The sequence below is a fragment of the Chanodichthys erythropterus genome, chromosome 7, assembly GCF_024489055.1.
Source record: "Chanodichthys erythropterus isolate Z2021 chromosome 7, ASM2448905v1, whole genome shotgun sequence".
NCBI lineage: Eukaryota > Metazoa > Chordata > Actinopteri > Cypriniformes > Xenocyprididae > Chanodichthys > Chanodichthys erythropterus.
Genome location: NC_090227.1, coordinates 36,101,763 through 36,328,825, shown reverse-complemented (window position 1 = coordinate 36,328,825; position 227,063 = coordinate 36,101,763). Strand labels below are relative to the sequence as shown.

Sequence of the window (227,063 nt, the reverse complement as noted above, 5' to 3'; positions counted from 1 at the left end):
AAGTCTTGTGAAGTGGAATTCAAAGTTAATGATAATGGCAGACAATTGCACAAGGAAAATCAGACTTGTGTCATCAACATGTCTAAGTGTAATGCAAGATGAAAGCGGTGGGAAAAAAATGGTAAAAGTGAAAGAAAGAAAGGGATGAAGGCATTATTTAGGAGCTAACATCAGTGTTCAGACCCAAGAGAAAGTAAAATGAGAAAATCAGGAGAGGACAGGTGCATTTGAATAAAGATGAGGACGACAGGCTACTCTCCACTCCTGAATACCATACACTTACCATTGACTTTGAGTGGAAGGGGGAGGACATGAATAAACATGAGTGTGGTTACCTCTCTAAACTCCCACTATGCCTAGAGTGTGTCTATATTCACGTGGACAGAGTGATATGTTTTATGTGCATGTTTAAAGGATTAGTTCATCCAAAAATGAAAATCATGCTCGCCCTCGGGTTGCTTTCAAGCTTCAAAAAGGACACAAAAGCATCATAAAAATATGAAATCTATTGCATGCTTACATTACAAGTCTTTTGAAGACTATACAAAAGCATTGTGCGAGGAACAGACTGAAATTTATGTCATTATTCATTGATAGTGTTCCCCTCTATTGAGCAGTTAATCACAGTCAGTGACTTGAACTTGGAACAGAATGAGAATCTGTCCAATTTGTAAACATCTTTCAGGATTTGTTAACTGGATTTATTGAAAAGGAATTTTCTCATGGAGCACAAAGGAGAACTAGGGCGAATATCATGATTTTCATTAAATAATATGTTGCTTTTTTGTCATGTTTGAGATTTTGCAGCCCTTGTCAAAAATGACATTGTTTTTCTCACATTCTCTATTTAAAAAACCTTTAAAAAACAATGATTTGTTGGAATCTGACAAAAAATGCCTGAGCTAGACCTGTTTGAAGTCGATAGAGTCAGCAAAGTCAATTTTGAGAAAAATTGAGTTAAAGTTTTCTGAGTGTTCCAAAACAAAATCACCTAGCAATCATACCTTAAGATACCACCGAATTTGGCACAAACCAAATCAAAACCCATATCTATAGGCAAAAAATTATTTTTTCCCAATTTTCTACAATTATTTGATTAACATTATTGAAACAGACAATCTATTTATTAAGACCTACTGTACCACACATATCTAATATAATGTTACACATGTTTTCCCCAACAGTTAACCAAGCGCTTATTTAAGACATAACAGATAATGTAACCCAATGAACAAAAATCATTTAAGTTCATTTTTTTCCTCATTAATGTACACACAGCACCCCCATATTGACAGAAAAACACAGAATTGTTGACATTTTTGCAGATTTATTAAAAAAGAAAAACTGAAATATCACATGGTCCTAAGTATTCAGACCCTTTGCTGTGACACTCATACATTTAACTCAGGTGCTGTCCATTTCTTCTGACTATCCTTGAGATGGTTCTACACCTTCATTTGAGTCCAGCTGTGTTTGATTATACTGATTGGATTTGATTAGGAAAGCCACACATCTGTCTATATAAGACCTTACAGCTCACAGTGCATGTCAGAGCAAATGAGAATCATGAGGTCAAAGGAACTGCCTGAAGTGCTCAGAGACAGTCTGAATACTTTCCGTACCTACTGTGTATATCGGAATTGTGCGCTCGGATCTGTCAGTCAGCACAAGTAAGATCGCTTTGTTTACATCAGCATGAGTTTGAAAATCACATTTCATTGGTTCAGACTCATGCCATCGAGAATTTGCTATGAATATTCACAAAGTTGGAATGCTGCACTTTAAAACAATACCAAACTAAACCAAAGCGCCCGGCAGAGAAAATCCATTTTTCATGGACAAAGCAAAGGTACTCCTCACAGAAAACGTACAAATAAAGATACTTTGAGATGATTACTTGCTATTTGGAGCATTGGGATCGCTAGACGAGGGCCTAATAAACCCATTTTTGAGAAAACATCAATTTCAACCACATTTTTTTGACATTTTTCACTTGTTTTCCCTGTTTCTGACTCATTTTGCCAACACGGATCACATATTTAAAAGAGTAGACAGGACATTTCACCTTTCGTTTTTCACAGAAGAAAGAAAGTGATACAAGTTTGAAAAGACATGAGGGTAAGTAAATAATGGCAGAACCGTTCCTTTAAGAGTATAACGATGCATGGAGTGTCTGCAGATTTCATATGCACTGTGATCTGATTGTTTCTATGCTCATGTATGTACAGTTATTTATTTCTAGAAGTCTACAATGAGCCAGTTTATTGGTGTGAAACACAAAGCTCACAGTGCTCAGCTTTGAGAACATTGATTAAGTGACGAAATATGCCAGTATCATTCAAATTCCCACCTGCAGAGTCTGATCTCTGCACAGGACAACATCAGAGCACAGCACAGCGACTCATCTCCATTTGGAAAATAAGCAATACAGCAGTGTGGCAGGGGACTGCTGTGGGGGTCAGCCATTATAGAAATCTGGATAGATGTGTGGAACATACTCAACATCTTTCAAAATGTTTGTCGAGCAGCAGGAAATGGCAGTAAACAAAGTTTGTGCCCACACAGGCCTAGGCACAGGGAGAGGGAAGATTAAATTATGTAAACAAGACCATTATCTTCAAGTGAAAGGATGAACAAGTTACCACCCATGCTATCAAAAGACCCAACATGGTTTTGAAAGTTATTGTTTTTAAAGAATTGACATAAAATACACACAGTACAGCAAAGAAGTCTGAAATATACATAATACATACTTATAAAGCTGTAATTGTTGATGTCATTAGAATGACACTACTAATATTCCTCAATTTACACTATTGTTCAAAAATGTGGGTATGTAATTAAAAAAAAAAAAAAAAAAAAACGCTCACTGAGGTTGCATTTATTTGATTAAACAGTAAAAACAGTAATTTTGTGAAATTTTATTACAATTTAAAATATCTATTTTCTATTTTAATATATTTTAAAATGTTATTTTTATTTCAGGAATGGTAAAGCTGTTTTTTCAGTCTTCAGCTTCACATGATTCTTCAGAAATCAGTTTAAAATGCTGTTTTTTTAGAATTAGTGCTCAATTGACATTTCTAATTATTATCAAGGTTAAAAACAGTTGTGCTGCTTATTTTTGTGGCACCCATGATACCGTTTATCAGGATACTGTTCGAAAGAACAGCATTTAGTTGAAATAAAAAATCTTTTCTAACTTTATAAATGTCTTTGAAGGGTTAGTTCACCCAAAAATGAAAATAATGTCATTAATTACTCACTCTCATGTGGTTCCACACCCATAAGGCCTTCATTCATCTTCAGAGCACAAAATAAGATATTTTTGATTAAATCTGATGGCTCAGTGAGGCCTTCGAAAAGCTCAGAGGAAGTGTTTTGAAATCGCCCATCACTATATTGTTGAAAAGTCGTTTTGTGTTTTTGGCACACAAAAAGTATTCTCGTCGCTTTATAATATTAATGTAGAACTACTGAACTCGTATGAACTGATTTAAATACGTTTTTAGTACCTTTATGGACGTTGAGAGAGAAAAGAGGCCTCGCTGAACCATTGGATTTAATCAAAAATATCTTAATTTGTGTTCCGAAGATAAATAAGGGCCTTACAGGCGTGGAACGACATGAGGGTGAGTAATGACATTATTTTCATTTTTGGGTGAACTAACCCTTTAATGTCACTTTTGATCAATTTAATGTATCTTTGCTAAATAAAAGTGTTTTTTAAAAAGTAAAATCTTACTCAAATTTTTGTTGTCCCATTTAGGGCAAAACGGTATTAAAAGTTCTAGCATATTATTACAGATTTGTAAAGGGGAAGGATTCATGCTTGACTCACTCTTGATTCAGAGATGCGTGACTTAAACCCTGCTGATCCCTTTCCTAGATGTTATAAAAAAAATAAAAATAAAAAAAAATAGTCCAAACAGTGGTGGGGGTGGAGCGCAGAGCACCAAGGGGGGCATAAGCTAGCAAAGAAGGATGGGGAAAAGGAAAGCCAACCCTTAGGGAGGAGGTGGAGCCATTAATTAGTAGGTCAAAGTAATTAACAGCAAGACACGGTTCATTTAAAAAGAAAGTGTCCGAACAAAATGACATGATTTATTTCTGTCAAACAGTGAAACACGATTAAAATGACGGCAGGGTAATTACCAAACAACCACTCTTAGCAAAATAAATTCAAAACCGTAATAAGTATACATGGAAAAAAACAGAAACAACTGCACCCTTCCATTTAACCATCAAATACGAGAACAATGTTCCAGAATGCAGTAGACAGTATCACTATAGGATGCAATATTGGCCATTTATATTGCGAAAAGCCTCAATGTCAGAACAAAGATATGAATTATGCAAAATAATTCGAAAACTCTTATCTTGATGAGGTTTTCTTCCTCATTAATGTCACTCTCAATGAATGGTTAGGTGTGTCTGATGTACTTCAGCGGATTGTAAAATGGGGTTTCTGAGGAAAAGTCCTTGAGAAGACAAACATCTTGAGCGGTTTCTCTTTCATGTTGAAGAAGACATGCAATTCTGGACAAAGGAACTGTGGAAGAAGAAAAAGATGGTGTGGATGCTGTCTATGAACAAACATGTTGATTGTGAAGGCAGACCAGTTTTTGAGGGGCTGTTACAGGTCAGAGATCTGAAAAAAAAAAAAAAATCCAGTGAATGCATCTCTCCTCTTGTCACCGTTTCATGTTGTTCAGACGCACGCTTTTCTCCAGCTGAAACTGCCGCTGGTCCACTCTCTCTAGGAAGTTCTTTCGCTCCACGTACCTACAGACACACAGAGACAGTTGCTGAGATAATGGTGAAGGAAATAAAGCACATGCAAACAAGCACTTGGCAAGAACGACGATGACACAAACACTGGTTCTTGCTCTGTTTCTTGTGTCTGTGTGAGTTTAATGACTGCATACAGTACATTAAATATCATCTTTCCCACTGTGTCTTGGAACGAAGCACAACGGCGGTGAGTGGGGACAGTGGGGTGTTGGTAAATGTCAGCATTTTTTAAAGTGATTTCTCACACACATTAGTTTCTTTTGAAGGCGTGCAATCTTCACAATGCCATTTTCTGTCACAAGTGGTTCGCAACTGTGAAGTACCACAGATATCCACATTTTTGGATGTCTTCCTTATCTGACATGCCCAGTTCAGGTTTTGTAGCATTTACTCACTCTGTTTGACTTTAGTACTTTTTTGGAACACAAAAGAAGATATTTTGAAGAATTTTTCTGTTTTTGTCCATGCAATAAATGTCAATGGGTTCCAATTTCATTGTACAGATTTAAAAAAGCAACAAGACTGAGATGTGTTTAAAGGTGTGGTTGATTATGATTTCACTTTTTAACTTGTGTTAGTGTGTAATTTTGCTGTTTGAGCATAAACAACATCGGTGAAGTTACGATGCTCAAAGTTTAATTCAAAGGGAGATATTTCCTTTTAAAGAATTTGCTGTTTAAGATCTACAACAAACAGCTGGTAGGGACTACAATGTGCTGCTTCCGGGGTTAGTGACATCACTAACCCTAAAATGTGCATAAACCCTGCCCCAGGGAACACGAAACAAAGTGGGTGAGTCCATGTTGGGCTGCTTTAGAGAAGAGGAAGAGTTGTTGTAGTAGAGTTTTGTTGCCATGCCGTCATTTTACGCCGGACTGCTTCACAAACGAGGGTCAATTCAATGCTGGATTTGCACAAAAGATTAACATGATTGCACATGCTAGTGGATGAGTAATCCACAGCAACTACATACATTTATGTACTAACCATTCAGAAACATCCAGTTTTATTCCAATTTTATTCCTGAGTCTCTCCATCAGTGTCAGAATCCGGTTTGAACGATGTAAGGCTGAACACCGTTACTGAAAATCCTAATTTTGGCTGCGTGAGATTCTCCAGCTTTGTTGTTGTTGAGCAACTGAAACTCGAGCTGTTAAAGCTCTGCCCTCTTCTGTAAAACAGGCTGGGAGCAGTGGCTCTTTTGCATTTAAAGGGACAAACACAAAAATGGCTTGTTTTTGCTCACACCCAAATATGTGACCCTGGTCCACAAAACCAGTCATAAGTCCCAAGGGTATATTTGTAACAATATTAATGCCAAAAATAATTAGGATATTAGGTAAAGATCATGTTCCATGAAGATATTTAGTAAATTTCCTACCTGTAAATATAAATATATATTATATATATATATATATATTTATATTATATATATATATATATATATATATATATATATATATATATATATATATATAAATATATATTATATATATATATATATATTTATATTATATTATTATTTTTTTTTTTTTTTTGTGAGTGGATATGCATTGCTAAAGACTTCATTTGGACAACTTTAAAGGCGTTTTTCTCAATATTTGGATTTTTGCACCCTCAGATTCCGGATTTTCAAATAGTTGTATCTTGACCAAATATCATCTATCCTAACAAACCATACATTAATGGAAAGCTTTCAGATGACGTATAAATCTCAATTTCAAAAAATTGACCCTTATGACTGGTTTTGTGGTCCTGGGTCACATATGGGCAAATCATAATAAATTATTATTATGACTGACAAGCCATAATAAATGATCTGTGGGGTATTTTGAGCTGAAACTTCACAGACACATTCTGGGGACACCAGAGACTTATATTACATTTTGTAAAAGGGGCATAATAGGTCCCCTTTAAAATATCTTCTATGTGTTCCACAGAAGAATGAAAGTCATTCAGGCAAAGCCATAGAGGCAAGTTCAAAACGATCAAACGCCAAAATTTGTCTCAGACAGCAAAAAAGTGAACCTGTATCCATTAGATGTCAGAGGTTACAGGTGCATGTACTCAGCCTCCCTGTTTATTGTCAATACAAAACTCGCTGGTACTCAAGGTAAAAGCAGATGCTGAGGACAAAGATAATAAAACTGCCCTTTCAGGCTGACATCATTTGCTTTTGTGGTTTTCCTCAATAGTCTGGGTTCAGGTTCTCAGCAGAGAAGGGCATCTCCTACACAAAGCTTTATGTGAGGTCTAAATGAATTGTTCTGGAGAGCAGTGTTGCACACTAGGAAAACCCTTGGAGCAGCCATGTGATGCTATGGAGCAGAGACTGAACATTTTATTAGATATCATATCACGCCCCTGACAATGATGAAAAGAAGACAGAGCAAAAACTGATTGCCTGCGTCTTGTTTGAAGTCCTAATGGGATCTCTGTGAAACACACACAAACACCCACATACTCAAAACACAATCTGGCTTGAGGTATATGGTGGGTTTAAATGGGTCATCGTACATTTTTTTCAAGTAGGCATTTCACCTATTTCTAAATGCTATTGATCTTATTGTGAGCAATTCATCCATGTGTTATATTTATTTATTTTTACTTTTTTGCCCTCGTAATCTTTAGTCAAAATATCATAACCAAACCTTTCCGGTGAAATGACAGGACTTTTCCAGTAATTTAATCCGCTTAAACCCTGCCCCTGCAAGCTTATGTACATATGATGAACCTAATCCTCATGGTCAGTTTTGTGGCATCAAAAGTCATTAGTTTATGACCATTTTTTCCTTGTCTCATTCTGACAATTATTCAATGCCAGCCTTTTTGAAAAGAATTCCATTATGCAATTACACTGTGGCAGGTTTAAAATACAATCAAATATTGATGCTCAAAGTTAAATGATCAGTTACATAATTAATGTCCCTTCCGCTGTTCTTTCCTAAAGATGGGATTTATCGCATAGATCTGCAGAGCAGTAGGTGCTACACAAAGCCAGGAAAAGCACAGGCTTTTCCAAATTTCACTCTTATCGCTTGTCCTTCTGGTGTTTAGGAATAATAATATTTCTGTTCTGAAAACTCTGAGTGTTTGGCATGGTAATGGGTTGACAATGTTGATATATTTGGTCTTGGCGGAATAGATCTGCTACGCTGTTGCTGTAGCTTATTGCTGACTGCCAATACATACACAACATGCTGCTGTGAGCAAGTAAGACATACAATATAGCGTACATGAATTACCCATAGCAGATCTATACAGGTGGAGCTGGGGAAGGTGGAGGGTTTCTGAAAGCGTGGTGCACTGCTAAGGCAAATGCTACCAAAGTATTTGAAGGTTGAGCATGCAAGCTCATTGGCTACTAATAAAGCAGGAACCAATCAGCTGTAGATAACCCTATAGATAACGGTGTGATTATAAGCAGGTTGAGTTAAAGGTCCTATTAGCCTGCGCCATCTAGAGTTTCATTTTATGTATCGTACTATGTTTATGAACACAATATAGCCAACTCTGAATGGGTAAATTTGTCTCTTTTCACTGAGGAAGAAGTTTTGCAATCTAAAAAGTACACCTTGTTTCAATAGTACGCTGAATATTTTTAAAATCAAGAAAGAGTTTATTTTTCATGGTGTGACCCATTTAAAAGCTATTTTAGTGTTAGATTTACCTAATTCAATTCCGTAAACATTGCGCTTCATGCCAGCAGTGTTTGAAAAGCACAATCTGTCACATGGCTGCTCCGTTTCCCCTAAATCCCAGCAGAGGGTCACTCTCCCCAGTGTCTCAATCCCAGAATGCTCTGATGCCCAACCAACCGTTTGCCTCCAGAGACTTGACCCTGGGTTTACCAACTGTGTGAGCTTTGACAGATCTGGGTGCATTTGTTGTCCTACATTTTGTGGAAAAAAAAAAAAAAAAAAAGAAGATCTGCGACCAGTCTTACACTGAAAACAGCCCTTACAGTCCTCTGGGCATACAGTTTGGCCTAGCGGCCTGTGCACTATGCTATTCTCCAGTCTGCGCGCCCTCCACACCCTTCAGCGGCCATATTCCTAAACCACATCCCTCTCAGAGAAAAAGAAATATGGAAACAGTGGCAGACCATAATTTCTTCTGCTTTATTTTTAAACCCCCAGGCCAGGTTTTTAATTTTATAACTGTTCCACTCCCTACAACTGTCTGATGGAGAACACAGTTCTTTTCATCTATATATTAGAGAAAAGGAGCATCAGAGCCTTTTAAGAAAGCCAGAGCATCAGTGCTGTGTGTGCAGTGGGATTTAAAGGAATAGTTTACACAAAAAAATTAAAATGCTGTCATTTCATTGTCGTTTCAAACAAAATTCTTTCAGTTTTCTGTTTTGGCTCATACAATGAAAGTCAATGGGGTCCAAAACATTGATCCAATTCACTTTCATTGTTTGGACCCCCCCCCCCCCCCCCTTTTTTTTTTTCTAAAAATATCCCTTTATTTCTAGTAAAGCAAAATGGCCATTGAATGCCTAAATGATGTCACTTTATATCATCATCCCCTTCAGGACAGGATGCAATGACTCCCCTCCCTCAACTCCCTACTTGTTTTTACACCAAATGCATCTGGGAGCATTACCCCAGAGGAATGTAGGATGGGTAACTAAGGCGACAGGGTTAGTTTAGAGGGGTATTCACAACTCAAAGGAAAGCAAGACAACAACAAAGTTGATGCACTACTGATATAATCTACAGCCACAGCTGTGGCATGAAATCCAAGACAGATCTTGCAATTACTCATCTCCAGAAACAAATGTCGGTGTGCATTTATGAAAAGCTGTTGTTCTGCAAAAAGGTTTCACTTCCTTCTAAAACTCACTATGAATGAAATCTAATGACCGTGGAGCAAAGAAACATACTATGTGTGTGTAGATCTCAATTATGGTCTTGTTTAATTTTCAAAGCCTTCTGAAGTCTAAAAACTGATCTCTAGATTACTGGTACTATAGTCGGTCCTGACAAAGTAAGTATACTTAATCTATGAACTTTATTTTCAATCCCTTAAACATAATAATTTGTATCATAATGTTGTAATTTGCCAGAAAAGACCATGCATTTAGGCTTGTGGTAGTAACCCTGGGGACGAGCAAAAATTAGCTCGCTATGTAAAGAAACTGTTCATACAGTGTACTGTTCACTCTCAATCATCCTATATGTACTGTACCTACTCTCCATTACAACTGGCATAAACCTTCTCACTGCTGAGTTTTATGTATTAATTATACATTTGAGATGAATGTGGTGTGTTGAGGGGATCAATGAAAGGGTATGCCTCTTGGAACAGATTATCAAACATCGGAAACCACATCCTTAACATTAGGGAAGGGAGGGTGAGAACTGCATTTATAAAATGATTTTCCTCTTGTATCTTTTATTTATTACTATGATGGAAAGAAAAATGGAAGGAAAAAATGTGTTCAGAATTGTCTCTCTTGTTAGTTTTCTGCATACGCGCTTGTGTAGGAGAGATGTGGGCGAGAATGTGGCCTCGCAGTGCAAGTGTCTGCCCGCACACTTCTGATTGGTCGATTAGGGATCAGGCAAAACTCTACGAAGATACAATGAGTCCACTTGTGGCAAAGCTTCTAATTTGCATTTTCATATTTAAATGGGATTTTTTTCATTACAAATTGCAAAAGTTAACATGAATTTCAAAATGTTCTAGCATGTAGTTTGTCATTCTTTTGGTAAAATGAGAGCAGCACTTGAGCTGCATGAACTCTACAAGTTTGTGTCAAACCTGATGATCATGTTCTCCAGCATGATCTGACAATTATCGTGAGCTTCAGTGAAAGAACATCTGACTGTCTGTACAAAGAGTGACATGATCAATGTCACAAATGTACTTATTTGATAAGTGACCTAGAAATAGAGCAGAATCGTATCGATTAAACATTTTATCGTTTCTCTGGTTTTAAGCCCCACTACTGTAGCTACTCCCTGTTTCAATTCCAGCTCAAACTGGAACTATGATGAAACTGCCCTAAGAAAAGTGAGAAGTCAATATTCCAAAATTGTATTCGCTTCCTGTTAACACTAGTTTAAACGTTTTGACCCTGGTTTGTATGAGCTTTTTTGGTACAGCTTTGCATCATCAGCTTTTAAGTAAAGCTGAAATCCTACTCCTCACCACCTCCTTCTCAAGATAACCATCACAGGCAAGATAAGAAGGCTTAAATGAAGTGCTATTGGCTTAGCTCCCACTCCATTCATTCTGCTGATCTACCGAATACTGATCCTAGACAAGTCAGGAGGGCATTGTTAATCTCAAAATTACAGAAACACATTTGTTCTTCGCTTTTTGTTTTCATCAACAATATAGAAGATGAGAAAGAAAATGCGCATCATGACGTGTATATTTTTAATTAAGGGCACAATATGTAGGATTTTTGGATTAAAATATCAAAAACCACTAGAATAATGGGTAACACTTTATTTTACAGTGTCATTGTTACATATTACTATAGTAACTGCATATAACATAACTATAAATGATGCATAGTTACATGCAACTAACCCTAAACCAAACCAAATCCTAATCCTAAACCTATGGTAAGTACATGTAGTTACTTAATATTACTCAGTACTTAAATGTATAATTACAGTGTAACAAAGACCCGAATAATGTTATATATAGTTGACTTGTGTACTTACATTGTTCCAAGAATGTTTAAATCCAGAGAAATAAGCAATTTTAAAGAGGACACGGACCATGTCCGTACATCACCTATCAATGACATCATACTCACGTTACCCTCGGTTTCTTGTTTTATTTTGTAGAAACCATGGAAACACCAAAGATGCTTTAATGTATTATGTGTTTTGTTAGAATTCATGCAATTTTTTGTTCAATTTTTACCAAAATTTCTGAGATATTCATTTGTAATGGAAAAAGCAGTTTTAGATTAGAAAAATGTGAATTAAAAACTTTCTATATCTCTTCATGGAGTTCATTCTCAATCGACCAATGAGAGGTATGCGAGCAGACACCTCCACATATTCATCACCCACATCTCTTCTAAACACATGCATGTATGCAGAAAACCAACAAGAGACAACACAGATCTTTTGAAATAGTAATGAACTATCTTATAACCTGAACAGAACAGAATATACTTTTTTGTACTTGGCCAAATTTCTCTTTATGCTCATCCCTAGTCCTAAAAGCAACCGCAAAAGGTCAGCATGTTAATCAAATGCATATGCAGCATATGGTTTTTCCCCAAATACATTCATTTCACTGTCCAGTTATCTTCTGTGAATAATTAATGAATTGTAATGTATGATAAAAATTGCAGTGAAATACTATACGCCAGCACGTTGTGGCTTTAAGCACTTAAGACACTTAATGATATTTATTCAGCTCTGATGAAAATCTCAGAAGCCAGTGTGAGACACTAATGGGAGATAATATGAGATGATGTGTTTGTCTGGGTCACTAATGAGGCTTAAACATACCCTTCTTTGCCTCGATTATGGATTGCCAGCTCGTCTGCAATGCCCTCCTCTGTTTTAAAGGCATCCCAGTCCATCTTAGACTTCTCCAAAGTGCTCATCTTCTGCTTTTTGGTCCCGATGCGATTCAGGATGCTCCCCATGCCTGCTGGCCTCTTCACACTAGAAGGGGGAAGATAATAAAACATATTTTGGATCAGGATTTTCAAATATTATAAATGGCTGTTCTAACCGGGAGAGGCTAAAGCGTGTTTTTAAAGAGACTAAAGCTCCAGTGACATTTTGGTTGGATTTTAAGTGAAGTGGAAACAGATCATGCTGCATCAAAATAATTTGTTCTAATAAATGCAGGAAAATATAAGGACAGAAATTAGAGAGATATTAAAGGGGACCTATTACGTAAAATTCACTTTTAAAAAGTGTTTGAACACAGATGTGTGTAAACAACCAGCATATTCACCCACTCCTTTTTTTTTAATCCTATAAATCATAAACAGTCTCTCCAAACAAGCGGTTCCAGATTTCATCTAAGGTACACACATTCCAGGATGCAGTGATGGTTGACTTTCTACAACTTTCTCCCATCTCCCGACTGCATCTCTGGAGCTCAGCCACAGTGATCTTTGGGTACTTCTTTACCCCTCTCACCAAGGCTCTTCTCCCCCGATAGCTCAGTTTGGCTGGACGGCCAGCTCTAGGAAGGGTTCTGGTCGTCCCAAACGTCTTCCATTTAAGGATTATGGAGGCCACTGTGCTCTTAGGAACCTTAAGTGCAGCAGAATTTTTTTTGTAACCTTGGCCAGATCTGTGCCTTGCCTCAATTCTGTCTCTGAGCTCTTCAGGCAGTTCCTTTGACCTCATGATTCTCATTTGCTCTGACATGCACTGTGAGCTGTAAGGTCTTATATAGACAGGTGTGTGGCTTTCCTAATCAAGTCCAATCAGTATAATCAAACACAGCTGGACTCAAATGAAGTTGTAGAACCATCTCAAGGATGATCAGAAGAAATGGACAGCACCGGAGTTAAATATATGAGTGTCACAGCAAAAGGGATGAATACTTAGGACCATGTGATATTTCAGTTTTTCTTTTTTAATAAATCTGCAAAAATGTCAACAATTCTGTGTTTTTCTGTCAATATGGGGTGCTGTGTGTACATTAATGAGGAAAAAAATGAACTTAAATGATTTTAGCAAATGGCTGCAATATAAACAAAGAGTGAAAGATTTAAGGGGGTCTGAATACTTTCCGTACCCACTGTACATATGCGATTTCTTACCCTGCTGTTTAGGTTCACAGACATAATGACTGTTTGTGAAATTTGTGTGTTTTTGACAATCTTTTGGTATTTGACAGTTTAAATGTAATAAGACGTGTAAGAAAAATCAGTCTGACAGCCAGTTTTCTGTGCTTCGGATGTGTGCGCTCAGAAAACCATATAGTATATCAGAAATTTAAACTGATATGGCTTTAAAACGCATGCAAATATTTAACTTCCATGGTGACGAACTGCAATGTCATGTGAGCGTGTCCATGATAGAGATGATAATCAAAACCAAACAGATGTTTTGTTAGTTTTTGTGGCAGATTATCCGAGGCACCAGCTGTACAGGCTCCACCCTCTTCTGGAAAGTGGGGCGGGGAGCAGCAGCTCATTTGCATTTAAAGAGACATGCACGAAAACGGCACGTTCTTCCTTCCACTCAAAAAAGGGCATTTACAACATGGTATAATGAATGATCTGTGGGGTATTTTGAGCTGAATATTCACAGACACATTCTGAGGACACCTGAGACTGAGAAAAAAAAGGGGGTATAATAAGTCCCCTTTAATAATAAGATGTAACTAAATAAAAAGATAGCAATAATCAAATTGTTATAAATGTCCTTTAGTGCTGCTTCCTGCATTTCTTAGCAAAGTTATTTAGATTTTAATTATTTGTAAAAAATAAATAAATAAATGAATATTTTTAAAAAATTATCCAAAGTGGAGGTAGAGGCAATCTTATGTTGGCGATAACATATCTGGTATGTTTCTCGCAACATGCTGCTGGAACAAAGATGTGTTTTTTTTTAACGTTACCAAAGTCATCTTGACACACAGGTTGCGCTTGGCTGCAGTAATGAAATGTTAAACGATCTGTGGAATGAAAGAGCTGAAGAGTCCAGACCAGCAGCCCTCCCTCTCATATGTGGGTGCCAGGGGGAGTGAGTGTGCTGGGGGTCTGCAGCGGGAATAAGGGCTGGCAATAGGACCTTGGGGTGCATTAAAGGGTACCGGGGGGTCCAAGGACAGACGGTTTCACGCTCAGGCGAGTCATAGGAGAAAGTCTGCCATGAGGAACGAGAAGGAAAATTGTGTGTACATGTATGTGTGTAGAGGAAGATGGTACAATAGTTTTCAGAATACGAAATGAATTAAAATCTAAAAATAAAAATATGCGGGTAAGGAGGTGTTGCAATACCAGTTTAAAAATACAGTGAATAATCACATTGTCATGTCATTAAAATTAAAATTAAAATCGCTTATATAAGTTAGTTATTAACGCTGTCTTGCTTCAAGCTGAAGCAAAATGAATGCTGTGAACTTGTATTACCTCACTGCAGGGTAAAAAGACTTCATTACTTTCTTAATGAACTGCAAATCACAGTTTCCTCATTGTGATCGAGTCGATTTGTGAGTTCAACACACACCGTACATGTGCACGCAGAGGAATGAGGCGACCCACAAACAGACACACATGACTAATGTCTAAAGGTCTGACAAAATGCATCTGCCATCTGTGCGAACACTGTCAACATTATTCACGGAGCAAAACAGGAAGGGGAAAAATGCAAGAAGGGAAAAAAGGAAACAAAGAGGAATGTTTTAACACATCTCCAGGTTTAATTTAATGCCAGTTCAATTCCTAGAAGTAAATAGGTGGTCAGGAAATTATTCTTCATTATTACTATTTTCCATGTTACAATAATAGTAAATTCAAACATAAAATAGTAAGACCAAAAATGCTAAAACAAATCAAACCTGTATTTTACCTTAGCCAACCTTTGCCAGCTCTTGAACCCTTTGCATTTTTTTGGCTATTTTTCATCCATACAAGTAAATAATTTCAATGTTTTATAAATTATACACGAATATCATAATGTTTTAGTGCAATATGTTATAACAGCCGTTTCAGTACAGCGCTGTTCCTATGGTAGTCGATGTCTGTCCAGACAACACACAAAAATAATGTTGGGGTGCAAAAAAGGCAGCAAAAAGTAAAAATCAATAATGGCAAAATCAATACTGTAATTATATTCCCTCCATTATAGCTGCATCCACAAAACTTCCAAATTTCATATGGTCAGAGCTCACCTGACTGCTGCACGACTGAAGGCTTATTAAAGTCACAAATATTGGCATGGAAAACAAAAAGATTTTAATATAATCAAATCAGCAATATAAACTACTTCACACTGACTCTGAAATGCTGTATTGTTTATTTATGTGGAGGCTAGGGTCATTTCTTAAACTTGGATGGTATCCAACTGACTTTTTAGAGACTGATAAAAATTCAGTGTGTGTAAATACTTTGCAAAATACAAATAATATAATATATATATATATATATAATACAAATTTTTTTTATTATTATATATATATATATATATATATATAAAAAATAAAAATCTTAGTGGTTCCAAACTTTTGGACTAATATATATATATATATATATATATATATATATATATATATATATATATATATATATATATATATATTAGTCCAAAAGTTTGGAACCACTAAGATTTTTAATGTTTTTAAAAGAAGTTTTGTCTGCTCACCAAGGCTACATTTATTTAATTAAAAATACAGTAAAAAAAAAAAGTAATATTGTGAAATATTATTACAATTTAAAATAACTGTGGACTATTTAAATATATTTGACTAAGTAATTTATTCCTGTGATGCAAAGCTGAATTTTCAGCATCGTTACTCCAGTCTTCAGTGTCACATGATCCTTCAGAAATCATTCTAATATGCTGATTTGCTGCTCAATAAACATTTATGATTATTTTCAGTGTTGAAAACAGTTGTGTACTTTTCTTTTTTTTTCAGGATTCCTTGATGAATAGAAAGTTCAAAAGAACAGCATTTATCTGAAATACAAAGCTTCTGTAGCATTATACACTACCGTTCAAAAGTTTGGGGTCAGTAAGAATGTTTATTTTTATTTTTTTGAAAAGAAATTAAAGAAATGAATACTTTTATTCAGCAAGGATGCATGAAATCAATCAAAAGTGGCAGTAAAGACATTTATAATGTTACAAAAGATTAGATTTCAGATCAACACTGTTCTTTCAAACTTTCTATTCATCAAATAATCCTGAAAAATAACTATTGTACACAAATATTTTGTTCAATTGTACACATTAAATGTTTCTTGAGCAGCAAATCAGCATATGATTTCTGAAGGATCATGTGACACTGAAGACTGGAATAATGCTGCTGAAAATTCAGCTTTGCATCACAGGAATAAATTACTTTGTGAAATATATTCAAATAGAAAACAGTCATTTTAAATTGTAATAATATTTCACAATATTACTGTTTTTACTGTATTTTTAATTAAATAAATGTAGCCTTGGCGAGCAGACGAAACTTCTTTTAAAAACATTAAAAATCTAATATATATAATAATATATAATAATGTAATATATATATATATACACACACATACACATATATAGTCAAACCAAAAATTATTTAGAAATTTTTTATATTTTTTACTAGTGGGTGCAGGACACTATAGTTCATTTATGTAAGTGAGGATAGCAAAATAAAGTAAACTTTGACATATTATACCCAAAAATTCTTCATACAGTGGACTACCAGTAAAATTGATAACATTTTGGAACCAAAAATTATTCAGACACTTTGACTTGACCATGTTTTGCTTAAGTGTTGTCTGACATAATTAAGATTAATTTTTTTTGACACAGTTTAACTCTGAGATCTTGTCATATTTTATTACCATTTGTTTAAACTATAATGAATAAACTGTAATAATGAATTAAATGTTCAAGGTGTCTTAATAAATTTTGGTTTGACTGTTATTTTGACTGTCAGTGTTACCTGCAGCTTAACAGCTTAGTCAACAGAACCAGTATGTACACACACAGAGGAACAGGAACACTGCTTAAACCTATCCTGACAGGGAATCAATATACAATCAGGGCTCAACTGATAGTCAATCCTGTGTGCCATGCAGCAGCATTGATGTAAGTGGGGAACGTCGGGCCGGGAGCCAGACCACAGTACATAACGCTTGTGCAGAATGCTAAACGCAGAGCCAAGGTGACTGTATCCAGCCTCATCACCCATAGTGCACTGCTCAAACAGAGAAAGATAAGCGAAGATGTAACAGATATACATACAACACAGTCACAGGCTAATAAAATACAATATACTGCATTATATGCCAATATGAGCACCTAAAAGACAAAAACACAGACAAACTGACACTGAAGCTTAAAGGGAAACAGGATGTACAGGGCAAAACAGTAAGTCTGTGAATTCAGTTGTTTATTTGAAGTCAGAGTTCTCCCATGACCGAAGTCTTACCATCATCTCATTTAAAGGCACACACACAGAGTCAATGTGTCCAAGCACTTTGTGTAGGCTGGAACATCCTATTGTGTAGATTCCCCATCCTCATTATATTGGTTTATGTCATCGTAAGTTCACAGAGTGGCTCATAAACTCACCACTGAACAGCAGTTGGTTGACAAGTCTCTCCATCTCCACTCTGAGTAATTACGGCCTTTGTGACATCATAAGAGAAGACACAACAGAGCATCATGGGAGACGGATGCCAGATAACCCCGAACGCTTCATCTCTATTATCTAAGTAGCCTGCTTGCGCGGACTTATCTAATGGCCTTTTTCCGCCTGAGGCACGGACACTGGCCTAGTTGCAGACCAGCTATTTACGATCGAGTGCAGGAGTGGGCCTGCGAACCGCAGCTATGAACCCCACGCACACGTCCTCCATGAGACCCCAGCAAAGCCTCACTGACCCACATTCTGTCTGACAAGCGGAAACTGGAAGAACAGCCAGAGGACAGACTGCAGGGTTACACAATACACATCAAATCACACAGAGTTCACACGCACAGACTCTGGACTCATATTTAAACAGACAATGCTAATGCTAATGTTTTTACTCGCTTTTATACTATGCGCATATAAATAAAGAAGATACAATTTTAGTTGCTATTAAAGGGTTAGTTCACCCAAAAATGAAAATTCTATAATTTATTACTCACCCTCATGCCGTTCCACACCCGTAAGACATTTGTTAATCTTCGGAACAAATTAAGATATTTTTGTTGAAATCCAGTGGCTCCGTGAGGCCTCCATAGGGAGCAATGACATTTCCTCTCTCGAGATCCATTAATGTACTAAAAACTTTTAAATCGGTTCATGTGAGTACAGTGGTTCAATATTAATATAATAAAGCGACGAGAATATTTTTGGTGCGCCAAAAGAACAAAATAACGACTTATATAGTGATGCCTGATTTCAAAACACTGCTTCAGGAAGCTTCCAGTGCATAATGAATCAGCGTGTCGAATCCATGGTTCAGAGCGCCAAAGTCAGGTGATTTCAGCGGTTTGGCGGTTTGACACGCGATGCCAATCATGATTCGATATGCTGATTCATAACGCTCCGAAGCTTCCTGAAGCAGTGATTTGAATTTTGTTTTTTTGGCGCACCAAAAATATTCTTGTCGCTTTATAATATTAATATTGAACCACTGTACTCACATGAACCGATTTAAATATGATTTTAGTACCTTTATAGATCTTGAGAGAGGAAATGTCATTGCTGGCTATGGAGGCCTCACTAAGCCATCGGATTTCAACAAAAATATCTTAAATTGCGTTCCGAAGATTAACGAAGGGTGTGGAACGACATGAGGGTGAGTAATTAATGACATTATTTTCATTTTTGGGTGAACTAACCCTTTAAAAACTTCCACAAGCAACACTACTCAGCTCATTATCAAGGAGGCATATAATAACTGCAGATCTGTCAGCATTCGCAGTTACATCAATGGTAACTTGTGCAAGGATTACATGGTTTAAAACCAGCCATCTTTGCTCATTGGTACTCGGAAATAGGCTAGTCTCTAATGCTGCATTTATTTACTCAAAAATACAGTAAGAATAGTAATACTGTGAAATATTATCACAATTTAAAATAAATGTATTTTAACATGATATTTCTGTGATGGCAAAGCTGTATTTTCAGCATCATTACTACGGTCTTCAGTGTCACATGATCCTTCAGAAATCATTCTAATATTTGGTGCTCAAAAAACAATTCTTATTATCAATGTTGAAAACAGTGTGCTGCTTAATATTTTTTTTTTGGAAACTGACTTTTTTTCAGGATTATTTGATCAATAGAAAGAACATCGTTTATTTGAAAAAAATGTCTTTACCATCACTTTTGATTAATTTAATGTCCTTGCTTAAAAGTAAAGTGAGATATCTAGATTTATTTCTTAATTGTTTTAGCTTTAATATTTTTAGTGACATTGCTTTAATGACGAATTTAGAGACAGAGATTCAGGGTCTTCTAATAGTTGCTAACGGAAAGCTAAACCCATTTCAGAGAAGTTGTACCTCTAATTCCCTTTAAAGCACAGATGGTACATCATCAAACAACCAATTGAAACAAATTCACCACATTCAACTATAAATTTCAAGACAATTCCTGTCAACACTTCAATTCGCCTGCAAGCTATGTTCCCATTACCCACGATCAACAGCTCTCCATTTGTTTTTGAGGACTATAGCTTTGTGTATTGAGGTATTTATTTGTTGAAAAATGCATCAATTAACCTAAAGACACTATGCTTAGTGAAATCACTGTGCTTAACTAGTGAAATCACAAACTTGTTGAGATTTTTCTTTAACACAATGAGGAAATATAACCCATTTAATAATCATACATCTGAAAATTAGACTTAAGTGTGATAATCTTAGATTAAAATGTACTACTGTGACAAAGACAGAGATATTTAAATTTATCCTACAGCATCAATCTGTGTACTGCAGCATAACATTTGGATGTTCCTTGTGAAGGGCACAATCTAGAGCCAAAAAAAGTCAAATTTGTAAAACGAACCAGCGTGGAGTGGACCATGCAAATTCTACACTGTCATTTGCAAAAGCCTCATTTCCTGTGAAGGACGGTCACATACAAATGAAGTATTGCCAGAGAGATCAAGCATCAGGCTCTTGGTTTGTGTGTTTATTTTAAATATGATATCCTGACCTATGAAATCCCTCTGGTTTTTAGGGTCCCATTTTTCTTTCTCTTTTTGATCTTCAAAGGGCAGTTTAGGTTGGAATATAAGGCTCTGAGCATCTCTGCTCCACCCCTAATACGATGAACGACAGATTTACATCCTGTGAACAATGAGCAGCACACCTGCTCATAGACGACTAATGAACATACACTCGTACGCATAAACACACCTGCAGCGCTAAGACCTAGAGTTCAAAGACCTTTAATGCTGCAGGCCCCTGGCCCCTGCGATCAGCCACCTGGACTTAGTGACACTTACAGCCCCACCTAGCCCCTAAGCTGTGTCTTTCATATACACAAACAAACTTGCCATGTCTTAATGTTTGCTGAAAAACACAAATTTCTAAAAATACTCTAAAGGCTGTTTCCTGTGTTCAATAGTCTTCCATGACTTCTATGAAGATTTTCACACTATGCTTAACTCTGGGTTAAGGACACTTTTAACCAAAACTACACAATGTTTATTTGTAATGAAAGGGTGTTTGCAAAACTTTTATCCCTGCATTACAGACAACCAATAACAAACTGCCTTAGTACTTGTCTCATTAATTATTCATACAAGTACTGAGGCAGTTCAACAGAGACAGGAACACAGAGTTTAGTTTCAGCATCTAGAGGAAACGGTGTTAGAAAACGTTCCTCTGCTTTTATCTGTTATTTTTTTTGTATTCAGTTTGCCTTTAGAAGAAGACTTAGTCACCATGAAATCAAAATGGACAATGCTTTTTCTTAATGGAATTTTGCAGTAATTATTATAAATGATTTATACATGCACATCATTATTTTTTTATATTCATGAATAATTCCCTCATAATCAAAATAACTTCCTCTCCCTCATAGCTCACTCATATGACATTACAGCAATAGCAAACCACAACCATCCAAACAACAATCCTATCAATTCCTGATTGACAAAATCAAGTCCCGCCCTACATTTGTTCTTGTTCGAGAAGCCGTTTCACTCAGATATACATCACAATGGGGAAGAAAAGACTTTCGCAACTTCAGTTTCATGATGACTTTAAGACAAGCATAGCAGATCAATGTGAAAATTATTAAAGCATGTCACATGCTGAATAAATCTAAATATGAAGATTAACCTAGTTTACAGGGAAAAGTTGAGTTCATGCCAATTTAGATATTGTAAATAATTTTCTGGTGCTTACATTTAAATTGAGTAAATCAAAAAAAAAAAAAAAAATTCACGCAAGACATAACTGACTTTATGTAAATACTCACTAAGACGGACATTTTGACATATTTTTGTTATGTTTGACCATTTAGGCACGCCTGAAACCCCAAGTATACTTTGCTCGTCCGTGTTCCAAAAAGTCTGCACTTGTTTCGCAGCATGCACACAGAAAGTGCAAAGGGATCAGTCTCTTTCTCAGTTCAATGTGCTTTTAACCTGTTAAGGTTGCACTGTGCACATACGTTTAAAAAGAGACCAAAATCATGCATATACTCTAAATGATTCAAGAACAGTCGTAGTCGTTGTAGGCTAATTTTGCAGCAATGCTAGGGGGTTAATAAAGAAGGGCATGTGACACAATGATCATTTTATCTTAATTTGAACACGTTTTCAAAATCATTGGAAGGCAAAATCAAAAACGAAACTAAGATTTGATTCATCACACAACCCTATTGTGGTTAAATTGTTTTTCAAATGCATTACCATGCATGAAAGACCCATGATAGAGACACATGATATAATTTGGCCAGTCAGCACAGTCATCTAGAAGGCAGTCGTTGCTGCATTTTAACATTATAACAAGCACATCAAAGATCACAACCTCTACGATTCGCTTGAAAAGTAGATTGTGGACGTCTTCAAGATCAATCACGATATAAAAATCATAGATTTCCCCTTTTTTGGCCTCATTTCATTTAACTTAAAGGTGCTAAAGAGGATGTTTTGTTTTATCCATTTTTGCAATATTACTTGAAACTGTCTTTACTAACTGATAAAAGACTATTTATTAGGTGCACTGAAAGAAATAATATTAATACACATCATCTGTGCACGAGGCAGGGCCTTAAAAACATCAGCCAATCATTTACGCAATCATCGCATAAACGATTGGCCCTCTGGCTTGTCAATCACTGCCGTGACGTTCCTTGTGAGAGACGAGCGTGGCTGCGCGCTCCAGTAACTTTCCACACTCTACAGGCACTGCATGCAATGTTTTTGTCCGGAGACAGGAGTAACAACTATAGATTATGAGTTACCTGCGGTGAGTCCGACATAATGAATCCACCAGCTACCAACCTGCTAACCAATCTGAGCACATTGCGTATTTCGGAGGGAGTGGTATCATAGAAGCAGGAAGTCAAACGAGGCGTTCATATGACAGTGGAAACAGAGGTGTAGAATGAAGGTAAAATATATGAAAAATACAGCGTTTTCAAAAAAACAAAGCATTAAGACATGTTAAACTGTGCCCCAAAAACACAATCAAGCCTAGAAAAAAAACACTGAACCACCCTTTAATCTTGGAACCCAGGTTTGCAAATATACAGTGTGAAATTATGTTAATCCAGGGTGAACTGTAAATTTACTGAACCATTTATTTCAATTGTGAACTCGTGAGGAACAAGTTCCTCTCTCTCTTCCAATTCCTCCCTAAAGCAACAGAGCAGATATTTTCAGCACAGACGAACAAAGTGTTGAGCCCAACTGTGAATTCAACTGAGCTCTGCAGGAGAAAGATGTAAGGAGACATGTGAAGAGATAAAGCCTTACATCTCAAACACACGGATGGGTTTGTTTTCGCATGTTCAGTAGTTGCTGGGGAAACTGTCTAAGAAACATATGTGTGGTTCGTCTTTCGAAGCTTCTCCAAGAGTCTGTAACGTTTATGTGTGTGCACAAGACTGGCCTTTATATTCTGTGGGTCTGAGCATAGCAATGTATGTATGTGTGTCTTAGAAAAGATGCGGAACAGACTCAGAAAGACTGGAATGCAGGAAATGCATCCTCAAGATACAAACAAACCGGGCGACAAGAGATTATGGTGATTTAGCCAAACTCAAGTCTCGCACACTCCTAATGCAGAATTATCAGTATTTGCAGTGCTTCAGGATATAATCATGTTGTTATCTCATACAACCCAGCAGGTAACAGGAGGACTATTATATTTTCACAAACACAGACAATAGACAAGAACTGTGAACGCAAGAACCATGCTAATCCTGCTTCCATGATGCTAGCAGGTGTTATGGGAGGTTGCCAGGACATTGCTATGTCATTGCTAAAATATAGTTGCTAGCATGTTGCTAGGTGGTTTACTTCCTTGTGTTTTTATACTAAAACTAATAAAATAAAGGCTGGCATGAAAATAAGTAAATGATAGTGCGGCAGCCTCCTAAAAATGTGTAGAAAACTGGAAAACATGGTGGAAAATGTACAGACAGCAGCAAATTCAGTGATTATTTCAACCTCAAAGGCTTGACCCAGTACCTTGAAACATAACTTTGTTTCTAGAGTCAGAAAAAAGCCCCAACTCCCAGAAGCTGCATAGTCAGCCAATCAGATTGGAGCTTGCCAGACCAAAAAAATACTTTCTAATTTTGTCAGCAAATGGGCTGTAGGCGATCTAATTTTAATTAAGCAATGTTAAAAGAATAATTTCAGATTAAGTCAGCACTGAGTGTGCGGTATGTACATGTAGCCGTCACTCGTCTGTCTCTGCCCTGTGAACACAAGGCTGTCACACTTTGTTCACCTTACAAGCGTCCCAGTTCCAAGCTGTCAGTATATCTCCCATCTTCAGAGCCAACGCCTGCTCTATGCTCTTCATTTCTTCTCACTCATGTACAGCTCCAATCCTCATTTCGCTCGCATATTAACATGAGGTTTGGTAGTCGCACAAATCCGTAAAGCTTTCCTTAGCTAATTATGCTCTCATTATATCTGCATAACCGATAAGAGTGAGTTACTATAATCACTTCCAGCCATTTTGCGTCTAACAAGCCTAATTTCCTTCCTGAAAGGGTTTTCTCTTTGTATTTCAAGGGAAACCGGCAGGGACAGTGGAAGGGGGTCTGGAGTGGCCCCCAAACTGACTTTCCCCATCTGTTTCCACAATATTGGAGTGGAGAGCATCACCCAACTTTCCCCGCGACATTCAGACAATTGAGGCTCTGCAGCTGCACATCGCCGATGACGGAAATACACTTCCTGGCACAAGCAGAAGAGTCATCTCAAACCATGGTTTGAAGATGAGGCCTGACGAGGGCTGAAGTGGTCTAGTTGTGCCTCATTGACTGGCTGAATGGATGCTGATGGAGCTCTCAAGAACCGCGGAAAAACAGGAGGGAGGTAAAGTGTCTAAACAGCGAGGGCTGATTTGACATTTTAAAAGTGTCTTGGGTGAATTCCACCCAAAAAGTTGAGAGCGCTGCTTTGGATATTGAAGTAAACACTCTTAATATTTCATGTGTGATTCTGCAGGCAGAGCTGAAGCTTAATTGTAGGTCATAGCAACAGTTTGAACACATGAAAGAAATATTAAAAAGCTATAACTAAACATCAGCTGAACGTCTCAAGGTGTCGATACAATACCATCAGATGCAACCGCAGTTTGTTGCCACATATTTACCGCCTCCTGAGATGATGCCTTTCTGTGATCGCTTGAGAGCCACTTGGGAGGATATGCATCTGTTTTGGCAGGAGCACACATACACGGACATACAGCAAACTGTGTGGCTGACTCTCTTTCGGGCCACGGCACATTTTTAGATGCCAGGGGAGTGAAGAGTGGCCTGGTTTTGTCAGAAGCATTAGCTGGGAGACGGAGCACACAGTAGCGCTCTGATGTGTCCGGCGGTGAGGAGGGCATGATATCGAACCCTCACTTCAGTTAACATGCATTCATTATAGCGTGAGGACCGGCTGACATAGTGTCCAGCTGTGAGGAGACAGGGAACAGGTCATTTCAGGTCTGCTAATGAAATCCTGAAGTGGCCTACCTCAGTTAGATCAGAACAAGCTTGCCTCTACTCACTGTGACCTCATTATGGGTGGGTGGAGTGGTGAAAGATCTGAGCTGGTAACAGAAAGATTGTTAGTTTGAACTCCACACTAAGAGTCAGTAGCTCAGTTGGCCACTTTTTGATACCAAAGATGTCCAAATATAATGATCATAATGTGAACCCCTTTGTAAAATACAAAGGCGCATATATAAAGTTTATAAAGATCCATGTATATCGTGTGAGGAAAAATATATCTCGCCACATTATTCAGACAACATGTTGTTTCCATTAATTTTCCACACCGCTTGTCTTATTTAGGGTTGTGGAGTAAAAATAATTATGTACGGTGTGCTTTCGTTCTACAACAAATGGCTGGTAGGGACTACAACGAGCTTCTTCCCAGGTTGGTGACATCACTAACCCTAAAATTGACAAACTCTGCCCCCGAGAACACACAACAAAGGGGGTGAGGCCATGTTATTGCAATACAGTACGCAAGGCTGTAATAGCATGTCATAAAAGCAAGATAACAACATGATAAGTTATAACCATATTTAAAGGTGCCCTAGAACTTTTTTTTTAAAGATGTAATATAAGTCTAAGGTGTCCCCTGAATGTGTCTATGAAGTTTCAGCTCAAAATACCCCATAGATTTTTTTTATTCATTTTTTTAACTGCCTATTTTGGGGCATCATTAGAAATGAGCTGATTCAAGGTGTGTGGCCCTTTAATTCTCATGCTCCACGCCCCAAGAGTTCGCGCTTGCCTTAAACATAAAAAAAGTTCAAACAGCTAATATAACCCTCAAAATGGATCTTTACAAAGTGTTCGTCATGCAGCATGTCTAATCAAGTAAGTACAGTGTTTATTTGGATGTTTACATTTGTTTCTGAATGAGTTTGAGGCTATGCTCCGTTAACCATCGTAAGGACTTAGAAAACTTCTAAGTGGTAAACTTCCTTATGAAGGTAAAAAAGTTACTTGGTTCTGCTTTAAGTGAGTCTGCGTGAAAGCAGTAGCTCATTTGCATTTAAAGGAACACACACAAAAACAAAGCATTTTTGATCACCCTCAAAAAGTGACAAATTTAACATGCTATAAAAATGATCTGTGGGGTATTTTGTGCTAAAACTTCACATACACATTCTGGGGACATCAGAGACTTATTTCACGTCTTGTAAAAGTGGCATTATATGACCCCTTTAATTATATGTACATAAAAATACATAATCTCACATTTTCCAAGGCCCCGCTAGCACCCACTGTGGAGGTCCTCAGACTCCAGTTTGAAAACTTCTGCATTAGAGCATGGTGCTAATGATGTCGGGATGTGGATTTCATCAGGCAGTATAATTTTGGTTATGTGGGATAGCTGAGGGCTGGTAACGTTTCTATATAAAGAGCATCATGAGCCATCACCACTGTGCCCTTGAGCAAGGCACTTAACCCAGGTTTCTAAACACAGCCCAAGACATGAGGCATTGACGGCTTACAGTATGTGACATATGATGCCATTAACTCACTGCTGAATGGATTATTATAAAACTGTTATTGAAGAGTTTTACTTATTGGCATCTAAACAGAGTCTGATGAAGCAATTACTCACTCACTAATACTCACTATACTGCCCTGTGCGTGAGAAAGTCTGAGAACTAGAAAGCGTGAAACAAAGAGGTTAAACTCTGCACTGCATTTTGATGTATGTGCAGATATCAACAGCATGCACAAGGGAGGAACTATTAATATTACTGCTCAGACCAAAAGACTTCTCACTTAGTCTGTGTGAACTTTTACAGTATATAATCGAGAATAACACATTTTCTATTCAAGTAAACCACACAAGAGAAAAAAGCGTAAGGGCCGTTTACACAGAACGTGCTGTTAAAAATGCGAGACAGGTCAGTGGAACGACTCAAGTACTGAATTGAGTACCCCATTTTTACAACACTGTGTCATGCACGAGACACTGAAAAAGATGCAACACGTATTTACTTTGAAAAGCAATGTTAAAGAAGCTAAACATTACTCTAAAAACAAACAATAAACAATAATAATAAAATATGTTTAGGGTTAAGTTTTGAAAGCCCACATGGAGTTTGCTAAAAAAAACACCTGAAGGACTCCAAGATGGTGTCTTGTCCTTCAAGTGTCTTGCACTGAGGAGAGGCTTCCGTCGGGTCACTCTGCCATAAAGCCCCGACTGGTGGAGGGCTGCAGTGATGGTTGACTTTCTACAACTTTCTCCCATCTCCCGACTGCATCTTTGGAGCTCAGCCACAATTATCTTTGGGTTCTTCTTTACCTCTCTCACCAAGGCTCTTCTCCCCGATATCTCAGTTTGGCCGGACGGCCAGCTCTAGGAAGGGTTCTGGTCGTCCCAAACATCTTCCATTTAAGGATTATGGAGGCCACTATGCTCTTAGGAACCTTAAGTGCAGCAGACATTTTTTTGTAACCTTGGCCAGATCTGTGCCTTGCCACAATTCTGTCTCTGAGCTCTTCAGGCAGTTCCTTTGACCTCATGATTCTCATTTGCTCTGACATGCACTGTGAGCTGTAAGGTCTTATATAGACACGTGTGTGGCTTTCCTAATCAAGTCCAATCAGTATAATCAAACACAGCTGGACTCAAATGAAGGTGTAGAACCATCTCAAGGATGATCAGAAGAAATGGACAGCACCTGAGTTAAATATATGAGTGTCACAGCAAAAGGGATGAATACTTAGGACCATATGATATTTCAGTTTTTCTTTTTTAATAAATCTGCAAAAATGTCAACAATTCAGTGTTTTTCTGTCAATATGGGGTGCTGTGTGTACATTAATGAGGAAAAAATGAACTTAAATGATTTTAGCAAATGACTGCAATATAACAAAGAGTGAAAAATTTAAGGGGGTCTGAATACTTTCAGTACCCACTGTATATATACCCACACACACACAATTTACATTTTAAGAAATATTAATATTATAGTTATTTAAATGTTGTAAAAAAATATATATGACTTAAAGAGAGGTTTTAAGTTTAAGTTCAGATTAAGTTCATCCACACACATACACACATGGCTCAACCCAACGAACAGCAAAGTGTGTGACTGTTCTGTAATAATGGGGAGCGAATTCCTATTTTTAGGGTCCTAGAGATGAGGATCTATAATTAGAAAAGCAGAGCTGTGACTGGCGCATGTGGAAATCATTAGTTTAAGTGGACATACACACAGGTTTCCCAGAACCACTTTATTGTGTTACTCACTCACGTACAGCAAGCTGACGGTAAGCCAAGTGGAACAGAAACAGGAAGACAGAGGGCAGATTTCTCTCTGAATCAGTTTAAATGTGTTGTGAAATCGGTACTTAAAAACGACTGTGAATATGCAAGCTTTCATTCCATTTCCGTAAAGTACAGATTCGTTTGTGTGTTTCTAGGCACTCACATGGAGCTCAGCCTCAACGTCAGTCAAGTTCTGTGATAAGACCACAGAGACACTAGACAATCAATCAAGCTATCACTGGAGCTCAGAACAAGCATCAGTAAATCTGGCTGGTACTGTGATCGATAGCACTTAGACAACACAGAAGTACACAACACTGCTCCACACTTGAACCACTAGCAGTGAGGTTTCATGGTGTCCACACAAATGGTGCTCACAAAGGTTATCATTCACACATTCATGCAAACTTTTTGCCTGCCAATGACGGGTGAATTCCGAAAAGTAACAGGTCTTAAATAGATTTCTTACCAACTATGAAACCGTATTCAGCATCTTATTGTTGCTACATTGAGCTTTGGAAAGAATAAAAAAAAATCTATGCATACCAGCCAACTGGTGAGGAAATTCATTTCATTTATGTATCAAATCCAATTTTTACTTGCATTTGGCACTTGGCGAGTGTTCATTTTGAACTTTGCTCACACACACACACACACACACCAATCTGCTGCTGGGAAGAATCAACAGATGGAGGGTCCAAACGAGTCTGTGTGTGTGGTGGGAGAAAGAAACTAAAGGGCTGTTCAACAGCATTTCACTGGGTCGGTGTTCTTATATTCTAACATTTTCAGCTTTTTTTAGCAAACTTTTGAATAAGGCCTTATTCATGAAACACAAGCAGAACGAATCATTCATAAACCATTCAATCCAATCTCAATTTAAGCAAGAATGGTTTTGCAAACAATTTATGCTAAAATTAGTTCTGCATGTTTCATAAATCAAATAGAATAGGAGAGAAATTATGTTCGATAAAAAACTGAGCATAAAATTTGTCTTCTTTATCCACCCTAACCCTTCTGAACGATAGTATATGGGTCAATGACGTGACGGGTCTTTTTTTTTTTGTCCAAAGGCCTTAATAATAATAAAAAACAAAGATATGACATCCAAAGTATGTAAGGTAGTACAACTAGATCTCCTTTATTGAATCCAAGTGGTTTTAATCATATTTTGCTACATATAAAAGGTATTTTAAAGATTTTGAAGTGTCAAAAGGTCATTCGGTTTAACCGTCCAAAGGCCAATACAGCCATTTCATTTGTGATTAAAATATCTTAAATAATAATAAGTGTATATATTTTATTCTGGCATGATTTTATAACATCACACATCACCATAGCGCAAAATGGTATTAAAATTATGTGTAGAAGTCGTTGCTTTGTTATGAGAAAGAATGTCTGAAAAAATAAATTTCATTGATGTAATTCGGAGTAACCAATATAAAGGGACCATTTTGGATTAAGCCATACGGTCAATAATGTGACAAGATGTGACATCATTCAGGCCAGGATCACATGGTCATGAAGCAAAGTAACTAATACTCTTTTAACCATTTGAAAAATTCATGTTTTCACTTGCTCATCATACGCATGTCCCGAAACATCAGGTCATTTGATACAACCGCTACAAAACATGGAAAATGTTGTAATATTTTAAAAACTAGTACTAAATATAAAATGTTTGATTGTCCTTTTGCCTGTTAGCATTGTTTGAAAATATCATTCGGTATAAACCAAAGTGTCATTTGGTAAAACCGAAATTTCGGTTAAACCGAAATACTTTTTGGTGACCAATTTTGTCCAAAAACGACAAAAGCTGTGTTAACGGATTATAAAAAAAAACGCATAATCTCATTGTTAACACTTAATAATGCCGGTCGTTGTTCATCTCCGCTTCCGGTCGTTGTTCATGTTGTGTGTTTGATGCTTGGCTTGTTTAAACTTTTTTTTGGATTAATTGACCATGGATTTGGGATTACGGACCCTGAAGTGAACATTGTAAAGGTACGACTTTTACCTGCTTTGTTTGGTGCTTCTTGAACATTGGATTGGACAGTTAAGTTTGCTTGCTGTCTCGGCGCTCTGCTGCCAGCAAGTTTGCGTGGCGGTGTTAACAGCTGGCCGCGCTACCTGGATGTGAATAACTGACACCTAAATGCGTTAATGTCGATATGCCACCAAAAAGAATTCCACAGATAGAGGACATAAAAAAGTCACTCGATTTCATGTCCGAGGAAGTGATTGCTGTAAGAGTGCAGCAGAAGCAGCTTCTCGAACTTCTAGAGGAGGTGAAAATACTGCGCCTCCAGAACGCGGAAAAGGATCGGCGTATCGCGGGTTTAGAGCGGCGAGTGGACGAGCTGGAGCAATACACTCGTATGAACGATGTGGTCATCACCGGACTACAAATTAAGCCGCGCTCTTATGCCCGGGCAGTGGCCGTGGATAGTGGGGAGTCTAGTGAGCAGGAGCTGCGCTCAGTGGAGCAACAGGTGACATCATACCTCCAAAACAGGGGGATAGAGATGGATTTGGAGCACATTGAGGCGTGTTACCCGCTGCCCATGAAAAATAGTGAAAGACCCGTTGTCATAATGAGGTTTGTTAACATGAAAAACAAGATGGCAATTTTAAAGCAAGGACGCAAATTGAAAGGAACTGATGTTTTCATTAATGATCACTTAACAAAAAAGAATGCTGACATAGCTAAAAAAGCAAGATATCTAAAAAAACAGAAAAAGATTCAGCATACTTGGGTAACAAACTGCAAGATTTTCATTAAACTAAACGGAACGCCAGAGGAAGCCAAAGTTCTGGTGGTGAGAAGTATAGAGGAACTTGATAGATACAACTGACTGACTCAACTGAACGGACTGATAATGCTGCGGAAAACAATAAGAGATGACTCTACACATTTCCACTATGAACAATACATCAGTTACTTCAGCACCAAGAACTAATAATGATCTGCTGCAGAGAATCATCAACCTGGAAGTAAATGAACTGGTAACGATAGAATATATGGAGGGGAATACACAAGAACTGGATACTGAAATAGACCCTGACAACAACTTTTTCTCCTCCATTAACAATAATTGTAATTATTATTCACAAGATCAGTATAACAAAAATATTAATTCAGAGGGCAATCTGTCAATAATACACTTTAATAGTAGAAGTATGTATACAAATTTCAATTCCATAAAAGAATATTTGCAATGTTTTACATACCCTTTTAGTATTATTGCTATTTCAGAAACCTGGTTTAACTGCGACAAAGGTATACATTTTGACTTGGATGACTATGAATTAAAATATATGAACAGAAAAAACAAAACGGGAGGTGGAGTTGCCCTTTATATTCACAAATCAATACAATTTATGGTTGTAATGAATATGTCGCTAGCCATAGATGAAGTAATGGAATGTCTAACAGTTGAAATATGTAACAGTAAGAAGACAAATGTTATCATAAGTTGTGTTTATCGGTCACCTGGTTCTAGCATGGAAATTTTTAATGAATGGATGGAAAAATTGTTTTCTGAAACGAACAAAAAAAAAAACATTTATCTGTGGGGATTATAATATTGATCTATTAAATCCAACTAAACAAAAAAATATAGATGCCTTCACTGATACAATGTATAGTATGTCTCTTTATCCAACCATCACAAAACCAAGCAGAATAACATCTCATAGTGCCACAATAATTGATAATATCTTTACTAATAATATGGCAGATCAAATAATTAGTGGCCTGCTTATATGTGACATCACTGACCATCTGCCTGTTTTTACTGTTTATGTTAGCGAGTTTGATAAAATCAACAAGGACAGAATAATATATAATAAACGAATAAGAACGGAAGAAACAATCAAAGCCTATAATAATGGCCTAATGCTACAGGATTGGAGCCCAGTCTACAGAGAAATAGATGTGGATAGAGCATATAATAACTTTTTAGACATATTTGTTTCACTATATGATCATCACTGCCCAGTTAAAGAATATCGTAAAAATAACAAAAACATAAAAAGTCCTTGGCTAACTAGAGGTATATTAAATGCTTGTAAAAAGAAAAATAATCTTTATAAAATGTTTATCAAGCTACAAACAAAAGAAGCTGAACATGGATATAAGGTATATAAAAATAAATTAACAGATGTAATTAGAAATAGCAAGAAATTATATTATAAAAAAGTATTATATGAAAATAAAAATAATATAAAAGGAACTTGGTATATACTAAATAGTTTAATTAAACAAGAATCTACAAAGATAATATACCCAGATTATTTCATTGATAAAAATGGTGACAATCACAATTTGAATGATATTGTAAACAGCTTCACTCATTTTTTTGTAAATGTTGGCCCAAATTTGGCAGCCAAAATTCCAGATCAGGAAATTGATGTATTATATGGAGTTATAAAAAGAAATCAACATTCAATATTTCTCTCAGCAACTAATGAACAAGAAGTAAAAATTATTTTACATAAATGTAAAAATAAACTATCCACACACTGTCACGATGTAGACATGGCATTAGTTAAAAAAGTCATAAATAATATATCTAAACCTCTAACTTATATCTGTAACTTGTCATTTCAAACTGGCTGTGTCCCAAATAAAATGAAAATCGCAAAAGTTATACCATTATATAAAAACGACAACAAACATAATCTCACAAATTACAGACCAATCTCCTTGCTGCCTCAGTTTTCAAAAATTCTAGAAAAGCTTTTTAATTCTCGTTTAGAAAAATATCAAATAATTAATGAAGGTCAATATGGTTTTAGAACAAAACGAACTACCTCGATGGCAATAATTGAGGCAACGGAGGAAATTACAAATGCATTGGATAGAAAAGAACATACAGTGGGTATATTTATGGACCTCAAAAAAGCTTTTGATACAATAAATCATCCAATCCTAATTAATAAACTAGAACATAATGGTATTAGAGGGGTAGCTGGAAATTGGTTAAAAAGTTATTTATCAGAAAGAGTCCAATATGTACAAATGGGACAGATTATATCTAGGAATCTTGACGTTACTTGTGGTGTTCCTCAGGGGTCAGTGTTGGGACCCAGACTGTTCAACTTGTATATTAACGATATATTTAATGTATCTACAATATTAAAACTTATATTGTTTGCAGATGATACAAATATTTTTTTATAGTAGTAATAATTACAGTGAACTTATAAATACTGTAAATGGTGAATTAAGTAAAATAAAAAAATGGTTGGATAGTAATAAGTTATCGTTAAATTTAAATAAGACTAAAGTAATGACATTTGGAAATTGCAAAAATGTTTCAGAATTACAAATAAAGATAGACGGTGTCCAAATTGAAAATGTAAATGAGAATACATTTTTAGGAGTAATAATGGATAATAAATTATCATGGAAAGCCTACATCAGACATATAAGAACAAAAATTTCCAAAACCCTCTCAATTATTAATAAAGTTAAACAATTCCTTGATCATAATGCTCTCCGCACATTATACTGCTCCTTGGTACTCCCCTACTTCACCTATTGTGTTGAAGTGTGGGGAAACAATTATCAAGGCTCAATATATTCACTAGTTATACTACAAAAGCGAGCAGTAAGGATCATACATAAGGCTGGTTTTTTAGAACATAGTAATATTTTATTTTTTCAATCTAAACTGTTAAAAATCCATGACCTTATAAAATATTATACAACACAAATTTTATTCAAAGCATTCAATATGTTACCACCAAGTAACTTACAAAAGTATTTTACTGTCAGAGAGAGAGCTTATAGTCTGAGAGGTTACGGAAATTTTATATTACCGAAGGTTAGAACCACCCGAAAGAGTTTTTGTGTGTCTGTATGTGGGGTGAAAATGCGGAATGGTCTGGATCTCCAACACAAGCAATGTCCAAATATTCACAGATTTAAGTCGCTTTATAAACAGTTGGTCTGGTCACAATACAGGGATGGTGAGGCCTAAATGGCCTCATGTGATAGTCTAGTCATGGATCTTATCTTACCATTGTTGGTATGTGATGGTGTTGTAATATGTATGTATGTACTACAATTTCTAAGAAAAATAATTATTTATTGTCTTAGTATAGTCATGGATCTTACCATTGTTGGTATGTGATGGTGTTGCAATATGTATGGGTAGATTACAATCTTTAAGATAATTAATTATTTTTGTTTTGTGGTTATATTTGTTGTGTGTGTGCATGTGTAGGTATGCATACATATAGTGAAAATTACTCTCCATTTATAATTCTTTATTTTTATTTTCTTTGGAGTTTGGTGACTACTTGGTTTGATGAAAGTTGTCTTTAAGGAAGCAGTTATGCTTGCGTGACATGTTTTTGTATGTGAGATGGGGGTGGGATTAAATAAGTTTTCTTCTTCCCACTCCTTTTCGAGCTGATGTGATATAAATTATTTGTTGACATGATCGAAGAGACATGTACCATGTCTTTGGACGTATGTAAATTTTGTTTTTTTGTTTGATTGCTCGAAATGAATAAATAAATAAAGAAAGAAAGAATAATACTTCAAAATTAAATATATCTCCATTATGTTTTTTTACACTTTTAAAAACCTTTTTTGTTGATGACCCATATAGGAATAAATTTACCATTTTATAAGATACAGTATTTGTATACTTACATAAATTAACAAGTGAACAATATTAACCTAGAATAATAAAAGCTGTAAAAAGGCGTTACTTTGTGGTACCTAACGTATTAAATAATGTTAACACCTACATTAAAGTGTTGCCATTTTCACAATTATGCCAACCTTTCTTACAGAGAATTAACAAAGTAAGATCTGTCTGCATGGAAAAGGGAAAAAAATGCAGGAGAAGGAAGAAGCGTGTGTATTACTATCGTCAGCAGTTCTGTGTTGAGGCGCAGTATGACACTGTTAAGTAGAGAAACAGAGAGCCACTGTGCCTGTGTGTGTGAGAGACTCACAGTGCTGACTCAAGCCCTCTAACCTCAAATCACACAAAAGGGGCTTAAAGGAAGAGTGAATATTGGAGACAGGTACCCTTTGTGTTTAGGTTCTTCTGTGCCTAGTTTAAGCAGGAACCCTGCTGTGCTGGAGCGAAACAGCCATTGGAATATGAAGAGGATTGATTGAAAGTCACACTGACTGAGCAATGATATCCCAGCACTTAAAAGCCATCAAAATCAAAACCAGACACAGAGTGAATATGAAGTATTTTTAGCATGGACATTAAAGGGATAGTTAGCCCAAAAATGACAATTTTGTCATTATTTACTCACCCTCAAGTGGTTCCAAAGCTGTATGAGTTTCTTTCTTCTGTTGAACACAAAAGAAGGTATTTTAAAGAACAGGCACCTATTGACTTCCATAGTAGGAATAAAATACTATGGAATTCAATGGGTGCCATCAACTGTCTAGTAAGTAATGACAAAATGTTCATTTTTGGGTGATCTATCCCTTTGAGTGACAGTCGTTAGGATGATAAAGGGATGAGAGAGGTGGGGTTCAAGCTGCTTTCCTGCTGCGCATGCCAACGCCCCATACTGTATATCCTGTGCAGGGAAAAATATGACTTCCTGTTCAGCAAATATTCACAGTCTCAGAGGACAGACAAGAGCGTGTGTCCAAAATAAACTTATGTAAGGAGCGGTGAAGACCCTAAGGAAGATCACAACAACGATTAACTCTCCCTTAAACGCACACAAACTCCATAGACGTCCTGTCTAGACTATAACGGCATTTTTGGTTTAGTAGAACATTAGGAGAAAAACAACTTATAATATACACACATCTGTGCACACTGCAGCTGAAACATACTTGTGTGTTGCTGGTTTTCCCTACAGGCAGATATGGAATTAGAGGATCAAAGACTCGCTATCATAGCTGTCAGAGATCAATGACACGTCTGACATTCCCTCTAGTCCTGCATGGCAAACACACACAGATGTCTCCATCCATTCACCAGCACCAAACAAATGAAGGAGATCACATCTAATTACTGTAATATAACATCATCAATAACAAAGAATTAATTATAGTCAAGCGCTAATGAGTTATTCACTTCTGCGTCAGTGAAACACAAAACAGAACCATTAAAAACCACTTTGTTTCATTAATTAACTGACACAATGGTTGTAAACTGTAATTTCACATGTACTGAGGAAGATCAGAACAAAACACAGGACTAAAGGGTTGAACTGAGATGGTACCTGGAGCCAGAAGAGAGCGGTACGGACGGCCGTGGCTCAGAGGACACTGACTGCTCTTCTTTCTCCTCCAATGCTTTCTCCTCCTTCAGAAAACTCTTGGCCTCCCGTGAGTCTGCGTCCACCTCTTTGATGACCCTGCGGACCACAACAAGAGATATAATGCTTAAATATAATGCTTTGATATAATGCAAAAACAAATGACAAGATAAACACTACTGTTCAAATGTGTGGGGTCAGTATGATTTTTTCAATAAAGAAAATAATACTTTTATTCAGCAAGGATGCATTAAATTGATCAAACGTGACAGTAAAGGCATTTACAATGTTAAAAAAAGATTTCTATTTCAAATAAGTATTGTTCTTTTAAAGTGTTTGGTAAATATCTGAAGTAAATAAAAGTATTTTCTGGTTGTCAAACATAAGTGGATCATATCCATAGTTAAAGTGATTGTCTACACCTGGATTAATTTGTTTCAGATGCTACTTTTGGTTAAATATGTTGTGATTTATGCAGTAAAATTCATACATTTCAAAAGTGTATCAAAAGTGTCCAAATATTTTTGGGGCTACTGAACCCTTTTTATAGAACAAGTCTTAATATAAATCACATCTTGCGTTCGTCAAATGAGTTCAAAGCTTGTCAGTGCTTTGTGCTTGGCAGGATGTGAATATTTTACTGGCTCAGCTTTGAGTGCGTGACTGGCTCATAAATACAATGTACTGGAATTAAGTATTAAAGAGCAGCAAGCTAGACAAGCTAAGATGTGATGACAGCATTGTGATTAACTATGACAGCATTCACTGAAAAAATATTTCTGTACGTTTTGACTTCATTAATAACATCCACATACTATTAAAAGAAACTACCTATTTGCACAAATCACCGTATTGAAAAGAACATATTTCTGAAGCACTGTTTCATAAAAGCAATCACAGCTAGATGTTTAGGAGAACATGTTCAGCTCTATATCTAATTAGTGAATGTATGCTGCCATCTGGTGGCCATATAAAAGACTCACAGTCACACTTACCGAACTTCTTCTCCTGCAAAATCAAACACCTTAGTAATTGTGATTTTGGAGGATTCTTTAGGTTTCTCCTTCTGCTGCGGAGACGCTGTAGAGGGTTTACTGGGCTTATCTGTGCCAGCTGTAGATGTGGACTATAAGAGATACAAAACAATTATGCACAATAATCTAAGAGACATTTAAATAAAATGAAAGCACGAAATAAATACAATAAAAATGACGCATTGAAACTGTAGAATCAAAACTACCAAGACACCGACCTGTATATAAAACACTATAAGCAAAATGTTTCACATCAGCCCATGTTAATAAAATTTAAATAAATAAATAAAAGGCAAGAAAAGACAGGGCGGGTTCGATTCTCAATACGACAAGTCACCTAATCCCAATCGCTCCCCGGGCGCCACGGCAAAAACTGCTCTGGGTGTGTGTGTCCACGGTTTGCAGTGTGTGTGCGTGCGTGTGTGTGTTCACTACTCCTAAAGTGTGTGCACTAACTTGGATAGGTTAAATGCAGAGGACAAATTCCAAGTATGGGTTACCATTCTTGACCTTCACATGTCACTAATTGTAATAATATTGAAACTAGGACTGGGTATTGACACAATTTTCACGATTCGATTACTATTTACATGCTTTTGATTCGATTCGATTACGATTTTGATTCGATCTGATAGATTATTTTGGATGTAATATTTCAGTTACAGTATATGGCAAATTTTCTAGAGGAAAAAAATCTCTCAACTAATGCTGTAAACTACACATGGGAGTCATTTGGTACTACTACAATAATATTGAAGGTTAAATTAACTTATTTATATACAAACACTTAAATTACACTCAATGATGATTTTATTATAAATAAAGTTTAGAATTACATAGGCTAATCATATTTCTACTCCAATTCGTTTTTTTGAAATATAAACATTTAAATCACGGCTGTCATAACTGATTTATTCAAACATGCATTAAATATTGAATATGTAATGGTGCATAGCTATATTTATCCGAATGCTGCTTTCTAGAATTCATTTTTCTAGCTGACAAACGAGTTTATGGTCAACAAATATGTTTTTCTGAGGTAAATGTGACGTTACGTGATATTGTTTACAAGCTGTTTTATTGACGTCTTTTGATACAGATTTCGGTAAGTTGTACTGTATCTTTTAACATACCTTCAGATGTTTATTTCACACTGTAACTGGTATGAAAGTGGAGGAGAGGATGTTCACATGCGCTCGTGCTGCCCCTTCTCTTTAACTGAGAGACGCTAAAGCGATCTGTCACATCACATTAACCTGCGCCAAAACGATATTTATGTTTTGAATATCATAATAAGATGGACGTCATTTGAAATCGGAGACTTTGCTTCATATTAAAAGTAACAAAGCACAAAGATTATTGCGATTTCTTGGATGGGAGGCGCACTATTCTGTTCATTCATCAACTGAAAACAGACTAGACTAATAGGATTTCTTCGGATTTAAGAATCGATATCGGTTTGTAAAAATGAGAATCGATTAAAATCAAGAAATCAATATTTTTTACCTAGCTCTACTACTTTGTAAAACAAAGTTTTCAACAAAGCTGAAAGATTCTGACAGGCTGAACTATATCTTAAATCCTAAAGTTGGCATGAATCGGAAGTTGCAATAGTCTTTTCTTCACTATTCTGATATGTATCCAAGTGAAATGGCTCCTCAAAAAAAAACAAAAAAAATGTCGGGTGGGATCTGATTTTGTTCATCGGGAATTGATTGGAAAGCATCAAAGAACAGAACAGATGTTGTAGCAAGAGGAAGGGGGAAGTTATTTTGATTAAAGATTACAAGGGCACTTAAATTAAAAAATAAAAATGATGTGCCGAGATAAATAATTTACAACTAGATTAAAAAGCTTGGAGACAAACTTTGATGTTGGCTTGAGAAAGCCTAGCTTTCTCCATGTGACTCCAATGGTTTAACCTCAATATTATTAAGCGAAAAGTGCTTTGTTTGCAACGGACCACAGTGTCAGCAAAAAATCTTCTTCACTGTTCTACCGAAGAAAAAATGAGAGGGAGTAAATTAACAGCAAATTTTCATTTTTGGGTGAAATTTCTCTTTAAATGAGTCTATATACCTTAGAAATATTAGACAGAATGGCAGCTTAACTTAGTCTAAAGGGTTTCTGGGAGTTTAAATTTGAATTTTGACAGCTGGAGTTTGAACGGTCTTGGCTCATTTCAACATTCCGTCGATGGAATTTTCTGAGTTTTCATCCTCATGTTCGGGAAAACTGTAAATCCGATCAGTTAGAAAAGATATAGCATACCGAGTCAGAACAGTCTGAAGGTCTGACCCGAGATTGATGGTAATAGCTTGAAAGCTCTAGGAGGAGATACAATTGCAAATTTTAGTCTCAGAAGAAGAATAAATTTAGGCTTAAATAAGCATTTCAGAGTGTTGGCTTTCTCAAGCCAACATAATAAATACTACAATATTCCATTAAAAAAAAACAACAACAACAACAAAAAACAAGAAATGTCCATTTTGATATCATGGTGACTCATGGGTTTTTCCAGCACATCCACACTTAATTAAACAGAAGTCTGAAGTCTTTAATACGTGTAAACCTTCTTTATTTTAAGTTACCTGCTGAGAGTCGGCACTTGGAGCTGATGCTTTGGGTCGAGGGCCGACATCACTCAAAAAACTAGCCCAAAGATCATCTGCTTTCTTCTTCTGCTGATCATCATGGTCACCTCCTGACTTGGTTGCAAAATTATCTTCTTTTGGTTCATCTTCATCTTTCTGTTGGTCTGCCGAACCTCCCTCACCATCTTCTACCAGTCTGAGCCCTCCTTTTTTCCTTTTTCTTTGGAAATAAGGGCAAAGTGAGAACATTTTACTTAAAAATTTAGTTGGGTTTAGAATATACATCAGTAATATCATACCTCATAGGAATGTCTGCTTTAGTTTTCTTCTTTTTCTTCTTCATTTGTTCTGACTGCTGCTCACCGTGATCCTCCCCTTCCAGTGCGTCCTCCTTCACACATTCATTCATGTCATCCTCACTCAGATTATCATCTGATCAAAAAAAAGGAAAAAAATAATGTGAATGAATCTTATTTATGACCCTTGGACAAAATGAACATATACCAGTTGGCAAACCAACTTACGATGCATTTCTGCCTTTAAATTGATTTAAAATTCTTTGGACAGGAAAATCTGAAGTGGCAGGTTTTCTAATTCCATTGACTTAAATTCCTCAACAAATGGGAATATTTCTCACTCGATATTTCTCGCTTAAGGGTGCAATATGTAAGATTTTTGTCGTAGAATATCCAAAAACCACTAGGCCAGTGTAATATATTTTGTTCACTTGAGTACTTACAATATGCCAAATGTTTCCAACTATTTGTAAATCATGAGAAAACTAATTGTTATATAGCTCAACACATTTAGTCTTATAGTTTAAATTTAATTTTCTTTGATTTTTTTTTTTTTTGTGATTACCATGCTTTTTACCATGCCTCAGAGAAAAACACTATTTTGTGAAGTAGCTAACATAGCATAATCAGATGCAGCTTTATTTTTAGTAACAGTAATACAGAATTTTCTCCATCATACAATACGTTTTAAAATTAATTGCATTCCATTTATCAACACAAGCCATCCAGAATTTATTAATATGATATTCTAAAATAAATCTAGCTTACTGCAGTGCGTAAGTGTCTCACAGCAGCCACCGAGCGAACGCACAGAGTAACATTATAGGGCAATTCCAGCGTTATGGACGTGACATTTGGAGTCAAAACTTGAAATATAAATGCTCAAAGAATGCATTTAATAGCAACATATTGAACCGTCTATTTATATATTCATAATCCCTTACCAAAGGAGTCCAGACATTAGAAAAATGTCAGTCTACTCAACTGTTTTATTTTTTAGATGAGGGAAATATACAGCGTTACGGACGTGACAAAAAAAGTCACTAAGTTTTGGGTGACAACATATTTTTTAAGAATTCTGTGAATTACATTGCGCAAACCAAAAGTAATACTGCCCACCGAATAAAGAAGGGTTGGCTCTCCACAGAGCATAAAATAATAATTTTATTTCATTTTTCGTGTTCGCATTAATGAGGAAAAAACAACGTTACGGATGTGACAGTTTTCCGTTACGGATGTGACCGGTCTGAAAGCGGCACAGAAGACTGCTTTAAAACTGCTTTAAAACTTTCACAGAGACCTCAAGCAAGCATGTACACCACCAAATATTGAAATCTGGGATACCAGTATGGTAAGACTCCACAATTGATCAACTTTTTACTAAACTTTATACAAATGTAACGTTATACTCTGTATTGCAAAAGGTTATAGATTAGACCTATTTCTCATGTTGACAAGCATGTGCGTTGTTCAAGAATCAATTTAGAGACCATGATTTTCCTTCTTACAGAACTGCATGCTAAAATACATTGACAAATATTAATGTTTATCATAAAGCAGTTTAAAATCGCATGTTTTCCCCACAGTCAGGTGAACCGATTGACACTATTGCCAATCGCAATCATGTCAGTTTTATGTTTTGTGTATGAATGACCACACGGTTTTTTTCGTCTAGTTTTCAGAGTTTAAAGCGGAGTCTTGAGTCAAAATGATCAAACTTTATTTCAAGTCAAAATTATTGCAATCGTATTATTTTCATTTTGTTTGATCGCGCGGATTGTGATCATTATAGGCTAGGCTATTCATTTTTAACCAACAGGTAACGCGACATCCCAATTCCCGAGGGAAGTGTCCTATGAGACACAATGCTCTTCTATAAGTTGTACTGTATCATATAGGCCTACCTTTTGATGTTCATATTTCGTTCTCTGGCAAGAGGAAGAGAAGATCGGTTCATGTGCGCCTGATCCGCCGCTTACAGGCGCTGCAGAAGCTAATCTGTCACACGCCGTAGGCTATTAAAGAGCGACATCTATTGTTTAATTTTTGAAAAAAAAAAATAATAAAATCGACTGAATTTGAAAGTTAAACCTTTTTCATATTAAAACTAACAAAGCACAAAGAGTATTGCGATTATTGGGTATGTTCTGATATGGTAAGCCTGAAACAGATGATAGCAATATAAAGAAGCAAACTCATAGGATTTAATATGAAGCGTCCGTAACGGTCACGTCCGTAACGCTTATTATGGTTGTTCACAGCAACGTAGTGAAATGAATTGTTGATCCTAATAAGCATAAACATAATTTAGCTTTGCATATAAAGTTTCAAGTTATTTGCATTTATAATTGTTATATGACATAAACTTAATCATTAAAACGTTACGGACGTGACAGAGCACTGAAGCGTCCTGACCTCTTTATTCTAGCCCTTATAAATTCATCAGGCAGTGCTGTTATGACTAAATGAGTGTATTTATTTCTCAGGCATGTATCCATCTTTCTACACAATGCTTACTGCTAAAATTAAAGTTTAAAAAATGGGGTCTTTGATCCCTTTTTTGAAAGCATGAAATATGGTTGGTTGAAAATTTAATTTAAGCATTGTTACTTACCACATATATTGTGGATAAACAAGGCAATTTTCTTAAAATTTCTGTTAGAGCACATTAATACAGTATATTACAGACCTAAATGGACAATTTAAAAAGGGTTTTGTTCTTTTGGTTAAAACTTTTTTTTTTCATAGTAAAGATGACCTTTGCGTGGAATTGCCCTATAACATTATTTTCAACACACTTAAATGTATCTAATATGATAAACAGAGCTGCGTTACCTCATACTCATGACCGGAAAAGCACGCTGCTGTTCGCGGCGTGTGTTGCGCAATCGCTCCAGCGGCCTCGTTCAGCTCCCACAACACTCGGTCCTGCTCTGCTTCATACTACAATAATCGCATCCATAAACATGATTTCTTCCCGAGTCCTATCCCTATTCTTTTGCACCGTCCGTTGAGGTGAAGACCACATGTCCCAAGATTCCGCGCTCAAACTTGCCATCATCAAGCTACTCCTTTGTTTTGAATAGGCCTCTAGCGACCTCTAGCGGACAGAAATCTTACATATTGCACCTTTAAGGGCAGAACATCCTCTCTTCTGGTCCAATATTTTTTTTCCTCTCAGCACCAGCTTGTTTTTAAATATATAGATGCCTAGTTCTCATCTCTCATCATTTATTAATAACAACCATTTTATTTAGTCCTTTAGTTTCTGCTGTACTCAAATGAAGTGTCCAGACAACCTCTACATCAGATGCAACACAAATAATGAATATTCCTAAATAGCATATTATGAACAGGCTCTCCATATTTTTTTTTACATCAAACCATGCCTGGATGTAGATTGACCATGTATACGTGTTAAAGCTGAAATTTAATATGAACAAATCACTATGTTCAATGATTGGATCTCCAGTGCTTCATGATGGCACTTCTGCTAGACAGGACCATGAAAGACCAGCAGGGGTTTTGGTAGTTTATATTATATCAGTGATTGTGTTCATCCTTGTCATCACTGTCACAGCCAAAATAAACATCTTTCATAAAGGAGTAACATATTAATCATTGCTTGGATCTGATCACATAAAACACCTCAAAGAGGGATCTGAATAAATATACACTATACATTCTAGATAATACTGAGATAAGTCATTGTCTAGATAATTATATATGAGTCCAAAGTATGGGAAACTTTTAGTGTAATTGTGTTTGCATATGATATCACTATCATAAAGGGAAAAAATATATAAAGTAAAACAGTATATGTGGACATATATAGAGCACAAACGACTTGGCTACATCTGTGCTCTAGCTCAAATACAACCATGCTAACTTCATCATGCTAAATTCTCTTACCAGAAGGGACATAGTCTTCGTCCTCATTCGAGGAATAACCATCCGAGTCGTAATCCGAATAATTCATTCTTATTTTTCTGTGTGGTGTGCAGTATTAGCTGCTGAATCAGATAAAGACTCCGAGAACAATCACAACAAACACTGTGGCTAACCAGCTAGCTTTACTAGAAGCCGAGCATGTGTTAGCTTGCTAGCATCATCTGATCTATAAAAGACTCAATGTCTCATCAGCATCCAAACATGTCGTTTCTTTCCAACTTCAAGTTCTTTGTTAGGTTGAACCAACCTTGTTGTGCAAAAAACATTTAAATATGTACGAACAACAACAATGACAATAGGCTAAAAAACTAAACGATTTTTATTATTAAAGGTAATTAAAATATTAAAATATTTTTATTAAGATAATTATTACAAGTAATACGGTAAGGAAATTACTAAAATTCTGCCCTCCTGACTCTTTTCATGTAACAACCATAAAAAAAACAGTGACAGAATATAAGAAATATATATTTATTAACAACAACAATAATAATAAACGGGGTAATTATTAAAGGTACTCAAAGGGAACATTTTATCATTAAAGTAATTAATAGAAGTATATTAATAATAATTATAATTAATATATAAATTACAATCCATTTTTACTATTCTGCCTGCCTGGCTATTTCAACACTCCACAACTTTAGATGAAAATAAAATAAAATAAAATAAAATAAAATAAAATAAAATAAAATAAAATAAAATAAAATAAAATAAAATAAAATAAAACTTGCAAAAGATATTCACATTCTATCCCATAGACGTTCTATCCATATGATATATGAATCGTGTTTTACGGATACCGCGAAGGGACAGACGCTACAACCATACAGGCCCCGCCCACAAGCCTGTCGCAAATCGCAGGTGACAGCTAGATAATCTCAAACCCGACACAGTTGTGGTCGTTAAAACTACAGTTTTCCCGGTTTATCAGCAGTGTTAGAGAGCATCGGTAGTGCTTTTAGTTTAATGAAAGTAAATCCGCGCGCTCATCGGGTTTCCGCAGCTGAAGTGGAGCGCAGATGGATGAGCATCTGTGCTAAAAACAAACGCTCTGCTCAAGCCCACATTCCGTTTCTAATGCTGTTATTCGGATTTGACACTTTCCTCACGCATGATCGCAGTGTTGATCTTAAGAGAAATGCAGGACGACTATAACGTGGAGATAGGATTCGTCAAGCAGATCCTCAGTTTGAATTTGGTACCGAGGAAAAATGCCACCAACTGCGGGAGGAACGACACATCTCTGTGCGATTTCTCCGGTGAGTCTTCACGCCACAGCAGACATGAGTTCGATTAGCTCATGTTTGTGCTGATACTCGATAATATTATTGTGTTGTATGATTTGCATTACACTGAAAAAGTGGCTAAGCTTTTAGACTGGTGATGGGTTAGCAACTAATGCTAGTGTGTTAGCTTCCGGCTAATGTTATGTTTGAAATGATGGAGTAACTGAGAGAGATGGACATCGATATATTTCTGTCTGTCCGTCTGTATGACTATCTGTCGTTATATGTGTAGTTCTAGAAACTATCTATCTGTCTGTCTATTTATCTAACTCTGTCGTTCTTTATGTCTGTCTATCTATCTGTCATTCTTTCTGTTATATCTATCTCGTTCTTTCTGTCATTGTCTGTCTGTCTGTCTATCTAATTGTCTATCTGTCGTTCTTTCTGTTATTCTATCTATCTATCTATCTATCTATCTATCTATCTATCTATCTATCTATCTATCTATCTATCTATCTATCTATCTATCTCTATCTGTCTGTCTATCTGTCATTCTATCTATCGTCTGTCTATCTGTCATTCTTTCTGTTAGACAGATAGATAGATAGAATAACAAAGAATGACAGATAGACAATTAGATAGATAGATAGATAGATAGATAGAAAGAATGACAGATAGACAGACAGATAGATAGATAGAGATAGATAGATAGAATGACAAATATTCTATCTATCTATCTATCTATCTATCTAATTGTCTATCTGTCATTCTTTCTGTTATTCTATCTATCTATCTCTGTATCTATATCTCGTTCTTTCTGTCATTATCTGTCTGTTGTTCTTTCTGTCTGTCTGTATGTATGTCATTCTATCCCTCTATCCCTCTATCTATCTATCCCTCTATCTCTATCTATCTATCCCTCTATCCCTCTATCTATCTATCCCTCTATCTCTCTATCTATCCCTCTATCTATCTATCTATCTATCTATCTATCTATCTATCCCTCTATCTATCTATCCCTCTATCTATCTATCTATCTATCTATCTATCTATCTATCTATCTATTGTTGTCTTTCTATCCATCTGTCTGTCATTCTGTCTGTCTGTTGGTATCTATTTATCCAACTCTGCCGTTCTTTATATCTATCTATCTATCTATTTATCTATCTATCTGATTGTCTATCTGTCATTCTTTCTGTTATTCTATCTCTCTATCTCGTTCTTTCTGTCATTATCTCTGTTTTTTTGTTCTTTCTATCTGTCTGTATGTCATTATATCTATCTATCTATCTATCTATCTATCTATCTATCTATCTGTCTATCTATCTATCTATCTATCTATCTATCTATCTATCTATCTATCTATCTGTCTGATTGTGTCTGTCTGTTTGTTGGTATCTATTTATCTAACTCTGCCATTCTTTGTCTATCTGTCTATCTATCTTTCTATCTATCTATCTATCTATCTTGATCTTTCTGTCATTATCTATCTGTCTCATTCATTCTGTCTGTCTGTCATTCTATATCTATCCTATCCTATCTATCTATCTATCTATCTATCTATCTATCTATCTATCTATTGTTGTCTTTCTATTTGTCTGATTATGTTCGTTCTATCTATCATCTCGTTCTTTCTCTATCTATCCATCTGTCTGTCTTTCTATCATCTTTTTTTCTGTCTGTCATTATCTATCTAACTGTCTATCTATTTATCTATATATATATATATATATATATATATTGTTGTCTTTCTATCTATCTGTCTGATTGTGTCTGTCGTCTATATATCTGTCTGTCATTCTTTCTGTCTGTCTGTTGGTCTCTATCTATTTATCTATCTCTGTCATTCTTTGTCTATCTGTTGTTATATCTGTCTATCATCTATCTGAGATGGACATCGATATATCTGTCTGTCTCTGTTTGTATGGCTGTCTGTCTGTTGTTCTATGTGTAGTTCTTTAAATATCTATCTGTCTGTCTCTCATTTTGTCTATTTATATGTCTGTCTATCTGATGTGTGACAGAAATATATGGGGTTAAATATTTAATTTACAGCACTACAGACTTGCAATATAACACATTACACTTTACCACTAACTAACAGTCTTAATTTCCATGTTGCCAGTCATTTAGATCTTTTCTTAGATTACGTGGGAGATGTTTTACATCACAGGCGTGGGAAGATTTGATAGACTCCGTTGGCTGATCTTCAGACTTTGAATGTGTTTCTTCATGCTGCTGTGTGATGTCTTTCTTCACCAGAGATGTGGTATGGGGTGTTCCTGTGGGCTGTTGTCTCCTCATTGGTGTTCCACCTGCCTGCCGCCCTCCTGGCTCTAGCAACACTCCGCAGACATAAGATGGCACGATTTTTCCCAGTTGGCATCCTGCTCATGGGCATCATCGGCCCGCTCTTTGGAGGGGTTCTTACTAGTATGTAGCTTGTTTTTTTGGGGGTTTTTTTGTCTAGTTACATCTGAAATATGTCATAATGAATATTAAATGCATGTATAGATATACAAAATGTTGGCGTTTAATTTTGTATCTTGAGATTTAAATAGTCACGGAATATTTTATATACAGACTATATATATAAATATAAATGTTTTCTTACAGGTGCAGCTATAGCAGGAGTCTATAAGGCGGCTGGGAAGAGTATGTTCTCCTTGGAGGCATTGGTGTTTGGAGTGGGACAGTCGTTATGTGTTTTTATCATTTCCTTCTTCAGAGTGCTGGCTACCCTGTAGCACTGAGACATTGGCACACCAGGCTGCCGTCAAAAGGAGAGGAAGCTGTTCAGTCACCTGGGCGTCATATGCAAAACATGGAGGCCTTACTTCCCAAACAATCCCAACAGTTTCCTTTGATACAGAACAATGGTATTTTTTTCCAAACGGGTTTCTGATGAGTGCATTGAGTAACATGGGGCTTTTCATTTGAAAATGCTACCTTTAAAGCAGCGCCAGCCTTGCGTTACAGGTGGAGTCATCTTGCACATGTGTATTTTTTAAAATGATCATTATAGATGACATTTAGTTTGTTAGTTTCTTTTCATTTTCCTTTCTTAACACTGAATTAGTCTTTTATAAAGTTTTGAATGAGGTAAAAACTCATATAATGTACATACTAAAGCCCATTCCAGCTTGCCCTTAAATTATGCTTGAGAGGAGCAACTTGCATTCACTTTGCACTGAATATATGAATCCTTTAGGCCAAAGGCTACACATTTCAATTTGTTTCTTTTCTTCACACTGTTTTCTATATATTTTGCCCCTGATTCTGGGCATATTTGGAGAGATTACAGTTGAACACACTTGTCTGTGGACTTTGACATTGTAATCGTTTCACAGCATAAGATTTCCTGCTGGAGTTAAGTGGCTTTTGTTGGTTAAATTTCATATTTGTGACCTGTTTATACATTTAAAGTCTTTAAGAATTTGTTTTCCAAGTGGGCTCCAGGATTTGGCCTTCACATTGAATATTTCTGTATATATTAGTGATATAATGTTGCTTTGACACTGGTTTGCCCATAAGATTATGTATGTGGCAGACTCACCTCTTATGCCTAATATGCGAATGTAAACCTGATTTCAGCTGAATCCATCATAGAATAACTTAAATCTTCACCAAAGAATAACACTAATCTACAGCTGTTACACGTTTCAGATACTGTTATTTTTGAGAAAGCTCATGTGGAAAGATGCTAAATGACTAAATCAAACAAAATTACTATAGAATGTACAAAATTCTAAATAATATCAGAATATCACCCAAGTTTATGTGCATAAGTATATAAATATGCTTAAATTGCATAAAAGAAAAGAAAAGTTTACTCACTCTTATAGATGTTTTCCCTTATTCTTGTTCAGCAACTACATTAACAGCAAGAGATGTAAGGCTGAACGGGATATTAATATGATCTTAATACAGCCGCAGAGTCTTTAGACTATTCTGAGGAATTAAACCAATCTAAACCAAATTTAATTCTCAAATATTAGTTTTACATTTCTTCAGTATAAGCATTTGTAGACTTGTGTTCACCCATATTACAAGCCCTCAGGAAGTTCTTGTGTTCTGGAAGTTTAATTTAAAGCTTGTATGATGTGAGTTCATCTTTTATGATTGGAGCACTAACGTTCGTGGGACACACTGAAAGCTATGCTTTATTTGTCTGAGCCTATGGTCTCTCAATTGCACAAATGGATTTATTTTTCTAAAGTCTAATCATTCATGGTGGAGTGACTGCTCATTGTTTTTGTGGTTTGTCTTTGATTGTATGGTCTTCTTGACAAATGGATTCGCTCTTTACAACGTAATACTTTCCATTTATTTTTTTCTGGGCAAGTTTAATTTTCTTACTGTATAATAAGTGCCAATTGCTAGTATTTTCATGAAATAAAATGGTTTAGATTCTAATAACACCACCTTGTTTTGATATCGTAATTCGCTATCCTTCAGTTTGGGGTGTAATAAGTTGGACAAGAAGCTAAATGTGTGCCTCAGACATGAAAATAACAGCTGAGAGTGTAGTAAAAACAATTTGGTTTCATTCCAAATGGAGGGCGGTTTACTCACGCCACTCTCATCTGTGGTTTAGTGCTGCTTCTGTGTTCTCCAGCACTTCCACACTCACAGATGGCTCTCCTGTGTTCCATTAAAATTCACTGGCCAAATCTGCACAACCGCCACTTGCTGTGTACTGAAGAGAGTAATGTGCTGCCGAAACACACACAGAGTGATGACTCAAATCATGTGGGCTTTTCTGCTAACAGAGGCCTGGTTGTGTATTGGAATAAAAGGACATTGTAATATGAAGTGAAAACACTAATTGTAACGTTATCACTTCGCATAATTACCTTAAAGATGTGGAAAAAATATATAATATAGGCTACACCGATGAGCCAAAACATTATGACCGCCTTCCTAATATGCTGTTGGTCCTCCTCATGCTGCCACTACAGCGCTGACCTGTCGAGGCATGGACTCTAAAGACCCCTGAAGGTTTCCTGTGGTATTGGGCACCAAGATGTTAGCAGCAGATCCTCCAAGTCTTGTAGGTTGCAAGGTGGAGCCGCCATGGATCGAACTTGTTGGTCCAACACATCCCACCAATGTGCAATTGGATTGAGATCTTGAATTTGGAGGCCAAGGCAAGACCTTGAACTTAACATGTTCCTCAAACCATTCCTGATCAATGTGTGCAGTGTGGGAGTATGTATTATCCTGCTGAAAGATGCCACTTTCACCAGGGAAAACTATTGGCACAAAGGGGTGTACCTGGGCTACATTTTTAGGTAGGTGGCACATCAAACTTACATCCTTGTGAATAGCCAGACCCAGGGTTTCCCAGCAGAACACTGCCCAGAGCGGAGGTCTCCAAACTCAGTCCTGGAGAGTTTAGCTACAACACCAATTAAACACACCTGAACCAGCTAATCAAGGTCTCAATAGGAATACTAGAAACTTTCAAGCAGGTGTGTTGGAGTAGGTTTGAGCTAAACTCTGCAGGACAGCAGCCCTCCAGGGCCAAGTTTGGAGACCTCTGGCCCAGAACATCACATTCTCCCTTAGTGCATCCTGATGCCATCACTCCCCCAGGTCAATGGCACACACATACACGGTCGTCCACGTAAAAGAAAACGGGTCTTAGGTGACCTTCCTCCACTGCTCCAAGGTCCAGTTCTGATGCTCCCCCCATTTACCCCACATTCCCCCCATAACCATCATTAAAATTACCTTCCAGTAGACCTTCTGTTGGCTCGGACCAGACGGGATAGCCTTTGTTGCCCCCGTGCATTGATGAGCCTTGGGCTCCCAAAACCCTGTCGCCGGTTTGTGGTTTCTCCCTACTCAGACCACTGTTGCTCAATTCTTGCCACTGCTGACTGGGAGCAACCCACAAGCTTTGTTGTTTCTGACCCAGTCACCTTGTCAAAAGTCCCCCAGATCTTTATTTCCTCCCCATTCTCCTGTATCCAACACACTGATTACGAGAACTGACTGTCACTGACTGACTGTTTGCTTACCATCTACCCTGACCTTAATATGTGGGCTTGTTAGGAGATTATCAACGATATTTGCTTCACCTGTGACAGGTCTTAATGCTTTGTATATTTGGTTGTAATATAAGGAGTCATCTATAGCCGTGTTTTCACCGCAGGAACTTTCCCCAGGAACTAGGGACTTTGGGGTGGTACTCGGTGTGTTTCAACCGCAGGGACTATGGTCTAAATAAAGTTCTATGTAAAACAATTCCCTCTCAGAAAGTTCCTGCTCATGAGGTAGTAAAGTTCAGGAACTTTCAGGGGTTGGACTTGGGTGCTGAACATGCTGAATGGTTGAGTTCACGCAGCATTTTGATTAGTTGACTCCACGTAGCATTTTATTTCAACCACCATTTTTTAAAGTCTGTTGCGGTGCGTGCAGTGAGAGTTGTTTGCTATTCCAATCAACAGCCACTTTTCAACTGAAATTACCCGGAACAATTTGTCCCAAGAACTTTTTTCCCAGGAACATTTTATCCCCCAGACCTGTTGCTGTCTGAGTTTCCATCGCGGTCTAAAGTACCACGAAGATTAAGTCTGGTGACGTAGGACAGCACGTGAGTTCCAGTTCCAGTTTCTCTTAATGCACACACTGCAACAGACTTTTAAAAATGGTCATTGAAATAAAATGCTGTGTGGAGTCAGCCAATCAACATGTTCAGAACACAAGTCCCAGCCCGGAAAGTTCCGGAACTTTGAAAAAGTACTACTCCGCGAGCAGGTACTGAGGGGGAAATTTTTACCCAGAACTTAATTTAGACCCTGGTTCCTGTGGTCAAAACACATCAAGTACCTCCCCAAAGTCCCAAAGTTCCTTCGGTGAAAACGCAGCTAACATTGGAGTTTAAAAATTACGACCGATGGACCGACGACAAGGTTCAGGCTTTATTAAGCTTATATGCGGAGGGCGAAATCCAGCGGGAACTGGAAAGTCACAAACAGTCCTACATTACCAGACTAATCTTCATGGTACTTTAGACCGCGATGGAAATGCAGACAGCGCCCCTGTCCAAAATAGCACACTTTATGAGCACTTTCGGTCTTGTGGACTTACAATGGCCGCTGCGTGCATGTGTCCATTAAGTCCATGAGAGCATAGCGTGTCCAATTCGTCATTTTAGGTTTCAGAAGGGTGCTCACGAGCTCCCCCTTTGCGGCGAGCTAAGCAGAGGACTTCTACCCGGCAGTCAAAGCGGCATTACGCCACGAAAGTGCAGACTCGGAGTAAAGACCGTGAGGGCTTAGGGTGCCATTTGGGACAGGGCCAGCAACAGGTCTGGGTGGGTAAAAGTTCCTGGGACAAATTATTGTTCTTGGCAATTTCAGTGGAATTGAGGCTTATGATCTCAAAAATTACATGATTTAAAATCCCTTTCATTTCTTTGCCAATGTAGACCTTTTAAATGTTTCAATGTTGTTTATGTTGCAATATCAGGTTTAGAGCCATTTCTACAATAAAATCTTGAATATACTTGCAGTATGTGATGTAATGTGCACGTTATATAAGAAATGTTCTCCTCAAACATATGCAGGGAGCTAAAAAACTCTGTGCCAATAACAGTTCGTACAGATAGAGGTGCTGCTGGGGTGACTGCACAATATTTCATAACCTCAGATATACTCTCATTTTACATGTTGTAATGAAGGTATGATTAATCAAATCACTGCCAAACGTTTCATTGCCAAACTTTCTTTGATTTGAGCTGAATGGAGGCTATGTTAAGAAAGGGAAGAGAGATTCAAATCCATGAAAAAGTCAGGACTCGTAATGACACAACAGAATTCACTTTTTAATCATTATTAACAAGTATAGGTATTGATTTACTCTTCTTCTTTTTTTCTTTTTTTAAACGCATTTGTTCATAATTCATTCTTTTGTACATAATCTGGCGTGCAAGGCAAAGGTACACATGATAGAAAATAGATTTGCGCAGGGTCAGTCCATGTGTGTCTCCGGTGAGGGGGATTCAGTTCTTTGGTCTGATGTTTCTCCCTGCGTTGTGTGCTCCTCTGAGACTGTCTCCCTCCTCTCCTGGTTGGTCACTTGCTCGCTGGGCCCGGATGGGCTCTGCTCTGATTTGCTGTTTGTGACTGTTGTGCTGTCCGTCTGATCAGTGCTGCCCTCCTTCTCCCTAGATTTCGCTGTGAATGCACGTAAAGTACACGTAAGTAAGATGTCTAACTGAAGTATTGCTTAAACTGTATATATAATGGTGTCGGAGTGGAGTTAATCTCTTCCTCCACTCACCTTCCTCACCCTCTGGTAAATCCTCTGAGCAGGGCGTCAGTTCCCCCAGGTTCACTCGCTTTCCCCCCGGTGACCTCTGCCGTCTTGGCAGTGCAGCCTTTAGCTCTGAAAGAGGCCATATAATAACTGCAATTATTGAAAAATGACAGTCGATTTTTGTCTTCAGAATTTAAAAAAAAACAAACACATTTACAAACAGAAAAGAATGTATTTTGTGTTTTAAAGACCCTATGAAATTAAAGGTGCCGTAGAACGTCTTTTCAAAAGATGTAATATAAGTCTAAGGTGTCCCCTGAATGTGTCTGTGAAGTTTCAGCTCAAAATACCCCATAGATTTTTTTTTTAATACATTTTTTTAACTGCCTATTTTGGTGCATCATTAACTATGGGCGAATTCAGGCTGCGGCCCCTTTAAATCTCTCGCTCCCTGACCCCACCCCACCCCAGTTCTCGACTATAAGTGCAGTTATACAGTGCGTAAACAAAGTTCACACTGCTAATATAACCCTCAAATGGATCTTTACAAGATGTTCGTCATTCATTCTGCATGCATGGATCGGATCATGTGAGTATAGTATTTATTTGGATGTTTACATTTGATTCTGAATGAGTTTGAGGCTATATGCTTGGTGGCTAAAGCTAACATTACACACTGTTGGAGAGATTTATAAAGAATGAAGTTGTTTATGAATTATACAGACTGCAAGTGTTTAATAATGGAAATAGCGACGGCTCTTGTCTCCGTGAATAGAGTAAGAAACGATGGTAACTTTAACCACATTTAACAGTACATTAGCAAAACATGCTAACGAAATATTTAGAAAGACAATTTACAAATATCACAAAAATATCATGTAATCATGGATCATGTCAGTTATTATTGCTCCATCTGCCATTTTTCACTGTTGTTCTTGCTTGCTTACCTAGTCTGATGATTCAGCTGTGCACAGATCCAGACGTTAATACTGGCTGCCCTTGTGTAATGCCTTGAACATGGGCTGGTATGCAAATTTTGGGGTCGTACATATTAATGATCCCGACTGTTACGTAACAGTCGGTGTTATGTTGAGATTCGCCTGTTTTCTGGAGGTCTTTTAAACAAATGAGATTTACATAAGAAGGAGGAAGCAATGGAGTTTGAAACTCAATGTATGTCATTTACATGTACTGAACTCTTGTTATTCAACTATGCCAAGATAAATTCAATTATTGATTGTAGGGCACCTTTAACATTTTTGTGGCTTTTAGTCTATATCCTTTAGCTTTGAAATCATCTACACTACCATCCAAATGTTTGAGGTCAGTACAATTTTAATTTAATTTTTTTAAAGAAATTATTACTTACTCAGCAAGAATGCATTAAATTGATTTACAGTGTTACAAATAATTATTTATTAACTATGACTTTTCCCTCAATAAACTCAAAATTTACTGCTTATTAATAGTTAGTAAGTTTAGGTATTGGGAAGGATTAAGAATGTAGAATAAGGTCATGAAGAATAAGGCATTAATATGTGCTTAATAAGTACAAATAAACAGCCATATTCTAGTAATATGCATGCTAATAAGCAACAAGTTATGAGACTCTAAAATAAAGCGTTACAAAAAATACTTGTAATATTTTTTCACAATATTCCTGTTTTTACTGTAGTTTTAATCAAATAAATGTAACCTTGGTGAGATTAAGAGACAAATCTTACAGACAGTAAGTAGTGTTAGCCTATATGCTAGTTGACTCCATAAAGTTGTTTGACACATTATTAGTCCTAATAATACCTGCAACTGACTAGCAATAACATCAGCAGATCTTCTTCAATGTGTAGTCATTGTCACACTGACAGCATTAAATGATCGTATCACATATGTGGAATCATTCCAAGCACTGCTCAGAAACACAGTGTGAATGCAAGTGACATATTGTGAGTGACAGTTGTGACACATCAGAGGCTCACCCTCAGGGTCAAGCATGGCTGCGTGTTGGAGGAGAGAATCCTCGTGGACAGACACGGCACGGCGCTGGGGAGAGGGCTTCATGCGGGGCCGTGGAATAGGGAGGGTTTCTACGAGAGGAAAATACGGTCAGACTGTGTCTGTTCTTATAAAAGACATGAACACAAAACAGCACAGGGTCTTTTAGGGCTGTTTTATGCCTTTTATTACACAGGACAGGGAGGATCGACAGTGGGAATGGGAGAAATCGGGGAACATTTCGGTTAGGATTCAAACCTGTGACCCTCTATGTCATAAGCATACGAGCGGTCACTGCGCCATAGCTATGAACATCACAACAGATCCACAAATGAGAAAAATATCTGCATCAGGATGTATGAATGTAGGGTGGAACTTGAATGAAAATAAAGAAATAAATGACGGGCCGCTGACTGTCCACAGAAAATGCTGACACATACGCAACACTTGACACCACCAGGGGATGTTCAGCTTATCACATTATCACAATATTCATATTCTCACTTATGCGGTTATTGCACTAAGATAACATTTGAAGCTACAAAGAGTATTTTGGACAAACACTCAAAAGAATTAACGCATTTTCATCAGGGCCCATTTGCTGCATCAGTCTCACAAGCATTGAATTACACGACTGATGGGATAAGGCTAACTGAATTGTGTTCGGCCGAGCCAGCAGATTCTGAGAGCTTTAAGATCAGCCATCGAGGGAGGTGTTGAATGAAAACAGACACTAGATGAGTCATTATATGGCCCTACTTCATTATTATACATTTATTTAGACAGTGATGGATATCGTGAGTGTGAGTGCACACATGAGACAAAGTGAAAAGAAAGAACCACTCAAAGGAATTTGTTTTGAGAACTGGACTAAACTGGTTGTGCTGTGTGTTTTTGATTCTCAAAAAACAACTGGTTCATAAGAGTAATTTGTTTGTGAACTGGACTACACATTGCATTATACTTTCTTTCTTTCTTGCATTATACTGTACTTTCTTTTTACTGCATCACATTCGATAAAGGCAGTGAATTCACATTCACAACAAAATATAATTTCATTAGCCATAGCCCTAAACTATGGAAGCTTGTTTCCACCACAGAATAAATAAATTAAAAAGATAATTGCAACTTTTTATCTCAGAATTCTGACCATTTTTGTGTGATATAAAGTCACAATTCTGACTTTTTTCTGACAATTGCAACTTTATATCTTGCAATTCTGACTTTTTCTCGTAATTCTGGCTTTTTCTCAAAACTGCAAGGTTATATCTCACAATTCTGACTTCTTTTCGCAGGATTGTGAGATATAAACTTCCATTTGCAAGTTATAAAGTCCAATTCTGAGGAAAAAAAGATGTTTTTTCTCAGAATTGCGAGTTTAAATCTCAAAATGCTGACTTTATATCGCAATTCTGAGAAAAAAGTATGAATTGCGAGATGTAAACTCGCAATAGTGAGAAAAAAAAGTCTGAATTTTAAGATAAAAAGTCACAAATGACCTTTTTTATTTTTAATTCCATGGCAGAAACAAGCTTCCATACTAAACACTGAAAAGTGGTGCAGGAAAAGTAGTCAACATTACTTTTGGGATACATTTCAAAATCTTCTAACCCTCACTAAAATAAGTTTGAGTTTGACAGACACCTTGAGGATGAGAAAATATTAAGAGGGTGAGAAAGTATTAACTATCCCTTTAAAGTTTTCAACAGCACATTACATAAAAACTGGCCATCCAAAGCCTTCCTGCTCCATCATCCCCACTAGACTGACAGGGAGGCAAACCTTCAGTGACGGATTGTGCTCTCTCTGCACGCTCTCTGATATCCGTGCTTAGAATCCTCCGTGGCGAGGGGGCTGGAGGTGCCTCTTTGCGGGGAGATGGGGTTGGAGGCTCCTCCTGGGGCTGGGAGAGAGAGATGGTCTCGGACACCTCTGCCTGACCATCCTGAGAGGGGCTGGGGAGCTTGGGAGCGACCGTGGCTGTCCGTGCTGCCTCGTTAGTGGGAAGTAGAATGGGTTTCATTGCCGGTTTCGGGGGCAACGGGCCTATAGGGCGCTCTGGAAGTAGTGGCCTTTCTGTACGTTGGAAGTCTGTAACACTCTGGGTCACTCGGGTTGGTCGCCTGGTGTCTGGAAAAAATGGGAGGTTTAAAGTCAGTATGAAATCTTTACTAAATGCATGTTACCTTATTGTGAACAAATACATTCAGGGTTTTTTTTTTTTGGACCGTGTAATTCTTCATCAAAATTTCATATGCTGATCTTCCAGGTGAAAACTACAGACTTCTTGCTGGTTTTGTATGGCGAACTTCTCCAATCATTTAGTCTGCTTAAACTCCACCCTTTCTTACAAGTGACTGCAAATTCGCATTCAGATTTGCCTCCATCCAATCAACAACTGATGGATAGAACAATGTCCCTGCCCTACATTTTTTCATCACAATACGGAAGGAAAGATCTGTCGGTACTTCAGTTTCATTGCAACTTTAACAGTTATCACTATGATTAAAATTACTGAAGCTGGGGGATTCATTTCTTACCTGATGAGGTGGACATTGTGCGAGGTTTCATAAATGTAGGCGGTGGCTCGGGTTTGTCGAGTATGGCCCCTAAAAAGCAAGCAAAGTGAACTAAATAATAGAGGAAAGGGCCTGATAGACCCATGCAAAAATGCTTTACATCAACATGAAATACATGCTGAGCTGTGCTAATGCATAAGTATAAATATGCTGAAAGTAGCTTAAGAAAAAAGGATTTCATGGCAGAACAATGCCGCAAATATATTCTTGCTGTTTGCTAGACTTACAAAATATATTTACTAGGCTATATATACAAACACACACACACATGTAGGGATGGTATATAAATATATAAACACATATAAATGTCTGATTAATCAAAATTATTTCAAAGAAAACAAAGATATACAACATGAATTAAGGTAAGAAGAGAGCCTTCACTATATTTTGCATCTCCCAATCAGTGAATGACCTAACCACACATATGCCACACCATCATGTGACCCTGTAGCAGTCACACATGAATCCCCAGAACAGAAACTCTGAGACCACTGTCAAAACTCTGATGTGCTGATGCAGCACTACCAATGCGGCAAATGCTCACATCCCAGCACAAGGTCTACATACTGTAGCTGAGAAATATGTCTTACCCTCAGAGTTGGCTTTCCTCAGCTCCTCATCCTTGCTCTGTAAGAGGATAACACCGGTTTAAATCAGATGCCTAGTGAAGTAAGTGTATAATCTCTAATTCACCCACACCCTTTTTCATGTAAGCGATTATTTTGATACTGCGGTTTTAACAGAGTAAGAGAATGTTACTGGGAGAAAGGTGTTTTTGCATTTATGCAGCATCAAATTCAATAACAGTAAATTATTTATGACCATTAATAAAGTTTAAAAGGTCTTCAGAGGACCTTCGATTAATTCAGTTCAAAGGAGTATCTGTACATTTTTCAATAGAATTCAATGGATTGCTTGACAACAACATTCTTTTAAAAAAACATGCAAGTAGCAAAGACAAATTTCTAACATCCCAAATGGACAATTGAAAGCATCCATGAATTTGGCACACTGACCTGACTCTGTTTGGTGTCTGTAGGAGATGTTTTGGTGACTCCCATGCGGTGAAGCATAACATGGAGACGCTGTTCAAAGCTGGATGAGCTCTCCGATGCATGTTTCTACATAGTGACCCGAAAAATTACCTCTTAGAACATTACAAATAGAACAAGAAACATTTCTATAATTATTTATTTAGGAGCTTTCAGAGCACTTTTTAGGAAGTGAGATCAGCCAAATATAGGAACAACAGTCAAAAGGAGCCTCTAAAAATGACAGAGTCCTCTCACCCACAGGGCTTTTGGGATAGGAACCAACAGTGATCAATCTATTTAAATACCGACTCAAATCATATTATGGAACAGCATATGCTGCAAGAAAAACAATTTAATGATTGCACTTCTGACATATAGAGACACTTTTGCTTCTCAAGTTGATTTATTTTGTTTTAAAGATTAGATTTTAGTTTTCGTTTGATTATTTTATATTCATTTTAATGGAAAACAAAACTAAAATAAAGATAAGACAATGACTTTTTAATGCGTTCCATCTGAAACTATTAAGGTACCATGGTACTGCCACAGTACTTTTTTGTAAGGTCTTAAATGAACCCTTTTTACACAATATTTTACACAAAATGTACTTAAAAAATATATGAAAACAGAACATTTGTGTTTGCTGTTTGACAATGCTATTAGTAGATTTTGGATTTCTGTTAATCATCCAATCGGACACAGTTTTTGGCCGACTATATAACCTATAAATAACTAAATATTGTCAAAAAAAAAAAGAAAAAGAAAAAAAGTAATCAGCCTAGCCAATATATTGGCCCTGCCCTTATGAAAAAGAAGTTTACTTCGAGTTCATTTTATCAAGTATACTCAAGTAATGTTAAAGTATATTTTTGAGTGTACTTTATGTAGTAAGTATACTAGTATCAATGTACTAGTAGTGAACTTGTAAGTGTACTATTTTAATACTGCTTGGGACTAAATTGGCCCAACTGAAGTATACATTTAAAGTGTACTATAAGTGTAAAGGTAGTAAACTTTAGTACACAAGTAGTACACAACTAGTTCACAGCTTTGTTTCTCATTTGAACTGCATATGTACTACAAGTGAACTTATAAGTATACTAGTAGTTTACCATTTTAATACTAGTAGTACATTTTTAGTAAATGTATACTTTGAAATATACTATCCGTAAACTACTAGTTAAGTGCAAGTATACTTGTAAGTTTTCTTTAAGTGAACATAACATCATACATATAGTTTACTTTTTATATATTATTTTTGCACTTTAAGTATACTACTATGTTCCTATTAGGTATTATATTTTATACTTGAAATAGCTTTAACTGTACTTGAACTCTTTCCATTTTAAAAACATTTTATTCTAGTTTCATGAATCCTTTTTTATTAACACTTAAAATTAAAAGCTGAGAAAATTGCATTTTTGTTACACTACGTCCGGATGGGATTCAGAAAGATGATCAAACACAGGTGGAGTAGACTGAGTCCATAAACACTCCCAAAGCTTCATAGTCCACATAACGTTTGGCAGTTTTTTTTTATATGCTGTTTAATGTTTGATGATCACTTTATTTTATATTTGCATGAGTAATCTTCTATCGCTTGTTTCAGCTTCTTCTTTTCCTGCATTTTGATCCGGAGATTCTGTACTCTTTCAGAAGATGTGTAACAGCGCCCCCTACCGTTATATAGCCTGAAAATTCAATCAATGGCGAGGAAAGAGATTTGAAGTAAATTTCTATGTACACTACCAGTGGACTAGCCTACACAAAAATTCAGATACTCAGAATTAGGAATATATCTGTTTTCGTTATAAATCAATATTTTCAAACAATATCCTTTTATACTATACTTTTACAAATTTACTTTTAAGTATATCTCGATTAAAGACTGAGTCCAAGTATAGGCCAAATATACTTAGACTTTTCTGTCAGTATAAGTCAAGTATACTTAAAGGTGCTAAAGAGGATGTTTTGTTTTATACATTTTTGCAATATTACTTGAAACTGTCTTTACTAACTGATAAAAGACTATTTATTAGGTGCACTGAAAGTAATAATATTAATATGCATCATCTGTGCACGAGGTAGGGCCTTAAAAACATCAGCCAATCGTTTACGCGATCATCGCGTAAACGATTGGCCCTCTGGCTTGTCAATCACTGCCATGACGTTCCTTGTGAGAGACACGCGGCTGCGCGCTCCAGTAACTTTCCACACTCCACAGGCGCCACATTCAATGTTTTTGTCAGGAGACAGGAGTAACAACTGCAGATTATGAGTTACCTGCGGTGAGTCCAACATAATGAATCCACTAACACGACACAGCGAATGCTGGTGGTAAACACTCGTGTTCCAATACTCGTGCATGAGTTTTGGGAGGTGTTCCTTTAAAATGAGCTGTAAAGGAGTGGGTTGTTCTTACGAATGCTTATTTCAAAAACTCAGTAACAGTCTTTGGATTCTCAGTCGACGAAAAAATCCTCTCTATCACCTTTAAGTGCAATTTTAAGTATATTTCTGAGAAGTATATAAAAAGTAGACTGAAAGTATACTTTCTTATTTTTAGTTTACAAGAAGTACCAACATCTAGTAACATCTAGTCTAACCTAATCAGAACCACTGCTCAATTACCTTAGCGTGCATGGCTGCGCCGTCCTGCTCTGGCAAGACATCTGAGAGCAAGATGAGGGACTGCGATTTGCCCTCTCTGAGAGAGCGACGGATGGGTTTGGGCCTCCGCTCTCCATCTGGGGTGCGGCTCTTCTCCAGGGTCCGGCTCTTCTCCCGCTCTGAGGGTGACACAACTGGGACCGGGCTGGGAGTTTTGGTGGGAATAGGAGGTGCAGCAGGGGACAGTACTGGGGCCTCTTCAGTTTTGCATGGGGATGAGGCAGGAGGTGTGGGAGTGGATGCAGGAGGGATCAGTGCAGGTGTGGGGGCAGGTGAAGGAGCTCTGGGTGACATTTTGTCCTCATTAATTGGTGCAGTTGTTGTGGAATCTGTGATGGTAAGGATGGTGGTGGTGGCCGTGGTGGTGGTTGCCTTGACTAGGTTTTCCTCATCCAGTTTCTCTTTGTCCCTCTCCTTCTCCTTCTCTCGTTCCCTCTCTTTTTCTCTTTCCCTTTCCTTTTCTCGCTCCTTCTCTGCACGTGCCGCTTCCCGGAGTGGTCGGATGAGATCTGCTATTGAAGTCTTTTTGACCTTGCCCTCGGGACCACCGTCACCCTTGGCCCCTCGACCTGCGCGGACTTTCTTAAAAGCAAAAAAGTCACCAAACTTCTTCTTAATGTTTTTGGAGGGGGCTGTGGTGGGGATGGGGGTTGTAGTGGAGGTGGTAGGAGGGGCAGTTGTGACACACGTGGGCTCTGCAGGTTGTGCTTTAATGAGGGGCTCCTCCCTCTGGTGCTTTCTGAACACGAGGAGAGGAGAGGCATGATGGGAAATGTCTTTTGACAACCGATAAGGATATTTTTTTGTTAGAGATCATGATTTAATCATTTGCTGTCATTAATTCTAGTTCTATGAAAAATATCTGTTCATTAACATTGTGTTGCATACAGAATACTTGAGTGTTTTTGTATGTGTTGTGTACTCACAGGGGGTCATCAGGGATGATTTTTTTGGTGAAGAATTCTTCTACACCTTCATCAACCCTCCCCATGTTCTCATTGGCCTCATTCTCACTCTCAGCGGCCTGCTCCTGCACACATACATACAAACAAACACAAACAAAAGGTCATTTACCCAATTAAAATTTACTAAATGTTTTATCTGAACATGAAAAACTGTATTTTAACCTAATGCAATGAAAAGATTAACATGTTTACACAAGACATGACCCTTAGATGACACACCCACAGACCGCCCACAACATATGATGCACTTTGCACACAAAACTTCAAAGCGTGTCTGAAAATACCAATCAGACTACCTGAGTGCTAGCCAACTTCCAGGAGTACGGGGTGCACAATTTACATGTCAGTTTGCAAAGAAACAAAATGGTGTCTACAAAATACTGAGCTGACATCAGGAATGCTTCTGAAAAAAAAAAAAAAAAAAAAAAATCAATGCTAGTTGTGTTTGAAAAGTTCATAGCATCAACATTTTTTTGGAGTGCGAGGTGTATCCCAGTGGAGGTTGTGGAGGTGTATCCCAGTGGAGGTGTATCCCAATGGAGGTAATTTGCAGCATATCCCTTAAGGCCAGAACATACCAAGCCAACGCCGACGAACTAGTGGCAACGAAAGCAGACTGCAGGGTTGGCTCACGTCGGCAGCATCTGGGTCCAAAGTTGCCCTGACACACCAAACCAATGCTAAACAGCCGACGGCCAAGTAGCACATCAGTTCTGTGCCTGCGTGAGATGAAATGCCTTTCCGAACCAGCAGGTGGCAGTATCTGAACAGACAATCAGAATGATCAGACGGCCCGACGGACCGACAAGCTCAGCCGCCCATTCAACATTTCGAATCGGCCAAAAAAAAGCCAATGAGGACCAACTTCAGCCGATGGTGCGGGACACACTGAGAAAACTTAGTCGGCCGACTAACAAAAACTGCCTAACGGCCGAGCGTCAGCTTGGTGTGTTCCTGCCTTCAGCCAGAGCCTACAGAGAGCTGGGAATTGAGGGAGTGAGCAAGAGGGCAGCTATCTACAGTACCACAGAATCAGCAGAGAGGGCTTCAAGGTGGCTATTGCTCAAAAGAGGAGAGCCATGGAGTGCTAAGTAGCTAGCCAGCTGGACACAAGCTGGTGTCTGATCAGCCCCAGCTGGGTAACCTGGAGGAGGGTGTATGATGTTGAAAGACCCAAAACACCCGATGATTCCAGGAACATCACTGAGGATGTGTCCAGCGGCATCAGAAGATATATGTGTACAACAAATTTTTTTTTTTTACTTTGGATAAACTGAAACTCAGACTATAAAGTCTACACATTTTACTGTAATTTCTTTGCTCTTTTCTAAATAACCATAACTTGAGATTTCATTGATTGTATTCCACTATTATTGTGGTATCATTTCAGATTTATCCACCCTAAAAATCTCACAAAAACAAAAACTGTAGTTAGTCACTTTACATGTCTCACAAGACATTTCCTTCCTGTCTTATTGGGAGATTGCAAAGGTCTGTTCATACCAAGACAAATATTCGGTGTGAAAATTCAATGCGATAAATATTTTAATTTGAATAAACGCCTATTATTACTTCTGTTCAGACTGACACATACATTTACACGCTGTCAATGCGGAGGTGCTCTTATCTCTTTTCCATCGTACTGCAAAGGAAACTGGCCAACCAATAGGATTTCCGCTTTTGGTCACGTGCCCAGTGCCACTGCTGTTGCATAAAACCTTTGCTGCCTCTCATTTCGGAGGCTGCGTTCTCCGGAGGTCACTTTTGAAGGCTGCATATGTCATCAAGGATGTCTTATTTCAGAAAAGCAACTGTAATAAAGTTGACTGTTATTCCTCGTGAGGTGTAAAATACTGTAATTTCTTTCTTACTTTACAATCTAATGGTTACTTTTCTTAAATGAGACTGCCTCGATGACGTATGCAGCTTTAAAATGTGACCTCCGGAGGACACAGCGTTTGAAATGAGACACAGCCCATGACTCAATGGTGGTGCTCACGAACAAAGTATTTTGCCAAGAGCAGAGGAAGAATCCGGAACCGGCTCTCTTTCTCTGTACTCTTGTATTTGGTGTTATTTGATAAACACCATAGCGAATATAAAAATCTGAATGGCTGTTTGAAAAATTTAAATACCTGTTTGACTACCTTTCTTCTCTTGAGACAAAAGTGTCAGAAACATTTTATGTTTCGCTTAGTGTCCAGACTTACAAGTTTTTTTCAGCTTTTATTAACCCTTTAAGACCTGAAGGCTTTTTTAGTTTTTTTTTTTTTTTTTTTTCTGAGCGACACACACAAAAGTAAAGACTCATAACTCCAAAACTCTAGCAAGGAGAGTCAAAAGGTAGGTATCATTTGATAGAAAACATTTTGATTTTAAGAAAATATAAATTACATTGCATTTAGACATTTTTTTTGCTGAAAAACAGCTGATAAAAGACAAAAAATATCTATAATTTTTTTAAAATAATTTGTCTTTTTTTTTTTTATTTGACATGGAATAACTCAGGAACACAATAAGATCGCTAAAATATATGTGAGCTGCATCTGGTTCAAATTTTGTGGTGATAGCATAAAGAATAGTTTGAAAAATTCTTGTTCATTTTTTCCGCATCCAGGTGGCCGGGAACATTGGATACACACAGCATCCCGGAGAGATGAGAGACATGTTTTAGCCAAGTAAGTTAAATCAATCACGTAAGTAATATTTTGTGATCAACGCAATATATTATGTTGATTTTAGATTCATTTTAATCTTGGGAATCTGCTTTAAATATTGATGTGCCATTTTTATGATCTGTGCATTTTTCATGAAGTTATGAGCATGTGAAATATACATACTTGTATTCAGTTAGCGGCTGTGCTATTTTTGTGTTAAACGCATATTACTCAGACTCATTAGAGGGTGAAAACAACACAACAGAAGCATGTTGGGGGCTTCATATGAAAGTTTAAAATCTCTGGTTTTGTATGCAAAAAGAATGTTTGTGCTACCTATATGGATTAAATTTTTATTGCCTTTTAAAGAGAGACGCTCCATCCGGTCTTGAGGGGTTAAAAAGCGCCATCTACTGTCAGATTGAATCTTTATTTTCATTCAGACCATCTGACATTTTTTAGACTTTGGTCTGAACAGACAAATCACATGTGAAAATCAAACTGAATTTCATGCTGAACATTCATGTTGGTGTAAACATGCCTTTAGCCAGAATAAGTTGCAGAATGGACCAGACTTTATAGTAACTGTTCATTTTATCTTGCAGAAAAAGTAGTCTGCAAGACTACTACAACAACATGACTATCAACCAATCAGTGCCCTTTGAATTCAGTGTTAGGTCTGATGTTGTTAGAAATATGTTGTGTAGAAAAAGTTCATAGAGTGAGCTGTAAATCACTTTTGAGCTTAAACACTAGCGGTTTTTGCTCTTTCACATTTTAACATTAAACATGGCATGATTCAGACTGTGATTCAGGTTTTCTGTCTGCAATGGATTTGTCTTTAGGCAAATCTGCCTATAGTGTCCCAAGAGAGGGCCAAACCCTACCCCTGCCCAATCTCTGTCTGCCCCCCCCCCCACCCTCCCACACCACCACCACCTAATATAATTATGCCCCTCAGATACAGCCTCATCACACACACACACACACACACACACACACACACACACACACACACACACACACACACACACACACACACACACAGACACACACACACTTAAATGAGAGTACGAGTGCTCATCAGTGGTGACTGGTGTATCTGTCATGTAGCCACAGTAATAACACAATAGCTGCACATATGGAGGTTGATTGTTGTAAGATCTGCCCATCCTGATCATTCTTAAGCATGAGTTTTAATGACATTACACCATGTTGTGATTATGATAAATGAGCAAAATGACTTTCATGATGGCAGTCATTAATCTTTTATTCTAACAATATGTTGCCTGTAAGCTGAAATCGTACTGCTGAACGTTTCTACAAAGGCTTCAGAAATATGGGTTTGTATATGTATTGTGAGGATCAATAGATCTTAATGTATATATCAGAACAGAATCTAGAGCAGGATTCATTTTAAGTGTGAAAAGGGATTAGGCTCAAAAAACAAATTAATACACAAAACAAACCCTTTGAGCTGTATAACACAGCACATTATGTACAGTTTAAATAGCACAAATATATCATTAGTATTCAGACAGAAAACACTGACAGAAAAGGGATGATTCTTAAGGCAGGAACACACCAAGCCGACGCCGAAAAACTAGTGGTGACGAAAGCAGACTGCGGGGTTGGCTCACGTCGGCAGCGTCTGGGTCCAAAGTTGGCCTGACACACCAAAACGACGCTCGACAGCCGACGACCAAGTAGCACGTCCGTTTTGCGCCTGCGTAAGATGAAATGCCTTTCCGAACCAGCAGGTGGCAGTAGCTGAACAGCTAATCAGAATGATCATATGACAGACCGACGAGCTCCGACGCCGATTCAACATTTCGAATCGGCCAAAAAAAAGCCAACGAGGACCAACTACAGCCGAGGGTGTGGAACACACTGAGAAAACTAAGTCGGCCAACGAACAAAAATTGCCCAACGGCCGACCGTCGGCTTGGTGTGTTCCTGCCTTTAAGCAATGAACTAAACTAGAGAGCAGCCGTTCTTGGCCTCAGCAAACTTACAAAGGGGCCTCAAGATGAACAAAAAGTATTTAAATTAATACATCATTAATATGTTGAAAAAACCAAGATCTAAACTTTAAAAATGGTTTAAAAAAAGAAATGAAAAAAATATGACTTGATTTGTCTTCAAGTCAAAAAGGTTGAGAACCACTGAACTATGAATATGAATTATGGTTCATTCATATAGCAGCACCATGAAAAATGTATTTACAACTAATTTTATTTTTCCGTAATGTGACGTATTTAAGTGGATTGTGAAAAGTCTACAAATAGCAGGTGCTTGGAGAGGAAGGGCTGAAAAATAAGAGGAATTAATGACATCAGTCAAAAAGTAAAGTTGTTTCAGAGGTGGAGCATTTTTTTATGAAAGACAAAATGTATTTTAGTACTGTTATTTTTTTAAAATAATATGCACAGATTAATCTTTCACATTAATACCACAAATGTGTATTAAGAATTGGGTCAACATTGATTTTATGTTGACTTTTTAACTGTGCCAGATCAGTAGCTTACAAACACTATACACACACAAAAGCACAGGGTGCGTGATCTGTGTGTTTTGCCTGTTTCCTGCTGCTGCACAGACTGCGAGGCCTTCGGGCAGTTTGGGTACTGCAGGATGAGAAAGAAAGAAATATGGAGAGAGAGAGAGAGAGAGAGAAGGAGGGAGAGACCACTGCAGAGCTATAGCAACCATATGCAAATGAGGCACCGTGCACCACATGAGAAATGGATTATAAATCATTTAGCACCTCTCGGCCAATGAAAAGGCAAAGCACTCATCACTCCATCTTCAAAAAGAGGAGGAGAGCAGGCGCCACGTTGTGTGAGGCGGCACAAGGAGAGGTGTTTCCCACACATCTTAACACACGATCATATTCTCCTACAAAACACACTGCATGAACAGTGCAACCATACAGCTCAGGTTTAATTATATACAAATAACAGAAAATAAATCTTTTGTGTGGTTCACATAGCCTGCTGGGTTTGTTAATGCCTAAACTAGATTCAAGGTTCATATTTTATCACATACAGCCAAACAAATCACTCATTTCATAAACAGGCTGTTACACATAAATCAGCAGCAGTAATTAATTCCACTACTAGCAATAATTTTAAAATCAAAACTGTTATCTACATGAATCCAGATAATGTTAATACATGACAGGTTAAGCTGGTCTGAGTCTGCTCTTGTAAAAGTGACACATTCGGGGCTGAAGAAGCTGTTTCCGGATCAGTGTAGCAGTAGGAAGCTGACACACTGATCAAAGAACAGTCCGACTCACATGTCATGACTCATGACTTTGTGTACACCGCATCAGATTTTCGTTGATGGTTCCCCTTTAAATTTCAGTGGAAAGAAGGAGAGATACAGAGAGATTGAGTGAACGCAGTGTTCTTTATCTCTCAGTTAAACTCTGTGAACTAAGTTCAGCGTTATGGTGTAAGCTGGAACAGGCCTGTCCAAAGGTGTCAGGTTGAGACAGTGATCCCAGAATTCCACAGGCTTCTGTCTAGGTTTCCCTGGTGGCAAAGCTACAAGCTCTATGGAAGTGATTAAATCCAACATGATAGGCACTTTCCACAAATAGGGTACAAAAAAGGGCCTTAACAAATGGTCAGTGAAATGTGGTGCTTAACTTTCAAAATATGCTGATTATCAAATTGAAGTTGCAAACCTCATATGAAATGAATATAAGCAGCTCAAATAGGGTCGCAAATTTAAACTCAATTGAACTGTTACTCAGCAGAGGCTAGTTAGTTTGTGACCAAATATTAGTTTTTACATTTTAGTTTTTATATATTCGTTTTTTTATATCCTTTTTACTTTGTATTACAAGGTTGAATGGTTAAGCTTGATTACTGCAGTTAACAGACATATTTGTCAGCTTTATTTTTAGGTATGTCATCATTGCAAAATGTCCGGTGACATTATAGCAGTGTCTTTCTCCAGTTCTGAACATGGTGACTGGGCACTGTACTTGCTCTGAAGTTTTGTTCAGTATAGATAAAAGCACATGTAAATGAAAATGTGAATCGGATTCCATGGTTTATGGTTCATATAAACAGACCTTTCAGAATCTGAAATCGGCTTGGGTTCCTTCAGATTGACGAAAATTAGTGCATGTAAATTTACCTAATGAATTGAATTTCAATTCAATTCAATAGATAATAAATTATTTTAAAATGATCATGAAATTATTATGGTTGTAATTTTTTAAGTAGATAAATACAGTAGAGGTTGTCAAGACTATGGAAGAGGATTAGGGCCAAGCAATAATAAAAATCTCGAGATTAAAGTTGTTAAATTTCGAGACAAAAGTCGAGATAAAATGTTGAGAATAAACTCGTTAAATTACGAGAAAAAAATAGTTAAATTTCAAGAAAAAAGTCTAGATAAAATGTTGAGAATAAAGTCATTAAATTACGAGAAAAAAGTTGTTAGATTATGAGAACAAATTCGGTAAATTATGAGAAAAAAAGTCATTAAATTTCAAGAAAAAAGTCGAGATAAAATGTTGAGAATAAAGTCATTAAATTACAAGAAAAAAGTTGTTAGATTATGAGAACAAATTCATTAAATTTCGAGAAAAAAAGTTGAGATAAAATGTTGAGAATAAAGTCATTAAATTACGTGAAAAAAGTCATTAAATTATTAGAACAAAAGACTTTTTTTTCATAATTTAATTACTTTATTCTCAACATTTTATCTCGATTTTTTTTCTCGAAATGTAATGAGTTTTTTCTCGAAATTTAACAACTTTAATCTCGAGATGTTTTTATTTTTTTTATTATTGCTTGGCCCTAATCCTCTTCCGTACAAGACAGTTTAAGACAGAAAAACATCTTATTTGAATATGTTCCTTGAGGTTCATTTATAATTTTAATAAAGTTTTTTACACACACACACACACAAAAAAATAAAAAAATAATATATATATATTTATATATATATATATATATATATTATGGTTACTTTTATATATATATATCTCCTTTTATCTCGCCTATCAGTAAACGGCCACTGTTATGATTGGCTAACATCATTGAATAGAAAACAGTATCAATGCCCACTCGCTGTCACACACAAGTTTGTGTTTTGAAAACATCCATTTAAAACCGTCTTTTTACAGACAAAGATTTACAGACAAAGCATTATGAAATAATTCACTTACAAAACAAAATTCTCTGTACAATATCGCGTTCATTATCGAAGGCGATTCATCTGCGATATGAACGCGATATTGCGTGGCTTGTCAGTGATCTACGGCTCTGTCTATTAAATGGCGCTCCATTTGAAAGCAGGTGATGGCGATTTAGCGACAATCAGGGAACCGGCTTTACTGATGAAATGCGCATGACAATCGCATGCGATTCTCACACCCAGTGTAGGCAAATGTCAGCCGTTAAGCAACTGAACGCCAGTGGGCGTGGCCTATGGTGAAATGATGTAAAACTATTTGTCAATGTCATGCTCTGGAGGCAGTCATATGCAAATGTACTTGTATGTGTCACTGATCCTGTGATAACAAACAAGGCGTTTTTGGAGCTTGATTAAATAAATGCTTTGTATATAATGAGAAGAACATTTTAAGCTATGAAACTTGCAGGATATTTTAATGGTACAAAGACCTCTTATATGTCAAAAGATCAAGGCAAATTTGATTTCTCATGTCATGACCCCTTTAAGAGTTTAAGGCGTATGGAAGCTACCGCCACAGAATAAAAAATAAAAGGTAATTGTGACTTTTTATCTCACAACTCTGACTTTATTTCTCACAATTGCAACTTTAAATCTAGCAATTCTGACTTTTTTTCTCAGAATTGCATTATATAAACTAGCAATTGTGAGTTATAAAGTCAGAAGTGCATGATATAAAGTCGCAACTGCAAGAAATAAAGTAAGAATTGCAATATATAAACTCGCAATTATGACTTTTTTCTTGCAATTACGAGTTTATATCTTGTAATTCTGACTTTATAACTTGCAATTGCGAGTTTATATTGCAATTGTGAGAAAAAAAGACACAATTACCTATTTTATTTTTATTCAGTGGTGGAAACAAGCTTCCAAAAAGACAATCTAATTTTGTCATGGAGTTTCCTTCTCCTGAAACACCTTATTAAAGGGTTAGTTCAACCAAAAATTAAATTTCTCTCATTAATTACTCACTCTCATGTCGTTTCAAACCCGTAAGACCTTCATTCATCTTTGGAACACAAATTAAGATATTTTAATGAAATCCGAGAGGTTTTTTTAATCCTCCACTGAAAGCCATGAAATTACCACATTCAAGGTCCAGAAAAGTGGGGTAATTAATTACAGAAATTTCATTTTTGGGTGAACTAACTCTTTAAGAATTCCATTCTGTGACTTGACATCAAATTGTTGAAGACACTGGTCACTCTAGGTTGGAAGTGGTGAGCATCCTTGTGTAATAAATCCTCTGTTCATGTGTGTATGGGTGTGTAAAACTGTGAAGAGGTAATAAAAGAAATGCTTATGCAGCCATCATAAAAGCAGGGGCCGAGATCATTTAAAAGGGATACAGGGACATCGCAAAATCTCACAGAGCCCCGGACACATTTTTTTATGGGTGGGTCGTCTTTCCTTGAGACCAATGAGTAGGCAGTACCATAGAGGCACCCCTCATCGCAGGGCCTGATTGTCCCCCACTGCTGAAAGCCCAGCAGGGACATACAGGAAAAAAAATCACACACACATATACTGGACCATCAGAGCATTATCTCTTCTCCAGTCACATGAGCTTCTCCCTGAGGCACCACCTGTCATTGGGTTTCCACCAGCCAAGGAGTATGACCGGCCGTCACACAATATGGACACACACCCTCGCCAACAGATCACGCTGACAGGAATAAACATATAACACACATACTCATTCAGGTGATCAGAAGCAATGACAGGAGTGTTTTCATCCCTCCGTGCTTATGTCTGTGATAACAGTGGCGCCAAACTCTCCAGAGAGTGTCTGTTCTGAAAAAGATGCCTGCAAAATGACCTCACACACACAATCACACAGCGTTAATAAGGATAAAGGTCCGTTCACACCAAGCATGATAGCTATAACGATATAGGTTTAAAAAGTGTGTGAATGGGCCTTAGCTGTGTGAAAATACACACTTTAATAACTGACTTGTACACACCAACAGGTAGTCATGACAACATTCAGCATTACACTCACGCATACCAGTCATCATGACAACACAGAAACAGCTGCGGGTCTCTTACACGGACGATGACATCATGTAACAGTATTGTATATAAAAATGGCTACCAAATGACTATAGATCATCCTATAATTTACCAACCACACATACTAAATACACTAAAATAATTTGTATATATCTAATTACAGCAGATGCTAAATACTATGATATTACCATGTTTTTTGTGGACACTAATGTGATGGTACTACTGTGGTATTCATAGACAAAACCAGGAGCAGAATGGTAAAATAATATGGTGATCCACATTTCACAGTACATTACCATTGCATTACCATTATTTATATGCATGGACACTACTATGATGGTAATACCATGTTTTTATTGGCATACCATGGGGTACTATGATAAATAAAGGTGTAACCATATGTACATTGCATCACAGTGCTCTGGTATTACCATGATTTTTGTGGACACTACCGCAACAGTAATACCATGGCATTTTTTGACACACCTTGGGATACTATGGTAAATAAAGGTGGTAATCATATGTACATGGTAACATAGTGCTATTGTATTACCATGATTTTTGAGCACACAATGGTATTGTTAGACACACCTTGGAGCACCATGGTAAATTAATACAGTGATATACATCATACCACAGTACAGTACTCTGGTATTACCATTATTTGTGGGGACACTACCATGGTATTTTTGAAATAGCTTAGGGAAAACTATGGTTAATAAAGGTGGTAATCATTTGTACATGGTATCACAGTGGCATTATCATGATTTTTGTGGACACTACTGTGACAGTAATACAATGTATTCTTCGGCATGCTCCGAAGTACCATGGTAAATTAATATGGTAATCATACATGGTATCACAGAACAACACTATGATGATAATACCATAGTATTTTTGGCATAGTGAGGGAAAGCTATCACTTCTTGCAAAAAAGTACTGTGTTAATACTATGATACTTTTATATCATTCAAATGTCTATAATTGTTTTTTTTTTTTTTATTAATACTTTTATTCAGCAAAAACACATTAAACAGATAAAAAGTGGCAGAATAAGTGCCATTATAAGTTATAAACATTATAAGTGACATTTATATTATAAAGATTTCAATTTTCAATGAATGCTTTTCTTTTGAGCTTTGTTTCACAAAAATATTAAGCAGCACACAACTGTTAATAAATGAAAAAAAAGAGAGAAATGTTTCTTGAGCACCAAATCAGCATATTAGAATGATTTCTGAAGGATCATGTGACACTGAAGACTGGAGTAATGATGCTCAATAATGAAATTCAGCTTTGCCATAACATAAATGCATAATATTTATTATTTTATATAGTTATTTGACTGTTTTTACTGTATTTTTGATCAAATAAATCCAGCCTTAATGGGCATAAGAGACTTCTTTCAAAAACATTTAAAAAAAATCTTACTGACCCCAAACCTTTGAGCGATAGTTTATATTTCATGGTACCATGGTACTCTACAGTATTTTTTGAAAGGCACTGTATACTCTGATACCATAACGGTAACGGTACCATAATAGCACTTTTTTTTTTTGCAATGAAACAATTTAATTAATGCCAAAATTAGATCAAATTACCAAAGTTCTGCGGCAAAGAAAGAAAATGTGGTTCAAATGACTCAACAGAGTAGTTTTCAACATACCTGTGATTATATAATACCTGACAACCACACAGATTTGCCACAATCACAATGTAAGGGCACAATAGCACCTTTATCACACAGCATCAAAGACACACACATCACACCTCACAATAGAGGCATCAATAAACAAGCCACATGTCATAGGAGCACATTACACACAACAGTGTAAAGGCATGTGTGTGTGAGCAGCTACAATTGAGAACACTGTAAAGCCCATCACTATGGCAACCATTTATCAAATGGCCATTCACAGGATGTACAAGTGGATACACACAGATATGAGGAAAAATACATCCTCTGCCTTTCTTTTCTGTCCATCTCACACTCACATAATGAAGACACCGCAGTGAGGATATAATATCTCACATTAGTCTCGACTCAACAGGAAAGACAGGACGGACTCAACAGAATCGCAGTGTGCCAGTGCAACCACACACGGTTGTTGCAGCATCGACTGTCACACGCCAACCCAAATTAAACATTGTTCTCCTATATACTATGCACAACCGAATAAACAGATTTTGATCGCACACCGTGGGTCGGCCACGAATAGAGGGATCCTCCATTCCTGATGACAGAAGAGGGTGCGAAAAGAAAGGGAGAAACCCTCCTTGATCTGAGAACATTAATAATTGAGTTGCTACAGCAGTCACACCAAACACAAACGGCAATAATCAGTGGACAGATACTGTGCCCCTTTCTGACAGCATACACACACCGCCCAGCTGAGCTTCACAAACACGACGACACATGCACACACACACACACACTGAAAATGGCAGTGGAGGAAACACCCAAAAAATCTCAACCCACCACAGCGGCACCCTCTCCCTGAGCATCTCTCGCCGCATATCGCAAGCGAGAGAAAGGACAAAATGAGAAGATGGAGTGGAGGAGACGGTGGGAGAGAGAGCCTGGAGGGTTGCTGCAGACGAACCAACCTGAGCAGTGCCGTCAGAAAGCAGCCTCCCTCCCCCTCTCTCTCCACCAGCAGCGTCCCCATCTCAGCCTCTCAAAACCCTTCCCATGCTCCTTTCTTCTCGGTTCCCGACCCTCCCGAGCGGCCGCTCTGCCGTCTTACCTGCGGCTTGCTGGGAGGCTGTCTGTTCCGGCGGTTGGGTCTGGGCCTGGAGCGGGTGTAGTGCCTCAGTGTGTGGCCTTCGATGGGCAGGTCCATAGGGGGCTGAGGAGGTGCAGGCTCCGAGCGCCGGGGCTCTCTGTTGCTAAGAGCGGCAGCAGCAGCAGCGGGAGCGGCAGCAGCATCCGCCTCTCTCCCTAAGTAGGAGGGGCTTCCTGGCTTCAGCTGGCCTGCCGTGGTGACTGACAGCCCCGTCGCCAATGACAACGACAAGGCCCGCCTCCTCTCCTCCGCTCCTACCCTGGAGACCTGAGGCCCTCCCCCTCCTCTATCCTCTACCTCCTGCTGGGGATGTGTGGCCGCACGCGCCTGCTGTTCCCCTTCCACATCTAACAAACCTGCAGAGAGAGAGAGGGAGGAAGGAAATAAGGGACAACAGAGGGAGATAGTGAGGGAGGGGTGAGACTGAAGCCTGTATGATGTGTGTATCTACATAAAGATGATGAAATAGATCGAGATAGATTGAGAGTTAAGGAGGGAGCGATGGATATGCAGCAGAGGGTACGAGAGGAAGCATAAATGATCAGTGAAAAAGGCAGGAAAAGGCAAGGAGGAAGATAAAGCCGGACATCACGAAAGGTTCAGAATATCCACATGAAAGATGCAGGCTGTGAGGGGAACCTCACAAAAACATGTTTTCCCAAAAAAATCAATAATCAATAAAAATACAGTATCGTTTATTTATAATTATAGTTTGCGTCTAATTTAAGAGGATTACAGATTTTTGCACTGTGACATTATTTTTATGAAGATAAAGCATTTCTCCCACAAAATTTTACTGTAGTACGATTCTATATTATTTTCAGTGACAATTCTCATTACTGTAATATTTTACTGTATTACAATAACAAACACTGAAATACATTTTGTACAATTAACCAGTAAAAAAGACCATCCAAAAACGTTAAATAAATCCTCTTGGCAAGGCGGCATTTATTTGATCAAAAATACAGTAAAAACAGAAAAATTGTGAAATATTATTACAATTTAAAAAAAAAATTATGTTATTAATGCAATTATTTATACCTATGCAGCATTCATTAGTCTCCAGTGTCACATGATTCTCCAGAAATCATTCTAATAGGCTTATTATCAATGTGAAAACAGTTGTGCTGCTTAATATTTTTGTGACTACTTTCTTTCAGGATACTTTGATGAATAGAAAGTTTAAAAGAACAGCATTTATTTGAAAAATAATTATTTTGTAACATTATAAATGTCTTTGCTGTCATTTTGATCAATTTCTTTAGAATTAATTTCTTTTTAAAAACAAATACGTAAATTAGTTTAGTCACACTTTCGATTAGGGTTCAATTCTCACTATTAACTCCTAATTACTGCTTATTAATAGTTAGTAAGGTAGTTGTTGAGTTTAGGTATTGGGTAGGGTTAAGGGATGTAAAATATAGTCATGCAGAATAAGGCATTAATATGTGCTTTATAAGTACTAATAAACAGCCAATATTCTAGTAATATGCATGCTGATAAGCGACTAGTTAATAGTCAGAATTGGAGCCTAAACTAAAGTGTTACCATTAGTTTTTTTGCATTACAGTAATGATAATAAAAATGTCCCAATACAAAAAAATGGTCCTAATACCAGGCTTCATATTCTTTGAGCAAATTATAATTTCTTCATCCGATTTATCTCGGGGTGAAATGTGACTGGAATGAGAAAAAGACTCCTGATAAGAGGACAGGTATACACAAAAGAACAGAAGAAGAGAAGGGTGTGGGACTGGGGGAGGGGTTGTGTCATGGTTGTAAGCGGGTGGCCCTCCTCCCTCGTCTGAGGGGCTCAGTGGTGTGAGAGTAACAGGGCTATGCTCCAGTTAGCTGCTGCCAGCAGTGTGTTACACAGCTGATTATATATAGTAGAGACAGGGTGGGACCTCCCAAAATCAAACCCCCGCTGTCTCAGGCTCACACACACACCACAGATATAGACCAATTAGACAGGGTGGGGAAATCCCATGAGAGGGGGATCCCGTTCTCACAACCAGGACTTCAATCTACAAAGCACGCTTTTGATGTCACATGTGCACTACTACAGTAAATACTGCATTACATAAACACTCAATTTCACAAATTTGCGCAAGTTGATCACACATTGGGCTGTCATTAAATCGGTTTATGTGTGCTATGGTAAAGGCTGTCATTGAATGAGAGCTGCCTGACCATATCCTTGTAACTGCCACCCCCCTTTTTGAGCATAGATCATTCTGAACCTAAATGGTTGTAATTCATGAATGTTTTGTAATACAGACCTAAGGTTGGTCTCTTTTTAAAGAAAACACTCAGCAAATTATTGCAGAAGTGAAAGCACTTTTTAAAAAAAAGTGTAAAACATTTATAGAAGTCTAAGGTTACTGTAAAGCAAATGCTGAATTAAACATTATACTAAACATTTTTTATTTTATACAAAATATATATTTTACAAAATAATTTGGACTCTAAAATTGCTAGAAAATCAATGCCGTATGTCTAACCAAGTTGTGTTCCAAATTTAAAGTTTATATCACAAAAATTGAGCCCGCTAAAAGGTTTCCAAGATAACGCCATTTCCAATTTCGATATAATTTCACAGGATGAATTTTAAGCTTTCATATGATACCTAATTTATGATGATTACTAAAATATATGATAAGGGGAAAAAAATCAATAAACAAATTTGCGGCAAGGGTCCTGCTCCCAGAAAACTGACAGTACATTTGATCGGTTGCGTAAATAATAACATTGTTTTGTTCATGTAAGAGCACTGGCAAGCCTTTAACCCCTCCTGTTCTGACATCTTTGATGATTGCATAATTAAACAGACCTCTGACCTCAACAGCTGTGGAGCCAGGTCTTTTTTACAGCCAATAAGCTTTCAAGTAACATGCAACTATGGTGTCCCCAATGTACGCTACACCCAATCATATTTGATTTAGGAGTGCAAAAGCAGAGACAAATGGCAAGAAAGAAAGAAGTACTTGTCGGCATCAAGACACAAGAGACTTACTTTTGATGGAAGGGGCGGGGCGGATGCTACGGGAGTGGAAGCTGTTCCTCCAGATGACGGGGACGTACTATGGACACAGAGAGAAAAACTGCAATCAAACTCCTTACTGCAACAACTTGAATTTATAATAGAGTTCAGATTATGAAAACATATAAACTCTAAATTCTGGTACAAAATTTAAATAATGAGTAAACACATCATCGATCCTTCTTCTAAAAACGTGTTCTTGTCTGATTCACCCTGATGCACTATGGTAAGCCTATTGTATTAAGTGTTTATATATTAGACCTGATGGGATTGTTTTAGTGGGAAATTGCATGCATATGTCACTTGCCGTGCGTGTCTCATCATATTTGTAAATAGAGAAAAGTTCCTCCAGTTACTTTGAAGTGTGTATGGTGTGTGAGTGTTTGTCACAACAAGGGAGAAAGGTTAATACGGAGCACAATAAATCCCAAACCTACAGGGAATCACCTGTTTTTAAGAAATGCAGAATAGAGAAGAGACTGCTGGCAAAAAGAGAATGTGACAGTCAGAACTCGTAATAAAACAAGAATCAACATTGGCTTGGCTTTTCAGAGGTGGTGAGAACTGAGGGATTTGAAATGTTGTAACAGTTTGTCAAGTCAAGTCACCTTTATTTATATAGCGCTTTTTACAATGTAGATTGTGTCAAAGCAGCTTTACATTGATAACTGGTACATAATTTTGCTGCACAGCAGCTCTTCAGCGTCTAACAGTGGACCGATCCGCGATAGACACCTGCTTTCAAACACTCCCGTGTGTATCTGTGTAAGCGCTTAGTAAAGAGATTTATTGATGACTATTTACAACGTTTTTACAGCGTTGATCATTAATGCCTATCACAGACATATCGATGAGCCATGAAAACAACGGCCAATCACAGATGTTTACGAATCCACTCAACAGCGCTCAAAGCGTCACATTTTTTAAATTTCAGTACCAACTAGGTACCGAAGTCGGTACTTTTGACAACACTAGTGTCAATGCAGACAGATCAGAAGCACTGTTGAATAAATGTCAAGTGTCCCCAACTAAGCAAGCCAAAGGTGACAGCGGCAAGGAACCCAAACTCCAAAAGGTGACATCAGGTGGCAAACAAGTGGCAAATAGGTGTTAAAATGGAGAAGAAAAAAAAACCTTGGGAGAAACCAGGCTTAGTCGGGGGGCCAGTTCTCCTCTGGCAAACAGTGCTTTGTTACGAATCAGGTTGCTATCATAAGTCTGATAGTATTGCAACAATCAAAGTATTTATTTCAGTTCCATCCAGTTGAGGATCGTATTCATCACGCTGGTATGGACGATTTGTTGAGGAACTGTGGCACTGGCTGTCGTGTCGATGAGGCCTTCACAATGGATGATCTAGTCGACTCAATCTCTGCTGATACTTCAGGGCTGCGTTGTGGTCGTGTCCAATTGAGGATCGTATTCATCACGCCGGTATGGTTTGTTTTACTCAACAGGAGAGTAAGGTATTTTACTGAACAGATAAACTGCCATATGTAGCTCTCTAACATAATTCATTCTAAAGCATTATATATTGTGAAGGGTCATTTTATTATAGTTGTTTTAGCGCTGCACTGAAATTTATTTTTAAGGAAGTATCGAGTCTATTAATGGGTATAGCTACAGTAACATCTTCAGCTACTCGGCTTGAGATCCTGATTATATCTCTTAAGCCTAGTAGTGAATGCTTTGTGAGCAGTTGGATAACCATATTCATCCTCATAGTCACGCAGAGGCGAATCACAACCAAAACAATGTTCTTCTACAAAATCCATGCAGTTTTGTTTTTTAACCGCAAGAGGGCCAAAATTTAAATTTAAAAAAAGAAACAAAAATTCTGTCCCCAATTTTTTGAGAGTTAGTATATGTTGAAAATCAAAATCAAAGGAAGAGTCATGAGTAAGTGGCGGATCAGAATGCTAGAATGAATCTTACATCATCTGTAGGGAATTCATGCTCCATCACTCTGAGCTGAGGAACATTGGCCTTGATATTGGTGGACTGGGAAAACTCCCTCATATGCTTGTCCTGTAAGCAAGAGAGATATATGTTGCATGTCATATAGGCACACACACAATTCTCATATGCACAATATACACATTCATAAATGCAAACACTCACCAGCTTCTCCTGAGCTACTGACAAATCCTGAAGAACTTCCTCAATTATACTTTCCACCAGAGAGACACTGACAGACAGTTTCAGTTCACTGAGAAAGAGTGAGAGAGGAGAGCAAAGAGTAAAAATATATATATGTTTGGGGGTTAGGTTAAGTGTTAAATATTGTTTATAGTGATGAACGTCCCACCAGAGCTTGTTTTTGATGCTGTTCTCTGCCTCTTGCATTGTGTTTTGAATAAAGTGTGCAGCCTGACGTGTCTTCTTGGCCACACGATCTGCCAGGTGCTCGCTGACACTTGACCTCTGGACGACTCTGGGGCAGGTCAGCTGGGCAGACTGCAGCATTGCCGTTGCCAGTTCCTGCACAACAAGAAGAAACATTTTTGATTCTACTGCCATCAAATTACAGCGACCTCCACTAAAGCAATCCATACTACATAGCAGACACTACAGAGAATTCTGTATGCAAACACACACCCAAAAAACATGACTAAACTTCACCTGGATTTCCTCAGTGATCTCGCTCCTCAGGGCTGTAGATGCATCATTGAGAATGCATTTAAGCATGTGACCACTAGAGGGCGCTCTGCCCAACTCATAGAGTCCTGTGAAAGACTGAGAGGCAAGGCCAAATGTCAAACATCACGAGTTAGGGCATCATTACATTGTTATGGAAATTTAAAACAGAAAAGTATATCCGTCATTACTACTATGCAGTGCATTTTTAATGTCCTCATTATTTGTGTCTTGATACTTATTATACATTTCTGAAATCTGGTGTACCCTGTTACAAGTATATTTTTTTTTAAAAAAAGTTCAAATAGCACTGCATAAGAGGAATGACTCGTACACTAGCTACTGTTCAAAGTTTGGAGAAATTAGTACTTTTATTCAACAAGAAAGCATTAAACTGATCAAAACTTAAAGTAAAGACATTTACAATGTTACAAAAGACTTCTATTTCATATAAAACGTTTTACTCATTAAAGAATACTGAAAAAACTGTATCACATTAATTATAGTCAGAAATGTTCCTTGACGACCAAATCAACATATTAGAATGATTTCTGAAGGATCACTGAAGACACACTGAAGACTGGAGTAATGGTGCTGGAAAATTCACAGGAATGAATTACATTTTAAATATATTCAAATAAACTGCAGTTATTTTAAATGGTAATAATATTTCTGTTTTTACTGGATTTTTGATCAAATAAATGCAGACTTGATGAGCACTAAATATTCAAAAACATTCATAAAAACATTCAAAAATCTTAGCGATTCCATACTTTTGAACAGTAGAATATAAAATTATCAAATTTTTAATCTGTAATATTGCAAACCATGTAGATGTGTAATCTCATACACTAATGGCTGTCTTTGCATGTTGAAGCGCTTCCTCTGCGAGCAAAATGTCCGACTGCACCTCTTGTATATTATAGCAGGTTAAAGGATGCACACTTTCCTGTAGTTTTTTACAGAGATCCTGCACTAACTGAGCACAAAGAGAAAGAGACAGACACATTCTCATTATGATCTGAACCCTTAGTATTACAGTCCACTATATCATAGGCAGTAATAATTAAAATGGCAAATATAGGAAGAATATATCCAATCAAACCTGTTCAGAGCGAGTGGTCTTCAATCCATGCTGCAGATGGCACATTTCCTCACCCGTCGCACACTGTCTCTGATTGTTCCTGCGTAAAAAAGCCTGGATCTACATGTAGGCATGCAAAAAGAGTCAGTTATATCTTATCATCATCTGTTTTCCCGGCTTTCTATAGCACTGCAAATGAGAACTAACTTTCTGTAAAGCCTCCTCCATCTTCTCTGGGGTGTTTCGATAGGCTTGAAGAATATCACTCACTGGAATGGACATGTTCTGTAGTGTCAAGTTCCTGTTTGAACACACAAAGAAACGAGAAATACACACTTTTTAACAAATACAAGTCACTGAAAAAATCTCTGTAGGTCTGTGGGTTACTCTCACTTTTCCATGGCATTGGCCACATCCATAAATCCTCCAGAAGTCACATTGTTCCGGTCCCAAACCAGCGTTCTGTCAGAAAACAAGGCACAACGGTGACATTTTATAATAAGGGTTCATTTGTTGACATTAGAATTCATTAGTCTTGGCTAATGTTAATCTTGACATTTATTTATACATTTTTTAGGATCAAAAGTTGTTAACATTAATGCACAACTAACATGAATATGAACATTTTTATTAAGTAACATTAACAAAGTTTAATAAATGCTGTAATATTACATTTACTCATTGTTAGTTCATGTTAGTTAATGCATTAACTAATGTTAACAAATGAGACCTTATTGTAACGAACTATAATTAACTATAAATTCTGTCCAGGAACAATTCTGAAAAAAGTCATCATGTGTGCATGAAAAATTACTTTAGCTTGGTGTTGATCATGAGGGCCTTTGCTAGCATCTTTGCTCCTGTGTCACCTATACAATTTCCACTGATATCAATCTTGGACAGGCTGGCGTTGCTTCCCAGGCTGTTGATGAGGATGGTGGTACCTGTTTTCAACTTTGAGTCACATACAGAGAGAGACTCCAGTGGCTAAAAAGTGTGAAAAAAAGTAAAAGGTCACTATCCATCCCATATGCACATATCATGTTCTTTATCAAGCTCCATTGATCTTACATTCAGAGTCATTTTATGTAGTCATTAACCTTTGGCTGTAAGTCTCATTAAGATTTCTATCAAGTCTCATTAGCTACAGAAACAGTATCGACTGAGCAGGTTGGGTTGTGAGAGGCCAGCGCTGATTCTTTGGAGAGCATAAATGCTCCCATTAATGTGGATAAAGTTATATAAAGTTGAGAGTTTGTTTTAATGAGTCCTATCTTTGAGTCAGAGCTGCTTGTGTAATTACTGAGCCCAGGCGTGCCTTAATTGAGAGGGATTCTGGGTAATTAAAATTCAGGGCTTGCTGGAGGAATGAAGGGGGGGGCGTCTCTGTGGACCTTCTCTCTTTATTGGTGGTTCTAGTATAAAAAACACACAAAAACACACATCTCCACTGCTAACTGAGCCAAAGAGAGCAGCTCTTCCTACTCTCTATGTTATGTGAGAGCTGTGGTCCCTAGGTGGACGCTCTGGTGTACGTATTCATAGTGGATGGGAGACGTGATCCAATTTTGCAGTAATACTCATATAATTTGGGAGAGGCTGACTGTAGATATGACTGAGGCCGGATTCTAACAATATAATGGAAAGTGTGTGTATGTGTGTAGTTTTTCTGATATTACAAATGATGTACTCACACACTCCTCCTCCTGAATTAGCTGTACAAGGCGGTGTAACACATCTGTAAGAGCTCTGAGAGAAAAGGGAAATATGCCTCATATAAAAGAAAGGAAAAGAAGAATAGGTGGAGAAAGCGAGGAGGATAGACTGTCTGAAAGGTGGATCAAAAACATTTTAAAGGAAATTAGTGATTTCAGCACCACTAGCACAACCATGTTGAAATTTAACTGGTTTCCTAAACAACCACCCATCTAACAATCAAAATTACACACATCATTTAAAAAAGAAGAAGAAGAATCCATACCTAGATGACATGGCACTTACCTAGACTTCATGGCAAAATTGCGTCCGATTGAAAGGTGTCGAATAGAGTGACTGCGGCCAATGGAGAGAATTAAAGTAACCATATTGCTCTCAAAACCTGAGAAAGAGAAAAATCTAAATTATTAATTGTGATTTGTTTTATTATTAAGTCATGTTAGCCATTCTGCAACTTCCTTTTTGTTTCTTTATCCATTTCTTTTAGGAAGATTTGGTTGAGTAAGTTATTGTTAACAGTTTGTGAACATTTCTCATTCTGCAAAGGGTCGACACTGAACGTATTCTATTATATACTTACTAGTACCTACTGAAAAAGTGCTTGTATCTAATAAATAAGTACTAGTATGTATTTAACACTTACAAGTACCTAATGAATAAGTACTTGCATCTAATAATAAATACTAGTATCTAATGAACAAGAAATTGTAACTAATAAGTACTTATATCTAATAAATAAGTACTAGTATCTATTAAATTACTAGTACCTAATGAATAAGTACTAGTATCTAATGAATAAGAACTAGTATCTAATGAATAAGTACTAGTATCTAATGAATAAGTACTAGTATCTAATGAATAACAACTAATATCTATTAAATTACTAGTATCTAATGAATAAGTACTTGTATCTAATAACAAGTACTTGTATCTATTAAATACTTACTAGTATCTAATGAATAAGTACTTTTATCTAATCAATATCTAATAAATAAGTATTATTATCTAATGGATAAGTACTAGTATCTATTACTTAGTAGCACCTAATAAATAAGTTCTAGAATCTAATGAATAAAAGCATCTATTACTTACTAGTATCTAATAAATAAGTACATGAATCTAATGAATAAGTACTACTATCTATTAAATACTAGTACCTAATTAATAAGTATCTAATAAGTTGTATCTAATAAATACTTGTATCTATTAAATACTTACTAGTACCTAATGAATTAGTACTTGTATCTAATAAGTACTAGTATCTAATAAGTACTTGTATCTAATGATAAGTACTAGTATCTATCTAATGATAAGTACTAGTAAGAAATACGTACTATTATCTAATAAATAAGTAATAGTATTAATTAGTAGTTCCCAATGAATAAGTACTAGTATCTAAGAAATTAGTACTAGAAGAATGAAAATAAATATTAGTATGTTTTAAAGATGTAAAACGGAAAAACGGCTTCAGACACAGCGCAGTGGAATGAAAATTACACATGGTCTTGTGACATGTTTTGAAAAGTTGTGCTTATTTTAATATGACATGGCATTTTGAAAAAGTGGCGCTCATGCAAAAGATGACATCTGTCTAATGAATGTTTACACAGAAAAACAATTGAAAGGGTTATTTCACCCAAAAATGAAAATGTTGTCATTAATGACTCACCCTCATGTCGTTCCAAACCTGTAAGACCTCCGTTCATCTTCGGAACACAAATTAAGATATTCAGTTTAAGATATAAGATATTAAGATATAGCTTTCACTCCACAGTGACGCTGCTTCTTCTTCTTCTTTCCTGTTTTACAGCGGTTGGCATCTAGCTTATTGCTGAATTACCACCCCCTTCTGCTCCGGACAGTGACGCTGCTTATGTGTTATCCAGAGCGCCCGAGTTTCGTTTACAGTCTGAGGGAGACGCACGCTGTATTCAAGCTATTCTTGTATTTTGGTATTGCTATGTTTTTTAAAATGGTGCGTAGGTGTGCATGTCGCGGATGTCCTTATCGCGTCACTGTCCGGAGCAGAAGGGGGCGGTAATGCACCAATAAGCTGGATGCCAACCGCCGTAACACAGGAAAGAAGAAGAAGAAGCAGCGTCACTGTGGAGTGAAAGCGGATATACAACAGATCCGGAAGAGAAGACAATGCTGAATAAAGTCGTAGTTTTTGTTATTTTTGGACCAAAATGTATTTTAGATGCTTCAAAAACTTCTAACTAACCCACTGATGTCACATGGACTACTTTGATGATGTTTTTATTACCTTTCTGGACATGGACAGGATACGATACATACATTTTCAATGGAGGGACAGAAAGCTCTTGGACTAAATCTAAAATATCTTAAACTGTGTTCCGAAGATGAACGGAGGTCTTACGGGTTTGGAACGACATGAGGGTGATTCATTAATGACAGAATTTTCATTTTTGGGTGAACTAACCCTTTAAAAAGCAGCACAGTGGAACTCAAAAACACATTCTGTGTGAACCTGCCCAAACAAAAAACGCTCCAAGTTCACCTATCACGCTCCTGATATCCCATATATGGACTGCTCACTGTAAACACTCAAAATGACTGACAGGCAGAAATGCATTTAAGAACAGTCATTTCAGTGATATATTGAAGGAATTAGGATAACTTTATGCATACCATTCCTTAAAAACTCCATAAATTGTTTAAAGCACCTTTAATACAATCACTGCAAGTGTCAAATGATTTCTAGTGCCCCAGTCATGTATGTTTTCACCTCTTACAATTCAAATATCTCTCTCACTTATTTCACACTGACACTAGCCTCTCTATCCCTTTCTTGTGTGTGTGTTTGTATATGTGTTCAGACAGGTGTGATGATAGCCCTGCAGCGGCACAGTGTGGGTCCAGTGGGTCATGTGCTATTCTGACTGATGTGTTGAGCCTTTCTCCTCATGTAGCCAATACAACAACGCCTATATTTGCTTCGTCTCCTCCTGGGTTATAAAAATAGCATGGCCTGATTCCATCTTCTCCCAGGGTTCAAAATTTTCATGAGCTTCTGTCTTAAAAAACACTAGTTGCTTCGAGAACCATCAAAAACATCCAAAATAATTACATTTTCTATTAATCAGATATCTAGTTCATATTACAAACATGCATTTAATGAACTAAGGTATATTCCAGGTTAAATACAAGATAAGCTCTATCCACAGATTTTCCCTAAAGAATCTACGCCAAAAAAAATGCAGTAAATGTCTGCAAATATTATCAGGTCATTGTACAGATGTACACAACAGCCCCATTTACTTCTTTCTTATCTTATGAAAAGAAGAGGTTTTCTGAGAGGCGAGAGGACAAATGCACCCACACTGCGAGTCAGATTAATTTATGCCTCCATCTCTCCATGTATCAGATATGATTTATAACCAAATGTAAGTAGAGACCCTGTAATCCCTCTAGTGCTGTTGAGAAAAAGACAGTCAGCGAGAGCAATATAATAAATCTGACAGAAATAAAGAGGAAGGTATAAAGGGGGGTTAATAAAGTGCTGGCCCTGTGAATGAGAATAAAATAAGAGACTGTACCGTTTTCAGACAGATCCAGACTGTGGATGGCCTTGGCCTCGAAGATGTGTTCCTGAATCACCTGAGCTCCAGCCGACCTCAGCTACATGTACCACAATGTCACGCACACAATTTTAAGAAAAGATTTATACAATATTTCAATGTGTATGTGTGTGTGTGTGTGTTTACCTCACAGCAGCTGATGTCTAACTCCAGCTCAGATAGATGAGTGTTGGTGGCCAGGCCTTGTAGTAACAATCTAAACAACATTAACATTGGACATTAATAATGATTTTTTTTTTTTTTTTTTTTTTTTAAATACACTACTGTTCAAAAGTTTAAGGTAAGATTTTTTGCAGCACAACTGTTTTCAAAATTGATAACAATAAGAAAGGTTTCTTGAGCACCAAATCAGCATATAAGAATGGTTTATGAAGGATCATGTGACACTGAAGACTGGAGTAATGATGCTGAAAATTCAGCTTTGCCATCACAGAAATAAATTACTATTTGTTGAGCATAAAAAAAATCTCCAAACCTTTGAACAGTTGTGTATACAAAACTCATTACAGATATTTAGATCATAAGCAAACAGATGCCAAATTTAAGGCCTGTCACAGGAGATGGATTTAAGCTTGTAAAACAAACATTTATGATAATATTGGAACAAATCCCATACCTGAGAGCCTCTGGAGGTAGTTTAGTTCCAGCAAATCCCACGTATTTTAACACAGTGCTCTTGCTAAAGAAATCCCTCACACTGCGTGTGACCTCTCGTACTTTCCTAGCACAGCCACACAGATCAGTATGTACATGCAGCCTGCGTAGAGATGCTTACAATTCATAAAGTCACTTTTGATGGCTCACCTATGAGAAAAAGTGTTTCTGGAGAGGTTGAGGTAGCTCAAAGTAGTGCAGCAGCCGGCAGACAGAGACACAAACAGCTAGAGAGAAACCGGAATAGAAAGAGAAAAGTCAGAGGTACTTCAGATACTTTACTGAAGTAAAACAATTTAAGCATTTAACTCATGGGCTATTATCGGATAATATTGGACTCCCTAATTCATTTTACACCACAAAATGAGCACTTAAATAAAATGGAGAATATAACTGATGGGACTCACTGTGTCTAGAGGGCAGTCTGTGTAGCTGAGGTCCAGGTGAGAAACTGCATTTGGAACAGACAGGAACTTAAAGAGGTTCTATAACAGAGACAAGACAAGCATGTGATTTCAAAGCCATCCTGTCCCAAGTGTTTTCCTATTCACTCCTTTTTCTAAATTTAGTTCCTCAAAACAGGTAATGTACCGGATCATTAAGTCCATTCACTTCTACAACAGAAGAACATTGAAACTGAAAATTATCTATATAACATAACAACCCCGTACAATGATCAACAGTAAGTCCGGAAGCAAGACCACCTGCATGTTTGACCATGGAGATGGTGTTCTTCTGCTCATAAGCTTTGCCTTTTTTGCACCAGATGTACCGCTGATCCATGGGTCCAAAAAGTTCCAGTTTTGTCACATTCCTCCATAAAACATTCTTCCACAACTCCACAGGTATGTCCAAATGAATTTAAGCATATTTGAATCAGCCTTTTATGTTCTTCTTGGTGAAGAGTGGCATTCGGAAAAGCTGCAAAGCTTATGAGCAGAAGAACAACACCTCCATGGTCAAACATGGAGGTGGTCCAGTCTTGTTATGGGGTTCTTTGCTGTTGCAGGAAGTAGAAATCTTGACTGTATGAATGACATCATGAATTCTTTGAAGTATCAAGCCATTTTGGCAAAGATGGTGATGCCCTCGGTGCAGAGACTGAAGCTTGATGAACAATGGACTTTCCTGCAGGACAACCGTCCCAAAGTATACATCCAAATCTACTTAAGCTTGGTTCAGGGATCATCGTAGAATGTTTTTGAGTGGCCTGTACAGTCGTCAGATTGAAATCTCATTGAAAATAATTGGTGGAATTTGTAGACTATTTGTAGACTAAACCAAAGACTATCAGTGATCTGGAAGCTTTTTTCAAGCGAGGAATGGGCCAAGATTGCAGTAGAGAGGTGACAGAAGCTTCTAAGCACTTACAGCGTTTGCTGAAGGTTATAAAGAATAAAAGATTCTGCCCAAAATTTGGCTTTTGGGGGTTGAATAATAATGTCTTGCAGGTTAAGGGGTTTGAATAATTTTCATTGCAACTGTGCATATATATATATATATATATATATATATATATATATATATATATATAATTCTTAAACAGTTTGAAACAGAAACATTTTAAAACCTACTGTACTTTTTGTATTCTAATAAATTAATTTTATTTAATTTAATAATTGCTTTTATATCTCCTTGTATCCCTTTATTATTATTCATTGCATTTTAATGTGCTCCTACATTTTTCAACTTAGGTTTCAACTTAACTTTGCAATAACAGGAATAAATGATATTTTAAAATATATTAAAACAGTTGTAAAGTCTAATAATGTTTCACAATATTTCTGTTTATACGGTTATTTTTGATTAAATAAATGTAGCCTTGGCAAGTTCTTTCAAAAAACTGAAAAAACTTCTTACTGGAACTTCCCCCCCACATCCCCCCAGCTCTCTAAAACTCACCGTAGCCTCTTCTGTGGCCAGGCAGCCAGTGTTTCCGCTCAGGTCTAGGTGGGTCAGGGTTTTGCACAGAGACGTACTTTGATGAAGAACTTGAACCAGACAGCCAAGACCTAGGATTGCAATGCCATGGCAACTAACACTTTATTATCTTGAATACAGTTACTTTTGTAGTCATGAAACAGTATCTTGACATGTATAAAAGGAGTAAGAGATAAAAACTGCACCTTTCGGGGACATGGAGACCTTGGAGAGGTATAGCTGACTGAGACCACGGGACAATTTGTTCAAACTCTGACTGAGAGCAATCACACCTGAGTGCAGGTAAACAGAGAAATCAGCATATAACACACAAACAGACCGAAACTGAATCTCAGATTACAGAGAATATTTGCATCAGAACCTTTATCCTCTATAGCATTGACAGACAGGTTGATGATATGGACAACAGAGGCAGAACTGTCCCGAAGAGCGGAGGCCATCTTGACAGCAAAATCCCTGCATCGTGGATTCAAAGACATTTAACTTACTTCAAAGTAATGCTCAGAAACTGGTTAAATGTTTAACTTTTCATAAGTACAAGGGCCTTGATTAAGCTCACATTTTGAGTCCACTGGCCTCCAGACTGACCTCCTCCAGAGCACAGGACCGGGCAATCATATAGAGGATCTGCTCTTGCACATCAGGGGTCTGAGAACAAAGAACAGAGGCTGATCAACAACAAACAATGTTTTTGGAGACAAACAGACACACCAAGATTGACATGAACTGAGTATGTATGATATACTATGATAAAACATGTTGAGGGGGAAGAATTGTGATCTGTGCAGCCACAAAGTATTGAAAAAATGAAAGAGTATGCTTGTTTGACTGGTTCAAGAAAGTGGCTTCAGCTACAATTCCTTGTCCTACCTATCTCTCTGTTTCTCTCCATCTAAATGAGTATACTGTATCACGCAGAGATCAAAGTCTCCCTTCAGCATGTCTTCTTGTGTTGTTGTCATGGTCAGCCCAGCAATTTATTATTTGGCAAGTGGCCTATATCTGACCTCTCCACAGCCAGGAGCGAGAGGAGATTGAAGTCTGACATGACTGAATAAGCCAAGTCTAAACAAGAACAACAATTCTGCTCCAATTTAAAGGTAGGGTAGGCAAAGTTTTTCATAAACATTTTTTTATACTGGTTGAAACTCTCTTCACATCCTGATAGCAATCAATAATAGAAGTAGTCTAAATATTTAAAGATTAACATATACAGTGGGTACGGAAAGTATTCAGACCCCCTTAAATTTTTCACTCTTTGTTATATTGCAGCCATTTGCTAAAATCATTTAAGTTCATTTTTTTCCCTCATTAATGTATACACAGCACCCCATATTGACAGAAAAACACAGAATTGTTGACATTTTTGCAGATTTATTAAAAAATAAAAAACTGAAATATCACATGGTCCTAAGTATTCAGCCCCTTTGCTCAGTATTTAGTAGAAGCACCCTTTTGATCTAATACAGCCATGAGTCTTTTTGGGAAAGATGCAACAAGTTTTAAACACCTGGATTTGGGGATCCTCTGCCATTCCTCCTTGCAGATCCTCTCCAGTTCTGTCAGGTTGGATGGTAAACGTTGGTGGACAGCCATTTTTAGGTCTCTCCAGAGATGCTCAATTGGGTTTAAGTCAGGGCTCTGGCTGGGCCATTCAAGAACAGTCACAGAGTTGTTGTGAAGCCACTCCTCCGTTGTTTTAGCTGTGTGCTTAGGGTCATTGTCTTGTTGGAAGGTAAACCTTCGGCCCAGTCTGAGGTCCTGAGCGCTCTGGAGAAGGTTTTCATCCAGGATATCCCTGTACTCGGCCGCATTCATCTTTCCCTCGATTGCAACCAGTCGTCCTGTCCCTGCAGCTGAAAAACACCCCCACAGCATGATGCTGCCACCACCATGCTTCACTGTTGGGACTGTATTGGACAGGTGATGAGCAGTGCCTGGTTTTCTCCACACATACCACTTAGAATTAAGGCCAAAAAGTTCTATCTTGGTCTCATCAGACCAGAATCTTATTTCTCACCATCTTGGCAAACTCCATGCGGGCTTTCATGTGTCTTGCACTGAGGAGAGGCTTCCGTCGGGCCACTCTGCCATAAAGCCCTGACTGGTGGAGTACTGCAGTGATGGTTGACTTTCTACAACTTTCTCCCATCTCCCGACTGCATCCCTGGAGCTCAGCCACAGTGATCTTTGGGTTCTTCTTTACCTCTCCAACCAAGGCTCTTCTCCCCCCATAGCTCAGTTTGGCCGGACGGCCAGCTCTAGGAAGGGTTCTGGTCGTCCCAAACATCTTCCATTTAAGGATTATGGAGGCCACTGTGCTCTTAGGAACATTAAGTGCAGCAGAAATTTTTTTGTAACCTTGGCCAGATCTGTGCCTTGCCACAATTCTGTCTCTGAGCTCTTCAGGCAGTTCCTTTGACCTCATGATTCTTATTTGCTCTGACATGCACTGTGACCTGTAAGGTCTTATATAGACAGGTGTGTGGCTTTCCTATATAATCAAACACAGCTCAAATGAAGGTGTAGAACCATCTCAAGGATGATCAGAAGAAATGGACAGCACCTGAGTTAAATATATGAGTGTCACAGCAAAGGGTCTGAATACTTAGGACCATGTGATATTTCAGTTTTTCTTTTTTAATAAATCTACAAAAATGTCAACAATTCTGTGTTTTTCTGTCAATATGGGGTGCTGTGTGTACATTAATGAGGAATAAAAATGAACTTAAATGATTTTAGCAAATGGCTGCAATATAACAAAGAGTGAAAAATTGAAGGGGGTCTGAATACTTTCCGTACCAACTGTATCTTCTGTGGACCAAAATATTTTCGTCCAATAATTGCACTCAGACCGATACAATGATAGATGTCCTACTGCCTGTCAACGTATATACTTCCATACCTCCACGATGCTTTCAAGCTCGCGCAGACATCACGTCATCAGCGTGTTACATGAGGTCATGCAGCAGAGTTGTAGACAGACAGTCACCGAGCGCCACAAACAAACAGCAGCCACCTTTTACAGTTCCTCCTGAACCAAAACAACGAGCTTATGCTGCCGTAAATAAGAGATGGCAACCCTTGAGGTTCTACTCGGTGCCGTTCACGTCCTCAGAATTATGCAAAATGAATCTGCCGCAGTCAGTTGCTACAAGCCAGATCTCTAAGTTGTTTATGTTCATTATTGTAATGTTATGTGCTTTGAAACATGTGATAATTTCCATCTCTTATGACGCTTTGCAGACTCTGCTCTGGCTGTGTGCGTTCATGTGTTTTGGAGGAGGCGTGGCTTTGGAGAGCGCTCTGAAGGGAGGGTGGGATCTTATGCTTTCAAAGCTAGCCTGCTATTGTTAGCCTCTGCTTGCCTACCCTACTTTTAACAGATTTCTTTATCAGTATTCGTGATTATTGGCCCAGTAGTATCCATACATACCAGTTTGAAGTCCTTGCTGCATATCTTGGTAAACCACTGGTTGAAAGACAGAGCGCCCACTGCTAAAGCCAAGTCCCTGTTAACATTTTAAGAGATTATTATTATTATTATTATAAAAATATAAAAACATCAAAAAGAAATAGACAATTTTACATTAAAATGTATGAATTAATTAATCAATTTATATATTTAAAATAATCCATTTTAAAAGTTTGGGGTCAGTACATTTCTTCTTTTTTTTAAGAAATTATAGTTTATTCGGCAAGCATACATTAAATAGATCAAAAGTGGCAGTATAGATTTTCATATTGTTACAAAAAAATGTCTATTTCAAATAAATGCTGTCCTTGTTGAACGTGCTATTCAAAGAATCAAATTATCACAGTTTCCACGAAAACATTAAGCAGCACAGCTGTTTGCAACATTGAAAATAATAAGAAATGTTTCTTGAGCAACAAATCAGCAGATTAGACTGATTTCTGAAGGATCACGTGACATTGAAGCCTGGAGTAATGATGCTGAAAATTCAGCTTTGCATCACAGGAATAAGTTACATTTTAAAACATATAAAATAGAAAACAGTTATTGTAAATAGTATTGTAAAATTTCATTGTATACCTGCTGTCTAAATGACTGAAGTCTATGAGGTTGAACACCCGACAGTTCTGAACATGGTAAATATTATCAACATCCTAGAAACAGAAGCAACAGTTCTTAAAACTATCATTGCTAAACCTTTGACATTTTGATTCTTGTTAAGTGGTGACTACTACATACCCACTGAACTTCCACACAGCATGGGAACTCGTTGAAGTCACACAATGCTGCATAGGTGTCCGAAAAGCCTCCTGTAAGGGACCAAAGAGGATGAAGAAATCAAATGAAAGTACTTTGATATCTAAATAACATCTAGATGTGATTATTCTTAACAGTCATCTGACCACAAGGTCCAACTGCTCCATTCACATGTTCTTCAACTCTGGAGGCAAGACTACATAGCCGCTCTTGAAGATCAGGGGGAATTTTCTTCAGCAACTTCCTGAAAGCAAGAAAAAGATGGAGGGGGATAAAGATAAGATCAGCGTAAGCACATCGGCCAACACAAATTCTTTCTTTAGCTTTCCAGTCATGCTATACACCAAGTGATCATATTGGCACTTGATGATATTAGATAATGAGTACTTTTAAAGGTCACGTTTGTTCCGTTTGTGGGAAGATAAATCTGTTAAGACTTTCCAGAAAGAGTGAGTCAAATTGGTGAAGACCTTGTTTAAGTCATCAGTGATTAATGAAAATTGTGGTTCTGCTTCATGACCCAGATTTTACATCAGATATTCAATATACAAACTGCATCTGCATCTGCATCTACATCTGTGTGTTTAAAGTTGTTATAGTGCTACTCTGTGTGTTCGCTCGGCGGCTACTATGAGACTCTTGTTGCACACTGCAGTAACTACGCTGTAAATCAAGAAAACAAGATTTAAACAATAGTTTAAACACACAACATTGCTGTGTTGAGCTATATAACATGATTAGTTTTCTGTCAATTAATGTATCTTCACCTGTCTAATATAACATATAATATATTAAAGCCTCTTTGATGTTTCCATGGTTTCTACAAAATAAAATTGGAAATTTCTATGGATTTAAACATTCTTGGAAACGTCGGGGATAATGTAAGTACACAAATCACAAAATTTATAACACTGTTCTAGTGTTTTTTGGATATTTTAATCCAAAAATCTTACATATTGTGCCTTTAAATCCATAATGGGAACCCCTAAAAGATCCCATATGAAGCGCCTTTAGAAAGACTGAATTTTCGAATGAGCTGTTTTCAGACTCTTTGAGAAATGAGGTGATGTGCAATGTATTATTATGAAATAATTGAAGTGTTTCTGATCTTCAATGTATGCAAACCTGTTGTAGAAGACCTCCAAAACAAAGGGAACTTTAAAAGGCATAATAGGGGCTATATAGAACCTTTTCTTCTAAGAGTGAAGTCTGGGTCATTTAATTTTAATTTATTGGTCTGAGGTCACAGTAAAAATAAAAAAAATAAAATCCTTTTTTTCTAATTAAGTTTTTACATTACACTATAAGTCTGTAAGCAAAAAGACAATATATGCAACTGTATTGTAAATTGTCAAAATGCTTTTATAAGTAAAAAGTATTAATTGTTTTAAAATTTTTAACTTTTAAATTATATTTACCAATATTATGTATGCAATATGCTTATTTTTAGGGTAAATGATTGTTAAAAATGCTTTTATTAGAAAAAATATGAATTGTATTTAAAGGGTTAGTTCACCTAAAAATGAAAATTCAGTCATTAATTACTCACACTCATGTCATTTCACACCCGTAAAACCTTCATTCATCTTCGGAACACAAATTAAGATATTTTTCATAAAATCCAATGGCTCAATGAGGCCTGCATTGACAGCGAGATAACACTTTAGCCCAGAAAGCTACTAAAGATGTATTTAAAACAGTTCATGTGACTACAGTGGTTCAACCTTAATGTTATGAAGTGACGAGAACACTTTTTGTGCACCAAAAAAACAAAATAACTACTTTATGACAATATCTAGTGATTTCAAAACACTGCTTGATGAAGCTTTACGAATCTTTTGTTTCGAATCAGGGATTCGGAAAGTCACGTGATTTCAGTAAACAAGGCTTCGGTACATGTTAAGTGTTTTGAAATTTCAATGATTCACTACTGGGGGGCATGACTTTGGCAGTTTGATACACGCTTTGAACCACTGAATCGAATCAAAAGATTTGTAAAGTTTCGAAGCTTCATGAAGCAGTGTTTTGAAATTGCCCACCACTAGATACTGTCATAAAGTTGTTATTTTGTGTTTTGGCACACAAAAAGTATTCTCGTCGCTTCATTACATTAAGGTTGAACCACTGTAGTCACATGAACTGTTTTAAATATGTCTTTAGTAGCTTTCATGCTTGCATCTGTGCCAAAATACTGAGCTGGATTGAACACATTGGCTTTGACGTCAATAACACACTTTTGAAAACCCTACTTGTTTTGCTGTCCTAACTATACATGTTTATTTGGTCAGCTGCACTGCACTATTTGCATATTAGCATTTTTTAAATCACAATGCATGACTGGATTAGACAACATTTTTACATTGAAAGAATGGTCGAATTAAATACATCATGTTTGATCAGCTGTGATGTTTCCCAGATCACTCACCCTGGTGATGAATCAGGAAAGATCTTCTTGAGTGAGGCGGTGACATGGCTGACCACAGCTTCCAGGTCTCTCACTGACATCATGCTAAGAGAGTAGATCTGCTTGTCTGTCTCAATAACCACCTCACAAACACATAATCAAAGTGTAAGGGATGATAAGTGAAGCGGAAGAGGATTTGAAGAGGATCTTTCTTTTGAGATGAAATGCTCAACTCCCATTACATGCCATGACACGTTTAACATTTGTAACAGTTTACAAACCACAGGCTTTACTCAAAAAAAAAACCATCATGGTTGAATGATGACCTCAACTTCCCCACGTTTCTAATTACATGTTTGCATTATACTATAAATATGTTAGCAAATTAAACAGAAAAAAGAACCTAAAAATTCTACAGTAAAAAAAGTGTGGTAACACTTTATTTTAGGGTCTTTTAACTAGTTTTGTATTAGCATGCATATTACTAGAATATTGGCTATTTATTAGTACTTATTAAGCACATATTAATGCCTTATTTTGCATGAACTTATTCTACATTCTTAATCCTACCCAATACCTAAACTTAACTACCTTACTATTAATAAGCAGTAAATAAGCAGTTTACTGAGGGAAAATCATAGTTAGTGAATACATGTTCCCTATACTAAAGTGTTACCAAAAGGGTTAATGGATACTTTTCATATTTCCGGGGTTCTCCGAAGCAGAGGTCATAGTTAGGTAAACTTCTATGGTGAACGGAAACTGCAAGAAATCTCTGTTTTGTACTCCCATTTGCTCCAATGGCAAAAGAAAAAATCCATGACAGAGTTTCCACGACTTTCCAAAAGAGGGGAAAAATATTGAGAGATTGATTGCAGCAGTCAGAAGAGAGAATGATGTGAAATTTTCCATCAATCCCTCGGCCGTTGTATTTGAAACACCCTCGCAGCAGCGTTTAAAAATGAAAATATGAAAACTTTACTAGATTTATGATGTTGATAACTGTAGAAACATATCATTGTCTGTGAAAAGTTTATTTTTACATGTAATGCATATATTTGTATTGTAATTTTTGAAAATGTTTTTTTATAATTAAAAAGTATTATCTCATAATTTACAGAGAAAAATCATATTTAACAAAATTACACTACCATTTAATTTTTTTTTTTTTTTTTTTGAGAAATTAATACTCTTATTGTGCAAGGATGCATTACTCTGACCAAAATTGACAGTGAAAACTTTGACATTGTTGCAAAAGATCTATAATTAACTTTCTATTCATCAAAGAATACTGAAAAGATGAATCGCTGTCTCCCCAAAAACATTAAGCAGGACAACTGTTTTCAACATTAAAAATAATAAGAAGAAATGTTTCTTGAGCACCAAATCAGCATATTAGAATGATTGAAAATTCATGAAATTCAGCTTTGGCATCATAGGAATAAATTATTTTAAAACATATTAAAACAGAAAAAAAATTAAATTGTAAAAATATTTCCTTGATGAGGATAAGAGACTTTAAAAAACATTTTATTATAAATTCACGTACACATTTATTCATTTAACAGATGCTTTTACCCAAAGCAACATACTTTATTTTAGGGTCTTTTAACTAGTTGCTTATTAGCATGCATATTACTAGAATATTGGCTATTTATTAGTACTTATTACGCACATATTAATGCCTTATTCTGCATGACCTTATTCTACATTCTTAATCCTACCCAATACCTAAACTTACTAACTATTAATAAGCAGTAAATTAGGAGTTTATTGAGGGAAAAGTCGTAGTTAATAGTTTATATATGTTCCCTATACTAAAGTGTTACCAACTTGTACAAATGTTACAGTGTAGATTAACAAGCAAATGTAAATGTTCATTATTCTTAAAGGAAGTGTTGTAGCCGTAGATCTCTTACCTGCTCAATACTGTCGATGGTGATGGCATAGATCTCTAGATAACTAAAGGAACTCTCCACCTGCAGCAAGAGACAGGACCGCTGTAAACGGCACACATACTCTGACATGTATATGCAGCAAATAACACTGGAAATACAGTGACTCACCAGTTAACACAGAAGAGAATGTGGGGATCAGGGAGGCTGGGTCATTTATTGAAACTCAAACACAGAAGTTGAGCTTTGGAACAAGTTTTTTTTTTTTTTTTTTCCACAGGAACTAGTATTGAGTCATGCACTTTCAGTATCTAACTGCATATCAATATCAATACACTCCATTAAGAGCTAATAGAAAAAATAATGAAATACAATCAACTCTTAAAGTAGTACATGTCATTCCATCTTCTCCAAAATCCTTAGTTATGAACTCACATCAAGCTGTTTGTACTACCAGCGGCAGTCATACGCATTAAATAAATATCACTCAGAGGAAATATAAAGTGTAATGGAGCTCTGCTAAGAAATATTTGCCCCTACAGCACTTTGAGTTAATACTGGACGTGACCTACTGACCCTCCTGCCTCTAACCTACTGCTTGTTTTATCAGCTGCATATTTTCAGGACACAGTGTCGATTCACTGTTCAAGGTTATCTGGTATTTTGTTTTTTTTTTGGCTCTCGGACAATTTCCTTATTCTCTAGAATGATAGAAGCATGCATTTCGCATACCTGATGGTCTGAATGGGAAGTTTAACATTATGATTTCTAAATGCTGAATGGTATGTTGGTACTGAAACAAGTGCTATGTGGTCATGTAATATTTACGTTACATTACTTTTTAATTTTAAGTATTTAATTGATAGTTCACCCAAAAATGAAAATTCTGTCATCATTTACTCACCCTCAAGTTGTTCCAAACCTGTATGACTTTCTGTCATCTGCTTAACACAAAAGAAGATATGAAGAGTTTGGTTCCAAAACGCGATAAACGCCATTTAAAAAAAAATTGAAAAGCCATTTATTAATTTTGCACAAAATGTGATATCCGTCATGTTATTCTGTCATGTTTTCTCCCTTTCTTCCCAAAACGCGACAAACGCCAGTCTCCTTTTTCTGCAGAACGCGATATATCCGCTCAACCAATCACAGCGCACCATTCCACGCGCTGTAAACATTGAAGGCTTTTTTAAAAGCCGTTTTTAATACCAATGTACTCTGCAAATGTGTTTATTTAACCGTGCGGTGGCGCCAGATACTCTTTAATCGGTAATGGCAATTAATTCATAACATTAACAAGATGACCGTTTTACGGAAGAGGATTAGGGCCATGTCACGATCACAGTCTGTTCCTGTTCACTCCGGACTCCATTTCCCATAATCCTCCCTGTCAATCACATGCACTCACTCCACCAATCACCTGTTGCCACATACAGCCATGCACACTCCACACTAATCACCACACCCAGCTGATACTCATTACCAGGACTATAAAAGACTCACACACACACCACCTCACCGCGAAGTCTTGATTCCTTGTGACAATTCTGAGCGTTTCCTTGTATCCTGTCTGCCTGTGATTGATCTTGTCTGTTACCCGTTCTTGACCCGTTGCTGCCTGTCCTGACTCTTGCCTGTTATACTGTTCTGTGAATGATATCCGCCTGCCTCGATCTACTGCCTGTGCCCTGACTACGACTCTGCCTGTTCCTTGCTGTTCCTGTTTACCCCTGATCGACCCAGCCTGTACGACTATGCTCACATTGAATAAAAGCTTGCAAATGGATCTCCGCCTGAGTCCCGCTTCGTTACAGGCCAAGCAATAATAAAAAATAAAACCATCTCAAGATTAAAGTTGTTAAATTTCGAGAAAAAAATTGTTACATTTCGAGAAAAAAGTCGAGATAAAATTTTGAGAGTAAAGTCATTAAATTATGAGAATAAAGTCATTAAATTACGAGAAAAAAGTTGTTAAATTACGAGAACAAATTCGTTAAATTATGAGAAAAATGACGTTAAATTTCGAAAAAATGTAATTTAACAAATTTGTTCTCGTAATTTAACGACTTTTTTCTCATAATTTAATGACTTTATTCTCAACATTTTATCTCGATTTTTTTCTTGAAATTTAACATGTTTTTTCTCATAATTTAAAGAGTTTATTCTCAACACTTTATCTCAACTATTTTTCTCGAAATTTAACGAGTTTTTTCTTGTAATTTAACGAGTTTATTCTCAACATTTTATCTCGACTTTTTTCTCGAAATTTAACATGTTTTTTCTCGTAATTTAACGAGTTTATTCTCAACACTTTATCTCGACTATTTTTCTCGAAATTTAACGAGTTTTTTCTTGTAATTTAACGAGTTTATTCTCAACATTTTATCTCGACTCGAGTTTTTTCTTGAAATTTAACAACTTTAATCTCGAGATGGTTTTATTTTTTATTATTGTTTGGCCCTAATCCTCTTCCGTACCATTTTGGGAGCGACAGCTGAATGTATTTTTAGTAAAATACCTGAATATAAGATAAATATTGGCAAAGTTTAGACACTGTCATATATGTGAATCAACTTACTTTTGTGTATTTTAAATTTGAAAAATAACTTTTATATTGATGGATTAATTGCATTTTGAAAAAAAAAAAGTGTCATGGATTTATTGCATTTTGGGAAAAAAATAATATGTTTTTATAATAAACTTTTTAAAATCAAAATGTAGATTTGAATTTTTAATGTTTTTATATCCAAAAGATGATATGTGAAAGTTTGAAACAGAAAATAGTGGTTTTCATCTTGCCACTTTCTTGGAAAAGAAAACACCTTTTTACTCAAATTAATCAAAATGGAGTTATTGCGTTTTGGAACCAACCTCTTCATATTTTGTTCCATCCTATGGAAGTCAATGGCTACTGGTTACCAGCATTCTTCAAAATATCTTCTTTTATGTTCAACAGAAGAAAGAAACTCACACAGGTTTGGAACAACTGATGAGAGAATTTTCACTTTAAGCCACACTTGAGCATTAAATTAATTTTCATTTTAAAACACAATATCAATAAAAATCTGCAAACAAATTATCAAATTTTTTATTTAAATTAAATTTAAAATGTATTTATTTCATTTATTTTTTTATTGTAATTTAACTTTTTGTTTGTCTGTTTAGGGTAAATAAAATTGTAAAATTTTTTGCAAAGACTTCTTTATTAACAACTTTATTAAACTTTATATTGCTGTTTTCAGGCTATATTTTGTCATTATTTTGAACAATATATGTTGTACATAACCATATATTGTCTATCTTTGAAATGTTTTGCTTGAAAGATGTGCTTGTATACTGTCTTTAAATTGAGTGATCTGAATTTATATACAGTCAAACCAAAAATTATTCAGACATTTTTTATATTTTTTACTAGTGGGTGCAGGACACTATAGTTCATTTATGTAAGTGAGGATAGCAAAATAAAGTAAACCACCAGTAAAAGTGATAAAAATTTGGAACCAAAAATTATTCAGACACTTTTACCTGACCATGTTTTGCTTAAGTGCTATCTGACATAATTAACATATGACAATCTTGTAATATTTTATTACCATTTTTTAAAACTATAGTGATTAAACTGTATTAATGAATGAAATGTTCAAGGTGTCTGAATAAACTTTGGTTTGACTGTATATATATATAAATACAAACAGACAGCGGTGTAGAAACAATTCGGTAAGTCTGTATGCATGTGTGTACTGGTCTTTGGTCTTTGATAACTGCTTATCTCCCCACAAAGTGTGCCAACAAACATAGAAATATCTAAAAGTAGAGGAAAGAACGTCTCCTCAGTTAAAATGATTGCTACGGTCCTGGTGTGAGATCTATGCGCTCTCTGATACAGGAGCAAATGTGACCCTGGACCACAAAAACAGTCATAATTTATTTTAAGATTTATACATCACATAAGCTGAATAAATAAGCTTTCCATTGATGTATGGTTTGTTAGGATAGGACAAGGATATGGATTAGGATTTGGCCGAGATACAACTATTCGAAAATCTGGAATCTGAGGGTGCAAAAAAAAATCTAAATATTGAGAAAACTGCCTTTAAAGTTATCCAAATGAAGTACTTAGCAATGCATATCCACTCACAAAAATATATTCCTCCCTTGATATATTTACGGTAGGTAATTTACAAAATATCTTCATGGAACATGATCTTTACTTAATATCCTAATGAATTTTGGCATAAAAGAAAAATCGATAATTTTGACCCATACAATGTATTGTTGCCTATTGCAACAAATCAAATATACCCATGCAACTTATGACTGGTTTTGTGGTCCAGGGTCACAAATTATATTGCTTCCCACCTTCACTGGCTGCTTGCTGTGGAACACATGAGCTCTCCATTGAGACATCACCTGTCAAAGAACAAAAACACAACAGAACAGTGTAAATGAGTCTAGCGCCATCTGCTGGTACATAAAAAAGAGCTCATAACAACATCTAGCTACTTCCTATCAGTTGTACTCTCAAATTTGTTTTCAGTCTTTGTGGCTTTCAGTTTTATGGCTCAGCAACCTACCTAAAAATATTGTTTTTTGGTCTGATTTTTATAACAATATTGTTTGGCAAAACCACACACACACACACACACACACACACACACACACACACACACACACACACACACACACACACACACAAAAAATACTGTGGCCTTTTCAGTGCTTACTCTTTCACATTAAACAGAGAAAAGCATGCAGCCCTTCAAATGATAAATGAACAGTTTCAGAAATGAACAATGCAGTGCTGACTGTGCAAGCAGATCTTTGCTCTGATGCTCTGCACATTTCTGCACCAGCAGTGAGCGCTGCTTTATAGTGTGTGGAGAAAGATGAACATCACAGTCGACGGTGAAGTAATTCAGTATTACTGACAAGACTAGGAGAATCTAGAGTTTTCAAATGAATTTATGACACTAATCATGTGACTCTTTGTACAGACAAGAAGCTCTTTTTATATCATTCTCAGATCATGCTGGAGAACATGATCATCAGGTTTTGAACAAACTTACGAAGTTCATGCAGCGCAAGTGCTGCTCTCATTAAAGCAAAAGGGCGACAAACCAAAACATTCTGAAATTCATTATTTTTTCCTCATATTTGTTTTAAATTTTTATTAAATGCAATTATATATATATATATATATATATATATATATATATATATATATATATATATATATATATATATATATATATATATATATAATTACCAATAAAGTGAAATTGCTGAAACTAAACATAAAATCTTCATAAAAATGCTCATTTTAGAAGAACATTTCAGATGACACCTAGAGGCTTTTGCATCTGAAGTCTTCACACATACACACACACACACACACACATGTGTGTGTATATATATATATATATATATATATATATATATATATATATAAATACACATTTAATATTACAAAATTGTGCGGGTGAGTGGCGGACGTACCAAAACTCTGCTCTCAGCTCGTCCCTTGTATTGGTTGAGATGCACCAAACTCATGAACTGAACCCTTTGTGGCTTCAGATACTGAGTTATGTCTTCTGTAAATCAAGCACAGATCCATTTATGCAGAACTGTACATCACTAATCTAAGCACTGTACTATAATGCCATAGTATGATAAAATATAAACAAACCTAGAAGTTATTCACTCATTTCTGTAGCATGTTCTGAAAGTGTTGTATAAGAATCTTACCTTTGAGGCAAAATGGGACCTCTGTCAGCGCCGCCATAATGTCTGATCACTATGTCGGTGGCAACAGGGTGAAGACAGGCCAGTGCTGGCAGCTCTTTTGTAAGTGTGTGATACACTCATACACACACACATCCTGCTGCTTTATGATTCATGCTTATGGGGGAAAACCACAGTTTGAGAGTACAGGTCTAAGACAGGATGTGACACCTGAACTGCATGAAGAGCATCCTATCACAGTCACTTCAAGATGTGCAGTTTCACACATAGCGCAATCATTTCAACCCCAGTGCTGATTAAATATATCTGTTATACCAGTAAGTGATACATGTGATAACGGTGACACCTATTGTTCTGCTGTCAGCTTCACACAGATGTATAGATAATCAAATGGCACATCTGTAACCCTTTTAAAATCTACTAATGGCTAGATAGATGCTAAAGAAAATAAAACTGAAAATGGGACTTTTTCTACTCAGTATCTCCCTCTAGTGGAAAAATATTCAATAGAAAACTGTGGCAACGCTTCTGACTAAAACTATATCTGATCTACTGTCACTAGTTGATGCGACACACAAAACGGTTCGGTTCTACCTCGGTTTTGAAGTCACGGTTCGGTACAGAAAGCTAAGCAAAATTGCTTCTTTTTTTTTTCTTTTTTTTTTTTTTATTAAAACAGTAGTTTCCTGAACAAATTATGTCTCTGTCTTTAAATGAATTCAATTATAATTGAAGGATTCTTAAAGATAAACAATATATATATATATATATATATATATATATATATATATATATATATATATATATATATATATATATATATTATCTCTGCTAATGCTGTAAACTATACGTTTTTACTCCAATTCGTTGTTGCCATATAATCATTTACACAGTGGCCATGACAGATTTTCTTAAACACACATTAAATAATCAAGACATCACTAACAAGTTGAGTAAAATATAATAAATATATAGGCCAATATAGTATATTTAGCTTCTCTGACAAACTAAAAAGCTGTGGACTCGCCTGAGGTAAATGCTAACGTTACGTGATGTCTTATGTTTTATCGACGTCTTTCCGCCGTTGAAACACTGATTGGGCGATTACACGTTTCAGTAAGTTGTATATTTCAACATACCTTCAGATGCTCATTATGTAAGAATTATACCTTGGCTGCCTGGTCAAGTCAATGCAATTTATATAATTGCATCCATTGTATGCAGGATTAACGGAGTTATATTACTTATGTGTAACATATAATTTGTATTTTTTTTTTTTTTTTTGTATTTTAAATAAAAAGAAAAGTAAGTAAATTAAAGCGATCTGGTTGTTATATTCGTATCTTGTGCGTTCTTTTTCTTTGATGGTGCTGCCAATGTGTCTCACACGGTCTCACAACGTGATTTTGCAGCGTTGAGTATTGTAGCCAATCACAGGGATTTCTGTTGATAATAATGACCAATCAGATGTGTTTAAGTTACTGGTTGTCTTAACCAGCCGTGACGAGACGGTTTCTTTTTTTTTCTTTTTTTTTGCGAAGGCACACAAAGTATGGCCATGTTAATCTCAGCCTCAGGTAATGTTTAGGTGCTTTATTTAATGTTAAAAGCGTGTAACGTGATTTTCATGATCATTTAAGTTGGTTCCTAGCTTTGTAGCCATAGTAAATAATAGTTCACCTCAGATCTTGAAATTAAACAAATGGAAGCAAGAAACTGAACAAACAAGTGTATTCTATGACAAATATTGAATTAGTAGCTCAGTGTGACTTTTTAATAATGTTTAAATTGTGATATTTGTGAATTTGATTATGAACTTATGAATTTCCTCTGGTGCCATGCAAATGCTGCGAGAACCCGCCTACACTGATTGGCTGTGGTTTTTGATTGATTGACTTTTAGTTTTACAAATAAGGACAATCTTTGTAGGTTGAACAAAAATGTTAATATTAACATATTAAGAATAACACTTAAATTGGATAATATTCAGACTTTTGAGCTTTGAAGTGCTGGAAAAAGTTGTGTGAAGAAAGTGGGCCATCACCATAAACTTAAAAAAAAAAAAATAAATTAGTTTGAATATTGTTACACCCCTACTAGTCGACATACTGGCAAGTAGCTTACATTTTTAAAATTAGCTGAAAACATTTTTTTCCTCCCAAAAAATACTCTCCTTCTGAAGTATTTACTTTGTACTAAGTGTAGATTGACCATTTTACTGGTACCAGTCAAATCATAATTTAAATGCAAATGCAAGATTCCTTATTGTAACCATGTAACTAGGCACTGAATAAAACCATGCAGCAGTTTAGAACAAAAAAAAAAGGTGGCAAAAAAGACAAACACTGAATTAGGACAATATTTTTTTTATTAGCTGTACAGCAATACATTCTCCACACCATCTTACCTTATAGGCCCTCTATACCCCACCCAGCCATAATAAATGTCTTTATAAGGTTGGTTTTTTCTGACCATTGTAAAATTCAAACAGTACAGCTAGGTTAAAAAAAACAAAAACAAAACAAAAAAAAGCATTAACCTAGAATTTTAAGAGCTTAAAAAAAGAAAGCAATTTAAATGCAATTACATGTTGGAGGAAAACTTCATTCTGAATCAGAAAAACAAATAATCAGAAATAAGGACATTGCTCTTTTGAACAAGTGACAACTTTTTACAAATATCCCATCCAAGCTTCCTCTTCTAGAAACAGTTCGTATCAAAATAGCTTCCTCGAACACTCGTATTAAACTTCTTAAATTAAATGTGGTCTGAAAAACCTATTGTAAACTTTTAAGTCTCCTTCCAAAATCCCATGAAACTAACGACTCGGGTCACATAGTTTATTTAATATTAGGGGTGGTTGTTGGGAACACGACCACATCAAAACAGATCAAAAAGATTGGAGACATGCATGTTGCTGTACCTGCCCAGTTCTGTCCCTTTTCCTCCTTTTACAAAAGCTAGAACAAAATCCAACAAGGAAGCCTATTCGTCAGGTGGAACAATATTAAAGCCACTCTCTCGGAAAAAGACTAAGCAACCCCTCCCCATCAAGCGAGTTGAGCAGACTCAAATGCAACGATTCAAGCGACAGAGGGACAGAAAGAAAAGGGGTTATGCAGCCTACATGATTGTTCAGGCTTTTATTTTGCCCCACAAGTAATTTGAAAGCCTTCAATGGCATGTTTCCAAACAACTACTGTTAAAAGCCATTGCCCTAGCATTCAAGGTCATCAATTCACTAGAAAAAGATTAAAATGTTCATAATAAAACAGAAAATAAAAATTATTTACAAGCAAGACTAGCCAAGATGACCTTTTTTGTACAAATTTATCAACCGCAGGTTTTTTTTTTAAACATATGGATGGATGTCATCGTCCCTGGCTTGATAATTAGGCGGCTACATTTCTACGCTCTCTAACATTATCATCTGTGACCAGTGAAAGAGCACATGAGGAACAAACAGCGAATAAAAGTCATCATTGATGTCAAACATTGAGAGGATTTTCTACAGCAGTGACAGCGATTCTAGATATCAAGGCTTGACCAGGCACAAAATGATATTGTTTCTCAATATTGCCATGGTAATGTGAGATTTGAAATGACAAATGAAGACAGAAGGTTAGCTGGGTAAAGAAAAGTCTAGATGCATGTATTATACCATGTAATGTCAGAGACATTCCTCAGACATTCTCAAAAAAAAAAAAAAAAAAAAAAAAAAAAAAAAAATCATCTGGCCTCTCCACGTACAAAGTACACAGCAAAAAAAAAAAAAAAAAACCCTCAGCAGTTGAACTACTGGTGTGATAGAAACAGTAGAAAAGCGCAGCTTTGTGATCCGTCATGAGAAGACAAAATGTAAGAAGGGTTTTATAGGAAAAGGTAGTGAAACAATGGAGTCTTTAAGAAATTTGATGCAGGACATGAGGACTTAGCGTGGAATTAAAGGAGTTGAGGGGGAAAAAAGAAAAAAGTATATGAGCATGTGTATATATATATATATATATATTCAGGGGACACATATGGGGATGTGCATTTATGCAAGCATGTGTGATCAGCCTGTGTGCGCACATATCCCCAGATCACCGGTCCATCATGCTAAGGATCATTTCAGGAGTAAGATCACCGTTCGGTGCAGCTTCAGGGACAGCTAGCTGCACTGTTTCTACACCAGCTTCGACTGCCTCCACTTCCTCTACCACTGGCTGGGCAGCTACAACTGCATCAGAGCCCTCAGGCTCCTTCTTCACAATGATGTTCTCAATGGCCCCTGTGCTTTCATCCTCCACCTGGATAATGGCAGCAGCTGCTAGGAGAAGCAGAGGGTCATTTAGTTTAACCTCGTTAAAAGATTTTGAATGGTTTGTCTTCTTATGCAGAAGAGCATACATTACCTGTGGTTGTTTTGGCGATAGACTTTGTTGGAGAAGCCTTGGCTGCATTCTTGGGGGGTCTGCCCCGTTTCCTCTTGACAGGAGGTTCAGCTGGTGCGGGGATGGGAACGCTGGGTGGAGCCTGTTCCACATCCATCTGCTCATCATCAAGAGGCTCATCCTCTTCTTCTTCATCAATGTCATCAAGGTCAGGATCTCCATGCTCATCTGAGATTTTCAGGCAACAGTTAAAGCTTTCATAAAACCTTTTAGAGTCATGATTTACATTTAGTAAAATAAATCACACACATTCCATTCTGATAACCCAAGTTCAGATAATTAAGTATTTTTTCAACTACTAAAGTAACCCCAGCATAGTAGCAGAACAAGAGCCAAGATTCTCACCGCTATCATCGTCATCATCATCCTTTCTAGAGCGCATCTTCCTCTTTCTGCCACCACGAGCCCTTTTAGGTGGAGCTCCATTCTCTCCATCAGTAGAATCCATACCAGTGCAGTTCTCTGCATGTCTGGCCATAGTATTCTGTTAAAAGACATTCAATTTGTTTAACACCGTTTTCTGTATGCAGTGGTACCACCAAATTCATCTGACCCCTTTCAAAAGTACCATACCCTGCGAGTGAAGGTCTTGCCACACTTGGTGCAAACAAAGGATGTGGGTACAAAGTTGGGGTCATGGTAGCGCCGAAAGTGCATATCCAGGAGCTGTTTCTGCCTGAAAGTCTTCTCACATTGGCTGCAGGCGTATGGCTTCTCCCCAGTATGGGTGCGCTTGTGCATGACCATGTGACGCTCCTGTTCGCAAGGAAAACAGAGTAAATTAAATACAGTTTCAAACACTGTAACGAATGCTTATGCTGAACTATTAAATCCATTCTATTTATTGGAATGAAGTTTGCATGAGCTGTCTGACCTGACGGCACGCATAGTCACACTGATCACACTTGAAGCGCTTCTCATTTTTGTGAGACTTCTGATGCTGGATGAGAGCATAGCGCTCATGGAACACCGCATCACAGTAACGACACTTCCTGCCCTGCTCAATGTAGGAATGCTGTTTACGGAGGTGCACACCTGCAATGGGCACAAATTAAAACATGTGAACTTCAATACACCACAAGTATGTTTCAAGCTGTCATTGGAAAAAAATAAAAAAAAATAAAAAAAAGCTATAATTAGCCATCACAAATAACAAAATGGTAATTACTAAACAAAATCTTACCGAGATCGCTCTTGCGAGCAATAACTGTGTCGCAGTGGGGGCAGTGAAATTTTGCCACATTTTCTGTATGCTTCTGCAGAATGTGCATCTTCATGGTACCACTCTGAGTAAAACGAGCATGACAGATATAGCACTCATAGGGCTTCTCTCCTGTAAGATAGAAAGAAAAAAATAAATAAAATAAAAATATTGTTACAAAATTCAAGCCAATTCTATTTAAATAACAGACTAAAAAAAAAATAAAAAATTGTCTGCAATAATCTATGAGAGATAGTAAGTGCTGCTGACCTGAGTGGGTCCTCATATGTCTCTTAAGCTTATAGGTATCTCTGCTGGCATAGCTGCACAGACTACACTGGAACGGACGTTCTCCAGTGTGGGAGCGAATGTGCCGCTTCAGCTTGCTAACCTGAAACGTGTCAAGGTTCAGGTCAATTCAGGCACAGGATAGGTAATCAAAAAGGGCATGCATTTTTCCATAAAATTTAATTGTGATGCCATCAGACCAACCTCGACACTGGCATAGTCACACATGGAGCACTTGAATGGTTTCTCATGAGTGTGCTTGTAGCGTCTGTGTCGCACCAGCTCTCCACTGGTGACAAAGGCCATGTCACAGTCAGTACACTTATGTGGTCTGGTGCCTGTCAGAAAGAATAAAAAAAAGTTTGCTCAATTTCAAATTCACACTAGACAGCCTACATGGTCCTTTTCACTGATTGACTGGAGACCATGTACCTGTGTGGGTGTTGAGATGGTTCCTCAGCAACGTCACAGTCCTGAAGGCTCGTCCACAAAGATGGCACTTGTGAGGCCTCTCATCCGTGTGGCTCTTCATGTGGCGATCCAGATTGGAACGGCGCGGACAGGTGTAACTGCACAGCTCACACTGGAATGTCTTCTTAACACCTGTATGCAGTGGAGAAAATCCACTGATTTAAACCCAGCACAGATCTGATAAGAGTTTAAACTTTAATATCATGCAAGAGCCTGTGCATTCTGTATGCATCACACATTCTCACCTTTCTTCTTGATTTTGGTTGGTTTGGGCGGTTTCATATTACCCACAACTTTCTCAGCATTGACTTCAGAGAGCAGTCCCTCCTGCTGCTCCTCCTCAAAGTCATACACAGACACATCCATGTCTTTATCGCCCTCCGTGTTGTAGCGCAGCTTGCTTTTCTTAGTCTTCTTAACCTTTTTAACAGGGGGTGTGTAATCTGGATCTTTGGACCACGTGGGGTCTTCATTTTGGGCTTCAGCCATCTCCTCCTCCTCCTGCTGTGGAGGCTGATCCTCTTGGGCCTGGAGCTCATCTTGCTCCACAGTTTCCACTTCTCCATTTGCACCCACCTTGACCACCTGTAAGAGAAGATGTAACATTTAGATTCACCAGATAGGCAGAGAACATATCATTTAAAACCATAATGTGTTCAAAACGGAAATTATGGCCAACCTGGAAGCCCTCCGGCAAAGGCAGGGTGTGACAGATGACAGGCTCCCCATCTTTAGGCATGGCAGTGGCGTCAACCAGTGTCCCTTGCAGCTCTTCCACAGTGGCAGCAGTGACGGGCACAGCAGAAACAGGCACCTGCACTAGCTGCAGCTCTCCCAAGCCCAACTGCTGCTCCTCCATGTTCACCACCTGCAGGGTGATGATCTGAGTGTCATCGACAGTTGTAACCGTGGCTTCATGGGCTGCACCAACAGGTGCTCCGACAGCAGCCTCCATGACTTCTGTCTTCATCTGGAGCAGGGCAGGGTCCAGGGAGTCCATCACCATCATCTCAACACTGCTGTTGACATTAACTACACTCTCGACCAACTGTTGCTGGGCCTCCACCACAGGCTCTCCTTCAACTTGGGCTTGCTCTAACCCGGCAGCCTGCAGCAATTCTGCTCCCACTTCCTCATCTTCTCGACGCCTTTGGTATGTCTTACATTCCTTGGCCTTGAAAGCATCCCCTGAATCTTCCACCACTGCCTCAGTCGGTCCCCCTTCCATGGGTAATACCTATTGCAATTAAAAGCGAAAAGTTAGAACGCAACACCAGATGTAAGATGCCAAAGTTTTCCTACCTGACTGCAATCTGTAGTGTTTACTTACATACACACACTCAGACAGGCTGCTATCAACCTTGCAAATGGTGAACAAAAGAGTAGAGTTGGCACTTCCATAGGTATCCATGACTTTGGTGTTTGTATAGAGTACTGTGAGTTTACCTGCATCAAAAAGGAATACTTCATCTCTCTACCCCTGCCTCCACTACTGTCTGCCTCCGATGAACGTGCTAACTGTCTCAACTCTGCTTCTTACTACCTAGCTCAACCTGTTGGGATGCAAACAAATCAATCCATCAATGTGCAAAACAAAACACTTTCAGTTTACAGCATTATTTTCTTGATCACACCACTCTAAATGTGTGATTTTTTTATTATATATATATATATATATATATATATATATATATATATATATATATATATATATATATATATATAAATATATAAATTCACACATTTAGACATACAAACACATATACATACACTATACATAACCTTGGAAAACTTACAACTTGAACATGAGTTTTATTAAACCAAAACCACGTTTAGAACTCTTGATTCGGAGCCAGAAAGCATCATCTGATTCTGAACCGATTCGCTTCTACTTCCTCATGATTGCGCGCATTTGGCCACCAACCCACTAAACCGACAAAACGGTGTAAATGTGTGCCACTATCCTTACCTTCACACGTTGAAGCACCCTTATGTGCTAAAACACCCTTATGATTTTCCACAGCAAGAGGGCATTCTGCGATGGTTAATCGTGTTTTTGTACCACTACCAGTCGGGTTGTAGAGGGAGCTCTCTACAGTTTTTATCCCTTCAGTCGTTTGTTGCTTGAGGTTAGTCTTTCAATAAGAGTGAGCGGTCGCATCGAGACCGACGACTGCGGCGATTCGGCTGTTTTCAGGCGATAATCTCTGGGATTCGGGGAGTGTACGGCGAGGCTCGGTCTTACTTATCGAAAATGGCTATCGGTATAGTTTAGCAACGGCATCTTCCTCGTTTGATTTTAATCTGCGCAATACGCTAGCATCGGCGGCAGAACGGATGCTAAATCATAAAAGACGAATTTATTTGTTATTTAATTTAGACGTAACCCCGTTATTTGGGCTTCCAGGAGTGATAAGGACCAAAGAGCGAACTGAGGCCGTCGTAATGGGACTTTATTATCGCCAAACCGGGTCAATGTTTCATCGTCTCGGGTTTGAATTTAACTGCTCGAGGAGGGGCGCGAACAGGGCGATAGGCGCGAGCTAAAATATGTTTTGTGGCTTAAAATAGCACATATCAAGAGTAAAACCTCGCGAATTTGACGTTTGTGAATTTAGGAGCTTTTTCTAAAGTGTTTGGCCGTTGTATAGTTGGAAACTAGTCAACTTTAAGAGGTATATTAGCTGGTTGGCTAAGTGCGCGTGCAGAAACGGCGGGTTTCTAAAGACAGGAAACAAAGAGAAGAAACAGAAAATGGACGCCTGGCCTAAAGATTGAAGCAAACATCCTGGCGTTAAATAATGGCATCTTGGTAAAATGCGGTCTGATATAGTTTCAATAGTGCTTAATAATCGGGCTGAAGCCCGAACTTCTGGGTTATAAATGTTTTTTGCTAAATTTTCGATAACGATAGAGGGAGACAAACACCCCCCGCCAGCCGCCTGGACTGGGAGCCCCATCGTGACACCTAGAGGCCGATTAAAGCTCCTGCAAAACTCCCCCCTTTCGGAAAAGTAGCGCTGTTTTACCTGCTTTTGGTGATTTACTCTCGCGTTGAATTCGACAGAAAGCCCAGGGTTTTTTCTTACTTTAGTACGAGACGGAGTAAAATTGCGTCCTTCACCTCCGGCGGTTTTAATCCTCTCCCGCTTTTGCAGAGTAGGCTCCGCACAAAATGGCGGCCCTTAGCGGCTGTTGCGCATGCGCGTCACGCAGGGGGGCGGTGGCGAGGGGGAGGGCTGTAAACAAAAGCAGTGTGCGGATTGGCCGTGTGGGGCGCTACTTTTGAATTACGGGATGTGGGCTTTTTTTAGACGTTAACTCAGATTTGTATCAAAGTATGTTTAACATTGCAGTATTTGATCATCTTATTATAATATAAGGAGGTATTAGAAGATAATAGAATAGTTTAACTGTGTTCCCGCAGTCTCAAATTGGAATTATCAGTGAAAGCCTGTAAAATTTCAATAAAATCTGTAGGTTTTTTTATAGTATACATATAGAACACATACATATGTGTGTGATCTCTTGAAACTTGATTTTTTTTTTAAATCTATAAATATGTATTCCATCTTCACAAACAACTAGAAAAATCATAAAATAATTGATTTGTCAGCATGTGTGGGAACCCTAGTTTAATCAATACATTATTGCAGTCAACTCCTGTTATGTAATACTTAATGTTTTCATTGATGTTGATTTCTTTATTGATTTTATTTTTTCATTTGAGCATGTGAAAACGCTCAAAATATGTAATCCCTTCATTTTCAAATGTTCTTTGAGACAAATAACAAATTTGTTAATAAGTCAGACAAGTTTTAGTGTTCATAATTTTAATAATTTCCTTTACAGTTGATGTCGACAATATACATATTTAGAGTAAATAAAAAAAAAAAATCAAAAGTAAATCAGTTCTTTAATGCTGCACAATCTGTAGATAATAATGAAAAATATATTTAAATCTGTTCTGCAGTTTGCAATCCTAAACCGCAGTCTTGAGTTTTAAATAAAGTCTATCTATCTCATTCTCTTGCTCCCCATACTAATTTGAGGCACTTATACACTGAAGAGGCGTTCTTTGTCATATTGAAGTCTGGAACAGATTGAACTAGAAAATAATGTTATGTAAAAATGAATGAACCTTCCCTGGTTCCAACTCAGAACCTTTCAGTCTAGCAGCACTGGAGAAATGCTCTGAGTCAAACATGATCTATGGCCATTCTTAAGATCACAAGCACGGAGAGGTTGTCGGGAACCTATTGCAAAAGGCAATATTCACCACTGTTTACAGCTTTCACTCATAATAATGATGACATCTTCAAAAATTAATAAAACAGCTTCACCACTTTTACAGCAGATATTACATTGCCAGTGGCTTAAATGCGAAGTGCATGGTGAATCAAATCAGATCTGCATTTGCTATTGAGCATTTAAACATTGAAACTAAATTACAACACAAAACATTTACACTTCCAATGGGATATAGATATATATTCTGTATCAGTAAAGAATATGACAGTATGGAATGGCACTGTTACACTTTTATGGCAACAAGGTCCCTATGAAAGTTTGGGATTTTAAGGAAATGCTTCCCTAGATCCCCATCCTACTTTCTGAGGTGTGACCCCCCCCCCCCCCCCCTCAGCTATCAACATTCATTCTCCAATCAATATGTACACACACATAAGCACTCTTCACAAAGTGGACAATCAGATTCTCTATGTACTCTGCATGTAGTCACTGCCTACTTGCATTGATAAAGTGAAAATAACACTTTATCTCCATCGCTATCAATCATCACTTGTATTGTTGACTAGGGTCCAGCTTCATTCCATGAATCACGAAGGCAACACCATTGGGCCGAAACTTAAGGCAGCAAAACATTGTTTATAAACCCAAATGCACCTATGTATCTTACCTCATCACTTTACAGTAGTTCATCTTAGGCCATGTCCAAAACATTAATAACATACAGACTGACATACAAGTCCTCTTGTCTAATGATTGTATAGCATCCGTCCATGTCTTTGAGGACAATGCAAACACTCTTATCTGTAAGAGTGTGATTACGCTGATTTGTGTCATTTTAAACTGTTTGATAGTTTTTAATAGTGTGCATTTAATAGTTTGTAATTGGCATGATCATGACGGTGAGGATACTAAGACGCAAGTACATTGTTTTTGACAAGTATCGGCCAGTTGATTGTGTTAGAAAGCCGTACTGGCCATACTGCCGGGTGCAAAAAGGCGGGACATTCCATCTTGTGAGGACTCAAGGTGTCGATGGGCCATCTTCCCCTCCTCACCTGCAATTAAAACAAATGAAATGGAAATAAGAGACATTTTCCTCCTCTTTAAAATGTTAACAACTTTGACTACATTTGTTTTGCATTTAAAATCGCAAAATCATGATTCATAAAATGATTTTATTTTATTTTATTTGTGTTTATCATTTTATGGTTTTTAAATATAATTTTATGCAGTCTGCAAAACTATAATAATATATTTTTCTGGACCTGGAATGATATTCTGACCTTTTCCATGACTCACCATGGGACCATATTTGGAACAATAATTCACATTTGCAGCAGATCCATGCTTTCACTTTCATTACTGATCTTTCCTTTACCAGTCCATTTCCTGTTGTTTAGTTCATTCACTGCTTACCTAGCACAAGCAGAGCTTGTTTGGCAGCATCCCTCACATCCTCCTTATCTGTTCGGCACAGATACACCAACTGCTCAATGCTCTCTTTGGCCTGATGCACAAACACAGACAGACACTTTACTTAAAGTCCTCCACCAACACTGAGGTGTGATGCTGCATATAATCTGATTTCCACACAAATCACTACAGAACATCTAACCAGCAGGTTCTTAAAGTTATGCAAGCATATATATAAACAGTGTGGGGGAAAAATAAGCGTTGATTTAGTGGCGCTGGGTTATTGAGGAGAGATGTTTAGCGATGCATGAACTGACCTTCAGACATGCGAGTGCTTTACATCCACACACTCGCGTCTCAACGCCTTCATCCTCCAGCAACTCAAGACAGCTCACCAGAGCCTGAGACAGAACAATAATGATGAGTGGATTCAATCAAATTCCTTTCTGAATGACAAAGCATTACAACTTTTACTTTGCATTTAATGGTGATGATTAGGGATGCACCACTATTAACATTCTGGCCAATACCAGTGTTAAAATTATATATTTGATGTACTGTTTTGACTAAAACATTAAATAATATATTAAAATACATTAAAAATATAACACTAAAATCTACTAGTCAATTTAGGTTACACAACAATGTACAGTATGAAAAATGTATATTCTTTCAGAGATTTGTTAAAGATTACATTTAACAGTGTTAAATTATTATTTTTAGATGAACTTTGAGTGTTACACAATGTTATTGTAGTATCGCTGATGTACTACAATAGTGTTTGTTCATATTTTAAATTAAACTTTACTTTTATATTTTATATAGTATATGTTTTTATTTTAGTTAAAGTTTTATATTTATGTTTTTTTTTAAGTTTTACTTTTAGTTTATTTAGGTCTTCAACTTTAAACAAAAATGAGAAAAGTTGATTTTCAACTAGCTGAATTAGCTAAAATTAAATTATTTAACTAAAATTATTATATATAGTTGTATTATGTTTCAAGACAAGACATTTCAAGACAAGTAATGAAAATGTTTTTATGGTTTTAGTTTTAGTTAATGATAACCCTGGAGTTAGATGATAGAAAAGGTCATGTAAAAATGGGGGTAATTTAGCATTTAGTGTGGGAAAGTTTGGAAATATTTTGTAGAATGAGGGTATATTTACAAGACAACAATGTACTAAAACCTGAAACGTTTTTTCCTTTGCGTTTTTTGCAAACGGCAAAATTGTGGATCCGTAAAATTGACTAAAATGCTGTATTATGCATGCCAGGCCAGTAGTTGGCGATGTCACTTTGTAAAGATAATACGCATGAGCGGATAACAGTATAATTTTCAAAAGTTTGCATTTTCATGCCCCCAAAATGCATAAAAGTTTTTCATGTAAACGGCCCCTTAAGGTTTCGCGTGATCTTAAAAACCACGTGATCTCATAGCTTATACTTAAACGTGTGATATTGCTTTTGTAGAAAAGTATTTTGCTTATATTTGAGACTATACTTTATTATGATGCTTTAAAATGTGGAAAACAGTGATTATAAATAAGCAGGCATGCAACTTTTGACTAGTGGTGGATAAATAACCATGGATGTGTAAGTTCCCGGAGTTCATTTGTCCTGCAAATCTGTTGAAATATTCACCTCCTAAAGTGCAAACAGAGTTTTTGCAGGAAGATGGTTAAGTGCACTTCTTACCCTCTCTCTGTGGCGGGTTTGGTCAGCTAGACTTCGCAGCAGGGAGCTGGCTGCACTGCACACTTTCCCCCTCGGATCCCTCAGCAGCAAACTGACTGCCCGCAAGCCCTCCCTCTTCAGACTACACTCTGGAGGCTTCTTCAAAGATTTTACCAGAACATCCTGATCACCAGACTGCAGGCATCGAACTAGCCACACTGCAGGAGAAGGAGAATGAAAGAGAGAGATGGATGAAACAGATACACTGCAGAGAAAACATGAGGCGGGGGAGGAGTGGAAAGATGCACCAAGAAACCACAACGACTGAGAGGCTGAATGGGGGCGTTGGGAGGGGTTGATACCACTCCAGATGCGCTGCACAATTACTCTTGCTAATGTTTAAGAATAGACGGGTAGTCCATTAAGACTTAAGGGCGTTCACACTTCACAACAATCTGCAGCAACAAACCAGACATTGTTCATATTCAAAGCTCTCAATTTCTGGTGATGTTATAAACTTTGGATTGTAAATTGGATTTTGCATTTAGTCGCATTTCTGATCACTTTTTCTCTCTCAAGCATTCAGCACTCACTCTGACCGTCTTGTTACACTGACAGTTATTTTTATGCTGGAGGTCTCAAATGGCTGTACTGCTGGTCAAAATAGGTGCTGAATGCAGTAACATTAATGGTGAGCTATAAACTTGTTTTAAAAAAACTACGTAAAATAAGATGTAATTCTATTTTGAAAACAAATTAGTTTTGCCACTTAAAATGTACAGTCTGGAAGGGAAATAGTTTTCATTTGTGATCTTTTTATAACTCATTTGGCAAATAGTCTTTTGTTTTTCAAGGACCATCTTTATATTTATATTTATGGTTAATAATAAAACAGTCCATGCCATAAAAAAATAATCTTGAATTACTCTAATGTTAAAAAAAAGTCACTATTATGCTTTTTTTTAATATTACCTTTCATGCCATGTGTAATATAGCTGTTTGTGAATGTAAAAGGTCTGCAAAGATCAAAGTGTACGACAAATAATGTTACTGTCTCCTAAAAGAACTGATTCCGAACTGCTGAAACGAGTTATCAGCAATTCCATTCTCACTTCCTGTTACATACCACCAGTGTAACAATGTAACAAACAGGGCTGGGTAGGTCACTTTTAAAATAGATTTCACTCCAGATTACAAAATACGTGCTTTAAAAAGTAATTTGTAACATATTTCGATAGATTACCCAATTTTGTAACTTTTGTAATCTAAATACTTTAAAGGTGCCCTAGAATTAAAAACTGAATTTACCTTGGCATAGTTGAATAACAAGAGTTCAGTACATGGAAATGACATACAGTGAGTCTCAAACTCCATTGTTTCCTCCTTATTATATAAATCTCATTTGTTTAAAAGACCTCCGAAGAACAGAAGAATCTCAACATAACACCAACTGTTACTTAACAGTCGGGATCATTAATATGTACGCCCCCAATATTTGCATATGCCAGCCCATGTTCAAGGCATTAGACAAGGGCAGAACGTCTGGATCTGTGCACAGCTGAATCATCAGACTGGGTAAGCAAGCAAGAACAACAGCGAAAAATGGCAGATGGAGCAATAATAACTGACATGATCCATGATTACATGATATTTTTAGTGATATTTGTAAATTGTCTTTCTAAATGTTTCGTTAGCATGTTGCCAATGTACTGTTAAATGAGGTTAAAGTTACCATAGTTTCTTACTGTATTCACGGAGACAAGAGCCGTCGCTATTTTCATTTTTAAACACTTGCAGTCTGTATAATTCATAAACAACTTCATTCTGTATAAATCTCTCCAACAGTGTGTAATGTTAGCTTTAGCCACGGAGCACTATCAAACTCATTCAGAATCAAATGTAAACATCCAAATAAATACCATACTTACGCGATTAGACATGCTGCATGACGAACACTTTGTAAAGATCCATTTTAAGGGTTATATGTGAACTTTGTTTATGCTGTTTAAGGCAAGCACGAGCTCCAGTGGCGGGGAGCACGAGAATTTAAAGGGGCCGCAGCCTGAATTGGTGCATATTTAATGATGCCCCAAAATAGGCAGTTAAAAAAATTAATAAAAAAAAAAAATCTATGGGGTATTTTGAGCTGAAACTTCACAGACACATTCAGGGGACACCTTAGACTTATATTACATCTTTTAAAAAGACGTTCTACGGCACCTTTAAAATACTTTGGAATACTAATTAGTATGTAACAAAAAAAATAGACTTAATTTAGACTTTTTATCTCACAATTCTGACCAATTCTCAGAACTGTGTAATATAAAGTTGCAATTGCAATATTGAGAAAAGTCAGAATTCTGAGATATAAACTCAATTTTGCAAGAAAAAAAGTCAGAATTGCAAGGAAAAAAGTCGTGATAAGTCACAATTACCTTTTTTACAATTACAAGGGACTCACAAATACCTATCACAAAACATGAAAAAAGTCGTGGATCAACCAGGTAATGATAGGACAGTTAAGATTCAAGAGGTAGACCTATGTCATTTTTTTAATGGGGCAATTTTTATAAATGAGCAGAAATGTAGCTTAGGATGCTTTTGCGGACTGTCAGAGGTCTTCATATGGCCTTCAAATATACCTTCTTCAGCCAGCTCAGGAATGTGTGTGTCCAAGTCATTCACCCCCTCTGCTTCCAGGTAGCTCCAAAACTGGAAAAGGGTGAGAGTCTCTTTGGACGCACCTCCTGCACGCCTGGGCAGCTTTCTCTCCAGGATCCGCTCCAGCAGACGCAGAAACACTAACACACACACAAGTTCAGTGTAACAGAGCTTCAAAAGACAATCCGATTGAGTCTACTGAAATTTAGACACTTTTAATTACATCAGAAACAATGATTAGCAGGAGATGAAATGCTTCCAGGAGATGAAATACAGGAAGTTATAGTTAAGGTTGTAATTTAATAACTGTAATTTTAATAACTCATTTCCAGTGCTTGTTCATGCATTAATACACTACACACACACACACACACACACACACACCTGTGTCTGTGAAGCCGACTCCTCTTTCTGGGAGCTTGCTGGCATAAGCGGCGCTGAGCGCCTGTAAGAAGGCCTCTGTGGAGCTGCTGTACACACTGCAGCCATCCGTGCACTGCCGCCATAGCAACACAGCCCCTTGGCACTGATCTAACTGAGGAACAACTGCTCCGACATACAAAGAGAATGTCAGAAATTAAGGTGGTTGTGAGGAAAATTAGTGACAAATATGTGAAATAACATTCTGTTGTATAATGTAAAATCTGTGATGCATGAAATATAATGTATGAACATTTGCACAGAAATAAGAGTACACAGTTGAGATACAAACGAAGCACCACAGAGAGAAAACTCTAAGTAATATAACAGTTTGATATAAAAACCTCCGAGACTCACCCTCCTCTGGTTGGATGACTCCGCCCCTTGAGTCCTTCACAACCCATCGTATGAGCTCGAGGACTCTCGCCTCCCTGAGAAGTCGGTCCAGGGCGTACATCTCCCCACAGCGTAGAGGCCCGAATGTACCTAACCTCTGTTTACAAAAACAAAACACAGAGTATGAATACAGATGCTCAGACGGTGAAAACACTTCAAACATAAAAAAGTAGTGTATATCTATCTATCTATCTATCTATCTATCTATCTATCTATCTATATATATATATATATATATACATACATATACACACACACACACACACAACTTGGGATTTTTATGTTTAAAGTATATATAAACTGTCTTCTATTTAATATACAGTCAAGCCAAAATTTATTTCATTTATTAAGCTATTCACTAGTTTAAAAAAAATGGTAATAAAATATGACAAGATTTCAGAGTTAAACTGAGTTAAAAATATTTTTAATTATGTCAGATAACACTTAAGCAAAACATGGTCATGTCATTATTGGTCCAAAAGATTTTAATAAATTCTACTGGTAGTCCACTGTATGAAGAATTTTTGGGTATAATATGTCAGAGTTTACTTTATTTTGCTATCCTCACTTACATAAATGAACTATAGTGTCCTGCACCCACTAGTAAAAAATATATCAAAAATCTGAATCATTTTTGGTTTGACTGTATGTGCTTTTTAACTTTAGACATACTTTATAATTTTAGACAATTTTTATTATTATTATTGAAGGTAATTTAATCAAGAAGTGAATTCAAGAACTTATGTTTGTATAAAACTTCTGTCAGTTATAATATATTTACATGTATACTCAGCACAATAGAAAAAAAAAGAGCAGAATTTTGCACACATTCAGATTATTTCATGTTGTTCCACATATATGTGGAAGCAAATGTCTATATGACCACAGTGACTGACCAGAAGCTGTGAGCTGCAGTTCTTCAGATGGACCAGCAGGGTGTGATCTAGAGCCGGGCAGCCTGTGCTGAGAGGTCCGGAGGGAGTGTCCCAACATCGCGCCTCACAGCCCTCATCCTCTCCTGCGCTCTCCACAGCCGCTGGCCGCTCCTCTGCGCTGTATCAGTCAAAACACACAAAAGAACAAATACATGTCAGATAACAAGAGAATAAAAATGGCAACACAACAACATTTTCAGAAAAAGTAAAGAGACTGCATTGAACAGAGATAAAGTTGTGAAGTCATTCGCTCAAACTAACGGTTGTCCTATAAGGCACTAGGTGGCAGTAGTGTTACATAACATTATAGAAGCAAAGTATTTTGATGAAAAAGAAAAAAAAAAACAGATTTTTTTTTTCTTACTATAAAATACCCCTTGACAGCAGAAAGGTGATACATTTCTCAAGTTCTGACCTGTCTGTCACATTCTGCCTTTCGTCATCCTCCTCCTCCTCTTCATCTTCCAAGTCTGATGTATTGAGGAAGTCAAAGCTTCCAAGAGCTGTCTCAACTGTCAAACTGACACTAGATGAGCGACTGCGACTTCGTACCTGCAGATACACACATTTGTGCACACACAAAAATGTAAACTATAAATCTTTTTCATCTTATAAATAATTACAAATGAAAACTCTTCATTTTAAAGTGTAAAATGTTTCAAATGGCCATTAAAAACTACAATCAAATTATTATTATTAGCTAAAAGAAGCCTCAGAATTTAACTTAATGTTCTAGGCTCAATTTTATTATATGATATTATTGTCAATTACCAAAGTGAACATTTTTGACTTGTAAAAAAGTACAGCAATGCATTTCCAATGGAAGTCTATTAGGGAAAGGCATAAATGTTAAACATACACTGTTTTTAAAATATAAGTTTACATGAGACTTGTATGATAGAATCACTAACTTTGTCTGTGCAAGTAAAATCCTATCTGCACATTTCTGATGTAAAACTCTCCCGAATACCTTCTACTTCTATGGAAAGCGCAATACTACAAAGGTAGTGTTTGTTTTTGTTACAAATCGAGTAGCAATCATATCTGTTAATCGACAAAATGACACTGTCAATACAGCTTAGCTTGTAAAACCTGGAACATTCTTAAGGCCAATTCTGGAAAGAGACACATTGTGTTTATTCTATGACTAAGGTAAGTTGTGCCAGGAAAACTCTGTAGACACAGGATGAAGCGGTTAATAGTGAAAGCAACTCTATTGTTCTACAGATGAAGACCAAAGCATCTAAATCCAAACCCAGATCTGAGACTTTGATGGTTATCGTGGGTCATGGATACAAGGAACACCCAAAGGCTTCTGCACCCAAAACATCGAGAATCTAACATCTCAGTCAGCCAGGAAGAGCTACACCCATTCACATTCAAGAGGCCATTCACACAGAATGCGTTTTTTCCATAACATTGTGCTACTTTGCCATTGTTTTTCAATGAAAACTTGCTAGACGGGCGTTTTTAAAGGATTAGTTCACAGAATTACAATTTCCTGATAATTTACTCATTCCTATGTCATCCTAGATGTTTGTCTTTCTTTCTTTAGTCGAAAAGAAACTATGATTTCTGAGAAAAACATTCCAGGATTTTTCTCCATATAATGAGGGTTCAACGGGTTGAAGGTCCAAATTGCAGTTTTAATGCAGCTTCAAAGGGCTCTACATGATCCCAGCCACGGAATAAGGGTCTTATCTAGTGAAACGATTGGTCATTTTCTAAAAAAGAAAAAAAAGATACACTTTTAACCACAAATGTTCATCTTGCACTGCTCTGCAATGTGCCACACATTACGCAATCATGTTGCAAAGGTCACGTGTGACATAGGCGGAAGTACCACGGTATCTCATTTCTTCAACTTCAAAATCATCCGGCATCATTGTTTTACCTTTTATTGTAAAGTCAATTTAACTTAGTCTTTGCACAGTCTTTGTAAACACTTGCTTGGTACTTCTGTCTATGTCACGTGTGACCGTTCCAATGTGATTACATAATGTGTGGCGAAATGCTTGTGCAAGACGAGCATTTGTGGTTAGAAAATGAACAATCGTTTTGCTAGATAAGACGTTTACTCCTCGGCTGGGATCGTGTAGAGTCATTTGAAGCTGCAATGAAACTGCAATTTGGACCTTCAACCCGTTGGTAACTGTTGAAGTCCACTATATGGAGAAAAATCCTGGAATGTTTTCCTCAAAAACCTTAATTTCTTTTCAACTGAAGAAAGAAAGACATAAACATCTTGGATGACATTGGGATGAGTAAATTATCAGGAAATGTTAATTCTGTGAACTAATCCTTTAAAAACATCCGTCTAGCGAGTTTTCATTGAAAAACAATGGCAAAGTAGCACAATGTTATGGAAAAAACGCATTCTGTGTGAATGGCTTCTTTAATGTGAATGGGTGTAGCTCTTCCTGGCTGACTGAGATGTTAGATTCTCGGTGTTCCTTGTATCCATGACCCATGATAACCATCAAAGTCTCAGATCTGGGTTTGGATTCAGAGGCTTTGGTCTTCATCTGTAGAACAATAGAGTTCATCAAAGACGTGTCCCTTGCTTTCACTATTAACCGCTTCATCCTGTGTCTACAGAGGTATTCCTGGCACAACTTACCTTAGTCATAGACTTAACACAAGGTGTCTCTTTCCAGAATTGACCTTAAGAATGTTCCAGGTTTTACAAGTTAAGCTGTATTGACAGTGTCATGTTGTCGATTAACAGATATGATTGCTCCTCAATTTGTAAAAAAAAAAAAAAAAACACTACCTTTGTAATACTACCTAGGTGAGTAAATTATCAGGAAATTTTAATTCTGAAGTGAACTAATCCTTTAATCATTGCACTTGCATATCTTGAAGCATCTCGTGCATGATGCAGCGCTCTAAAAATGCGGCGCTCAAGTTAAAACAAGTTAAACTTAAAAAAAAAAAAAAACATGTCCCTAGACCTTGTGTTTTTAACAGCAAAAATGTGTTCTGTGTCAATGGCCCCTACATCTGTGAAGCTCCACTGCATTATAGAAAGGACAAAGGTTAATGCAAATTTTTCTTCATTTTCAAACTTCTTGACCTTCTCCAACTCATTTGTAAAAATGTTGATCAAGATGGTGATCTAGATATCTGACTTGTGAAGGCAATGGTGCATACTGATTCTCAGGGCTTGTTCACGCACACTAACATGCAACTTTTATATGGATGTTGTCCACATACACATTGAAAACACATTGTGATCAGAATGTTATTCAACCTGTGTGTCATGGCACAGAGGCAGTCGAAGATGCATTGTGATCAGATCTCAGTGTAATGTAAATGCAGTCTAGCCATCGTATATACATTCATGTCAACTTCACACACACAAAAAACCCCATTATAACGTAGCTGGGTGTTTTTGAAGGACAATCAAGGGCAGAGTAGATTGCAGTAAGTTTGCTTTCGCATCCGAAAGTTGCACAGCCATTTATTGTCTGTAAAGGATGCACAATTTTTCCACCACATCTGGCAACGACTTTGAACCTATATGTCTGCTTTTAACTTTTCGATCATCTGTGCATTGTATTATTATTTGAAACCTCCTCCTCATTTTATGAGATTTGAAACGCATAGCCCAGCCATAACCCCACCATTTCAGGTTGACTTTGCACTTGGGCCATCTTCCATTATAAACTTGTTTTAAAAATTGCATGGGAAAAATATGTCTGAAAAGTTGTCCAAATACAGAAGCCACTTGATGTTGACAAGTGTAAATGCGCCATGTCCTGATTGGCTGATGAGCCGAACTGCTTAATCGGATCACAGTGATTGCCAAGCGTAAATGCAGCTTCAGAGATAAAACAATTGGGTCAAGTTTAAATAAATTAAATAAAAAAAAAAAAAAAAGGAAAAAGTAATTTCTTTTCCATACAACTTAAATTCATGTGAGAGTGTACATATCATAAGCATTATTTATTTATTTTTAATTTTTTTTGTAAATTATATATATATGAAGATTTCAGATGCAAAAGCCTCTAAGTGCTGTCTGAAATTTCCTTCTAAAATGAGCATTTTTATCAAGCTTGTATGTTTAGTCTCAGTAATTTCACTTTAATGGCAATTAATAGGTCATTTTCATTGCCATTAAAGTGAAAACTGAACATAAACACAAGCTTGATAAAAATGCTCATTTTAGAAGGAAATTTCAGACGGCACTTAGAGGCTTCTGCATCTAAAGTCTTTAATATTATATATATATATTTATTTATTTATTTATTTTTTGCATGTTGGTTGCATTGCATGACTTGGTGGACAAATTTTTTTTTTAATCCAAACCACAACAACAAACCCACAAACAGTAAAAAAGGTGCAGCACTCACTGTTAGCGCCTCCTCCAACAGCTTCAGCTCTTGCTCTAAGACCTGCAGTTCTGGGAACTGGCCTCTGTAGTCATCAAGGGAGGACAAAACGGCACCAAGGGCCTCCTCCACATTGCCGTCTGCTGATTGTTCCTCCAAACCACCCATGGGTCTGGTGTCTACTAAAGAACCAGACTTCTCTGCCAGCAGGTCATCCGTTTGTGTCTTTGTGAGGTGTGGCTCATAAGAGGAATCAGTCCTAGGAGCACCATTGTTCATCTGCTGGGACAAAGCATTAGCACTGGAGGAAGAATCTTTGTCTCCACAGGAGGGCCTAGACGTGAGCTCTGTAGCTTTTTCAGCCGAGTCACAAGCTGTGGTTTCTGCAGGAGAGCTAGTTTCTACTTTACAGTTCAGTGGCTCAGTGGGACAGGATGGCTCACTTGTGGAGGGATCAGGAATGGGGCAGATCTCCTGAGTGTCTGGTACTACAAAACATAGTTCTGCTCGGAGGGGCATATCCATGGCAATGTCACTTACAAATACCGAAGAGACCTCCGAAGTATCTTCAGTGGCCTCCACGGATTCCCCAGCCAGTCTGTCTGTCAAAACACCATCTGCGCTGATCTCGCTGATATGGCTAAGGGAGCGAGAATAGCGGGGATGGCCATTGGGCACTTCCTGTTTTACAGGAGCCTCGGTGGTGACTGTTGCTGGTTTCTTCAGATCCTCCTCTTCTTCCTCCTCTTCTTTTTGATTGGCCAGGCGGGTGGGAGTAGAGGTTGCCGATTCGCGGGGTGCAAATGAGATTTCAATGGCAGGAGGAGCAGTTTGTACCTCAGGCTGTACTAAGTTCTTGTGTGCGTGACGCATTCCCAAGGAAAGCTGAGGACTAGAGGAATCATCAGAGGATTCGGAGGAGTTTGACCATGCCGTTCCATTCTCCATCTCTTCTTGTCTCCTCAACATATTCTAGTGGGGAAGAAATAGATTATGAAGATGAATACAAATGATTGTTCATTTAAATAAAGACCCTTTCACATGACTCACGGTAATGTTCCTTATAGCATCAAACTCTGTGGAGCAAAGCGTAAAGCTGGAACACAGCGCTCAAAGTTCAAATAATTTCAGCTTTCAGATAACTGAGTTGTACGGACAATGCTGTAGACATACAACGGTTCAAAAGTTTGGGGTTGGAAAGATTTTAGAAAAACATCTTTTATGATCACCAAGGCTGCATTTATTTGATCAAAAACACAATGAAACATTAAAATGTGAAATTGTTACAATTTTAAATAATTTATCTATTTTAATATATTTAAAAATGAAATGTATTCCTGTGATGGCAAAGCTGAATTTTCAGCATCATTACTCCAGTCTTCAGTGTCACATGATCCTTCAGAAATCATTCTAATATGCTGATTTGCTGCTCAAGGAACATTTGAAAGGAACCGTGATACTTTTTTTCAGGATTCTTCAATGAATAGAAGTTTTGAAAGAAAATGATTTAATTTGAATAGAAATTTGTGAAATTATACATTTCTTTACTGTTACTTTTAGACAATTTAATGAATCCTTGTTGAATTAAAACAGTTATTTCTTTCAAAAAATCTTACTGACCCCAAAATTTTGAATAATCTTGATGTTATACACATTTGTATCTGTTAACATTAGTTAATACGCTGTGAAGTAACATGAACAAACAATGAACAGCTGGATTTTTATTAACTAATATTAACAAAGATTAACAAATGGATTGCTCAGTTAGTTCATGTTAGTTAATACATTAACTAATGTTGACAAATAAAAACCTTATTGTAAAGTGTTACCAATATTTTATGCAAATTAATACTTATAAACAGAATATAAGATCTTAGTGGTCAATATAGCAGTCTTTCAAAGATGCAAATGCCGTGATACAGCATGCACATTAACAAGTTAAACCTAAAAAGAAACTTTTTAGGAGCATGATTTGCGCTAAAAATCTATAAAAAAAATGCAATGCATTGTTACTGCAAATTTTAAATATGTTATTGACAGTTTTCTATCTAGATTTCGGTCTTTCCTTATTCAAGTACGTGACTATTGCCTACATAGAAAACAGCTGTCAAGGGGCAAAGATGTTAAAAAGATGAACACAGAGTGAACTGAATTGTCTTAAAAAGACTTTGTACAAAGTAAAATAGTAAAAATATTCTTCATCATCATCGTGCCTTGATAGTCATGTGAAAGGCCATAATTTCGTATTCTAATATATGGTCGATAGTGAGACATATGCGCTAAAACAACACATGACGACTGTGAGCAGACAGCAGGCTTGTTTGCGGAGGGAGATGAGAGTACAATAGGATGATAGGAGTGTGTTCTCCGTCACTCAGCATTAGCGTGTATCTTTGGACACTGAGCTTCATTATAGTGGAGAGCAGACTGGCGTCAGGCCCAGCGAGCTAAAACACTCCCTGCTCCCTCTAATTAACTTCTGCCGCAGCCGCTCCCTGCCTCGTTGGGCTAATGTGACCACCCTTCAAAACAATAACAGCATCAATGAATGCATTACTGATGGGTGTAGATGCTACTATTGTCACTCACAGTCAGACAGACAACAAATAACATGCACAAGAATCCTATTTGCTCAACTTTCATTAAAGACTACTGACAGTAATTACAGGACACAGTGAAAATCATCACTACAACAACTATAATTTGCCAGATACTACTCATTACCAGAAGAACCATACAAACCTGTTTTAGTCACATCTAGGGATGTGACCGAGGCCGAATACTGTGTTCGGAAAGGAAATGACGCATTCTACGGAGCCCCTAAAAGGGACATGGTGATGGGAAAAATATAAGATGGGAGGAAAAAATATATTTCAATGCTTTTGCGTTGGGGAGTGGCGGTACTGACCACACATTTTACAAGGCAAGGTATTATCACCAAATCCTCCACCTTTGTCTTGGCAGTCAACTCTCCTTCCTCTCTTCACATGATAAGTGAAATCTGACGTACACTAAAGTAACCGACTACCGCAGCAAGTTTAACCATGTCCCTTTAGGGGCTCTGTAGAATGAGTTATTCATTTTCCATGCCTTTCCGCATTCAGATTTAAGCTTCGGGCACATCCCTAGTCACACCTTTTTGGCTAGCTACTGACTACTAATTAAAGCTAGACTACTAGCGCTACTGGCTGACCACACTTACATGGCTGGAAAGCAGAGAGGTTCCCAGGCGGACTGAGGTGACATCGCTGCAAGAGCAGCTCTGAGTCAGTTTCTCTGTCAGTGTGTCTCTGAACACGTCCAGTAAGGACCAGCGCTGTTTGGATATCATGCTCCGTGGGGCGGTCTGCATGCAGTCGGCGGGAGAGCATGAGCATTTTGAGCAGGCTAATGCTACATCACTAAGTTATGAGTCTGACCTAGTCAAACTTCTTCCATTTCATCTAACTCATCTGAGCTGATCTGAAATGGAGACATTATATGTTACTGTGACCTCGTGAGATCAAGATGCTTCTGAGAAATGACTACTAATAAGTCTATGTGGAGCCTATTGTGCTAATTTAAATCTTAAGAGGGTCTGGAGAACTGTGAGACCTCCATTAGGACGGGGGAGAGAGAAGAATGGTATATCGACATTATGGTGGTATGCACTTAGAAGAAATGTTTGGTCTGAGTCAATTCAGATCAAATGAATCACCCTGGGGTATACCAGAAGCAAAGCACATGAGTTATGAAAGTAGATATAGAGAGGAGTCCAAAACTCTCAGGACATATTGAAAATATTGGGTGCAAAATTACATTTAAACATGGAACGTGTTAAATATATATGGTTAGAAAAATAGAAAAACGCTCTTTGGATTTTTCTCAGATCATGCTGGAGAACATCATCATCAGGTTTGACAAAAACTTGTAAAGTTCATGCATAATTGTAAACAGTTTTTTTCAGTTTTTACTATTGTAAATTATAAATAAAATGTACAAATTATTGTAAATATTATATTATTATTTTATATTTTATAGATACTGTATTAACATTTTAAATTATATTATTTATAATAAAATTCAAATAAATGTATACGTTTCAAAACCATTGTAGATTCAGGTTGTTTGTAAAAGACAAAAAGTATTTTTACTGTATGTTCCAGAGTTTTGGACCCCCGTTATATATATACTGAAGAGACAATGGAAATGTAATCGAATTGGACAAATGGACAGACTCACATAGAAGGCCTGCTCTCGTAGAGAGGGTGTGTCTGGAGGACTCTGGTTGTAGGTAGAGAAGCGTTTGTTGACAGTAGGAGCTTTGTTCACGGTGCTAGCCGAGGACGATTGGTCATCTTTGTCAAATGGACTACAGAAGAAAAAGGAGAAAGAGTTTCATGACAACGGTGCATTTAAAATATAATTATTTTCTGCATTGATCAATTTTATCACTTTTATTTCTGAACATGCCGCTATGTAAACTGATAACATTTTATGTGATCCCTCAAAGCTGTACTTACTTCCAGGTGACCTCTAGACTGAGTTTGATGGTTCCCAAGTCATTAATATCCACAGCTACTGTTTGGGGCAGGGCAGCAAACAGGTCCTTCGTCTCACACGAGACACTTCCCACCACCACATGATTGGCCAGACTCTTCAGCTCTGTCACCTTGACAACCACATTCGAGGGAGGAAATTTCATCATTAATTTTAATAACCAGTACAATATCACCAGTACAAAATGCAAAAGTAGGCTACAGCTATGACATTATTTTTATTTTAAATGTATTTAAATATATGGATTGAGAAAATAAATGGGGTACATTTTGATTTCATATGGTCTTCCATATGAAAACAAAACTCATTGTTTTTGGATATTCCAGTCAGGTATATGCTTTTAAGTTATGGAGTCACACAGCACTTTGAATCAGACCCAGCAGTACACTCCTGGGCAAAAAACAAAATTGGGCCAAGCCCAAAATGGCTAAACACTAAGCTTAACCACAAATTATTGGTCAGGAAATTCACTACTAAATGCACTACTTAAAAAGCCATTGCTGTCTAAGAAAAACTTCAAAAGACAGAATGAAGTTTTTGGCAGAATTTGGGAAGTTGTGTGTGGACCGATGAATCACAATGAAACACAAGTTGCATGGTGATGCTCCAGAGCTGTGTCTGCGAAAATCTGGTGAGAAATATAGTAATAAATGCATCTCTACCACAGTGAAGCATGCAGGAAGAGGTGTCATTGTGTGGGGAGCCTTTGTAGCTGCTGATATTGGTGAGCTACTTCACTGTGAAAATTAATTTAATGCTTTGGAGTACAGGAGAATATTGCAGAATGGCTTGCTTTCCACAAATGAAAAGTGTTATCTAAAGAGAAATGATCAGATGTTATTTTTTAACAAGAAAATGCTCCTGCCCAAACTGCAAAGACAACCAAGAAATGGCTTGAGAACAAGTCCACCAGGCTCATGTTTTGGCCTGGTAAGAGTCCAGATTATAGAGAATATTTGGTCTCATATTAAACTCAAACAAACTGGGAGACATTTTTCAACTACTACTACTTATGAACTGTTTGAAGCACACTGAGTGGAAAAACACTGACTCTTCTTCCTGTTAAAAGCTGTCTGCAAGTGATTATCTATTGTATTTGTGCAATTCTTGCTAATTTCCTGACCAGTGATTTGTGGTTAAAATGGTTAAGATCATTAAAATACAACAAAATATTTTGCCATTTTTGGCTTGACCCATTTTTTTTTTTTTTTTTTGCCAGGAGTGTACATTTTACATCTATCAGACCAATCTAAAATGTTTTGACAAACATCAGCTGCATTCTCTTCATTCTTCCCCTGGAGTCTCTCAGTTTTAATATCGCCGTCTTCTGTAAACTTCCCCTCACTCTATCCCATGAAGTCTTCTTCTCTCTATCCCCCTCCCCTTACATGCAGTTATGTGTCATGGAACCACTGGGAGAGAAAAACAAGTCAAAGTCCAGCTGCTGTGCTGTTATGTGCATTACTGTCTCACAGCTTGATGTGACTGTGCTGCACATGTGAATGTGACAGGAAGGAGAGATCGGAATTGGTAGTATGTGTGAGAAAAAAGAGGAAGGGAGAAATAGCAGACAATATATGATTGAATGTAACTGTATATTCATATAAAAACTACCTTTATAGACAGAAACTCTGTGATAAGGGGGAGGAAGACCATCTCCTCACTGTCCCACACTTGCTTGCCATTGATTTCAATCCGACCCCGCAGCTTCCACCGCTGGCGACCGTACTTCATAAAGATCTGTGGAGGTTCAATCAGTCTGATTAACAATCAATCAAACTATTTAAATAATTTCTTAATCTGTATATTACATTTTTTTTTATATTAAGATATTGCAATTTTTTTTCTTGTATTAAGAAATCATTTAACAAAACTTCAAAGTTTTAAATAACTGATTATTTATTCATTCAAGAGGAGAGGAGGGAGAAAATCTTGACTTTTGTGTTTTTTTGCACAGTAAAGGCAAAGAACAGAGTGAGAATAACAGATGGGCCAAATAAAAAAACAAGTCTCTACCACCCACTCTTTCATCCATTTCTAGATCTTCTCGAGTCAATTTCTTTTTCTTTTTCACACCACCTCCCTTACCGTCACATCTCTGAGGGCTCTTGCTGAGCAGACTGTGCTGACTCACTGCATTGATTGGCCTGTCAGTCACTCTGAAGCTCTTGCATGTTAAACAGGTGGAGGTGGGGCAGACACATTAACATTCGTCCTTCTTTAATTATCCTCCGCCTCCCCAAATCTGTTCTGCACAGAGCAGATGCCGAGAACTGTCTCTGTCTGCCTCTCTCGTAAGCAGTCATTTAGCAGACGCTTACATCCGAAGCTTGCTTACGGGCACAATGGTGGTTATAGCTTATAGATTGCCTAGTGCAGTGTTCAAACCAGCCAGATCTTCAAATCACCACTATCTGTCATATCTGCCACTGACAAAAGTACAAAGCAGATCACTGATGACGTCAAGGCAGCTTTATGAGGACATGATGAATGTAAAGATAGAGAAAGGTCAACATGAAATGTGTGTAATCTGTTAAGTAATGTGACTTTAAAGGGTAAGGTGGGACTTTTTTTTTTACCCACCAGGAACTGAATGGATCATGAAAAGACCTGACTGCAAGTTTGCAGTTAATTGTGGAGCGGATGAATATTTTGACCCAGGTATCAGACCATATTTTTTGGCAACCAAGATGACAACAATGATGTGACATCAAGAGCATCTCAATGTATCTCCCAATGTTCTTTATAAAAGATTATGTGCACTGAAGAATTGTCCACAATAAGATTTTGTGCTGAATATAAATGAAAGAGAAGGTCAATTATCAGCTCACCTCATACTGATCTCCAGCACAAAGTCGTGCAAAACCCGCCAAGCCTGAAACAAAGGCACACGTTGTTATTTAAATACAGCACACTGTTGGAGTTAAATCAGGTGCGAGAGATGAGAAAATGTGGTTATAGCTGTAGGAAACTACAAATTAAAATCACTCTGGAGCTGACTATTATCCTGGTACACAGAGACTGCCTTACCCTTCATTTTGACATGGAATTCCCCCAGCTGGTTCTCCAGCTCACTCTCTAGCATGCACATATTCTGTAGGGACAGAGACAGTGGGTAAATACACAGAGGAAAATAGACGAAGGTGAGAAATAAACATGCAATGTGTAGAAACAACAATGTGGCACACTACAGTTTGATGCGTTTATCGAGAAATAATGCCTACGGTTTTATTTAACATTTAAAAAAAATTGCAGACAGTATAGAGTATATACTGTACAGTATTCAGTAAGTAGTAATAGCCAGAGGGAGAGGAAGGAGAATCACGAGGAATACTTTTCCTACAGTTGAATGCTTGTCTTGCTGCAACCATTAGGGTAATGAAAAGCACTTGACTGGGAAAAGCTGTCCACTCTTAATCAGATTGCCTCCCTGCATTATTTCCATGAGCATATCGAATGAGTCTAGTTCTGCCATGTATCCATCTGTCTGGATGCAAAAAACCTGTGGCCTAAGCCACAATCAGTAGAGTGTAAGTCTCAACTTCCCGGCAATGTCATAAAACTAATCACATTTTTCAGGGTTGCACTATTACCGTAACCATACATTATGACATTATTTCCAAATTAATCTCCTGATGTTTATCTTACCACTGTAAATAAATCAGTTTATTGCTTACCCGCAACTCCAGTCCCTCACACCTCACAGTGAATTAAAGGATTTAGTTTAATAACACTAAATTAAAAGTTAATTTCAGTTCTGAAGTGGGGACGGTGAGGAGTCGGTTTACTATCAGTAAACTGAAGTGGATTTCAAATCTGAGTTGGTACCTAACACTGAAGTAACTTTCCGTTCTGAGCTAAAATCAGTTTGCTAACGCATAAACTGAAGTGAATTTCAGTTTGAAAGTGGATTCAGTTCACTAACACTAAGCTGAAGTGAATTTTAGTTCTGAGCTGAATTCAGTTTGCTAACGCATAAACTGAAGTGAATTTCAGTTTTAAAGTGGATTCCGTTCACTAACACTAAGCTAAAGTGAATTTCAGTTTGAAGTGGATTCAGTTCACTAACACTAGGCTGAAGTGAATTTTAGTTCCAAAGTGGATCCAGTTCAAGCTAAAGTGAATTTTAGTTCTGAGGTGAATTCGGTTTGTTAACACTAAAACTGAAGTGAATTTCAGTAGTAAAGTGGATTAAGTTCACTAAGCTAAAGTGAATTTTAGTTCTGAGGTGAATTCGGTTTGCTAACGCTAAAACTGAAGTGAATTTCAGTTGTAAAGTTTATTAAGTTCACTAACACTAAGATGAAATTTCAGTTTGAAGTGGATTCCACTCACTAACACTAAGCTTAAGTGAATTTCAGTTTGAAAGTGAATTCAGTTCACTAACACTAAGCTAAAGTGAATTTTTGTTCTGAGGTGAGTTCAGTTCACTAACACTAAGCTGAAGTGAATTTCAGTTGTAAAGTGGATTATGTTCACTAACACTAAGCTGAAGTGAATTTTAGTTCCAAAGTGGATTCAGTTCAAGCTAAAGTAAATTTTAGTTCTGAGGTGAATTTGGTTTGCTAATGCTAAAACTGAAGTGAATTTCAGTTGTAAAGTGGATTAAGTTCACTAGGCTAAAGTGAATTTAAGTTCGAAAGTGGACTCAGTTCACTAACACTAAGCTAAAGTGAATTTCAGTTCGAAAGTGGACTCAGTTCACTAACACTAAGCTAAAGTGAATTTCAGTTCGAAATGGATTCCATTCACCAAAACTAAGCTGAAGTGAATTTTAGTTCTGAGGTGAATTCGGTTTGCTAACGCTAAAACTGAAGTGAATTTCAGTTCCAAAATGGATTCAGTTTACTAACACTAAGCTAAAATGAATTTCAGCTCCAAAGTGGATTCAGTTCACTAACAATGACAGAGGGTCCATAATTCTTCTTCATCTTCCTCCCATACTCTCATCTACCCACACACTCTTACCTCAGTGTATTCTTTGAAGCTCTTGTTAGCTTCAGACAGACTCTCTCTGGCCTCCCTGCTGCCTGGAGAGGCAGTGTAAGCCTTCACCATCTTATCGGCTCCGTCTCTAAGTCTGCGCTGCATGCAGTAGGCCTCATAGAGCTCGTCAATCTGCAGAAACAAATACACACAGTGCTTATGAAATACATTAATTATGTGCAATATTGATGTGGGTGTTCAAGAACAAATGTCTTCAATAGCATTTCCTGCTGAAAAATCCATCTTGAGCAGTGTATTGACACATGGTAGCTGGTTTCTAGCTGGTCATTAGCTGAAAATCAATTCTTATTATCTTGTACATTTTTGCTTATCAAAATGTATACATATCTAAATATTTTGAAAAAAAAAAAAAAAATACAATATGAATATGAATTAGCCTCTTCTACCAGCAACAAGCTAGCATGTCATGTTAGTTTAAAATGGTCAGGCTACATTTTGCAACATGGTGACTGGTCAACCAAATAATGACCAACTTAGACCAGCTAGAAACTAACTACCCTGTTCCAAAACACAGCTACTACCCAAGATAGATATTTCAATAAAGCTTAGTATTTTTATGACTTAATGAGGTGGCCACAGTGTAGTCTACATCCAGATGGTGACACTGACCTGATTTAACTGCATATGCACACACATGCACAAACCACAACATCTTCTTGTTAAATCTTTTCTTGCCCAAGTACTTCCTGCTGGGCCTCTTTGTCTCTAATATAAGTAATTTAGATTTTATTGATTTATCCGCAACACCTTGAGCAGGTCTGCAAATGTGGAAGCCACTAATGGAGACAGGAAACTGTTAAATCTCCTCATTATGTCAACTAAAATTTAGGCAGATGTTCAGAGTAAGAGACACTATCATTATAGTAATACAGTAATTTAACAATTATTCACAGCACGAGTCCTATAATTCACAGATTAGAAAAAGAATGAGCTGTCTATTGTAAACCAGTATGAATAAGAAAGATGCAAACGGTAAGAAAGCTCTATTCACTGGAAGAATGCTTAGCAGGAGAGCCATACAGGAGGATCATGACATTAAAAAAGCAATACCCAACTGAGAACAATCACAGAAACACCACTATTTAAGCTGTGCCATGAAAGGCAGTCAAAAATTACTAAACGGGTATAAACACTTCTATTTGCACCATAATTAAAAGCAATAGAATGTCTACTGCTGCACACTACCATTCAAAAGTTTGAGGTTGGTAAAATTTTATAATGTTTTTGAAAGAAGTCTCTTATGCTCACCAAGGCTGCATTTATTTGATCAAAAATACTGTAGTACCATGCGTCAACAAAAACGTTTTTTCCTAAGGCCAGCATATTTTTTCAATTGTTTTCAATGGGAGCACTGCATATTTAAAAATGGCAGGAGTGTGATGATGCACTGAGCATTTATTTCACAGTGTGGGATGTTTTCTTCTGTTGCCAAGAGTTTAAAAAAATTGAACCGCAAGACTAAAAGAAGAAGGTAAAACGCAATGCTCATCACTGTCACTTTTTACCCAGCTGTCCAATCTTTATTGCTTACCCGCAACTCCAGTCCCTCACACCTCGCAGTGAATTAAAGGATTTAGTTTAATAACACTAAATTAAAAGTTAATTTCAGTTCTGAAGTGGGGACAGTGAGGAGTCGGTTTACTATCAGTAAACTGAAGTGGATTTCAAATCTGAATTGGTAACTAACACTGAAGTAAATTTCCATTCTGAGCTGAATTCAGTTTGCTAACACACATTCTGAAGTGAATTTCAGTTTGAAAGTGGATTCCGTTCAGTAACACTAATCTTAAGTGAATTTCAGTTTGAAAGTGGATTCCATTCAGTAACACTAATCTAAAGCGAATTTCAGTTTGAAAGTGGATTCCGTTCACTAACACTAAGCTAAAGTGAATTTCAGTTTGAAAGTGGATTCCATTCAGTAACACTAATCTAAAGCGAATTTCAGTTTGAAAGTGGATTCCGTTCACTAACACTAAGCTAAAGTGAATTTCAGTTTGAAAGTGGATTCCATTCACTACCACTAATCTAAAGCAAATTTCAGTTTGAAAGTGGATTCCGTTCACTAACACTAAGCTAAAGTGAATTTCAGTTTGAAAGTGGATTCCGTTCACTAACACTAAGCTAAAGTGAATTTCAGTTTGAAAGTGGATTCCGTTCACTAACACTAAGCTAAAGCAAATTTCAGTTTGAAAGTGGATTCCGTTCACTAACACTAAGCTAAAGTGAATTTCAGTTTGAAAGTGGATTCCGTTCACTAACACTAAGCTAAAGTGAATTTCAGTTTGAAAGTGGATTCCGTTCACTAACACTAAGCTGAAGTGAATTTCAGTTTGAAAGTGGTTTCCATTCAGTTACACTAATCTAAAGCGAATTTCAGTTTGAAAGTGGATTCCGTTCACTAACTCTAAAGTGAATTTCAGTTTGAAAGTGGATTCCGTTCACTAACACTAAGCTAAAGTGAATTTCAGTTTGAAAGTGGATTCCATTCACTACCACTAATCTAAAGCAAATTTCAGTTTGAAAGTGGATTCCGTTCACTAACACTAAGCTAAAGTGAATTTCAGTTTGAAAGTGGATTCCGTTCATTAACACTAAGCTGAAGTGAATTTCAGTTTGAAAGTGGTTTCCATTCAGTTACACTAATCTAAAGCGAATTTCAGTTTGAAAGTGGATTCCGTTCACTAACTCTAAAGTGAATTTCAGTTTGAAAGTGGATTCCGTTCACTAAAACAAAAGTGAATTTCAGTTTGAAAGTGGATTCCGTTCACTAACACTAAGCTGAAGTGAATTTCAGTTTGAAAGTGGATTCCATTCAGCTACACTAATCTAAAGCGAATTTCAGTTTGAAAGTGGATTCCGTTCACTAACACTAAGCTAAAGTGAATTTCAGTTTAAAAAGTGGATTCCGTTCACTAACACTAAGCTGAAGTGAATTTCAGTTTGAAAGTGGATTCCATTCAGCTACACTAATCTAAAGCGAATTTCAGTTTGAAAGTGGATTTCGTTCACGAACACTAAGCTGAAGTGAATTCTAGTACTGAGGTGAATTCGGTTTGCTAACGCTAAAACTGAAGTAAATTTCAGTTGGAAGTGGATTACCTTCACGAACACTAAGCTAAAGTGAATTTTGCACTGAGCATTTATTTCACAGTGTTAGACGTTTCTTCTGTTGCCAAGAGTTATTGAAACGCAAAACAAAAAGAAGAAAGTAAAATGCAATGCTCATCACTGTCACTTTTTACCCAGCTGTCCAATCACAGTGGAGGATGGCCGGGACAAATACCACACAGACCAACAACATGCAGTGTTTTTTAAAAGAAACTTTCCCCAACACTGTTAATGTGTGCATGTGACAAGGCCAAGGTGATGAACCAAATCGCCTGAAATGCATAAGCAGCCGTATCCAGCATAATTACCCAACAGAGGGGGAGCCTCATATTAGAAGTACACACATATAAACATATAATAGGATAAATGCACAAGTCAAGAAACACAAACAAACACAATCCTCAAGACTGAAGGCGAGAACAAGGGTGAAACAGTCTGCGGCCCTTAAAAGGTTTCCTGCAATAACCGAAAGAAGGACGAAGAAAAGACATAAAGTAGGAGAAGGAAAATTTTCCTCTCAGTGTGTCCATCTGGAGGTGGTTAGGAGCCATCCAGTGAGCGTGTTCCAGCATACTGGCAGGGAGTCAGCGGGACAGTCGTAAGTTTCACAGAGTTATGACAGCGCTTCTCTCGCTATTAAACACTGCTATACAAAACTGATAACAAGCCTCTTTATTCATTTGTCACAGACCATAGCCAATATACGAATGCCACCATCCATACAAAGCACCTGAAAATTTGTTAGGACTGTCATTAGCAAAGCCACTTATTAAGGTTTTTTTGGTATTATTTCACTTCACCCCTCCTCCACTAAAATAGAGGCCCAACAAATCTGACCCAGCCAAAGCATGGAGACTTCCTACAGCGCCCTCTGCTCATAAAACGCACACTAATCACACATGAATTGGGGCTGGGGAGGAAGAGGACGATAGAGGAAGGGCTCTTCCTGTAGTGCAGCTGGCTTGGGTTAGTTTAGGTTGTTAGTTCAGACTCCAACAGGTCCAGTGGAGGGTTTTACTGCTCCCCTAACAAGCCAAAAATGCAAGCAGCCCCTGAAGCTGTCCTCTGCTTGTGACCCGTGTCCCCTGCAGTGTGAGAGCATCCGTGTGCATGTACAGAGGGAAAAAAATCTGTCTAAGAATGTGTCCTCAGTGAGGGGGAGGATTAGGCTTTACTATATATCCTGTAGATGACCATCTATCAGGGAAAAAGTCACTGTTTAGACACAGACGTACGTGCATGAATGCATGTGCACAGCCATACGGAGGCTGTTATCAGGGCCACTGGTCCATGCAAGAGCAGTCACTAACACAGAGACGTCTGAACAAGAACAGACCTGCTGAGCTACAACACACACACGCAATTCTGTTTGATAAGAGTGCCACATCTTGTTGTTTGTGCACAGAAATAATTCCATTTCTGTTCCACAAGAGTATACAAGTATGATGAAAAATGAATTAAAAATGGATTTAAAAACTTAAAAAAACCCTGCTTTTAGCAATTTTTTTTAATGAATATTAATTTTTTTTTTATACCACTTAAATAGTCAAAATATTTGCATAGTTTCTCTTTACAAATGATTTGCATTTCAGTTAAACGGTAGGCTTACCTTACTGAGGTGAAACTCCAGCCGCCTCATAAATCTCTCAATCACTTTCACTTGCTGAGAGAACAGAGAATAACATTTGTAAAGTTCAAAATATTATTAACAGGCATCAGCAATTCAATCATATGGAACAAGACTTAATTATGGTACTAGGCTACTTTGGGTGCAGTCTCTAAACCCAAACTAAAGTCAACTAAAAACAAAGAAACATCCACTCACCTTGTCAAGTTCATACAAAAACCCCTACAACAGAGCAAAAGAGAAAGATTACAAATCAGACATACTGTAACAAAAAAGACAGAAAAGCTACAGTCCGTAAGATTTGCCTCTTTGTTGCCATCTCTGTTTGAAACCTGCAATTGCAGTTATTTGCAGAATTATCATCTTATGTGGGACTCCTCAGCACAGATGAATGTAATGTTTTGAGGAGCATGTGTGGCTGTCAGTCACCGCACCGGTGGATACTATACTTTGTAATCACAGATTGTAGTCTTGGAAGTATGATAAGAATAAGAATTATAAGAATAATAAGGCTATAAATGATCCGCCACCTGCAGCATCCTCACATGTGATATAAGCTGCGTCCCAATTCAGGGGCTGTGTCCTCCGGAGGTTGCATTTGAAGGCTGCATATGTCATAAAGTCGGACTCATTTCAGAAAAGTAACAATTATATTGCAACGTAATAAAGAAATGACAGTATTTTACACCTCATAAGGAATAACAGTCAATTTTATTACATTACTTTTCTTAAATAAGAAAATGTATGCAGATGATGTATGCAGCCTTCAAATGCGACCTCCGGAGGACACAACCCCTGAATTAGGACACAGTTACAGCCTACTAGCTGGGACTCCTTCTTTATGTAAAAAAACGTGATGTAATGACGCAAAGACAAACGGCGGCATGCTTGAATTTCCCGCGGAAACCTACCAGTACCACTCGAATTAGAACACATTATTACAAGCTTACCGTTGTGAATCGGGCTAAGGTAAGGAGATACTTTTGAACACTGGCTGGTTATGCACTTGCTCAAAATTGATTTTGGAAAATTTTTAACCAAAAAAGTTATGGACTGCAGCTTTAAATAGGTTAGTACCATGACACAATTTTAAAAATGACAAAATGGCTTCATGTTTAAAAATAAATGGGTAAATTAAATTCTTACTCCTTTTTATGTTTAGACTTACCAAGCGAGAGTTCCTCTTAGACTCCTTCATTTGTCTATTCAGACTGTCCAGCTCCATCTGATGGACCTGCAGGTAGGATCTGTAGAATTATGGGACAGTATCTGTCACTGTCAGTGCTTAATGTACCGTGCAAGCAGAAATGTGGTCTCTTTGAGTGCGAGCAAATTGATAACACTGCATTACGTGTTTACAAGTGCAGTTAGCGATTTCTGAGAAACGCTATTAAAAGTGGATCGGACCCAGCAGCGAGCACCATAACACACTTGTAGCCAATCAGCAGTAGGGGTGTGTCCACTCATGATGGAGTAGGAGAGGAAAGCAAGAGGGAGTTTTGAAGAAAGACTGTAGACAGAGAGGTGGCTGAGAGACATTACAAAAGAGAAAAGGTCAGAGGAACATCACAGGAAAAAGCGCTGGAGAAACCCAAGTGCGAAGGCCTGAAAATGAAACGGAAGTTGCATTGTTTCGTGAAGCAGTAGTTTGCTTCGCTTCAGCTTTGATAAAGAGACATCCACTCTTGTACTGCGTGTTCGTGCATTTTGGAGTCGGAGCAATGAAGGGAAGGGTGTGTTTGTTTGGATTGATTTCAAATATCAGCAGTGTTTCTCAGAAATCACTTACTGCACCTTTAAATGAACTGTAATGGCTTTTTTGTTTACAATGTGTGTGTACATACTGCAGTCCTCTTTTTAGGGCCTCGTACACCTCGTCCAGCCTCTCAGGCTGGGGCACCTTTGGGGGAGGTGATTTAGTAGAGAGCGTGAACATCCTGCTTGCTCTGGAGGGAGTCTTCCTCACACACGCCGGGGTGCTGAACACAGTAAGGTTCCTAGGACACAAGGGAGGTACATAAAGCTTTAGTATACCTTTATTATTTTTAAGGTAATTTTTTAATGGTTAAACACTTTCTCCAACTCTAGTTTAATGTGCAGAGTCAACTACAACAGTAAGGGTTTTTTTTTTTCAACTGAAAACCTGATTGGGCCATTTAACTTAAAATTATATAAAATCTAAAATAATATATTAATATATAATGCAATATATTTAAAATATATTAATTTAAAATAATGTATTAATAATGGATGAAATTTATATAATTTCCATAAAAGCTATTTATTTTAGCATTTAAATCAGCATAAATTTCAAATACAATTTTAAAAACATCACAGGAAACCAAACTGCAAGGCATAAATACATGTGCATAATAAAAACGTGTAAGAATTAGTGACAACGCAGAAAAAGGCCAGATAAGGCAAATGGCATTGCCATCAATCCGCCCGAAATGATTTAGCAGTAGGGCCATATGTTTGTCCGACCAGTGGCAGAGGAGGTGTTTGAATGCAGAAAAGTATTATGGTCAACCAGGGAAACAAACAATCTCTTATCTAAATCAATAGTGCTTTAGAACAACACTCATGCTGATCGATTCAAGCTGCAATTGCTCTTCCAAGATGACAGCTCAGTAAAATGGAGAGAAAGACTGATGTGTCTTGATACGGTTTGCTCCAGTAAAGCTGTGTGATGATACAGATGACCTAAAAGAAGTCACAGTAACAAAGAGTGTAACAAAGAGTGCCTTATTTTATGCCATTTAACGCTAAACTCTTATTCATTGTTTACGTTTCTATCTTTTATCCTTCTGTTCATTCTGTCTGGATCTCTTGTTCGGTGCTCCTCCGTGTCTTCTTTAATGTTTAATGCATTCTCTGTCTCTGCTCTATTTCAACAGCAGGGGTTTGAAGAGTGCTGTACATGCTTTTGAATCAAACTACATCAACCAGAAGAGTCAACACTCAAGAGGCACTCTGCTCTTCTGAAAAATTAACATGTTGGCACATATTTACCTCTACAACATGGCACACACATGCACTTGAACAAAAACAATGCATATTTATTAAATGGATAAAGAAAGAGAAAAAAGTAAAATCACAGATAAAGTGTGGAGTGTATAAAATCAACTGGCTACAAAATTTCTCACAAAAATCTGCCCCGTTTTGTTGGAGTGAAATCTCTTTTTCGCCAATAACAAATATTCATGCTTTCCTGATGCCTGCAGCCATGAGGAAATGTATGCTGGTTCCACAGGACGTCCTGTCAGCTGTGACTTCCCTTTAAAGATATTGAATGCCTTTGGTCGTAACTGAAAGGGCTAATGATACAAATTGTGTGTGCTTGCTACAAGTTAACCATTTGCGTTTTGGGTATGCATGCTAAAGCTGGGTCATATGAATAAAACACTTCGTCAAATTACAAATGAAAGTATTATTATTGCAGCTTCCATAGACATCAGTGCTTGGAATTTGAATTGAACAAACTATAATGTATATGTATAGCATAGTATGTCTAAATGTCTTTTTAAAAGTCTAAAACCTCAAATAAACATTATGTGGTTGAAAACACTGAGTAGCTGTGATATATGAAAAGCGCTGAGCATGCCCATCTCTGGCTCAGCGCCTGCCAAATCACATTCGAAATTTGAATTGAGCAGTGACACATTAATTCCCGTTCAATCAACGTTTTAATCACACTGGTATGATAGTACTCGTGAAAGGGTTAAAATCAATCCCGTTTTCAAATTGCCCCCTCATGGCACCGGGCCTGGTCAGAGATGGACTTCAATAAATGATGATGCAAACGAATTGCTGAAACATGATCAAACTTAGTAACCCTAATTTTTCTATTGAAGTATAAATCAGACACTATTAAACATACCATTTATCATAGTTCTCATATACTCGTAAGTCACAGATCAAGAATGGGCTGCAAAAATAGTCTACTGATGGTCTTTAGGAAATTTAATGGCCCAATAAAAAGTGCACTTGCTGAATTGCTGAATGTTAGGGTTATAGATATTAAATCATCAATATAAAAGGAATATTTGATATATTACCCACCCCTAATGCTTGCTTGAGAGCACTGCTTGTTTATTGTTTTAAAGCATGCCTTATTAGTGTGTGCATGTGTTCATGCAGATGCATGTGTACATTAACACTGACCTGTAGGACTTATCGTAGGAGTTGACTCCGGCGAAGGACTGGCTCCTAGTGATGGATCTGGCGACGACCCTCCGTGAGGGGCGCACAGAAAGGGACATGGTGGATACAGATTTGGAGGGACTCCCTGCAGAGAAACAGAAATACTAAATGAGGTCAAACACTAAATGGGTGCGGAGGCACTGAATACAACAGGACATCATGTCTAAATGAAAGTCTTTCATAGAGGCGCTGTCTTTGAAGTTGCTACTTTAATGCAACTGTTTAACATTCAAGCAGTAAAATCTCATCATAAGCCTTTAGTGCAGTGGCCCTCAGGCCCTGAATGAATCAGTGGATTGTTGAATTTATTTAACGGAGGATATTGCGGTTCTCGAAGGAAAAACTTTCTGACCGCTCAAGATAAAAGCATTTTAGATTAAAATTACTGAATTTCCAAGAAACACTGATGAACCCAATAGTTGTGTTTACATACTGAGTCTTTGGAAGGAAAATACTTGGCTTATTTGAGTTTCACAACTCAAATTTCTTTTGTACCTTCCATTGTGCATCTCAAACGATGTTTAGAACACAATGAAAACAATTAGTTGGTGTTGCGCAACTAAAATGAAGAAAAGCACGAGATTCCAACCAAAACAAGCAAGGTTTCTCATGAAACACTCACCCAAATACAAAAGGAGGCAATCATTCAATGTAATTTTCTCGTCCTTCAGAAAAAGTCCACAAAAATGAAATGCAATCAACCCATCAACAAAAAGAGATGATGTTCAGTTCCTCTTAGTAAATCTGTTCCTTTTAAAATCAACATGAAAAGCCATTCTCAACCCGATGAGATGAATGAAAAAAAGTATTTCTGAGTGAGAAAGACATTGAACGAGAACAACAAAAGGTTGGGATGATTGTATCCATTAGGAATTGATTGGATCATAAAAAGCAGCACAGCTAGGTGGTGTGATTGAAAAATAAGAGTGCTGGTGACATCATCTGACAAGAAAAGCTGTTTCAAAGACAATGTTTGAAAAGATTACAAAGACAAGGATGTTCTTATTTGAAATTAATGTTCACCAAAGAATAGTTCAATAAGACCAGAAACAAGTATCAAGAAATTTTATATATTGACCTTAAATGGATAATTTACTCAAAAATTTTAATTCTGTCATCATCTACTCATCCTCAGGTGGTTCCAAACTTATATGACTTTATTTCTAGTGTGGAACACAAATGCCTCACTGTTTTTTTTTTCTGTTTTTTTTCTGTCCATACAAGGGAATTCAATGGTAACCAAAACTAGATACTAACACTTTTCAAAATATTATCTTTTGTGTTCAGCAGAAGAAAGTCATACAGGTTTGGAGCAACATGAGGGTGAGTAAATGATGACAGAATTCTCATTTTTGGGTGGACTATCCCTTAAAAAAATTTAAAAAACAGTCTATGCTAATCATAAATATTAACATGAATCCTGGGCAGAAAAGTGGGCAGGAAATATATTCCATCAAAACTAAACAGATTACATCTCTATATTGCCTAGCAACACTGTATGCATGCTACTTTCATATCTGTGAATCATTTCAATGATTAATTTGAATAATCACTCTACAGTGATAATAGCTATACATGTCTTAGCTATATAAAGAGTCATGCTGGAAAACGGAGAGGGAAAGAGAAACTAATCATGTTCTTCAGAATAGATAAACAGGTTCTAGATTAGCCATTTGTGGAGTTCCTTGTATATAATCAGCGAGGTCTCGTATCATTGACCCTGTCATGGCCTATCAGACATCACCGCCATAAAAACACTCCGTGGACACAACGTGGGAGGACAGATTACACTTAACACCACACCAATCACTGAGGATTTTAGCCAGGACAGGAACCATACGGACACACTCAACCCACAGTTGGGACAATGAGCAAGAAACTTGACAGGAAAGATACAAAAGCACACAAACAGAAAGACACTTAAACTAAAGATACACCTGCATAGATTAACAAAGACTGCTAATGCAAACAAATTAGTCACTTTATCTCTATCAGAAGTCTGAAGTTATCAGCCTAACGGAAAATCAGTAGCATGTTACGTGAACACAGAACAACTCGTGCAAGTTCACAAAAAAGACCACTTATTCAGCACAAAAACAACACAGTGTTATGTAAGAGCAGCAGCTTCTCCATGACTCTCTGAGGGCAGGTCGAATGCAGCTAGTTTCGTTTTAAATTGAATTAAGATTTAATCTTTCCAGAGAAGAACAAGAGGAAAGAAACAGGCCTTGAAGTCACATTAGAGATATTCTGAGGTGTGAGCCAGCATATCTGAGCCCATGAGATCATTTAAGCGGTGACATCAACACAAGTGGGTTTTAGTCACCACAATGACCCCGACTGGGACAGTCAGCTTATGAGTTTTAGTCAACAAAGATGGGTAGTGCCTTGGTTACAGCAATGCATCACTGAATTGAGGAAGGAAGCTAGAGTTTATTTTCAACCCAGAGTAGAGTACAAGGAAACACCCCAAGCCTAACTTCTGCACTTTATGAAGAACTTCAGCTTGACTTGCCTCACTCTGCACTAATGAGGACCCTAATGCCCACCTGTGACTCTCTGGACTGACTAAAGTATTTCAGCTATGTGCAATTCATTCAGAGGCCACCAGAGTTGCTGAAGGGGGAATTCTTTGCACTGTGCCCAGCAAGAGAGCGTCACGGCTGGGGTACAGAGTCATGTTCTGCCCTCCGGCCTAAAACCTCTATGGAGAGGAAAACTCCAGATTGTCTTACTGGGGCAAAGCATTAAGAGCACCTTCATCTTCGGAACACAAATGAAGATCTTTTTGGTTTAAGCTGGGGCTATTTCCCTCCATTGACAGCTATACAACATTTTGATGCTTCAAAAAGTTCATAAAGAGATTGTAAAACCAATCCATATCAACTGAACGGTTTAATCCAAATTTTCTGAAGTGACTTTTTATGATGAACAGATTTTAATTTAGGCTTTTACTCACATATAAAGATTGATCAGTGAGAACAAACCTCATGCACGAAGCTCAAACATGCTGCATAACACACAAGAATGAACGTCACTGGTTCTTGCAAGTTCTTGCAATCTGTTCATCATATAAAACGATAGTGTCTCTTCAGAAAATTTGGACTAAACTGCTCAATTCATATGGATTAGTTTTACGATCTCTTTATGAACATTTTGAATCACCAAGTGGTAGTAATGTAGTTGCCTATGGAGGGACAGAAAGCCCTCAGATTTCATCAAAAAGATCTTCATTTGTGTTCCAAAGATGAACGAAAGTCTTACGGGTTTGGAACAACATGAGGGAGAGTAATTTGTGACAGAATTTTCATTTTTGGGTGGATTCAGGTTTTTAAAGTGAGCTCTGATGGCATTGTTCTTCAGATAAACTGAATATAAAAGTGGGCTTTACACTCCCTAGTTTTAATAAGATATTTGTCTTCTCTGAATTGCAGTGTTAAATGCTTTATGAAGTAAATGATTAACTCAATTAGCAAGCCAGCTATAACAAATAGGTTTTCTGAGCAAAGTAAGGATGTAAATATTTCAAAACAAGCATTTCAGATTTTAATTATTCAAGGTTTCTTTGTTTGTCAGGTGATCAGTGAAGAGTGTAAACACAGTGAGGTCTGTTGATGCTGATGGGAAATAAAGACATTCGTGCTTCCAAGCGTGGAGGAGGGGAAACAGTTCAACACTGAGGGAAGTGGAATTTTTTCATTTCCCACAGGATATTCAACCGTCTGATGGAGAGAGGAAAGAAAAATAACATCTGCAGCTAACTATCAGTAGATATAACCCCTATATTTCTCTTTATTCCATGACCAATTCTGGTGCCCAATTCTGTTAATGTCCTCCTGCAGGTATACTGTTAGCAAACATCCCGACGCTGCCCACACTGATGAAAATGATGTTTAGATGAATATGTAAATATTTGTTGCGTACTTTCCTCTTAGTAGCAAAATAAACAACAAAAGTAACAGTGGTGAGAAAACAGCAGTTAAAGGTGTCATCGAACGTTTTTTTACAAGATGTAATATAAGCCTAAGGTGTCCCTTGAATGTGTCTGTGAAGTTTCAGCTCAAAATACCCCATACATTTTTTTAAATTAATTTTTTTAACTGCCTATTTTGGGGCATAATTAGAAATGCGCCATTTCAGGCTGCTGCCCCTTTAAATCTCGTGCTCTCCGCCCCCTCCCGAGCTCTCGACTATCATTGCATAAACCAAGTTCACACAGCTAATATAACCCTCAAAATGGATCTTTACAAAGTGTTCGTCATGCATGCTGCATGCATACATCGGATTATGTGAGTATTGTATTTATTTGGATGTTTACATTTGATTCTGAATGAGTTTGATAGTGCTCCGTGGCTAACAGCTAATGCTACACTGTTGGAGAGATTTATAAAGAATGAAGTTGTGTTTATGAATTATACAGACTGCAAGTGTTTAAAAATGAAAATAACGATGGCTCTTGTCTCCGTGAATACAGTAAGAAACGATGTTAACTTTAACCACATTTAACAGTACATTAGCAACATGCTAACGAAACATTTAGAAAGACAGTTTACAAACATCACTAAAAATATCATGTAATCATGGATCATGTCAGTTATTATTGCTCCATCTGCCATTTTTCGCTATTGTTCTTGCTTACCTAGTCTGATGATTCAGCTGTGCACAGATCCAGACGTTAATACTGCCTGCCCTTGTCTAATACGTTGAACATGAGCTGGGATATGCAAATATTGGGGGCGTATATATTAATGATCCCGACGGTTACATAACAGTCGGTGTTATGTTGAGATTCGCCTGTTCTTCGGAGGTCTTTTAAAAAAATGAGATTTATATAAAGGAGGAAACAATGAAGTTTGAGACTCACTGTATGTCATTTCCATGTACTGAACTCTTGTTATTTAACTATGCCAAGGTAAATTAATTTTTAATTCTAGGGCACCTTTAAGAAAGCATCTGATCATAGTGATGTGGACATGTTTGCACGAGCTCTCCAGTAAAGTCACCTCACGTTTATTTATATAGCACTTAATATACAATAGACTGCTTCAAATCAGCAACTTTTTAGTATTAAACATGAAAAAAATTGTGTCAGTGTCGCTTTTGATTAGAATTACTTAATTTTCTACTAAAAAGCGGCTCTCCAATATTGTTCATGTTTTTACTCACAAATGTCTGACCTCAACGGACTAAACTGAAGAAATGAACTGAAGAGGACTTCCACGTCAAAGAAGGCGGAGCCTTACGTAATTGCCATGAATCAATGGTAGTGTGGTGTTTTAGAGTTGTCGAGCGGATTCGTAACCACCTCTGATTGGTCATTGTGTTCACGCGCTCATCGGATATGTCTGTGATTAGCTACGCACACAAGCGTTTGAAAGCACACGGAAGTAAAAGCGTTTTGAAAATGGGAGCAGGAGCATTTAAAAGCAGGTGTCTATCAGTGGACCGGACTGCGATAGATGCCTGCTTTCAAATGCTCCCATGTGTAGCTGTGTAAGCGCTCGGTGGAGAGCATCAGTGATGTCTATTTACAACATGTTTTTGAAGTGTTGATAATTGAAGCCAATCACATACATATCTGATGAGCGCGTGAACACAATGACCAATCAGAGGTGTTCTTTACCAGCTGGAGCTGTTAGCAAGCTGTTTCACACTCTCAAAACAATCTCCAAATAAACTTCGTTTGGCTTGTTTTTGCTCAAAATGACATCACCAGTTCATTCTTCGATTTCGTATATTGAGGTCTTAATTTATTTATTTTTTTTATTATTACCTTTGTCATCATCTAACGCTCTCTTTAGTTAATCTTTAAAAACACTAATAATTTAATAACACTGTTAGATATAATCTGTAGCAAATTTAATTTTCATACTGCACATTATAATGTTGTGATGCCTAAATTCACTTCAATCATTTAAAATGATTGATTTTAGTTTTTGATGTTTTATTTTGAATTTATATAAACCAAATAATATAGAATTTTAATCTTATCTTAGCTTATCTATATCGGACAGAATATCAGCACATCCCTAAAATAATCTTCGTCATCGTTAGTTTAGTCAAAATAACACTCATTTATTTCTAGCTAACTACAGTGACTACAAAAAAAAAACTAGAATTTTATTTGCCATAAAAAAAAATCTAGAGAAGTTCCACTTCAATCAATAGCAACCGAATGAACATCAGTGATTAAAGAGAAACTATTTCACTTGACAAATCTCATCACAAACACACAACCACACACACACCTTCTGGTGGGCCTCCTTCTTCTTTTGTGTCACCGGGTAAACAAGGCAAGTGACACATTCTCCCTCTTCACCATGACGTGTGTGGGAATCAAACGTCTACTATATTCCCTCCATACACCGGATCCTTTCACGAAGAACAAATAAACACCATCAAAGCCTCATCCTTCCAACTGTTGCTCTGTGTCGTGTTCCCACCTGTCCAACAGGACCCAAAGCCACCACTTATGAAATATTTGGACACTCCAACCACATGTCAATGTTTTTCACAATAATCAAAGCTGGTCAGGCTCTTCTAAAGTGTGTGGATCAGAGTGGCTGTATTGTTCTGGTGGTCTGGCTTTGCTCCAGGACTATTCCAGAACAACAAAGCACCTGGGGGCCTCCCCACCCCTGATCTGACACAAACCAACTGGAATCCAGCCATTACACACTCTGTCAACCAACCCAAATTAATGTGACGATTTACCAGACTACATTTTATGAATGCATAGTGTTCTTTGAAGCTTTATAGCCACAGTTTTCGAGCTCCATCCACACACTGTAAGAGGTTTGGGTGAGCACCTGTAAAATAAAAGCAGGCTTTCCAGTGATTTCTCACTAAGAGAGTCCGTGATGAGAGGACATTCATTATGTTGGAGCCGGTAGTCTCTCTGTCTCAGACACATTCCATTCATATCAGAGATTACCAGGACTTGGTGTCTGTCAAACAAACACTAGTACACAGTCAGAGGGGAAGAAACCTAAAGCTGTGTCAAAAAAAAAAAAAAACCTCTCTGGGAACAAGCAAAGAGAATCAGTTGGCTCCCAAAACTTAATGTTCATTCTACATTCATTTGGCCATTCAATGTGTCAATATATTTATGATTATATAACAAATATATGATAGGACAGAAGCCTGTGTGATTAGTTAGTTTAATACAGCACACACATATATGTTGTATGTATTTATATACATGGGTCAATGACGTGACGGGTAATTTTTTGTCCAAAGGCCTTAATAATAATAAAAAGAAGAAATATATGACATCCAAAGTATGTAAGGTAGTACAACTAGATCTCTTTTATTGAATCCGAGTGGTTTTAAATATATTTTGCTTCATATAAAGGTATTTTAAAGATTTTGAAGTGTCAAAAGGTCATTTGGTTTAACCGTCCAAAGGCCAATACAGCCATTTCATTTGTGATTAAAATATCTTAAAATGTACAAAATGTATATATTTTTTATTCTGCCATGATCATATATTAACATAGTGCAAAATGGTATTAAAATTATGTGTGCTTTGTTATGAGAAAGAATGTCCGGAAAAATTAATTTCATACCATTATATTCAACCAATATAACAAGGACCATTTTGGATCAAGTCATGTGGTCAATATCATGTGACACAGGATGTGATATCATTCAGACACCTGCAAAAAACCATATGGTCATGAAGCAAAGACACTAACTCTCTCTTAACTATTTGAAATATTCATGTTTTCACTTGCTCATCATACGCATGTCCTGAAACATCCGGTCATTCGGTACAACTGGTATAAAACATGGAAAATATTGTAATATTTTAAAAACTTGTACTAAATATAAAATGCTTGATTGTGCTTTTTGCTAGCTAGCTAGATATCAGCCTTCAGCATTGTTTGAAAATATCGTCATTAGGTACCGTATAGCCAAAAGTGTCATTCGGTAAAACTGAAATTTTTTATTTAAACCGGATGACTTTTTTGGTGAAACATTTTGTCAATCTTGTAAAAAATGACAAAAGCAGTATTAATTGATTATGAAAAACACATAATCTCATTGTTAACACTTAATAAAACTTCAAAATTAATTATATCTCCATTATATTTTTTTACACTTTTAAAAATCTTATTCGTCAATGACCCACATACTGTATACACAATCACATATATATTTTTATGTAAGTGTGTGTATGTGTGTGTGTCTGTGTAGCAAGCAATTTAATCATGCAAAAAAGCATATTCTGAGCAAATTTTACAAAAGACTAAATATATAAAACTATATAAAATATACATAAAAAATATTGCATAATCGATTAACAAGGCTGTTTGGCCTGGCCAATATATCGGTCTATCACTATCGTCTATAAATATTTAGTAATGAAATTCTACTGTGGAAATCTTTCTTCAATACCAGGATGTGACAACAAGCACCTTGAGAGTTAATAATAGTCATGTGGCTTTTTGAAATCCCTTAGCACTTAACATTTGTCCCACATGGTGTATCCTTCCTTCCATTCTCTGAGCAAAGGTCTGAAACAAGAAACCCCACTCTGTTTCCCTTTTCTTCCCTCTACAACTGCAAATTTTTGGATTAGCTCAAAGGTTAAGATATATCATTAATAATAAGCCAATACTTTCAATAGTTCTCTGCAACATTTTGGCCAGGCCTGAGGTCTACAACTGTGAGGATCATCTGAAAGAGTGTTTACAGCTTCTGCTTTAACAGGCCTTAAGTAAACCAGAGTTATAATCCTGGGGCTAAACTTAAGGACCTCCCTGTGTGTTTGTTCTAGATGACCCTAAGGTGCCAGGCTGAACCGTAACCCAAAGTAAACATACTTTGAGTGTCTCCTCTCTCTTGCTCTAGCAGAACCATCACATGGGAACCCAGTGGGATGCCTGTCCCAGGAGGACAATGGTTCCACCACAAATGCTAAAAACATCTGAACATCTGAAGTGTCGGACAATGACAAAAACCACAATCATATTCCCCTCGCAACTAACTCAGGCCTGTGAAAACATACACAACTCCTGTTGTGAGGAACTATATCATGTATCTTTTCAGATTACTTTCACTTCACTACAGCTGACCACACCACTGAGAAGAATTCATATCAAATTTCTTACCGCTTTTCAGCTTAATTTTGTGTTGTGCAGCTAATGGGAAACAACTTTTGTGACATGTTATCGCTTCTTGTGTACTTCAGCTATTGTCAGCGTCCTTGGTGAAACAAAACAAAATTTAGCCATGCAAAATGTTGGCGATTTTCAATGTGCAAAGAGAAGGAAATCTTTCTACATCATTCTACAACAAAACAAAAAAGAAAAATCTATTTAATGAACATTTAAAATATTCTAGTCTCGACACACCTAACTGTACACATACCGTAACCTGAACACCTTTTACATCATTAAGACCAACATTCAGGCTGTAACTCAACAATATGAAATGACAAAAACCCCTCAAATGCCAAGATCATATCTCACAAAACTGTTATTCATAAATCTCAGCGTACCTCCATATCCACTGTACATTTTGTGTTGTCGTCTTCTGATGAATGCTGTATAAAACGAGTGTGTACTCCTCAAGTTTTTTTTCTCTTAAATCTCTTCAAAGTAAATGAGTAGTAGAAAGAACAATCACAGTTCCAGCTGTGGTGGCCTTCATCCCCTACTCAAACTCTCACAGAACTGGCAGAAAGAGTAAGAGAAAGGTTGCCAGGAAATGGGAAGGCCGTCGCCCTCTCTGCTGCCCACTCCTCCTCCTCGTTCTGTTTCCCCTTCACTTCCCTGTCTGACATCACACTCTTCCTGCCTCTCCCTTTTCCAGCAAACGGCCTGCACTTCTTAATGATAAACACCCAGTCCAGACGCACTCCAGAAGTTTCCAGCTTTCGAACTTAATAATGAAACTGATCCTGTCATAATGTGGCCATGAATAGCATAAAACATTGACTGGACAGTGGTAGAACATCTTTCAAATGCTAAATCACTCGATGTAGCCTCAGATAAAGCTTAAGTAAAATTTCAAGAAAAGTCCAAGAATGTTTTAAATTTACAAATTACATTTTGACAGCATTGTCCACAAGATTCATGATTTTTTTTGTTTTTTTTGTTAAAAGGATCTTCAATTCAAACTTGTTTTAAATCTAAATGCTGGTCCTGATCTCAATACTTGTATCAGTGTTTAGTCACAGATTCAGGGTAATTCCCTCTTTCCTGAATCATGTTCCATACGGTAAATCTGATCACTATCTAAAATGTGATGAGAGTAGAGTTTTGACTCCGGCTACTGAGAATCAAAGACAACATCGTGTGGAATTTTTTTTAACCTGCTAAAATTGCTATTTTACAGAGTCCTGCACATGTCATGCAGGAAAAAAAAAAGAAACAAAAAAAAAAATTTACCTTTTAGTTCCCAAATAGTGCGCACAATTAACCATTTCGTTCAATCGATTTGCTAAATTGTGCGCACAATTTACGAATTTATTCCCTCAATTTACTAAACAGTGCAAACGATTTATTATTTTGTTCCCTCGGTTTACTAAATATTTTGCACAATTTACTAGCCTGACGTGGTCATACTCAATTCTAGTCAGAATATGAGTCTGATACTGCTCCATTGGGCTTTGATTATGGGGGCATATTTCAACCAATCCAGGAAAGACCTCAATTGGATAGACCTACAACCAATCAGAGCTACAGAGTAAGTAACGTATGTTGAGCGACGCATAGTTGTCAACAGAACTCCTCTTAGCGACCATCGGGGCCAGCTGATAAATCAAACTTTTGCCGAATCCCGTGGGAAGGACGGCAAAGACATCTTTCCCATTGACAAATGCCTTGATCGCGGTCCTCTGTTCCTCTTTTAAAATTAATGCGCTGTCGATATCTTCTATAACGGACGCGATGACGGAATCTACACATCTCAGTTCTTCAACAACAGCCATCATTGTTGTAAACTAATTGACCTTTCGCAAAGACTCGCCCCCCTTAGTTACTGTTGCTTTGTCCGACAAGTCGTGGCGCTGTCACGCCACACAGAGTGGAAAATACATCGCGGAACAAAGAGGATACTGACCACACATCGACAGACGAGACTTATGATATTAAACAAAGTCCCAGCTTTCAAACTGTGTAGTTATTAAAAAAAGTAAAACAATAAAAACCGTTTTGTGGCTCTTTAATGTGTTGTGACCATGATCGTGACAGATTGCTGTAGCGCCTCAGCTCAAGAGGCTCGTGAACCGATCATCTCTTCCTACTAGTCCATTGATAGCATCAAATAAACATAAATGAACATGAGAATGAATGTTGTTTCAATGTTGTGTCAATATGCACAATTTTTCAAGTTTCACTCCACCGATGTTAATCTTCTAACTCCTGACTGCTTTGTCGGACAAAATAGCGGATGCAGCGTTCTGATTGGTTAGATCGCTTGTCAATCAAACTCCCCTAGCGCTCTTTGGTGACGTGACTGATTACGTTTCTGGTGATAATCTGTCAATCATCGCCCTGATAATGTGATTGGTCCAAACAGTTTCTGTTCAGGCATAATTACGGATCGAGTCCAGACCGAACTCCCCAACCTCAAAATGTTGTGGCGGGTCTAAGTTCGGCTGGCATCCAGGCTAACAATTTACTATTTCATTCCCCCAATTTACTAAATAATGCACATGATTTACTAATTAATTCCCTCGATTTACTAAATAGTGTGCACAATTTACTTTTTCATTCCCCCAATTTACTAAATCGTACACACGATTTACTATTTCGTTGCCTTGATTTACTAAATAGTGTGCACGATTTAGGGATGGGCATTTTTCCAAAATATTGTATTTGAATATTTGGGCTCATAAAAAAACGAATATTCAAATATTTGTTTATTTAAATGAGGTTAAACGAGAAAGACGTTATTGTTTTATATTCATCAATATTTTGTAACCATTTCTGAACAAGCTTACGATTAGGCAATATACACAACAAGCTTAAATTATATCTTAAGGTTTTCTTTTAGTTCAAAGCATTAAACAATATGTGTAAACAGAAAATATTAAGAACAAAAGCATTTAATCTCAAGCAGCGCGAGTGGGAAAATACTAATAAAGCAGACAGCGCCAGTTATTGTACAAAACGTACATATACACTCGAATCAGTATATGGTTATCGTGTTTATATTGTTTCACATGTTCATGTTGAGAAAATTATTTAATTTGATCAAAAGTAATTCCATTTTGTAAGATCATTTTCATCTAAGTAATTCCAAACTTTGCGAGGCAGACAACAACATTATGTGACGATCAAATAAAATAAACTTGTTAAACACGCTCCACAGCGCCACCTGGTGCATTTAGTTATAACTGCGCACCGGTGCATTAAGTTTTAGTGCTTAGAATTTATCATGGATTCACTGCATTTACGGCCAGCAAAGCAACATAGTAAAATTCGAATAGTATTTTTTATTTTTCGAATATTAATTATAGAACAAATATTCGAATATTCAACTATTTGTGCACATCCCTAGCACAATTTACTATTTCGTTCCCTCGATTTACTAAATAATGTGCACAATTTACTATTTTGTTCCCTCAATTTACTAAATAGTGTGCACAATTTGACAACGATTCGACAACAAACTGCATGGTCGACCATCGGCTTGGTGTATTCTGGGCTTAAAATGTGATCTGGGAGTAGAGTTTTGCCTCTGGCTACTGAGAATTAAAGACAACATTGTGTGGAATTTTTTAACCTGCTAAAATTGCTATTTTACAGAGTCCAGCACATGACATGCAAGAAGAAAAAAAAAACTATTTTTTTAACAGTTATTTTACCATTTTATTATCAATGTTGAAAATAGTTGTACTGCTTAATATTTTTGTGGAAACTATTATACATTTTTTTTTTAAAGATTCTTTATGAATAAGAAGGTAAGAACAGCAAAGAACAGCAGTTATTTGAAATAGAAAATAGAATTATAAACATCTTTACTGTCACTTTTGAAAACTATTACTTTAAAAAACAACAACAACAACAACTCTTACTGACCCCAAACTTTTGAATGGTGGTGTAAGTCAGGATCAGGGCCTCATTCGGTTCCATTTTAGTTAGTGATTTCACTGACGTGATTAGCAGTGGTTAACTCTGCCTTTCATGTTGTAGGTCGACTTAATTATGGTCAACCTAATTATGCACTACTTAACACTACCTAAACACCTGCTAGTATGTGACTGTTCAGCACAAAGATAAACACAGTGAAGCAATTCAAGTACATGAACACAAAAGACTCGTTGTGGCTTCAAAGCTAAGCGATGACAGCAGCAGAGCTCATCAAAGAAAACAGAAGATGGTCAGCGCAGGCCAACTTAACACAACATATTATTACTACATTGCTGAAATGACAGATCAAAACAAACATGTTGTTTGTGAGAATATGAGTAAGGGGAAATGCTTGAGACAGGCAGCTCGCATGACTGGATTTGTGGAGTAAACCTAAACTTCACTGCTTCCACATATACAATTCTAAAGAGCTGTTTAGCCCAAATTCCTCTTTGAGTGTAGCCACGGAAGTCAGCGTTCATATTTCATTAATTGCTTTTATATGCGTCATACACACATTAAAGGTGAAGGAGCAGCTGATGTAAATTGATTCTGATTCTATAGAAGTTGCCGTGGCGATTAGCGGCCTGTCACACTCAGAGAGGCTGGAGGAGATTTCTGTCAACATCACACCACAGACAGCTGTCTGAGGTCACATCAGTCACTCAGCAGTGCCTGAAAAGCTTTTGTGAAGTCGTCACAAAGCTTGTTTGTTTGAATGTCTGACTGTGTTTGAATGTTTGTCTAACAATCAGATCACACAAGATCAGACACACTCTTCAATGTACAGTACAAACATACAAACACAATTCACACAAAAAATATTGTATGTACTAGGGATGGATGATACATTGTGTATTGATGATATAATCACAAATTTTTTTTTGTAAATAACAGTTTATATAATTAAGAGATTTTGCAATGATTTTAATGCACTACTCATCAGTATGAGAGCATTACAATTTTAACAGATTTAAACTTCAGTAATAAAGGAATTAGGCAAAAAAGGCATTAGAATCTATAAATCAGCTGTAATTGTTAGTGAACCAATTCAAAATTCCATCAACACTCACTTGTTAAATATTAAAATGTTTTGGTTAAAATATGTAAAAATTTCTTTTTGTTGTATTGTTATATTGGTGTATATAAATGAAAATGATTAAACATCATTCTTCCTTCTTGGTTCATTAATTGCACAAAAAAATGCATGCAATGCTTTTATCGCTTGTTTCTGCTCCTTTTTTCACCTGTGTTTTGATCAGAAATTCTGTACTCTTTCAGAAGATGTGTAATACCGCACCCTATTGTATAACAGTGAAAACACAGAAAGCCAGAAATTTTTTTTGTCAATGGCGGGGAAGCGTTGTGTCATAAATGACGGAAAATTCGGTCAGTGGTGGGAAAGTGTTAATTGAAATCACGGTTGCTCTGACTGAAAACAAAACACCTTTCAAATACTCATGGTGCGTTCAAGTCATGTCGGAAAAATAATATATTTACACTTTTAAAAAAATTCCACTTGATTTACTTAAAAAAAAAAATGTGATGAATTTTTTTGCATAATTTTATTACGTAGATCAAACAAGACTGGTCTTTGTACAAACTACTTAATTTTTCTGTCTTTTACTCAAACATTATAACACTGAATTAAAGCAGGCTTTTAAAGCTTATGCTTTACTTAGAAACATAAGTAAATAATACAATAGATATTGTGTAGACACCATATCTACATAATAAAAGTAATGCGGCACCTGAACACAGACATCAATACTTGGTACACAATGACGGTAACATTCGATGGATCGTTTTTGAGTATGAATGTGTCATTTGAAGTGGAAAATGAACTCCACATGCTACAAAATGGCAAGTTACTAAACCTAACAACAAAAGCAATGATAAAACAGTGGAAATATAGCTGGAAAACAGGGAAAAATCCATTTCATTAATTATTCAAGGCCCAGTGTATGATGGGAACACCAGTATCAGAAAAGTTGAGTAGGTTTTACTTAATTTTATAACGTTGATAAGCTTAAATTGAGTACAAATATAGAATTTACTTTTTGTTTTTTGAAATCTTGCCTGAAGTAACTTTTTCTTGTAGAAATTACATTTGTTTGTTTTTTTGTAGTATTTACTTCACCACAGAATCGTTATTAAAAGTGTACGAGTTGAACGAACATGAATGCCACCACAAGTCTTAAATACATGTGGGAAGCTCAGGATTTTCTTTTAGCCCTGATTTTTACAAGTTGGGGGCGTGTCAGTGAGAAACATGAAACAATTTTTTATTGATGAATATAGTTCAATAGAACAGCATTTGTTTGAAATATAAATATTTTAACATTATACATTTATTTACTGTCACTTTTGATCAATTTAATGCATCCTTGCTAAAAATTAATTGCTTTCTTTTTTTTTTTTTACTGATCCCAAACTTTTGAAAGGTACTGTATAAACGGAGATCAAATATTGTCACAAGGTTGAAAAAAGCAGATACTATATTATATCATAGATACTATAATCTATTGTCCAGCCATAGTAAGACTTCTCAGAGCTGATATCAGTACAACACTCTCTCAGTCAGTAGGTCAGCAGACTGAACCTTATCTTAAGGTGTCTGATTCATTTCTTCACACAGTTTGTTTATTGCTCCTACAATGTTATGAATAAGGCCAGCTTGACTGAGGTTTATCAGTGTACCACAGCATGACATCACTATAGTGATACTGCATCTGTTATGGTGACACCAGGGAAATAGGGAAAACACATGAGGGCACAGTCTGACTAGCTTACTTAAGCGCTGATCATTGCAGAATGAGACATTAAAGGGTTCACCCAAAAATTAAATTTCTGTCATTAAGTACTCACCCTAATGTCGTCCCAAACCCATAAGACCTTTGTTCATCTTCGGAGGAAACGATTTTATGATGCACAAGTTATTAAGGCAAAAAAGTTAATGAAAAAAAAAAACAAAACAAAAAAACAGAACACCTCTCCTGTCAATTCTATTGTTGCACTTCAAAGCCAAAGAACCATCAGAATTTGTTAAATTAATGCTAGTTGGTTGCAAAAGTACAGTATTTGTATTCAGCTTCTGGACATAAACAAATGATTAATGGCATTGTGGCTTATGGTAAGTACCTCACCATAAGGTAATGCCAGATGTAGAGGCTAACAAAGTCATGTCCAAAAGGTGTTTTCCATGATCCTACAATGAGTCACAATGAGGGACATCTGGACCAACGCACATGAACACCAGGTGGAATATCTCCTGCTATCTCCGAACACACAAACGCAGGTAGTGAGATTTGGGATCCTCAGTAAGATTAGAAAACAGCTATGATTGGTCCATTTTCTGTTATGTCAACAGCAAACAAAGAGGATTATGACGGTCAAATACAGATATTAGTTTGACATCACATCCCTCTTGGTCTGACCCGCATCTCGTAACAATCTCTCTTTCTGTGGCAACTGATTAACGGTCGTCCAATAAGACCTTAATTTCCTCCAGTGCCTGCCTTCAGTCTGATAACAACAAGTGAATGAGGATGTGAGCGAGGCAGAGAATAATATAATGCTTTATTTATTGGCCATTTGAAGAGTTCTTGTGGCTTTCAGTGGAGGCGTACTGTTGTACGACTGACTCTGCATTCTGAGAGAGTTATTGCTTCTGCTGACTTGGCTTTACATCTGTATGCTAAAAAGTCCATACTTCCGCTGCCTGAGAACTTGTCCTTTCAAATCAAAAAAACTTAGGATAAGGAAAAAGGCTTTAAGAAAGTTTGCACAAATGCAAAAATAATCCCACTCAAATTCCAAGGAGAAAAAATAAATTACTTTTAATTTACAAAAAAGAGAGAATTACAAGAAAAAAAAAAAAACCTTCACTTAGAAATTGCTAGAAAATTTCACAAAAAATTACAGAGATGGCAAGTAACATGTTCAATTAAAAATTAATTTAAGTACACTGTAAACTCTTAGAACGCTTAGGGCCCTATAATACACCCGGCACAATGCAACGCAAGGCGCAGCGCAATTGTCCTAGCTAGCAGTGTGTTTTCTAGTTTGCGTCCGGCGCCGTTCGCGTTTTCCCATTCAGCACCACGTCCTTAAATTAGTAAATGCATTTGCGCCAGTTAGTGCGCCCATGGGTGTGCTGGTCTAAAAAAGAGGTGTATTCAGGCGCATTGCTATTTTAAGGAGCTGAAAATAGACTGCGTCATAGACCAACTCAAACCTGGTCTAAAGTCTAAAGTCAATGGCGCAATATTTTTTTGTTAGAGCGCGTTGGTAGAAACTGCGCCTCTGGACGCGTCCACAGTGCGCGTTGACTTTGCTTATTACACACAGGGATCCGCATCACACAAACAAGCCAAATATTAAAAACAAAAGGATTACGGTGTAAAAGAAAATTATTGTGTAGGCTACATAAATATAAAAATGTAATGATGAATAGTCATTGTGTGTATTAGAATTAGGATACCTATTTTCAATTTAGCCTATTACTACTTATAATGATGAATGAAATTGGCTAATTAATTGAACAATCGTGCCAATACACACACATATATATTAACTGACTCATCGCGCCGAGCTATTTGAAAGCCCGCATTTGCAAGCCCGCTTTAATTTCGCACACGAGCAGATCGGTTTCTTCGCTTGAAAAGCGTTCAGCTTTTCCGCCAACAAATTCCGCCATGTTAAATAGCAATCTGCCATGGCGCGAGCGCATCTTAAAGGGAATGGGAGATGACGCTCTGATTGGTTTATTGAACGTTACACCCATTACTCATTAAGAGAATAGGGACAACCCATTTCAAAAATGCGCCCTGGCACATGGACCATTTTTCCGTCGTTAAAATAGCAAAAGTGGATTTGGACACGCCCTGAGTGTATCTGCGCCATGTGCTTAGATCGTTAAAATAGGGCCCTTAAAATAATTAATTGGTTTGAGTAGGACGAATTTAAACAAATTAGCACTTTCTTTTTCTTACAGAACTGATATATTTTAAGTAAACTGAACTTTCATTGCTTTAAATTTTATGAACTTTTAATTTAGACAAACTTAAGTTTAACTGAAACTGGGCTGGGATTTCTATTTCCCAGCATACTTTGCCCATAGCACTTGAAAGGAAGTGTAAATGCTAAAATTAAGTTATATAATTTTTATTTGTGCAATATTAATATTAAGTGGGTGATTTAGTAGTGATTAATGTTTTGTTATGCTAATTTAGAAGAGTTTCTGTGGGGTTTTGGAGAGTTACCATTATGGTGACAAGTGGTAGCCCGACGAGGTCATACTCAATTCTAGTCAGAATATGAGTCTGATACTGCTCCATTGGGCTTTGATTATGGGGGCATATTTCAACCAATCCAGGAAAGACCTCAATTGGATAGACCTACAACCAATCAGAGCTACAGAGTAAGTGATATATGTTGAGCGACGCATAGTTGTCAACAGAACTCAACTGCACACATGCTGGAACTAGTAAAAGATGAGCGTAAACAATCTTTGCCGGTGTTGTAAAAAGAATTTAAATATACACGGAGTACTTGCCTATTAATGCGCTGTCGATATCTTCTATAACGGACGCGATGGTGGAATCTACACATCTCAGTTCTTCAACAACAGCCATCATTGTTGTAAACTAATTCAACCCAAGCGCACTTTGATGATGTGGCTGATTACGTTTCTGGTGATAATCTGTCAATCATCGCCCTGACAAATGTGATTGGTTCGAACAGTTTCTGTTCGGGCATAATAACTCCTCTACGGATCGAGTCCAGACCGAACTTCCCGACCTAAAAATGTTGTGGGCGGGGCTAAGTTCGGCTGGCATCCAGGCTAGACAAGTGGTGCATGCAGCTTATAAATGCTTTATATTGCAGTACTCATTCAACAAGTGCTATACTATGTTATTGTTAACATGTTAGTAAATTAGCAATTTAGCACTTTCTGAGTTTTACACTAACAAAAATGTTTACATTGAGGTTGAATGGTAATTTTAAGTTAAATGCATGAATTAGTGTACTCAAATATTTCAAGTTAAGAAAATTTTAAATATAAGATTACAAAATAAAAATCCGTCAGTTATGCTTACTTAAGCTTTGAATTTCTTAACTGATTGCCTCAAATTTTTTGAGTTTTGCCAACCTATTTGGGTTTACAGTGTTGAAAGACTAGTATTTTCTTGTAAAATGTACTCCAATAATTTTGTATAAATTAAAAAAAAGAGGTTATCTTATAATGTCATGTCATATCTGTATGATCACACAACCTAGTTGTTTTTAAAGTGGTAATGTATAAAGGAGACTGCATACAATCTTCACACATGATTGAACCTGATCACAGGAAATAATGAACTTCCATGAACTTACAGCAATTCATTCTAGTTATGTTTAAGAAAAATTCCCACATTATGGATTACCCTTTTTCCCCACATAGCCCACATCATACTTGTACTGACACAATCCAATCATTTCCTCAGATTCAAGAATGCTTCAGCAAGCCACGGCATGCTAACACCCATCACAAATACATCATCTCCACTTTCGTATAAACCACTCACAATTTATGAAAGTATTAGACTCTGTCCAAAAAGAGGAAGTTTCTAAATCATGCTGCAGATCGTCTTAGCTGCTGGGGTTCAGGCAGGTTTCTAGACATTCATGAATCCAAGACTTTCTGTTTAATCTCCAGCTGGACATTAAGAGGCTTATGGGTCACTCTGCACAGTAGAAGTACACTCAGTCAATGGCTTCATACAATAGGCTATTTTACACAGTGCTGTAGAAAAGACAACATACTAGACTCACATTTTTAAGTACATTAAGCAAATATCTTTCTCTGTCCATAAAGAAGACAATAGTGGTTACTGATGTTTTTAAAAACTACAATGCACCTCAAGGGTCATATTACAATTCAGATGGTTTGTCAACAAATAGCATGGACATAAATATAAAAATATCTTATAAATATAAATGTAAAAATACATTATAACCTAAATAACCTTTAATATAGTTATATTTTAGGTTAAATTATTGATCTCATCCCACATAATATATCCTAAATATTAGGTTCAAATGTAGAATATATATTCCATGTCACTCAAATCATATGAGGTCATACAAATGTTATGCATAATATTCCAAGAATTAGGAAATATTTCATTAAGCATAAAATGTCACATTTTACATGTCCGGTCAACAACCCGGACGCACTATAGCATTGTAGCTCCTCCAGGCCTCAGAGGATGTCTGCTTGCGAACAGAATTCTAAAACAAATTTCATGCATGTTGGCATTGCAATAAAGCACTTGCAGCCTTCCATCCAAAACCGTTTGGAGCCAGACATTTAAAATATGACAGAATATGGCTCTGCATGACATGTGCTGTCATGATCTCAGTAAAGAAAACACTTCATTAACTACTTAATGACCACTGATATTTATGTAGACTAACTTAACATTTCTGTCCTGTCCCATTATGAGCTGTAAGCTGAGCGTAATGGGATATGAGTGAGGTCTTCAAGTCTCTGAAGTTATCCAAAGATATCATGGTTTAAAATAGATTATGACCTATATGTGGGAGTGTGGGTGTAGACAAAAAAAAAAAAAAAAAAAAAACATCATAAAAGGAAAAAAAGGGTGGTGTTGGGGTTCTTTCCCAGTCTCGTTTCATCAACAAATCAAGGAATCTTCTTAAAGCCAAGGGCTTTGAGAGGACCACTGGAGAGGGAAAGAGGATCAGACAAGAAAACCTTCACTTCCTGTTTGTTCAAGCCCTTCAGAGACATAGCAGTGTTTTGCATTTGTGGTCTAGTCAAGTCTAAAGCCCTATCACTTAACTGAATGAAAGACGTTTAACCTTCTGTGTAAACTTTGAGCATGTCACTTTAACGGCGTGTCCTAAACAGCCACGATGGCAATAAGTGACGATTCTATTTTAGAAACGGTTTCTATTTCTGTGACGTCACGGCTAAAAAACAACAACATGCAAAGTATTCTAATAATAATATCAGGTATATGTGCTTTACTTCATGATAAATGTGTCTAATGTGAGTTTGAATATTATTTTGCGTGATCTTTTTTAGCCATACTTAAAGTGACAATGGATAATTCAGAAACAAGAATGTTCAAACTGTGAACAATGTGTTTTCTATGACAAAGATTGTTTCTTGTGTCACTCAGTATGTATTTTTAATAAATGTTAAAATGGTGTAATATTAATGAATTTGATAATGTACTTTATAATTGCGATTTTGACGCATCTCGTAGTCGTGTCACATCTGGTGTTGCTTCTCGCTGGAATCTTATCGCATCGCATCTGGTTAGGACGCCTTATTCATGTGTTACACAGATGTACTTTTCATTTTTTATTTCATTGTCCAGAGCACGACTAACACACATCCAGACAAACACTCCCATTGTAATAAAAGCAAGCTCAGAATCAGAGCATGAAATCACAGTCGCCTTTTACTAATAACTGAAACTCAAACATTGTTTGGAAGTGAATTAGAATAGCTTCAATACAATACCTAGCACTATCCCACTGCAGTATGACCATCACAGGATTCGGGATCTTACAGACTAGCACCAAGAATGTAGAGTTTAGATCTTTAGCCAGTGTGACCTTTCTTGAGGTTCTGCCGGCACCACTGGGAGAACATCAAGCAGGATTATTATGCATGAAGACACTCCAGCTCGCTGTGAATTTCACAGCAACACTGTACGCCTTTACCCTACCATATTAGGGTCTGTGTGGCAACAAAACTGGTTCATGTTTTATGTCATCAAAAAATGCACTTGAACAATGAAACAAATGCTGAAACGAATTACCTATAACTCTGAAAATCTGACACGTCAAGCCTGAAGCTAACTGAGGCTATAATAAATCACTCATCAATCTCGGATTGTACTATGAGCTGTTCCTTTTGTTTACAGGAAGAACACTTGACCCAGGTCACAAGGCGCTGATTCAGAATATTCTAAAAGTGATTAAAGTCTTTTTTTGTCCATACACTGGAAGTCAACGGGGTGCAGTGTGGTTTTGGATCCCACTGACATTCATTGCATGGACGATAACAGTTGAAACATTCTACAAGATCTCGTCAAAAGAAAGTCATACAAGTTTGGAATGACATAAGAGTGAGTAAATGATGACAAAAAGTTTCATTTTTGGTGAACTACCCCTTTAAAGCACTGCTTTTTTATTTAAAGTCCCCCTGTGGTGAAAAACAAGTTTTTTATGTTGTTTATATGTCTATGCGGTATTTTTTTATATGCTTTAAGACAAACCATGTGCAAATTCAAAAGTCAACACAATTGCTGAGTATTTTCTCCTTAAAACTGCAGTGATCTAAAGGCAGTTTTAGAAAACGCTGTTTGAAATCCCAGGTGTTTCTTACGCCACAAACTACCTTGTAACCAATCACATCAACGTGCCAGAGGCTTTAGCATATCATTAACCATGACCGCTCTGAAGTATGGGAGTCTCAAGAGAAGGTTATCCCAGTATATTTTTCTGTTGATATGAAAAAAATTGAGTAGATTTAGCAATATGGCGGGTGTATGATGTATATTATGATGTTAAAATGAACTATATACCTTTCTCCATTGACGTTGTTCTAAGCGTTCGTAAGGATACTGATTTTTAGAAGACAGCTGCCTGACTCGTTATTAGCTGTTTGATACCTTAGTCAAGCAAAAGGCTACTCGTATTAATTACCATCATGTGTACGATATTGTACCATTCAATCGACCTTCAATTGTACCATTGTGCAGCATTTACCTCAGTAATCTCTGAGCTTGTGCGAGTGAGTGGAGATGGGGCTAATTAGCATATTCATAGATCCGTGTATACTAAATGAAGCAAAGGTGTAGTTACATTCAAGCTATTTTAAGGCATGGAATTAAAATGTGTTTTTGGTGATCAAAGATGAGTTTTAAGCAGGGCTGTAACGATATGCGATATGAAACCGAAATCGAGATACGCAGGTCCACGAACCTGTATCGCGATGTGAGAAGGCAGAATCGCGACACACCCCTTCCAACTCCCAGAGTTATCCTTCCTGTCCAGATCCAATGCTACCACATTTTTGTGTAGCGATTTATCTTAGATGGTGTGTCTCAATCAGCTCTCTATTTCAGTAAGTGTTTTGGGCACACATTGAATCTTGCAAGCAGGTTTAAACGTTTCTCATGTCAGTCTCTTGCATGGTCGCGTGAGAAAAGTCGTGGCTTTCTTTCACCGCAGTGCACAGCAATAGCTGTGCTCACAGAAAAGCAAAAGACGCTTGCGATGCTTTGCTTTAAGAAGTTCTGTGGGGCCGTTCACATATTGCGTCTTTTCCACATGCAAGTCAGTTATTATTTTCAAATGTAGCCGCGCGGCAGGCGCGCTCATAATGGGATCGACGCGAATGCAATTCTCAACTTCTCAGAATGCCGCAAGCGCACCGCAGGCCGTGTGACAAGAATCAACCGATCAGCTATGGCCTTTCCGTAACAAAAAATCAAAAGCTCTGCCGAACAGCTGATCATAGCTCTACATGGTGGTTTTATATCTTATCTCCATCAATATATCTCGCAGTAAAACTAATGCAAGGGCTAGAAATCATTTGCAGAAACATCCTGATCCTCTTGGAAAGCTCAGTTCATGGTTGCATAGCAACGACCGACACCACGGGAGCGCAAGCGCTTTGGAAAGAAGGAGAAGCGCGTTTTTAGACGCGATATGTGAACGGCCCCTATTCGTTATTCTAAGTTCATGTTAAATGTAAAAACTTTTTCAGTGACAGACAGCCCTGTTCAACTGTTAATTTGAATACAGAAGGTTTTTATTAAAATTTTATAATTATTTATTTTATTGAAATGTGATCTTGTATGTACAACAAGGAAAATTATTGAAATTTGTTAATGTTTTTTTAATAAATCTTGTTTGAATTTCAGTTTCATTTTGTTCAAAATATCGTGATACGTATCGTATCGTGACCTGAGCGTATCGTTACACCCTTAGTTTTAAGGGATACAATTATTGACTACAGTGGGATTTTGAAAAAATTAAGATTTTTTTGCAAGGCCGTTCACATTTTCAATTAAATGCGACCTTTTGTGATCTCCTGTGTGAACGTGAAATGACCCAGAAGTGACCCGCATGCGCAGAAGAGTACGCAACGGTCAACGCCGTCACTCGTTGTTTGCGGAAGTAGACGGCCACTTCGTTTGTTCGGTTGTTTCGTAAACCGCCCGGTTCCGATAAGAGCCCTCGAGTTTGGCCTGAATAGAGCTGTCACCCCAAATATTAATTAAATCTGTGACCTCGCTTCCCTTCCATTGACTGGTCTCAGCAGCATCGTCCGCCATGGTTGTTGTTTATCTTCTCGTTCCCGCCTACTTCAACGCACAATTATGACGTTTGTAGCGTATCAATGATGTACGGTTCGGATACATGTGCCCTGGCCGTTCAGACGTAGGTCGCATTTCAAAATATCGGATACGTATCGGATTCAGGACCACATACCCAAGTGGCCTGGCTCACATTTGAAAAGATCGGATCTGTGTCGTTCAGACTGTCATGAAAACAAATCGGAATTGGGTCGTTTCAGCCTGCAGTGTGAACGTAGCCTAACAGAAATGAACAACTTGACACCTGCATGGGAAAATTGCATGAAATTCCAGTTTCAACACATTCACAGTTACCATGCACCTGTTTGTCAGCACTTGTGTGGGCCTGAGGGAGTTTTGGCAGTGTTTGTGGCCTTCGGTAAAAATGCATCATCGGTGGCAAGATAATCACAGACACTCAAGGGGTCATTGTGGCTTTAAGGTAAAGACAGTCACCGGCTCAGAGAGCAGTGTGTGTGGGGCATTAGGTTTGCACTGTGTGTTTGAGGTAGACCACACAGCTGTCTTCGAGACTGGATGGTGTAAGCTGATTAACATAGAGAGCAGACAGGCAAGGTGTAAGTGATCTGTCACAACACTCGGCTCTTTGAACATGTTATCTTCCTGAACTAGTCATAGTCAAGAAAGAGGATCAAACCATATAAAACAGACCGAATCTCACATAGGTAGTGGTGATCTTGGAAAGTAAGATAAAAACAGCAGATATTCTAAATGATAGTTAGTACCATGATCCAATCCACCTGCATGGCCATCGTCAACCTCCACACCGGGTGGAGGAAAGAGAATAATGTTATTAGTAGTACTGAAACTACTAGGATGAACTAACTGTCATGGAGATTAGTGGTCAACTGATATTTTTTTCAATGGCTGATGCTGATATAAAGATGTGAAAATGGCTAATACAATAAAATACAAAAACTATGACTTGATGAAAAACAATTGTATTATATATACATATATACATGAAAAATGAAAAATACCCCATGGTTTACTCACCTTCAAGCCATCCTAGGTGTATATGACTTTCTTCTTTCAGATGAATACAATCAGAGTTATTAATAATCACCCTGATGCTCCAAAGCTTCATAATGGCAGTGCACAGAAACCACCTGTTTGAAGCTCAAAAAAGCTTCAAACAGGTGGTTTCCGTGCACTGTCATAATAAAGCTTTGGAGCATCAGGGTGATTAAAGTGAACTAATTCTTTAACAATGATTAAACTATGTCTATTAAACCTTTGACAAAATCATACCAGAATAATCAAATCTGTTGGTGCTGCCACTGACCCAAAGAGAGCAATTTTCATGTGTAGGCATGAAACAGCTTCACAAACAGTCTTTTCAACCACACAGTATCGTTATTTCTGTCTTACAATAATTCAGATTATCACAGAAGTACTGGGATAAAAGTTTCAAGTTCAGATATAAACAACACTAATGTCTACAGAAGCTATCAAAATAGAGGAAATCACCTTTTAAAAAGTAACTTGGCACTTCAAATAACGATTATAGCAATTACATTGTTACTCCACTAGTTGGCGACAAGTGACTGTTGGAGAAAAAAAAAAGTATTTGTCATTGAATTTAAACTTTCAAATTGAACTTTATGAGTGAGTCATTGAATCATTTATTCAAACCTTCAATGGCTTCCCTGCCATTGATGGAATTTTCCGGATTTCTGCTTTTTCACTGTTATATGGTAGGGGGCGCTCTTACACATTCTCTGAAAGAGTACTGAATCTTCTGATCAAAACACAGGAAGAGGCAGCAGAAACAAGCCACAGCATATGTAAGCAGATGCATATGAAACGTAACACGATCATCAACATTAAACACCATATAAATCAAAACTGCCTAACATTGCCGAATGAAATGTTGACCCAGGACTATCTATACGACTGTGTAAGCTTTGGGAGTGTTGATGGACTCAATCTACTCCATCTATGTTTTGATCATCATTCTGAATCCAATCCACATAAAAGTTATTCTGATCTTGAAACTTTCAGATACCCTGCGTCACAGTTTGTGAGTCCCGTGCATGTGAATGCGCCTTGGGGAGAGAGTGAGTCACCCGGTCCAGATGCTCCGTCTCTCCTGTACTGACTCAGTAATAACAGTCTTCTCTCTCTCTGCGTAATGATACACTCCAGAAATACACAGTGTACTATAATACATAGCCTACCAAGGAATTACACAGTGCGCTAGGCCAAATACAACTCGACTATACATTTTTGAAATGCACAGAACCATGATGCATGTTGTGGATGTTGTTCAATGACACATTGCCATGGCAACCCTATAATGACAGTCAGTTTAAACACATGGTCATGCTGGGTCATACTCAGCAAGCCAAGATTATGCTGCACAGTGGTTACTACATGAATGGCATGCTCATATTGTGAAACATCCAGCCATTGCTCAACATTCCAGCGTTGTGTAACAACTCACCACACACACTCTCAGGTGAGTTAACTCCCATTTGATGAGTGTGAAGGGAAGCCAAAAATAACAGGTGACTTATTCAAGTCCTTTATCTTTAGCAAACAGGAACTTTAACTCACCTGAAAATGATTTTTCTTGGAATCAGGAACAACTATGTCTTCAGCATATTTGAGACATTTGTTTTAGCTACAAATATATAGCTACACACATTGTCTGTCAATATTTTTAAGCCTATTGTGATAATATTTAGTATATCTCACTAATTATGTATTTGCTCAAAAATGGCTTAAAGTTTACCATTTACCTATACACACTACAATTCTAAAATACGGGGTAAGATTTTAAGAATTTTTCATTAAAGGTGCATCTGTCCGCTAGAGGTCACTAGAGGCCTATTCGAAACAAAGGCGTAGCTTGATGATGCCAAGTTTGAGACAAGAATCTTGTATATATATTGTAAATATATCAAAACAGTTGTTCTCTTGTCTATAAAAACTTGTAATATATTAAAGCGTCTTTGGTGTTTCCATGGATTCTACTAGGGCTGCAACTAACGATTATTTCAATAATCGATTAATCTGTCGATTATTTTTATGATTAATCGATGAATCGGGGGGGGGGGGGGGGCTTTACATCTGCCAAACATATCGGTTTTTTTTTAATAAAGGGCGCAAAAAGATGTATATTTTTGTTTAAAGGGACCTGAGCTGTCAGAACAATACATCTTTTTTTTCTTTTCTTTTTTTTTAAATAAAGAAAAATACAAATCAGAAAACTTAACAGGATTTGTTTGAACGGTAGAACTTCTCTACACTACATTCACTCACTCCCAAATATATTTGTCAACAATAACCGATATGGGACAAAGCACAGAATAAATACATGACAACAGATCAGTGTTAATTTTGACAGCAAATTTTTATTTATCTTTTTATTTTTTTAGTTTTAGTCATAGTCTTTTGAATAAAATGCCATTCAGTTTTAATCATGTTTTAGTCATTTTAATTGTTTTAGTAGTTGACTAAATATCACAAGATTTTTGTTGACTAAATCTAACGGGTTTAGTTAAACTGTAAAGTATTAAGAATTTCTCTAAAATTTCCAAACCCATTATATACTCCTGGAGAAAACATATACTGTTTTAACCTATTAATATGAATAATATTAAAATTTGAACATGCAATACAGACACAGATTTAACTGCTGTGAAATAAAAAAAAATATTATCTTATAATTCAATAAAACCACTCCTCCTAAAGAAGAACACAATGTCTTCTTTTCAATGAAAGATATATGCATTCTTTATAACAACTTGCATACAACATTCCTTATGGATTAAATATAATTAATATATAATAAATCCTTGTTAAAGCTAAAGAGCAGTGAGTGATTTTCCCTGTCTTTTGTTGTTTGATTAATATTCACCCTTTCGAGCGCGAGTTTAAAATATTCTGTTTTTTTAAGGCGACCGTTATTTTAGAACGTTTGCCTTTAATGTTTCCATAGCGACGCGTCTTGCATGTCACGAGCGCTGAACGCAGCCTCAATAACACTATATGACAGATGTATCACTATTATTTTGTTTTTCCTTGTTTATTTAAAATATTCACAAACCTCTACCTCCAATCTGCTATTTCTTTTTGCTCAGCTCTGCTTCGCGCTCAACCACGCTTTTTTATACTCAAACATCTCCGCGTCTTATTGAGAGGCATAATGGTCGCGCGACACAACGAATCGATAATGAAATTCGTTGCCAACTCTTTAAATAATCGAATTTTATCGATTTTATCGATTCATTGTTGCAGTCCTAGTTTCTACAAAATAAAACCGGAAACTGAGGGTAACGCGGGTATGATGTAATTGACAGGCGACTCCTCAAAGGAGTTAAAATCGGTTAAAATTGCAATTTTCTCATGATTTACAAATAGATGGAAACACATGGGATATTGTAAGTACTCAAGTGAACAAAATATATAACACTGGCCTAGTGGTTTTTGAATATTTTACTGCAAAATTCTTACATATTGCACCTTTAAATATATTATATATATATATATATTTTATTGCAGTAAAATATTCAAAAACCACTAGGCCAGTGTTATATATTTTGTTCACTTGAGTACTTACAATATCCCATGTGTTTCCATCTATTTGTAAATCATGAGAAAATTGCAATTTTAACCGATTTTAACTCCTTTTTTATATATATTATATACATATATATATATATATATATATATATATATATGCATTAAATAGATAAAAACTGACAGTAAAGACATTTTATAATGCTACAAACTTAATGAATTTCTATTGATTCTGACAAAGAATCCTGGAAAAATGTATCACGGTTTCCACAAAAATATTAAGCAGTGCAACCGTTTTCAAAATTGACAATAAGAAGAATAAGAAGAAATAAGAAATGTTTCATATTAGAATGATTTATGAAGGATCATATGACACTGAAGGGTGAAGAATGGAGTAATGATGCTGAAAATTCAGCTTTTCCATCACAGAAACAAATAACATTTTAAAATAATATATTTAAATAGAAAACTGTTATTTGTAATAATAAATTGTAAATAATATTTAATAAATTTTAATAATATTTCACAATATTACTGTTTTTACTGTATTTTAATAAAATAAATGCAGCCTTGGTGCATGTTAGTGACTTCTTTCAAATATGAAAAAAAAATCTTACCAACCCCAAACGAGTGTATTTACTAAAACAGTAATGGACCCCCCCAAAAAAATAAAAAAAAAACAAAAACAAAAAAAATTCACTGAATCATTTTTGAATGAGTCATTGACAGTGTGAAACTGACTCACAGAAATTAATTGAGTTTGCAAATTCAAAATGGTCTTTATTTGCAACTAAAGTTATTAATCTTCCCATATTCAAGAGTGCCAAAAAAACAAGTGGTGTGAAAACTAGTATAAAGCTATGTATTGGGCAAATAAAGAGTAAATCATCACCAACAAAATCATCACCCAGCCCTACTTAAAATATTGTGAGGCAGTGAAGTTTGCAGTGCAGAAAAAAAACAATCCAGAATTATGTTATTGTCTCTTCTTCACAATGATATCATCATAAACACCCCCACAATCATCAGGGACGCTGGGAATTCATTTCTCTACTCAGTCAGAAAACAGAATCTTATTGCGGGTGTGGGTAGTCTGCCAATCCTGAGCTGTGCTAAGGAAGGTTGCTGCACAGACGGATGGGTGGGAGCTCTGGACGAGGTAATGAGAGAAAGAAAAGTGAAATGAGGATTTAATGACTAAACCATGCTAAAAAAAAAAAATTCTCTTGCCTGGAAGATATGCAGTACTGTGTGGTAAGTAACTGCACAACACTGCAAAGTTATATACTACCTCTCCCGTGCATTATTGTTTTGTTTCACAAATCAAAATAATCTCTCACTCTGTGAAATGAAGAAATATCTACTTCAACTATGTACAGCAGTGTGTTGACGCCGGCACTTTGATTCCAAACACATGTGGGTTATTGCGCGTTTGGTTAACTGCAGCGCTAGGCTTTCACAATGCTGTCATACTTCATAGACATCAGCGTCCCCACTGAAAAGTGCTGTAGTTTTAGCAGTTTCCTGTTTATCCAAGAGATAGAACTGACACAACTATGCTGGAGTTTCCCGCAGTCACACAGCCAGAGGGCGAGCTTTGGGCTGTCTTCTGAAACTGAGCAAACTGAGTTACAGTAACTAAAAGTCAGGTCTCCAGACTACAATGGTCAGAAATGTGAGAAAAAAATAAATGTGCAACAGTAATTCAAAATGTAGTCTCCATTGGGGTATAGTCAGGAAAACTTCTGCCCATATGCAGTTTTATCATCTTGTTAGAGTGCTAGACGATATTTCCTAACAAACAGCGCAGCCTGTGATGTCCGATTAGCAAGAAAATAAATCTTAAGCACTGGTTCAACAAATTAAAAAGATTCATAAAACATGAAGTCTCAAACTCATCTGTGAATTAGCAGAGTTCATTATTGAGTTCACTACTGACTCTCTCACTGAACTGAGTCATATATAACAGAATGATATTTACAACATAGGCTCAATGGTAAAACATGCCTCTACCTACATTTTTGCAAAAAAAATTCCAATATACATTCAATTCCCTGCCGTTTTCAGCTGAAATGAACAGATTATCAATTAAAGAAAAAATTTACCCAAAAATGAAAATTACCACATGATTTACTCACCTTCAAACAATCCAAGGTATATGACTTTCATCTATTCAATGTCAGAGATATATTTAAAAATATCCTGGCTCTTCCAAGCTTTATAATGGCAGTAAATAGGCAGCCCGATTTTAAATCCCCAAAAAAACCTGCATCCATCCATCCATCGTAAAAGTACTCCACACTGCTCGGGGTGGTTAATAAAGGCCTTCTGGAGTGAAGCGATGGGTTTTTGTAAGAAAAATATTCATATTTAAAACGTTATAATCTAAAACATCTAGCTTCCAGCAGAGGACCGTGCACATACTGTGGAAGTCGACTTGCGCCACAAGAGTAACCCCTGACACAATGTATGACAAATATAGGAGTAGTGTAAGCTTAGACACCTCTCGTGATTTAAAGGTGCCATCGGACGTTTTTTTTAAAAGATGTATTATAAGTCTAAGGTGTCCCCTGAATGTGTCTGTGAAGTTTCAGCTCAAAATACCCCATAGATTTTTTTTTTTTTATTAATTTTTTTAACTGCCTATTTTGGGGCATCATTAAATATGAGCCGATTTATGCTGTGCAGCCCCTTTAAATCTCGTGCTCTCCGCCCCCCGAGCTTGCGCTTGCCTTAAACAGTGCCTAAACAAAGTTCACACAGCTAATATAACCCTCAAATGGATCTTTACAAAGTGTTCGTCATGCATGCGTCGGATTATGTGAGCATTGTATACTGTTATATTGTTTACATTTGATTCTGAATGAGTTTGATAGTGCTCCGTGGCTAACGGCTAATGCTACACTGTTGGAGAGATTTATAAAGAATGAAGTTGTGTTTATGAATTATACAGACTGCAAGTGTTTAAAAATGAAAATAGCGACGGCTCTTGTCTCTGTGAATAAAGTAAGAAACGATGGTAACTTTAATCACATTTAACAGTACATTAGCAACATGCTAACGAAACATTTAGAAAGACAGTTTACAGATATCACTAAAAATATCATGATATCATGGATCATGCCAGTTATTATCGCTCCATCTGCCATTTTTCGCTATTGTTCTTGCTTGCTTACCTAGTCTGATGATTCGGCTGTGCAGATCCAGACGTTACTGGCTGCCCTTGTCTAATGCCTTTCATAATGTTGGGATCATGGGCTGGCATATGCAAATATTGGGGGCGTACACCCCGATTGTTATGTAACATGTTGAGATTCGCCTGTTCTTCGGAGGTCTTTTAAACAAATGAGATTTACACAAGAAGGAGGAAACAATGGAGTTTGAGACTCACTGTATGTCATTTCCATGTACTGAACTCTTGTTATTTAACTATGCCATGATAAATTACATTTTTCATTCGAGGGCACCTTTAAACAAATAGGGCTGGGCAACAAACTCAAGCTCCTCTTCTCTTATATATCGAAATCCTCTGAAATTTCTAATTTTGGACTTTTAATTCATGACTGGTGATTTGTTTTGTTTTGCTCTACCTTCTGCGCTTCCGCGTTCATCATTACATCATGCATCGGGTCAGGGGTTACTGCCACAAGTTGATACATACGGCCGTCTGCTGGAAGCTAGTTATTATAGTTAACAATGTTTTAAATATGGAATTTTTTTTTTCCCAAAAACCCATCGCTTCGCTTCAGAAGGCCTTTATTAACCCCCCAGAGCCATGTGAAGTACTTTTACAATGGATTTACAATCGGCCTCCTATTCACTGCCATTGTAAAGCTTGGAAGAGTAAGGACATTTTTAAATATATCTCTGATTGTGTTCGTCTGAAAGAAGATAGTCATATACACCTATGGCTTGAGGGTAAGTAAATTTTAGAGATAATTTTCATTTTTGGGTGAACTAACCCTTTAATAAAGACAACAATGAAAACACAAGTCACAATAAAAGAGCTGAAAGCAAGCTAAAATGGCATTTTATTTTATCTCACATTTGCTTTTGTTAACCCTGCTGGTTAGGTTTAGTGTAGGTGGCAAGTTATTTTCAAACGCGATAGAGCATTACCATTTCAGCACCACTTACCAGACATTTTATTTCCAAACTGCCGTGATAAGTTTAAAGCTGCTGTCCGCAACTTTTTTTGTGTTCAAAATTTACAAAAATTATATAATGAAAATGTACAACATGAATCCATTTTCCAAACTGTGTTTTTGTCTTACCCTGAATCATTATTGTACACTTATAATAAGTGTTCATATTCTGACTATTTCAGACTGGACTAGGAGGACCCGCCGCAGAGTATCACAGTGTCTTGCAATAGACATACACGGAGAAAAGTAGCTCTGGCTACAATGTTCTTCCGCAAGACACGTGCAGTTCTGTTTATTAACCGCTAGAGGGCTAAAAATCGCAGACTGCAGCTTTAACAACCAACGTAATAAAACTTTTCCAGATTCACGCTCAGCACCAGTTCTGGACATTTCACTTCATGAAACATGCAAGCAATACTTTTGCAGAAATGTTTACACAGCCACATTTTTCCAATGAGCCTCAGTTGGGTATTTATATGGCACAAATACAATCAGTGGCATCATTAAACCAGAAAAAAGTTACTAAATACAATTAGAAAAACTAGTTTATATAACTTAAATCGTCATAGTCCATATCAACACAGCATACAGCAGTTGTTGTTAGAAGCTAAAGAAAGAAACTATGAACCCAGTGAACTGGCGTATTTCTAAACAACCATCTTTATTGAGTGATTCCGTAATTTGTAATTCGACTATAAAAAGTAATTTGGCACTTAAATGTTGTCATTTTTGCCTGGCGCCCTGCGAGTATATTGCTTGGAACATTCACTGGACCGGGTCGCTACTCTAAGCAGGGGTGAGTTGGAAAAAAGTGTTGGGTAAAAATGAACACCACCCACAGTGGAGGCACACACTGCAATCGAACAAATTAACCATTGATAATAACATGCCTCACAAACTACAGTAGGAGGCCTTGTGTGTCTAAACAAAGACAACAAATGTGCATTATTAGTCTCTGTGAAAGTATAACTCGGAGTGAGACATTTATGTGCTTAAAGTCTCAATCTAACCTCTGCCATATGAGCTGGTTAGGAGGAATAACAATGCAAAAAGTTTGTTTTTCAAGAAGAGCATCCAAACTTCAAGCAGCCGCCACATTACCAGTGAATAGCATGCATGCAGGTGCAGAAGACTGGAATCATTTGAAGCCTCTCCCACACAGATCCAGACACTCATTTCAAGACGTGCTGGCTTCCTCTGAAACTACTGGCTGTCTGACCAACAGACAGGAAGAAAGACTAATGCACTCTCTGCTTTCCCGAGGAGGAAGAGAAAGCATTGTCGAAGATAAAAGGCTAAATAGATGCTGGCAGCTAACCTACATCCATTTCTGAGAAACAGAATCCCACAAATTTTGTGCTCCCAAATCACCTTGCTTCTGGATTCTAACTTGTCTTGAAGAGTAAATCAGGTAACACAGATTTCATTTCAAGCCAGAAGCGTGATAGTAACCGTAGAGGGTTTTTTTTAGCCAGTAAACAGTCAACTGGTCCTTCCTCAAGGCGTGTCTATTTTCAGAATGGTCAACCAGGACAGACAGTTTTTCCTCTGGGGGGAGGACGTGCATGTCTTTGTGAGGAAATGGAATGAAAAAGATAATAAGCAGGAGACAGTTTATACAGAGAAAGTGGAGGGAAAAACTGCATGTGCTTTGCTTTCTGACTAACTCTGGTTGAAAGTAAATATGTTGCTTAAAAAAGACTTGGAATTACAGTACACATCTCACACACTGTTTGGATGAGCTTATTTTAAGTAAATAAAAAGGAAAGACAATGCAAATAAAGGCAAAACAGACTGTCCAAACAAATATTCAAAAAAATATGCACTAAACCACTATAAAAGTCACATTCAAGTTGATTTACAGACTTTAAGGACTGTATTACTCGATATAATAAATACAAAGTAACAAAATAACTACAATGTATGAAAAGCAGCACACTTTTGCTTTATCACTTTCATGGCTGTTCTTGATCAAATCATTAGCTAAATTAGGCCCCTTGATGTCGGTCCAGGTCTGCACAAAGGACAGATTGTGTGGCCTATGGTGCTGCCCACAAGGCTTTGAGTTTTCCAAAAGAAGTGTTCCCACACTCTTCACAGAAAGTACGGACGCTAGTATAGCAAGACAGCCTGTTGGTTAGGAGAGTCACAAGATTTGCAGCAAATCTCACGTGCAAGTTCATAAATAGCACAGCACACAAAGAACTGGAAGTCAAGACACAGCCACGTCAAAGGAATGAAGACATTTTGCCTTTTCTGTTTTCCATGTCATGTGGAGCGGATAGGAGGCAATACCTCTTTAAACCAGGACCCACTGGAGGACCTAAACAAACTACCAAATGGGGCGCTGATGACTTAAAATTATGGATGCAATGATATTACGATTGTGTCCAATACATTTTCATCCTATGAATGATGACTGATAATCTGTCTAAAATCTGTTTAAAATAAAAGAATCAAATTAATCATTTTAAATGCTATAATTGTATTTAGGCTTCATTATGAGAAAACAATATTAATTTTGAGATTACACTTAATTGTTATTAAATAATTAGTGTGTTTTTTTCACATTAACTTATTTAAAATTTAAAAACAGGGGAAATAAGCATGCACAATTAAATATTTGTCACTGTACCCCCAAATATATTGTGCTTTCCTAGATGTAAAAGAGGAAATACTGTAGTCTACATATATATTTTAATATATTCATGGACATTGAGGGGTCTTGAAGGCAGACAGGTTGAGAACCACTATCTAAAATGGTCTCAGAGGGCTCATAAATCCTTCACTCACTGACAGCACACATCATGATGCATCATGATCACCTATACCACAACAAACTAAATGTGGCAGTTTGCACTGCACAAAGTTGTTTACAAGAATCAATAACCCTAGAAATCCAGAAAAGAGAAACATATACTCCAAAGTAACAAAAATAGGTTATCAGAGCCAGTATTTCCAAGCATGCAGAAGGGGAAAAGAATCGGAGGGATTAGGTTGTGCAGGATTAGCTTCATGGGATATTCTCTAAAGCAACTGTGTGGCTATGAGCAAGGACGTGCAGAGTGAAAGAAAGGCTTCAAAGCAATAACATAAAGTGCCTGACGGTGTCTTTCCGCTATGTAATTCCTGACTATTTATATCATCTTTTACACACATATGCCAAACAAAGCTTTCTTTGTCATCTGGGCTCACTCCCAGTGCCATGTTATGAGAAAGTCTATCACACTGCCCAGCACATTCATTTGCAAAATGACTAAAAAAAAAAAAACACGAACAATTTACACGGCGTATGCACTCACTTTTGCCAGATAACGTTAGCTCAAAATACATAAGCATAGACTCGTTTTGCGTTGGCATTACCAAATGTATATTTCCATTGAGACTTAAGAGATTTTTAAGTACATGTGACGCTTAAATAATCACCGAATATGCTCAACACATGTCCGTATATATCAAAAACGCCGTTAAAATGAATAAATGAACAAGGAAACTACATACATGTCTGTCAGGGTTGGTATCATCGATGTGTAAATCCAAATCTTTCAATCCGCGCGCTGATACTTTCAGCGAAATGGATGGCAGAGTAAGTTTCTCGCGCGAGACGTGCAAAATATATCCTCGATTTGTGCTCTGTGTATCCTCAATTCACTGCATACACACGGCGAGCCGTGTCACTTTCTCCCTCCGAAGGCAAGGCTGTAGGCTGGGTCCTGTCGTTATCTCGTAAGGGGTGTGGACAAAACACATGCAAATGAAAAGACGTCCATCCCCGGCGTGTCCACTTCACACCCGGCCAGCGTGGAGGGAGTATCGAGGTGCCTTATTTCATGGGGGGAATAAGAGGGTGATGAAGCTGGAGCAAATATCATGTAGAGGAAATGTTACATTTCCTTTACAGTCAGGGCAACACGCATTTGGACTAATAAATACACTTAATCCACAAGCCCCGCTCCGAATGAAGAGGGGGGAAGGGACAAGGGGAGGGACAAAGATTTGAGCTTTTCCTGGCCTCTTTCAGTGAAACCCAAAGATGTGAATTACACACCCCTCACCCTCCCAGCAACATCATCACAGGGATAATCCTAACATCAGGGTCTTATTGTTCCCTCTCAATGTTTATATAGTATCAAACCATTTTTGATATGCTAAAAAAGAAAAACACTCATCATGTCTAATGCAGTGTTGAATGTTTGCCATGTTGCATTTGTTTATTTAAAATGTATATAATATACTATCATCAAATAAACATATAAATAGGTGATATGAGGAGTGCAGGTAGGCCTACAGGTTAAAGGATTAGTCCACTTTCAAATAAAATTTTCCTGATAATTTACTCACCCCCATGTCATCCAAGATGTTCATGTCTTTCTTCAGTTGAAAAGAAATTAGGGATTTGATGAAAACATATTCCAGGATTATTCTTCTTATAGTGGACTTCAATGGCCTCCAGATGGTTGAAGGCCAAAATTACAGTTTCAGTGCAGCTTCAAAGGGCTTTAAATGATACCAGACGAGGAATAAGAGTCTTATCTAGAGAAACGATCGAAACGATTTTGAAAAAAATACAAATGTATATGCTTTATAAACACAAATGACCGCCTTGCAAGTGCTTCCGCTTTCCGTATTCTTCAAAAAGCTTACGATGTATGTCCTACGCCTTCCCTATTCTACTTACAGAAAAAAACGGAACTGGCGCCGTGTTCGTTCCGTAAATTGAATAGGGAAGGCGTAGGACATACAGCGTAAGCTTTTTGAAGAATGCGGAAAGTGGAAGCACTTGCAAGGCGGTCATTTGTGTTTATAAAGCATATACATTTGTATTTTTTTTAGAAAATGAGACCCTTATTCCTTGTCTGGTATCGTTTAGAGCCCTTTGAAGCTGCACTGAAACTGTAATTTTGACCTTCAACCGTTTGGAGGCCATTGAAGTCCACTATAAGGAGAATAATCCTGGAATATGTTTTCATCAAATCCCTAATTTCTTTTCAACTGACGAAAGAAAGACATGAACATCTTGGATGACATGGGGGGGGGAGTAAATTATCAGGAAATTTTTATTTAAAAAGTGGACTAATCCTATAAATAATTATAGGCTAAAGTGACGGCATGGCAATTATAACCCCAGGCTATAGATAGAAACGTTGTAAGGGCAGAGTATGAGAAACAGAGATTATTCTATGGAGCGATTTGGACTGTACTGGATGTTGTACGTTACGTCCCCCTTCCAAAGAAGATGCAAATGGTCTCATAGGTCATGGCCAGTTGTTGCTGCGGCAACATTGCAGGCGATACCGAAGGTGATGTCAGCATGTGTTTGAAGAGAGGCTTGACATGGCTACCTGCCAGCAAAAGATATGCTTGGGACTGAAGAGAGGGATCAATGGTGGCTACCCATTTACCCCTCCCTATTTCCCCCCTATTCAAACTCAGCCGGCCATTATCTATCTAAATTCTGAATTCACTACCCTAAATCAATGCAGTACGCCCCTGACTGTCTCCACCACTCCAAATCACCCCACTGTGGTTTAGCCCTGGCAAGAGCACTACAAAATATTCACTGCCCAGGGCTAAAGCATGGCACCTAAATTATGTAATTGGGCTGCAGAATATAGAGCGAAATCCAGGCCATGTGCAAGACTGTCATCAGACTTTAACCCTATAATAACCCCTGAAAAAACTTTAGGTGTTTTTTCCTTGAGTATGAGCTCCATATTCTCCTATGCTATATATATATATATCAAATATGATACTCATCAAAAAAACACACATGCAAATTATTTTTTAGACTTTGTCTAAAGCAGACTTGCCTGGAAGTTTCTGAAATAGAATACTGAAATAGAAATAGAAAAACAGGGCTTTTCGCACTTGAAATAGTTAACCCTGGGTCATTCTAAACCCCGGGTAAATGTAATCCTGAGTTATCTTGCTTCCAGTTTCACACTGCTCATAATTTACCCGGGCTTAACAATTAATCCAGGTTAAAAATTAGTACATTGCTAAACCCTGGGTTAACATTCTTATTTGCATATTTGCGGTGTTACTGATTGGATAAATGCAGCACGCAACTTGTTTACATAGGCTAGCTCTAGCACTGCACATCCTTGTATTGCCTACTGTAATATCAAGTTTATACTGAATGGACATATTGGACTATAAAGGTAAGAATGAAACAGTTTCCTGTTTATATAGGCTACATTATGCAGTGTTTCTGTGACTGTCCAAAGCAGGCAAATATGAGCACGTTATTGGTTGCCTGTTGCTAAGCATCTAGCTGTAACGTTCTAACATGGCATTGTTTCACACTGTACAAGTTTGGCACTGCAATGCTCTGGAGAAGGGTTTAATAACCCCGGGTAAAAAGCAGTGCTAACCCCGCTTCTAAATTACAAATGCGAAACCTTCCTTTACCCGGGGTTAAAAGCGGTGTTTAGAATGATGATAACCCAGGGTTAAGCGGAGTGTGAAAAGCTCTCAACAGAGTGCTATGTCTGAATGTATAGTATTCGAAAAAACAGTAGGCGAAAAGTCCCCAGTTGACCTACTACTTCAGTGACTACTTCATGAGGCCAAGGGAGAGGATTTGTGAATGGCAGTGAAGCGACGTAACTGACGCTGGTAGGCCACGTGACAGTAACAACATGGCGGATGTACGTCTGAATTTCGTTCACACTACCCACATTCATACTATATAGATAGTGCTTTTTTAAACGATCATGAAGTAAGTTCAAATTCAAATGAAGTACCTACTCAGTATGCGATTTCAAGTCTGAAGGCCTTGATTAGCTGGTTCAGGTGTTTAATTAGGGTTGGAGGACAGTGGCCAGGGGCGTAGTTTGTGGGGGGGAGGTCACCCCCCCAATATTCAAATGCTTCAGTTACAACCCCCCCAATATTTCAACATGAAAATCACAGCAGATCAAATGAAAAATATGTAGAATTCATTTATTTTGTAACAATAATTTTGTTTGTATTCAAATATGAGTTTGTCATAATAAATTAGACAAAAATATTCTCCCCCTCCATTGAACCGATTGGTAACGCCCAACCAACGCGCGTCGCTCTTTCACCAAAACAACGCGAGTGGAGCTGTACTGTTTGAATGAGACAGCGCGGGTAGCACCAAAAATGAAGAGAACCGCTGCCCAGAAAACTATATTAAACCGCTGGTCCGTTAAAAAGAATAAAGCATGTACTGAGAAGGAGGTATGAGAATGTTGTGTAATACACTCATATTTTAGCTAGCTAATCCATAGCTGTGTCCGAAACCGCTCCCTATCCACTATATAGTCCACTATATCGGGTGTCGGCCATTTTGTAGTGGTGTCCGAATTCTAAGTGAGTGACTTAATTCCCTACATTCGTTCACTACTTTTTACCCACAATTCTCTCTGATTTCGAGTGTACATTCGATGTACACTCGCTGAAGCACTATTTCCCAAAATCCAATGCGGAGAGGACTGTCGTTAATCATCAGTAGCGTATTCAAATCATAACGGTCGCCTGAGGGCGCTCAAACACCACCTCATCTGTGAGCGTGAGAGTTTATAACAAACTAAAAAAACTTTATTAAAAAGAATAAATGCATGAAATAATGTACACTTGTTAATGTGTTTATTTTTTGTTTACAGTATTTTATAGTATTTAATGATTATGAACCCATATTAAGCATGACAAACCAATTATACAATCAATTAAACTACAAAGCTGGCACGGAGGCATGTATGATTACAAAATAAAGTCATTATGATTGTTATTGTTATTAACATTATTTTATAATGTAAGTAACATGTAGGATAAAATTGTTTTATCGCGTCGAGCCGTTTCTGCGACAGCTCCAGCTCTCCGACGCACAGTGTATACGTCAGTGTCCGAATTCACTCACTTCATTTCGTTCACTCCATGCAGATATAGTGCACTCAAATGCCATACACTATATAGGGAATAGTGAATGAGTGAACGAGTGAGCGGTTTCGGACACAGCTCATTACAATGTAGCCATAACTATCAGTGTAAATGTAACCAGTTACCAAAACAGCCGTCTGTTTTGTTTGTTCATTTTTCAATAGTGTCTTTAATGATCAATGACAAAAATATTCACATCGGTGTTTGTTTTCTTCCTAAATTAATCTGACTTTTGAACGAATTGGCTGAATGAACGATTTAAGTGACTCACTCACTCAATAAAAAAGCGAATCGCTGCCGCCTACTGGCGGTTTCAATATTTAACATAATTTCTTTCTTTTTAGAATCACCGTTATGTTAGAATTTGATGAATGATTATACATACATTTCATAAAGTTCTGATAGATAGATAGATAGATAGATAGATAGATAGATAGATAGATAGATAGATAGATAGATAGATAGATAGATAGATAGATAGATAGATAGATAGATAGATAGATAGATAGATAGATAGATAGATAGATAGATAGATTATCCAATAACACTACACATAAAACAGATTATTATTTTTTAATATAAAAAAAAACCAAACAAACAGGCAGCATACATTCAACCCCCCCAATGTTGAAACCAAATCTACGCCCTTGACAGTGGCACTCTAAAGATTCAATAAACTGCTTTATTTCAAAAACTATTATTTCATATTTCATAGACTGGTGTAAATGAATAAATATCTGATGTTTTTGTTCTACTTTTTATGGTTTTACACATATTCCTTTTTCCACTTGTGTTCTAGGGTCAAATGAGCCCAGGGTTGCTGCTGTCTGGCTGTCAATCACACAGAGCCCCTTCCCTGCCCCATCTTCATGCTCATTAACCCCTGAACCCCAGTGCGCGCAACCTGCCTCTCAGACTCCCTGTGGGAATGTCCACAGTTTAAGAAGGGGACAACGTTTGATCATATTCCTTCCTCTCTTTCTTGTCCTCGCTTGGTTTTTTATTGGCTTGTGAGTTCAGTTTTTTTGGACGTCTCACTACATTAAAAAAGCCTGACCTTGAATTATAATGCAAAACATGTGTCTTTTGAAGTAAGGACGTAAGAAAAGTGGGCATGAATGTATTTATAAACATGTCAAGTCGCTCTTTCCATTTCCCTGCATCCCCTGTCATTCGTTTCTCATGTATTTTTGCTTAGGGCTGGCATGTACGAATGGGAGGGCATGTTTGTGGGTGGTTTTTTTGGGGGCGAGGGCTGAAAGCAATGCTCATAGGATTCATTTCTAGCACCGCAGCAAACGAAGGGCTTCTAAAAGGGTATAAAAAGCAATCAAACATATGAAAGGCATGCGTATATTCTAAAAAAATGAGGGTGAAGTATAAGTAGCAAACAGCAAAAAAGGCTTTAAAATGTCTGATAAAGTGTCTATTTACTATATATCACAGCTCTGGAAGACATTTTAACTGTTCAGAAGTAAAATGCAAGTCATTTTTGAACAGTTCTCGGGAGTCACAGTCTTCCGAAGAGCAGAGAGTTTTCCATTTAGCCGTGTCAGGAAGCTTTTTAGCATTTGTCAGCTACCCATATAGAAACCCACCCACTCACCCACCATAACATGCTGACCCACACAAAAGAAAGAGAAATGCGTACTAACCCACACACATTACATACCACCTGTTCACTCCATCTGCTACTCGTGCATTTCATAACATGCACGCACATATCACACATAACAAGCACACCAACATATCGCACTTCACGCTATAGCAGGTCCATAAAATACATATAGGTTTGACTGCTGAAGGAAATCTCAGATTAGATCTGTGTGATAAATTCATACCCGAAGGATTGAGAAGGTTTAAATGGGTCAGACATCTCCAAAGCCTTCATTTTGGGGCTAGAGTACTGTACCCTCAGTACACATTTACATGGACTAAAGTAAGAGCTAAAGTGGCATAATGGGATTGGTATTGTTGTTTTAGTCTATTCTCTAGGGTCTAGCTAGCTATTCATCTTCGAAAATAATGCTACTTTAGTCAAGGCAAAACATTATGTGCCACTGTAGTGCAGCTAATCGTTAAGACTAGACAATTCTAATTAAGGGCACTTAAGACATAAGAAGTGGACTTATTTGTGTACCGTGAAAACATACTGTAGATAACAGATCTTTATAAAACCTATTTATTAAAACTAAGCTGCAAAAAATGGTTTATACTAGATATGATTTTTCTTCTAAATCATTTCTTATTTAATTTAATTTCTTCTGAATGAAAATTAAAACATAAGTGTGACGAGCAGGGCGGGCGAGAGCCGTGAGGGAATGGCGCGAGGCCGGTGACGCGAGTGATAATGAGCGTCACCTGCGAGGCGTGCCGGCCTCGAGTCTCTCACGGAGGAGCTCCGGAGGCATAAAAGGAGGAGCGACTACAATGAAGGACGAGAGAGGACCAGGCCTGGACTTTATTTTATGTTTTATTATGTTTGTGTGGCCGGCAGACGTCCGCGAGGGTCTGCCGGCATTACTTTCGTTTTGTTCTTTGTTTATTTTGCATTAAAGTTACGTTGAATGTTCGCCGGTTCCCGCCTCCTTCTTCCCGTATCTACTGACCGTGTTACAATAAGCTATCATATAAACCTAAATTATTACAGTTTTGTGCACAAACATCTATACACTACCGGTCAAATGTTTGGAATAATTAAGATAAAAACAAAATAAAAGATCAAAAATAAAATAAAAATAATAATAAAAATAAAAACAGTTAAATTGTAAAAAAAAAAAAAAAAAGTCCAATATAAAAGAACAGTTTCCTATTTTAATTTAATTTTAAAGAAAAATCATTCTAATATGCTGATTTGGTGCTCAAGAAACATTTCTTATTATCAATGTTTAAAACAATGTTTTTGTTGCTCAATATTTTTGTGGAAACTATGATTTACTACCATTCAAAAAGTTTGGGATAAGTAAGATTTTAAAAAAATAAATAAAATAATACTTTTATTTAGCAAGGAATGTTGTTCTTTTTAGTTTCCAATTAATCAAATTCAACATTGGAATTCCAATTCAACATTGATAATAATAATAACCATTATTAATAAGTGTGTACCATTAATAATATATAGTAAATGATAATAAAAATGTTTCTTGAGCAGCAAATCGGCATATTAGAATGATTTTTGAAGGATCATGTGACACTGAAGACTGCCGAAAATTCAGCTGTGCAATCACAAATAATAATGAAATAAATTACATTTTAAAATATAGCAGCTTTGGTGAGCACAAAAAACTTCTTTAAAAATTATTTTTTAAAAACCTTAATTATTACAAACATTTAAATGGACTTCATTTAATACAAATATATTATGTGACTCCTTTGATAACTAATAAAAGAAATATCAGTTGTAACAGTCAATCACTTTACACCGAGCCACTGTTTTGGGCAGTTTATTTCAGGCTGTACTCTATAAATGTCTCTCTAAATGACCAACCCCCACCACTCTTGAGACCTTCAGGCAGGACACAAGACCCAGGGGGTAAATCTTTGACCCTTCAGCCAAGTTAATCTGTCTTTCCAGCCTAAATTCCTCTTAGATTAAAGCAGGGTGGGACCCTGCCGACCGGGTCATAATAATATGCTGATTGGTCCTTTCCCTTGGGCATGCTGCTCAGCAGGAAGAGAGGAAGTGTGAGTGATGACATCTCGTGTGACCCGATGCTGTGAGCACGTAAATTCACTTAGAGACTAGAAATCACTGCTTTCCAGCCTCTAAGTGAGTTTACATGCTCTCCTGGTAGATGTAGTTGAATTCACATTTTTGTACCCCCTTACTTAGCCACAGTTCGGTTTTGACAAGGACATTTCTGCCTAGAGTTGGACACAGATAGTGTCCGGTGGTGGGCGTGTGGAGTGCAGCCAATGTCCCAAATGTGAGCTTATGGAGCGTGGTCCAGATCCAGGCCCGGTAATTAAATTCCAACAAAAGGTTTCTCACTCAGAGCTCATTTTAATGCTCCTATTGATAGCAATGAAAGTCTGCTGAGTGTCTGTTATCCTGAGAAAAGTGATTGTAATGAAAGAGAGAAGGAGAGGGGGGAGGATAGGGAAAAGTGAAGGCAGAAGTGAAAGAGAAAGTGAGGAGTGAAAGCAAAGCCCACATTGGGGATGCAAGAACATGGCTGGCAATGAGCTCATGCACATTGTTTCTTTTTGCGTAAGCTGACCCACTTGGTTCGATTCATTCTGAAGAGTAAGAAAGAGAAAAAGAAAACGAGAAAGGGAGAGAATAAAGCACAAGAGAGATCCTCTGTATATTCAGTTTAAAAATTTAAATCAGATTGCTTCAACTCTACCCTGGTGCAAATTAAAGCTGAAGTGAGTAAAAATATGTTGATGTTAAAGTACTTTCTACTATTCCAAATTTAATCTACAGTGACCGCAGAAGCTATCCGGACACTTAAGTCTCTATTAAAAATGTATGAACATTTTTAAATAATATAACAAAATCAAGTCGTGAAGTTAGTTCTGAGGTAAGCGCTCTAGAAACATTTGTTTGCAGATGCCACTTTGTTTGATATTGAATGCTATTAAAGGGTTAGTTCACCCAAAAATTTAATTACTCATGTCGTTCCAAACTCATAAGACCTTTATTCATCTGAGAGGTTTTTTATCTCCCACAGAAAGCAATGAAATTACCCCATTCAAGGTCCAGAGAAGTAGTAAAAACATTTTAAACCTCAAAAATATGAAGAGATGAGAATTCTTTTTGAGCGCAAAAACAAACCAAAAATAATGACTTTATTCCACAATTTCTTCTACCCTGTCAGTCTCCTCTGCTGTTGATACAGTGCAGTGCTTCCATGTTTACGTCCGAACGCCGGCTCTGTATTGGCCGACGCCGTTCATGTGAGCAGAATTATGCATGCGTGTGATGCGGGTGCTGGAGCCGGCCAATAATGAGTCGCCTTCTTACGTAGAACAGCTCTGCAATGTGTCTTTAAAGGGATAGTTCACCCAAAAATGAAAATTTGATGTTTATCTGCTTAAACCCTCCCCCAACGCATCTAAGATGAAGGTGACTTTGTTTCTTCAGTAGAACACAAATGATGATTTTTAACTCCAACCGTTGCCGTCTGTCAGTCAAATAATGCAGTAGATGGGAACTTCTACTATAAGAGTAAATAAAACATGCACAGACAAATCCAAATTAAACCCTGCGGCTCGTGACGACACACTGATGTCCTAAGACACGAAACGATCGGTTTGTGTGATAAACCGAACAGTATTTATATAATTTTTTACCTCTAATACACCACAATGTCCAATGGCATTCATCACTTGATTTCTGAGGTCTGATTGTGCTCTGACAGTGGCAGTGATGTCTCACGTATATACTTCAATGAGAGCGAGACATCACTGGCGCTGTCAGAGCGAGAACTATCCCTTTAACGTAAACAGTGTAGGAGAATGACAGGGTAGAGAGGAAATTGTTGAATAAAGTCAATATTTTGTTTTTGCGCACAAAAAGTATTCTCGTCACTTCATATCATTAAGGTTGAAACACTGTAGTCATGTTGACTATTTTAACGATGTCTTTAATACCTTTCTGGACCATAAATGTGTTAATTTCATTGCTTTCTTTGAGAGATTTTAAAAAAAAAACTTGGATTTCATCAAAAATATCTTAATTTGTGTTCTAATGATGAAAAAAAGGTCTTACGGGTTAGGAACAGTATGAAGGTGAGTAAATAATGATAGAATTTTTATTTTTGGGTAAACTAACCCTTTAACTGCTATTCAATGCAGTTAATTTTAGACATTTTTTTAAAGTGTGACTTGCCCAGAAATTCCTTGTGGGGCTGCTGTGTATGTTATAAGTTATGCTATTAAATTGATTTTCCTAAAATGTGCATCTCACTGTGACACTATAAAAATATATTGTTTGTGACCCCTGTATGTAAAAAATATATATATATATAAAAATATATATATATATATATATATATATATATATATATATATATATATATATATATATATATACACACACACACACACAAACACACACAAAGTTGTCATGAAACAGATGGCACAGGCTGAAAGGTCCTTAACTCAATCTGTTTGCAATCAAATCATTCTCTATAGGGCACAGCTGATTGGCCAGTGATCTCTCTGCTCAAATTCCAAATACTTGGTCAGCATTTGCTGTAGCATTTGCAGCGTAATTTTAGAAATCTCCACCTCCCCCAGCTCCACCTCTATTGATCTGCTACAGGTAATTCATGTATGGTATATTGTACAGCAGCAGCATGTCTTACATACTCACAGCAGCGTGTCTGTGTATGTATTGGCAGTAGCAAGTCCCGTACATTCTTTTTTATACCCAATCATGTCGCCAATTGACCTAATAAGTTGCAAATTGGTCCTCCAGCTGTTCCTTATATGTACATTTAACTTTTCCGGCCTCTTATTGCTACCTGTCCCGACTTTTTTGGAATGTGTAGCTCTCATGAAATCCAAAATGAGCCAATATTTGGCATGACATTACAAAATGTCTCACTTTCAACATTTCATATGTTATCTATATTCTATTGTGAATAAAATATAAGTTTATGAGATTTGTAAATTATTGTATTCCTTTTTTATTCACAATTTGTACAGTGTCCCAACTTTTTTTGGAATCAGGTTTGTAAAATGCATGTAATTTAGAGAGCTTTAATGCATTCATTTTTAGCTGCTTTATGGAAAATAACATTTTCAAATCATTTTTAAATGTCACAAAACTTGGAGCAGCTTTAATAAATGTGTTTTTGCTTTCCTCTGCTCTTCTGTACGTCACATTTTTCAAGCACTGTGTCAAGTTAAGTGATTTTAAAATGTTGCTGTGTTGCATCTTGGATTTTAAATGCAAGAACGCAGTCTGTTTGAAGCTTTAAGGCAATTAATTCATTCCTGCAGCCATCATGTGAAGAGATATTTTCCTCTTTTCACCCTCTGCACGTACAGCCTCTTCTGTCTACTGCTCAGGAGTCGCATGACAAGTGTCCCATCAGCCAGGCACTAAAATTGCTCCAAATAATGCATTTCTGCCCTGTCAACAACAGTAAACATGGAAGGCTACACAAAGAATGCATTTGTATTTTTTCCCCCCTTATTCTGGGACCATTTCCTAGTGCTGCGTTGTTTCCTGTTCACTCTAAACTGTAATGCCCTAAAAAGCCTGTTTGTCATTTCGCTGGCTACACTGACAGCCATGTATGGAAGGAAGCAGCTGGAGCAAATTACAGATGCACCATCTCTCCACTTTGTTAGAGTGTATATCTAACTGCCAGCTTTACTTGGCTTTTATATCTGGTGAATTGTAAAACTGGTATTTTACCTGACTGTGAAAGAGGATGTCATTGGAAGTTTCTTTTTACTTTGGTTAATAAATAATACTGTTCTGACTAGATCCTGCCTCAACGTTCCCTTGCTGCAACCAGCGCTGACAGTAATATATAAAACATGGATCAAGTAAATATATAAAAGTCTCATACTGAGGTAGTGAAGATCTTTCTATTTATTTTTTATATTATGTACATGTGTCAATTACATGGTAGACCATTTTCTTACAAAGAGAGAGAATAAGGGATGGTAAAAGAGAGAGAGGTTTCCCTGCAGGCAGGGATGAATGTTATCTTTCTCTTCCCACAATAGAATGTCTCACTCCCTTCCACAAAGCCTCCACTGTGATCAGTTGTGTTGGCAGGTGTTGTGTTGTTGTAGTTGTTTTCTTTTACTAAAGGTGCTTTTTGTCCTAATTGTTTCTCTTTCCACTTACATCACACATGTAAACAGCTAAGCTTTCCTTGGACCCCACATGACATGCTAATTGCTTTCATCTGCCTCTGACAGAGAGGTAGGGAGTATCACATGCTGGTCGAATATTATTAAAAGCTGTTCCTAAACCAGATTCTCCATTTTTCACACAAGTAAAAGTGAAAACAGGACTGTCCTGTGTAATGTCTTCATGAGTGTGTATGTAAATGATTTACAGGTTTACAGAAAAATGGACCAAAAAAAGGAGCATATGACAAAAATATGAGGCTCATCATGACCCCTTCCTACAACAGCAGTAACTACACTTGAAACAAATCAGAACTAAGAATCCCAATCCAACTCTGCCCTCCACTGGGCAATATAAGGAGTGCATTCAGTACTACATGCTGCCTGGCACTATCATGACCTCTAAACCCTGAACAAAGAGAGTCTGGAAACATCTGTCTGTGTTCCATTGGAACATACTTACAAATAGCTAACAAATAGCATACAACACATTGATCACACTGATTTTCATAATTAAATTAGGAATGAAAAAAATAATAGTTTTGTTTGTAGCACTAATGCAACACTACAGAACACATTACACAAGTTACTACACAATATACTCTCTGAATATTGCCTACTACACCATCATTTAAAAAAAAATGTTTAATGTCTTTGAAAGACATCTCTTATACTCAACAAGGCTGCATTTATTTGATCAACAATACAGTACAACTGTGAAATATTATTAAAATATAAAATAGCTGTTTTCTAATTGAATACATTTTCAAATGTAATTTATTCCTGTGCTTGCAAAGCTGAATTTTCAGCATCATTGCTCCGGTCTTCAGTGTCACATGATCCTTTAGAAATCATTCTAATATGCTGATTTTCAGCTCAAGAAACATTTCTTATTATTAGAAACTTTGATTGTGCTGCTTAATATTTTTGCAGAAACTGTAATTTTTTTTTTTTTTCAGTATTCTTTGATTAATAGAAAATTCAAAATAACAGCTTGTATTTTAAACTACTGTGACTTTTGATCAATTTAATGCATCCTTGCTGAAAAAAGGTATTAATTTCTTGGAGAAAAAAAAAAAATTATTGTTACTGTCCCCAAATGGTAGTGTAAGTATAAAAAATGTATTATTTCAAACAGTATTATTCTACATTGTCACATAACCTCACTTTGTTTGTCATATAGTCACATGAATTCAGTTATTGTATTTTTTGTCCAATTTTAAGTAATAACCTCCTAACTCGTAACTGGTCAAAAAAGTGTTATATTATCAACAGCTAGTACATGAGCACTTTGAATATCACATTGAAATGGAGTCAACACGCAGCATTTATTCATTGTCCAAACTGCCCTTTTATCAGGAAGTGTAAGGCCAACACAGACATTAATAAACAGAGCAGGGCAGAGGGAAAAATGACCAAACGTTTCCTGTAATTGTACTGCACGTATCACTCAAATCGCTAGTCTGTTTCATATGTCTCCTTTGAAACAACTAGTGTTCAGTGGCAAAAACAAACAATGCCATGGGATATTTTTATCCCAGAGAAACTACTTTCTGTTACTGTAGTGGTAAATTCATTAAGTTCTTCTTGGAAAAGGCGGAGGGCAAGGTATTGCAACTAGTTAGGCTAACTATCCGGACTCTTCAAATCCCCAACACTGTAGATAAACTCTATGTGTTTAGACTGGAAAAGCTTGTTTGAAAATGATGTCTAGGATAATTACTGCTTGATGTATAGGTTAATTGCTAATGTACAACTTTTATTTTGATTATAAAGTCTCTTCTCATGACTACTAATACATAAATTAACAACATTTAAGTTTGTAATGTGTTTCATAATGCTTCATCAAGCGTGTTTGGCAGTTTATGTGGAAGGAAGAAGCGCATCACAGGCTGATGTGACCTCACCACCTCGATCTGTCACCCTCCACATCTGTACCAATAAACACTTCCTCCAATAACCACCGATAGCCATCTCTCTATCTCACCCACACAATGGGGACTTCCCTGAAAACTTTCCTTTCCTGCAAACTTTCCTGGCTTTTGGATTATTGCAGAAAATAAGGTTGGTCACTAAAGAAGCTTATGATTCTTACATGTTTTGTCAAAGACTATAATAACACAAGACGTGTCACTCGTATTGTTTTGAATGGGAGAAAGTGTAACGCGCAATATGGCGGAATAAGTCCCGCCTTCTAAATAAAAGCCAATCGCCGCCTGGTAAAGTCACGCGTCACTGCAGCCGTTGTTAGAAGCACCGGTTTCTATAGAAACAGTCAGACGCGCGCCTCCGACATGAGGCACAAGAGACGCGCATTTAGCATGCGATTTAGCTTGATCCAGCATAAAAATATTTTTTTTTTGTCATGATTCGAGCATTTGGGAAAAAAAATATAGGACAGTTGTTGTCAGATTTTATTGGTGATTTCAAATATGAAATTTAATAGAAAGCTTGGCAAAACAAAAACAGGGTTGACAAACTATCTAATATGTTCACCATGGTCAATTTCTGAATAAAGAGTATAAACTATAATCACATATTAGTAAGATGTATCAATATTTGAACCAATTTAAAGTGTATTTTTTCATTGTATGATTAGATATTTGAGTAAGTTGAAACCCAAGACATTAAAACGTGTAATTCGGCAATTTCTCTCATTAAAAAATCCTGTCATCACCGCTGCACTATGAATTCTGGGGTAGGCGTGGCCATGAAGGATCCATCTGTTGTCTTCTTTCGTTTCACGGGAAACAAAGGATGCATTTGGAGGCCGCATCTGAAGGAGCCTTCGAATTGGGACAGCCTACGTCATGCCGCAGTGACGCAATCAGCCTCCGTATGCAGACTTCGAAGGATGCAGCCTCTGAATGGGGACGAAGCCGTAGACTATAAACGAACTACACTACGGTCACATGACTTCACCGGTTACCGTGGTCACAAGCTTTCAACAACTCATTTGCTGCGTCTGAAATTGAATACTTCCCTACTATATAGTATGCAAAAAAACAGTATGCCAACAGAGCAGTATGTCTGAATTCATAGTATTTGAAAAACAATGGGCGCAAAATCCCCAGATGACCTACTATTTCTGGCTAGATTCTGAAGTGTGCATTCAATGGACATTTTACTATCCCATGAGGCCACGGAAGAGGATTTATGAATGGAGGTGAAGCGATGCAACTGATGCTGGTAGGTCATGTGACAGTAACAACATGGCGGATATAGTATGTCCGGATTACATTCATACTATATAGAACATACTTTTTTAATGGTTGTGAAGTAAGTTCAAATTCAAATGTAGTCCCTACTCAGGGGGGGCAACCTGTCATCATTCACTTCTAAGCCTTCGGCCAGTGTTGCCAAGTCTGTGGTTTTCCTGCGGAATTGGGCTACTTTAACACTGTTGTGGCGGGTTGTTTTTCATGTCCGCGGATTGAAGTAACCCCAAATAACATGATATTTAGCCCTTGGAATGTGAATTTTACCAGGGTAACTCCTCCAAAAAGCAGATTTTACCCCCCCGGAACAGGATTTTTACCCTTCCCCCCTAGTTTTGAGTAGCAACCTGGCAACCCTGGGTGACTCCTCCATCCCCTCATGGACGGCAGCCACCGCTCCAGAATCTAATCGGATGGCAGGAAGCTTGTCCGGCAAGTAATTAACCGCCTTGAGCATCCATGGCAGCATACTCTCCTCTATCCATGCTCAAATTCCCCAAAGCGGCTCCACCCTGCTTGCCACAGACAGCCTATGGTCTATGATACAACGTCTACTTAGTATTTTCACCTGCCCTCCAACACTGTTGTATCTGTCATCAACATGTTGAGAAGACGCTGTTTTCTGCACTGCAAATCCACTTTCCATGCATTTCAAAAGGATGAGAATGCGTGCTGGAATTGATACGGTAAAACTGATACCATTGTTACTGTTCATATCACTGTGTATACAAGTGCTGAGGAAGTCTCCAGAGCTGAAATTCAGATATGGTAATGGGCATTTTGTTTCCAACATGCACTGTAAATGTAAATGTAAATGGTAGACCAATCACAACAGACTGGGCCACCTGACCAATCAGAGCAGATGAAGCTCTGCTCAGGCAGGAGGGGTTTAGAGACTGAATCCTTTATTGAGCCATTTCAGACACTGTGAGAAAAGAGGTGATGTGCTTTTTAGTCTTGGATGCATAGGAGATCTCCAAAACAAATTAGGAATGTTTAAAATAGTATAATTGGGGCACTTTAAGTTTGAAAATTTCTTTTATTTATCGATTTGTACACACTTTGTAGTGCATTCAGAAGAGTTTATCATAACTACTTTTATGGTATGTTTTTGTTGACAGATGTCTCTACCGCTGTATAGAAGGAAAAAAAAAACTGCGTAAAGATTCATTAAAAGCTCACAACACAAAAACAAATCATGCATGAATTATTGCTTTAAAGTGTAAGTCAATGGAATCTGTGGGGCTGTTATAGAGATAAAAAGCAAGCAGAGCGTGTGACACAATCAATAGAGACTGTGGAGGAAACTAGAAACCGTGAGAAAAACAAACTAATAGAAGAAAAAAAAACTCTACTTCAGTTTCAGAGAGTAAAACATGGCTCAATCCATGTGTCTACATGTAATGTGTCATACCTCTGTTTTTTTCCCTCTCACGGCTGTTTATTTTCTGCTGACCACTACTAGACTGAGGTCAAAGATAAAGCCTGTGCGGACAGCTGGCAAAAACACTGACACGCAACATGAGCAAACGGCTCTACAGTAAATGAAAGACACATAGTTTAATATAGTAAGTAATATATTGCAGCATTGACAAATTTGACAAGGTGCTTCCTATAACATCAAGGCATGGAAAATAGCTTTTGTGACTCTGTGTGTGTGTACAGACATTCACAGTGAATGAATATGTGTGTAGCTGACTGTAACATCGAGAGCTCATCCCCAGGGCCAAAACACTTCCTTCTGGTTTGCTTGATCAACAGAGAGAAAAAACTGTCAACTGTATCCTCAATTACACATTAAACCAAATCAATGTATTTGAGGTAATTCGTTCAATTAATACTTTTGATCAGCGATTTATATATAATCAATCATTGCATTCTGTCTTAGGAGTTGATTTTAATTTTTTGTTGACATTGTTAATGACTACATTTTAGATTTCAGTAAACAGTTGTTATAGTTAATTGTTAACAATCTGTTCTATAAATGGAGTCAACTTAATGCAATCCTTAATCTCTAAAAGAAAAATTGAGCCAAAACAGAATAAAACATGTGAAAGCAGTCAGGAGGCGGCAGTAACTGTTGTTCTGGAATGTACATTTTTGTGTAAAATTCTTTCATAAGTGATAAGAGTGTAACAAGGCACTTCAGCTGCAGCTATTTCACATTCTGTTGAGGGACTAAATACTCATGGAGGCTATATAATATGTGAAACATTTTACCATGCCTTTACAAATGTCTTTTATGTACAAATTTTTTCAATGAAATCCAATGAATAATCTATGAAAATATAATAAAGATTACCAATAATTTTTTTGTCCGTCATTTCCAATCAAGGTGTAATTTAGTCAAATTATGCAAGAAATTTGAAAATATTTACTTATGATTATTTAATCAGAATACATAAAATAATAGATATGAAATTTGTCTTATTAGCTAGACAAAGAAGTCAAATATTTTATTCCAAAAAAGGGTTAGTTCTGGGTTACACTTTATTTTACAATGCCGTAGTTACATTGTAATTACTCAAATAAGTACCGAGTACTATTAATTAACTACATGTACTTGCTATATTGTTACAGTTAGGGTTAAGGTTTGGTTTAGTTACTTGTAATTATGTATAATTTATTGTTATTACTATAGTAAGTACATGTAGTAACATGTAACTACAGCACTGTAAAATAAAGTGTTACCAAATTCTGTCATTTATTACTCACCCTCATGTTGTTCCAAACCCATAAGACTTCATCGTTCATCTTCGAAACAAAAATGAAGATCTTTTATTGAAATCTGAGAGCTTTCTGTCGCTCCATTGACAGCCTACGCAACTACCACTTTCAAGCCCCAAAAAGGTAATAAAGAAATCCTAAAAGTAATCCATGTGAGTCCAGTGGTTTAACCTCAATTTTATGAAGCAACGCGAGTACTTTCTTTGTGCAAACAAAAATAAATAAAAAATAAACATAATTTACCACTTTACTTACAAAATACTAATCTCCAACTCGTGTTCACAAGAGCATCACGACGCATGCTTGTTGTTACGTGAACGTGCATTGGAGATTAACATTTTGTAAACAAAGTGGTAAATTATTATGATTTTTTTGTGCAACCAAAGCACTTGCGTCGCTTCATAAAATTGAGGTTAAACCACTGAAGTCACATGGATTACTTTAAATGATCTTCATTTGTGTTCTGAAGATGAACGAAAGTCTTACAGGTTTTGAACGACATGAGGGTAAATAATGACAGAATTTTAATTTTGGGGTGAACTACTTTTTAAAATGTCATGTGCATCATCTCATTTGTTGATTGTTTGTACAGAAATTAAAAATAGTGTGAAAAGTGTTTTAAGAGAGTTCACAGGGCCAAAGTGCCCATAGTTGATGATAAACCATTCTGGTTGATTTATTTACAGAAAAGTGCAATGTTGAAAGGTTGAAATCACGTCAAATTACCAGTTTGCTGGTGGTTTCCCCATTACAATTCACAAGTTATTTGAAGAACTTCATTATTTCACATAAACAACATAACTACAGTCATCAAAGTCCAGACCCAAGCACGTCCCCTTTTCAATGTCCCCTCACAACCAGGCACAACCGGTTTCCATGACAACATCTGTTTGAATTTGGGCGTAAGGCTGGGAATATCGGGAATATCCCAGACTGGCGCAAAAATCCTCTTCAACCGACAATGATTAACGATGGGAAATGAAGTCCCACAGCTGCCTCACGTCAAAACGAGCAAAATATTCCAAGTAGACATGATTAAAAAATTATTCTGTAACTTTAAAATGTTACTGACATACCCAAAACATACCATAAATATTAAAAATATACTCTCTAAAAAAAACAAACATGCTCTATTTAAACTATATTGATCCACTATGAGGTTCCTACCTGAGGAGTAGCTACTGTCCAAGCGACTGAATCCCGTGCGAAGAAATAACTAATATAACTATAAACACGTTAATGTCGTGTTTAATCTAAACGAGCAGCGCGCGAAGCGTGAACTCGCGCTGTCCTGAGGCGTCTGCTTATGCCCACCTCTTTTACTTTCAAAGCCGAGAGAAAAAAATAAACCCTCCTGTCCTTGTTTTTACAGGACCAGAGGAGTAGAAGTCATGAGGCAGCTGATAGTTAATGAAAAATCAACAGTCAGTTAGTTCTCTCTTCAACTAACAACAGCCAGACATGTCAATGAAGCGCTTCACTCACTGCCAAGCTAATCGAAATCTGGAACCTCGTATGATTGATTCTTTTGTCAGACTATTGATTGCATTATCTTTAAACAAATGCCATTAGTGTGTCAATCAAAACCTACCAGTAAGAGTAAACTTACAGTTTAAAAGTCTTATATTCTATTATTGATGTCCTTGTTTTGTTTTATTTGATTACGTTTTTAGTTTACAGTCTTGCTAATATAAGACATGAAAAAAGGCAGTGTCAAACTTTATGTAATGTCAAGAGGTAATCTCACAAAAATCGTTTTTAATTGTCATGCAACATATGGGGTAAGTTGTCACAACAAAATCTGTCATTAAACAGCCTATGAGTGGCTTTTTTCCTCCATAAAAATAAAAGTATATAAAAAAGTTAAAATAAAAACAAAACATAAAATGGTACTTTGAAACAAACAAAACACTGCTAAAACATTTGTGTAACTGCACTTGGACTTGATAGTTAAAGGGTTAGTTCACCCAAAATGTAAGTTCTGTCATTAATTACTCACCTTCATGCCGTTCTACACCTGTAAGACCTTCGTTAATCTTCGGAACACAAATTGAGATATTTTTGATGAAATCCTATGCCTGCATTGATAATTAACACTTTCAATGCCAAGAAAGGTACTAAAGACATATTTAAAACAGTTTATGTGACTACAGTGGCTTGTTATGAAGTGACGAGAGTACTTTTTGTGCGGCAAAAAAAAGACAAGACTTTATTGAACAATATCTAGTGATGGGGCGATTTCAAAACACTGCTTAATGAAGCTTCAAAGCTTTAGGAATCTTTTGTTTCAAATCAGTGGTTCGTAGCGCGTATCAAACTGCCAGTGTCACATGATTTCAGTAAACAAGGCTTCGTTATGTCATAAGTGTTTCGAAATTTCAGTAGTTCACGTGACTTTGGCAGTTTGATACACGCTCCGAACTACTGATTAAAAACAAAAGATTCGTAAAGCTTTGAAGCTTCATGAAGCAGTGTTTTGAAATCGCCCATCACTAGATATTGTTGAATAAAGTCTTCTCTTTCTTCTCTTTTTACAAAAAGTATTCTCGTCACTTCATAACATTAAGGTTGAACCACTGTAGTCACATGAACTGTTTTAAATATGTTTTTAGTAGCTTTCTAGGCATTGAAAGTGTTAATTGTCTTGCTTGCATTAGAGGCCTCACTGAGCCTTCAGATTTCATCAAAAATATCTTAAAGGTGCTGTAGAACGTCTTTTCAAAAGATGTAATGTAAGTCTAAGGTGTCCCCTGAACGTCTGTGAAGTTTCAGCTCAAAATACCCCATAGATTTTTTTAAATACCTTTTTTTAACTGCCTATTTTGGGGCATCATTAACTATGCACCGATTCAGGTTGCGCAGCCCCTTTAAATCTCTCGCTCTCTGCCCTCCCGAGCTCTCGACTATAAGTGCAGTTATACAGTGCATAAACAAAGTTCACACAGCTAATATAACCCTCAAATGGATCTTTACAAGATGTTCGTCATTCATGCTGCATGCATGCATTGATTCCTGTGAGTATAGTATTTATTTGGATGTTTACATTTGATTCTGAATGAGTTTGAGGCTGTGCTTCGTGGCTAAAGCTAACATTAAACACTGTTGGAGAGATTTATAAAGAATGAAGTTGTGTTTTTGAATTATACAGACTGCAAGTGTTTAAAAATGAAAATAGCGATGGCTCTCTTGTTTCCGTGAATACAGTAAGAAACGATGGTAACTTTAACCACATTTAACAGTACATTAGCAACATGCTAACGAAACATTTAGAAAGACAATTTACAAATATCACTAAAAATATCATGATATCATTGATCACGTCAGTTATTATTGCTCCATCTGCCATTTTTCGCTATTGTCCTTGCTTACCTAGTCTGATGATTCAGCTGTGCACAGATCCAGACGTTAATACTGGCTGCCCTTGTCTAATGCCTTGAACATGAGCTTGCATATGCAAATATTGGGGGCGTACATATTAATGATCCCGACTGTTACGTAACAGTCGGTGTTATGTTGAGATTCGCCTGTTCTTCGGAGGTCTTTTAAACAAATGAGATTTATATAAGAAAGAGGAAACAATGGAGTTTGAGACTCACTGTATGTCATTTCCATGTACTGAACTCTTGTTATTCAACTATGCCAAGGTAAATTCAATTTGATTCTAGGGCACCTTTAATTTGTGTTCAGAAGATGATCGAAGGTCTTATGGGAGTGGAACGACATAAGGGGGAGTAATTAATGACAGAATTTTAATTTTTGGGTGAACCCTTTAAATATCGCTTTTGTGACAATGTCCTTGTGTAGATAGACTTCAATAAATAATTAAAATGCTATTAAAATGAACTTAAAATTCTTCATGTAGACAATAATTTCTTATATTCCCTTTAGATTTTCTAAACAAACTAAAAATGAAATAAAAGATAACAACATTAAACTAACATTATATACAGTATAGAGAGAGAGTTTATTTTTATTACAACAAACATAAAGTACATATCATCTTAAATAGAAGGACCTTCAAATATTGTCTTGGACAAAGGGGGACTTGGGGTCAAGTTTGAAAACCACTGCTCTACACTCATGTAACACTAGAGGGCGCACTGTACCCATGCATTTTTGAATGATTGACCATAATGTTAATTTTTACCACATATTCGCTAATTATCAGACCATAGCATGGAGTGTGGCTCTTACAGCGCATGATTTCTTTGTTATTGAACATAAATTTATTGTCCTTACTGGAAATTTCATTTGAAGAAGGACATGTTGTGGTTGGCTTTGTCACATTTGGTTCTTTTAACTTTTCATCATCTTCCTTTTTTTACTTATTCATTCTCTTTTTGTCTCACTGCTAATCTTATTACAATTGCTGATACTAAATTTGGAAAGTCTGTAATACAAATATCCGTTAGAGGAAAAATTTTGAAACATAGGAAACCTGTTTTTATGAGATCTTCCTCACATGCATTACACTGAGATAAAAACTCATGTGTTGCACTATAAGAGCAGCAGGAAAAAATTTTACAGACAAACCGCAGACAGACAAAGATGTGGAAGTACATGTCAAACTTAAGATGTGCAAACGACACACACAAGATGAGTTGTGCAATCACCAGGGGATGTTATTGCCCTCCCAATCTAAAAGAGTTCCACTGTCTTTCTCAGTAATGCTTGTGATGACTTTCATCATACCGCTGATGCTCTCAGCTGTCGTCAGGTAAGCCTGAGGGTGCCATGAGAAAATTGACAAATGTGAGAATGCCAAAGAAAGTAAGCCACTGAGATGAATATAAAAACACATTTGGAAACTATTACCTGTGGGCCTCCCATTTCGGTCTGGACCCATCCTGGATGGAGTGCCATAACTAGAATGCCATCTTTTTTAAAATCCTCCGCCAAGCAGCGAGTTAACATGTTCAGTGCAGCCTGAAGTCAAGACACAGTCATGACATAGTAGTTTTAATAGTGATTTAAGAGTAAAATAAAGTCTGTGGTTAACGTTACTTGAAAAAACGTTCGTGTTTTGTTGACTATAGATAACGGTAAAACCCTCAAGAAGCACTGTACCTTGCTGACCCGATAGGGGTACATTGGAGACCTGGAGAAATTCTCAGGGCATCTGGTGATGGATGACAGCAGTGTGGACACATTGATGATAGCCGACCTACTGCAAGACATGCTTGTCTGATGAGGAAACTGAGCCGCAGCCTTGCACAGGAGCGGATGGAAATTCTGAAAACAAATTAGTTTTCATAGCAAAACTTTATTTTCTTACTCAATATTTTGTCTTGTTTTCCAGTACAAATATCTAAACATTCTTAAAGTGCCCCTATTATGCTTTTTCGCATATTACCTTTGATGTAGGGTGTAATATAGCTGTTTGTGAATGTAAAAGGTCTGCAAAGTTTTAAAGATCAAAGTTATTGTCTCCTAAAAGAAAGAACCAATTCTGAACTGCCGAAACAAGTCGTCAGCAATTCTAGTCTCACTTCCTGTTACATACCACCTACGTAAAAATGTAATACATTTGCATAATGCTAGCCACAAATGACGTCTGCTTTGACCTGCCCTCAAACACTGTAGCTCAGCGCTGGAAGAGTTTGGTTTGTGTTGTCAGCATATTGGCAAAATGCTGTTTTCTGCGAATCCACTTTGCATGCAATTCAAAAGGAGAAGGACTGGAATTGATATGGAAAAACCAACGCCACCGTGTATCAAGTGTTGAGGAAGCTTCCAGAGTTGAAATTCAGAATAGGCATTTTGTTTCCAAACACACGCTATAGAACAATCACAACAGCTGGGCCATCTGACCAATCAGAGCAGAGGAAGCTTGCGGAAAGGAGGTGTTTAAAGAGATCAAATCTTTGAATGAACCGTTTGTGAAATAAGGTGATGTGCAATGTATATTATGAGAAAATTAGTGTTTTTTGACCTTGGATGAATGTAAACCTATAGTAGGAGACCTCCAAAACAAAACTAGGTACCTTTAAATAGCATAATAGGGACACTGTAAAATAAGGATAGATTTATTTGAGAAGCAAAATGACATGGCCCTATCATACACCCGGAGCAATGCGACGCATAGTTTTTTGCTAGTTTCAGCCTGACGCAGGTATCTTTTTCACGTTCTGCGCCCACGTTGTTTCAATAGCAAATGCACTCGTGGCCATCTGTTTGCCCATGGGCGTGCTGGTCTGAAAACGAGGTGTGTTCAGGAGCATTGTTGGCGTGTTGCTATTTTGAGGCAACTGAAAACGACTGTGCTATTGACCAAGAAAAACCTGGTCTAAAGTCAATGGTGCAGTATTTATTTTGTTTTTGAAAGGGCGTGTTAGTAATATGCGCCTACTGTAGGCAGGTGCACAACGTGCATACATTCAGCTTGTTACATACACAGGGATGAGCAGAAACATGCCAAATATTAAAAAATGTATTTAAACTGACTCATTAGGTTGAGAGTGTCTATATTCCACCATGTAAATAGCAATCCGCCATGGCGCAAGCACACCTGGCTTTTAAAGGTGCCCTAGAACTTTTTTTTAGAAGATGTAATATAAGTCTAAGGTGTCCCTTGAATGTGTCTGTGAAGTTTCAGCTCAAAATACCCCATAGATTTTTTTAAATTAATTTTTTTAACTGCCTATTTTGGGGCATAATTAGAAACGAGCCGATTTCAGGTTGCGGCCCCTTTAAATCGCGCGGTCTCCGCCCCCTCCTGAGCTCTCGACTCTATCACAGCATAAACAAAGTTTACACCGCTAATACAACCCTCAAAATGGATCTTTACAAAGTGTTTGTCATGCATACTGAATGCATGCGTCGGATTGTGTGAGTATTGTATTTATTTGGGTGTTTACATTTGATATTGAATGAGTTTGAGGCTATGCTCTGTGGCTAACGGCTAATGCTACACTGTTGGAGAGATTTATAAAGAATGAAGTTGTGTTTTTGAATTATACAGACTGCAAGTGTTTAATAATGAAAATAACGATGGCTCTTGTCTCCGTGAATACAGTAAGAAACGATGGTAACTTTAACCACATTTAACAGTACATTAGCAACATGCTAACGAAACATTTAGAAAGACAGTTTACAAATATCACTAAAAATATAATGTAATCATGGATCATGTCGGTTATTATCGCTCCATCTGCCATTTTTCGCTGTTTTCCTTGCTTGCTTACCTAGTCTGATTATTCAGCTGTGCACAGATCCAGACGGTAATACTGGCTGCCCTTGTCTAATGCCTTGAACATGGGCTGGCATATGCAAATACTGGGGCGTACACCCCAACTGTTACGTAACAGTCGGTGTTATGTTGAGATTCGCCTGTTCTTCAGAGGTCTTTTAAACAAATGAGATTTATATAAGAAGGAGGAAACAATGGAGTTTGAGACTCACTGTTTGTCATTTCCATGTACTGAACTCTTGTTATTTAACTATGCCAATATAAATTCAATTTTTAATTCTAAGGCACCTTTAAAGGGAATGGAAGATTACACCCTGATTGGTTTATTGCACGTTACGGCCAAAACACACCCATGACTCATTAAGATACTAGGTACAAGCCTTTTGGACTATGCGCCTGGTGCGCTGACCATTTTTTCCATACTAACAGAACTAACAAAAGTGGATTCGGACACACCCTAAGTGCTCCTGCGCAATGCGCTTCAGACCATGCGCTTAGATTGTAAATATAGGGCCCCAAGTCTATTTTTATAAAAAATAATGTTCAAACTTAAGAGTGTATGCTCAAAACAAGAAAAAAAAAGCTTAATTCAAAGGGAAACAAGATTATTTCTCTTACCCCATAGACAGATATTTTTCTTGTTTTGAGCATAAACTTACCTGATTTTGATCAATTTTATCTTAAATAAGTAAATATATATTTATATAGATTTTTAGATATTTGAGGTGAAAAACAAAACAAATATACTAAGTAAGAAAATAATTTGTCGCAGTGTTGAAGGTTCACCCACTTTTGCGATGAGCATGGGTCCTACAACATTAGTCGTGTACACGTCCACCATCTCCTGTTTTCCTGTCTCTGCTAGAGATCCTGGGATGTTCACACCGGCATTGTTGATGATCACATTCAGGCCTCTGCCATTTAGTCTGGCTTCCACCAGTTTTGAGGCCTCTTTGATACTAGTTACACTATCAGTGTCTTTTGAAAAATTAGGCAGAACAACATTATATTAGCTTACTGTGAGACAATGACTGTCCTAATGAACAGAACCATGAATCAACCAAGAAATTACAGCAATTATTTCATTATGAATCTCTTACCCAGTTGGACAACTGTGATCACATCCTGGTGCTTCTGAGCTAGTTCCTGGAGTTCCTGGAAGACAAGATAAACGTGCTTCTCAGGAACTTTTAGGAATATACATCTTCATAAAACAACACATCACAAATTATGTCACAATTCACTTTATATATGCAGGACCGGAACATCTGAGTTACCCAACTTGTTTTAGTGGTACAATGACTCATCTACAGTATGTTGTATTTGTAAAACTGGAATACATGGTACAAAGTTCAACAAATATCGAGAATATGTTTTTCATATAACACACAGTACGCTGGCCCTGACTGAATTGAATCAATCAAATCAATGGCATTAATTAAGCGAAAATCTCGACAAAATCTATTTTTTTTACGGTTTCAGCACCACTTTACTTTAAGGTTTGATTTGTTAACATTAGCATTTGGCATCATCATGAACAGTACATTTACTTATTAATCTAAATGATTTTTTTTTTTTACATTTTAACTTGTTGTATATAATCAAAATTATATGAATTAAGTAAATTATATAATTAAGTATAATAATTCAGTTTTATAAATTAACTTTATAAATGAATGTAACTAAAATTAGTTTATATATTATAAACAAACATGAATTAACAATAATTATCATCAACTTACCTAATGAACTAACTCATGTAAACTAATTGAACCTTTCTGTATAGAGTTATCACAGTTTCTTACCTGTGCTTTTGGTCCATTTGGGTCTCTACAACCAGCAAAGATCTGAAGTGGAGACGAGGGTGAATTAACCAACTGTTGAACCAACTCAAGTCCAATTCCACGGTTTGATCCGGTCACCAGAACACTGTCACATATTCTAGATGCCATTATCAGTCAGAGTCTCATCTGCGACCTACACTCAGTCTACAATGGAAGGCATGTACATGTATGTTAGTGTGTATGTATTGGATGTGTGGGAGTGTTGGAGTGTTATGGAGTAATGAATGTTTACCACGTGTCACCGCTTACGCTTCTTAGTCCCTCCCAGGCTTCAAAGCCTTCTTCTTCCTGGACAGAGAGAAAACATTTACATTTATAATTTAGCAGGTGTTTTTATGCAAAGAATCCTGCAAATGAGACATGCAGTGTTAAACTGATATAAACAGGTAACATTTCAGATGTCTTCAGTGTCTCATTGTCATTCCGTTACCATACATTAATTGAAATGCAAGGGAAGAAACTGTCTATCTATTTTCTTTCGTTTAAGTTTGACTCATTTATGGCCAACAACAAAGATACATAGATACATATAGGTTTAGATGCTATATTGTTATTAAATTATATTTTATTTCATAAGAATGAATGAATTCAAGAACGCCATCCAGTTTCATTTCCAGCATGAAGTTGTTCTTTAGAACACAAACAGATGTGGAAATACACGTTAAACTGCTAAAGCTGCTCATGCGAACCACACAAGAAATGAGTTGAGTAATCAGTTTTGCCAATAGACTGTCTTTCTTTGAGGCTTGTTATGTCACCTTCAAAATATCTAAACATCCTTAAAACAAGATAAATTAATTGTTAATTTTTATATATTATTCTTATTTTAAGCATGAATTTAACAAAATAGTGTGCTTTATACTTAAAACTATTTTAGAAAATGACTAATGGGGTAAGAAAAAATATACTCTTATATTTTTATAAAATAAACTAACTTTTTAAAAGTTTAGAGCTAGTAAGATTTATTTTTTATTAGACAGAAATTAATACTTTTTTTTTTATTCAGCAAATACACAATAAATTGACCAAAAGTGACAGTAGAAACATTTATAATGTTACAAAAAATGTCTCAATGTTTCAAATATGATGCTTTTTAAAACTATTCATCAAAGAATCCTGAAAAAAATATATAATGGTATCTACAAAAATATTGCTTCAGAATATTACCATTTTTACTGTATTTATTTTAATGCAGCCTTGATGAGAATTACAGACTTCTTTCAAAAACTTTTTCTATCTTGCACAATTTGTGAAAGTGAACAGGTCTTGTTATACAGAGGTTTATACTGTATATTAACTGAATATGTAAACAATCTGAACAGTGTTTGCATATTGACTAAACATTACATAGTTATCTTAAGGTATACTCACCTCTGTGATAAGTAGGGATCCGTAACATTAGTTTTGCACATTTCCACCATCTTTTTCCTGTTTTAGGATCAAACCAGCGTTGTTGATGATCAGATTCAGGCCTTTGTTTTTCAGCTTGACTTTCACCAAAAGTCTTTATAATATTAGTTGGATCAGTGTCTTCTGATAAAATAGAACATTGTTTTATAAGCAATAATATTAGCAACAACACCAAAAGGATAATCAACTGTTTACATTAAAATTCATTTAAGGTGGCGTATCAGCCATTAAATTAATAATCATATTTGCTTGTAAATCTCTCACCAAGTTGTGATCATATGCCGAATTAGTTGCATTTTAAGAGAAGTATGTATATCTGAATAAATTGTACATGATTTGCATGTGTGTATCTCGTGTCTAGTGTCAATGCACCCTTTATCAACAGCAGAGCTGCAGAAGCAAAACTAGTTTAAGTGTCACAGTGACTTGGTACAAATGAAATATGATGCAGATGCAACTGCACATGTCCGAAATGTTGATAAGATCTTGATATACATCATAGTGTGTCATGCCATTAATGTACTAAAGAAAACTAGTAAAAATATAGCTGCGAGCAGCGATGGCGGGCCCAAGCCCGGTGGCACCGCCACCCCGGTGGCTTCAGGGCAACTGTGCACAGCGGGCAATAGGCACTTAAAACGGTTAAACATCAAAGGACTATGTCAAATTCACTCCACATTTACTGCACTACAAGGTGCCGTTATAGAGCCCCTCCTCCCTGCCCATTTTCAAAGGATTACATGTGCCAAGTTTTAACATTATTCTGATGAATTTTTAAGCAAATCAGGTAAAAATAAGAGGGTGATCTCAATGTATGCTGAAAGTGACACATTTTCTGCTTCCAGTTGGTGGCGCTATGACTTTGAATCACAATAGTCAAATCCATGTGATCAGCCTTGTACAACGAAGACTAAGCCAAAGTTTCATCAAAATCAATTAATGTATGCAGAAGTTATAACACTTTGTTTCCCTTTTCTTGCCATAAATTCGTTGCCTCGCCACGGCCAAACCGTTTGAGATATCCAAAATCCGTTTGCAATTAAACAACTTCAATGTGTTAGCAACAAGTTAAAAAAAGCTTGGTATAAATTGGATAAACCCTGTAGGAGTAGTAGTATAAAATTCATAGCCTGTTTTTTCAAAAAATTAACATTCAAACCAAAATAGCTGACTTCCTGTTGGTCGGAGCTAATGAATGTAAATTAGAAAATTGTCCGGCTTGATGAGAATAATATGTGTACCGAGTTTGGTGACTGTAGGAAAAACTAACCCCCACTTTTGTCAAAAGGTGGCGCTACTGAGCCCCTCCACCACGCCCATTTCTATGGCTTTGTCCATGTCTACTGGTTGACAATATTGATGTGTGTGTCGAGTTTCATGCAATTTGAAGCATGTTAAGAGCCTCAAAAACACTCAAGAATATTATTACAGTTTGACCTGTTGCCATGGCAACAATATTTCAAATATCAAAAATCCTGTCATAGGTCTACATCTGCTGTGTATTGACATTACACTGATGAAGTTTGAAGCAAATCAGGTAAAAATAAGAGGGTGATCTCAAAGCATTTTAAAAGTGATACACTTCTTGCTGCCATTTGGTGGCGCTATAACTTTGACTCACAATAGTTACATCCATGTGATCAGACTACTACAACCAACACACTCCTGAAGTTTCATAAACATCAATCAATGTATGCAGAAGTTATAACACATTTCCTGTTTCCCTTTTCTCGCCATAAATTTGTTGCCTCGCCACGGCCAAACCGTTTGAGATATCCAAAATCCGTTTGCAATTAAACAACTTCAATGTGTTCGCAACAAGTTAAAAAAGCTTGGTGTAAATTGGATAAACCCTGTAGGAGTAGTAGTATAAAATTCATAGCCTGTTTTTTCAAAAAATTAACATTCAAACCAAAATAGCTGACTTCCTGTTGGTCGGAGCTAATGAATGTAAATTAGAAAATTGTCCGGCTTGATGAGAATAATATGTGTACCGAGTTTGGTGACTGTAGGAAAAACTAACCCCCCCACTTTTGTCAAAAGGTGGCGCTACTGAGCCCCTCCACCACGCCCATTTCTATGGCTTTGTCCATGTCTACTGGTTGACAATATTGATGTGTGTGTCGAGTTTCATGCAATTTGAAGCATGTTAAGAGCCTCAAAACCACTCAAGAATATTATTACAGTTTGACCTGTTGCCATGGCAACAATATTTCAAATATCAAAAATCCTGTCATAGGTCTACATCTGCTGTGTATTGACATTACACTGATGAAGTTTGAAGCAAATCAGGTAAAAATAAGAGGGTGATCTCAAAACATTTCAAAAAGTGATACACTTCCTGCTGCCAGTTGGTGGCGCTATAACTTTGACTCACAATAGTCACATCCATGTGATCAGACTCCTATAACGAACACACTCGTGAAGTTTCATAAAGATCAATATATGTATTAAGACGTTATAACACATTTCCTGTTTCCTTTTTCTCGCCATAAATTCGTTGCCTCGCCACGGCCAAACCGTTCGAGATATCAAAAATCCCCATCAATTTTTAATCATCAGTGTCTTGACTTTATGCTGACCGAGTTTGGTGGCGATCGGATTAATCGTCTAGGAGGAGTATATCAAATTCCAGAGCATGCGTTTTTCAAACAACCCTTAATAGCTGACTTCCTGTTGGCGTGGCGATTAACTTAGAGCGCGAAAGTTGTTCGGCCCGATGAGGTCTATATGTGTACCGAGTTTCATACTAATACGTGCAAGCATGTTTAATATATGGACCAAATTTTCAGACTTTTTTCAAGGGGGCGCTGTCGAGCCCCCCTGCCACGCCCGGGTACCAGCCTCTCCGGCATCCTAATGGCCGCGGATTCCAATGTGTGTGCCAATTTTCAAGAGTTTTTGAGCATGTTAAGGCCCCCAAAAAGCCCCGGAAGACGAAAAAAAAAATAAAAAAAAAAATAAAATAATAATAATAATCCTTAGAAGAACAAGAGGGCCCTGCGCGAATTTTCGCTTGGGCCCTAACTAAACAAGGACAAACCTTTTAAGGTAAAAGGCATGCGGATAATTTGGAAAACATTGTTTAATGCTTTCCCTTTTTGTGTTTCTCCAAAGATTTGCATCGGACCAACTAGTGAACCAACGGGAATAGTGTTTTCCATGCTTTGATCAGAACATTGAAGTTCAGTAAATGTTTAACAAGTGGCGCCGCTTACTCTGTCCCTCCCTGCGTCTACAAAAGCCTTTTCTTCTCAGACTAGCTAGACTAGCTAACAGCTATTTCAAAAACATGCAGGTTCCATCAATGTAAAGCCACTGTTATGCTGAAAAGTCAGTATTTTAGTCTTGTTTTACAATAAAAATGTCCACACATCCTTCAAAACATGATAAATTTACTTCAAAGGCAAAATTGTGTATGATGATAGGACATGTTTTCAAAGATTAGTTCTTGATTTTTTAAAGCATTTTAACAAATGTAGAATTAATTACTCACTCTGGTGTCGTTCCAATCTTTCGTTCATTTTCAGAACACAAATTAAGGTATTTTTGATGAAATCTGACATTTTTTTTTATCCCCCATAGAAAGTAACATAATTAACTTACCACATTCAAGGCCCAGAAAAAGTAGTAAAGACATTGTGTAAAGTCCACGTGACTGCAGTGGTTCAAACTTAATGTTATGATGTGACAAGAATGACAGGGAAGAGACAAATTTGTTGAATAAAGTCGTTATTTTTGTTTTGTTTTTGCGCACAAAAAGTATTCTTGTTGCTTCAAAACATTCAGGGTTGAACAACTGTAGTCACATGGACTATTTTAATGATGTCTTTACAACTTTTCTGGACCTTGCTTTCTATGGGGGATAAAAAAAACCTCTCGGATTTCATCAAAAATACTTTTTTAAAAAACCAAAAAATCGTATGGCATTTAATGAAAAAACTGTTTAAAATGTTTACAAAAAGTTAAAGCAGATTTAAGGAACTCAGACTATATTATATATTTTTTTTTCTGACAGGACATTCTAATCAGGATGCTGACAATATATTGCAGAAGTAAATAAAATTAGACATTATGGCCACTAGGTGGCACAACATAATTACTTATGTCACCAGGGTAAAAAAATATGGTTAAAAAACACTGCCTGAATGAACAATTGTCTGTGTAAAATAATATGGAACTGAGTAAACTTTCTTTAAACATTTTTTTTTTCCAAGTTCAAGGTCATCTGACTGATCTTTTATCACACACAAACAAAAAAGAGACACAAAACAGACTATAACTGCCCCATACTCACTCTCATACCTGTTCACAAGCACTCACAACAAAGGAAAACACAAAACAGCCCGTCCTCTCAAACTAGGACAAAGAGCAGCTGATACAGACACGTAACCATGGTGACCAGGTGACGTCTCACATTCCAGCTTGAGCTCTCAGATTTCAGATGGGAGGCCAGTGGCCAATATTCATGTACCTCCATCATACTGACTAAAACGATGCCAGTCTGGGAAGGTGGCAAGGACTTATTGACCAGAAAGCCAAAAAATAATTCAAAACAGCTGTAGAAAGGAATATAGTAAATCGATCCTACATGTTCAGGCCATGCACAGGTGGACATCCTTAAATTTCCTACAGCAAACTTGCATATGTCATGACTAGTCAGCGATTCCCTGTCTCTTGGCCTGTTCGTATGAGTTGTGTGACAGTACAGAGGGCATGAGCCTCAAGCTAGAGGCCAATCATACCACGCCAGGAATTCTTTTTTTTCTTTAAGCTAAAGCCTGTGGAATGCTGGGTAGGCAGCTGAGAGGCTGACGGCTGGCGGCTTGGGTCTGGTAACCTGCTGAGGGATGTGAGAGAGCCAGGGGAATGTAGAGTCCTCAAAGTGGAGTGTACCAGCTAGTCTGGCAGCATTCCTTACACATAAATGCACACACACCTCGAAAACCCACACAAACATTCCACGTTTCTTTCCTCACAACCTGTACGTCCGAGCGTATCTTTGGTGCGTGAACAGTTTTAGCAGTACTGAGTGTCCCTGTATTAAAAATATCACCAGCCTCGTTCCTCATCAAACATTAATGAAAGCTGGTCTATACTTACTACGTCATTTCCATGTTTGGAGCGCCACGAAAGACTTCATGTTCCAATCATGCTGTGTTGGGAATCTAAACTGAGAGAACAGGAAATGATGCTCAAATGGCACACTTTAAGCAAATATCCTCCAATATATATATAAATATAAGTCTGTGTGTGTGTGTATATATTATATATTATATATTATATATATATATATATATATATATATATATATATATATATATATATATATATATATACACAGTACTGGGTAATACCTGATTACATGTAATATGCATTACGTAATCAATAATGAAGTACTTGTAATTAGATTATATTATGTTTTTAAATACTCGTAATCACACTACAGTAACTTTTATTGATTACATGATTATATGATATTCTCACAGTGGCAGTAAATTATTTAGTTTAATTTTAATTATTTTAATTATAATTTTAATTTAATTACTTAAAGTCCCCCTGTAGTCAATAATTTTATCCCTTAAAACTCATCTTTGATCACCAAAATGACATATTTAAATGTTTTTTTCCTTTGAAAAAATGTCTTCATGCCTTAAAATAGCTTGAATTTAACTCTACACACTTGCTTCATTTAGTTACATTGATCTATGAATATGCCAATTAGCCCCGCCTCCACTCATTCCCACAAGCTCAGAGATCCACTCGGTCAACTTACTGAGGTAAACGCTGCACAATGGTATCACTTTTTACTATGCCGGACATTTTGAAATGGCATGCCAAATATTGGCTCATTTTGGATTTCATGAGCGCTACACATTCCAAAAACGTTGTGACAGGTAGCAATAAGAGGCTGGAAAAGTTAAATGTACATATAAGGAACAGCTGGAAGACCAATTTGCAACTTATTAGGTCAATTGGCGACATGATTGGGTATAAAAAGAGCCTCTCAGAGTGGCAGTGTCTCTCAGAAGTCAAGATGGGCAGAGGATCACCAATTCCCCCAATGCTGCGGTGAAAAATAGTGGAGCAATATCAGAGTTTCTCAGAGAAAAATTGCAAAGAGTTTGAAGTTATCATCACCTACAGTGCATAATATCATCCAAAGATTCAGAGAATCTGGAACAATCTCTGTGCATAAGGGTCAAGGCCGGAAAACCATACTGGATGCCCGTGATCTTCGGGCTCTTAGACGGCACTGCATCACATACAGGAATGCTACTGTAATGGAAATCACAACATGGGCTCAGGAATACTTCCAGAAAACATTGTCGGTGAACACAATCCACCGTGCCATTCGCCGTTGCCAGCTAAAACACTAGAGGTCAAAAAAGAAACCATATCTAAACATGATCCAGAAGCGCAGGCGTTTTCTCTGGGCCAAGGCTCATTTAAAATGGACTGTGGCAAAGTGGAAAACTGTTCTGTGGTCAGACGAATCAAAATTTGAAGTTCTTTTTGGAAAACTCCGGACTAACGAGGACAAGGACAACCCAACCCCCACAGCAGGAGACTCCTAGGCGGATCTGCAGTCGCCAAACCCGCGTGACTGTCACATTCGTTTTCGCGCTGCCCAGAGGATCAGCTCCGCCTCTGGGTGGCGCCGTAAAACAATCGGCGAATCCTGAGCAGACCCATGTCAGATCTGCGGACGCGCACGCGCCTTTACTGTAGCGGTTGTATCAATTTGCGGGTCCCAAACGGACACGCCGTGGAGGTAAGGTTTTAACGGCCACGGCGGGTCCGTGATCCACCTTCGTTGCGGATCCTTCACTGCGTGCAAGTAGACGCCGATAGGGGTCAGTTCGCGGATGCGTTCCGGAAGCCACGATACCCAAGTTCTTTTTATAAGTTCTTTTGCTGTGAGGGAATTTGTTATCAGCGCTCAGTTCAGAAGACTGCATCTCTGATGGTATGGGGTTGCGTGAGTGCGTGTGGCATGGGCAGCTTACACATCTGGAAAGGCACCATCAATGCTGAAACGTATATCCAAGTTCTAGAACAACATATGCTCCCATCCAGACATTGTCTCTTTCAGGGAAAACCCTGCATTTTCCAACATGACAATGCCAGATCACATACTGCATCAATTACAACATCATGGCTGCGTAGAAGAAGGATCTGGGTACTGAAATGGCCAGCCTGCAGTCCAGATCTTTCACCCATAGAAAACATTTGGTGCATCATAAAGAGGAAGATGCGACAAAGAAGACCCAAGACAGTTGAGCAACTAGAAGCCTGTATTAGACAAGAATGTGACAACATTCCTATTCCTAAACTTGAGCAACTTGTCTCCTCAGTCCCCAGATGCTTGCAGACTGTTATAAAAAGAAGAGGGGATGCCACACAGTGGTAAACATGGCCTTGTCCCAACTTTTTTGAGAGGTGTTGATGCCATGAAATTTAAAATCAACTTATTTTTCAGTTTAAAATCAACTTATTTTTCAGTTTAAACATTTGATATGTCATCTATGTTGTATTCTGAATAAAATATTGAAATTTGAAACTTCCACATCATTGCATTCTGTTTTTATTCACAGTTTGTACAGTGTCCCAACTTTTTTGGAATCGGGTTTGTACATCATACACCCACTATATTGCTAAATCTACTATTTTTGATATCAACAGAAAAATACACCAGGATAACCTGGCTTTTCTTGAGACTCCCCTGCTTCAGATTCAGCCTGCTGGCACGTTGACTTGATTGGTTACTAGGTAGCTTGTGACACAAGAAACACCAGCAATTTCAAACCGTCTTTAGATCATTGTAGTTTTAAAGAGAAAATACTCAGCAATGGTGTTGAATTGCACATGGTTTGTCTTAAAGCAAATTAAAAACACCACAGAGACAAACAAACAACATTAAAAACTTGATTTTCACCACATGGGGACTTTAATAGCTTTTCATTAAACTCACGAACCCCAGTCTGAGATACACTGACGTGATATATTTAATGCACTTCAATGCACTTGTTAATCATAAAATGTTTTATTTTTTCGCATTGTATTTTTACATCAATATGGCACAAGATTATCCTATTCAAATTAATGTGATAAAGGAGTCAGAAGTAATCAAAAAGTAATCTAAAAGTAGTCAGATTATATAACATTCAATGTGCAGTGTAATAGATTACATTACTAATTTGATTAATTTGATGCTGCCATTGTAGTCATACTGACTGTATTTGTGCCACATCAATGTCAATCTGTTTTCTATGAATATTTCTGCCTGTCTATATAATGTGTTGATTGTGGTCCCAACATGTTACACATCTTGCACAGCGAATCAGAATGAAGGTCATGATCCCTTTAAGTTTCTCTGACAACTGATTCAACCTCTAAACCTCTAAAAAATGACCACATTTATTGTTCTGTATATTATTTGAATTATTTTTTTTTACAACATTCCTTACAACAAAACATATATATCTTTAATTACTACTAATGTTTCTTGGTTCATCAGCCTTATCCGAAAAATTATCTGTAGTTCATTTAGAGTTTAATAACGCCTCTGAACGGTTTACTGACTGAATGAGTCAGATTCAGTACTGTTAATTCTTTGTACTCATTAAACAGAACCATTTCATAAGACTCATTTGTTTATGAAATGGACACCGCGGCTCATGCTGTTACTGATATAGAGATGCACACAAAGTTGTCCCGGTTGTAATGTAATTTTTTAATTGAATTTAGTTACATTTGCGACCATTTTAGTTGCAAGCTAGAACGCTATTTTGAACAATTTCACCAGGTGTTAGTTGCTCGTCACATGTCCACTGTCACACCATCTACACTACTGTTCAAAAGTTCGGTCGGTAAGTCTCTTATGCACACCAAAGTTACATTTATTTGATCAAAAATACAGTAAAACAGTAACATTGTGAAATATTACTATATATATATATATATATATATATATATATATATATATATATATATATATATATATATATATATATATATATATATATAAAATATATATTTTTCTACTTGAATATATTTTAAAATGTAATTTATTCTTGTGACCGCACAGCTGAATTTTCAGCATCATTACTCCAGTCTTCAGTGTGACATGATTCTTCAGAAATCATTGTAATATGCTGATTTGCTGCTCAAGAAACATTTCTTATTATTATCTACGGTGAAAGCATTCGCGCATTGACTCTTTGTGATTGAAATGATCATTCTGTTTGAACACAATCTCAAGTAGGTAAAAGGGTTGTAAACACCTGAGTTGAATAATTCAGTGCTTGGTCAGAGAACAAAAAAATACTTGTGATTCCAGACAGGTATGATCGGCATGTTTGTTCATTCTGCTGACATGACTGAGGTATGAGACATCTATGTAATTTCATGTGAGAGGGCGAGTAAGATCTATTCTGTTAGGAGGCTACTTTTTCATATGAAAAGTCACTTATCTAAACCAACTGGTTATATCCGGCTTAAAATGACTTTAAAGGACATAATTTGTACTGCATATCTTTATTTGTAGATGGTGCCTGCTTCATTTGAGATCAAGAAGTAAAATGTGAGCCATTCGCTGACAGATTACAGGAAATTAGTAAATCATCTGCCACATTCTCTCTCTCTCTCTCTCTCTCAAAAACAAAAAAACAAAACAGGTCATGATGACAACAATTTCTGATAATTCAAGTGCAGTTTCACCTCTTATTTCCTCGATTATATGAGGCCTGATGAAGAGCAGAGGTGGGAGTATTACATATCTTATCAGCTTGTACTAACCAGACCTCTCCTGGATAGCTCACATTCTTAAGCATCCATCACCTAAGAAACTACAAACTTAAATAGTGATGTTGTTTTAGAAACTAATACTCAGTGGATGAGTATAATGGACCCATTCACCTGTTTAAACAGTAAACCCCAGGTATACCACCCGAGTCTCTGTATTTTGAAGCCCCCATCACCTCCACCTCTGTCCTTCTGCGACGCGTAATACGTGTCTTCCTGTGGTGATATACGATTACAGTGAGTCATTTTAGAAAGGACAACTAACTCTAAACTGCTTCTTGAGTTTCTGCTTCTCATGCGAAACGTCACTCCACAGACCTCAAGCCTCAGCAGGAACTTATCTAACAAACATCTGGTTTGACAGGTTAAATACTTTAAGTATGAGTACATGTATGAACCAGAGGAGATAACTTTACCTACTTGGTCAGGTGTCAGAAAGATATTTTAAAAATTCTCCAGGCATTTAATGTCCCCAAGAATAATCAAATGTAAAAGAGTTCAAAAATGTTGTCTGAAGACTGTCCAAAACACCCCCTTTTCAAATACTTCACAGGTCAGCTGAGCCACCAATACACATGTACTCAAACTTAATTTCTATGCTATATTCCAGGAAATTGTTGGGTCTAGACCAAATGCAGAGTAGATCAAAGTACTGACCGTTGCGATGAGCAACCAGGATTATCATCTCCCTCCACATTCCGGCATTCTTCTGCTTTCCATCATCATCTGAGCTGGAGAGAGGCCCGTGGAGAGGGTGTGCGGAGCAGAGACTGGACACACAACAAGGAAAACATAAGAAAGGGAAGATTTAATTAAGACCAGTGGCTGAAACAGACTAAAGGGAAAAAGACTGGGGGATCTAGTGAGCAAATGTCACATTTTTGTATGCAGATGACTTTGTGTTAAACGTTTATTTTTAGAAACTTTATGTGTGCAAAGTTCTCTCATTTCTAGTATTATCTAAACCTTAAGGTGTACTCTTCTTGGAAATATGAGGGGAAATCGAATTATATCTGTTCTGGTATAAAATCAACAGCGGTTTTCAACCAGGGGGTCAGGACCTATAGGGGGCCTCAGCAGACTTCCAACGGGACAGCAGGATGGCTACCAATTATTTAAATGAATGCTATAATTAATACAATTAATATTAATTTTATTAATAATAAATTAAAATGATTTTGGGAAAACTTTTTTTCTATTAACTTTTGTTTCTGTTTTGTTTTCCCATTTCTGTTTCTGCTATCATAATGTCAATGTCTTTATTATATATATATATAAGAGAGAGAGAGAGAGAGAGAGAGAGAGAGAGAGAGATACAGAAGATACAGTGGTACTTGCATCAAAGTTGTCCTAAAACCTCCTTCTTAGTACAATTTTGATGAACTTTTTTCTACTGTATACATGTATGTATACACACACACACATATATATATATATACAGCTATGGAAAAATTAAGAGACCACTCCAAGTTCAGAAATCAATGTTAAGTGGTCTCTTATTTTTTTTCCATAGCTGTATATGTGTGTGTATATATATATATATATATATGAAGATTCAGATGCAAAAGCCTCTAAATGCCATATGACATTTTCTTATAAAATGAGCCCTTTATATTAAGCTTGTATGTTTATGTTCAGTTACTTCACTTTAATGGCAATGAAAAGGACCTATTTATGAAATTACTGAACCTAAAAATATGAGCTTGATAAAAATGCTCATTTTAGAAGTAAAGTTCAGATGGCACTTAGAGGCTTTTGCATCTGAAGTCTTCATATATATATATATATATATATATATATATATATATATATATATATATATATACATACATATTCAGATTAAAAACAAGCAGCTTTGACATTATTATATAATAATATAAGGAAATATCTTACTTCATATGGGGAGCCTTTGAAAATTATGCTGGACAACAGGGGGCAAGTTGTCACAGTGTCAAATTTTGTATTTTTGCTATTTGTTCCATGTTTTCTAATTATTTTACTTAATTTAAAGCTTATTATAAGTCAAGTTCATTTAAAGCTTATTATAAGTTAAGTCAGGTTTCATTGTGACAGCTTACCCCATAAAGTGGGACAACATGCCCCATAACTGAATCATGATTTTACAAAAGGTGTTTAATATTTCTTATATGTGCTAATATAGAAGTTGACTCAAAAAATCTTCCCTGTGACGACTAGCCCCAGTCTCCCCTAAGGTTCATGATTTCCAATGCAATGGAAAGACACCATGCATCTGGCAAGAAATCACAAAACTGATATTTTTAAACCTGAGGATCTGGAGAATGGCAATTTTGCTGAGCCTTCTCTTATCGGTCACGACGTCATTTAATGTTGTTTATTATTATCTTTTAACACTATGAGTTCACTGAGTCATGAGGAATTTTTATATCACACCCTGAGGGGTCAAGTCAAAGGAACAGTAGGCTTACATGTGACAATTACGCACGGCCACGCCTTCTAACGGCGGTCCGCTTGACGTCAGTGTTATTGAAAGCCGCAAGCTCCGCCCACCCCCGGGCGAACCGCTCTAACAAATCAGACCGTGCCTGTGAAGCAGTACTGCGGATCGCGACTGTCAGTTCACTCATGCTGCGCACACGATCTCTGGCTGCTGACTCCAGTATCTAGGGGCACTCTAGTGCGATACTGCCCGTGGGAATATACATACCGCAAACATGTCACGGCATCACAGGACGCCGTTGAAAAACGAGGAGAGTGTGGTGGAGGTGAAGAGCAAAGTAAGTGCATCCCATAAATGTTGCATTAGGCTGCGTTTGACAGCGTGCGTATGTAAACACTGCTGTTTACGCAGCCCTCCACGGGGTAATTGGAGGGTTTTCAATCCGGCGCATCAGGGTAGGGGTTTGTGTACTAATCCATCCATAGAGAGAAACGCTGATGGTGCTGTATGTGTCAGACTACGAGGCGCGAGACGAGCGCGTTTGGCTGGGATCATTATGACAGCAGGTCTCTGTTCGGTTCGTGTGATGTGATATGCGGTTCTGGTGCAGTGTGAAGGACCCTACTAATATACAGACGTGCGCAATGAGGCCCTGTTGATTGATTATGCATGTTACACACCAATAACGAAGAACCGAATCCCGCAGTCCAAGAAGAATCAGGTCGTAATGATGCATTTGAGAGGCAAATTAGCAGAGCTGTGTACTACATAAACTCGATAAGACGCTTGTTCAGGGTATTAACCCAAGATAAATTCGCCTGTTTTTCTTCAAATCAAATAAGCAGGTATTAATAAGCAATAAAACAATTTGTTTGTTTGGAATTCAGCTGGCACGAGGCCACAGGTAATCATAACCTTGCTGATGTTGAGTGCTACAGCACGATATTGCTCTCTAAATATTTAAATATCTAACGTTTCAGACAATTATTAACCAGTTAATTTGTGTATTTCTTCTCTGCTGGTGAAAATTGTTCCTAATAAAGAAGCCAAAACATCAAGCTTCGAGTGTCGCCAAGCAACACACACTAAAAGCCGGACTGGATCGATGTTTATGAGCGGAGCGGAGCGTCAAAGCGTTCTGTCAAATCTGCCGGCTCCAGATCAAATTCGGATTTTTCATTTCGTGATACATCCGTGAACCGTGCAATGATAAATATCACTAATCTTTAGGGCTGCCTCATAATAGTCGACCAAATGCTAGTCGATGAGAAGAGGCTTGGTTCAGTTGGTTGAACAAATATTAATTGGTCGGGGGAAAAAAACCTAGATAAATGTGAACAATTATTAGGGTGAAAAATTAGCGGGGGAAAGATTTTTAGTTGATTTTGCTTATTTTAAATCATTTAAATGGTTAGTTCACCCCAAATTAAAAATTCTGTCATTACTCACCCTCATGTCGTTCCACACCCGTTCGGAACACAAATTAGTAGGGCTGTGTAAAAAATACCAATTTCTCGATTTTAATCGATTCTCATTTTTACAAACCGATATCGATTCTTAAATCCCAAGAATCTGTTTTCAGTTGATGAATGAACAGAATAGCGCACCTCTGATCCAATAAATCGCAATAATCTTTGTGCTTTGTTACTTTTGATATGAAGCAAAGTCTCAGATTTCAAATGACGTCTATCTTATAATGAGATTCAAAACATAAAAACTGTTTTGGGGCTGTTTAATGTGGCGTGACAGATCGCTTTAGCGTCTCTCAGTTAAAGAGAAGGGGCAGCACGAGCGCATGTGAACATCCTCTCCTCCGCTTTCATACCAGTTACAGCCTGAAATAAACATCTGAAGGTATGTTAAAAGATACTACTGTATCAACTTACTGAAATCCGTATCATGTCTTGTGTAATCGCTTAATCAGTGTTTCAACCTCGGAAAAACATCAATAAAACAGCTTGTAAACAATGTAAACACATTTACCTCAAAAAAACATATTCAGTGACCATAAACTCATTAGTCAGCTAGAAAAGTGTGCTCTAGAAAGCAGCATTCTGATAAATATAGCTATGCACTGTTTTACATTATAATTTTTTAATGTTCTTCAATATTTAATGCATGTTTGAATAAATCAGTCATGACAGCCACGATTTAAATGTTTATATTTCAAAAAAACGAATTGGAGTAGAAATATGATTATGTAATTCTAAACTTTATTTATAATAAAATCATCATTGAGTGTAATTTAAAGGTGCCCTAGAACCAGTTTTAACAAGATGTAATATAAGTCTAAGGTGTCCCCTGAATGTGTCTGTGAAGTTTCAGCTCAAAATACCCCATAGATTTGTTTTTATTAATTTTTTTAACTGCCTATTTTGACCCATAATTATATATGCACCGATTCAGTGCGCAGCCCCTTTAAATCTCGCACTCCCCCTCCCCCGAGCTCTCGACTGCCTTAACCAGCATAAATAAAGTTCACACAGCTAATATAACCCTCAAAATGGATCTTTACAAAGTGTTTGTCATTCATGCTGCATGCATACATCCATTCCTGTGAGTATAGTATTTATTTGGATGTTTACATTTGATTCTGAATGAGTTTGAGGCTGTGCTCCGTGGCTAATGGCTAATGCTACACTGTTGGAGAGATTTATAAAGAATGAAGTTGTTTATGAATTATACAGACTGCAAGTGTTTAATAATGAAAATAATGACGGCTCTTGTCTCCGTGAATACAGTAAGAAACGATGGTAACTTTAACCACATTTAACAGTACATTAGCAACATGCTAACGAAACATTTAGAAAGACAGTTTACAAATATCACTAAAAATACCATGTAATCATGGATCATGTCAGTTATTATCGCTCCATCTGCCATTTTTTGCTATTGTTCTTGCTTGCTTACCTAGTCTGATGATTCAGCTGTGCACATCCAGACGTTAATACTGACTGCCCTTGTCGAATGCCTTGAACATGGGCTGGTATGCAAATATTGGGGGCGTACATATTAATGATCTCGACTGTTACATAACAGTCGGTGTTATGTTGAGATTCGCCTGTTCTTCGGAGGTCTTTTAAACAAATGAGATTTATATAAGGAGGAGGAAACAATGGAGTTTGAGACTCACTGTATGTCATTTCCATGTACTGAACTCTTGTTATTTAACTATGCCGAGGTGAATTAAATGTTTCATTCGATGGCACCTTTA

At 37.1% G+C, this 227,063-nt stretch overlaps 7 protein-coding genes across 19 annotated transcripts in view; 2 read left to right on the top strand and 5 right to left on the bottom strand.

The window, feature by feature from the left end:
- Nucleotides 1-3,930: 3,930 nt before the first annotated feature.
- cfdp1 (craniofacial development protein 1) lies at nt 3,931-45,148 on the bottom strand. Of its 2 annotated transcripts, XM_067389325.1 has the most exons (7): nt 44,984-45,148; nt 41,075-41,207; nt 40,773-40,995; nt 38,143-38,273; nt 37,112-37,246; nt 12,285-12,443; nt 3,931-4,785 (listed from the first exon to the last, which is right to left on the bottom strand). In XM_067389325.1, exons 1-7 carry the CDS (start codon nt 45,048-45,050, stop codon nt 4,695-4,697), a joined length of 939 nt encoding a protein of 312 aa, XP_067245426.1. In that variant the 5' UTR covers nt 45,051-45,148; the 3' UTR covers nt 3,931-4,694. The 2 variants fall into 2 exon arrangements, with proteins under 2 accessions (XP_067245426.1, XP_067245427.1); XM_067389326.1 differs by lacking the exons at nt 3,931-4,785; nt 12,285-12,443 and adding an exon at nt 17,361-17,655.
- Nucleotides 45,149-45,863: 715 nt separating this feature from the next.
- On the top strand, nt 45,864-50,635 carry tmem170a (transmembrane protein 170A). Its single transcript, XM_067389324.1, has 3 exons — nt 45,864-46,284; nt 48,514-48,684; nt 48,868-50,635. The coding sequence occupies exons 1-3, from the start codon at nt 46,137-46,139 to the stop codon at nt 48,996-48,998; spliced, it is 450 nt and encodes a 149-aa protein (XP_067245425.1). The 5' UTR covers nt 45,864-46,136; the 3' UTR covers nt 48,999-50,635.
- A 3,435-nt stretch (nt 50,636-54,070) lies between these two features.
- carmil2 (capping protein regulator and myosin 1 linker 2) lies at nt 54,071-105,512 on the bottom strand. 5 transcript variants are annotated; one of them, XM_067390406.1, is made up of 40 exons: nt 105,388-105,512; nt 105,139-105,233; nt 104,002-104,052; nt 99,667-99,726; nt 97,769-97,890; nt 95,490-95,587; nt 95,326-95,396; nt 95,167-95,240; nt 94,549-94,624; nt 91,672-91,760; nt 91,474-91,568; nt 91,298-91,384; nt 91,074-91,183; nt 89,579-89,656; nt 89,322-89,398; nt 89,134-89,238; nt 88,644-88,713; nt 88,476-88,557; nt 85,201-85,297; nt 84,894-84,948; nt 84,014-84,186; nt 83,593-83,661; nt 83,407-83,500; nt 83,221-83,319; nt 82,966-83,094; nt 82,101-82,214; nt 81,787-81,959; nt 81,600-81,687; nt 81,414-81,506; nt 79,452-79,518; nt 76,394-76,788; nt 63,721-63,824; nt 62,756-63,533; nt 60,107-60,211; nt 59,681-59,717; nt 59,052-59,120; nt 58,294-58,641; nt 56,496-56,603; nt 54,544-54,648; nt 54,071-54,437 (listed from the first exon to the last, which is right to left on the bottom strand). In XM_067390406.1, the coding sequence occupies exons 1-40, from the start codon at nt 105,422-105,424 to the stop codon at nt 54,232-54,234; spliced, it is 4,983 nt and encodes a 1,660-aa protein (XP_067246507.1). In that variant the 5' UTR covers nt 105,425-105,512; the 3' UTR covers nt 54,071-54,231. The 5 variants fall into 5 exon arrangements, with proteins under 5 accessions (XP_067246507.1, XP_067246508.1, XP_067246509.1 ...); XM_067390407.1 differs by having other exon boundaries at nt 54,553-54,648; XM_067390408.1 differs by lacking the exon at nt 56,496-56,603.
- Nucleotides 105,513-107,740: 2,228 nt separating this feature from the next.
- On the bottom strand, nt 107,741-114,946 carry ctcf (CCCTC-binding factor (zinc finger protein)). Of its 6 annotated transcripts, XM_067390402.1 has the most exons (14): nt 114,807-114,920; nt 113,224-113,330; nt 113,108-113,137; nt 112,457-113,014; nt 112,023-112,362; nt 111,739-111,909; nt 111,511-111,644; nt 111,289-111,409; nt 111,001-111,150; nt 110,692-110,852; nt 110,391-110,573; nt 110,163-110,301; nt 109,779-109,985; nt 107,741-109,693 (listed from the first exon to the last, which is right to left on the bottom strand). In XM_067390402.1, the coding sequence occupies exons 2-14, from the start codon at nt 113,245-113,247 to the stop codon at nt 109,467-109,469; spliced, it is 2,445 nt and encodes an 814-aa protein (XP_067246503.1). In that variant the 5' UTR covers nt 113,248-113,330; nt 114,807-114,920; the 3' UTR covers nt 107,741-109,466. The 6 variants fall into 6 exon arrangements, with proteins under 6 accessions (XP_067246503.1, XP_067246504.1, XP_067246506.1 ...); XM_067390403.1 differs by lacking the exon at nt 114,807-114,920 and having other exon boundaries at nt 113,224-113,412; XM_067390405.1 differs by lacking the exons at nt 113,108-113,137; nt 113,224-113,330 and having other exon boundaries at nt 114,807-114,946.
- Nucleotides 114,947-116,422: 1,476 nt separating this feature from the next.
- Nucleotides 116,423-202,673, bottom strand: ripor1 (RHO family interacting cell polarization regulator 1). 3 transcript variants are annotated; one of them, XM_067390399.1, is made up of 22 exons: nt 202,348-202,673; nt 146,309-146,432; nt 143,989-144,141; nt 143,313-143,391; nt 142,343-142,366; nt 142,127-142,180; nt 137,371-137,520; nt 135,433-135,496; nt 135,234-135,277; nt 134,017-134,142; nt 132,366-132,514; nt 132,085-132,214; nt 127,885-128,835; nt 123,945-124,081; nt 123,491-123,647; nt 122,556-122,691; nt 122,163-122,324; nt 121,760-121,918; nt 119,139-119,335; nt 117,759-117,842; nt 117,445-117,535; nt 116,423-117,083 (listed from the first exon to the last, which is right to left on the bottom strand). In XM_067390399.1, exons 2-22 carry the CDS (start codon nt 146,404-146,406, stop codon nt 116,986-116,988), a joined length of 3,243 nt encoding a protein of 1,080 aa, XP_067246500.1. In that variant the 5' UTR covers nt 146,407-146,432; nt 202,348-202,673; the 3' UTR covers nt 116,423-116,985. The 3 variants fall into 3 exon arrangements, with proteins under 3 accessions (XP_067246500.1, XP_067246499.1, XP_067246498.1); XM_067390398.1 differs by lacking the exon at nt 202,348-202,673 and adding an exon at nt 183,011-183,316; XM_067390397.1 differs by lacking the exon at nt 202,348-202,673 and adding an exon at nt 155,853-156,036.
- A 2,438-nt stretch (nt 202,674-205,111) lies between these two features.
- On the bottom strand, nt 205,112-211,694 carry zgc:158868. Its single transcript, XM_067389323.1, has 8 exons — nt 211,585-211,694; nt 210,446-210,501; nt 210,175-210,357; nt 209,470-209,524; nt 209,160-209,347; nt 206,248-206,412; nt 205,996-206,106; nt 205,112-205,903 (listed from the first exon to the last, which is right to left on the bottom strand). Exons 3-8 carry the CDS (start codon nt 210,319-210,321, stop codon nt 205,790-205,792), a joined length of 780 nt encoding a protein of 259 aa, XP_067245424.1. The 5' UTR covers nt 210,322-210,357; nt 210,446-210,501; nt 211,585-211,694; the 3' UTR covers nt 205,112-205,789.
- A 12,296-nt stretch (nt 211,695-223,990) lies between these two features.
- The window catches only part of pard6a (par-6 family cell polarity regulator alpha), a 35,004-nt gene continuing 31,931 nt past the window's right edge, over nt 223,991-227,063 (top strand). The window contains exon 1 of the mRNA XM_067390396.1: nt 223,991-224,186. Coding sequence (XP_067246497.1) covers nt 224,124-224,186 — 63 coding nt within the window. The 5' untranslated portion in view covers nt 223,991-224,123. The remainder of the gene's footprint in view (nt 224,187-227,063) is intronic.

What these genes read in the sequence shown, in the direction of transcription:
- ripor1 (XM_067390397.1), bottom strand. An exon ending in GCCCTAAAAAGAGGACTGCA is followed by an intron (nt 143,392 to 143,988) that starts GTATGTACACAC and finishes ATAATTCTACAG; the next exon opens with ATCCTACCTGCAGGTCCATC. An exon ending in AGGCAGAATGTGACAGACAG is followed by an intron (nt 123,648 to 123,944) that starts GTCAGAACTTGA and finishes TGACTGATACAG; the next exon opens with CGCAGAGGAGCGGCCAGCGG.
- tmem170a (XM_067389324.1), top strand. Translation starts at nt 46,137, where the DNA reads ATGATCGCAGTGTTGATCTTAAGAGAAATGCAGGACGACTATAACGTG. An exon ending in ATCTCTGTGCGATTTCTCCG is followed by an intron (nt 46,285 to 48,513) that starts GTGAGTCTTCAC and finishes TTTCTTCACCAG; the next exon opens with AGATGTGGTATGGGGTGTTC. An exon ending in CTTTGGAGGGGTTCTTACTA is followed by an intron (nt 48,685 to 48,867) that starts GTATGTAGCTTG and finishes GTTTTCTTACAG; the next exon opens with GTGCAGCTATAGCAGGAGTC.
- carmil2 (XM_067390406.1), bottom strand. Translation starts at nt 105,424, where the DNA reads ATGGCGGCGCTGACAGAGGTCCCATTTTGCCTCAAAG. An exon ending in TTCAGTCATTTAGACAGCAG is followed by an intron (nt 94,625 to 95,166) that starts GTATACAATGAA and finishes AAATGTTAACAG; the next exon opens with GGACTTGGCTTTAGCAGTGG. An exon ending in AGCACAATCCGTCACTGAAG is followed by an intron (nt 56,604 to 58,293) that starts GTTTGCCTCCCT and finishes TTCCTCTCGTAG; the next exon opens with AAACCCTCCCTATTCCACGG.
- cfdp1 (XM_067389325.1), bottom strand. Translation starts at nt 45,050, where the DNA reads ATGAATTATTCGGATTACGACTCGGATGGTTATTCCTCGAATGAGGAC. An exon ending in CGAAGACTATGTCCCTTCTG is followed by an intron (nt 41,208 to 44,983) that starts GTAAGAGAATTT and finishes TTTTTTGATCAG; the next exon opens with ATGATAATCTGAGTGAGGAT. An exon ending in CATAATCGAGGCAAAGAAGG is followed by an intron (nt 4,786 to 12,284) that starts GTATGTTTAAGC and finishes GTGTGTCTGTAG; the next exon opens with GTACGTGGAGCGAAAGAACT.
- ctcf (XM_067390400.1), bottom strand. Translation starts at nt 113,188, where the DNA reads ATGGATACCTATGGAAGTGCCAACTCTACTCTTTTGTTCACCATTTGC. An exon ending in GTGACTATGCGTGCCGTCAG is followed by an intron (nt 110,574 to 110,691) that starts GTCAGACAGCTC and finishes CCTTGCGAACAG; the next exon opens with GAGCGTCACATGGTCATGCA. An exon ending in GCAAGACCTTCACTCGCAGG is followed by an intron (nt 110,302 to 110,390) that starts GTATGGTACTTT and finishes GTCTTTTAACAG; the next exon opens with AATACTATGGCCAGACATGC.
- zgc:158868 (XM_067389323.1), bottom strand. Translation starts at nt 210,321, where the DNA reads ATGGCATCTAGAATATGTGACAGTGTTCTGGTGACCGGATCAAACCGT. An exon ending in CAAATGGACCAAAAGCACAG is followed by an intron (nt 209,525 to 210,174) that starts GTAAGAAACTGT and finishes CTTGTCTTCCAG; the next exon opens with GAACTCCAGGAACTAGCTCA. An exon ending in GATCACAGTTGTCCAACTGG is followed by an intron (nt 209,348 to 209,469) that starts GTAAGAGATTCA and finishes ATTTTTCAAAAG; the next exon opens with ACACTGATAGTGTAACTAGT.